Consider the following 288358-nt stretch of genomic DNA (forward strand, 5'->3'; position numbering starts at 1 on the left):
TTCATGTGATTACTGGTTGTTTTCTGGAGAAATATCTGAAGTTCTTTCCCTATGTTTCAATCAGCTTGTTTGTTTTATTGCTATTGATCATTTCTGTATCTTAGCAAATAAATACTTGGAATGAACACACTTTTACAAATATATTAGGATGACATCTCAAAACCCATTTTATTTCAATTTTCAGAAAATTTCTCTAATATAATCCTAAAGTACATTTTTATGTGAACTTAAAGAAGAACACTGTTTCCTATATGCAGCATGATGTTCTATTTTTCAATGACCAACTGAATATATAAATTATCTGACTGTTTTGAAGCAAAAATAAAAAAATCAGTGGAGATAAATTCTAGTCCAAGCTCTGCCCTGGCCTGCTTTCTCATTCTTAGAGAATTTACAGAACCTATTTCATCTTTAGTAATTAATACACTTAATTTTTTATTTTGTAAAACTTGCAACTGCCCACATTGCATCTGATTCACCCGCCTTTGTCTCATTACTTTACACCTTTTATGACGATCTTTCAGAAGTACTGCACGAAGTCTTCATTTATTCAAATATGGAGTCAATACCAATATCACATATTTTAACATTTGGTACTTAGAGCTCCTTTCACTGTCATGAAATGCTTTTTCAATTTAAGCAAACTGAAATTTTTAATGTTGAATCACTTTATTTCAAGTGCCAATACAACTGCATTGCATACCTTGTTTCAGATTGTTTGCAAGTCTAGAGAAAGTCAACTGGTTTATGCCGGAGTCTTTGTGATTCTCATGCTATAGGGAATAAGATTGCCTAGTTGCCACAATCCATTTGTAAATTAGTACTTCCCTGGTGGCCCAGCTGGTAAAGAATCCACCTGCAATTCGGGAGACCTGGGTTCCATCCCTAGATAGGGAAGAACCCTGGAAAAGAGAATGGCTACCCACTCCAGTATTCTTGACTGGAGAATTCTATGGACAGAGGATACTGGCAGGCTACAGTCCATGGGGTCTCAAATAGTTGGACACAACTGAGCGACTTTTCACTTTTGTATATTAAATTATTTCTGTCTGAACTGTAGCTATATGTGTTATTAAGGCAATGAGTGGTCAATATCCTAAAGCTTATCCAATGTTGGACCTGAGAATGAAACATCTGGGAAATGCAAATTAGACTCTTGTGGTTATTTACATAGCAAGCTCATTATTATCATTATCATCATTATTATTATTCATCATTTGAAAAATTAACTTTCACATTATATAGATCAGTTTTAGAATCAATCCCATGCTTTAGTATTTTTCTCATCCTATCTTTGGAAAGCTATTTAATTGATGTCAATTTAATTGACAAGTCAACTGGCAGTTGACTTGTTCATCTGAAAATTTTCGTGGATATTGTATAAAATATTTAGATACAAGCAAAATCTGAACATACATTTTGAGATGACTTTATTTTAGCTGAAGTTAGTATATCATTAAGTAGCATGTCATTTACAACCCTTTTTACTGTTTCGTGGCACCCTTCCATGATTTCCAAACTTTATACAATGACCATATTTAATTTAGTGATTAGAAAAAAGAAAGCAAAAAGAATAATCTCATTTATCTCTTTTTATTAAAATTGTATTTCAAGGACAGAACTGATGTGTGAACATAAGAATGGATATTTTTTTTCCCTAAACATGGCTACCTGAAAATAGGTATTGTAAGGGCTATAAGAGCAGCATTATTTTTATTTCAGATAACTGGCCAGTGTAGCTACTGAATTTTCTTTTGCTTTCACTCGTTTGATGGGGCTTTGATTAAGATAGAATTTGCTTTTCAGCTCAGTGCTGCAGCTCAAAAATTCCTCTGTAATTGCTACCTTAACACTCTGCTGGGAATCTTCATTAACTGTTAACTCAGAGGAGGAAAAAAAATAACTGACAGTTTTAGAAGTGAAACTATGAATATCACAGAGTTCAAAATAATCTCTGAGTATAATGCCAGTTTGAGAATGTTGGGAAAGAAGTATAGGCAGGATGGTGGAAAAAAAATGAAGGCAAAATTGGCTTTGTTATAGTCAGGCCTCAGTACATTTTAAATTACAAGTAACTAGAGTTATTTTAATAATGGTTAATTGTACTGAATGGTCTTTATGGGTCAGTCATTGCTCTAAGACATTTGCATATGTAGGTTTATTTAATACCCACTGGAAGCTTGTAAAGGAGCAAGACAATTTCAACAGTTTAAGTAGTTTCCTGAAACTGTAAATGATAACCACATAAGTGACAAGAGTATGATGCTTATTCTAGTAAAAACTATTTTAATATCTTATGTAAGACTTTCTGAAACAATTATTCCAGAAAAATTGTCATGTCATGCTCTCAGTCCAGTCCAAGTTTTGTAGTTCCATGGACTTTAGCCTGCCAAGCTCCTCTACCCATGGGATTTTCCAGGCAAAAATACTGGAGTGGGGTGCCATATCCTACTCCAGGGAATCTTCCCCACCCAGTAATTGAACCATCATCTCTTGCATCTCCTGCATTGCCAGGCTGATTCTTTACCACGAGTGCCACCTGGGAAGTCCCAACATTTATTAAATTTACAGGAAATTCTGATTTTTTAATTTGCAATTTAGATTTGTACAAGTGTGTTTTCAAATACTGTTGTATTACTATTTAAAAAGCATAAAACGTTATCACCATCTTGAAAACATATTAATTATTCATGTAGAAAATTTTAGGTGACTGATATATCAAAGGATGACTCCCATAATACTAGCTTCATATGAAAATATATATATCACATTCCTGCTTAAATATTCTTGTATATGTTTTAGTTCTTATCTCAAGAAAAAAGGTTAATAGGAATGATTTTTAAAAACAGTACGTAGATTATAGAGAACACTTAGCTGAATTAAGTTAATGGCATCCTGCTGCTGCTGCTGCTAAGTCACTTCAGTCGTGTCTGACTCTGTGTGACTTCATAGATGGCAGCCCACCAGGCTCCCCTGTCCCTGGGATTCTCCAGGCAAGAACACTGGAGTGGGTTGCCATTTCCTTCTCCAATGCATGAAAGTGAAAAGTGAAAGGGAAGTTGTTCAGTCGTGTCCGAATCTTAGCGACCCCATGGACTGCAGCCTACCAGGCTCCTCTGTCCATGGGATTTTCCAGGCAAGAGTACTGGTGTGGGGTGTCGTTACCTTCTCCGAATGAATACTGCTAGTTTAAAATAAAATTAAAATTTTTCTTTCAATACTGCTATTATAGGAAATATTTTTGTGCAAATATTAGCTCTCTTATTCCAACAAAAGGTTGTAGTTTTGTTTTTTGTACGCTGTAATGATTTAGTATAAGCTTGCAGAATCACTGGCTGTTGCTAATCCCAGGTATAAGATTTATTTTAAGAATGTGATATATTGACATTTGCTAAAATCTAATATTAATAAATAACTTAAGAAACAATTTTTAATTTGTCATCATTTATGATTTTAAGCAACAGCAATTTATTTATGTACAGCCTTTGTTAGACCATGCTATCAGACTCATTAGAGTTATTATGAGATTTAAAAATTAGAACATTAACAAAATTAAGATTTTTTCAAGAATAATTTAAAAAGTACACTACTGAAATCAATATTTAGCACAAATCTATAGAATTTCAGCAATATTTCTATAATAATATTATACCTAAATATTAGACTAAATTTAATATTTAAATATTCACAGCACCAAAAAGTAAATGTTCTTTTATGATTTAGCTTCTTAAAATAGTTCAATAGTCACATTTTTTTTTTTTTTATAGGGCAAATATTTATTTATTTATTTTTTAATTTAATTTTATTTTTAAACTTTACATAATTGTATTAGTTTTGCCAAATATCAAAATGATGTAGAAAATATTATTTTTTAAAGTGAGGATTGAGCTTTTGTTAGAATTTTAAAGGTCTGTGTTTTATTATGAGAATTTTTTCTGATATAATAAAAATTATACTCATAAACAACAATTACACATTTCTTACTTGTACTTGGGAAATTATACTCCGCAAGCCCTCAAAAGATAAATGTGAAAGATATAACTTGCAATTATGTCAAAAATCTCTCTCAGGGTGGCTCACCAAAAGGAAACTTAAAAATACTTCACAAATAGCATGGCTGATTATTGACACAAATGTTAACATTTACTGATGAACTTAGCTTTTTGATAATAAAGAGGAGACTGCTGTTTAAAATAGGAGGGCCTATTTAGAAAATGTCAGAGCTATATTATTAAGGAAAGAATTGTTTAGTCAGTAAGTTGTGTCTGACTCTTCATGACCCTATGGACTGTAGCCCACCAGTCAGAGGATTTCCCTAGGCAAGAATACTGGAGAGGGCTGCCATTTCCTTCTCCAAGGGACCTTCCCCATGCAGCCATGGAACCCACATCTCCTGCATTGGCAGTCAGGTTCTTTACCAGAGTCACCAGGGAAGCCCCGAGGAAAGAATTAGAGGAATTGAAATGATAGGGAAAGTTAATTTTTATTTAAGCAGTATAAATATAAAAATGAATTTATTAGATGGGTTGAATGAGATATATATGATATGAAAACTTATTTTATTAGTATTTGAATTAATACCCACCACTGGACAGAACTTTATTTACTGTGTTTTATTTAAGTAAGTTCTAAACAGTAAAATGAGTATAAGATTCCCATGCTTGGCACAGAAAGTTGCAGTTACAAATACTTTTAAAAATTATTAGACAGAAAGACTTTGCCACACCATCCACCATTCAAACTGAGTGTGCCATTTTCCAAAATTTATAATATGATATTCTCCTGTGTTTATATAAGAGTAAAATGAACAAACAACTGATAAAACTATTACAATTTGTGTATGTGTGTGCACACACATGCAGGAGATCTAAGAGACACAGATTTGATCCCTGGATGAGGAAGATCCCATGGAGGAGAGCATGGAAACCCAATCCAGTATTCTTGCCTAGAGAATCCCATGAACAGGGGAGCCTGGTGAGCTACAATCCATAGAATCACAAAGGGTCTGAAACAACTGAAGCAACTTAGCACGCACACATACACGGAATAGTAGTACTACTGGAAAGATACGATTACTTTCCTGCTTCATTCCATAATAATGTATATTTTTTTTCTTTCTTTTTTTAAAAAATAATTTATTTTAATTGGAGGCTAATTCAATTCAGTTCAGTCCTGTCCAACTCTTTGTGACCCCATGAACTGCAACACGCCAAGACTCCCTGTCTATCACCAAATACTGGAGTTTACCCATTATACCTATTGAGTCGGTGATGCTGTCTAACCATCTTATCCTTTGTCGTCCCCTTCTCCTCCTGCCCTCAATCTTTCCCAGCATCAGGGTCTTTTCAAATGAGTCAGCTCTTCATATCAGGCGGCCAAAGTACTGGAGTTTCAGCTTCAACTTCAGTCCTTCCAATGAACACCCAGGACTGGTCTCCTTTAGGATGGACTGGTTGGAACTCCTTGCAGTCCAAAGGACTCACAACAGTCTTTTCCAACACCACAGTTCAAAAGCATCAATTCTTCAGCACTCAGCTTTCTTCACAGTCCAACTCTCACATCCATACATGACCACAGGAAAAACCACAGTCTTGACTAGATGGACATTTGTTGGCAAAGTAACGTCTCTGCTTTTTAATATGCTGTCTAAGTTGGTCATAACTTTCCTTCCAAGGAGTAAGCATGTTTTAATTTCATGGCTGCAACCACCATCTGCAGTGATTTTGGAGCCCCCCAAAATAAAGTCTGCCACTGTTTGCACTGTTTCGCAATCTATTTGCCATGAAGTGGTGAGACCGGATGCCATGATCTTTGTTTTCTGAATGTTGAGCTTTAAGCCAACTTTTTCACTCTCCTCTTTCACTTTCATCAAGAGGCTCTTTAGTTCTTCTTTGCTTTCTGCAATAAGGGTGGTGTCATCTGCATGTCTGAGGTTATTGATATTTCTCCTGACAATCTTGATTCTAGCTTGTGCTTCTTTCAGCCCAGTGTTTCTCATGATGTACTCTGCATGTAAGTTAAATAAGCAGCGTGACAATATACAGCTTGATGTACTCCTTTTCTTATTTGGAACCAGTCTGTTGTTCCATGCCCAGTTCTAACTGTTGCTTCCTGACCTGCATACAGGTTTCTCAAAAAGCAGGTCAGGTGGTCTGGTATTCCCATCTCTTTAACAATTTTCCAGTTTATTGTGATCCACATAGTCAAAGGTTTTGGCTTGGTCAATAAAGCAGAAATAGATGTTTTTCTGAAAATCTCTTGCTTTTTTCATGATCTAGCAGATGTTGGCAATTTGATCTCTGGTTCCTCTGCCTTTTCTAAAACCAGCTTGAACATCTGGAAGTTCACAGTTCACGTATTGATGAAGCCTGGCTTGGAGAATTTTGAGCATTACTTTACTAGTATGTAAGCTGAGGCTAATACTTTACAATATTTTAGTGGTTTTTGCCATACATTGACATGAATCAGCCATGGGTGTATCCCCCATCCTGAACCCTGTGCCCACCTCCCTCCCTATCCTATTCCTCAGGTTATTGCAATGTGTAATAAACAATATTTTTCATTGTCACAAGAAATCTGTTGTCTTATTTCATAACTAAAAGGCTAAGCAGACATATTTTGTTTTTTTATTCAGAATGCTTTTTGTATACCTCATCCATGTCAAATTTCCAATAACCTATAAACTGTGACTAATAAGTTGTATTTAAACCACAGAAAAGTATACCTAGTCTCTTGAAAATGTGGTTGTAATAAATATTTCTAGTTAAACTATCAAAGACAACTGTGTTTTCCCTAACTGAATATAAAAATTATATTCCTGTGTTTCAGTTTTTGATATTTCCATTTTACAATTAGGTCGAAATATATATTAACATGATATTAAACTTAGCATTGTTTTCCATTTCAGAGCAAGATAATTCTGCATACAAAGTTCCTGAGTTCTATCTGTGTCTCTCCATCACCTTATTAACTTGAACATTTGTATAATTTTATATTCATTATGTAACATAGATTCTTTATGATATCACAGTCTTCCCCTGTGGCTCAGAGGGTAAAGAATCTGCCTAAAATTAAGGAAACATAGGTTTGAACCCTGGGTCAGGAAAATCCCCTGGAAAAGGGAATGGCAACCCACTTCAGTGTTATTGCCTGGGAAACCCCATACACAGGTGAGCCTGATGGCTATGGTCCATGGAGTAGCAAAGAGTCAAAAACTAGCACAACATATGATATATAACTGGCTTCGCTGGTGACTCATCGATAAAGAATCCTCCTGCCAACACAGGAGGTGTGGGTTCAATTCCTGGAGAAGGAAATGACAACCCACTGTAATATTCTTCCCTGGGAAATCCCATTGGCAGAGGAGCCTGGTGGGCTACAGTCCATGGGGTTGCAAAAGAGTCAGACATGACTTAGAGACTAAGCACAAAACAATCACCTGTAGCTTTATTTATGGACAAACAATGATAGTTGGAAATAATCATTGATTCCAATTGACAGGGCAAGTTATATCACCTCATGTCAGCAGAAATGCTTGGAGTTAGTAATACAAAGCAAGTGCCTATGTGTGTGTGTGTGTGTTGATAGAGTCCCTCTGAATTTTGCTGGTATCAGTCATCAGTGACTTTGGTAATGCACTAAGTGTTCAATGTGCACTTTTCTATCTTTAACATGGTGCAATGTCTTGTATTTCATTTTGTAGCAAAGTAAATAATAATCTTTGCCAACAAAAAGGAAGGAGGGCAACAAAGAAGGAAAAACCTTGATTGGTATCCTTTACATAACATTTACTAATTTGGAAGTCAAATTAATCCATCAAGTTAGGAATATTCCCCCATTTGATAGTTGTCAAGAGACCATGTTTATTTATTTGGCTTAAAAATTATGTTTAAACATCCTTCAAAGTTATGATGAGTTCTGAAAATTTACCAGAATTAGTACTTTTTGCCTTACTTTTAGAAAAGAGAGATTGTGATCAAGAGAAACACTTAATATGACTATGTCTATTATTAACTGTGGAAATAATAACTTGTGTAACATACTTGGGTGTCTTTTAATCTCTTACAAAAGCCTCATTTTCTTAAAAGAAATTGACTCATTTTCTTACAAAGTGTGTTAGAATTAAATTTTAAATTATCTACAGTTTGATCTATAAATTGCAATACTTGGTTCTTTTTATGGGGGTTGTGGTGATAGGGGAACTTATAAAATTGACAGTTTAAAATTTTAAGGTCATGCTTCTCTACAGGTACAAGAGAAAATGTCACAGGGTAAATTCTATATTGTCATTTTAATGGAGCCAAAATTCCCCCAAGGGTTTTATGATGTAGTTCTGGTAATGGATGTCATATCTAGTGATCAGCTAAGACTGAAGATTTGAGATAAACTAAGGATAGTGGCTCAAATGGTAAATAATTCGCCTGTGAGGCAAGGGACCTGGGTTTGATCCCTAGGCTGGGAAGGTATCTTGGAGAAGGGAATGGTTACCCACTCCAGTGTTCTTGCCTGGAGAATTCCATGGGTAAGGAGTCTGGTGGGCTACAGTCCACAGGCTTGCAAAGAGTCAGACAGAACTAGCGACTAACACTTCTGCTTTTTTCAAGGATGGTTTTGGGTATCTTCTGATCCAACAATTATATTAAATGGAAAAGAAAACAGAGCAAAAGGTGGCTATGAGTGGGTAACAACAAGGGGTCTGTAGAAAATGAGAAAAAAAAAAAAAAAAGACTATACACAACCAGGCAAAAGAAAGAATACAAGATTAGACAGAGGTCTTCATCCATCATCTTGGAGGGAAGAATTCCACTAATATCACTGCTTTGTTCCAATGGTCTTGGCTCAGCTGCATAGTTCTGAAATTGGCTATTCTCAGAGTCGGACACGACTGAAGCAACTTAGCAGCAGCAGCAGCAGCAGCAGCAGGGGATCTCCAAGACTCTTCAGTTTGAGCTCCTATCTTAGAGTAGCCTTCCAAATGTGTGGAATTAGGAACTGTATCTTTTTAGTTATGAAATGTGAACCCAAATATTGGCTTCCATTTTTTTTTTCCTTAACAGAACCTAAAATGATTCCTTCAATGATGTTCAAATGTTTTATTTATTCTTCAATAAATAAAATTCCATGGTTGAAGATCACAAAAAAGCTGTTTTGTAAGATGTTGTAGGAAGAACATCTGAATTTCTTGAGGAGATTTGATTACAGTATGTGAATCCCTGGCAATATTTTGCCATACCCGTGTAGTAAGGCAGAGTCTGGTGTCAGAAATAAACCACTAAATGCATATATCTTCCAGTTATCAGTTCAAAAGGGTTAAGTGAGTGTGCTTGAAGGAGCAGACTATATGCATATAATGTCTAGGGGTCTATCTTTAGACAAAGGAGTTCAAAAGTTTTTGAAACCTTGTCAATTTTTATACATAGATATTGGTCCCTTTTGGAGAAGGCAATGGCACCCTACTCCAGTACTCTTGCCTGGAAAATCCCATGGACAGAGGAGCCTGGTGAGCTGTAGTCCATGGGGTCGCTAAGAGTCGGACATGACTGAGCGACTTCACTTTCACTTTTCACTTTCATGCAGAGAAGGAAATGGAAACCCACTCCAGTGTTCTTGCCTGGAGAATCCCAGGGATGGGGGAGCCTGGTGGGCTGCCATCTATGGGGTCGCACAGAGTCGGACACGACTGAAGTGACTTAGCGGCATTGCTCCTTTTTCTGCCTTTCCAGATGATCCTGAGTGGTAACTGCAGCGCAGATTTTGCAGCTTAGTGATGGTATATCCATACGTAGTTCTTTTTAAATGGTTCCCAAAAAGTGTGTGTCTCCCTCACTTAAGATAAAAATTGGTATGCCCTGGGGTTGAATACACAAATCATGCACGTTTTTAAGAACTGTAAAAGATGTAGCTTTATTTTATTATTATTATTATTTTTTTATCATCTTTTTTTTTTCCTTTTTTTATTTTATTTTTTAACTTTACAATAATGTATTGGTTTTTGCCATGTATCAACTGCTACTGCTAAGTCACTTCAGTCGTGTCTGACTCTGCGAGACCCGATAGATGGCAGCCCACCAGGCTCCCCCGTCCCTGGGATTCTCCAGGCAAGAACAATGAAATGAGTTGCCATTTCCTTCTCCAATGCATGCAAGTGAAAAGTGAAAGTGGAGTCGTTCAGTCGTGTCCGACTCTTAGCGACCCCGTGGACTGCAGCCCACCAGGCTCCTCCGTCCATGGGATTTTCCAGGCAAGAGTACTGGAGTGGGGTGCCATTGCTTTCTCTGCCATATATCAACATGTAGCTTTAAAAAATTTTTTTAGCCCACCCTGAAAATAGATGTAACTGATTGAGACATTTTTCTATCCCACAGATGGCAGAAGCTTGATGAATTATATCTGGATATATTCAAATGACCAGTAAAGCTTTGGTTTCTGGCAAAGTGCCACTTTTTTTTTTTTTTTCCCAGAATTATGTGGTTGGCACATCCCCTGTAACTCAAAAGTAACCTCAAGCTTTATTTCAGTGTTTTCTGTGATACATAGTTTTGTGGGGAAATTTAGCTCATATTCATTTGAAATCATCTGATGTGAACAAGTGGAAGTCATGGGAGCATTAAACATGATCTGAGTGAGTGACGTAACCAGATTTTTTCCCCATATGTCCTTTTCAAAATAAGCAGCTAAACATTACTATTTTATAATTTCCTCTTTGAATCCCTGGAGATATTTATCCTTTAAGTACTTAGTTATGACTTTATCTTGATTATGATTATTTGTTTGACATTATAACCTGCTAGAGATTTTTCTTTGTCTTCCATATATTTTTTAAAAAAGTATATTCTTTTCCACTTTGGCCTCAGATTTTAGAATAATGTCTCTCTAGCATGCAATAGTGCATTTGAAAGTTTTTTAATTTGTATAATTCTGATGAAGTTTCCATCAGAAGTGAGAAATTTTCTTTTGCTTTTCAAACCATAACAAGGTCACCTACTACTGAAAAACATGTCTACTATTTACTCAAGGATGTTGTTTAGTTGACAAACCCTAATGTTACCAAATCCAAGTTCACTTTGCTCACTGCCAGAGAGGCCAACGAATCTGAAAGATGAGGCAAGAAATAAAACTTTATTCAGAAAGCTGGCAGACCGAGAAGATGACAGACTAATGTCTCAAAATAACCATCTTACTGGGGTCTGGATGCCAGGTTCTTTTGTGGATTATAGATGGGGGTGAGGTGAGGAAACAAAGTAAAAAGGCCATTAATCTTGCCCAGTATCTCCTAGAATGACAAGTCTCAGGTAGGGAAATGTGTTAATTTCTTCCTTCCTGCCATCTACAGGTGGACAGGGGTCTGAATATAAGAACTTTAGTTTAACAGTCAGGCAGAGTGACAGGATCTTCTGAGTCAGGCCACTATGTATAATTATAATAGCAAAAGACAAACAAAAAGCACAACAAAGAAACAGTTCCAACATGGAATCAGAATTGCCTTCTCCTTGCTAATTCATGCAGTCTTTGTGCCATCTGGACTAATTTTATCTCAGATATAGGACTGTATAAGAAAGAAGGATTTTTGTTAATGATAGCACAAGCTTTTTATTAACCTCTAGTTTTGGTATTGAGGCATGATTCATGAACTAATAATATTAGGTCAGTGTTCTTAGTGGAAATCTTTAGTAAATCTGAGAAAGATAAACTTTCTTAAATGATTATGGCAATAGCAAGTATTCTATTTTTCTGGTAAAGCCCAGAGAACGATGACATTTAGGGTGTTACAATGGGAATAACAATGCTGGAAAGAGATCAATAGATTCAGATAACAGGTTAATCTGTTGGTTTAAACATGTTGTGTTTCTTTACTTACTAGTGTATATACTGACTGTGTGAAAAACCATGAGGTAAAGTGTAGAGCTTAGAACTAGTTCTGTAAAAGCATCAATATTTTTTGTAGCTATTGCCCTAAAATAAAGCAGAGATAGGCCTTTGCAACCTGGTCAAGGATGAAGCTGTAATAAACAGTGCATTTTTATATTTTCCCTGAAATTGAGGTCACTTGTGTATAAAAGCTGTTCCATTAGGGATACCTAGCTGTTGAAGAGTCTTTCAAGTTCTAAATGGACTCATTGTATTTAGGTTCAGTATTTAGTCAAGTAACTAAAGAGGTTTTAGAATCTTAGGGGGAAAAAACTGCAATTAAGTCTGCAATATCCAGTTAAATCTAGTACTATGGACAGAATATTTGTGTCTCCTAAATTCATATTTTATGACCTCACCCCAAGATGATGATATTTGGAGATGGAAACTTTGGAGGTGATTACATCATGAAGCTGAAACTCTTATGAATGGGATAAGTGTCCATACACAAAAGGCATGAGAAAGCTCCTTAGCGTCTTTCCCCAAGTGAGGTTATGGTGACAAGATGGTCATCTATGAACCAGATAACAGGCATTCACCAGACGCAGAAAGTGATATAGAGGGCACTCTGATCTTGCAATTCCAGGCTCCAAGCTGTGAGAAATCAATTGCTCTTGTTTATAAGCCACTCAGTTTATGGCATCTTGTTCAGTGGCCTGAGTGGACTAAGACACCTAGGAATTTTTCTGATTGTCATTTTGTGAGGGGTCTAATATAAATTTGAAGAATTTCTAGTCTATCAGGATAGACAATCTTTTTTCTCTTTAAGTAGAATACACCCTAAATTATCGACATTATGCTGTTGTTATTGCTAAATCCTTTGAATTTGGTTTCATTTTATTTTTCCTAGAGATAGGGATACAGTGTAGTGGAATATGTACTGAGTGAGGTCAATTCCATTCTTGAAAGTAGAGACATGATTAACACCCTGTTTTCACACCAGCTTCTATTGATAGCTTTGAACTCTGAACAGAGCCTCTGTATTTCCATTGCCTCCTCTGCTTCTCTTTAATTGTATTAGGTTGCTACTGTCTTAGTTAACTTTATTCATTTACTTCATCTTCTTTTTATCATCCTGGTACTTGTTTAAATGTCCAATTCATTGGTGATTCTCTTTATCACCTTGTCCAGGAATTAAAGGTACTATTATTTTTAATAGAAGCAATGATAGTTCACTGTACATTCAAACACATAGTCATTCTTATTACCAATGAAATTTATAAATCAGTATCTATTGCATTAACTCATTAGTCAATCATTCACATTTGACTATAACAGAGGAAATGCTTATCTGACACTTTATCTGAGGGCAAGAACAAAATATTTTGGCCCACTCTTTATAAAGGAGTATAGTGGATCATGGAAGGACAATAGAGTTTAATGAATGTGAATAATAAAATTATGTTAAAATTAAGTGCAATGCATATTATATCTCTTTAAGATAGTCATTACAATAAATATACTAGTGTTATCCCATTCTGCACTTATCTACTTTCACTAAAGAATCGGTGATTAAAATCTCTATAACATCAATATTTCATGGAAAATGAGGTCTTAGCCTTTGTCACGTTATTGCAGTCTTTCTAATATAAAAAGGAATGCTGGCAATCATTATGAAATTTCCACATTTATTTTATAATCTATATTAGTTTTTCAATGTAAAATGTCCAAACGTTATAAAGTAAGAAAAAAAGTTAATATAATTGTAGCATTCAAGAAATTCAAGAAATAAATTTGAAGGAGCCATCTACTAGAGAGACTATTCATAAACTTATAAAATATATCTCACACTGACAGGTTTATTGAAATAGCCTTGTTGCTAAACTATGGGTACACAGTTGTTAAGGACAAAAAATTCTTAGAGGTGAGTGATAATAAACAATGATGTGGTCATAAACAGCTTAAGATAAATTATAAAGGTTCTGCAGAGAATTTCAGAATTTTTAAAATTAAGTATTATAATTATTGGATATATTTAAGATGAGGGTTTGCATATGTATAAACATTCTCTAAATAGCAAGTAATGTTCAAATGCTTACATGAAGGTAAACAAAGACAAGTCTACTAAAGAGATTTTGATTTTTAGAAATTAATATCCAACATAGTAATCATTCTTTAATCATTTGTAAAAGGGGAACGATGCTCTTGTCTGTTTAGCGTCCTCTCCCTATTTCATTCTGTGTGTTCTGGTTTTGCTTTACAGGAAATGTTTTCCCCTGAAATTTAACAACATTTGTTCAAAAGAGGGCAGTGTGTCTTCACAAATGTAAAAAAAATGCATATATAAAACAAGATTCCCATATGTTTTTTAATTTCAATCTTTTGAAATTATTGAGTGGAAATGAGTTTGAATATAATGAATAATGCTTAATTTGAGAACCTTTTTGAAATGAACATTATTTTTACTTAAGTTGTTTTAGCATCATGTTAACTTACATAAACATGGAACATGAATGATTTGCTTTAGACAATGGTCAAAGATTAAATCCTTAGGTAATCAACAGTATTCTCAGTGTAAAATATGGTAAAATACAATTAAGGTACTTGTAGATTTTGCTGGGTTTTAGTATGCATTTGTTTAATTTTCAAGTAGAGTGGGAACAATTTACACATTCCTTGGCTTTGTAATTACTATCTTTCTATACTACATATTAGAGTTTAAACCAGAATTGTTGTTTCTGAAAGCATTATTACCATCTTCTGAAAGATGTATCCATAATGCAATGAAGAAATTTGAATTCATAGTGACCTAGAAAACATTCCCTCATTCTAACTTGCAATGTGCTAATCCAAATCTTGCTATCCATCCAGGATAGAATAAAGTATAAGGCAAAGTGTTTAGCTTTATTTAAATATGGGTCATTTTAAAAGGCTTTGTTTTTGAATGATATACTAAAACGAGTGAGAGAAAAATATCTGGAAGAACGGAATCATATGATTTAGGCAGAACGAAGTCCTGAACCTGGCGTTATGTGATCGTAAACTTATGCCTTTTTGTATCTTGGTCCAGTGTAGAATTTCTTTATGGACTATATAGGACTTCCCTGGTAGTTCAGATGGTAAAGAATCCTTCTGCAGTGCAGGAGATGCAGGTTCTATCCCTGGGTCAGGTAAATACCTTGAGGAAGAAAATGGCAATCCACTCTAGTATTCCTGCCTGGGAAATCCCATGGACAGAGGAACCTGGCAGGCTACAGTCCATTGGGTTGCAACACAAATATAGATCTAATTGTTATGCACAGTTTAAACAACAACTGTACAATGAACGCTAGTGTATTCATCATCCAAGTTAAGAAACAGATAGATGCCATGTCTCTGAAACACCCTTTCTTGGTTATTGATTGGATCCTCATCATTCTTTTTCTCCTGGATCCTCACCATTCTTCTTCCCTTTCTCCTAGGACAGTGATCACACTAACTGTGCTAATAACACTATTTTATTTCATTAGTGAAAAGCTGTTGGCATTTGTTAAGAGAAGCATAGGGCTTTTATCCTTTGTGTTTAGCATATTCATTGTTAAATAATTTTGTAATGTTGTATTAATATTTTATTTGTAAAATTCTCAATCTGGCCATAACCTGTTCTCATTTTTAGCCACCTGAGATAGAAATTTTGCATCACTGATCTTAAATGATAATGACCTGTAATTTTATTTACTCACACAGTTCTTAACTGGTTTTAATAACAATGTTAAACAAATTTTACAAAATTACTTGAGGCTGTTTCTTCCTGTTTTATTTATTCCAGATTTCTCCTTCCTTCTGTTAGAAACTCAAATATCTCTATGCCTTGGAGATATTCCAAAGGCATTTGCCTTGAAGCATGTATCATCTCTTTAATCTTTTTTGCCTTCTAACTCACTTCTCTCTGCTACCCCCATGGAAAGTCTTCTGATATTTATTGCATCAATTGGCAAGATATGTAAATGGTGGCAACTCTATATATGCATGGTGAACTGTCACAATAACTTTAACGACTATTAATATAGAACAAAATGTACAAGAGAGGTGAAGAGTGTTTGCAAGCATTCTATGCTGTTTCCCTGGCAAATCCAATTAATTACTTATAGAGAGTTTTCCGAAATATCCTTCTGGGTATACTTGGTCAACAGATTCCTTTTAAAAACGGTAACAGATTCTTTTTAAAAATATATCTAAACTGTTAAATAAAGTATAATGGGATATAGAAACACACAACATTATATTTATACCCATTTTAATTATTTATGAAATAATAAATATTTGTGTCCTCCCCAAATGCATATGCTGAAACCCCAGTGTAATGGTATTTGGGGCTGGGGGCTTAGGAAGTCAATAGGTCATAAAGGTGGAGCCCTCATGAATGGCGTAAGAATACCAGGTGGCTCTCTTGGTAAAGAACCTTCCTGCCAATTCATGAGATGTTAGAGACATGGATTTGATCCCTGGGTTGGGAAGACACCTTGGAGAAGGGAATGGCTGCTGTCTTGCTGTATTTCACTGTGTGCACATTTTGCTGAACCCAGGGTAGGTAAGGTGTGAGCCAAGAGGCTGAAAGAAGACTTGAGGAGCTGTAGAAACTGCAGACACATTTATTCTCTCCTGGTTGATGCAGCAGCCATAACAGTAGACACATTATATTCTGTCCTCTAATGGCTGACCCAACGGACACAGCCATGACACAGCAGTAATGCTGCTGCTTTTTAGGTGGAGCTTATATAACAAAAATAGCCCATGTCCAGCCAAGTACATCATGATGTGCATGCAAAGTGCTATGAGTCATCTCAGCTGTTACATAGTCATCATTTACAAAATAATGGGGTGAGAAGACCTGACCATGCCATCTTGGCTAATTTGCTCTTTCCCTGCAGCTACCAATTCCAGTATTGTTCCCTGGAAAATCCCATGGACAGAGAAACCTGGTGGGCTACAGTCCATAGGGTCAGAAAGAGTCGGACATGACTGAAGTAACTTAGCACACACACACACCTCATAAAGGAGACCTTGGAGGAAACAGTGACAAACTGTATTTCCTTGGGCTCCAAAATCACTGCAGATGGTGACTGAAGCCATGAAATTAAAAGATGCTTACTCCTTGGAAGGAAAGATATAATAAATCTAGACAGTGTATTAAAAAGCAGGGACATCATTTTACTGACAGGTCCATGTAGTGAAAGCTATGGTTTTTCCCACAGTCAGGTATGGATGTGAGAGTTTGACCATAAAGAAAGCTGAGCTCTGAAGAACTGATGCTTTTGAACTGTGATGTTAAAAAATACTCTTGAGAATCCCTTGGACTGCAAGGCGATCAAACCAGTCAATCCTAAAGGAAATCAGTCCTGAATATTCATTGGAAGGACTGATGCTGAAGCTGAAACTTCCAATACTTTGGCCACCTGATGCAAAGAACTGACTCATTGGGAAAGAACCTGATGCTGGGAGGAATTGGGGGCAGGAGAAGAAGGGGACGACAGAGGATGAGATGGTTGGATGGCATCACTGACTCGATGGACATGAGTTTGAGCAAGCTCCAGGAGTTGGCGATGGCATGCTACAGTCCATGAGGTTGCAAAGAGTTGGACACGACTGAGAGACTGAACTGAACTGAGAGAACTCCCTTACCTCTTCTTCCATGTGACAACACACTGAAAAAAATATACATCTGTGAACCAGAAAGTGGGCCAGTACTGGGTCTGCTTGTACCTTCATCTTGGAACTCACAGCTTCTAGAACTGTAACAAATGCATTTCTGCTCTTTAAAAGACAGAGACCACGGTATTTTTATAGCAGCCCAAATGTATTAAGATATCAATTCCAGGACTTCCATGAAACCACTGTGTTTCTAAAAGCGATTTTTGCATTTCACACTGTAGTAGGAAAGAGAATCAGTTGCTGATTAAAAATATCCATTTTCTCTTATTTTGTAAATTATAAGAATGGACAGTTCTATTTCCAGTTTTTTAAGGACTCTCCACACTGTTCTCCATAGTGGCTGTACTAGTTTGCATTCCCACCAACAGTGTAAGAGGGTTCCCTTTTCTCCACACCCTCTCCAGCATTTATTGCTTGTAGACTTTTGGATCGCAGCCATTCTGCCTGGCTTGAAGTGGTACCTCATAGTGGTTTTGATTTGCATTTCTCTGATAACGAGTGATGTTGAGCATCTTTTCATGTGTTTGTTGGCCATCTGTATGTCTTCTTTGGAGAAATGTCTATTTAGTTCTTTGGCCCATTTTTTGATTGGGTCACTTATTTTTCTGGAGTAGAACTGCCTTTTGATCCAGCAATCCCACTGCTGGGCATACACACTGAGGAAACCAGAAGGGAAAGAGACACGTGTACCCCAATGTTCATTGCAGCACTGTTTATAATAGCCAGGACATGGAAGCAACCTAGATGCCCATCAGCAGATGAATGGATAAGAAAGCTGTGGTACATATACACAATGGAGTATTACTCAGCCATTAAAAAGAATACATTTGAATCAGTTCTAATGAGATGGATAAAACTGGAGCCTATTATACAGAGTGAAGTAAGCCAGAAAGAAAAACACCAATACAGCATACTAACGCATATATATGGAATTTAGGAAGATGGTAACAATAACCCTGTGTATGAGACTGCAAAAGAGACACCGATGTATAGATCAGTCTTATGGACTCTGTGGGAGAGGGAGAGGGTGGGGAGATTTGGGAGAATAGCATTGAAACATGTATAATATCATGTATGAAATGAGTCGCCAGTCCAGGTTCGATGCACGATACTGGATGCTTGGGGCTGGTGCACTGGGACGACCCAGAGAGAGGGTAGGGGAGGGAGGAGGGAGGAGGGTTCAGGATGGGGAACGCGGGTATACCTGTGGCGGATTCATTTCAATATTTGGCAAAACTAATACAATATTGTAAAGTTTAAAAATAAAATAAAATTAAAAAAAAAAAAAAGAATGGATATTGCCATATTCCTATGCAGCATCACTATTTGTTTAAATCAGAGAAAACTGACTTCTCAAAGGAAAATTTGCTCCATGAACAATGTTTTTGTAGTCCTTGACCACTTGTTTTATAAAGATAAAAAAAAAGCAAAACATGCAATATCAGAGAATCAACATTAGAAATAATTTGTCTGTTTTCAAAATAAGGTGAGAAGATAAATGATTTTCATCAGCAAAGGTTATATTTGATATTATTGTTTTAGTCCAGGAAATATACTATACAGCTATGAACATCAATAGTTAATTTATCTTGCACGCTTTTCTCTAGTGAGTATGTTTCATAATGCGAGGTCTGCTATAATGGAAAAGAAGAAAGAGAAATTAGTAGTTTAAATATTAAAAAATTAATATTTTAAATGATAAAATACTAATATCTAAACGTTATATCTTTATAGTCAATTGCAAATGCAGTTAGATAAAAGCAATTAATTGTCCCCAGTAATAAACTAGTAAGACAGAATATATTAATAGTATGTAATAAAAATCAGACTAGTTGTTATTATGCACCCATATTATACCATATAAAACTTTGCAACAGTAAATACTAATTTGATCTATATGAGTTACTAAATTATATCTTAAAATATGATATAAATCTCAAGTGTTTATATTTTTCTAGTACAATACATTTTTGTAGTAGCTTTAACACAGTACTAAATTTGAAGTGGTTAAATAAAATATAAGATATTACACAATTATAGTATTGCAAGAATAGTGGAGTGGGTAGCCATTCCCTTCTCCTGGGGATCTTCCCAGCCCAGGGATCAAAGGCAGGTCTTGCACATTGCAAGCAGATTCTTTACAGTCTAAGCCACCAGGGAAGCCCAATACATGCAGAGTTACCACACTGTCACTTACAGTTTTAGCAATCTCTCCAGCCACTGAAAATATACAAGAACTAGATGGAATACTGATTTCTCTAAACTGTTTTCCTGAGGCACTAATCATCAGAAACAACAGACAAGCCACCAAGGACCATAATGCAAAAATAGAATCAATGTTGATTGCTTTTATTGTGGTTTGCACATGCTTATTTCATTATTTCTTCATTTCCTTTGATTTGCTGCCAATTTTCTATCGTATTTTACAAAAACACTAATAAAATTATTAATGAAACATATTTGTTTTGAGTTAACTGGAAAATCTAGTGGAAAAAAGCAGAGTAAGAGGAAATTGATCACATTTTATACTCAATATAGTGACTTTCTTATCTACTTAGGAAGGGAAGGGACACACTTCCATTGGTATTTTGAAGAGCACATGGAATACAATGCAATTGGCAAAAGAAAAGAAAGTCAGTTGATATCTACACAATTACTGGAAAGGGTTAGGCTGATTATTTATTTCAAAATAATGAAAAGGACTTCAGTGGTATATAGTTTGGTTTTCCAATTATATATTCATATTTCTAGAGTAGTAAAGACATATGAAAATCAAAGTTTCCTCAAAAAATTAAATTTTTTTAAAAGTTGAGATTGTTACTGTATGCTAATTAATGTTTAACTTAAAGGTTGAGCTGAGTTCAGTTCAGTAGCTCAGTTGTGTCAGACTCTTTGGGATCCCATGGACTGCAGCACGCTAGGCCTCCCTGTCCATCACCAACACCCAGAGTTTACGCAAACTCATGTCTGTTTAGTCAATAATCCCATCCAACCATCTCATCCTCTGTCATCCCCTTCTCCTCCTGCCTTAAATCCTTCCCACATTTAGGTTCTTTTCCAGGGAGTAAGTTCTTTGCATCAGGTGGCCAAAGTATTGGAGTTTCAACTTCAGCATCAGTCCTTCCAATGAATATTCAGGACTGATTTCTTTTAGGATGGACTGGTTGGATCTCCTTGCAGTCCAATGGACTCTCAAGAGTCTTCTCCAACACCACAGTTCAAAAGCATCAATTCTTTAGCGCTCACTTTTCTTTATAGTCCAACTCTCACATCCATACATGGCTACTGGAAAAACCATACCCTTGACTAGATGGACTTTGTTGTCAAAGTAATGTCTCTGCTTTTTAACATGCTGTCTAAGTTAGTCATAACTTTCCTTCCACGTAGTAGCATCTTTTAATTTCATGGCTGCAATCACCACCTGCAGTGATTCTGGAGGCCCCCAAAATAAAGTCTGTCACTGTTTCCCCATCTATCTGCCACGAACTGGACACGGAACAACAGACTGGTTCCAAATAGGAAAAGGAGTACGTCAAGGCTGTATATTGTCACCCTGCTTATTTAACTTGTATGCAGAGTACATCATGAGAAACGCTGGACTGGAAGAAACACAAGCTGGAATCAAGATTGCCGGGAGAAATATCAATAACCTCAGATATGCAGATGACACCACCCTTATGGCAGAAAGTGAAGAGGAACTCAAAAGCCTCTTGATAAAAGTGAAAGAGGAGAGTGAAAAAGTTGGCTTAAAGCTCAACATTCAGAAAACGAAGATCATGGCATCCAGTCCCATCACTTCATGGGAAGTAGATGGGGAAACAGTGGAAACAATGTCAGACTTTATTTTTTGGGGCTCCAAATCACTGCAGATGGTGACTGCAGCCATGAAATTAAAAGACGCTTACTCCTTGGAAGGAAAGTTATGACCAAACTAGATAGCACATTTAAGAGCAGAGACTTTACCTTGCCAACAAAGGTCCGTTGGCTATGGTTTTTCCAGTGGTCATGTATGGATGTGAGAATTGGACTGTGAAGAAAGATGAGCACTTAAGAATTAATGCTTTGAGCTGTGGTGTTGGAGAAGACTCTTGAGAGTGCCTTGGACTGCAAGGAGATCCAACCAGTCCATTCTGAAGGAGATCAGTCCTGGGATTTCTTTGGAAGGAATGACGCTAAAGCTGAAACTCCAATACTTTGGCCACCTCATGCAAAGAGTTGACTCATTGGAAAAGACTCTGATGCTGGGAGGGATTGGGGGCAGGAGGAGAAGGGGACGACAGAGGATGAGATGGCTGGATGGCATCACTGACTCGATGGACATGAGTCTGAGTAAAGTCCGGGAGTTGGTGATAGACAGGGAGGCCTGGCGTGCTGCAATTAATGGGGTCGCAAAGAGTCGGACACGACTGAGCAACTGAACTGAACTGAACTGAACTGATGGGACCAGATACCATGATCTTAGTTTTCTGAATATTGAGCTTTAAGCCAACTTTTTTACTCTTCTCTTTCACTTTCACCAAGAGGCTCTTTAGTTCTTCTTCACTTTCTGCCATAAGGGTGGTATCATCTGCGTATCTGAGGTTATTGATATTTCTCCTGGCAATCTTGATTCCAGCTTGTGTTTCATCCAGCCCAGCATTTTTCATGATGTACTCTGTATATAAGTTAAATAAGCAGGGTGACAATATATGGCCTTGATGTACTCTTTTTCATATTTGGAACCAGTCTGTTGTTCCATGTCCAGTTCTAACTGTTGCTTCCTGACCTGCATATAGGTTTCTCAAGAGGCAGGTCAGGTGGTCTGGTATTCCCATCTCTTTCAGAATTTTCCACAGTTTATTGTGATCCACACAGTCAAAGGCTTTGGCATAGTCAATAAAGCAGAAATAGATGCTTTTCTGGAACTCTCTTGCTTTTTCCATGATCCAGTGGATGCTGGCAATTTGATCTCTGGTTCATCTGCCCTTTCTAAAACCCACTTGAACATCTGGAAGTTCATGGTTCACATACTGTTGAAGCCCGGTCTGGAGAATTTTGAGCATTACTTTACTAGTGTGTGAGACGAGTAAAACTGTGTGGTAGTTTGAGCATTCTTTGGCATTGCCTTTCTTTGGGATTGGAATGAAAACTGATCTTTTCCTGTCCTGTGGCCACTGCTACGTGTTCCAAGTTTGTTGGCATATTGAGGCAGCACTTTCACAGCATCATCTTTCAGGATTGGAACTAGGTCCACTGGAATTCTATCTCCTCCACTAGCTTTGTTCCTAGTGATGCTTTCTAAGGCCCACTTGACTTCACATTCCAGGATGCCTGGCTCTTGGTGAGTGATCACACCATCATGATTATCTGGGTTGTGAAGATCTTTTTTGTATAGTTCTTCTGTGTATTCTTGCCACCTCTTCTTAATATCTTCTGCTTCTGTTAGGTCCATATCGTTTCTGTCCTTTATTGAGCCCATCTTTGCATGAAATGTTCCCTGGTATCTCTAACTTTCTTGAAGAGATCTCTATTCTTTCCCATTCTATTGTTTTTCTATTTCTTTGCACTGATTACTGAAGAATTCTTTCTTATCTCTCCTTGCTATTTTTTTGGATCTCTGCATTCACATGGGTATATCTTTACTTTTCTCTGTTGCTTTTCACTTCTCTTCTTTCATAACTATTTGTAGGGCCTCCTCAATCAGCCATTTTGCCTTTTTGTGTTTCTTTTTCTTGGGGATGGTCTTATCCCTGGCTCCTGTACAATGTCATGAACCTCCATCCATAGTTCATCAGTTAACTTATAAAGTTATAGTTAACTTATAAACAGCCTCATGCTACTGCTGCTGCTAAGTCACTTCACTTGTGTCCCACTCTGTGCAACCCCATGGATGGCAGCTGACCAAGCTCCCCTACCCTGGGATTCTCCAGGCAAGAACACTGAAGTGGGTTGCCATTTCCTTCTCCAATGCCTGAAACTGAAAAGTGAAAGGACGGTTTCAGTCGTGTCCGTCTCTCCGACCCCATGGACTGCAGCCTACCAGGCTCCTCCCTCCATGGGATTTTCCAGGCAAGAGTACTGGACTGGGTTGCCATTGCCTTCTCTGAAAGAGCCTCATGGAAAACAAAACAAACAAAAAAAATGTCTAGTTCTTTGGCCCATTTTTTGATTGGGTCAGTTATTTTTCTGGAGTTGAGCTGTAGGAGTTGCTTGTATATTTTTGAGATTAGTTGTTTGTCAGTTGCTTCATTTGCTGTTATTTTCTCCCATTCTGAAGGCTGTCTTTTCACCTTGCTAATAGTTTCCTTTGATGTGCAGAAGCTTTTAAGGTTAATTAGGTCCCATTTGTTTATTTTTGCTTTTATTTCCAGTAATCTGGGAGGTGGGTCATAGAGGATCCTGCTGTGATGTATGTCAGAGAGTGTTTTGCCTATGTTCTCCTCTAGGAGTTTTATAGTTTCTGGTCTTACGTTTAGATCTTTACACATGAAAAGATGCTCAACATCACTCATTATCAGAGAAATGCAAATCAAAACTACTATGAGGTACCATTTCACACCAGTCAGAATGGCTGCGATCCAAAACTCTACAAGCAATAAATGCTGGAGAGGGGGTGGAGAAAAGGGAACCCTCTTACACTGTTGGTGGGAATGCAAACTAGTACAGCCACTATGGAGAACAGTGTGGAGATTCCTTAAGAAACTGGAAATAGAACTGCCTTTTGATCCAGCAATCCCACTGCTTGGCATACACACTGAGGAGACCAGAAGGGAAAGAGACACGTGTACCCCAATGTTCATCGCAGCACTGTTTATAATAGCCAGGACATGGAAGCAACCTAGATGTCCATCAGCAGATGAATGGATAAGAAGGCAGTGGTACATATACACAATGGAGTATTACTCAGCCATTAAAAAGAATACATTTGAATCAGTTCTAATGAGGTGGATGAAACTGGAGCCTATTATATAGAGTGAAGTAAGCCAGAAGGAAAAACACCAATACAGTATACTAACGCATATATATGGAATTTATAAAGATGGTAACAATAACCCTGTGTACGAGACAGCGAAAGAGACACTGATGTATAGAACAGTCTTATGGACTCTGTGGAAGAGGGAGAGGGTGGGAAGATTTGGGAGAATGACATTGAAACATGTAAAATATCATGTATGAAACGAGATGCCAGTCCAGGTTCGAAGCACGATACTGGATGCTTGGGGCTAGTGCACTGGGACGACCCAGAGGGATGGTACGGGGAGGGAGGAGGGAGGAGGGTTCAGGATGGGGAACACATGTATACCTGTGGCAGATTCATTTTGATATTTGACAAAACTAATACAATTATGTAAAGTTTAAAAATAAAATAAAATTAAAAAAAAAAGAAAACAAAAAAAAATTAAAAGTTAAAGCCCTGTTTTAAATTTGGGTCACCTATTTTTATTTTTATTTGTTTCTGTTTTGCCACTGCTTTAGCAGTCAACTTCTCAGGCTGTAAATTTCTCTATAAATAGTATGTTGCAGGGCACAGAAAAAGGCACTGAACTTCAATCTTCAAGCTTTTGATTAATATATGGACTGAATTGCTCCTCCTATCCTCTGCTCAATTCACATGCAGAAGCCCTAATCTTCAAAGTGACTGTACTTGGCTATAGGGCCTTTAAGGAAATAATTAAGGTCAAATGAGGTCATAAACGGAGAAGGCAACGGCACCCCACTCCAGTACTCTTGCCTGGAAAATCCCATGGATGGAGGAGCCTGGAAGGCTGCAGTCCATGGGGTCGCTGAGGGTCATACACAACAGAGCAACTTCACTTTCACTTTTCACTTGCATGCACTGGAGAAGGAAATGGCAACCCACTCCAGTGTTCTTGCCTGGAGAATCCCAGGGATGGGGGAGACTGGTGGGCTGCCATTTATGAGGTCACACAGAGTCGGACACAACTGAAATGACTTAGCAGCAGCAGCAGAGTTCATAAAGTGAGGTCCTGATGCGATAGGAATGATAATCTTATAAGAAGGAGAATATCTATCAGTGACCTCTCTCTGTGTACACACAGAGGATAAACAATGTGAGAACAAGAGGAGAAAGTCGTTATTTGAAAGCCAAGAAATACGTCTTATGAAATACTAATCCTGCCTGGCGCCTAGATGTTTGACCTTGAGCCTCTAGAATTATGAGAAAGTAAGTTTCTGTTACTTTAGTAAGTTATTCTATGGCATATGCTTATCTTACATGGCAGCCCAAGCAGACAAATGCACCTCATATAATTTCCAAATTAAGAGAACATTCTTAATCTCTGTCTGTGAAGATTGGGGTTTTTGGCAAAAGTTGAAGCAATGTCCCTGTTTCAGAAACTCTGTCCAGTAGGAAAATCCAGAAACTATTGATTGCCAATGAAGTGAAATAGAATTCCTGGAAGAAATGGTCAAATCTAGGGGTGGGGAAGGCAGAAATACAAGATGGACCAGGAGCATTTGTTGTGATAGAAAGCAAGGAGGTGAACAAAATACCAAAGGATGGGAGCAGGTCCAAGTCACACAGAGGCCAACTTGAAAGATGTCACCTAGTTTGGTTCCAAAAAAACAGAGAAAGATCACACATGGTTATAGCACATCTCCAGATGCACAAAGGCACTCATAATCTCAGATTCAGTCTTGTAGAACACACTTGACTATGGAATTTCATTAGAGATGTATAGAAGATGAGATAGGGAAAGGGGGATGACACTTTGGACTTTGTTTCCTTTTTGGAAGTAGAAGACAGTGGAAAAAATTAAATTATCAAGGGAAGAAATTTAGAAATTCACTAATAGGTTTTTAAGAGCAAGACTTTGGCCACAGCAATCAAAGCAGAAAAAGAAATAAAAGGAATCCAAATTGGAAAAGAAGAAGTAAAACTCTCACTATTTGCAGATGACATGATCCTCTACATAGAAAACCCTAAAGACTCCACCAGAAAATTACTAGAAATAATCAATGACTATAGTAAAGTTGCAGGATATAAAATCAACACACAGAAATCCCTTGCATTCCTATACACCAATAATGAGAAAACAGAAAGAGAAATTAAGGAAACAATTCCATTCACCATTGGAACGGAAAGAATAAAATACTTAGGAATATATCTACCTAAAAAAACTAAAGACCTATATATAGAAAACTATAACACACTGGTGAAAAAAATCAAAGAGGACACTAATAGATGGAGAAATATACCATGTTCATGGATTGGAAGAATCAATATAGTGAAAATGAGTATACTACCCAAAGCAATTTAGAGATTCAATGCAATCCCTATCAAGCTACCAACAGTATTCTTCACAGAGCTAGAACAAATAATTTCACAATTTGTATGGAAATACAAAAAACCTCGAATAGCCAAAGCAATCTTGAGAAAGAAGAATGGAACTGGAGGAATCAACCTACCTGACTTCAGGCTCTACTACAAAGCCACAGTCATCAAGACAGTATGGTACTGGCACAAAGACAGAAATATAGATCAATGAAACAAAATAGAAAGCCCAGAGATAAATCCACGCACATATGGACACCTTATCTTTGACAAAGAAGGCAAGAATATACAATGGATTAAAGACAATCTCTTTAACAAGTGGTGCTGGGAAATCTGGTCAACCACTTGTAAAAGAATGAAACTAGAACACTTTCTAACACCATACACAAAAATAAACTCAAAATGGATTAAAGATCTAAATGTAAGACCAGAAACTATAAAACTCCTAGAGGAGAACATAGGCAAAACACTCTCTGACATACATCACAGCAGGATCCTCTATGACCCACCTCCCAGAATATTGGAAATAAAAGCAAAAAGAAACGAATGGGACCTAATTAAACTTAAAAGCTTCTGCACATCAAAGGAAACTATTAGCAAGGTGAAAAGACAGCCTTCAGAATGGGAGAAAATAATAGCAAATGAAGCAACTGACAAACAACTAATCTCAAAAATATACAAGCAACTCCTACAGCTCAACTCCAGAAAAATAACTGACCCAATCAAAAAATGGGCCAAAGAACTAAATAGACATTTCTCCAAAGAAGACGTGCAGATGGCTAACAAACACATGAAAAGATGCTCAACATCACTCATTATCAGAGAAATGCAAATCAAAACCACTATGAGGTACCATTTCACACCAGTCAGAATGGTTGCAATCCAAAAGTCTACAAATAATAAATGCTGGAGAGGGTGTGGAGAAAAGGGAACCCTCTTACACTGTTGGTGGGAATTCAAACTAGTACAGCCACTATGGAGAACAGTGTGGAGATTCCTTAAGAAACTGGAAATAGAACTGCCTTTTGATCCAGCAATCCCACTGCTGGGCATACACACTGAGGAGACCAGAAGGGAAAGAGACACGTGTACCCCAATGTTCATCGCAGCACTGTTTATAATAGCCAGGACATGGAAGCAACCTAGATGTCCATCAGCAGATGAATGGATAAGAAGGCAGTGGTACATATACACAATGGAGTATTACTCAGCCATTAAAAAGAATACATTTGAATCAGTTCTAATGAGGTGGATGAAACTGGAGCCTATTATATAGAGTGAAGTAAGCCAGAAGGAAAAACACCAATACAGTATACTAACGCATATATATGGAATTTATAAAGATGGTAACAATAACCCTGTGTACGAGACAGCAAAAGAGACACAGATGTATAGAACAGTCTTATGGACTCTGTGGGAGAGGGAGAGGGTGGGAAGATTTGGGAGAATGGCATTGAAACATGTAAAATACCATGTATGAAACGAGTTGCCAGTCCAGGTTCGATGTACGATACTGGATGCTTGGGGCTAGTGTACTGGGATGACCCAGAGGGATGGTGTGGGGAGGGAGGAGGGAGGAGGGTTCAGGATGGGGAACACATGTATACCTGTGGCGGATTCATTTTGATATTTGGCAAAACTAATACAATTATGTAAAGTTCAAAAATAAAATAAAATTTAAATAAAAAAAGGTAAAAAAAAAAAAAAAAGACTTCAGGATATATCTGCAAATTTAAATTAAAAACAAAGGGGATAAGGCCCATTGGATAAGCAGACCAAGTGGGACACTAGGTAGCTGGGGACCTGTGGTTAAATCTGTAAGCCAAGAAGCCAAAGAAAGAAGAAAAAAAGAAAAAGAAAAAACAAAACAAAACAAATTAACTCTTGAAAGATGGTCAATTTGATTAAAACCTAAAATGAGTTTAAAAACTTAAAAACAAAGATAATTTTAAATTAATTTTGTCATATTGTACTAGTTTCTGCTGTACAGCAAAGTGAATCATCTGTGTGTGTGTGTGTGTATACATGTATCCTGAATTTTGGATTTCCTTCCCATTTAGATCACTACTAAGCACTGAGTAGAATTCCCTCTGCTATACAGTAGGTTCTTATTAGTTATCTATTCTATACATATTATCAGCAGTGTATATATGCCAATCCCAATCTCCAATTCATTCCACCACCACCCCCTTCCCCTTTGGAACCCATACATTTGTTCTCTACATCTGTGTCTCAATTTTTGCTTTGCACATAAGAAATACACCTCATGTGAAGAGTTGACTCATTGGAAAAGACTCTGATGCTGGGAGGGATTGGGGGCAGGAGGAGAAGGGGATGACAGAGGATGAGATGGCTGGATGGCATCACTGAATCGATGGATGTGAGTCTGAGTGAACTCCGGGAGTTGGTGATGGACAGGGAAGCCTGGCGTGCTGCAATTCATGGGGTCGCAAAGAGTCGGACATGACTGAGCGACTGACCTGATCTGATCTGATACTATTTTTCTAGATTCTGCATACATGCATTTATATTTACTTATTTTTTCTGACTTACTTCACTCTATATTACAGTCTCTAAATTTATCCATCTCTCTGCAAAGGTATAATTTCATTCCTTTGTATGGCTGAGTAATATTCCATTGACTATATGTACCACATCTTCTTTATCCATCCCTCTGTTGATGTACATTTAAATTGCTTCTATGTGCTGGACATTTTAAATAGTGTTGCAATGAACATTGGTATGCATGTATAAGAAAAATAAATTTTAAAATAATTTTTTGAGAGGTCAACTCCATATTGCTACAATAAGAGGTTGTTGAAGGGACTGGCCAAAATAATCTACTGCATTGGAGCCATGGGATAACCACAATCATTGGTCATAGTGTATTTTCAAGACTATTGCTATGCTTTTCATATCTATTACAAAATATCAGTGGGATACCATAAACTATCATGGGTTACATTGGGCTTCCCTGGTGGCTCAGATAGTAAAGAATCCACCTGCAACGTGGGAGACCTGGGTTCCTATCCCTGGTTTGGGAAGACCCCCTGGAGAAGGAGCTGGCTATCTACTAGAGTATTCTTGCCTGGAGAATTTCATGGACAGAGGAGCCTGGCAGACTACAATCCATGGGGTCCCAAAGAGTTGGACATAACTGAATTATATAGTACTTTATGATCAATTACTCGTCTAAAAAATGACAAGAGATATTTCCATTTGATGATCTTAAGGCATTAGTGTTCTTTAACTATTATTATTAGCTTTCAAAACTATCTGGGATGCTTTCTATTCTCAATAAAAATTTTCCCAAATGCTGAAATTTGAAATTAAATCACGAGAAGGACCAGATTCACTATAAATTACCTTTCATTGAAGTTACTTCTTATTGACAGTTATAGCATGCAAATTTATTTTTTAAGTTCTGGCTATTATTCCTCTTGAAATCATTTACTGGAAGGCAGTGCTCTGTGTTATGAACATCTCTCCTGGTTCTAGCATTCAAGCAATAGGCCTCCTAAAATCTATAAGGAAACAAAGATTTTCCTTTTTACCTTAGAATTCTCAGTTTGACATTGTCAGATTACTACACCGTTTTTACTAAATAGAAAGGACAATAACTTAAACATACACTGTTCTTATTGTAATGCAAAACAATGCCAAATTTGAACTGACATCAAAAGTCAAATACAATACTTGAGTTTTCATGCTAGCCAAGTCCTTAGATTATTATGAAAATTGTTCTTAGAAATTTGCCACTATGACGGTGAATATAATGAACACTGACATATTTTTTTTATTGATCTAGGTGTTTCATAGCAAGTTTTACAGAACCTGGCATTTAAGAACTTGGATTTTAAAGCAGTCAACACTGATATTTGACTCTAAAGTGACGGTATTTGAAATAGAGAGGAAAAAGGGAGACTGGAAAGATGAACAGAAGTGATGCAGTGATAGATCATAAAAAAATACCACTACATTATAGCTGACTCAGATAACAACTGCATCCCACCTTTTAATTACATCCTTACGAGGGAATGGATGACTCAAGATCAAAATTCTCTGCAAGACTGAGGTATAAACAGGCATAGGAGAGTCTCAAAACAATAAAATCAAATAACACTTTGGATGTAGGGATGTGATTAAGGGAACACCTTTGACAAACAAGGCTTTATATTCGTCTGCTAAACATAAATGCTTTGCTGAAAAAATTACTGGTGTTTTTGGTTTTGCTTTTAAATTATTGGAGAAGTGGAATTAGCCATGGACACCAATGTTATAAAGAGCCAGTTACATATATACATGACAAAGGAATCAAGAATACTTAATGGGAAAATCACAGGTTTTTTTCAATAAAGGGTGCTGGGATATTTGAATATTCATATGCAAATGAATGCAACTGGACCAATGTCAAAACATCAGTCAAAAAAAAAAAATAACTTGAAATGGGTAAAGACTTACATATAAGACCTAAAACCATGAAACTCCTAGAAGAAATTGTAGAAACAAAACTCCTTAACATAAGACTTAGTGATACTTTTTTTTTTTAATGACACCTAAGGGCACTTATCAAGTTTACGGCTTGCAAATAAATTAAATTTTTTCATTCTGTAAGTTATCTTCTTATTTTATTGACTGTTTTGTTTTGTTTTGTTTTTGTTTTTTTTTTTTTTTTTGAGATAATTTTTTTTTATTTTATTTTTAAACTTTACATAATTGTATTAGTTTTGCCAAATATCAAAATGAATCCACCACAGTTTTCTGTGTGTGTTTTTCTTTAGTTTGATGTTATCCAACTTTTTCATGTTTGATTTTATTGCCTACGCTTTAGGTGTCATAAAAAATCATTGATATAAAATTGATATTGAATTGATAAGGGTTCAATACCCAAAAATGTGCTTCCCAGGTGGTACTAGTGATAAAGAACTCGCCTGCCAAGGCAGGAGACAAGAGACACGGGTTTGATCCCTCTGTCAGGAAGAGCCCCTGGAGGAGTCAAAAGCAATCCATTCTAGTATCCTTGCCTGGAGAATCCTATGGACAGAAGCTACCGGTGGACTACAGTCCATGGGGATTGCAAAGAGTCAGACATGACTGAAGTGACGTAGCATGCATACACACACACAAAGCATATGAAGAAAGCATACAATTCAAAAGCAGAAAACTAAAACATCCAATTTAAAGCAAGAAATGGACCTGCATGGGCTTCCTCGGTGGCTCAGATGGTCAAGAATCTGCCTGCAAAGTAGAAGACCTGGGTTTGATACCTTGGTTAGGATGATCCCCTCGAGAAGGGAATGGCTACCAATTCCAGTATTCTTGTGGTCTGGAGAATTCCACTGACAAAGGAGCCTGGCAAGCTGAAGTCCATGGGGTCACAAAGAACTGGACATAACTGGGTTACTAACACTTTCACTTCACTTCACAATGGACCTGAATGGACATTTCTCCAAAGAGGATATATGAAAGGCCAAGAGGTACATGAAAAAATGTTAAACATTAGTAGCCATTAGAGAGAAGGCAATGGCACCCCACTCCAGTACTATTGCTGGAAAATCCTATGGATGGAGGAGCCTGGAAGGCTTCAGTCCATGGGGTCGCTAAGAGTCGGACACAACTGAGCGACTTCCCTTTCACTTTTCACTTTCATGTATTGGAGAAGGAAATGGCAACCCACTCCAGTGTTCTTGCCTGGAGAATCCCAGGGATGGGGGAGACTGGTGGGCTGCCGTCTATGGGGTCACACAGAGTCGGACACGACTGAAGCGACTTAGCAGCAGCAGCAGTAGCAGGGAAATGGAAATTAAAAGCACAGAGATATAAACTTATGTCATTATTAAAACTATGAGTTAACAAATGCTGGTATAGATGTGGAGAAATGAAACACTTGTGCATTGTTGTGATTGTAAATTGCTACCGTTACTATTGGGACTTCGCTTGTGGCTCAGAGGTTAAAGCGTCTGCCTCCAATGCGGGAGACCTGGGTTCGATTCCTGGGTTTTGAAGATCCCCTGGAGAAGGAAATGGCAACCCACACCAGTACTCTTGCCTGGGGAATCCCATGGACGGAGGAGCCTGGTAGGCTACGGCCCACAGGGTCGAAAAAAGTTGGACAGGACTGAGCGACTTCACTTTCACTTTCACCATTACTACAGGAAACAGTATGGAATTTCTTTAAAAAATTAGAAATAGCACTAACATACGATCCAGCACAGTGTGTGTGGGTCACAACATACTGTGCAAAATTCTTAAAGAGAGAATACCAGACTACCTCACCTGACTCCTGATAAATTTGTATGCATGTCAAGAAGCAACAGTTAGAACCAGATATGGAACAACAGACTGGTTCCAAATTGGGAAAGGAGTATGTCAAGGCTGTATATTGTCAGCCTGCTTATATAACTTATACAGAGTACAACATGAGAAATTCCAGAAAAAATCTGGAATCAACATTGCTGAGAGAAATATCAATAACCTCAGATATGCAGATGACACCACCTTTATGGCAGAAAGCGAAACAGTGTCAGACTTTATTTTTTGGGATTCCAAAATCACTGCAGATGGTGACTGCAGCCATGAAATTAAAAGACGCTTATTCCTTGGAACAAAAGTTATGACCAACCTAGATAGCATACTGAAAAGCAGAGACATTACTTTGCCAACAAAGGTCCGTCTAGTCAAGGCTATGGTTTTTCCTGTGGTCATGTATGGATGTGAGAGTTGGGCTTCGAAGAAGGCTTAGCACTGAAGAATTGATGCTTTTGAACTGTGGTGTTGGAGAAGACTCTTGCGAGTCCCTTGGACTGCATGGAGATCCAACCAGTCCATTCTGAAGGAGATCAGCCCTGGGATTTCTTTGGAAGAATTGATGCTAAAGCTGAAACTCCAATACTTTGGCCACCTCATGTGAAGAGTTGACTCATTGGAAAAGACTCTGATGCTGGGAAGGATTGGGGGCAGGAGGAAAAGGGGACGACAGAGGATGAGATGGCTGGATGGCATCACTGACTCGATGGATGTGAGTCTGAGTGAACTCCGGGAGATGGTGATGGACAGGGAGGCCTGGAGTGCTGCGATTCATGGGGTCGAAAAGAGTCGGACACGACTAAGCGACTGATCTGATCTGATCTGATGAAAGTGAAAGAGGAGAGTGAAAAAGTTGGCTTAAATCTCAACATTCAGAAAACTAAAATCGTGGCATCCAGTCCCCATCACTTCATGGCAGATAGATGGGGAAACACTATAAATAGTGACAAGCTTTATTTTCACCATCACTGTAGACGGTGACTGCAACCATGAAATTAGAAGATGCTTACTCCTTGGAAGAAAAGCTGTGGCCAACCTAGACAGCATATTAAAAAGCAGAGACATTACTTTTCCAGTAATTGATGCTTTTGAACTGTAGTGTTGGAGAAGACTCTTGAGAGTCGCTTAGACTGCAAGGAGATCTGACCAGTCCATCCTAAAGGAAATCAGTCCTGAATATTCATTGGAAGGACTGATGCTAAAGCTGAAACTCCAATACTTCGCCCATTTGATGCGAAGAACTGACTTATTGAAAAGACCCTGATAAAGACTGAAGGCAGGATAAGGGGATGACAGAAAATGAGATAGCTGGATGGCATCACCGACTCGATGGACGTGAGTCTTAGGAAGCTCTGGAACCTGGTGTTGGACAGGAAAGCCTGGCTTGCTGCAGTCCATGGGGTCACAAAGACTTGGACATGACTGACAGACTGAACTGATGATCCAGCAATTTCACCTGTGGGAATACATTCAAGTGTAACAGAAGTACTAACTTAAAGTTATATCTGCATGCCCACTTTCTTAGAAGTACTATTTGCAATAACCAATATATGGACATAGCCTACATGTTGAATGGACAAGTGGATAAATGAATGTATTAATGGGCAAAGAAACTGTATGATCCATACATACATGTGTTACTATGTGATACACAACTTGAGTGAGTAAATCCTAAGAGCACTCATCACAAAGATAATTTTTTTCCTGTATTCTTTTTTCTTTTCTTATAGCTGTGTGAGAAGATGGGCTTCCCTGGTGCTCAAGATGGGCTTCCCTGATAGCTCAGTTGGTAAAGAATCCACTTGTAATGCAGGAGACACCAGATTGATTACTGGGTAGGGAAGACCCACTGGAGAATGGATAGCCTACCCACTCCAGTATTCTTGGGCTTCCTTTGTGTTTCTGCTGATAAAGAATTCCCCTACAATGAGGGAGACCTGTATTAGATCCCTGGGTTGGGAAGATTCCCTGGAGAAGGGAAAGGCTACCCACTGTAGTATTCTGGCCTGGAGAATTCCATGGAGTGCATAGTCCATGGGGTCACAAAGAGTTGGGCACAACTGAGTGACTTTCACTTTCATGTGAGAAGATAGATACTGGCTGAAACATTGTGGCAACTATTTCATAAAATATTTAAATCAAACCATCAAACTGTATGCCTTAAACTTATATGATAATGTATGTCAATTATTTTTCAATTAAAAACTGGAAAAATATATGAATGTGAAATTTCTATTTCCAAATATTCTCACAAGAAGAAAACAGAAACCCTTACCAAATTATATAAAAATGTAAAGAAGGGAAGTCTTTTAAAAATATCACCAAGGGATAAATATTATTAAGCTTAAATTGTCTCTATAGAATCTCCCTTATTTTTATTTTTCCCCTTGAGTTGCATACCTACACACAGTGAAGGGCAATGAGCCCTGCCTGTGAGTTGAGAGGCAAATCTCAATAACCCTCTCATGGTCCTGAATGTCTTCTGAACAGATTCACTGATATTCTTGAACATTTGTTTGTTACATATGTTTAAGGATGTGCGTATAGGACAGCCATGAAGGATAGAAAGGTTATTTCTCTCCAGGACAAAGAACAGGTGTTTTATTCCTCTCCAGAATAAAAAAGAAAATGTCTTTATCTGGAGAAAAGGTTGGACACATTTCTTAGCAGCCACATGTGAAAGACTGAAATTTCCTCATCAATCATGCACATATGTTGACTGTGCAGAATCTGAGCTGCTCTCCATTGTCTAGTGGGACTTGGTGATGAGAGAAGCTACTGAGAACATAAAACATATGCTCCTTGCTGTGCCATGAATGAGAAAGTCCATTGTCTCTGACCCAGAAAGTCTTGTGTCTTCTGCCACCATGTACGGAACTGTGATAAACTAACTTGTTAGCTTGCAAGTGGGATAAAATCTTTGCCCCTTTTCAGCTCTTAAAACCATGGCTCTATTAGTCCTTACATGATTAAGTTAATGCCAGAATCGAGGCAATCAGTGTCATCTAAGAAGATTGAACTTACTGCCTCAGATCTTCACTCATTTTATATTTTTTAATTGAATCTACTCTCTCAATCAAATTGAAATTCCTTCTACTATTTCAGACAAAAATATATCATAAATGTCAGATAATCTTATATTTGCATTTTAAATAAAAAATACTTCCATAATGAACAGCTCTGTCCATCATGCAAGGCTGATAAATGAGTGTGCACATTTGACTGTGTGATTTGACTTCAACTTTACAAAGGAATACTGCTTTTGAAGTGAGTGGATGTTTTGTTGTTGAGTTTTTAAAAATTGTATTGGAATATAGTTGATTTACAATGATGTCTAGTTTCTGCTGTACAACAAAGTGAGATACATTTACATATATCTACTCTTTTTAGATTCTTTTTCCATGTAGATCATTACAGACTCTTGAGTAAGAGTTTCCTGTGTTATATGGTAGGTCCTTATTAGTTACTTGTTTATATATATATATATGAAATTGAGTGTTTTTTTTTTAATTGAGTGGTTTTAACTGCCATAATGTTGCCTCTGCCTAATACTTCTGAGGAGGTTCAAGACAAACCTCCCCAAATGTGCCACTGCGTGGCATGTGAAGTATTTTGAGCTAAAGACAATCAATGCTCAAAAAATTCATAAGAGCTTTTTATATCTCATTTAACTACCTAATGAAATGTATATCAAAGTGTACTTAGAGAAAGAGCTACTTTTTTGAAAAGTACAAAGGTAACTTTTATCTGACTGACCTACCTGCTAATTACCAAATGTCTGCTTTTCTGATTGTCCTATGAATTAGCTTCCTTCCTTTTGAAAAGCCCCAGGCCACTGGCCCACTCATTAGCTCTGAATGGCATAGAGGCTTCAACCACACAAATGACTTTTGGGGAATCTTTGGGATTCCCAAATGTACATAGTTGAGTTTGTCTTTCTTTTATTCATCTGCCTTATGTCAATTTAATTAGAATAGCCAAAGAGCCTAGGAGGTTAGAGGAAGAAAAAGAAAATTACGCCTGAACACTTCCTTTCAATTTGCCCATTGTGTAAAGGATGCAATCTGAAGGAGACTATAGGTTTAAAAGTTTTTGCCCAGCAGAAGTTGCTTAACAGCTTAACTTTACATAAAGATAGTTAAAGTGTTAGTCACTTAGTTATGTCTGACTCTTTGCAACCCCTGGACTGTAGCCAACCAGGCTTCCCTGTCCATGAGATTTTCCAGGCAAGAATACTGGAGTATGTTGCCATTCTCTTCTCCAGGGAATCCTCCCAACTCAGGGGTAGAACCCAGGTCTCCTGCACTGCAGGTGGATTCTTTACCATGTGAGCCCCCAGGCAATTATCACTGTTTATAATCTGATTCTCAGCTGACTTTGATTGCACAAATAAAACAATTTCAATCTCTTAAGAATTAGTTTACATTAATAAGTCTCATAACTGATATTAAACAGTGTATCAGTTATTGAATTGTAATGAGCAATGCAAAGTCCTTGAGGATAACCAGCATATTTCTTCATTATAGGAAACAAATTTTAAGACACATTTTAATCACAAGTTTGTTTGAAAAGGATGACATATAGTATATAACGACATCTGGTTGTCAGAAGTACTGAAAGCCTCCATCTAAACATGAGAATATATGCCTGCTAAACAGACTTCCCTGGTAAAAAATCTGCCTGCAATAAGGGAGACCTGGGTTCAGTCCCTGGGTCAGGAAATCCTCTGGAAAAAGGAATGGCTACTCACTTCAGTATTCTTGCCTGGAGAATCCCATGGATAGATAAGCCTGGTGTACTACAGTCCATGAGGTGGCCAAGAGTCAAATGCCACTGAGTGACTAACACAAACAGACTTCATAGTAAAATAAAATAGTGAGTCTGTACATCCCCTTGGATTTGCTAACTGGGGAAGGCCAGTTTCCCTTTCAGAGAAGGCAATGGCACCCCACTCCAGTACTCTTGCCTGGAAAATCCCATGGACGGAAGAGCCTGGTAAGCTGCAGTCCATGGGGTCGCTAGAAGTCCGACACGCTGAGTGACTTCACTTTCACTTTTCACTTTCATGCATTGGAGAAGGAAATGGCAACCCACTCCAGTGTTCTTGCCTGGAGAATCCCAGGGACAGGGGAGCCTGGTGGGCTGTCGTCTCTGGGGTCGCACAGAGTCGGACACGACTGAAGCGACTTAGCAGCAGCAGCAGTTTCCCCTTCATATCTCAGTGCTGAATTTTAGTAAGTATTTAGATATTCTATACTAATTATTAATAACTCTCTCTTCTGTCAAATTGTGTTTAAGTACAGGAATATTTCTACCAGAATTTTGCACAGTCCTTAGAATGCAATTCACTAAAACTTCTAGAATAACTTTGGATATCTCTTCATCTCCTGGCTCCCAAAGAATATCCATGGAAGTTATATAAACTGTATAAAGTACTCCTTTTCAAAAGACATTTTAATTTTTGGGGGGTCTCCTTAATTTCCATCATTACAAATAAAAATATACAATAGGCCATTCCTTAGAAGTTTATATCTCAAGCTTTGGCTATCTTGTGATAGATACTTTTAGTTTATTTATACTAACCTAGCACTAGAGTTTTCATTAGGCTGAAATGTGGGCAGAACTTGTTTGCCGCTTCCTAGAAAGATGTGAGGAGGAAGAATCCTATTGATTTTATTTCTAGCTCTTGGCTTCGAGCTAAAAGAGCAAAAAAGGCCTCCCAAGAGCCTTAGCTACTGTGAGGGAGTGGTTTTATAAATAATTGAGTTACCTACCCTGGAAGAAAATTCTTTCTTTCCTTATATTTTGTGATTTTTCACTGAAATTTTCTTTTGACATTCTGTTTATTCTAAATAAGGATTCTGAAAAAGTGAGTTAACTATACCAGTTAATCCACAACAAGCAGAAATATTAATTTATACCTCATGTTATATCGGGACAAATGTCTAATGAATACATTCTCATTTTTTAACCTGGTTATATGATGGAATATTATGCAATTTCTAGTGGAAAATAGAATATGCTATCCCTTTGGCATGGGAACTATTTAAAGGTAAAAGCATTTAAAATGAAGCAAACACAGTAATTTTCCTACATGCTAACACACAAATTGCAAACTTTCAAAGATGGAAACATTATAAACCTATTACAGCACAGTGCTACATAGCCTATTGTGTTAGTTTGGTGCCTAAGCTAATTTTGTTGGACTTATGAACAAATTGGTCTTATGAATGCACTCTTGGAATGGAATTTGTTTATATGTAGGGAGAAGGCAATGGCACCCCACTCCAATACTGTTGCCTGGAAAATCCCATGGATGGAGGAGCCTGGTGGGCTGCAGTCCATGGGGGTCGCTAAGAGTCACACACGACTGAGCGACTTCACTTTCACTTTCCACTTTCATGCACTGGAGAAGGAAATGGCAACCCACTTCAGTGTTCTTGCCTGGAGAATCCCATGGATGGAGAAGCCTGGTGGGCTGTAGTCCATGGGGTCGCACAGAGTCGGACACAACTGAAGCGACTTAGCAGCAGCAGCAGTAGCAGGGGACTTAAAAAAAAAAAGTGAGACTGTTAACCTCTCAGTCATGTCTGACTCTTTGCCACCCCGTGGACTGTAGCCTGCGAGGCGCCTATGTCCATGGGATTCTCCAGGCAAGAATACTGGAGTGAGAAGCTACTCCCTTCTCCAGGGAATCTTCCTGACCCAGGGATCAAACGTGGATCCATGTTGCAATCAGATTTTACCAACTGAACCACTAAATAACAAAAGCTTTCTGTCTTTCCACTATTTGCCTAAAATAAGGACATAAATGTACAAATGTGGCCCTCCTCCTCTCTCTATGTGGAAGACAAAAGATACTCATTGGAAACAACTGTAAACCTTTATTGCTCAGAGACATCATCAGGAGGGTCAACATGGAAAATCTTGCTAAACCACCTTTTATCTGGCATTTGTTTCCCCATATTTTTACTTTCCACAGTATTCCACTCCAAGACTCTCAAGGTCAATTTCCTTTGCCTTGTTAGTTCTCTAAAAATGCATTGTTATTTATTATGGTGCTATATAAGTTCAGATTCACATCATTGTTAGATATATACCTGATGCCCATATTAGAAACTTGTGTTTGTTAATCTTTCTGTCTCTTGTTAGTCTAATATACAGGGCCTGGCCAAAGAGCCAATGAGGGTGGAGGGAAAAGTCATTTTTTTTCTCCCCTATAAAAGCAATTGTGGATTTCTGACACATTGACTCATTTTTACCTTCACCGTCAGAAAAAATAAATATTAGGTGCTCTTAAAATCTTGATTAATATTAAGTATCTTTTATATAAGATTACAATGATATTTTAAAATTCTCATATTGACAAGGAAGGAAATTATTTAAAGAATTTTTGCCAGCTAATGAAGGAAATAATTATAAATCCATTTTCTAAAAGTGTTTTTAAATTAAATAATAAACTATTAATTTTTATTAGTAAGTCATTTTTCCCTCTGAGGAACTTAAACATACTGCCCATACATTTAACATGTATGAATGTCAAAGCTTAATTAGAAATCTCAAAGACAGAAATACCAGCTATTACCTAAGGCTGAAAAGAAAGAATAGCAATATTTAAAGACTGTGAATTAAAAAGTAGATAAAGTCAGGACTAGAAAAAACAAGGGAAAACAATTTTTCATTAATTATAAATTCCACTTTTTTCTGATGAATGAATTCAAGCAACTTCAATAAATTCAGGGTCCTCCTTTCTGTGATGCCTCTAAATTGCCTCCTGCAAGTCAGACTGCATTTGTTAGACATCCCCCTTACTGATGTATACTCCTGAAACACAGGCACAGCCATCCTTTCACTTAACATGAATTCATTTATAAAATTCCTGTTTTTTTTGCCTGGCCTCTCTTGGCGGCATCTTATTTATTTTCAAACACCAGGATCTGGAATAATTGATCTGTGTGTGTGTGTGTGTGTGTGTGTGTGTGTGTGTGGTGTGTGTGTGTGTGTGTGAAGTCACTTCAATCGTGTCAACTCCATGCGACTCTATGGTTCCACCAGGTTCCTTTGTCCATGGGATTTCCCAGGCAAGAATACTGAAGTGGGTTGCCATTTCCTTCTACAGGGGATCTTCCTGATCCAGAGATCAAACCTTCATCTCTTAAGTCTCCTACATTGACAGGCAGGTTCTTTACCACTAGCGCCACCTAGGAAGCAATTAATCTAGTATCTTTTAAATAAATATATGTTTAATGAATGAATGCACTAAAGAGATATTACCAGGGAGAAATTTAGGTAAAAACTGACTTTTGTTTTAGTCGTTCTCAATTCTACTTTTAACAAGCATAAATTATGAGATCTTGAATAAGAATAAACATATCTTTTAGTTTCTTATTTGTAGATTACAATAATTGAACTTGTTATAGCACAAACACACACACACACAAACACATACTATTGAATGCATATCCAAGTTCATCTTTCTTTATGCTTTTTAGTAAAATCCTAGATTTGAATGGGTAGTCACTCCATTCCTGAGCCCAATTATTTAGTAAGTGGAAACTCTCCTTTGACCCTGGAACTTTATTTTTCTTTGGTCTGTTACAAAGTTTCTCAAATTTAGATCTCCAAGAAACAGCTTAGAAATTATGGAAGCTCCATAAAGAGAAGAGAAAGAAAGTGTATTTAAGGAAATGATGAGAGGGCATTCGCTAGATCTGGAAAATAAACATCTAGATGCATGATACCCATAGAATTTCAAGCCGATGGAACATAAGAGGTGATCATCAAGACACATTATAGCAACTTATCAAAAATCAATGACAGAGAGAGAATTTTGAAAACAGAAAGAGAAAAGAAACTCATCATATACAGAGGAACCCCCATCAGATAATCAGTAGATTTCCCATCAGAAACCTTGCAGACTGGGAGACAGTGAGATGATTTATTCAAAGAGCTAAAAGGAGGAAACAAAAAAGAGCCCTGCCAATCAAAACTGGCACAACACAGTGAACCAACTATGCATTAATTTAAAATAATAATTTTTTTAATGGGGGGAAAAAGAACTTGAGAAAATAATAACAAATCCTATTTGTTATTTTCTCATTTTAATAAACCATAACACAGTACTCATATGTTGAAATGCCATGTATATCTACTGCACATTTTCCACTGCTACTGATAATTTTTTATACTAAAATTTATCTGAGGCAAATCTGACTTAGTAATGGTCATCTTAACTCCTGTCTTTTTAATCTCCAGTCAGATTTTTATAATAACAAATTATCACCATCCCTGAAAATTTAAGATTATTCTCTCACTTCCTAACACAATTATAAAATACTCAGTTTCAAAGAAGAAAAAAAAATCTACACTTATCCAAGATTTGGACTCTCTTCATACTTTTTAATTCCCTTAATAATCTCTCATCATTCAATTTACACAGCTCTATTTTTCCCTAATTTTCTAATTTTTACAAACAATGTCTTCTGGAGTATATTTCTTTTAGAGAATATAACATGTTAACCAATATTGTCATGATACTGTCTTATTTTCTGCTTTATGAGATGTCCTATCATATCATCAATTAAACTGGACTCAGTGACAACCTTCATTATGAAGTATTCACATAGGGATCTTTATTCTTGGAATCCTGAATAACATTTTCCTTCAACATCATGCATTTGAGCATATAAACTGTCTTAGATTGTATAGCTAAGTATGTGTATCCAATGCTATTAGGGGTCCAAAGCTCAAAGTCTCGGTAAGAGATAGAACCAGGACACAAATTAACTCCCCAAGATCCACGAGGGCAGGGGCATAATTTACACCTCATAGTTCCTCTCAGAATATCCAGTATTCTGCAGAGCACACATTTTATGCTGTTTTTCTTTCTTTAAAATGGTGGGATGTTTTGGACACATGAAATTTAAAGATTATAGGGAGGATAAAGCCTGTCTACTCTGTCTCATTTAAGCTGTAACCACTCACTGCCTGTCTGTTATATCTGATGGCATGAATCATATCTCCTCCTCAAGGACTACAAGCAGGGAGTGTTTCAGTTTGTAACCTAATACGACTGCACTGAAATGTGGTCTTATTAGAGCTAATGTCAATGGACCTGTCAGATTCAACATGAGTTCCTGTCATTGTCTTCAGAGGAATGAGGTATTACTTTGATTGATCCGCAGAGTTGCCAGTTGCTTGACATCATTCAGCTTTTCTTTGGGCTTTGAATGAATTCATGGCTATCAATCAACATGTATACATATATATGGGAAACTCATCTGGGAATTCTCTTGGCATTAATATGCCAAATCTTTGTGATTTAAGCCAAATGCGTTGGATAAGCGTACATTGTTGGATCCTATAGACAAGGAATATTTGTACTGCAAGTTACATTTCAAAGCCAAAGTAACTAGTTCATGCTTTAGGCAACCAAATATAAAATGGTATTTCTATAACTTAGCTTCCAAAATCGGAGAAGGCAACGGCACCCCACTCCAGTACTCTTGTCTGGCGAATCCCATGGATGAAGGAGCTGCAGTCCATGCAGTCGCTAAGTGTTGGGCACGACTGAGCGATTTCACTTTCACTTTTCACTTTCATGCATTGGAGAAGGAAATGGCAACCCACTCCAGTGTTCTTGCCTGGAGAATCTCAGGGACAGAGGTGCCTAGTGGGCTGTCATCTATGGGGTTGCACAGAGTTGGACACGACTGAAGCGAGTTAGCAGCTTAGCAGCAACTTCCAAAATTGTGATTTTTACTTCCTAAATTAATAAAATATCAAGTATAAAAATGATTGTAAAATTATGAGGTAGTTTACCGAAAACTCAAATTTTAATGTTAGTGATTCTATGGAAAACAATGGCTTAAGGATAGCTTGAAATTTGTCATTCAAATGTATGCATTTTTGTCAATAAATGATGTTTCTAGGAACTTTTTCAAAATATTATTAAGAGATGACACTAAATCCCTGAATGGCTGATGCTATAGTTTGAATATTTTTGGCTCAGATTTACCTCCCCCAATTCATACCTTGAAATCCTAATACCTACAGGGAATATATTAAGAGATGGGCTCTTTTAGAGGATACTAGGTCATGAGGGTTGAGTTCTCTCTCTAATCATGATTAGAATGATTGCTTTTCTTAAAAAACAACAACAACAGTACAGGTATCCTTCACTCCTTCCGCCAAGTGAGGACAGAGTGAGAAACAGCAATATTTAGAAGTGGGTTCCCCCACCCAGATACCCACTCTGCTTGGCACCAGCCTTCATGGTCTATCCAGCCTATGGTATTTCTGTTATGGCAGCCTGTATGGATTAAGACAAATGATTAGGGGTGGTTTGATAATAAGCTTTGAGGATGGAAGTCATGGAAGTTTGAATAATATTCATCCTCACTTATCTTGGGTCTTTTGTGAGTCTACATGTGACTACATGCCTATGTTAAAAAAAAAAAAAAAAAACTACTAGTACCTTTGAGTCTACTCTTTAATCCTACAGTATCTTCATCATTTTCATCATCAAATCCTAACCACGTCCTCATAGAATTTAGCAGCTGACACAACTTTTGTTATAATACAAGTGACATTAACCAGGTCACCCTGCTTGGGATGGGGCAGGTCATTCTGTAGGCCAGATATATTTTATTGCTGGACTGGGAGGTATTCATTCTGTCTCTTGGAAGGCCTGAGAATCTGACTCTAGCTCTTGGATAAGGTAAATGTAAGTGGATTAATTAACACAACTTAATGTTTTCTGATGTACTATTTAAGAGTCAAAACTCCCCTTGTGAAAACCAAATTCAGTTTATTTGTGAGTGGTTTTCACCTGACAGACAAGAGAGCTATACAACTCAGTTGTTAGAAATTTTCATCAGAAGTCTTCTGAAACTAAGGTTCATCACACTCATCTTGGCAGTTTGTGTCAAAGCCAAAGTATGTCCTTGAATGAGAAAGAAGACTCTAGGGTGGTTTGGTCCTAAATATCCCTCAGAATTATGATGCTTACCTACACTCTTTTTCTCTTATTCTATCATATTCTTTTTTCATTTAATTTAATTTAAATTAATTTATTTTTCATTCAAGTATAGTTTATTTACAATGTCGTGTTAGTTTCACGTGTACAGCAAAGTGATTCAGTTATATATACATATATATCTATTTTTCCATACTCTTTTCCCTTATAGTTTATTAAAAATATTAAATATAGTTACCTGTGTTATACAGTAGATCCTTGGTGGTCATCTATTTTATCTGTAACAGTGTGCATATGTAAATCCCAAATTCCTAATTCATCCCTCTTCTCCATTCTTTCTGGGCTTCCCAGGTGGTTCATTGGTAAGGAATCTACCTGCCAATGCAGGATATGAGTTCAATCCCTGGGTTAGGAAGATCTCCTGGAGGAGGAAATAGCAACCTACTCCAGTATTCTTCCTTGGAAAATTCCCATGGATGGAGGAGCTGGCAGGCTATACAGTTCATAGGGTCACAAAGAGTCAGACACAACTGAGTGACTAACACACACATACATACGTTGCCATTGATATCTATATTTTTGTTTAGAGAGTAGATGTAGAATTAATCGTGGAATTTATCAGATATCTAAGACTTTAAGGGAAAGTTTCCTGAGCAATAACTCATTTTAAGAAAAAGAGAAACATGCATATAAACTTTTTCAATAACATTAGTTTGATAATCGAGCTTCCCTGCTGGCTCAGGCAATAAAGAGTCTGCCCGTAATGCTGGGGACCTGGGTTCAATTAGGTCAGGATGATCTCCTAGAGAAGTTAATGGCTACCCACACCAATATTCTTACCTAGAGAATGCCATGGACAGAGGAGCCTGGCAGTTTAGAGTTTGTGGGGTCACAAAGAGTCAAGACACAACTGAGCGACAAACTCTTTCACTTTCTTTTAGCTTGATAACTAGGCTTGGTGGACTTTTATCAGGCATGGTGGGGGAATTATGGTTTAGGAGTTCTATAAAAACAAACAAAAAAATTGAAAAGATTGGTTCAGAAACTTAAGATCAAAATGTAGGATTGCTTTGAGAACAAAATCATAGAAAAACATCTTGGAATGGCCAAAGTGTTCATTTGGGTTTTTCTATAAGATGTTATGTTATTTTTGGCCAATATGGAAACCAATATGTTTTTCTATAAGCTTGTTCTCAAAGTACTCTTCAATTTCAATCTTAATATTTTGAATGATCTCCTTGGCCAATCCAATAGATAAAGGGAAATGGCATTACCTCTTCTTAAGAACAAGAAGCACAAATGGCTTTTGCTCACTGTTGCTCCAAGGAACTGAATCCAGATGGTAAATCTATTCTGGTTTTCATCAGGGCTAGTTTCATACTTTGAGCTAGTGTTTGCAAAGTCTGTGAGAGTGGTCAGCTAGGGCTCCAAGAACAATAGCACTTAGTGCCACAAGTTTCAACATCATGAAGGACAGAAATTTGGGGAGTAAAATTCAGGCAATAGTGTCCATGGCACATAGATCTGGCTTTGAAATGTGTACAACAGAACTTTTAGCAGGGGGTGATCTGCATACAGTAGAAATGAATTTAAAGGTAGATAATAATTCCAAAGAATAAATTAAGCAAGAAAAAGCAAAATGCTTTCTTTACTGTTTAATGTTACATTTTTATAGATCTAGGCTATTGTATTACAGTAATTACACAAATTAATCTGAAAGGGGAGCATTACTACCCCAAACTGTATATTATTCTTCAGTTCCCATTATATTTCATAATATAGCTATTTATGGTATAATTATTAAAACTTTAAACACATTAAATCATTCAAATATACAAACACAAACATTAAATAATTTCTTTATATTTAAAATGTACAACCCTGGAGAAGGAAATGATAACCCACTCCAATGTTCTTACCTGGAAAACTTCCTGGACAGAGGACCCTGGCCGGATACAGTCCATGTAGTTGCAAGAGTCAGACACGACTGAGCATGCTCACAAGAGTCAGACACGACTGAGCATGCTCACACTCAAAATGTCAAAATATGATTTTAAAGTCCTAGAATTTTGAATAACATCAAATTATTCATTTAATAATTCAAAAACTCATTCATTTTTTCAAGCATCTCTTGTAAGGTTATGAGTGTTTTTGACATGTTAATATTCAATATGATACAGGTTATAGTAAAAGACTAGATACGCGAAAGCAAAAGTGAAAGTCACTCAGTTGTTTCCAACTCTTCGCGACCCCATAGACTAAAACAGTCCAAGGAATTCTCCAGGCCAGAATACTGGAGTGGGTAGACTTTCACTTTCTCCAATGTGTGAAATGATGTATAACTGAAATCTGAAGTATTGCTAGTAATCCAGATGAACGTAAATGTTTTGATTAGTGGTATGACTCAGGTACTATTTGTAATATGATTCTCATCAAAGAGATGATTTCTTGGCTAATAATGAGAGTATTCAAATATACTTATTTCCTGACATGGTGACATTCTTGGAATATACCTTTTTTTTTTTTTTTTTTCTATTTGATGTTTTTTGTTTTTCTTTATAAGCTTCAGTTCCTATCTGTGCCCTGTTCACTTTCATGATGCCAAGTGTTTATCCTGCCTGCATACAGAATCAGTGCCATTGAACTGTCAAAGTATTTAAAACCTATGTTTTAAGCAAGAAATTGCTACTCAAAATCTATAATCAGTTCAGTTCAGTTCAGTTCAGTCGCTTAGTCATGTCTGACTCTTTGCAACCCCATGAATCGCAGCATGCCAGGCCTCCCTATCCATCACCAATTCCCGGAGTTCACTGAGACTCACATCCATCGAATCAGTGATGCCATCCAGCCATCTCATCCTCTGTCGTCCCCTTCTCCTCCTGCCCCCAATCCCTCTCAGCATCAGAGTCTTTTCCAATGAGTCAACTCTTCGCATGAGATGGCCAAAAGTTCTGGAGTTTCAGCTTTAGCATCATTCCTTCCGAAGAAATCGCAGGGCTGATCTCCTTCAGAATGGACTGTTTGGATCTCCTTGCAGTCCAAGGGACTCTCAAGAGTCTTCTCCAACATCACAGTTCAAAAGCATCAATTCTTTGGCGCTCAGCCTTCTTCACAGTCCAACTCTCACATCCATACATGACCACAGGAAAAACCATAGCCTTGACTAGATAATGTCTCTGCTTTTGAATATGCTATCTAGGTTGGTCATAACTTTTCTTCCAAGGAGTAAGCGTCTTTTAATTTCATCTGCAGTGACTTTGGAGCCCCCCCCCCAAAAAAAAAGTCTGACACTATTTCCACTGTTTCCCCATCTATTTCCCATGAAGTGATCGGACCAGATGCCATGATCTTCGTTTTCTGAATGTTGAGTTTTAAGCCAACTTTTTCTCTCCCCTCTTTCACCTTCATCAAGAGGCTTTTTAGTTCCTCTTCACTTTCTGCCATAAGGGTAGTGTCATCTGCATATCTGAGGTTATTAATATTTCTCCCGGAAATCTTGATTCCAGCTTGTGTTTCTTCCAGCCCAGCATTTCTCATGATGTACTCTGCATATAAGTTAAATAAGCAGGGTGACAATATACAGCCTTGATGTACTCCTTTTCCTATTTGGAACCGTTCTGTTGTTCATATCATAAAAGTCACTCAGTAACATATATGGTTGAATAGATTATTAAATTTAAGATCAATATATGTAAACTTTTTTTTCAAAATTATTTGTTGGAGCCTTCATCCATTCATATTAACAGAGGGAACATTGTTCTCTTCTCTTCTCTCTCACCTGTCCTCTCTCTTAGGTCCCCACATTTTAACTATTCAGGAAACCAATATATTTGGCTTCCCTGGTGGCTCAGAAGGCAAAGAATCTGCCTGCAATGTGGGAACACCTGGATTTGATCTGGGTCAGGAAGATCCACTGGAGAAGGGAGTGGCAACCCACTCCACATTTTAATTGTTCATGAATCAGATATATTTACTCAATACCAAAAGATCATTGTTATGGTCAAATGTCAGATAAAAGAAAAATTAAGTATGCTATTAATGTACTTGCAAACCACAATACATTCATTGAATGATATAGCTCTCTTGGAAATGAGGACCAAATGTCTTTACTTAATTTATGTGAAATATGTAAAGGTTAATATGTTAAAGTTGAAATCATTCTCTTTGCTGTGTACTAGTATGGATGCTGATTACAAGCAATTGTATTTGCATGCTGAGATGGAAAGGCTACTGAGAGAGAAATATTTAGAGACTATCTGAACTGCAAACAAACTTAGTTTTCCTGTAAAATGTGAAAGTTTTTTCCCAAATTCTTACATAGGTCAATGGCCAGCCTAATTCGTCAGAAATCTTCTGAGAAAAATTTTTGAAGTAATTGTTACTCCCCTATATATTTTTTGTTCTAATGTTTACATGTAGTAAAATACAAATCTAATGCCTGCTTACTCTAATAGACAATATTACGTGTCTATATAATTTATTTAATAATTTGTTTATTGAGTGTTTGATTATGAAAATTTCAAACACACAGCAAAGATAAATGGCAGAAACCAACACAAGATTGTTATAAAATTATCCTCCAATTAAAAAAAAAAAAACTTCACTAAGTTCCCAAACAGATATTGGATTAGAGTCAAAGTGGAAATACTAATTTAAAGAAATGTAATCTAAATATTGGGCTTCCCAGAAAGCACAGTGGTAAAGAACCCACCTGCCAAGCAGATTTGATCCTTGTGTTGGGAAGATCCCATGGAGAAGGAAATGGCATGCCATTCCCATATTCTTGCTTGGAAAATTCATGAACAAAGAAGCCTGGTGTGCTACAGTGCACAGACCCTGATGCTGGGAGTTGCAAAAAGTTGAATATGAATTAGCAATGAAACAACAACAATCTAAGTATGCAAAATAGGATCACTCCAGAGGAAAATTACATGCAAACCACTTAAGGTTTAAGAGATGATGTTTCTGCCATTCTGAAAAATAAGCGTACAAAGTTTTATGAACACATGAAGTTCATCAAAAAATGCATGAACTGTCTTTGGATTCATTTGTTGTTAGTTGAGATCCGGGGAATTGTCAGCTACCTTCCCAGGGCACATGTTACAGAGACAGTCCCTGCACTGGTATAAGCTTGAAATGTGTGAGAGTGGGGTAAGCAGTGTATAGAACTGCCTCACCATCCTGTGAAGGGTTTATTCCAAAAGGTTATCTCTGAAGACATAAGCAGAGATACTTTAAGTAACAATCCATATACTGATATGGGAGACTTTATACTCTTTCACTTCATCTTCAAAGGCAAGATAAAACAAATGTATGAACTAGGGACTACAAATGCAAAGCTGAGGAATCCAAACATTCGGTTGGATAGTGTCTACTAGCTTGGTGAAAAAGAGTAGAATAGGAATAATGGAGAATCTTTGAAATACTAGGCATAAAATGAAGAACTGTTTTCAGTGAGATTCAAAAATATGGGTTTGAACTGACATAGTGGAGCAAGTAGTGTATGTGTTTAGTCGTGTTCAACGCTTTCCAATCTCTTGCACTGAGGTCCACCAGTCTCCTCTGTTCATGGAATTTACCAGGCAAGAACACTGAAGTGGGTTGCCATTTCATCCTCCAAGGGGTCTGCCTGACCCAGGGATTGAACCTGCATCTCTTGCACCTGCTGCATTGGCAGGTGGATTCTTTACTACTGTACCCTCTGGGAAGCCCATTTCTGGAACAAGGAGTGTGCCAAATTCAACATCATTTCTGAGCCTTGCGAAAGAAAAATAAAGCCATTTCCAAGGCTCTTGATGAAACGTGCCTTGAGGGAAGTGGCAAATGTCGATTTCCATTAAAGTAAGGAGTCTGTGCTATGTGCTGGTTAAATAAATAGACATTGGAGTCAGATAGAACTGACTAGAATGTTTGGTCCCAACAATTAATAATTGCCTCAATCTTTCTAAGTCAGTCAAACCAGTTAATTCTAAAGGAAATCAACCCTGAATATTCACTGGAAGGACTGATGCAGAAGCTGAAGCTCCAATACTTTGGCCACCTGCTGTGAAGAGCTGACTCATTGGAAAAGACCCTGACGCTGGGAAATATTGAAGGCAGGAGGATAATGGGATGATAGAGGATGAGATGTTTGGATGGCATCACCGACTTAATGGACATGAGTTTGAGCAAGCTCTGGAAGATGGTGAAGGACAGGGAAGCATGGATGTTGCGGTCATGGGGCCACAAAGAGTTGGACATGACTGAGCAGCTGAACAACAAAAATCTTTCTAGAAAACAGTTTTAAAATCTATGTATTGAGAATAGTAGTAGTTGCTTATGAAGACACGTGTTTGTTAAATATTCAACTTGTAAAACATTAGTACAGGGATTTGCAAAGAACTAGTACACTCTCCAGGCAAGAGTACTGGAGTGGGTTGCCATTGCCTTCCCCTGGAGCAGGCAATGGCAACCCACTCCAGTATTCTTGCCTGGAGAATCCCATGGAGGGAGGAGCCTGGTAGACTACAGTCCATGGGGTCACAAAGAGTTGGACACGACTGAGCGACTTCACTCACTCACTCAGTACACAATTTGAGAAATGAAAATTAAGATTATTAGAAGAGTAAATAGAATATGCCCCAGTGTGGACTCTGTAAAAAGTATGAATTCATGAATGAGGAGTTGAATGTTGGGTTAAGGCAGAGGGAGTTAGAGCATTATGAAGCCAAAAAGTTTAACAGTGAAGAGAAGAGCAGAATCAGGAGGGTTATAGCATCATGGTTGCCAAGATAATGGGACTATGTTCTATTCTGTCTGTTTTTTTGTCATTATTTTTTCCCAAATGAATTCATATCTGAGGTTTTTTGACTTTTGAGTCTGGGAGAATCCTAATCTAGAAGCCAGGCTAGTCACTGAATGTATCATTTTCTAGGACACATAAATACATTGAAATATGCAGATTTTGAAGGATGGTGAAAGTTAGTTGAACTAGAAGTGGTTTGCTTGGTATGAAAAGGTATTCCTTTCCAGAGGAGCAAGGGCAGGCCACAATTTTCTAGCAAGTCAGTGAAAGTATGAGCAGAGATATGTGCATAATGGAAAAAGTCAATGTAAAAATCATCTATTTGCACACTTCCATTTTCTCTATCAATTTGTTTTGCTTCAACTAGCTTGTCCATTGCTTCCACATTCTAGGGGATTTCCTGGTGAGTCAGATGGTAAAGCATTTTCCTCCAATGCAGGAGACCTGGACTGGATCGCTGGGTCAGGAAGATCCCTTGGGGAAGAAAATGGCTATACACTCCAGTATTCTTGCTTGGAAAATTCCAAGGCTAGGGGAGCCTGGTGGGCTATAATTCTTATGATCCCAAAGAGTTGAATAGGACTGAACCACCAAAACTTTCACTTTCCACAATCTAATCCACAAACCAAGCAAGCAAAGTAAATGATTCTCATGGTTTGGATTGTTTAATGCTCTCAGTATAGCTGGAACATCCAAACAGTTGCTTTTTCTTGGCTGGATCATTAAAGGCTCTCTAATCATTACATGTTAAGACAATAAAATCCTTAGAAAGCAGCTTTTTAAAAAAAATTTTAAACCATACTGTGGTTTCTGATTCCTGACTCCTCCCTCATGAATTCATAAATTTTACTTGGTCCACATTGGGGTGTATTCTATTTACTCTTTTGATAATCTTAATTTTTATTTCTCAAATTGTGTACTAGTTCTTTGCAAATCCTTGTACTAATGCTTTACAAGTTGAATATTTAACAAACACATATCTTCTTTCTGATAGACAATTTCATCAACATTCACTTTAATGTTGTTGGCATTACTAGAATCTAGACACCAGTGATGTTCATATACAGGTTATTCTGTATAAAGAATTTCTGTATTATTGCATTTTTATAAAAATTTTGTCAGAATTTAACAGCACTTAATGTGGTGTCCTTATTGGAGAAGGAAATGGCAATCCACTCTAGTGTTCTTGCCTGGAGAATCCCAGGGATGGGGGAGCCTGGTGGGCTGCCGTCTATGGGGTCGAACAGAGTCAGACACAACTGAAGCAACTTAGCAGCAGCAGCAATGTGGTGTCCTTAGGAATGATGTTGATCTGGGAAACAATGGCTGTCTTGGTGACCCTGAATGGATGTGCCATATTATCAGTCACCCAGTACTCCATTGTGGGAGGAAAGTTTAACTTGAGATGGATGTATTATTTTAACTGTAGTTTAGAGAGAGACACTATAGATCACTGGTTATTTCTTTTACATAAAAATCAGCATAAAAACATTCACTGATACATGTGAAGTGTCCCATTTAACTATCACTGTAATAGGAAATCTTACAAAAATACAGGTTGAATGAAGATATACTTAATATTCTATTAGACATATAAGACTAGTGGTACTGGTATCCACACACTTGTATATAATAACCTGTATACTATAGGCTTTAAAATATGTATGACTATATCTATTTCTCTTACTATGTCTATCTACCATTTACCTAATACTCAAATTTGAATCTATGTGCCATGTATTTGGCAGACATTTAATATAAAACCGAACCATGGTGCAGATTTGGCTATGCACATCTATTAATACTTTATTTTCATTTTTCCAACAATTTTGCATAATTTCATCATTGACAAGTCCTTCCCAGCTGGTGCTAGTGCTAAAGAACCCAGTGCAGGAGACAGGCAAGAGAGACATGGTTTCAGTCCCTGGGTTGGGAAGATCCCCTGGAGGAGGGTGTGGCAAGCCACTCCAGCATTCTTGCCTGGACAATCCCAAGGATAGAGGAACCGGGCAGTTTGCAGTCCATGGGCTTGCAAAGAATCGGACATAACTGAAGTGGCTTAGCCTGCACACACTCCCTCATTGACAGCTAAGTTCCAACCAGGTTGGCCTTCTTTCATAGCATCTGAAGCATAGGAGGTCATCAACAACCACTTGATGATTAATGAACATCATTGTGCTACCCCATAACACTGTTATTATTCTTGCATATTTCGAATATTGAAGTGAAGTGAAGTCGCTCAGTCATGTCCGACTCTTTGCGACCCCATCGACTGTAGTACCAGGCTTCTCAGTCTATGGGATTTTCCAGGCAAGAGTACTGGAGTGGGGTGCCATTTCCTTCTCCAGGGGATCTTCCCGACCCAGGGATTGAGCCCCGGTCTCCTGCATTGTAGGCAGACGCTTTACCGTCTGAGCCACCAGGGAAGCCTGGTGTTTTGAATATTAACAGCAATCAAATTTAAATTGCTAAATATTCCCTAGGTAAAATGTTTTAAACTATTTTTAATTAACTTTGAATTCAGAGACTAAATAGCCACAGAAACAAATAGACAAGAGCTAAAGAAGAATGCAATTTGTTCCATCATTAAACAAGAAATATTAAAAGAAAAACTGAGCATGCTGTTATTCTAATTGAATGTCTTTTCTCAGATGGAGGTTGACATGATTTTTTGCTACTCCAGGACAAAAAGATGATAATAAATCTGCATTATGAAAGTTAGCTAATCAAAATCAGAAATTACATTTAGAAGTATGAGGTGATCTAAAGAATATTCATACTTCATTTTGATGTTCCTAGTTTTGCGTTAGTTCAAACAATGACATTTTAGTGTCAATATTTTTATATTAAAGTATGTTATGATATATATCATGCTTTCTTATTCTTTTAAGTTGCATTAAAATCCAGGGTCTAAATCTACATATTATTGAGACATGGGACTTCAGTTCAGTTCAGTTCAGTCGCTCAGTCATGTCTGACTCTTTGCCAACCCTATGAACTGCAGCACAACAGGCCTCACTGTCCTTCACCAACTCCTAAAGTTTACTCAAACTCATGTCTATTGAGTCGGTGATACCATCCAACCATCTCATCCTTTGTCATCCCCTTCTCCTCCTGCCCTCAGTATTTCCCAGCATCAGGGTCTTTTCCAATGAGTCAGCTCTTTGCATCACGTGGCCAAAGTATTGGAGTTTCAGCTTCAACATCAGCCCTTCCAATGAACACCCAAGACTGACCTCCTTTAGGATGGACTGGTTGGATCTCCTTGCAGTCCAAGGGACTCTCAAGAGTCTTCTCCAACACCAAAGTGCAAAAGCATAAGTTCTTCAGTGCTTATCTTTCTTTATAGTCCAACTCTCACATCCATACCTGACTACTGGAAAAACCATAGCCTTGACTAGACGGACCTTTGTTGGCAAAGTAATGTCTCTGCTTTTTAATATGCTGTCTAGATTGGTCATAACTTTCTTTCCAAAGAGTAAGGGTCTTTCAATTTCATGGCTGCAGTGATTTTGGAGACAGGGGTCTTATTGTCCCATTATTTGAATTTGCCTCTTTGCATCAGCACTTTGGAAAAGTTACTTATTGTATTTAACCCTCCCTTTCTTTATTTTTCTTTCTTTAAATATAAAGATACCTGTAGATACCTCATGACTCTTTATGAGTATCAGTGAGATAATCCATGTAAAGTATATAAAAGAGTGCCTGAGGTACAGATATCATTCTAAAAATGTCAGTTGTTGTTACCATTAGTAAGATGCTATTATTAATAACATTAACCTATAGAATTGATACTTTTGAACTGTGGTGTTGGAGAAGACTCTTGAGAGTCCCTTGGACTGCAAGGAGATCCAACCAGTCCATTCTGAAGGAGATCAGCCCTGGGATTTCTTTGGAAGGAATGATGCTGAAGCTGAAACTCCAGTACTTTGGCCACCTCATGCGAGGAGCTGACTCATTGGAAAAGACTCTGCTGCTGGGAGGGATTGGGGGCAGGAGGAGAAGGGGACGACAGAGGATGAGATGGCTGGATGGCATCACTGACTCGATGGATGTGAGTCTGAGTGAACTCCGGGAGTTGGTGATGGACAGGGAGGCCTGGCGTGCTGCGACTCATGGGGTTGCAGAATCGGACACGACTGAGTGACTGATCTGATCTGATCTGATATCAGAGTTTTAATATTTCACTACTAAGTTTTTGTGACAATACTTTTACCTATTTACCTGCTCTCACATTTTCTAAGGTAAAGACTTCTGAACCAATAGTTTAAGAATTAATTAACAGGATAAACTCCAACAACACAAGAGATGACTCTACACATGGACATCACCAGTTGGTCAATACAGAAATCAGATTGATTATCTTCTTTGCAACCAAATGTGAAGAAGTTCTTGTTCAGCAAAAACAAGACCTGGAGCTGACTGTGGCTCAGAACATCAGCTCCTTATTGCAAAATTCTGGCTCAAATTGAAGAAAGTAGGGAAAATCACTAGGTCATTCAGGTATGACCTAAATCAAATTCCTTATGATTACACAGTAGAGATGATGAATAGTTTCAAGGGACTAGATCTGGCAGACAGAGTACCTGAAGAACTGTGGACAGAAGTTTGTAACATTGCGCAGGAGGTGGTGACCAAAACCATCCTCAAGAAAAAGAAATGCAAGAAGGCAAAGTAGTTGTCTGAAGAGGGATTAAAATTACTGAGAAAAGAAGAGAAACTATAGGCAAAGGAGAAAAGGAAAGATCTACCCATGTGAATGCAGAATACCAAAAAATAGCAAGGAGAGATAGGAAAGTTTTCCAAAGTAAGCAATGCAAAGAAATAGAGGAAAACAATAGAACGAGAAAGATAGAGGTCTCTTTGAGAAAATTAGAGATACAAATGGAATATTTCTTGCAAAGATTGGCACAATAAAGGACAGAAACAATATGGGCCTAAAGAAAGCAGAAGATATCAAGAATAGGTGGCAAATATACACGGAAGAACTGTACAAAAAAGATCTTAATTACCCTGATAACCATGATGGTATGATCAGTCATCTAGTCCCAGACATCCTGGAATATGACGTCAAGTGGGCCTTAGGAAACATCCCTATAAACAAAGTTAGTGGAGGTGATAGATTCCAGCAGAGCTATTTCAAGCCCTAAAAGATGATGTTATTAAAGTGCTTCACTCGATATACCAGCAAATTTGGGAAACTCAATAGTGGCCACAGGACTGAAAAAAATCAGTTTCCATTCCTATCCCAAAGAAGGGCATTTCAAAGCATGCTCAAACTATTGCACATTTGCAATCACTTCACATGTTAGCAAGATAATGCTCAAAATCCTTCAAGCTAGGTTTCAACAGTAAGTCAACTAAGAACTTCCTGATGTAAAACTGGAATAGAAAAGGCAGAAACCAAAGATCAAATTGCCAACATCTGTTGTCTCATTGAAAAAGCAAGAGAATTTCAGAAAAGCATCTATTTCTGCTTCATTGACTATACTAACGGCTTTGACTGTGTGGATCACAAAAAGCTTTGGAAAATAAAAGAGATAAGAATACCAGACCACCTTACCTGACACCTGAGAAACTTGTATATAGGTCAAGAAACAATAGTTAGAACCACATGTGGAACAATGGACTGCTTCTGAATTGGGAAAGAAGCACAACAATGCTGTATATTTTCACCCTAGTTAAATAACTTATATGCCTATTTAACTTATATGCAGAGTATATCATGTGAAATGCCTGGCTGGATGAAGCACAAGCTGGAATCAAGATTGCCAGAAATATTGCCAATATTTTTCAAGATTGTTGAGAAAACAACCTCAGATATCCAGATGATGTCACCCTTATGGCAGAAATTGAAGAGGAACTAAAGAGCCTCTTGATCAAGTTGAAAGAGGAGAGTGAAAGTCCTGGCTTAAAACTCAACATTCAGAAAAAATGAAGATCATGGCATCCAGTCCCATCACTTCATGGCAAATAGTTGGGGAAACAATGGAAGTGTTGACAGACTTTATTTTCTTGGGCTTCAGAATCACTGCAGATGGTGACTACAGCCATGAAATTAAAATATTTGCTCCTTGGAAGAAAACCTATGACCAACCTAGGCAGAATATTAAAAAGCAGAGACATTACTTGGACGACAAAGGTCCATTTAGTCAAAGCTATGGTTTTTCCTGTAGTCATGTATGGATGACTCTGTATGAATGAGAGCTGGACTATAAAGAAAGCTGAGCACAGAAAAATTGATCCTTTTGAACTGTAGTGTCAGAGGAGACTCTTGAGAGTCTATTGGACTGCCAGAAAATCAGACTAGTCAATCCTAAATGAAATCAACGTTGAATATTCATTGAAAGGACTGGAGCTTAAACTGAAGCTCCAATACTTTGGCCACCTAATGCTAAGAGCCAACTGATTAGAAAAGCCTCTGATGGTGGAAAAGATTGTAGGCAGGAGGAGAAGGAGACGACTGGATGAAATTTTTGAATGGTATCACCAACTCAATGGGCATGAGTTTGAGCAAAATCTGGGAGATGTTGAAGGACAGGGAAGCCTGGAGTCCATGGTTTCACAAACAGTCGGATATAACTGAGTGACTGTTCAACAACAACAAATTTCCTTAAAGACCCTCTAGGCAAATACAGTCACATTGGAGTTTAGGACTTCTGCATGTCAATTTGGGAGAGGATAATTCCATCCATAACAGTTAAAAACTTAAGAATCGAAGTACAGTACCTTTTTCTGTGCCCTATGACTGAACATCTGAACAACAATAATAACAAACTGGATAAAGTTTAATCATGAATAGTAGTTGAATTTGGAGAGTGGGTGGCATGTTAAAACATTGATTAGAGCCCAATGGGCCTGCAATATAAAGAGTGGTAGAAGAATAGTTCTGCACCTGCTAAAGTCTTTGGGAGCTATGGCAGGAATGTTGCTACTTTCTAATAGCACATGAGGTCTGGGAAGCCAATAAAGCAATTTGAATCTGGAGTGAATCATAATCAGCTCAAAAATTTGTATTTTGTGCAAACGTGATTTGAGTCTTAGATTTTGTATATCACCATATATATACTGCAGCCATGAAATTAAAAGTTGCCTACTCCTTGGAAGAAAAGTTCTGACCAACCCAGATAGCATATTCAAAAGCAGAGACATTACTTTGCCAACAAAGGTCCATCTAGTCAAGGCTATGGGTTTTCCAGTGGTCATGTATGGATGTGAGAGTTGGACTGTGAAGAAGGCTGAGCGCTGAAAAATTGATGCTTTTGAACTGTGGTGTTGGAGAAGACTCTTGAGAGTCCCTTGGACTGCAAGGAGATCCAACCAGTCCATTCTGAAGGAGATCAGCCCTGTGATTTCTTCAGAAGGAATGATGCTAAATTGAAACTCCAGTACTTTGGCCACCTCATTGAAGAGTTGACTCATTGGAAAAGACTCTGATGCTGGGAGGGATTGGGGGCAGGAGGAGAAGGGGATGACAGAGGATGAGATGCCTGGATGGCATCACTGACTCAATGGACGTGAGTCTGAGTGAACTCCGGGAGTTGGTAATGGACAGGGAGGCCTGGCATGCTGCAATTCATGGGGTTGCAAAGAGTCAGACACGACTGAGTGACTAAACTGAACTGAACTGAACTGACTATATACGTATGAACCAATGAATTATTATAAATCATATTCTAAGAAAAAAGAAAAGTAATAAGTGTACCTCATTGAACAAATTAAAAATAAACTAAAAGATGTTAATTCTCATTTTAGAAAAAGACAATAACATTTAAATAAGATGTGGAAATAACATGATGGTGGGAATCGGACAATAAAAATCAAAATAAAAAAGTTATCAAATCCTTATGGATAAAGATTTCTTATAATTAAAATAGTTTTTCATTATTATCACAGCAAGGGCTAATCAAGGAAGAAATTAGAGTTCTCTGGCATGAAATGAGAAATAAGATAGCAAGGACAATAAAACTGCTGAAGTATTAAATGAATATTTTCCAATATATTTATAAAGAACAGAATTAATGGTTCAAGAACTGAAAATTCCTAATTAATATATCTTTTGCTAACTCTCAAAGGGTCAGCATTTTAAATAGACTTTCCAATTTGCCATCAGCAACACTGATGATACTAAAAATTAAAATTCCTATGATTCTTACTGAATCTATTGGGCTTTATATTTTATTTTAAAATTTAAAATATAATGACAGATTAATCAAAAGCTCTTTTAAATCCTAAAGCAAGTAATGTTAACACTAGCAAAGTAATTGAAATAATTACTTTGTGATTTTAATACATAAAGAAGGCTAAAAGCTTTTTGCATTTTTCCAGGTCATTTAATATCTTTTTCAATAGCATGCACTACATCTGTACTGTTATTGTTTGGTTGTTGAGTTGTGTCCAGCTCTTTGCAACCTTGTGGACTGTAGCCCACCAGGCTCCTCCATACATGGTATTTCCCAGACAAGAATACTGGAATAGATTGCCATTTCATTCTTCAGGGGAACCTCCCTACCCAGGGATCAAACCCAAATCTCCTGTGGATTCTTTACCACTGAGCAACCAGGGAAGTCCATCTGCACTGTAGAGAAGTGGTGGTTATGGAAAAATATATAAAGCAATAAGCATAAGTATACTTATTCCTGAGCTCACTGTTTAGAGATATCCATTAATAACATAAAAAGTAGACACACACATGTCATAGTAAAGGAAGGAAGCCTTTGAGGAAAGTGATAACTTTTGCTTGGGGGGACAGCAACAACTACAACCATAACTCAAGGATGTTCAGGGAAGAGTTGAAGTTACAGAGCCACTTTTTTTTTTAATTTGAAAGTTTCTAGAGAGGAATTTGGAAATATTAGACAAAAGCAGCTAGGTGGAAAAGTAGCAGATTGAGATTAAAAGCACAGAAAAGATAGAAGTAATTTCTATAAGTTTCTTCTAGAATTAAGTGAGCAAAGAAATTAAAATTCTTGGTAGGTGTTGATTTCTGAAATTACTGAGATAAATCACTGGCTGAAGTGTGGCTTGTGTAAGAGCATTTAGGGACTGCTTTGGATCAGTAGTTATGGACATTTATGCACCTATGTGGTTTTAGCAATTAAATAAATGATAATAAGAATATATGCAGGATGTTGGAGGTAGAACACTCTGGATTAGTCAACTAAGGTTGTCTGTAATAAGCAACCTCAAAATTTGTTGTTTTTTAGTTGTTGTGTTTGACTCTTTGTGACCATAAGGACAATAGCCAAACAGGCTACTCTGTACTTAGGATTTCCCAGGCAAGAAAACTTGAGTGGCTTTCTATTGCCTTCTCCAGGCAACCTTCCTGATGCAGGGATAGACCTGTGTCTCCTATGTTGCAGGCGAACTCTTTAACACCGAGTCACTGGGGGAGACAAATTCAAAACTTACTGATATTCAAAACTAAGAATTTACTTTTCAAATAGAGAGTCAGTTCAGTACAGTTCAATTACTCAGTCGTGTCTGACATTGTGTCGCTCCATGGACTGCAGCATGCCAGGCTTCCCTGTCAATAACCAACTCCTGGAGCTTACTCAAATTCATGTCCATCCACTCAGTGATGCCATGCAACCATCTCATCTTCTGTTGTACCCTTCTCCTCAACTGGAATTCCATCACCTCCACTAGCTTTGTCTGTAGTGATGCTTCCTAAGGCCCACTTACTTCACATTCCTTGATGTCTGGCTCTGGGTGAGTGATCACACCATCATGATTTTCTGAGTCGTGAAGATCTTTTTTGTAGAGTTCTTCCATGTATTCTTGCCACCTCTTCTTAATACCTTCTGCTTCTGTTAGGTCCACACCATTTCTGTCCTTTATTGTTCCCATCTTTGCATGAAATGTTCCTTGGTATCTCTAAATTTCTTGAAGAGAAATCTAGTCTTTCCCATTCTATTGTGTTCCTCTGTTTCCTTGCATTGATCACTGAGGATGGCTTTCTTATCTCTCCTTGCTATTCTTTGGAACTCTGCATTCAAATGGGTATATCTTTCCTTTTCTCCTTTGCTTTTTGCTTCTCTTCTTTTTCTCAGCTATTTGTAAGGCCTCCTCAGACAAACATCTTGCCTTTTTGCATTTCTTTTTCTTGGAGATGGTCTTGATCACTGCTTTCTATACAATGTCATGAAGCTCTGTCTATAGTTCTTCAGTCATTCTGTCTATCAGATTGAATCCCTTGAATCTATTTGTCACTTCCACTGTACAATCATAAGATATTTCATTTAGGTCATACCTGAATGGTCTAGTGGTTTTCCCTACTTTCTTCAACTTAAGACTGTATTTGGCAATAAGGAATTAATGATCTGAGCCACAGTCAGCTCCCAGTCTTGTTTTTACTGACTGTATAGAGCTTCTCCATCTTGGGCTACACAGAATATAATCAATCTGATTTAAGTAATGACCATCTGGTGATGTCCATGTGTAGTCTTCTCTTGTGTTGTTGTTAGAGGGTGTTTGCTATGAGCAATGCATTCTCTTGGCAAAACTCTATTAGCCTTTCCCCTGCTTCATTCTGTACTCCTAGGCCAAATTTGCCTGTTATTCCAAGTGTTTCTTGACTTCCTACTTTTGCATTCCAGTCCCCTATAATGAAAAGGACATCTTTTTGGGGGTGTTAGTTCTAGAAGGTCTTGTTGGTCTTCATAAAAGTGTTCAACTTCAGCTTCTTCAGTGTTACTGTTCTGGGGATAGACTTGGATTACTGTGAAATTGAATGGTTTGACTTGGAAATGAGCAGAGATCATTTTGTCGTTTTTGAGATTGCATCCAAGTACTGCATTTTGGACTCTTTTTGTTGACTACGATGGCTACTCCATTTCTTCTAAGGGATTCTTGCCCACAGTAGTAGATACAATGTTCAAATGAGTTAAATTCACCCATCCAGGTCCATTTTAGTTCACTGATTCCAAAAATATCAAAGTTCACTCTTGTCATCTTGTTTTACCACTTCTAATTTACTTGGATTCATGGATCTAGCATTCCAGGTTCCTATGCAATACTGTTATTTGCAACATTGGACTTTACTTCCATCATCTGTCACATCCACAACTGGGTGTTGTTTTTTCTTTGGCCCCATCTCTTCATTCTTTCTGGAGCTGTTTCTCCACTCTTCTCCAGGAGCATATTGGGCACCTACCAACCTGGGGAGTTCATCTTTCAGTGTCCTATCTTTTTGCCTTTTCATACTATTCATGGGGTTCTCAAGGCAAGAATACTGAAGTTGTTTGCTGTTCCCTTCTCCAGTGGACCAAGTTTTGTCAGAACTTTCCTCCATGACCTGTCTGTCTTGGGTGGCCCTACATGGCATGGCTCATAGTTTCATTGAGTTAGACAAGGCTATGGCTTATTTATCAGTTTGATTAGTTTTCTGTGACTGTGGTTTTCATTCTGTCTGCCTTCTGATGGATAGGATAAGAGGCTTAGGGAAGCTTCCTGAAGGGAGAGATTGACTGAGGAGGAAACTGGGTCTTGTTCTGATGGGCAGGGCTGTGGTCCCTTCCTGTTTTGACCTAAGGCCAAACTATGGTAGAGGTAATGAAGATAATGGCGACCTTCTTCAAATGGTCCTGTGCACACACTCTCATAGTTAGGGCCCCCAGCTGTGCAGCAGGCCACTGTTGCCCATGCCTCCGCTGGAGATTCATGAGGACACTCATGGGTAAGACTGGATCAGTCTCTTGTGAGGTCACTGCTCTTTCCTCCTGTGTCCTGGTGTGCACAAGATTTTGTTTGTGTCCTCCAAGAATTTGTCCTGGCGGCTCTATTGTGGGGTTAATGGCAATATTCTCCAAGAGGACTTAAGCCATACCTAGGTCTGCTTCACCCAGAGCCAGTACCCATATGGCAGGCCACTGCTAACCCGTACCTCCATAGGAGACACTCAAACATTCAAAGGCATGTCTGGCTCAGTCTCTGTGGGGTCTCCTGGTGCACTCAAGGTTTTGTTTGAGCCCTCTGAGCATCTCTGGTGGGTATGGGGTTTGATTCTAAATGCAGTTTCACCCCTCCAACCATCTTGCTGGGATTTCTCCTTTGCCCTTGGAGGTGGGGTATCTTTTTTTGTGGGATCCAACATTCTGCTGTCGATGATTGCTCAGCAGTGAATGGCAATTTTGGAGTGATAGCAGGATAAGATTAGTGCATGTCCTTCTACTCCGTTGGCCCTGGGATTTCTTTGGAAGGAATGATGCTAAAGCTGAAACTCCAGTACTTTGGCCACCTCATGCGAAGAGTTGACTCATGGGAAAAGACTCTGATGCTGGGAGGGATTGGGGTCAGGAGGAGAAGGGGACGACAGAGGATGAGATGGCTGGATGGCATCACTGACTCGATGGATGTGAGTCTGAGTGAACTCTGGGAGTTGGTGATGGACAGGGAGGCCTGGCGTGCTGTGATTCATGGGGTTGCAAAGAGTTGGACACGACTGAGCGACTGATCTGATCTGATTCTACTCCTCATCTTGGTGCTGCAGAGATCTCCAGTTCAATTGGTTGGGGCTGGACCCATTTTGGTGGATATTCTTGAGCTGAGCTTGGATCAAAACTGAGTACAATTTTTCTACTTTACATTCAATTATTCTGGATCCAGACTCCAAACAGAAGACACCTGAAACCTGGCCTTGGCATATGCTGGTATTCATTAACCAAAGCAAGCTGAAGGTTAAGCCTAACCACCTGATGTGAAGAGTCAGCTCACTGCAAAAGATTTCAATGTTAGGACAAATTGAAGGCAAAAGGAGAAAGAGGTGGCAGAGGATGAGATGGTTAGATAGTATCACTGACTCAGTGGACCTGAATCTGAGCAAACTCAGGGAGATAGTGGAGAACAAAAGAGTGCTGCAGTCCATGAGGTCACAAATAGTCATGACAACTTTGAGACTGAAAAGCAACAAGAACAGCACAATCTGCCCAGAGTGAGAAGAGACATTGAATAATAATTTACTGAACAGTTCCTCAAACTATCACACACTTCCTCAGACTTCCCTCCCACTGCTTTCTATGTAATTTTGATAGCCTTTCATCTTTTAGAGAGGCACTGGTGAGGATGAAAAAGTCCCAACATTAGCACAGAATGTCTATTTGGCCTGGGACATTTCCTTCATATTTCTTTTGCTTGAGACAAAGGTGAATCTATATTTTTAAGCCTTAGACTTAGTCTTTGTTCCATAAAAACATCTATTTCTGCTTTATTGACTATGCCAAAGCCTTTGACTGTGTGGATCAAAACAAACTGTGGAAAATTCTTAAAGAGATGAGAATACCAGACTACCTGACCTGCCTACTCTGAAATCTGTATGCAGGTCAAGAATAACAATTAGAACTGGACATGGGACAACAGACTAGTTCCAAATGAGTAAAGGAGTACATCAAGATTATATACTGTCATCCTGCTTATTTAACTTATATGCAGAGTACATCATGAGAAATACTGGGCTGAATGAAGCACAAACTGGAATTAATATTGCCAGGAGAAATATCAATAACCTCAGATATGCAGATGACACCACCCTTGTGATAGAAAATGAAGAACTAAAGAGCGTCTTGATGAAAGTAAAAGGGGAGAGTTAAAAAGTTGGCTTAAAACTCAACATTCAGCAAACTAAGATCATGGCATCTAGGCCCATCACTTCATGGCAAATAGATGGGGAAACAGTGGAAACAGTGGCTGGCTTTATTTTTCTGGGCTCCCAAATCACTGCAGATGGTGATTGCAGCTATGAAATTAAAAGACCCTTCCTCCTTGGAAGAAAAGTTATTACCAACCTGGGCAGCATATTAAAAAGCAGATACATTACTTTGCCAAAAAAGGTCCGTCTAGTCAAAGCTATGGTTTTTACAGTGGTCATGTACAGATGTGAGAATTGTACTATAAAGAAAGCTGAGTGCAGAAGAATTGATTATTTTGAACTGTAGTGTTGGAGAAGGCTCTGAGAGTCCCTTAGACTGCAAGGAGATCCAACCAGTCCATCCTAAAGGAAATCAGTCCTGAATATTCATTGGAAGAACTGATACTGAAGCTGAAACTCCAATACTTTGGCTACCAGATAAGAAGAACTGACTCATTGGAAAAGAACCTGATGCTGGGAAAGACTGAGGGCAGGAGGAGAAGGGGGTTACAGAGGATGAGATGGGTGGATGGCATCATTGATTAAATGAACATGTTTGTGCAAACTATTGGAGATAGTGAAGGACAGGGAAGCTTGGCATGCTCCAGTCTTGGGGTCCCATAAAGACTGAACTGACTGACTCAACAACAACAACAACAACAACAAAGCATTGATTATGGAATGGGTCTCTATTTCCATCTGTGTATGGAACAATGCAGCAGAATTTATTGGCAACAAAGTTATCAGTAACAAGGCAGTGACAGGACAGAACAGACCCAAGAATCCTGGTGGTTTTAGTCACAAAATCCTGTCAGACTCTTTGCAGCCCCATGGGCTGTAGCCCACCTGACACCTCTGTCCTTGGGATTTTCCAGTCAAGAATACTGGAGTAGATTGCCATTTCCTTTTCCAGGGGAATCTTCCCAACCCATGGATCGATCCCAGGTCTCCTTCATTGCAAGTGGACTCTTAATCAGCTGGGCCACTAACCCATCCTCAAAGACGGCCCTCTCAACCTCAGTTATGATGAAGTGTTAGCATGGCATTCTATACAGGTGTAGGGAAGATAGCAGTTTGAAAAGTTAAAGACTATGAGACCTCCTCTGTGGTCACAGAGCAATCAGAAAACATTGATGTATTGTAGTTTGAAAGGTGAAAATTAATGACTTGTTACTTTCTAGTATCAATGCTATACACAAGAATATTAGTATCCTTATTGGCATCTTGGGGAGTTCTAAAATGTCTTCTCTTGTTATGTAGAAATTTTGGAGATTAGCCACTAGGTTTTAGATGTAGTACCTCTGAAAACAGAGATTAAGAGAGAAAATATACACAGTAAGAAAATTTACTCGTTTGGAAATTAGCAAAGAGGGGAAGGGAAGTGAGGTTTTACAAAAAATCATAAACTCTGTGATTTTTAATTTCCTTAGCCAAATTGTAGGTAGATATTATTTTAAAAGATACACAAAACCTGAAAGATCTATTCTAAAAGAAAAACATTATATGGTAGACATAGACGAACATAAGTTCTGTGTTGCCTGCTGATTTAGGTAGGTTTCAGTTCATTTGACCCTTGCAAGGAGTAAAAGGAGAAGATATTGTCTTCACAGATGTATTAGAGAGTACTGCTAACTATAGCTAAAAGCTTATCTTACTGCAAACATAAAAAAAAAAAGAATTGATGGCATCTAAAGCACATAACTTCAAGCAAAATTCACAAGCTGGAACACATAAAGAACATGATGCTCTGTTTACATACAAAGTCTTTTCCCACCTGGAGAAAAGACATGAAACTAGGAATTAAAAGGTCAGTGCTTAGAAATAGTCTATATAGAATACTTGGATTTATTGCTATCTTCTTGTAGTAACTATGTTTTAATGTGAAAATTTATCACATATGAGAATGGCAGTGTGTGCTTAAAGAAATAAATACGTGAATAGTATATTTAGATACACATAGAAAAGGTGGACAAAATATTTTTTAAAATGACTAACTTGAATACACCATCAACTTGATACAAAGTTTGACTACAAGTCAAGGTTAGATTAGGTTAGAGGTTTTTTTGTTTGTTTGTCTTTCTTTTTGTTTAATATATCTCACAAGCTATAGTAAACCATTTAGTGTCTGGGCTTTCTCAAATGCATTGATGCAGGTGAGAATTGTCTGAAGGACCAGATAAAACTCATGGCATTGACTTTTTTCTTTCCCTTTTTCTGTCATCCCTTCCTCACTCTATTAATAATTCAACTCCAAATCTGCTGGATAATGGAAAACAAGGTAGGGGTAAATGCCAGCTGTATTTTGTGTGAAGGCATCATTTGAATGATTATGAGACTATATATGTTAAATCCAAATTTAAGGACATTCTTCCAAATATCTGTGTAAAATAGATTAAAAACATACAGTGCCTGTGCTGTGTGCTTAGTAGCTCAGTCTTCTCCATCTCTCTGTGACCCCCATAGACGGTATCCCATCAGGCTCCTCTGTCCATGGGGATTCTCCATGCAGGAATACTAGGGTGGGCCACCGTGTCCTCTTTCAGCAGATCTTCCCAACTCGCAAATCAAATCCAGGTCTCCCGCATTGCAGGGGGATTCTTTACCACCTGAGCCACCATGGAAGCCCAAGAATACAGGAGTAGGTAACCTATCCTTCTCCAGGAGAACTTACCAACCCAGCAATTGAACATGGGTCTCTTGCATTGCAGGCAGATTCTTTACCAGCTGAGCTACCAGTGAAGCCCTTTTAGTGCCTCCTTTAGGTAAATGTTGATCAGTTAACAGGTGCATTGATGTGTATAAGCAAAAAGAAAAATACACTCAGTTGAAAATATAATAAAGGGTAATTTGATTTCATAGGGAATTTTAAGAAAAATATAAGTCTATAAATAAATGAAACTAAACAAAACTGGGGAACCCCAGAGCTCAAAAATTTATTTACAGAATTAAACCCCAAATACATGGATTTAAATGCATTGTGGAGAGCAAGTTGGGAAGTTTTATAAGATTTTTTTATATTTTTCAATTTTCATAAAAAAAACAAGTTTAAGTGCTCTTAGAATACAACCCATTCTTAAGCCTGAACTATCATTTCATTGCTTCTGTCTGTTATAAAATAAGCTAAATTTATGTAATTCTAGATTTCACTGTGTAAAGAGAGGATGGAGAAGAATGTTTTTAGGTCCTGAGTATGGATGTACCACGTTAGAGGTTAGTTTGCCGGCTGGAAGTGGGTCTATGGACGTTACCCTTATTTGGTGAAATGTCATGACTAAATAATGCTCTTGGGCTAAAATTACTTCTTTAGGAGTATATGTATGTGTCTTTTTATTAGATCTAGATGTCTCTTAGTTACAGCTATGCTGCCATGCTGAGTAACTAGACTGTCATAGGGACAGTATACAGGCAGTAGCCTTTGAGGTCAAGTGAATCCTTGGAAGAAAAGTGATGACCTACCTAGACAGCATATTAAAAAGTAGAGACATTACTTTGCCAACTAGCCAGATGGACATTACTTGTCCATCTAGCCAAAGCTATGGTTTTTCCAGTAGTCATGTATGGATGTGAGAATTGGACTATAAAAAAAGCTGAGTACTCAAGAATCAATGTTTTTGAACTGTGGTGTTGGAGAAGACTCTTGAGAGTCCCTTGGACTTCAAGGAGATCCAACCAGTCCATTCTAAAAGAAATCAGTCCTGAATATTTATTGGAAGGACTGATGCTGAAGCTTAAACTCAAATACTTTGGCCACCTGATGCAAAGAACTGATTCATTTGAAAAGACCCTGATGCTGGGAAAGATTGAAGGTGGGAGGAGAAGGGGATGACAGAGGATGAGATGGTTGGATGGCGTCACCGACTCAATGGACATGAGTATGAGTAAACTCTGGGAGTTGGTGATGGACAGGTAGGCCTGGCGTGCTGCAGCCCATGGGACTGCAAAGAGTCGGACATGATTAAGCAGTGGAGCTGATTGGATGAATGATTAAGCCAGTGAGATTTTCATGACTCTGGCTGAATGCTTACATCTTTCAAAATATTTTTACTGATAAATTCTGTACATATGCAGGACTTTATTTTCTAACTGATCAAATGTGCCCTAAGGTATTTTAAGTTACTGTGCATGGTGCCTGAACCTGTGAAATTAAAAGACACTTTCTTTTTGGAGGTAAAGCTATGACAAACCTAGACAGCATATTAAAAAGCAGAGACATCACTACTGACAGAGGTCCATCTAATCAAAGGTATGGTTTTTCCAGTAGTCATATACAGATGTGAGAGCTGAACCATAAAGAAGGCTGAGCACTAAAAACTGATGCTTTCAAACTGTGGTTCTGGAGAAGACTCTTGAGAGTCCCTTGGGCAGCAAGGAGATCAAATCAGTCAATCCGGAAGGAAATCAATCCTGAATGTTCATTGAAAAGACTGATGCTGAAACTCCAATATTTTGGCCAGCTGATGCAAAGAGGGTGGCTCACTGGAAAAGATCCTAATGTTTGGAGAGATGGAGGTCAGGAGGAGAAGGAGGCAACAAAGGATGAGATAGATGGAGGGCATCATTGCCTAAATGGACATGAGATAGTGAAGGACAGGGAAGCCTGATGTGCTGCAGCCCATGGGGTCACAAAGAGTTGAACATGACTGACTGAACAGCAACTTTGGTCTCATAGGCAGTAACCAAAGACCACTTCAGTTCAGTTCAGTTCAGTCACTCAGTCGTGTCTGACTCTGTGACCCCATGAATCGCAGCATACCAGGCCTCCCTGTCCATAACCAATTCCTGGAGTTTACTCAAGTTTTCATGTCCATCGAGTTGGTGATGCCATCCAGCCATCTCATCCTCTGTCATCCCCTTCTCCTCCTGCCCCCAATGCCTCCCAGCATCAGGTCTTTTCCAATGAGTCAACTCTTCGCATGAGGTGGCCAAAGTATTGGAGTTTCAGCTTCAACATCAGTCCTTCCAATAAACACCCAGGACTGATCTCCTTTAGGATGGACTGGTTGGATCTCCTTGCAGTCCAGGGGACTCGCAAGAGTCTTCCCCAACACCGCAGTTTAAAAGCATCAATTCATTGGTTCTCAGCTTTCTTCACAGTCCAACTCTCTCATCCATACATGATCACTGTAAAACCCATAGCCTTGACTAGATGGACCTTTATCGGAAAAGTAATGTCTCTGCTTTTTAATATGTTATCTTGGTTAGTCATAACTTTCCTTCCAAGGAGTAAGCATCTTTTAATTTCATGGCTGCAATCACCATCTGCAGTGATTTTAGAGCCCCCAAAAATAAAGTCTGACACTGTTTCCACTGTTTCCCCATCTATTTCCCATGAAGTGATGGGACCGGATGCCATGATCTTCGTTTTCTGAATGTTGAGCTTTAAGCCAACTGTTTCACTCTCCTCTTTCACTTTTATCAAGAGGCTTTTGAGTTCCTCTTCACTTTCTGCCATAAGGTTGATGTCATCTGCATATCTGAGGTTATTGATATTTCTCCTGGCAATCTTGATTCCAGCTTGTGCTTCTTCCAGTGCAGGGTTTCTCATGATGTACTCTGCATATAAGTTAAATAAGCAGGGTGACAGTATACAGCCTTGATGTACTCCTTTTCCTATTTGGAACCAGTCTGTTGTTCCAGGTCCAGTTCTAACTGTTGCTGCAGGTCAGTGGTCTGGTATTCCCATCCCTTTCAGAATTATTCACAGTTTATTGTGATCCACACAGTCAAAGGCTTTGGCATAGACAATGAAAAAGAAATAGATGTTTTTCTGGAACTCTTGCTTTTTCCAAAGACCACTTAGTTTAGATAAATATGAACCTAGACCAATGTGATCAGATTTTGTCAGGCAGTGATCTCACTGTGCTAAGGGTTTAATGCTATGTGGTAGAAATACTATAGGATGATATGCCAATGAGCCATTCTCCCCAACTCCATACCCGAAGATGTCATACTGATAACTTAAAATCAATGCTGATGAAAGTATGTACACCTTAAAAACTGAGTAAAAATCAAAGTTTAATTCATTACTTGGCTGTGTGAATGAAGATAATATTAATAACACAATTAAGTTGAAATGTATAATCATTATATTGTTCATAACACAAAACTGAGGAAGTGCACTTCTAATAGTCAGACTATTATTCATTTCAGTAAAGGAAAATCAGTACTGTCACAAAAGAATGAGGAATGTTCTGACAAATGTTTTTATTCTTTAACTTTTGTCATATTCTTTAACATAAACTCAAAACCCAACAAATGCTAATGTCGAATAACTCAAGATACAAGAGCTGACACACATAAAAAGAAAGTATATGGTGAGATTCAATTAGCTACATGGAATGTATAGTAAAAAAAGTATAATTTATATTTCTGTTATTTATAAATTATATGCTATGCATAATTTATAATGTTAAACTTCATAATAAATTTTGTTCCTACGTATATCCATCCTTTTTTATCGGTAGAGGCAAGTGTTTGACCTTGACCAGTACATCCCTGTCTCTCAATTCTATAAGGAACTTCCTGAGCTGGAGAAAGAGTTCCTGAGTATTAGTAATAATTAGGACCCTACAGTGCAGGGTGAACAATGTAAGAAGAACAGTATCTGCCATTGCTGCCATTTGTTTACCACAGAAAAGACCCTGATTCACTTTCAAGTCTTTGGATTGACAATAATACCTATTGTATATGTTCACTGAAAACTAAAAGTGAAAGTCACCCAGTTGAGTCTAGCTCTTTGTGACCCCATGGACCATATCTTCCCAGGTTCCTCTATCCAAGAAGTTCACTAGACAAGAACACTGGAGTGGGTGGCCATGCCTTTCTCTAGGGGATCTTCCCGACCCAGGGATTGAACCCAGGTCTCCTGCATTGCATGCAGATTCTTTACCATTCAAGCCACCAGGAAAGCCCACATGTACATTGAGATTGGGTGCAAAATACTAGAAGTTTCTAGCACAGGACCATGCTTAGTAATTATTCAACCCTTTTCTACATATCTCACTAAGAGAATAAGGTTAATGATGATAATAGCAATAATAAGACTCGATAGCACTTTTAGAACCCTCTATTACTCTGCCAAATACTTTACATATATAAATGTATTTCGTGCTCAGCACAACTTTATACGTAGGCATTATTCCTGTTCATGTTTTACTGATGATTAATTATTATTTGATATTTAACTATAGAGATGTAATTTCTGATGTAAACTATGTAATACCAAACCAACAAACAGGATATTTCCTCACTTTCACTTAATATTAATGTAAGATGTGGTTTTCAGTCTCAGTGCTGTGATCAGTGAGCTCGTTGCACAGCAAGAGGTTGATAGCGAACAGAAGTTCCAGCACACGAACTAAATTAATAGGTCAGCAAACTGTCTAAAAGTTAAGAACACAGTGGGTATATTTTCATACATGAAAAAAGAAAATCTAATATCAAAACTAATTTTCTATCATGTTCACTAAAGAATAATTTCCAGAAGGTACTATAATTTCATTCATTATATAAACTACCTCAAAAGAACACACTGATGAACCATTTTTAAGAAATTTTATTTTCATCACAGCTTGTTAACCTTATCAAAATTATATCAATATATTTCTAATCAGCCTGCTGTTTAACCTAAAATTGAGTTTTCATCAGGATGCTGACTTTATATTAATGCAAACTTTGTAAAATCAAAATATTGTCTGCAGACTGTTTTTAAGAAAATCAGGAGCATAAAGATTCCCTCAATAATTTGCCCATGCCTAAGTTAATCTCACCAAACTATAATATGCAATGCATTTTTGGCAAGTTACCAATAATCACAATTCTAAGAAAGCCTCAAATTTCAGAAACTGTGCATCAATATTTCAACTATCAGAATATATACTAGCTTTTAAGTAAAATAAAGAAAATTATCAGTGAAAATGAAGAGAAAGTCAAAGTGGTTAAAAATAAAAAGGTCCAGCTCTATATTGTCTGTAAGAAAACCATTTTAAATGTAGCTGTGTATGGACTTCCTTGTGGTCCAGTGGTTAAGACTCCAAGCTTACACTGCAGGGAGGACAGATTGGATTCAATTTCTGGTCAGAGAACTTAGATCCCATATGCTGTGCTGTGTGGCCAGAAAAAGAAAAAAAAATATATATATATATATATATGTATATATATATAAAATATACATAGAACATATATTGGGGTCTGTATATGTTATAGCTAAACAAATGCAAAAATATATTTTATGCCTACATACCAGCAATGAACAGTCAGAAACTGAAAACTTACATTTATAAGAGCATCAGCATTATAATAGACATAATGATAAATTTGATGCAAGTTAGGCACGCTGAAGGGTGTAATCTTAATTTCACCTGCAAAGTCCTTCCACAGCAGTACCGGATTAAACAGTGAAGGAAATCTTTCAGGGATCTCTTTAGAATTCTCCTTACCATATATAGGGTTGTTGGACTTCCTTGGTAGCTCAGTGGTAAAGAACCTGCCTGCCAATGCTGGAGACCCAGCTTTGATCCCTGTGTTGGGAAGTCCCCTGGAGAAGGGACTGACAACCCACTCCTGTATTCTTGCCTGGAGAATCCCATGGACAGAGGAGCCTAGGGGTTTACAGTCCATGGAGTCGCAAAGAGTCAGACACAACTGAGTGAGCACATACACTTGCAAACACACATGCACACTGAGGAGAACGAAACACTGGCACACTAAATGGCACACGGAAAACAGCAGCATATTTCAAAAAGTAATTAAGTACATGATGGAGGAATATTCAGGCATAAGAATGCTCAATATTGTTAAAATGTTTATTCTTACAGTACAATATATATATCTTTAACGCAATATCAATCAGAATCCTAGGAAGCATATTTTGGAAAATTGTAAACTAATTGTAGAATTACATGGATAGGAATGTGTGTGAACAGGATCCTGACAACATCAACTGAAACAGGGAAAAACAAAGTTGAACAGCTTACATTACCTGTGCCTGTGCTAGTTTTTTTTTCCCCCTGAATTATAAAATTAGAAATGAAAAGGGAGAGATCACAACAGACAACACAGAAATACAAAGGTTCGTAAGAGACTACTATCAACAATTATATGCCAATAAAATGGACAACGTGGAAGAAATAGGAAAATCCTTAGAAAAGTACAACTTTCCAAAACTGGACCAGGAAGAAATAGAAAATCTTAATAGACTCATCACAAGCATGGAAATTGAAACTGTAATCAGAAATCTTCCAGCAAACAAAAGCCCAGGTCCAGAAGGCTTCACAGCTGAATTCTACCAAAAATTCAGAGAAGAGCTAACACCTATCCTGCTCAAACTCTTCCAGAAAATTGCAGAGGAAGGTAAAATTCCAAACTCATTCTGAGGCCACCATCACCCTAATACCAAAACCTGACAAAGATGCCACAAAAAAAGAAAACTACAGGCCAATATCACTGATGAACATAGATGCAAAAATCCTTAAAAAAAATTCTAGCAATCAGAATCCAACAACACATTAAAAAGATTATATACCGTGACCAAGTGGGCTTTATCCCAGGGATGCAAGAAGTCTTCAATATCCGCAAATCAATCAATGTAATACACCACATTAACAAATTGAAAAATAAAAACCATATGATTATCTCAATAGATGCAGAGAAAGCCTTTGACAAAATTCAACATCCATTTATCATAAAAACTGTCCAGAAAGCAGGAATAGAAGGAACATACCTCAACATAATAAAAGCTATATATGACAAACCCACAGCAAACGTTATCCTCAATGGTGAAAAATTGAAAGCATTTCCTCTAAAGTCAGGAACAAAACAAGGGTGCCCACTTTCACCATTACTATTCAACAGTTCTGGAAGTTTTGTCAACAGCAATCAGAGCAGAAAAAGAAATAAAAGGAATCCAAACTGGAAAAGAAGAAGTAAAACTCTCACTGCTTGCAGATGACATGGCCCTCTACATAGAAAACCCTAAAGACTCCACCAGAAAATTACTAGAACTAATCAATGAATATAGTGAGGTTGCAGGATATAAAATCAACACACAAATCCCTTGCATTCCTATACACTAATAATGAGAAAATAGAAAGAGAAATTAAGGAAACAACTTCATTCACCATTGCAATGAAAAGAATAAAATACTTAGGAATATATCTACCTAAAGAAACTAAAGACCTATATATAGAAAACTATAACACACTGGTGAAAAAAATCAAAGAGGACACTAATAGATGGAGAAATATACCATGTTCATGGATTGGAAGAATCAATATAGTGAAAATGAGTATACTACCCAAAGCAATTTAGAGATTCAATGCAATCCCTATCAAGCTACCAAAAGTATTCTTCACAGAGCTAGAACAAATAATTTCACAATTTGTATGGAAATACAAAAAACCTTGAATAGCCAAGGCAATCTTGAGAAAGAAGAATGGAACTGGAGGAATCAATCTGCCTGACTTCAGGCTCTACTACAAAGCCACAGTCATCCAGACAGTATGGTACTGGCACAAAGACAGAAATATAGATCAATGGAACAAAATAGAAAGCCCAGAGATAAATCCACGCACATATGGACACTTTATCTTAGACAAAGGAGGCAAGAATTTACAATACATTAAAGACAATCTGTTTAACAAGTGGTGCTGGGAAAAATGGTCAACCACTTGTAAAAGAATGAAACTAGAACACTTTCTAACACCATACACAAAGATAAACTCAAAATGGATTAAAGATCTAAATGTAAGACCAGAAACTATAAAATTCCTAGAGGAGAACATAGGCAAAACACTCTCTGACATACATTACAGCAGGATCCTCTATGACCCACCTCCCAGAATATTGGAAATAAAAGCAAAAATAAACAAATGGGAGCTAATGAAACTTAAAAGCTTCTGCACAACAAAGGAAACTATAAGCAAGGTGAAAAGACAGCCTTCAGAATGGGAGAAAATAATAGCAAGTGAAGCAACTGACAAACAACTAATCTCAAAAATATACAAGCAACTCCTGCAGCTCAATTCCAGAAAAATAAATGACCCAATAAAAAAATGGGCCAAAGAACTAAATAGACATTTCTCCAAAGAAGACAAACAGATGGCTAACAAACACATGAAAAGATGCTCAACATCACTCATTATCAGAGAAATGCAAATCAAAACCACTATGAGGTACCATTTCACGCCAGTCAGAATGGCTACAATCCAAAAGTCTACAAGCAATAAATGCTGGAGAGGATGTGGAGAAAAGGGAACCCTCTTACACTGTTGGTGGGAATGCAAACTAGTCCAGCCACTATGGAGAACAGTGTGGAGATTCCTTAAAAAACTGGAAATAGAACTTACTTATGACCCAGCAAACCCACTGCTGGGCATACACACCAAGGAAACCAGAATTGAAAGAGACACGTGTACCCCAATGTTCATCGCAGCACTGTTTATAATAGCCAGGACATGGAAGCAACCTAGATGTCCATCAGCAGATGAATGGATAAGAAAGCTGTGGTACATTTACACAATGGAGTATTACTCAGCCATTAAAAAGAATACATTTGAATCAGTTCTAGTGAGGTGGATGAAACTGGAGCCTGTTATACAGACTGAAGTAAGCCAGAAAGAAAAACACCAATACAGTATACTAACGCATATATATGGAATTTATAAAGGTGGTAATGATAACCCTGTATGTGAGACAGCAAACGAGACACGTATGTATAGAACAGTCTTTTGGACTCTGTGGGAGAGGGAGAGGGTGGGATGATTTGGGAGAATGGCATTGAAACATGTATAATATCATATATGAAACGAGTCACCAGTCCAGGTTCAATGCACCATACTGGATGCTTGGGGCTGGTGTACTGGGATGACCCAGAGGGATGGTATGGGGAGGGAGGAGGGAGGAGGGTTCAGGATGGTGAACACACGTATACCTGTGGCAGATTCATTTTGATACACAGAAAATCCAATACAATATTGTAAAATTAAAAAATGAAATAAAATAAAATAATTAAAAAAATGAAAAAATAAAACTAAAACTTAAAAAAAAACAACAAATAACATTATTTGTGCTTTTAAAGAGATAAGGTATTAGTTTGGAGGTTGAATCCTTTATGTGTTAAAGAGGTAAACATTAATTTAGCAAGATCTCTCGCACTAATTTGAAAAGAAATCCAGTTCTTTCCTACATTTCTCTAAAACCTTGGAAAGCACGCACATTCTGATTTTTATGCATCCCCCCCTTTCCCTTCACTTCTCATCTGTTAGCAACCCAAGTTGCTTCAGCACCCCATTCTTCAATTCCATTCCTAGCCTAGGAGACTTTTACTATTTCTGTAATCTTCTATGAACCCAAGTTGAATGAACCTTTTAAAATTAAACACTTCCTAATTGTATAAACCTTAATTGAGTCGGACACGACTGAGCAACTAATCTGATCTGATAATTATGTTGAATTGGTTCATAGTGATTTTGAGCTCTAATGTATCCTTCTACTTTTCTGTATATTCATTCTACTTATTTTTGATTGTTTTATATCAATATTTTTTATAACAAAAACGCTAACAAAAAATCTTAATTTACCTAAAAATAATTGAAATATGTACTAGAACTATACGTAACTTTGTCTGCATTTTCCAAGGCTCCTGTATATGTGTTATCATAGTTTCATAATTAAAAAAAAAGATAAAAAAATTAAATACTTTCTCTCTTCTCCATATTTGCAATTATTGTTCTTTCCCAACCAAATTGTGTTTTCTTGTTATAGGAGTAGAAAAGGATGCCTCTCAGAGAGCTGGGTTTGAAGAAGTGCAAGATTCTAATATTTTTTAGAAGGAAAGAGTTAAAAGAAAACTGGGAAAATAAAAATTAAATATCAAAATTGGAAATTCATTATTTTAATAAATTAATAATACAATCACAAAGGTAAATACCCTTAAAAATATTTAATTGAAAATTGAAAGAGAGTTCCAAAGAAATAAAATATTTAATCATAACATTTCAAACAATTTATAAACATATGTCAAATATATTGCATTATAAGTTTCCTTCAAGGTAAGTGTTCTCAAACAGGCCCATACTGCAGTTTAATTTTGGAGGAATCATTTGTGGGAAATGAAATAGTTATTCATTTTTAGACTCTATTAAAAAAAAGAAAACTCTGATTAATAAAGTATTCTTAGATTCTTGATGGACACTAGGGTAGACTGCTGTATTTCTACACACACACAAAAATTTTAATAGTATTAGGGTTTATAAGAAAATTGTCTAAGCATTTTGTCAGAAATGCTAACTTTTTATCAGATGAAAATTATAGATCAGATCGAATAAAGTTTTTTGTTAGATTACTTCAGGGTCATTTTTCATAACATTACTGTATCATATAGAGTACTCAAGGTTAGGGCTTCAAGTGAAATTAAAATACAAAATGAGAATATATAAGGAGGAAAAAGAAATAAAAATATAGAAAGAGAATAATGAAAAGGCCAACCGAAATTTGAACTGCTCTGGGGTACTTGGTAATACTTGAGCTTTTGTGGAAATAGTTTTGACTTTTGATAGCTAGAGATGATTGGCAGTTACATAATTCCATGGTCCCCTGGAGCTATAGAATCCCTGCTACCTTAGAACCCTTGACCCAGGAGTAGAATTTTAAAATTCTTTGAAATTTGTACTCTAACCACTGGTAGCTGTGATAAAGAAGAGTATATATGGTGTGGATGTCTAGATATTAATATTCAGTGTTAAAATTTAAAAAAAAAAAAAACAACATTATTTCTAATTTTTCCCTACATTTTCTGAGACAAAAGGCAAAGAGAATTTCCATCACTCCAGGTTGAAGTAGATAGACAAAATTAAAGATTGAAATTAAAGTAATAGTCTTGAATGTCAATGATGAGTGAAACAACCATCAAGTTTCAAATTCATTACTCCAGATACAATTTCAACAAAAAGTCACTGATATCCTAAAGATAATAATTCATCAAACTTTCAAGCATTCTAAAATCCTCAAGATAGGTTAAATGGAACCTATCTTTAAAACAAGCTGAAAGAAAATAAAAACAACAACAACATGTAATATATACTTTTTCAGCTAACTTCTTCAGGAAGCAAGTGACTGATTTTTCAGAAAAGTTACAAGGTGAGAATATAACAATGTCAAAATGTTCAAACTTATTTTATTTATTTTTTGCTAAATGAGAAGTTAGGACACATAAATGAATTTCCCCATTATGATCATAAACACTTCAACAAATGATTTCTCCTACATTATATGATAACCTTTCCTGGAAAAGTCAGTTCAGTTCAGTTGAGTTGCTCAGTCGTGTCCGACTCTTTGCTACCCCATGGACTACAGCATGCCAGGCCTCCCTGCACATCACCAACTCCTGGAGTTTATTCAAACCCATGTCCATTGAGTCGGTGATGCCATTCAAACATCCCATCCTCTATCATCCCCTTCTCCTCCTGCCCTCAGTGTTTCCCAGCATCAGAGTCTTTTCAAATGAGTCAGGTCTTTGCATCAGGTGGCCAAAGTATTGGAAGTTTCAGCTTCAACATTAGTCCCTCCAATGAACACCCAAGACTGATCTCCTTTAGGATGGACTGGTTGGATCTCCTCGCAGTCCAAGGGACTCTCAAGAGTCTTCTCCAACAGCACAGTTCAAAAGCATCAATTCTTCAGTGCTCAGCTTTCTTTACAGTCTAACTTAGATCATGGCATCCAATCCCATCATGTCATGGCAAATAGATGGGGAAACAGTGGAAACAGTGGCAGACTTTATTTTTTGGAGCTCCAAAATCACTGCAGGTGGTGCATGCAGCCACGAAATTAAAAGACGCTTGCTCCTTGGCTGGAAAGTTATGACCAACCTAGACAGCATATTAAAAAGCAGAGACATTACTTTGCCAACAACAGTCCTTCTAGTCAAGGCTATGGTTTTTCTAGTGGTCATGTACGGATGTGAGAGTTGGAAAAGTCAGGAAGCATTGATACCTTGCCTATCACTATTAATAAGGTGCCTTATTCCTTTATTTTATTTTTTAGTTTTTTAAAAATTATTATTATTTTTTTACTTTACAGTATTGTATTGGTTTTGCCATACATAAACATACATCCACCACGGGTGTACATGTTTTCCCAATCCTAAACCCCCACTCCCACCTCCCTCCCCATACCATCCCTCTGGGTCATCCCAGTGCACCAGCCCGAAGCTTCCTGTATCCTGCATCGAACCTGGACTGGCGATTCATTTCTTCAATGATATTATACATGTTTTAATGCCATTCTCCCAAATCATCCCCCCCTCCCTCTCCCACAGAGTCCAAAAGATTGTTCTATACATCTGTGTCTCTTTTGCTGTCTCACATACAGTGTTGTCGTTACTAATTCTGAAAAAAATTAACCTGTCAGAGGAAAAATTTGCAAAGTTAGAATGTTGAGGGAGATTTTATTCAAGGTTATTGCAAGAAAGCAGTGAGATTACCATTGACTTTGGAAGACAAAGAACACAGTCTAAGCACTCTTATGTACAATATTTAATGATCTGAAATCATGGGGAAAATGCGATTCCCAAATGAAGTCAGAGAAGGACAAATCCTGCATTATTTTGCTTATATGAGATATAAACAAACTCATGATGAATAGTCAAACTCACTTTCAGCAGAAAGTAGAATGGTGGTTGCTAGGGGCTGGGTGGAGATGGAAATCTAAAGTTACTCCTCAACGTATGTGTAGTTTCAGTCACACAGGGTAAAAAAGTTCTAGAGATCTACATACAACACTATGCCTTTTGTTAATAGTACGGTGTGATACACTTAAATATTTGTAAAGACAGTACATATGTGTTATATGTCTTTTTTTAACCACAATAAAAAAGCAATGGTTTCTATACATGAGGAGTTCTGTGAAAAATTAACATAATTTATCTGCTGTAATGTGAACACTCAATCATTCACTCAACAAATACTTATTGGTAATATTTATTTGCCTGGCATTGTGTCAAATCAACAATATTTTCATAAAGGCTGTGGTTTCTTCTGGAGAGAGACAGATAACACTAGTGTGACATTTGGAGATACTTATAGCAGTAAGCTTAGAATAAAAATAAGGAAAATAAAATGAAAAAGAGGAAACTTGCCATGAATTGTAAGTAAAATGCCTTTTATTATTTTAGTAAATTCTAAAAGGCTTCTGAGTAAATAAATGCTTGAGTGCATTCATGAATCATTCCTGAAGATTATAACATTATTTCAGCTTAGTGAATCTCCCCAAGTGCCACTTTAGCCCATTATTCATAAAATAACACAACCTGAATAGCTTCTTTTGAATCTGAATATTTTAAAACTTTCTACTAAATATATAATTGTTATCAAATTCTCTATAGTGGTAAAAGTATCTTGGATGTTATATTAATATAAGATTTTAAAATCTAAACATAAATAGAAACAAAAAGAAATGAAAGTAAATTCTAAATCAAACTGTTTCTAATACCTTGAGATATCACAGATATTTTCTTTCAACATTAAGAAACTTTCATTAACGGGTTTCTTGAAACTCTACGTTGGTTTCTTTGAGATTTTGAACTTACATTCAAATTTTTTAATATTTTATTTTGAAATAATTATAAACTCCCAGGAAATTGCAAATATAGTCAAAGATTTGGGTTTAATTTGGGGGTTTTCCCTCTTCAAACAAGAAATCTCAGTCTATTGAATATCTTTTTTTTTCCTTTTAATGTTAAAGGTAGACTATTTTCTCCATTGTAATGAATTTTTCTGGGGAGGGGGCATTTAAAAAGGGGAGTTGTTGCCATAAATAGAGCATAAATATATAAATGTATCTAGGGCAAATAGTGCATGTCACATGCTCTTTTAGCAACAGTACTTTGTAAGAAATTTCAGAATTTTGGAGATACTGTGATAACAATGATAATGATGAAAATTATAAGAATGTCAGCACTGTGATAATGACATTATACCCTAACAACCATCCTCTGATGTACATATAGCTATGACTATGCAAGATAAGGAGTTTGTTTGACTCTAATTTCAGTTTACAGTTAGAGAAACTATAGAAAAACAAAACCCTGCTGAACTGTACATAGAAATTGTTTTTAATGGGGAGCTAAAACCATGAGCCAGCTTCGGTTTTATTTTTGTCTAAAGATATTAATTAAATGTGTGTGTGCTTCTTAATTTTGGCATTATTACTGCTCTGGTAGCATCGCATGTATTTTTAAAATTTGAGGGTAAGCTGTCATTGGAAAAAGCATAAAAGCTTAAAATAAAATAAGCCTCAAACACATTGACATTTACTCTATGGTAGAGATGTTGTCTTTAGGGCAATGAAAAAATTAATTTCATTTAATAAGTGAAACTGTCTCATTTTATTAAAATTGGAGAAAATATTGTAATTTTCTTCCAGTTTGCTCTCCAGGAAGCTTGCATTTCCCAGATTGGAAAAAAAAAAAAAAATAGAGGCAAAAATAAAGAATATAGAATTGCCTGTATCAATTTAGAAGTCATATAAAAATATAGAAAAATTAATTTTAAAAGATGAGATTTTAAATTTTTTGCCATTTTAAAAATGTCATTTTGTGTGCAATAATTATTATAGTAAAATACGATTAGTATCGCTTAAAGCTGTATGGATAATAAAAAGCAGTGAAAATTTTATGAGCACATTTAAGGTCCAAAGAAGTTATCTATCAAAGTAAGACTCTCTGTTTGAAGAAGTTACTAAATTATAAATAGTTCAAGATAGCAACAAATTTAAAAATTAAGCAAAGAGAATTCTAATTTTCCCTCTAAGTTGCATGTGTCCTTGAACAAGTCTTTTAAACTCCATGTCTCACTATTTGTATGTTAATTGAGACAAAGGAATGGTCTTTTAGTGGGTTTAAGAAGCAGTAAAATTAATTTTAATGAAACTTGGATCTAATAAAATATAAATTTCTATCTTGTGGCAAAAAGAGAATAGATAATCTTACTTAGGAACTATCAGCAGAGTGAGTGGATCACAAAATGGGGCACTTAGCAATCATTTATAAAATTCACATTTAAACCAGACATTATAAGATTTTATAGAAACCAATACTACATAGAAAATGCATGTCTTTCTTAAATTCCAACAATTACATATTCTGTATTAAAACTAATCATGCTTTCTAAAATATACATTTGTCTTAATCCATATTGGTTATATTATTATAAAGTTTAATGTACAGTTATTCATATGATCCTTTCTTCTACCTGAATGTGTCTTTCACCTTAAAAATTCAAATTCTGAAGGAAAATATGTTTAGATGACATTAAACAAAATGTTATGTTTTCTGGGAACATAAAGAAAGATATCAGTTCCTGGAAGGTTTTATACTCACCATTTTGGTAACCGCTTGCTTTTAAGTTTGAAGGTAAAGCAAGAGTAACTTTATTAGGACAAAAACATAAAAGTTAAACTAAAACATTTCTTTAGAGTTTTGCATATTGTTTGCAGTGGTGTTTTATTGACAATAGAGATGATAAATTTTAGTTCCAATTAGATATAACCTTTCTTATTTTAGCCTTATTACATAGCCAAATTATTTTTTAATTAATATATTGACAAGATATTTTAAATTCTTTAAAATTTTATGTAAGAAAAATTATATTTAGCTATTTATTTTATAATTGTTCCTTGGATTGAGATAATTTAAGCAGAATACATGAAAGGCAGTTGTATTTTTGCTATATCCTGTGATCCTGTGACTGCAGCACACCAGGCTTCCTTGTTCTTCACTGTCTCCCAGAGTTTGCTCAAACTCATGTTCACTGAGTTTATGATGTCACTGTTTTTTTGTTTTTCTTTTTTTTTTTTTTTACCATTTTAAACATCTTGAATTTCTGTTATAATCATAAAGTTTATTTTTGTCTATTGCGTTTTTGAGAGATTTTCAATTATTCTATCAGTTCAGTTCAGTTCAGTTCTGTTGCTCGGTCGTGTCCGACTCTTTGCGACCCCATGAATCGCAGCACGCCAGGCCTCCCTGTCCATCACCAACTCCCGGAGTTCACTCAGACTCACGTCCATCGAGTCAGTGATGCCATCCAGCCATCTCATCCTCTGTCATCCCCTTCTCTTGCCCCCAATCCCTCCCAGCATCAGAGTCTTTTCCAATGAGTCAACTTTTCGCATGAGGTGGCCAAAGTACTGGAGTTTAAAGATGCTACTGTTTACCAGTTTTCATATCTTCATGGTCTTTTATTCTTTAAACTTTTTTTGGATGACATATGTCTTTAGTATCAGAAAATATCCATGCTACATTAAACTGCCACCAGTACAGTACATAATTGTTTCATTCAAATAAAAAAAAAGCAGAATAGCTAAAAACTTTAAGGTGTTTTCCCGAAATAATAAAGCAATTCTGTTACTGTCTTCAAAAAAAGTTTTAGTCATACAGTAGTTCATCACTCACTCCTTCATAGTTTACTTAATATCAATTTACCTAATAAACTGATGGGTTTCGAGCAATTCCTTTTGGTCTTCCATAAGTACAAAGCTCACTGAATAGAGGGTTATGAGTCGTTATTATGAATGAAGAATACAGACCGCAAACCCTGTTTCAACTACAGCAGATTTGGCATTTTCCTGTTCAGTTACTGTGTGTGTGTGTTGTAGTTAAGGGTTATATTACTTTATTATGCAACACAGTTTCAGTTCATTTCAGTTGCTCAGTCCTGTCTGACTCTTTGTGACCCCATGAACTGAAGCACACCAGGCTTCCCTGTCCATCACAAGCTCCCAGAGTTTACTCAAACTCATGTCCATTGAGTCCATGATGCCATCCAACAATCTCATACTCTGTCATCCCCTTCTCTTCCTGCCTTCAATCGTTCTCAGCATCAGGGTCTTTTCAAAAGGATCAGTTGTTCACATCAGGTGCCCAAAGTATTGGAATTTCAGCATCAGTCCTTCCAATAAATATTCAGGGTCGATTTCCTTTAGGATTGACTGGTTAGATCTCCTTGAAGTCCAAGGGACTCTCAAGAGTCTTCTCCAACACCACAGTTCAAAAGCGTCCATTCTTCAGTACTCAGCTTTCTTTATAGTACAACTCTCACATCCATATATGACTACTGGAAAAACCATAGCTTTGACTAGATGGACCTTTGTTGTCAAAGTAATGTCTCTGCTTTTTAATATGCTGTCTAGGTTGGGCACAGCATTTCTTCCAAGGAGTAAGCATTTTTTAATTTCATGGCTGTAATCACTGTCTGCAGTGATTTTGAAGCCCCCCAAAATAAAGTCAGCCACTGTTTCCCCATCTACTTACCATGAAGTGATGGGACCAGATATCATGATCTTATTGTTCTGAATGCTGAGTTTTAAGTCAACTTTTTCACTCTCCTCTTTCACTTTCATCAAGAGGCTCTTTAGTTCATCTTCACTTTCTGCCAAAAGGGTGGTGTCATCTGCATATCTGAGGTTATTGATATTTCTCCCAGCAATCTTGATTCCAGCTTGTGCTTCTTCCAGCCCAGCGTTTCTCATGATATACTCTGCATATACATTAAATAAGCAGGGTGACAATATACAGCCTTAACATACTCCTTTGCCTAATTGGAACCAGTCTGTCGTTCCATGTCCAGTTCTAACTGTTGCTTGCTGACCTGCATACAGGTTTCTCAAGAGGCAGGTCAGGTGATCTGGTATTCCTGTCTCTTTCAGAATTGTCCATAGTTTACTGTGATCTACACAGTCAAAGGTTTTGACATAGTCAGTAAAGCAGAAATAGATGTTTTTCTGGAACTCTCTTGCTTTTTTGATGATCCAGCGGATGTTGGCAATTTGATCTCTGGTTCCTCTGCCTTTTCTAAAACCAGCTTGAACATCTGGAAGTTTGCAGTTCACGTATTGTTGAAGCCTGGCTTGGAGAATTTTGAGTATTATTTTACTAGCGTGTGAGATGAGTGCAATTGTGTAGTAGTTTGAACATTCTATGGTATTGCCTTTCTTTGTGATTGGTTAACTACAGTTAACAGTGTGTGTGTGTGTGTGTGTGTATGTGTGTGTGTGTGAAAATCACTCAGTCATGTCGAACTATTTGCTACCTCATGGACTGTAGCTTGCCAGGCTCCTCCGTCCAGGGAATTCTCCAGGCAAGAATACTGGAGTGGTTAGCCATTCCCTTCTGCAGAGGAACCTTCCAAACCCAGAGATCAAACCCAGGTCTCCCATATTGCAGCCAGATTTTTTGCCATCTGAGCCACCAGGGAAGCCCATATTCTATTGAATAATGGAAACCTGCTAAGAAAGTAGATTTCAGGTGCTTTCAGGCACTTTCTCCCCTACCCTTCCCATGAAAGGTTACTGTGAGGAAATGATAAGGCTACTAGCTTGACTATGATAATCACTTGATTATGTATATCAAGTCACATTACACACTTTAAATACATATAATTTGTATTTTAAAATAAAGAAGAATTTTTAAAATACAAGTTTAAATACATTACAAAATAAACTTTAGTGAAATATACATAAAAAATCTATAAAATGTGTTGGAAATATTCTCACCAAATCAGAATTACAAAGGCTTACAGTCGGTTATGGGCTTCCCTCGTGGCTCAGAGGTTAAAGGGTCTGCCTGCAATGCAGGAGACCTGGGTTCAATCCCTAGGTCAGGAAGATCCCCTGGAGAAGGAAATGGCAACCCACTCCAGTTTTCTTGCCTGGAGAATCCCATGGACAGAGGAGCCTGGTGGCTACAGTCCACAGGGTCGCAAAGAGTCAGACAAGACTGAACAACTTCACTTTCACTTTCACAGTCAGTTATAGTCACCGTTGTGATTAACACAATGGTGTTATAGTCACCATAATGTAGGGAAAGAAACTGATTCTACATATAAAGTTATATACATAGAGCTTTTAGAAGTTCAAAGCGATTTCTGAAAACTATTGTACTTCATTAAATAGAATAATGAACAAAAAACTAAAATCAGTTTTATCAGTCAAAAATGTTACTGTCCAAAAATAATAAATATGATTGAGATTACTTATGTAGACACATAAAAGTCTTCACATTATTTCATTAAGTGAGACAAACAGTCCTTGCTAATGTTGCTTTAGTCATTTCCAACTCTTTGCCACCCCATGGACCATAGCCCTCCAGGCTCCTCTGTCCATGTGATTCTTCAGTCAAGAATACTGGAGCGGGTTGCCATTTCCTACTCCAGGGGATATTACGGAGCTAGGGATTGAACCCACATCTCTAGAAAGAAAAACATCATTTTATATACTACAATAAGAACCTTAATAATTTTCTTTGACAAACAGCTAACAATATCCAGCTACTTCTAAAACAGAGATTATAAAATATTTATGAAATAAGCTTATTTTACTGGCTTTAGGGCTCTATTACTTAGCTCCTTTGGAATTTTGAAATGTGAATTTCAAAATTCCATCACTTATATGTCATGCAACATGAGGCTTCTCATATGAGACCATTTTTTAAATCTATTATTTACAGTTATGCTGAGCTTCCCTGGTGGCTCAGTGATTGAATGCTTTATATCTTGTCTTGAGGATCCCGGACAAGCCTCCATGATGAAAGCTTTAGCTTAGCCCCCAAGATGAGAGATGAAAGCTTACAGTGTTCCACCAGATTCATGGTCTCCAAAGAAGAAGGTTTAACTCCAGGACCAAAGACAGTCTCAGTCACTCAGAACTTTGTGTAGTAGAAATTTTATTAAAGCTATAGTGACAGAAAAAGCTTCTTACACAGACATCAGAAGGTGGTAGAATGATTATCTGCATCATTGACTTGAGCAGAGCATTGTATATTTATTTTTCAGTTGGCATGCTGAGAATAGAAAAAAAAATACCTCAAAGCTATGAAAATTTTGCCCAGATTTTTTTCCATAACATGAATCCTGGGATGACATCAGTATGAGATTAGCCAGAAGGAACAAGTTAACCCAGAGCTCAAGGCTGTGGAACTTTTAACCAGACCTCCCATAACATACATTCTGAGCTCAAAAAAGCATATCTTTGAACAAGAGATACTGATGCCTGTGAGGCCTATGTGTCTAAGGCAAAAGAAATGTGAAAAATAAAGAATGCTCACTTTCTCCTTAAACTTAGACTTAAATTTAAGGGGCCTTAGACTTGGACTCCTATCAACCTGCCTAAGCTAACTCTCTCAAAGTATCCACTTGCCCATGCAGGAGATGCAGGTTTTATCCTTGGATCAGAAAGATCCCCTGGAGAAGGAAATGGCAATGCACTCCAGTATTCTTGCCTTGAGAATCCCATGGACAGAGGAACCTGGTGGGATACAGTCCATGTGGTCACAGAAGAATCAGACATGACTGAGTGACTAAAACAACAACAGCAACATGGCTGTGATAGAAAGCATGTTCAAGAAAGGGAAAATTTTTCTGAATAAAAATATTGCTTCTTTGATAAACCTATTTTTTTGACATACTTTTTCTAGTATGTGTACTTATAACTTTATTTCTTAAATAATAAATACCATAACATGTAATAAACTCAGGAGACATGGCACTATTTTTATATATGCAGTCAATAGAATATAAAATTAATTGAAGAATAAGAAGTTGCATAAGTTATGACTTCTTGGGAAGCTTCTAGTTAAGATCTAGATGGCATGTAGTATTATTGCAGAAATGATTCTTTGACTTCATGAAACAGAGGGTTGCCATAGTAACCTTTTTCTATATCATACATAATGCATTTTTTCCTTTTGAATATTAAGCCTAGCAATATAATTTAAATTAATTTTTTGTATTTTATACTTTAAGTTGTCACAGTAAAACATTCTTGAATTTGAGAAGGATATTTGGAATTTTAGAACCACAATACATTTTGTCCATAAAATTAAATAAAATCATGTAAAATTGAGAATTATAACTTTTCTGTGCATTTTCAATGTTAGTGAATGTGTCTCTTGACAAGAATGCCAAAAAAAAAAAAAATGGAAATGTTTAAACTGATTAAAGCTGATTAAAATTCCTACTACCTGACACATCTTATATTTTATTTGCTTTGCTCAGTATAATATACCCTTCATAGACAATTTGTTCATGACAGTGAATATCTAGAGCCTATGACATTACCTAGTACACAGAAGTTGCAAAATAAATGCTGCCAAATAAAATGTATATAATAAATTCATATCATTTTTACAATTAGAAAATTATAAGTATCATTAAAATGTTTGTTGAAGTCAGAAACTGGTATATTAATTTTTTTTACACTGTAAATAAAAAAGCTTGAATTTTGACATTCCCTTCCAGGTGGCACTGAGAGGAAAGAATCTGCCTGGAGTGAGGAAGACCCAGGTTTGATCCCTGGATCAGGAAGATCCCCTGGAGAAGGGAATGGCTGCACACTCCAGCATTCTTGCTTGGAGAATTCCATAGACAGAGGAGCCTGGCAGACTACAGTCCATGAGTTTGCAAAGAGTCAGACACGACTTAGCAACTAACAACTGCTCGAAGTTTTAAGGAATAATTATTTTCCCTTTAGGTTTTACATGGTAACATGTATATTTGTCAGAATGGAGTGAATTCTGTGTGGTATTCTGTGCCAAGGTTCATCTTCCAATAAAAGCTTTCCACTTTATAATCATCTGATTTTAAGTTTACATTTATCTAAAAAAAGAAAAAAGGTTGTTAACATGATTTAGAATAACTTTGCACCTCAAACTACAGAGAAGTTGGAATGCTTTTTTTTATATTTATGAAAGTATTAAAATCAATACCATTTTAATAAATATCTATATTTTTAAGCCATCAAGTTTGTGGTAATTAGCTTCAGCAGCCATAGAAATTTGCTACATTTTCCCTCACCAAATATACAACTATGATGATCAAACTTTATCTACACTTGCCTTTTATTAAAAGTATATCATTTTAAATCATAAACATGAGGTCTTTTATTCTGAAAAATCAAGAAAACAGTCGCACTCTTTTCCTTTTTTTATTATAACAAGAGCTACGAAGATTTTCCGTCAGTATTCTTTCTTGTGAATAATTTCATAACATTGTGACATAATCACCTTCTTTTGTACATTCTCTGTTTTCACTTTGAGCTGATTTTAATTAATAATTTTTCTGGCATATTCCAAGTTTTGCAATAACAAATAACATGGAACTTATGATTTTAACATGGACTATAGCTATGTAATAAGAAACTGTATTGGCACTGTCAGGGTCATTTGGTTAATTTCAAACGCTCAGAACTGAAAGTGAATCAGAGTCACACATAAATTTTAATTCATATGTAATAACAAGAGCATAATATATATAAACATATTTCTATCCACATAAATACATATGTGCAAATGAATGTGTATATATAAGCAAATATATGTGTATATACACATATATACATACTACATATGTATGCTATTTATCTACATGTATCATTTTAAATAGGGTGAATTGTATATCAGAACCTCCATCATGTATTGATGGAGATGGATATTTAAAATATAATACAAGCGGCTTCCCTGGTGGTCCAATGGTTAAGAATTTACCTAAATGTGTAGATTTCAATTCAATTTCCAACACAGGGGGTACAGGTTTGATCCTTGGTTGGGGAACTAAGATATCCCACATGTCTTGCTGTCAAAACACTGAAAACATAAAACAGAAGCAATATTTTAACAAATTTAATACTTTTAAAATAGTCTACCTCAAAAAAGTCATTTAAAAATAACATAATAGTACAAAAGACAAAATATATCTTTTTGTTTATAATAGAATTTTCTCTAAATATCTTGATCAATGTGTAGGTTTTAACTCAATTTCTCTGCATAAATATAGAACTAGTGTAGATATGCTTTTTGCACTATAGATAAAAGAGCATATTTATATAAATATGCTCATTAGAATTTCACTGAAATATTGTGCTGAGAACTCCATAGCAAAACTTTAATCAATCTGTGTACTTTCTTCTTAAGAGTCTAAGTAGGACAAATGCTAGATAACAATTGAAGATTTTCCTTTTTTTGAAGACATTTGTAAAATAGAAACAAAATTAAATGTCAGAATTATTTTCAGTACAGAAAAATAAATCTCTAAAACCAGTTAAACTCCAAATGAAAATCAGAAGAGGTATTTATGTAAGTGCAACCTTAAAGCTTACATCATATATGGGTACCATGTCATTTCCTTTGTATGTTTAAAATAGTTTCAGAGCCTGTTTTATTATCTATTTCTATACTCAAAACATCACTACCATAAAACATCAGATTAAAAAAAAATCTAAAAGGAGATAGAGCAGAGAGGAAAATTAAATTTACTTTAAAAGTATGTTATTCTCCCAATCTAGTAAAAACACAGACATTTATCATTCTAATTTGTAAACATTCAGAAAAGAATGCATAGTCATTTGTCTTCCCTGATACTAAAGTAATATAGAAGTTTTGGTCATAAATGATAATGAAGGAAGAAGTTTCTGTCCCAGCTTCCATATCTGTTTCTGTCTCTCTCTGTGGCTTCCACGATTCGATAACTGAAGTGTGCAGCAGATTGGCTAATTCCTCTGTGTGTGAACTACAGCTCAATGAGAGATAAACGAACTCTCCTCTGGGAACAACTGAGCAGAAGTTTGCCTGATAACCATCTGACTTATGATCACTGCTACATTTTAGCTGTTGAAATGAAGTGCTCCCTAGTCAAGAGACTAGGCTATAAAATAATAGGTGAATAAACTTTAAGGTGCTTAACTTATGGTGTTTAATCATGTATTTGGATTGCACAGTATAAATTATGTTGATAGTGTCATAGGCCATTGTTTCTGAACATATAATTTAACTATCAATACATAAAAGGATATGAACATTTATAGCATTAATCATATAAATTAATCAATCGAGACTTCACACTTGTATTCATCTCCTTTAAACTTAAGAGTAGAATATTTTAACAAATCAAAGATATTATTTTCCTACCTGATAAGCTTAGCTGTCTGTTAAATTGATTGCAAACATGCCCTTTAAAAGTATACCTACAAATTTTGATTTTTTAAATTTAAGTATTCTTTAATATCAGTTTTATTTTCTACTTTTTTGCTCTATCAGATAACATCTTTATATATGTTACTGTTGACTACCACATTGCTCTTAGGCCACAGGTTCATGTTTGCTTCAGTATTAAAAATAGGATGTTTTTTTAAAAATATATGTATTTAACTTTGAAATTAAATTATTTTAATTTAGATATCAAAAATGAAATAATTAATATTCAAGAAAGTGCATGTGTGTTAACTGAGTGAGTTTCTCTTGATTATCAACATCTTTCTTTGCTTGACAAATTAGAAACCAAAAGTTTATGATCACTACCCATTTCTAACATTCCTTCATTTAATAAGTAGTCTTCTGAGGCCTACTACTTACCAAAGACTGAAAGTGAGAGCTACACTACAGAACAAGGAAACATTGCCCTTGTATTTACAGAGTTTATAGACTGGTAGGGATAGGAATTGTAAATAATAATCCCCCAAATCAGGTATTACATGCATATCCTGCATTTTTATGTTATTTAATTACTGAAATCATTTATTTTTCCTTTATATTTTCACAGACAAAGGAATTGTGAAATTGCATCGCTCTAAAAGAATATAAAGTGGAATGTGTATATGCATTACAGAGACCTAACCAAAGGCCTCAGACAAAGCTTTCCTAAAGATATGATATTGAGCTAATTATTTATAACACAACTAGAAGAATGAAGAAGAGTCATTTAAGTGGAAAGCTAGCTGAAAGGATATTTTAGTCTATAATTCTTTAGATTCAGAACAATATTCAGAATCTTGAGGAAGTAACAAATGCACCAAATCCAGAGTACTAAGGAGTATGAAACAGTGGCTTAGCAGACAGAGGGGACAATAGACAAATACAAGATTTGATGTAGTTGGCATTCTCAGAAACTGATATTCAGATAAGCAAATAAAGTATTTCTCTATGTTGTTGTTGTTCAGTTGATAAATCAGGTCTAACTTTTTGTAATCCCATGGACTGCAGCATATCAGGCTCCTCTGTCCTTCACTATCTCCTGGAGTTTGTTTAAATTCATGTTCATTAACATCCATGATATTATCTAAACATCTCATCCTCTGCACGCTCTTCTCCTTTTGTCTCAGTCTTACCCAGTATCAGGGTTTTTTTCCAATGAGTCAGATCTTCACATCTGGTGGACAAAGTATTGGAGCTTCAGCTTCAGCATCAGTTCTTCCAAGGCATATTCAGGGTTGATTTCCTTTAGGATGGACTGGTTGGATCTCCTTGCCTTCCTGGGAACTCTCAACAGTCTTCTGCAACACCACAGTTCGAAAGCATCAGTTCTTTGGTGCTCAGCCTTCTTTATGGTCCATCTCTCACATTTGTACATGACTACTCAAAAAACTGTAGATTTGACTATATGGACTTTTGTCAGTAAAGAGGTGTTTTTACTTTTTAATCGGTTCATTTCAGTCACTTAGTCATATCCGACTCTTAGCAACCCCACAGATTACAGCACGCCAGGCTTCCCGAGCTTGACTCCCAGAGCTTGCTCAAACTCATGTCCATCGAGTCAGTAATCCCATTCAACCATCTCATCTTCAGTAGTCCCCTTTTCCTCCTGCCTTCAATCTTTCCCAGCATCAGGGTCTTTTCCAATGAGTTAGTTTTTCACATGAGATGGCCAAAGGATTGGAACTTCAACTTCAGCAACAGTCCTTCCAATGAATATTCAGGACTGATTTCCTTTAGGATTCACTGGTTGGATCTCCTTGCAGTCCAAGGGACTTTCAAGAATTTTCTCCAAACAACAGTTCAAAAGCACCAATTCTTCAGTGCTCAGCTTTCATTATGGTCCAACTCTTGCATCCATACATGACTACTGGAAAAACCGTAGCTTTGAGTAGATGGACTTTTTTGGCAAAGTAATGTCTCTGCTTTTTAATATGCTGTCTAGGTTGATCATAGGTTTTCTTCCAAGGACTAAGTGTCTTTTAATTTCATGGCTGTAGTCACCATCTGCAGTGAATTTGGAGCCCTAGAAAATAAAGTCTCTCACTGTTTCCATTGATTCCCCATCTATTTGCCATGAAGTGATGGGACCAGATGCCATGGTCTTCGTTTTCTGAATGATGACTTCTTAAGTCAGCTTTTTCATTATGGACAGAAAGCAAAGTAGACCATAAGTGAGAGTTTATTCCTGGGGTCTTAATTCCTTTTATTACATTGATCTACAGTACTATCCATGATACATTACCCGTATTAAAACTCTGGCTGCCTTTTTAAAACTTAATCCTGAATTTAATATGGGAATGCAAAAACTGAAACAATCTTGGAAAAGGAGAAAAAAGTCAGAGAGCCTACACTTAACAATTTTAAAACTTATAACAAAATTACAATAAAGTGTCGTGCTGGCATATGGATACTATTGTATATCAATGTAATAAATGGAATTAAGTCCCTAGGAATAAGCTCTCATTTATGGTTTATTTTGCTTTCTATCCATAATGAAAACAGTACATCTATCTTCTTCAAACTTTCTTGCCACTGTATATTTTAAATGTTGCTGTTCATCAGAGGGGAATATTTTTCCATCTGTAATTATTGAATGGACTCAGGAGACTACTTTCAAGAAGAGGGGACCTTCTCAAACCTCAAAGTGCATTTGAATAATCAGGGTAACTTAGTAAAATGCACATTCCAAATCATTAATTTTGAATTAGGGTCTGAAATCCTGCATATCTGACAAGCTAAGTAAACTGAGTACAGATTTACTCTTAGTAACCAAAATCAACAGTATATTAAACTATATTATTAGTAAAATGGGAAATGTTATGGCAAACAAAATGATTTATGTGTTGCTGCTGCTGCTGAGTCGCTTCAGTCATGTCCGACTCTGTGCGACCCCATAGATGGCAGCCCACCAGGCTCCCCTGTCCCTGGGATTCTCTAGGCAAGAACACTGGAATGGGTTGCCATTTCCTTCTCCAATGCACGAAAGTGAAGTTGCTCAGTCATGTCCGACTTTTCTCGAACCCATCGACTGCAGCCTACCAGGCTCCTCCGTCGATGGGAGTTTCCAGGCAAGAGTACTGGAATGGGTCGCCAGTGCCTTCTCCGATTTATGTGGTAAGTTACCCTAATTATTCAAAATTTGCGTTGCAGTCAGATTCTTTAGTAGGTGAGCCACCAAGGAAGCCCAAGAGTACTAGAGTCGGTAGCCTATACCTTCTCTAGCAGATCTTCCTGACTCAGTAATTGAACCGGGGTCTCCTGAATTGCAGGTGGATTCTTTACCAGTTGAGCTGCCAGGGAATCCCTGTAAAATTGGAAATGTTATGGTAAAAAAAAAAAAAAAAAAAGATCTATGTGGTCAAGAAGCCTGGAAACATTCAAATACACAAAATTTTCAAAAAAAAAAGTCTCCTATTAGTAGAATATTCATATTATCAGGATTAATCCATAATAGATATGGAAGAGGAAATATCCCAAATCAAGAAATATCAATAATATTAATAACCTATAATATGTCCTTAGAGCTTATAGTTAAGAAAATATGTTTAAAAAGAAAAAATATCACACAGAACAAGATGAGTAAACAAAAGTTGATTTTATTCTGATCCTATTGCCAGCAGCTGGGGAGACAGCACAGATCAAGCCTGCATACCCAGCTCCATGGAAAGAAAAGGCAACAAGATTTTAAATACTGGAGTGAGCTAGTGGAAAGTTACTGAGGGCTACTGAGTGGGAGCTTGATACATTGGGTATGTCTACCACATTAAGTGGTTCCCAAGTTTGCAAATGTTTTCCTCTGTAGGCCATTTGTGTTTGATAATGAGCTTTTCCCAAAGAAAAGAAAAAATTTCTCCTGTCTTCATCACTAAAAGTAGTTTTGCAACTTGAAGCAAGGCTCTAGGTTAGACTGAATTTAGTCTCCTACACTCCTGTAGAGATCGACACATAGGGACTGCTTCTTCCTTGATTACTTTAAAAGGGATGGCTCTCAGGTCTTTGAGAAAAAACAGGGGTTGTTGCTATTGTTCAGTTGCTAAGTTGTGCCCAACTCTTTGTGACTCCACGGACTGTGACACCTCAGGCTTTTCTGTCCTCCTCAGGCTTCACTGAAGGCTTAGTGGTAAAGAATCCACCTGCCAATGCACAAGATGGTGGTTCAGTCCCTGGGTTGGGAAGATCCCCTGGAGAAGGAAATGGTAATTCACCCCAGTATTCTTACCTGGAAAATTCCATGGACAGAGGAGGCTGATGGTAGGCGGTCTATGAGGTTGCAAAAAGAGAAAGATAGTCCTGAGTTACAAAATTGGAAAGAGCCTTTTAAAAAGATATTTATCTAAAAGGGACAAAGAAATAAATTAAAATTATACATTTTAATGCTCTAAGAAAAGAAATAGATCAGATGATTCAGGAAAAAGTCATGAAATACCCATCAAGTAAATACCTAAATATATGTTAGAAGTCATTGAAAGTGTCTACTTGAAATAGAAAGTTTTGTTTTGATAAAAGTTGTTTAAAATTTCAGTTTAATCTACAAGAAGCAAACATATCCATCATTCTGGCCTTCTTGAAATTTTGCTAAATGTATGACTGTTCATATTATACAATATTCAGTTCACTTCAGTTGCTCAGTCGTGTCAGACTCTTTGCGACCCCATGAATCACAGCATGCCAGGCCTCCCTGTCCATTACCAACTTCTGGAGTTCACTCAAACTCACGTCCATCGAGTTGGTGATGCCATCCAGGCATCTCATCCTCAGTCGTCCCCTTCTCCTCCTGCCCCCAAATCCCTCCCAGCATCAGAGTCTTTTCCAATGAGTCAACTCTTCACATGAGGTGGCCAAAGTACTGGAGTTTCAGCTTTAGCATCATTCCTTCCAAAGAACACCCAGGACTGATCTCCTATAGCATGGACTGGTTGGATCTCCAGTCCAAAGTTATGTGCTATATTTTGTTATTTTGACAAGGAGATTCTTATACATACAGAAAGCTAGCATCATTGACCCAGTGGTTTATTGATTGTATTGTTTCATATTGTATTGTTCAAGGGAAATTTTGTTTGTAGATCCTAAGAACATTACCCATTCATCTGATTAGTGTCATACAGATTGCAGACCTTATATTTAGCAAGAAGAAAACAGCTTTTATGAAGATTAGCTATCCAGTTTGAAATCTTGGTAAAGTGTGGAGAGGAATCTCACTGAAGTCACTTAAAAAAAAAATCCTATGAGTCTAAACCAAAAGCAGAAGCACCATTCCATACAGAAAGCTGTCTGAGATTGACAGTAGTGAGGTTTCCGAGAAAAAGTAAAGCCTTTGTCTGGCTGCCAGAAACAGGCCTGATTCATGTTCAAGGAAATATTCTTCCTAATCTGAAGAATATTGAGATATATCTGAGAATATTTCAAATTCAGTGGATCAGTGAATTAAAGCTATCTCTGATGTACACCCTCAAATGTACACAGAGAATGCCATTCCCTGTAACAGCAAAGATCCATATATGTGTTAATATCTAGAGTTCAAATATGTAGCAGAATGCGTGTACAAGCCTCTACCTTCTAAAATGTAATTTTTAAATCATCTGATTTTGAAAACAAATAACTAAACATCAGTGTAACCTCTAATTCAATCTATGACATAAAAGTAAGACACATAAAATTTTAACACAGAGATCTCAGAAAATCATCCTCAGATGCCCTAAGAAAATTACAGAATTTTACAGGGAAAAATCATGAGGTCCTAGGATAGACAACCTTCATTTCATGTGTTAAAATCAAGGTCAGGAAAGGATGAACAGTTAGGGAGTGGCTATGAATAAAACTCAAGCATGTGGTAGCTCAGCTGGTAAAGACTCCACCTGCAATGCAGGAGACCCCACATTCAATTCCTGGGTCAGGAAGATCTACTGTAGAAAGGATAAGCTACCCACTCCAGTATTCTTGGGCTTCTCGGGTGGCTCAGCTGGTAAAGAATCCGCCTACAATGAGGGAGACCTGTGTTTGATCCCTGGGTTGGGAAGATCGTCTGGAGAAGGGAAAGACCACCCACTCCAGTATTCTGGCCTGGAGAATTCCATGGACTGTGTAGTCCATGGGATCCCAAAAGAGTGGACAAGACTGAGTGACTTTCACTTTCATGTTTAAAACAACAACAACAACAACAACACTGGCATGCTATTTCTTTCTTTCTTTTTTTTTCAACTGTCATTACATTATTTGTTTCAAAAGGTTTTATTAGCTAGAAATTCACTCATTATTTTCACAACCTCTTGCAGAGGTTAAGAAAAGCAAATTTGAGATCTATTAACTTGGCTAATCCTCTCATTTATATGTACTCTAATACCTTGTTTAACCTTTCTAGCTATGCCACATGATTATTTAACTGGGAAAAATGCTGGCTACCTTATGGTTTCATTGTGGATATTAAATGTAATAGTGTATATGAAACAATTAGCATGCTTCCTGTGCCAAACAAATATTAGCTACTCTGTAATTATCATTATCATAAGATATTCAAACTGATTTAACCAATATTATTATCATACATTATCTGATTCAGCAGCTCATGTACCTGCTCACATACAATTACTTCTGTACATATTCTAAGTGAAGAGTCAGCAAATGCAGTGAAGGGTTGGCAAGTTAATGACATTTCAATGATCCAAAGAACAACAGAAAACAAACAAAACTTTTCAGTTAAGAAAAATGTTTTTCTATTTTCTCTGTTATAAACAGTTCTACACCTAGCTTATGGAATGGCCACACTATTTTCCTTTGCTGATAAATATGACCTTTGTCCCTCTACTGGTGAAGAGCCACAGATTTTCCTTCTCTAATTCTATATTTACTCAACTTTTCTAGAGAGAGTCCATCTACATTTTTTCCTGAACTTCTATAAGTTTTGTCACTAAAAGATTGTTGCGGATACATTTTCTATCACAAAAAGTGCTAGTTTTTCATTTGTAAGCTAAAGAACAGAAAAAAAAAATTGTAGAATATTTTCCCTCCTTGATTATTATTCAGTTTTACTTTTATTTGAACTCAAATAAATTCACAATAATATATTAATGACATATTTTAAATTTATACTGAAAATGGCAGTATTTTGTTGTTTAGTCTCAAAGTCATTTCTGACTCTTTTGTGATGCCATGGACTGTAGAATGTTGAGTTCCTCTGTCCATGGCATTTCCCAGGCAAGAATACTGGAGTGGGTTATCATTTCCTTCTACAGGAATCGTCCTGACCCAGGGATCGAACCCACATCTCCTGCACTGGCAGGCGGATTCTTCATTACCGAGCCACCAGGAAGACACAAATGGCAATATTAATTGGTATCATTCAAAGGTAGCTTATTTAAATTTATAAACGGCTATCAGAAATCAAGTTTTGCTTGTCTTGATTTGAGTTGCAACATTTTACTGACTTGACAAGATAAGTGAACTCTACTTATATAAGAGATTGATGTACATGCTTGTTTGAACTTAACTGAAGATTAATGTTCCAAATCAAGCCTTCCTTCTTCTTTAAAGAAAATGTATTAAAAATTAAATATAATTCACTGAAACTTCCATTCACTTTATATGTTTACTTTTTCTCTGATGTTGAAATGAATTATTTTCATTGTTTGAGGTTCAGAGCATCTTCTATGCCACTGGAATATAATCTACTGACTATAATATAAAGATCTCACTGGGGCAGCAGTCCCAATATGGAAGAGGAATAGGACAGGGAGACCACTTTCTCCCCCCAAAATTCATCAAAAGATCATTTGAATACTGAGCTACTTCCACAAAACCACTTCTGAACGCTGGTGGAGGACACTGGACACCAAGAAAGGCAACCAATTCTCTTCAAAAGGAGGTAGGACAAAATATAAAAGACAAAAAGAAAGACAAAAATTTAGGGATGAAGACCTGTCCTGGGGAGGGAGACATGATGTAGGAGAAGTTTCCAAACAGTAGGAAATGGTCTCACAGACAGGTCTGTGGGGATTTTTGGAATCTCAGAGGGCAACATAGTCAGATTCAGTCACTCAGTCGTGTCCAACTCTTTGTGACCACATGGACTGAAGCAGGCCAGGCCTCCCTGTCCAACACAAAATCTGGGGTTTACGCAAACTCATGTCCATTGAGTCGGTGAAACCTTCTAACCATCTCATCCTCTGTCATCCCCTTCTCTTCCTTCCTTCAATCTTTTCCAACATCCTGGTCTTTTCAAATGAATAATCACTTCACATCAGGTGGCCCAAATACTGGTTTTTGCTTCAACATCAGTCCTTCCTATGAACACCCAAGACTGATTTCCTTTGGGTTGGACTGGTTGGATCTCCTTGCAGTCCAAGGGACTCTCAAGAGTCTTCTCCAACATCACAGTTCAAAAGCATCAAATCTTCTGTGCTCAGCTTTCTTTATAGTCCAACTCTCATATCCATACATGACTAATGGAAAAACCATAGCCTTGACTAGATGGACCTTTGTTGGCAAAGTAATGTCTCTGCTTTATAATATGCTAAGTTGGTCATAACTTTCCTTCCAAGGAGTAAGTGTCTTTTAATTTCATAGCAGCAATCACTATCTGCAGTGATTTTGGAACCCCCCAAAATAAAGTCAGACACTGTTTGCACTGTTTGCCCATCTATTTGCCATGAAGTAATGGAACCATATGCCATGATCTTAGTTTTCCGAATGTTGAGCTTTAAGCCAACTTTTTCACTCTCCACTTTCACTTTCATCAGGAGGCTCTTTAGTTCTTCTTCAGTTTCTGCCATAGGGTGGTGTTATCTGCATATCTGAGGTTATTGATATTTCTCCTGACAATCTTGATTCCAGCTTATGCTTCCTCCAGCCCAGCGTTTCTCATGATGTACTCTGCATATAAGTTAAATAAGCAGGATGAAAATATACAGCCTTGAACTACTCCTTTTCCTATTAGGAACCAGTCTGTTGTTCCATATCCAGTTCTAACTGTTGCTTCCTGACCTGCATATAGGTTTCTCAAGAGGCAGGTCAGGTGGTCGGGTATTCCCATCTCTTTCAGAATTTTCCACAGTTTTTGTTATCCACACAGTCAAGGCTTTGGCATAGTCAATAAAGCAGAAATAGATGTTTTTCTGGAACTCTGTTGATTTTTAAATGTTCCAGTGAATATTGGCAATTTGATCTCTGGTTCCTCTGCCTTTTCTAAAACCAGCTTGAACATCTAGCTGTTCATGGTTCACGTATTGCTGAAGCCTGGATTGCAGAATTTTGAGCATTACTTTATTAGCATGTGACATGAGTGCAATTGTGCAATATTTTGAGCATTCTTTGGCATTGCCTTCCTTAGGGATTGGAATGAAAACTGACCTTTTCCAGTCCTGTGGCCACTGCTGAGTTTTCAAGTTTGCTAGCATATTGAGTGCAGAATTTTCACAGCATAATCTTTTAGGATTTGAAATAGCTCAACTGGAATTCCATCACCTCCACTAGCTTTGTTCATAGTGATACTTGGCTAAGGTCCACTTGACTTCACATTCCAGGATGTCTGGCTCTAGTTGAATGATCACACCATTGTGATTATCTGGGTCATGATGATGTCTTTTGTACAGTTCTTCTGTGTAGCCTTGCCACCTCTTCTTAATATCATCTGCCTCTGTTAGGTCCATACCATTTCTGTCTTTTATTGAGCCCATTTTTGCATGAAATGTTCCCTTGGTATCTCTAACTTTCTTGAAGAGATCTCTAGTCCTTCCCATTCTGTTGTTTTCCTCTATTTCTTTGCATTGATCGCTGAGGAAGTCTTTCTTATCTCTCCTTGCTATGCTTTGGAACTCTGCATTCAGATGCTTATATCTTTCCTTTTCTCCTTTGCTTTTCACTTCCCTTATTTTCACAGCTATTTGTAATGCCTCCTCAGACAGCCATTTTGCTTTTTTGAATTTCTTTTTCTTAGGGACGGTCTTGATCCCTGTCTCCTGTACAATGTCACAAACCTCTGTCCATGGTTCCTCAGGTACTCTCTCAGATCTAGTTCCTTAAATCTATTTCTCACTTCCACTGTATAATCATAAGGGATTTCATAACTGTGAGAAAAAAACAAACAAACAAACAAACCAACCCACAGAATATGCACCTAACATAACTGCCAGCAGAGAAGTATCCCAGAATCTCATGTCCATCACCATCTTGTGGGGTTGGACAGGGAATAATGGGCTGCATAATTGGTGCTAAAGGTAAGGACCATCATATAGTGCCTTGGCCAGGAATTGAATCTGGGTGTCCCGCGTGGGAGATGAGAATTCTATTACTGAACCACCAATGTGGTGACCATGTATATTGTCACCCTGCTTATTTAGCTTATATGCAGAGTACTTCATGAGAAGCACTAGGCTGGATGAAGCGTAAGCTGGAATCAAGATTGCTGGGAAAAATATCAATAACCTCAGATATGCTGATGACACCACCCTTATGGCAGAAAGCGAAGAAGAACTAAAGAGCCTCTTGATGAATGTGAAAGAGGAGAGTGAAAAAGTTTACTTAAAGCTCAACATTCAGAAAACCAAGATCATGACATCCGGTCCCATCACTTTATGGCAAATAGATGGGGAAACAGTGCAAACATTGGCAGATTTTATTTTTTGGAGCTCCAAAATCACTGCAGATGCTGACTGCAGCCATGAAATTAAAAGATGCTTACTCCTTGGAAGGAAAGTTATGACCAACCTAGACAGCATATTATAAAGCAGAGACATTACTTTGCCAACAAAGGTCTGTCTAGTTAAGGCTATGGTTTTTCCAGTAGTCACGTATGGATGTAAGAGTTGGACTTTAAAGAAAGCTGAGCACCAAAGAATTGATGGTTTTGAACTATGATGTTAGAGAAGACTCTTGAGAGTCCCTTGGACTGCAAGGAGATCCAACCAGTTTCTCCCAAAGGAGATCAATCCTGAATGTTCATTTTAAGGACTGATGTTGAAGCTGAAACTCCAGTACTTTGGCTACCTGATGCGAAGAGCTGACTCATTTGAAAATACCCTGATGCTGGGAATGCTTGATGGTGGGAGGAGAAGGCGACGACAGAGGAGATGTTTAGATGGCATCATCAACTCAATGAACATGAGTTTGGATAAACTCCGGGAGTTTTTATCACCAACTCCTGGAGTTTAGGACAGGGATGCATGCCTAGCATGCTTCAGTCCATGGGGTTGCAAAGAGTCAGACAGGACTGAGAGACTGAACTGAACTGAAGGTAAGGACCAGGGGGCCTGAATGTCCTGAGGACCATCTGAGGGAGCTAATGTGAGATAGCAACACAAACTGTGGGATTGCCACAGAGAAAACAAAAGAGAACTTTCTCATGAAAGTCTCTAACACGCAGCCTGGCCTACTCACAGAACAAAGGATTAAATGAATACCAAAGAAGAGCTAGCCGGCTGCATACAGGCCCCTTCTACCCTCCATCAGAGGCAGAGAGGCAGGCCAGTGACATCCAGAGCCAGAAAGCAAGGAGCTCCTGCAATCTTAGCCTTGGAGACCAGTATCCTCCACCAAACTGTGAGCAGGCTCCCAGTTGCCAACCATGTCTTGTTGGGATTTTGGACGGTTGACATCTGCCAGGAGGGTCACAGCTTGAGATCAGCTCCCCAGAGGAGACACTCGGCATACCTGAGATGGTGCTCTCATGGCGCACCCGGGAATCTGAACGGCTGGGCATGGGGAGGTGATTAAGACACACGGTCCACCAGGGACAATATGTTAGCCAAACACCTGCTTGCTTGAGCTGCTCAGACCTGTCAAGTGCACAAAACTCATGCCCAACTCAGTCTAGGCACTTTGGAGTACACAAGAAACTGAGTGGCTTAGACCTTGGAAGTGCACCAAATGCAGGGCCCACTTTGGACAATGTCCCTGCAGAGCACCCTGAAGCCTGAGCAGTGTAGACCCAGGAATCACACGCCACCTTGAGCTGGGGCAAACCCCTCCCTCTCCACAATGCAACTGAACAAGTGAGCCTAAATAAATGACCACCTTCACCCGCTTGCATCAGGGAGGAAATTGGAGACTGAAGAGACTTGCAAAAAGAGGAAGCCAAATAAAAAACAAAGAAGAGAGAACCACTCTGGAAGTGACAGGTGCAACAGATTAAAACCCTGTAGTTAACATTGACTAAGCATTGGAGGGGACCTATAGACCTTGAGAAAAAGTACAAGATGAAACAAAGAAACTATCTAAAACTGAACTGACCCCACACTGTCCACAACAGCTTCAGAGAAATTCCTAGATATATTTTTTATTATTATCATTTTTAAAAGATCTTTGTTAATCCTTTAATTTTCATTTTTATAACATACTATTACCTTGCAAAAAAAAAATCCAAGTTTTAAAGAAAATTTCATATATATATATATGAAATATATATATATATATATATATATATATGAAATATATATATATATATATATATATATATATAAATTTTTGTGACTGATTTTGTTTGGTATTTTTAATTTTTTTTTTTGATAGTCTAACCTCTACTCTAGATTTTTAATCTTTGGTTTTTGGTATTTGTTATCAATTTTGTACCTTTAAGAATCTAATCTTCAGTTTCCATTTTCACTTAAGGATGTGATAACTGGCTTGATTTTTCTTTTCCCTTTTGACTCTCCCTTTTCTCCCCCAGGTCACCTCTATCTCCTCCCTCCCCCTTCTCTTCTCTATGTAACTCTATGAATCTCTTTGGGTGTTCCAGACTGTGGAGAGCACTTAGGGAGTTGATTACTGGATAGAGTGCTCTCTCCATTTTTGACTCCTCTTCTCCTCCTAGTCACCTCTATCTCTTCCCTCTCTCTATCTCTATCTCTCTCCCACCCTCTTTTCTTCTCCATGTAACTCTGTGAACTTCTCTGTGTGTCCCTTGCTATGGAGAATTGTTTCACCATTAATCTAGGTGCTGTATCATCTGTGCTGTCTGGATGGAGAAGTTTAGTGGCTACTGTAAGAATCATATTGAAAGTCAGAGGCAGGAGGCTTAACTTCAAAACTTGAGAACTTCAAAGAACCCCCAATTCCAGGGAACATTAATAGACAAATTTCACCAAAAACCTCCATAACTACACTGAAACCAGGCCCCACCCAAGAGCCAATAATTTCCAGAGCAAGACATGACATGCTAATTCTCCAGCAAATCAGGAACACAGACCTGAGCATTAAAAGATAAGCTACCCAAAGTCATGCCAAACCCAAAGACACCACAAAACTCACTACCGGACACTTCATTGCACTCCTGAGAGAAGGGATCCAGCTCCACCCACCAGAACACAGACACAAATTTGCACAGGAAACGTTGACAAGTCACTGGTCCAACCCCACCCACAATAAAGAGGAATCATGAACTTCCAGTCTACAGAAAGGGAATCCCAAACACAGAAATCCAAACAAAATGAAAAGGCAGAGAAATATACAGCAGGTGAAGGAACATGATAAATGCCCAACAAACCAAACAAAAGAGGAGGTGATAGGGAGTCTACTTGAAAAAGAATTCAGGATAATGATAGTACAGATCATCCAAAATCTTGAAAACAAAATGGAGCTATAGATAAGTAGATTAGAGACAAGAATTGAGAAGATGCAAGAAATGTTTAACAAGGACCTGAAAAAAAATAAAGAAGAGTCAATCAATAATGAATAATGCAGTGACTGAGATAAAAAGGACTCTGGAGGAATCAACAGTAGAATAACTGAGGCAGAAGACAGGATAAGTGAGGAGGAAGATAGAATGGTGGAAATAAATGAAGCAGAGAGGGGGGGGGGAAAGAATTAGAAAAAGTGAGGACAAATTCAGAAACCTCTGGGACAATGTTAAACGCCCCAATATTTGAATCATAGGAGTCCCAGAAGAAGAAGACAAAATGAAAGGGCATGAGAAAATACTTGAGATAATAGTTGAAAACTTCCCTAAAATGGGGAAGGAAATAGCCACCCAAGTCCAAGAAACCCAGAGAGTCCCAAACTGATAAACCCAAGGCCAAACACCCCAATAAACATATTAATCAAACTAATGAAGATCAAACACAAAGAGCAAACATTAAAAGCAGCAAGGCAAAAGCAGCAAATAATACACAAGGGGATTTGCATAAGGATAACAGCTGATCACTTCATAGAAACTCTTCAGGCCAGAAAGGAACAGCAGGTCATACTTAAAATAATGAAAGAGAAAAGCCTACAACCTAGATTACTATATCCAGCAAAGATCTCATTCAAATATGGAGAAATTAAAAGCTTTATAGACAAGCAAAAGCTGAGAGAATTCAGTACCACCAAACCTGCTTTTCAACAAATGCTAAAAGATCTTCTCTAGACAGGAAACACAGAAAAGGTGTATAAACTCGAACCCCAAACAACAAAGTAAATGACACTGAATCATACTTATCAATAATTACCTTAAATGTAAATGGGTTGAATGCCCCAAACAGAAGACAAAGGCTAACTGAATGGATAAAACAAGACCCTTATATATGCCATCTACAAGAGACCCACCTCAAGCCCAGGAACACATACAGACTCAAAGTGTAGTGCTAGAAAAAGATATTTCATGCAAATTGAAATTAAAAAAAAAAAAAAAAGCAGGAGTAGCAATACTCATATCAGATAAAATAGACTTTGAAATACAGACTGTGAAAAGAGACAAGGAGACTACCTAATGATCAAAGGATCAATCCAAGAAGAAGATTAAGCAATTATAAATATATGTACAACCAAGATAGCAGCACCTCAATATGTAAGGCACTTTAATATCTCACTCACACCTATTGATAGATCAACCAAACAGAAAATTACCAAGGAAACAAAAACTTTAAATGATACAATGGGCCATTTAGACCCAATTGATATCTGTAGAGAATTTCACCCCCCAAAATGGATTTCATCACTTTCTCAAGTGCACACAGAATGTTCTCCAGGATAGATCACATCCTGGGCCATAAATCTTGCCTTGGTAAATTCAAAAAATTGGAATCATTTCAAGCATCTTTTCTGATAACAATGCAGTAATATTAGATGTCAATTACAGGGGAAAAATGTTAAAAATACAAACATGTGGATGCTAAATGACACATTTATGAATAACCAACAAGTCATGGAAAAAATAAAAAAGGAAATAAAAGTACACATAGAAACACATGAAAATGAAAATATGAAGACCCAAAACCTATACCAGTGAACCAGTGAATTTTCTCAGTCGTGTCTGATTCTTTGGAATCCCATGGACTGTAGCTTACCAGGCTCCTCCATCCATGAAAATTTCCAGTCAAGAGTACTGGAGTGGGTGGCCATTTTCTTCTCCAAGGGATTCAGTAAAAGTAGTGCTAAGGGGAAGGTTCATAGCAATACAAGCTTACCTCAAGAAACAAGAGAAAAACCAAATAAATAACCTAACATTACACCTAAAGTGAAAAGCAAAGGAGAAAAGGAAATGCATAAGCATCTGAATTCAGAGTTCCAAAGAATAGCAAGGAGAGATAAGAAAGCCTTCCTCAGCAATCAGTGCAAAGAAATAGAGGAAAACAACAGAATGGAAAAGACTAGAGATCTCTTTAAGAAAATTAGAGATACCAAGGGAACTTTTCATGAAAAGATGGGCTGGATAAAGGACAGAAATGGTATGGACCTAACAGAAGCAGTAGATATTAAGAAGAGGTGGAAAGAGTACACAGAAGAACTGTACAAAAAAGATCTTCATGACCAAGGTAATCATGATCGTGTGATCATGATCATTCACCTAGAGCCAGACATCCTGGAATGTGAAGTCAAGTGGGCCCTAGAAAGCATCACTAGGAACAAATCTAGTGGAGGTGATGGCATTCTAGTTGAGCTATTTGAAATCCTGAAAGATGATGCTGTGAAAGTGCTGCACCCAATATGCAAGCAAATTTGGAAAACTCAGCAGTGGCCACAGGACTGGAAAAGTCAGTTTTGATTCCAATCCCAAAAAGGCAATGCCAAAGAGTGCTCAAACTACCACACAATTGCACTCATCTCACACTCTAGTAAAGTAACGCTCAAAATTCTTCAAGCCAGGCTTCAGCAGTGTGTAAACCATGAACTTCCAGATGTTCAAGCTGGTTTTAGGAAAGGCAGAGGAACTAGATATCAAATTGCCAACGTCCACTGGATCATGGAAGAAGCAAGCGAGTTCCAGAAAAACATCTATTTCTGCTTTATTGACTATGCCAACGCCTTTGTGTGGATCACAATAAATTGTGGAAAATTCATAAAGAGATGGGAATACCAGACCACCTGACTTGCCTCTTGAGAAACCTATATGCCGGTCAGGAAGCAACAGTTAGAACTGGACATGGAACAAGAGACTGGTTCCAAATAGGAAAAGGAGTACGTCAAGGCTGTATATTGTCACCCTGCTTATTTTTTTATTTTATTTTATTTTTTTAAATTTTATTTTATTTTTAAACTTTACATAATTGTATTAGTTTTGCCAAATATACCCTGCTTATTTAACTTATATGCAGAGTACATCATGAGAAACGCTGGGCTGGAAGAAGCACAAGCTGGAATCAAGATTGCTGGGAGAAATATCAATAACCTTAGATATGCAGATGACACCACCCTAATGGCAGAAAGTGAAGAGGAACTAAAAAGCCTCTTGATGAAAGTGAAAGAGGAGAGTGAAAATGTTGGCTTAAAGCTCAACATTCAGAAAGCTAAGATCATGGCATCTGGTCCCATCACTTCATGGGAAATAGATGGGGAAACAGTGGAAACAGTGTCAAACTTTATTTATTTATTTTTTTTTAGCTCCAAAATCACTGCAGATGGTGACCGCAGCCATGAAATTAAAAGACGCTTACTCCTTGGAAGGAAAGTTATGACCAACCTACATAGCATATTCAAAAGCAGAGACATTACTTTGCCAACAAAGGTCCGTCTAGTCAAGGTTGTTTTTTCCAATGGTCATGTATGGATGTGAGAGCTGGACTATGAAGAAAGCTGAGCGCTGAAGTATTGATGCTTTTGAACTGTGGTGTTGGAGTAAACTCTTGAGAGTCCCTTGGACTGCAAGGAGATCCAACCAGTTTATTTTAAAGGATATCAGTCCTGGGTGTTCTTTGGAAGGAATGATGCTAAAGCTGAAACTCCAGTTCTTTGGCCACTTCATGCGAAGTGTTGACTCATTGGAAAAGACTCTGATGCTGGGACGGATTAGGGGCAGGAGGAGAAGGGGGCGACAGGGGATGAGATGGCTGGATGGCATCACTGACTCGATGGACGTGAGTCTGAGTGAACTCTGGGAGCTGGTGATGGACAGGGAGGCCTGGCATACTGCAATTCATGGGGTTGCAAAGAGTCGGACATGACTGAGTGACTGAGCTGAACTGAACACCTAAAGCAACTAGAAAAAGAAGAAATGAAGAACCCGTGTTTAGTAGAAGGAAATAAATCATTAAAATTAGGGCAACAATAAATGGAAAAAAAAAAAGGACACTACAGCAAAAGTCAACAAAACCAAAATCTAGTTCTTTGAGAATATAAATAAAATAGACAAACCATTAGCCAGACTCATCAGGAAAAAAAGAGAGAAGAATCAAACAACAGAATTAGTAATGAAAATGGAGAAATCACAGTAGACAACACAGAAATACAAATAATCATAAGAGACTACTGTCAGCAACTACATACCAATAAAATGGACAACTTTGAAGGAATGGACGAATTCTGAGAAAAATATAACTTTCCAAAACTGAATCAGAAAGAAATAGAAAAACTTAAAGGACCCATCACAAGCATGGAAATTGAAATTGTATTTAAAAGTCTTCCAACAAACAAAAGGCCAGGACCAGATGGCTTCACATGTGAATTGCTAACACCTATCCTACTCAAACTGTTCCAGAAAATTGCAGAGGAAGGTAAACTGCCAAATGCATTCTATGAGGCCACCATCACACTAATGCCAAAACCAGACAAAGATGCCATACACAAAGAAAACTACAGGCCAATATCACTGATGAACATAGATGCAAAAATCCTCAACATATTCTAGCAAACAGAATTCAACATTTTAAAAAGATCCTACATCATGACCAAATGGGCTTTATCCCAGGGATGCAAGAATTCTTCAATATTTGCAAATCAATCAATGTGATACATCACATTGACAAGTTAAAAAATAAAAGCCATATGATTATCTCAAAAATGCAGAGAAAGCCTTTGACAAAATTCAACATCCATTTATGATAAAATCTCTCCAGAAAGCCAGTATAGAAGGAACATACCTCAACATAATAAAAGCCATATATGGCAAACCCACAGCAAACATTATTCTCAATGGTGAGAAATTGAAAGCATTTCCCCTAAAGTCAGAAACAAGACAAGTGTGCCTGTTCTCACCACTCTTATTCAGCATAGTTTTGGAAGTTTTAGGCACAGCAATCAGAGAAGACAAAGGAATAAAAGGAATCCAGACTGGAAAAGAATAAGTAAAACTGTCACTGATTGCATATGATATTATCCTTGACATAGAAAACCCTAAAGAGACTACCAGAAATTACTAGAGCTAATCAATGAACACAGTAAAGTTGCAGGATATAGAATTAATACACAGAAAGCCCTTGCATTCCTATACCCAATAATGAGAAAACAGAAAGAGAAATTAAGGAAACACACCCATTCAGCACTGTGACAGAAAGAATAAAATGCCTAGGAATAAATCTACATAAATAAACAAAAGACCTATATATATATATAACTATAAAACACTGATGAAAGAAATCAAAGAGAATGCAAATAGATGGAGAAATATACCATGTTCACGGATTGGAACAATATAGTGAACATGGAACAATGTTGATCAATGATCAACATTGGATCAATATAATGAAAGTAAGTACACTACCCAAAGCAATATACAGATTCAACAAAATCCTTATCAAGCTACCAACAGTATTTTTCACAGAACTAGGACAAATACTGTAACAATTTGTATGAAAATATGAAAAACTTTCAATAGCCAAAGCAATTTGAGAAAGAAGAATGGAACTGGAGGAATCAACCTGCCTGATTTCAGACTATACTACAAAGCTGCAGTCATCAAGACAGTATGGTACTGACACAAAAACAGAAATATCAGTCAATGGAACACAATAGAAAGCCCAAAGATAAATCCAAACACGTATGTACACCTATGTGAACCTTACCTTTGACAAAGGAGGCAAAAATATAAAATAGAGAAAACATAATCTCTTTAACAAGTGGTGCTGGGAAAACTGGTCAACCACCTGTAAAATAATGAAATTAGAACACTTTCTAACACCATACACAAAAATAAACTCAAAATGGATTAAAGATCTAAATTTAAGACCTGAAATCATAAAACTCCTAGAGGAAAACATAGGCAAAACACTGTCTGAAATAAATCACAGCAAGATCCACTATGACCTACCTTCCAGAGGAATGGAAATAAAGCAAAAATAAACAAATAGGACCTAATTAAGCTTAAAAGCTTTTGCACTCTCTGAAATAAATCACAGCAAGATCCACTATGACCTACCTTCCAGAGTAATGGAAATAAAAGCAAAAATAAACAAATGGGACCTAATTAAACTTAAAAGCTTTTGAAGGAAACTATAAGAAAAGTGAAGATACAGCCTTCAAAATGGGTGAAAATAATAGCAAATGAAGCAACTGACAAAGAAATAATCTCAAAAATATAAAGTAGTTCATGCAGCTCAATACCAGAAAGATAAATGACTCAATCAAAAAATGGGCCAAATAACTAAACAGACATTTCTCCAAAGAAGACATACAGATGGCTAACAAACACATGGAAAGCTGCTCAACATCATTCATTATCAGAGAAATGCAAATCAAAACCACAATGAGGTACCATCTCATGCCAGTCAGAATGGCTGCTATCAAAAAGTCTACAAAATTTAAATATTGGAGAGGGTGTGGAGAAAAGGGAACCCTCTTACACTGTTGGTGGGAATGCAAACTAGTACAGCCACTATGGAGAACAGTGTGGAAATTCCTTAAAAACTGGAAATAGAACTGCTATACAATCCAGCAATCCCACTCCTGGGCATACACACCAAGAAAACCAGAATTGAAAGAGACATGTGTACCCCAATGTTCATTACAGCACTGTTTACAATAGCTAGGACATGGAAGCAACCTAGATGTCCATTGGCAGATATATGAATAAGAAAGCTGTGGTACATATACACAATGGAATATTACTCAACTATTAGAAGAATGAATTTGAATCAGTTCTAATGAGGTGGATGAAACTGGTGCCTATGATACAAAGTGAAGTAAGTCAGAAAGAAAAACACCAGTACAGTATATAAATGCATATATATGGAATTTAGAAAGATGGTCACAATGACCCTATATGTGAAACAGCAAAAGAGACATAAAGAACAGACTTTTGGACTCTTGGGAGGAGGCAAGGGTGGGATTATTTGAGAGAATATTATTGAAACCAGTATATTACTTTATGCAAAATCAATGGCCAGTCCAAGTTCGATGCATGAAACAGGGCACTCAAAGCCTGTACACTGGGACAACCTAGAGGGATGGGATGGGGAGGGAGGTAGGAGGGGGGTTCAGGTTGGGGAACACATGTACACCCATGGTGGATTCATATCAATGTATGGCAAAACCAATACAATACTGTAAAGTAATTAGCCTACAAGCAAAATAAATAAATTTATATTAAAAATAAAATTAATTAATTAATTAAAAAATATCTCATTGGTATATCTCTGTAATTATTCAAGAGGTAAGGACATAAGTAATAAGCTTTGATGAATAGGCAGTTGTTTCTTTTAATACTTGCTGAAGAATCCCTGGGCAAAAGCTTACTTGACCTTCTTGAAAGCAGCTTGCTTCCAACACTCATACCTGATGCTCATACACGATCACTTGGCTGCCAATATTCGTAACCATCTGTTATGGTGGCAACATGCCTGCTCACGAAATAATGTGATATTTTAGATAGTAGGTGCCAATTAAGTAGATTGGCAATCCTAAATTCTGAGAGCATTTTTTCCTTACAGAAAGTGATGCTACATTAGCAACCACATGGATTCTTATCATTAAACCATCTGTTTACACTTTTGGGGCCAAACATCTTCATGGAAGGAAAATAGAGAGTACTTGAGAAAAATTGGTGAGAATCTGTTGTGAAATAGATATTGTTATACATGAATCTATTTTAAAATTGACTTTATATATATGAGCGACTTCACTTTCACTTTTCACTTTCATGCATTGGAGAAGGAAATGGCAACCCACTCTAGTGTTCTGGTGGGCTGCTGTCTATGGGGTCGCACAGAGTCAGACACGACTGAAGCGACTTAGCAGCAGCAGCAGCATAGGAGTGTAAAACTACCAAACTTATGAAAAGCCATAAGACCTATAAGTAATTACTTTCATAAATAACTAAAAGAAATATCATTGATATATTGTTTTTTCATCAGTGCGAGTTTTAAGTGTGCATAAAAATCTGTGATACATCCAGGACCTGAACTGGAGGAAGTTCCTCTGTTGAATAAACGTTTGTAGATCTCAGCAATAATGATTGGAATCTGGGTGGTGCAGCCCTATCAACAGGTTGACCCCAGTTGGTCATATCAGAGAACAGGGTATGCTGTGGACATTCGTATGAATAATCCAGGCATTTAATAAACAGCTACAATTTGTTTCAAGTCCACAGGTCCAAAGAACAGTTTCTTTAAATCTGCCAGTCTGTAGCTTTCCAAAAGATGGGATGAGAGTGAAAGTCCCTCAGTCATGTCTGACTCTTTGCAGCCTTGTGGATGGTAGCCTGCTAGGCTCCTCTGCCCATGGAATTCTCAAGGCAAGAATACTGGAGTGGGTAGCCATTCTCTTCTTCTGGAGATCTTCCTGACCCAGGGATAGAACCCGGGTCTCCTGCATCACAGGCAGATTCTTTACTGTCTGAGCCACTAGGGAAGCCTTCAGTTCAGTTCAGTTCAGTCACTCAGTCGTGTCCGACTCTTTGCGACCTCATGAATCGCAGCACACCAGGCCTCCCTGTCCATCACCAACTCCTGGAGTTCACTCAAACTCACGTCCATTGAGTCGGTGATGCCATCTAGCCATCTCATCGTCTGCGTCCCCTTTTCCTCCTGCCCCCAATCCCTCCCAGCATCTGAGTCTTTTCCAGTGAGTCAACTCTTCACATGAGGTGGTCAAAGTGTTGGAGTTTCAGCTTTAGCATCATTCCTTCCAAAGAACACCTAGGGCTGATCTTTAGAATGGATTGGTTGGATCTCCTTGCAGTCCAAGGGACTCTCAAGAGTCTTCTCCAACACCACAGTTCAAAAGCATCAATTCTTCCGCGCTCAGCTTTCTTCACAGTCCAACTCTCACATCCATACATGACCACTGGAAAAACCATAGCCTTGACTAGACAGATCTTTGTTGGCAAAGTAATGTCTCTGCTTTTGAATATGCTATGTAGGTTGGTCATAACTTTCCTTCCAAGGAGTAAGCATCTTTTAATTTCATGGCTGCAATCACCATCTGCAGTGATTTTGCAGCCCCCAAAATTAAAGTCTGACACTGTTTCCACTGTTTCCCCATCTATTTCCCATGAAGTGATGAGACCAGATGCCATGATTTTCGTTTTCTGTACGTTGAGCTTTAAGCCAAACTCTTCACTCTCTTCTTTCACTTTCATCAAGCCTTTAGCCATCAGTAAAAATAGAGCCAAATTCCTGGAGAGAATTTTTGACTAGTGTATAAGAAAGGCTTTGAGCTCCATCAAATGAATATAATAATTCTACATAACTTACTGTATGTGTAGACAATTCAGTAATAATGGTTGGATGTTTCAGTATCTCACATTCAACAATTGATAGGATAACATGTGTCTGATAAGGTATTTGTATTCAGAAATCATAAACAATTGGAAAATGGGCAAAATATCTAAATATGCATTTCTCCAAAGAAAATAAACATGCATGACCAATAAATACACGAAAAATGATAAACATCATTAGACACTAGGAAATGCAATTAAAACCACAATGAGTGCCACATTACATTCTGTAGAATGGCTGTAGTAAAAATAAAATAAAAGCAAAAACAAGTAATGGTAAAACTGTGGAGAAACAGAAACTCTTAGACACTTCTGGTGAGAAAGTTAAATCATTCACTGACTGAAAAACCATTTGTCATTCTTCAAAATATTCAGGATAAAATTATCATGCTGCTATTGCTGCTAACTCGCTTCAGTCGTGTCCAACTCTGTGCGACCCCATAGATGGCAGCCCACCAGGTTCCCCCATCCCTGGGATTCTCCAGGCAAGAACACTGGAGTGGGTTGCCATTTCCTTCTCTAATGCATGAAAGTGGAAAGTGAAAGTGAAGTCGCTCAGTCGTGTCTGATTCTTAGCGACCCTATAGAGGGCAGCCCACCAGGCTCTTCCATCCATGGGATTTTCCAGGCAAGAGTACTGGAGTGGGGTGCCATTGCCTTCTCCAAAAATTATCATATGATTCAGCAAATTCACTACTAGGTATAGTACTGAAGAGAACTGACTGTATACATTCATGCAAAACCTTTCACATGAATGTCACTAAAACATTGTTCATAATATCCAAGTGTTTATCACCTTATGAATGGATAAATAAAATGTGGCATACTCAAATGATAGAATATTATTTTGAAATTAAATAGAGTACCAATATATTCAACAGCTTAGATGAATCTTTAAATCATGTTAAATGAAAGAAACTAGTCATGAAAAAAATACATATTTTATCACTTCATTTATATGAAATGTCTGGAGTGGAAAATCCATTGAGATAAAATGTAGATGAATAGTTGTCTGGGAATTGGATGAAAATGGGCAGTGACTGCTGCTACAGGTTTCTCTGGGGGTGACAAATTTTCTAAAATTGATTGTAGCAATAATTGCACTGCTTTTCAAATATACCATAAACATTCACTTGTGCATCTTCACTGGCAGATTTTATAATATGTGAGTTATATATTAACAGAGCTATTTAAAAACTTCTCCAGATTTTAGATATAAATTCCTCTCCTCCAAGCAGAATATTTCACCCAAAGCTCAAGCTTCAATAAAATACCCAGATCTCTTCTTGGAAGAAAATAAAAGTTGAACTAAGAAGAGGAGTGAGGTTCCAACTTAAAGTTTGAGAGGAATACACACAAATAAAATATGTGAAGGAGCAAAAGCAAGTTTATTTCAGGATACATAATACTAAATTATTTTCATCTGGATGTAATTTCATTCATTTTATTAACAAAATTGAGTTTACTCCTAATTATAAATAGAATATTTTTTAAATGTAAGTATATCTACCAGTGCTCTCTAATACATATAGCAAAAAAAGTGGAGTTATGTCTTGTCTGCTGTACAAATTTAAGTAATTTTCATCATCTACTCTAAGTGTATTTATCAGCTATATTCTTTTTAAATACAAGCTGATGTTTCAAATATTAATCCAAGTAAATTGTTATTCTAAAAACAGGTATTTTAATTGCAAGTAGTCAAGACTACTAAGGAAGTCTGTTCAGTGAAATTGTGGGTATTGCTGGTTATAACTGATGGGGAAAAGACCACCATTACATGGATGTCAGGTTGATGGCTGTAATTCTGAAGAGTAAAGTTGTATTTTTAGTCTACTTCAAACTTCATCTTAAAACCAGAATGTTTTGCCCTGATATTGGCCCCAAAATCAATTATATGAAAAAGAAAAAAATGTTGAGTTTTATACGCATGGTGAATTTTTGAAATGATACACAGGAACAATGATTGTGTCTGTGGAGGAGGATTGGGATGGTTAATGTGAGTTTTAATTGTAAACTTCTTTTTACGTATATGTGTATTTATATATTCAAGTAAAGTGAATTAAACTAAAGTTGAATGTTAATGAACCATGGCATAAAGATCTGTTGAGATAATCATAGCATTATATATATTTAATCTTTGACGTTCATATTTCTCAGGGCATGCTTCCCAAAACAAATTGTGTTCAAAACATCTAGACTGCTTATTAAAACACAAAATCCACGAAAGAACTCCAGACATTGCTGTTTAGACCATCTAAGGACTTGGGACATGAATTTTGAATTTTTATGGTAAGTTCTGTATTCAGTTTTTTTACATGCTGAAACTTAATGGCTACTTCACTGGACTATTTACTTTAAAAACCATTAGTAAGTAAATTAATAAAAAGGCATTTAGTCTTATGATATCATGATATCTCAATGTCTTGTTGAAACCTTTCCCCCTGACTCCAAATTAACATTTGTCATGTGTTCTTTTTCAATTAGTGCAGCATGTATTTTTTAAAAAAATCTTCAAAATAAAGGTGAAAATGCATCTTCTATATAAGTCTGTGATAATTTTACACTTATTCTGAGTCTACCTTGAAAGTTTGTGTTAATTGGGCTGTTCTGTGTGACTTTGATAACAGAAACCAACTCAAATAATTTTAGAATTTTTGACAATGCTAAGGCTTAAATTTCAAGTATATTTTTAAATGCAGCATATTTGCAAAACTCACTTTTACAGATATTATTGTATTTAAATATTTATGTGTTTATTATATAAAATTTATATAGAACACATCTTGTTCTAAGAATGAGGACTGTTGCTCACATATAATATATTGAAAAAACTTTTATTTCTCAAGTAACATTGAAAAAAATTAAACATTAAACAACTAGAGAATCTGTTGGTTCATGTGCTCTTGCCACCAGGCTCCGCTGTCCATGGAATTTTCCAGGGAAGAGTACTGAAATGGGTTGCCATTTCCTACTGTAGGGTATCTTCCCGACACAAGGATCATGTCCTGTTCCTCCTATAAAGTGGATTCTTTACCACTGCAACACCTAGGAAGCTCAAGATTTGTTTAAAGTCTTTAGTCAGTGGTTCAATCATGCCACAGAAAAACTAGTTTCTGACTGCTTCGCTGACAATTGACATTGTCTTCAGACTGACTTCACTTTTTTCACTACCAACAGATCACAGGGTATTGCTTTTATGTTTATACTATACAAGCAAGAAAATGTATCATTTATCACAATACTAACAAAAACTCTGAGAAGCACTCTCATTGGATAAACTACATAATGAGTATACATGTATCCAAAAGGATAGAGTATAGCACCCAGGCTTAGCAAACTACACACTTCAAGCTGGCTTATTTTGCATTCAAACTCACAACCCCTACAAGAAGCTGGGAATCTAGGAGAAGAGAAAAGGATTACACTGTTGAAACTGCAGTCCATAAGATCCAGTGAATCATTTAATTCTGTAATATAATTATTAAATATAATGTTGTTACAAATTTTTGCAATAGTAAATGTCAGCTTTTATTATTAATAACACAACGATTCATGATTTCAAGGAAATTTCTGTAAAGTAAGGAAACAAAGCCATTATGGTGTTTTGTACCTATTATTTCTGTATGCCCAAAGACCTCATATTAAGACTTGGAAAATCTTACATTTTTACCACTAAAGTAAAATGTACCTTCAGCATAACAAGTATAATAATGAAACATATTGGCCTTAAAATATCTATAATTCCAGGTATTTGTTACTGCCAATGAATAAAGTGCTTTTATTTGTGAAGAATGCACTTCACTTCAGCTCAGTCTCTCATTCTTTTTGACTCTTTGTGAGCTTATGGACTGCAGCATGCCAGGCTTCCCTGTCCATCACCAACCCCTGGAACTTGTTCAAATTCATGTTCAATAGGTCGGTGAGGCCATCCATCCATCTCATCCTCTGTTGTCCCCTTCTCCTCTTTCCTTCAACCTTTCCCAGCATCAGAGTCTTTTCCAAAGACTCAGATCTTTGCATCAGGTGGCCAAAGTATTGGAATTTCAGCCTCAGCATCAGTTCTTCCAATGAATATTCAGGACTGATTTCCTTTAGGATTGACTGGTTTGATCTCCTTGAGATCAAAAGATTGAAGTCCAAGATTCTTGAGAGTCTTCTCCAACACCACAGTTCAAAAGCATCAATTCTTCAGTGTTCAGCCTTTTTACATCCATACATGACTCTCACATCCATACTTGACTACTGGAAAAAACTGTAGCTTTGACTAGACAGACATTTGTCTGCAAAGAAATGACACTACATTTTAATATGCTGTCAAAGTTGGTCATTGGTTTTCTTCCAAGGAACAAGCATCTTTTAATTTCATGGCTGCAGTGATCTTGGAGCAGCCCAAATTAAAATCTGTCACTGTTTCCATTGTTTCCCCATTTATTTGACATGAAGTGATGGGATTGGATGCCATGATCTTTGTTTTTTGAATGTTGAGATTTAAGGCAGCTTTTTCACTCTCCTCTTTCACTTTCATCAAAAGGCTCTTGGACGACCCAGAGGGATGGTATGGGGAGGGAGGAGGGAGGAGGGTTCAGAATGGGGAGCACATGTATACCTGTGATGGATTCATTTTGATATTTGGCAAAACTAATACAATTATGTAAAGTTTAAAAATAAAATAAAATTAAAAAAAAAAAGGCTCTTTGCTTCGTCTTTACTTTCTGCCATAAGGGTGGTGTCATCTGCGTATCTGAGGTTATTAATATTTCTCCTGAAAATCTTGATACCAGCTTGTGCTTCCTCCAGCCCAGCATTTCTCATGATGTACTCTGCATGTAAGTTAAATAAGCAGGATAACAATATACAGCCATGATGTACTCCTGTTCCAATTTGGAACCAGTCTGTTGTTCCGTGTTCAGGTGTAACAATTGCTTCTTGACCTTCATATGGATTTCTCAGGAGGCAGGAAAGGTGGTCTGATATTCCCATCTCTTGAAGTGTTTTCTACACTTTGTTGTAACCTATACAGTCAAAGGCTTTGGCTTAATCAATAAAGCAAAAGGGATGTTTTTCTGGTATTCTTTTGCTTTTTAGATAATCCAATGGTTGATCACAGTTTAATATCTGATTCCTCTGCCTTTTCTAAATCCAGCTTGAACATCTTATATTTCACGGATCACATACTGTTGAAGCCTGACTTGGAGAATTTTGAGCATTACTTTACTAGCGTGTGAGATGAGTGCATTTTGCGGTAGTTTGAACATTCTTTGCCATTCTGTCTTTGGGAATGGAATGAAAACTGACCTTTTCCAGTCCTGTGGCCACTGTTGAATTTTCCAAATTTGCTGGCATATTCAGTGTAGCACTTTCACAGCATTATCTTTTAGGATTTGAATTAGCTCAACTGGAATTCCATCACTTCCACTAATTTTGTTCATAGTGATGCTTCCTAAGGCCGACTTGACTTCACATTCCATTACGTATGGCTCTGGGTGAGTGATCACACCATTGTGGTTTTCTGGATCATGAAGACTTTTTTGAATAGTTATTCTGTGTATTCTTGCCACTTCTTCTTAATATCTTCTGCTTCTGTTAGGTCCATACCATTTATATCCTTTATTGTGCCCATCTTTGTATGAAATGTTTCCTTGTTATCTCTAATATCCTTGAAGAGATCTCTAGCTTTTTCCATTCTACTTTTATCCTCTATTTCTTTGCATTGATCACTGAGGAAGGCTTTCTTATCTCTCTTTGCTATTCTTTGGAACTCTGCATTCAAATAGGAATATCTTTCCTTTTCTCTTTTGCCATTAGCTTCTCTTCTTTTCTCAGCTCTTTGTAAGGCCTCCTCAGACAACCATTTTGTCTTTTTGCATTTCTTTTTCTTTGTGATGGTCTTGATCCCTGCCTCCTGTACAATGTCATAAACCTCAGTCCACAGTTATTTCGGTACTCAGTCTATCAAATTTAATCCTTTGAATCTATTTATCACTTCCACTGTGTACCATAAGGGATTTGATTTAGGTCATACCTGAATGGTCTAGTTATTTCCCTATTTTCTTCAATTTAAGTCTGAATTTGGCAAAAAGGAGTTCATGATCTGAGCCACAGTCAGCTCCTGGTCTTGTTTTTGCTGACTGTATAGAGTTTCTCCATCTCTGGCTGCAAAGAATATAAACAATCTGATTTTGGTATTGATCATCTGGTGATGTCCATGTGTAGAGTTTTCTCTTGTGTTGTTGGAAGAGGGTATTTGTTATGACCAGTGTGTTCCCCTGACAAAGCTCTGTTTACCTTTGCCCTGCTTCACTTGTTACTTTAAGGCCACACTTGCTTGTTACTCTGGGTATCTCTTGACTTCCTACTTTTGCATTCCAGTCCCTTATGATTAAAAGGACATCTTTTTTTAAGTGTTAATTCTAAAAGGTCTTGTAGGTCTTCATAGAACCATTCAACTTCTGATTCTTCAGTATTACTGGTTGGAGCATAGGCTTGGATTTGTTTGATATTGAATGGCTTGCCTTGGAAATGAACAGAAATCATTCAGTCATTTTTGAGATTGCATCAAAGTAATGCATTTCAGACTCTTGTTGACTGTGAGTGTTACTCCATTTCTTTGTAGGGATTCTTTCCCACAGTTGTAGATACAATGGTCATCTGAATTAAATTCGCCCATTCCAGTCCATTTTAGCCCACTGATTCCTAAAAATGTCGATGTTCACTCTTGCCATCTCTTGTTTGACCACTTCTAATTTACCCTGATTCATGGCCCTAACATTCCAGGTTTCTACGCAGTATTGTTCTTACAGCATCAGACTTTACTTCCATTACCACTTATATCCTCAACTGGGCGTTGTTTTCTCTTTGGCTCCGTCTCTTCATTCTTTCTGTATTTATTTCTCTACTCTTCTCCAGTGACTTATCAGACACCTATTGACCCGCAGAGCTCATCTTTCAGTGTCCTTTATTTTTGCCTTTTCATACTGTTCATGGGGTTCTCAAGGCAAGAATGCTGACGTGGTTTTGACATTCCCTTCTCTAGTGGACCACGTTTTGTCAGAACTTTCCACCATGACCTGTCCGACTTGGGTGGCCCTACACGACACGGCTCATAATTTCATTGAATTAGACAAGGCTGTGGTCCATGTGATAAGTTTGATTAGTTTTCTGTGATTGTGGTTTTCATTTTGTCTGCCTTCTGATGAATAAGGATAAGAAGCTTTTGGAAGCTTCCTGACAGAGGGGGAAACTGGGTCTTGTTCTGATGGGCCAAGCCATGCTCAGTAAGCCTTTAATCCAATTTTTTTTTTTTTTTGATGGGTGGGGCTGTGTTCCCTCTCTGTTGCTTGATCTGAGACCTAACTGTGGTGGAGGTAATGAATATAATGGAGACCTCCTTCAAAATGTTCCTTGCTTGTACTGCTGCAGTCAGTTTCCTCCACTCTGCAGCAGGACACCTCTAACCCTTGCCTCACCCGGATACTCCTGAACACTCAAAGACAAGTCTGGGTCAGTCTCTTGTGAGATCACTGCTCCCTTCTCCTGAGTCCTGGTGCACACAAGTTTGTGTTTGTGCCCTCCAAGAATCTGTTTCCTCAGTCCTATAAGTTCTGTAATCAACTACTCCCTGGGAGTTCTTGGTCCCTTTTCCAGATCCCCAGGTTGAGAAATCTGTTGTGATTCCTGGCATTTTCTTAACAGTGCCAGAATCTCTTTGGTATAATTGTTCTGCAGTTTGTGGGTCATCTGCTCAGCAGCTCTATGGTGGAGTTAATGACGACCTTCTCCATGAGGGCTTATGCCACATGTGAATATTGAACTACATTCAGACTTACATTTTTTTACTCATAAATACTAAATAATTAAATAGAAATATAATGATGATATTAATGACAGGAATACTTTCATGGGAGAATGGTCATCAATTGTTTCAGAACTTTAAATACAGTGAATGGATTGATAAATTATAAGGTATTGATATATTGATCTCTTTCAACTACTATGACCTTTTCACACAGTGTCGAAGTCATCAAGAATGAGAAATGCTTGTCATATTTAGTATCTATGAAATGTTACATTATATGGAATGTATAAAATTACTTTCTGAAAATGTTCAGAGGTTTAATATGTGTGTGTGTGTGTGTCTGTTGTACACACATGTGGGCTCAGTTATGTCCAATTCTTTGTGGCCTTGTGGATTGTAGCCTGCCAGGCTTCTCTGTCCATGGAATTTTCCAGGCAAGAATGTGTATTTCCATTTCGTACCACAGTGAATCTTCCTGACCCACGTATTGAACCCTCATCTCTCACATTTCCAGCATTGGCAGGTGGACTCTTTACCTGTAGCACCACATGGGAAGGCCAGTTTAATATGTGGATGAGGGTATGTCTAATATAAACCTGGAGAAGAACTAGGTCTGATTAACAGGTTGAAAGAAAAATTAGAAAGTGATCCCGATAGTATAACTTGTAATAGTATGGTGCTTGGACCAGCAGCATGTGAATCAACTTGGGGACTTTTTAGAAACACAAATTCTTAAGCCCAGTTAGGAAAAGGAGGGGCTTCCAAGGTGGCTCAATGGTAAAGAATCTGCCTACTAATGCAGGAGACTAGAGTTTGCTCCCTGGCTTGGGAAGATAAACCTAGAGGAGGAAATGGCAACCCGCTCCAGCACTCTTGCCTAGGAAATTTAATGGATCGACCCTCCCTGGGGTCACAGAGAGTCCTACAGCCACACACAGAACACAGCAGTCACACACTCCAAGAATACTTAAAGCACAGACAGTTCACATAACTGCTTAAGGCCACAAAGCTAGGAAAGCAGACACCCAGGAAGACAGAAAGAGTCTTTTCTTTTAAATACTATTCTGTAACCATTGATGTTTGTCTCTATGAACATGTAAGTTTAGAAGAGGATTAAACCTTAATTTAACACAGTAAGATAAATGAAAATGATCCACATACAGCATAAGATTTAATTGAATAATTTACTTGATAAACATATGCTTCTAAATTGAAAATCAATGGTGTATCACTTGAATATATATTTATTTTATATTTGTATCAGTAACAGGTATATAATCATACTACTACTACTAATAAGGGTAAAAAAATATTAGAAACAAGACGAACAAATACATAGTGGATGGTTACTAAGCATTAAACAGTGTTAAAATGGTTTTGTGTAATCACATTCTTCCTTATTATATTCCTATGAATCAACGACATTAAGACATGCCAAATTTAAGCACCTGTTGACACTAACACAGCTACTTAGTGACAGAGTCAATATTCCAATTCTTCTTTGTCTCCAGAGTTCCATTCTTGTGTTAAGACTGTGCTTAACTGGCTGGTAGAGAGAATAACCTCTACCTCAATTAGTGAATTGGCTAAATCTGTAAATCTATAATTTCAAGTAATTTTGCTGTTGTTGTTAGTCACTAAGTCATGTCTGACTGTTTTGTGACCCCATGAACTGTAGCTCCACCAGACTCCCCTGTCCATGGGACTTCCCAGGCAAGAATACTGGAGTGGGTTTCCATATCCTTCTCCAGTGGATCTTCCTGGGCCAGGGATCAAATCCCCATCTCTTGCATTGCAGGTGGATTCTTTACCACTGAGACATGCAGGAAGACCCATGTGATTCTAGAGTCCTTAAAAATGCAATTCTTATATTTTTAAAAGTGTACTTCAAAGTAGCTGCAGTTTTCTGCACAGAATTAGTATTAAGCCCATCTTCAGAAAATCTCCTAAACAAGTTTTAAGTATAATCTAGACGAGAGCGTGTTACTACAAACTATTGGCAAGCTCATACTGAAATGACCTTCAATATAAAGGAGAGGGTTTTGAAATATGATATCAATTTTATTACAGTTTTTAGCATTTACTCAAAGTGATATACAGAAGAAGGAAGTAAAAAGAAATAAGCCAATACATCACTTCATTACAGAAGGGACCGATGATCTTAATGTCCCTTTATACTGTAATATTATGCCAGAGTTCGGTGAGAGGATGGTTCTGAAAATAAAATTTAAGAAGTATTCAGCCACAAATATGCCAATACTGAAGACAGTTCCTGAATTCTGAAGGAATGAACTGTAATACTATTCTTTCTTTACTAAATAATGTCTATTTAAGGTTTTATGTTTTCTAATATCTGACTATACAATCATTGAACTGTGTTCATGCTGTGAACTGAAAAACATTAATGATGCTATTAAGTAAATTCACTAGCCAAGTGACTTTCTTTACTAATTTTTAAAGGTACTGAAACAATAGTTTTATTTCAGCTTTCTCAACATGTTTTGAGGACAAAAAGGACTACATTTAAAATAACAAGAAGCAAAATTCTCATCATTAGTTCTCTGAGTCTACATAACTGAGCAACTGAACTGACTGACTTCTCTGGAATATGTTTCTATGTCATTTACTAAATGAATTATGCAAAAAAGCAAAATGGATGTCTGGGGAGGCCTTACAAATAGCTGTGAAGAGAAGTGAAAGCAAAGGATAAAAGGAAAGATATAAGCATCTGAATGCAGAGTTCCAAAGAATAGCAAGAAGAGATAAGAAAGCCTTCTTCAGTGATCAATGCAGAGAAATAGAGGAAAACAACAGAATGGGAAAGACTAGAGATCTCTTCAAGAAAATTAGAGATACCAAGGGAACACTTCATGCAAAGATGGGCTCGATAAAGGACAGAAATGGTATGAACCTAACAGAAACAGAAGATATTAAGAAGAGGTGGCAAGAATACACAGAAGAACTGTACAAAAAAGATCTTCATGACCTAAATAATCATGATGGTGTGATCACTTGACCTAGAGTCAGACATCCTAGAATGTGAAGTCAAGTGGGCCTTAGAAAGCATCACTACGAACAAAGCTAGTGGAGGTGATGGAATTCCAGTTGAGCTACTTCAAATCCTAAAAGATTATGCTGTGAAAGTTCTGCACTCAATATGCCAGCAAATTTGGGAAACTCAGCAGTGGCCACAGGACTGGAAAAGGTCAGTTTTCATTCCAATCCCAAAGAAAGACAATGCCAAAGAATGCTAAAACTACTGCACAATTGCATTCATCTCACATGCTAGTAAAGTAGTGCTCAAAATTCTCCAAGCCAGGCTTCAGCAATATGTGAACTGTGAACTTCCTGATGTTCAAGCTGGTTTTAGAAAAGGCAGAGGAACCAGAGATCAAGTTGCCAACACCCACTGGATCATGTAAAAAGCAAGAGAGTTCCAGAAAAAACATCTATTTCTGCTTTATTCACTATGCCAAAGCCTTTGACTGCATGGATCACAATAAACTGTGGAAAATTCTGAAAGAGATGGGAATACCAGACCACCTGATCTGCCTCTTGAGAAATCTGTATGCAGGTCAGGAAGCAACAGTTAGAACTGGACATGGAACAACAGACTGGTTCCAAATAGGAAAAGGAGTTCGTCAAGGCTGTATATTGTCACCTTGCTTATTTAACTTATATGCAGAGTACATCATGAGAAACGCTGGACTGGAAGAAACACAAGCTGGAATCAAGATTGCTGGGAGAAATATCAATAACCTCAGATATACAGATCACACCACCCTTATGGCAGAAAGTGATGAGGAACTCAAAAGCCTCTTCATAAAAGTGAAAGTGGAGAGTGAAAAAGTTGGCTTAAAGCTCAACATTCAGAAAATGAAGATCATGGCATCCGGTCCCATCACTTCATGGCAAATAGATGGGGAAAGAGTGGAGACAGTGTCAGACTTTATTTTTTTGGGCTCCAAAATCACTGGAGATGTTGACTGCAGCCATGAAATTAAAAGACGCTTACTCCTTGGAAGGAAAGTTATGACCAACCTAGATAGCATATTGAAAAGCAGAGACATTACTTTGCCAACAAAGGTCCATCTAGTCAAGACTATGGTTTTTCCTGTGGTCATATATGGATGTGAGAGTTGGACTGTGAAGAAGGCTGAGTGCTGAAGAATTGATACTTTTGAACTGTAGTGTTGGAGAAGACTCTTGAGAGTCCCTTGGACTGCAAGGAGATCCAACCAGTCTATTCTGAAGGAGATCAGCTCTGGGATTTCATTGGAAGGAATGATGCTAAAGCTGAAACTCCAGTACTTTGGCCACGTCATGCGAAGAGCTGACTCATTGGAAAAGATTCTGATGCTGGGAGGTATTGGGGGCAGGAGGAGAAGGGGACGACAGAGGATAAGATGGCTGGATGGCACCACTGACTCAATGGACATGAGTCTGAGTGAACTCTGGGAGTTGGTGATGGACAGGGAGGCCTGGCATGCTGCGATTCATGGTATCTCAAAAATCGGACACGACTGAGTGACTGAACTGAACTGAACTCAACTGTACTGAAAATTTTTACATGAGGAACTTCCATGTCTATCCAGTGGTTAAGATGTTACCTTCCAATGCAGGAGGTGTGGGTTGAATCCTAGGTCAGGGAAGTAAGATCCCAAGTGCCTAGCAGCCAAAAACCAAAACATAAAACAGAATCAATGGTATTACAAATTCAATCAGTTCAGTTAAGTTTAGTTCAATCACTCAGTCATGTCTGACTCTTTGCGACCCCATGGACTGCAGCACGCCAGGCCTCCCTGTCCATCACCAATTCCCAAAGTTTACTCAAACTCATGTCCATTGAGTTGGTGATGCCATCCAACCCTCTTATCCTCTGTCATCCCCTACTCTTCCTGCCTTCAATCTTTCCCAACTCAGGGTCTTTTCAAATAAGTCAGTTCTTCAAATTCCATAAAGACTTTTAAATTGTCTACATTACAAAATCTTTAAGAAAAGGTCTACATTAGTATTTTTTTATCTTTGGACAATTATTCTCTCTTTTTCACCATAGTAAGCTTGATGAAAGTGAAAGAGGAGAGTGAAAAAGTTGGCTTAAAGCTCAACATTCAGAAAACTAAGATCATGGCATCCGGTCCCATCACTTCATGGCAAATAGGTGGGGAAACAGTGGAAACAGTGTCAGACTTTATTTTTGGGGGCTCCAAAATCACTGCAGATGGTGATTGCAGCCATTAAATTAAAAGACATTTACTCCTTGGAAGGAAAGTTATGACCATCCTAGATGGCATATTGAAAAGCAGAGACATTACTTTGCCAACAAAGGTCCATCTTGTCAAGGCTATGGTTTTTCCAGTACTCATGTATGGTTTTGAGAGTTGGACTGTGAAAAAAGCTGAGCGCCGAAGAATTGATGCTTTTGAACTGTGGTGTTGGAGAAGACTCTTGAGAGTCCCTTGGACTGTAAGGAGATCCAACCAGTCCATTCTAAAGGAGATCAGCCCTTGGTGTTCTTTGGAAGGAATGATGCTAAAGCTGAAACTCTAGTACTTTGGCCATCTCATGCAATGAGTTAACTCGTTGGAAAAGACTGTGATGGTGGGAGTGATTGGGGGCAGGAGGAGAAGGGGATGACAGAGGATGAGATGGCTGGATGGCATCACCAACTCGATGGGCATAAGTTTGAGTGAACTCCGAGAGTTGGTGATGGACAGGGAGGCCTGGAGTGCTGCAATTCATGGAGTTGCAAAGAGTTGGACATGCCTGAGCAACTAAACTGAACTGAACTGAAAGCTAAAAGAAGTAACAACCCACACCAGCAACCTGACAGTTTTGTACCATATTTTCTAAGGTCTCAGTTGACCTATACTATTATTTGATGGGTTTTCTTTAGTATAAATCAAATTCTCAGCAGAGGCCTCCCATTCCTAGATCTTATGCTGACTCAGCAATGTCCATGTTCTAGTGTCTACCACAAAGATTAGCTTATGCCACCGACTTCCACATACAGTTTCATTGTTGGGATTGCAAATGGTAAACAATTATGGCGATGTTTATGTACTTTGCAAACCAAACTTAAATTTAATACACATTGTGGCTCATGAGATCAGGCTATTGAAAGTTTCAGACTCTGAAAACAAAAGTAATAATTTTGATAAAAATCTAAGTTAAAAAATTTCAGTGAATTATTTTGAGATATGGTTAGATACTGAACCCTGGAAATACAGTCAGGGTTTTTCTTCACATTTTTTCCACATCTACCTTTCTTCTTTTCTTTGTTGATTTCATATTCATCTGCTGCAAAAAGTTGGGACCATGAGTGGAGTCTAGTATATAGCACCCATATAAGTAGATAATTGATATGAAGATTCTGATTCGTTTAGCTGTATCAAACCAGCTGTATCATACTCAAACATGGGTCATTGAGTCCTGCAGATAAATGATAAACTTCATCCAAAATACATCCAAAAGAGAACTTGAGGCTTGAAGAAAGTTTTGGTCATAAAATATGAATTCAATAAAAACAAGACATTTTTAGTTATAATACTGATTTAACATGTGTTTATTAATGTTAATTATTTGATTAATTCTTAAAGCATGAAGCAAATAACATGATTGTTTTTTTGGGGGGAATGGTGAGATGTGGTCCTTCCAAAGTAACTCTAAAGAAGTCACCACTCAACTGATGGGTTGTCCTAACCCTAGTTAGAGAAAATCAGAATTGAAATCCTAATGTTTCCATTAAGAAAAGTAGCTAGAATTAAATATGAATAAGGATGATTTTTACATTCACACACAAAAAAACGCACTGGTTGTTAAAGCTTGTTTTATTTATTTTTATTTGATTCCCTGATGAAAGAGTAGCTATTTTAGTAATTTATAGTTACTTTATCTTTAGGGAATTTAAAGGGCTATTTTACTAAATTAAAATAATAATAACTAGCAATTATTAGTGTACAAGTTATAATGATAGAAATACTATTTTAATTTACTTTATATTTTCTGAAAGAATAAGTTGAAGGCTAAAGCCAATCTGAAAGCCAATATTAAGTCAATATAATTTATTCACTGTCCTTCTTTTAGAAAAGAGATTTATTTCTCTCTGTGTTAGTGTTTTCTTAAAATGCCTTGGCTTACTTTTCAATTCATTTCAGCATTTCAATTTCCTGTGAGTGCTTTCCATTTCTCACTATGTACTAAGAAAGATAGTAAAAATGGCTTAAACATAATTGTCATTTTCATGACAACACTAGGGTATTTCAAAGAATGAAAGAAAGATAATCTATTTAAATTGCTACTTTCCACCCACATTGGAATTTTTAGATATAAATGAGTTCATATAAATGGAAAACTGTCATAAAGGTAAGGTCATTTAAACAGTCCGCTGCAGTTAAAATAGTTTCATGACAGACCAACATGTCAGGCAGTAAGGCATGGAATTAATACTATGATCAGTAGCTTTTGTCATGATGTTCTTCTTCACTCTGATTCTATTGAAATGTAATAGGGAAATAGCCAATTGTTATACACTGTATAGTGCATAATTTTATATACACTATACAATAGAATATAAAATATTAAATTGTTAAACACTAATGTCCAGAGAGTGAATTGTTAAGGTGTATGTTGTTCAGTCATTAAGTCATGTCTAATTCTTTATAACCCCATGGACTACAGCATGTCAGGCTTCCCTGCCTTTCAGTATCTGTCAGAGTTTGCTCAATCTCATCCCCATTAAGTCAGTGATGCTATCTAAATGTCTCATCCTCTGTCACCCTCTTCTCCTCCTGCCTTAATCTTTCCCAGCATCAAGATCTTTCCCAATGGGTCAGCTCTTCACATCAGGTAGCCGAAATATGGAGCTTCAGCATCAGTCCTTCCAATGATTATTCAGAGTTACTTCCTTTAGAATTGACTGGTTTGATTTCCTTGCAGTCTAAGGGACTCTTAAAAGTCTTCTCCAACACCACAGTTTGAAAGCATCAATTCTTCAGCTCTCAGCCTTCTTTATGGTCCAACTTTGTCATCTGTACATGACTACTGGCAAAAAACATAGCTTTGACTATACAGACCTTTGTCAGGAAGTGATGTTTCTGCTTTTTAATATGCTGCCTAGGTTTGTCATAGCTTTTCTTCCAAGGAGCAAGTGTCTTAATTTTGTGGCTGCAGTTACTTTCTGAGGTGATTTGGAACTCAGCGTTCAAGAAACGAAGATGATACATCCAGTCCCATCACTTCATGGCAAATAGATGGGGGAAAAGTGGAAACAGGAGTTTTAAGCAAACTTTTTCAGTCTCCTCTGTCACACTCAAGAGGCTCTTTTGTTCCTCTTCACTTTCTACCGTTAGAGTGTTTATCATCTGCATATCTGAGGTTGCTGATATTTCTCCCAACAATATTAATTCCAGTTTTTGTTCCATCCAGTACAGAATTTTGCATGATGTATTTAGCTGGGCTTCCTTGGTGGCACAGCAGTAAAGATTTTACCTGCAATGCAGGAGCTACAGGAGACGCGGGTTAGATCCCAGGGTTGGGAAGATCCCTGGAGAAAGGCATGGCAACCAACTCCAGTATTCTTGCTTGGGGAATCCATGGACAGAGGAGCCTGGTGGGCTACAGTTCATAAGGTCACACTGAGCTGGACACAACAGAAGTTATTTAGCACATAAGCATGCACTCTGCATAAAAGTTAAATAAACAGAGCTATAATATACAACCTTGAAATACTCCTTTCCCAGTTTTGAGCCATTCCATGTCTGGTTCAAATTATTGCTTCTTGATTTGCTTACAGGTTTCTCAGAATGCAGTTAAGGTAGTATGGTATTCCCATCTCTTTAAGAATTTTCCAGTTTGTTGTGAGCCACACAGTCAAAGGCTTTAGTGTAGTCAAGGAGGCAGAACTAGATGTTTTTCTGGAATTCCTTTTCTCTGTGATCCCGTGAATTTTGTCAGTTTTATCTCTGGTTCCTCTGCCTTTTCTAAATACAGCTTGTACATCTGGACTTTCTAGGTTCATATACTGCTGAAGTGTAGCTTAAAGGATTTTGAGCATTAACTTGCTAGCATGAGACATGAATGCAATTGTCTGGTAGTTTGAACATTCTTTGGCATTGTCCTTCTTTGGGATTGGAATGAAAATATGCCTTAAAAAAATAAATCCTATATCCAAATGGGGAGATCTTAATGGGTGCTCACAATATATAAATTTTACTCTTTTTTTTTCTATAGAAGATCTTGATTAGTTGGACTAATATGCATGGGAGAATAAAGAAGGCAGGATAGATGACAAAGAACATAGTGTAGAAATGCTGTTTGTGCTATACTACCAGTTGGGTTTAATGGAAAACATTTGGCCAAAGTATGGGTTTGTGGTTTGATGGGTCTCAGTCTTTACAAGGGGTTTAAGAAAGAAAATTGTCCATGCCATTTGGTTCGTGTGTTTATCGAGTAACATGATGCCCAAGTCTCTTAGTAGAGTGTGAGATGGTGAACATGAACAGTTATTCCAAACAGGAATTGCAAATATTTGTACAAAACTAAAGCTACTTACAGACTGAGATGAGTTACATGGAGTGGAGCAAAACTGTTGTAAGTTATGCAGATTTAAGGATCATTATTACATATTTGGAATACAGAACAGACATCTGGCAAACTGACAGAATCATCTTAAAGGAAAAACCAGCAAATAATTATTTTCACTTGAAAAGGCCCAAATATTTGTTCTGCTTAAAAAAAAAAAAAAAAGTTAAAATATTTGTTCTCAAGATGCATAAATTCCTTTGAAAATTTGCTTCCACTAGTAATTGTAACTTTTTCAAATGTGATTTCAAATTGCAATTCTCACAAAAGTGTTTTATTAAATGTGTTGGCAGAGCAGTAATTTTATTTTTAAAGCTAGAAGTGTGAATATACTCAGACCAAGTTATAATTTATATCACTGGGTTTTGTAAGCAAAAATTAAGTATTTAAGTGAAATTTAAGTTATTTGACTACAGTTATAAACAGAATATATAACAAGCTACATTCAAATAGTGTTAATTATCATTTTGAAGTTTACTAGCAAAAGAAAGATGTTTTGTAATCACATTATTTTCTATTTGCTTTTATATTATGAATTTCAGGAGTACAGCATTATAATTCAGCATCTGTATATATATTACAGAGTGATCACCCCCACAAGTCTAGTCGCCATCCATCACTATACTGTTGACCCTGTTCACCCACCCTTCAAATCCCTTCCCCTCTGGTTTATGCTCTTTATGAGTTTTTATTTTAATACCTATTTTGAAATATAATTTTGAAATCATATAAATACTTGCTTTGAGAGGCCATAATGTTGAACAGATGTAGCTTAAGGTATAGTTTAACAATAATCTTATTTTGTTTACTCTGCTTAGGGATGTAACTGATGTTTTTATGAAATTTTTCCACATAATAGTTAAGACAAAAATCAATTTAGGACACAAAAGCAGTCACAAATATTTTTTATAATTGAATACATTACTTGAGCTTCCCTGAGCAATTTTACATACATCTTCGATGTATCAAATGCAATGCTGGAAATCTCTGTATACTTAATGACTGCTTATCTATTTATCTACATATTTCCTTGGTAATGAAGTGATATTTATTCACCAAAATATTAAAAACTTAGGCATAAATATTTCCTAAATGACTGTTTATCCAAGGACATTTTAGCATTTTAAACTTCTACTTCCATAATCACTCAGTTCTAATCTCAGCGACTGTTACTTTACTCCCCTCAATATATCTCCATATTTCTTCTGTGCTGTGTTGTTGTTACTTTTGAGCATGTTCTCAGATTTATCTCACAGATTCACTTAGAATATTTGAATATGGAAGGGATCTGTGAGCTTAAAATTTTGATAAAATAATGGTAAAATAAATAGATCATTATTTTATATTTTTTTCAACAGTGATGGGTAGGGGATTAAGAGATCTAAGATATTATGTAGAAAATAAACTGAAAGGATGTATTGTACAAGGCAGGGAATATAGCACATACTTTATAATCACTATGAATTAACTATAAAATTGTGAATCACTATGACATACACTTGTAACACAAAATACAGTATATCAACTGTACCTCAATAAAAAGATTTTGGGTTTAGTATTATAAATGCTATCTAGCAGTGTTTAATTAAAATAAAGAACTGAAGGAAAATTATATTATTGAGTTTTGAAGAACTCAACGTTTTCAAAAAGAATTAAGACAGAAAAAGGAAAAGTTACCCATAACACTTTTTTGCAAAACCATATCTTCTTATTAAAAAAGAAAATGTTAAAATTGCAAAATGTTAAGAGCAGAATTGCTTAGAAGACCATATATTGTGATGGAAGAGGAGAAAATATTAAGGTTGACTAATAGTCATAGAACATATAAAGCCAGAAAATTTGGAGGAAATGTGTAGAAGTCCTTAAGATCCAGTGAATAAATAAACAGAATGTGAAGAAGGAGAGAAATGCAATGTTTGTATGTATGCATATGTTTCAATATGTATATGAAAAAATATAAAGGACATTATATATGTATATATATAATACATATACTTCAAATATTTAGATTATACGTATTACTTGTAAATATTGAGCACGTGTGTGTGTGTGCCCAGTCATGTCCAACTCTTTGTGACACCAGGGACTGTAGCCTGCCAGGATCCTTTGTCCATGAAATTTTCCAGGCAAGAATACTGGAGTAGGTTGCCATTTCCTACTCCAGGGGATTTTGCCAACCCATGGATTGAACTTGCATCTCTTCTTGATTCTCCTGAATTGGCAGGTGGGTTCTTTACTGCTACCCGACCTGGGAAGCCCATCTGAGTGTATGCGTGCAGGCTGTCACTTCAGTTGGTCCAACTGTTTGCGAGCCTATGGACCGTAGCCTGCCAGGCTCCTCTGTCCATGGGATTCTCCAGGTGAGAATACTGGAGTGGGTTGCCATTTTCTTCTCCAGGGGATCCTCCCAACCCAGGGATCAAACCAGTGTCTCTGGCAACTCCTGCACTGGCAGGCAGGTTCTTTACAACTAGTGCCTCCTGGGAAGCCCATTTGTATGTATATTTCACTATAAATTGAAATGTATTTGTCTATGCGTGAGTGTATGGATATTTACATACTATACATCTGTTTCATTAGTAAAATAATTTGACTCATGTAGAGCTGGATTTAAGTCACCTCATATTCCTGATAGTTTCTGGATATGATATAACCTGTTATTTGCCCCGTCTGACTTTTCCTGGGATCCATGTAGATAGATAGTACTGTTGTGGTGGCTTAGTTGCTAAGTCATGTCTCTCTCTTTAGACCTGTGGCGGGGTAGCTTGCTAGGCTCCTCTGTCCATGGGATTTCACATGCAAGAATACTGGAGTGGGTTGCCATTTTTTCTCCAGGGAATTCTCCCAACTCAGGGATTGAACCCGCATCTCCTGTATTGCAGACAGTCTCCTGCATTGCAGGCAGATTCTCTACTGACTGAGCCACCAGGGAAGCCCAGACTATACAGTGCTACACTAATTTGTTAAGGGTGTCTTAACAAAGTTCCTTTATTAACAAAATACAGATTGGGTGCCTTCAATGACAGACTTTTGTTTACTTTAAGTTATGGGAAATAGGAAGACAAGATGAATATATCCACAAGGTTAGTTTCCTCTGAAATCTCACTCTTTGGCTTACGGATAATCATTTCCTCCCCATGTCTTCATAAGTTCTTTCTTCAATAGATGTTGCTGTCTTGATCTTCTCCTCTTGTAAGGATGTAACTCATATCAGATTAGTGCCCACCCTCATGATATCATTTTATATTAATTATTCCTTTAAAGATCCTTTCTCCAAACATAGTCACACTTGGAGTTGCTGGGGGTTAGGACTTCAACATGAGAATATGAGAGATGGGCAGAACAGTTAAGAAGAGATGGCAAGAATACACAGAAGAACTGTACAAAAAAGATTTTCACGACCCAGATAATCACGATGGTGTGATCACTGACCTAGAGCCAGACATCCTGGAATGTGAAGTCAAGTGGGCCTGAGGAAGCATCACTACGAACAAAGCTAGTGGAGGTGATGGAATTCCAGTGGAGCTATTCCAAATCCTGAAAGATGATGCTGTGAAAGAGCTGCACTCAATATGCCAGCAAATTTGGGAAACTCAGCAGTGGCCACAGGACTGGAAAAGGTCAGTTGTCATTCCAATCCCAAAGAAAGGCAATGCCAAAGAATGCTCAAATTACCACACAATGCACTCATCTCACACACTAGTAAAGTAATGCTCAAAATTCTCGAAGCCAGGCTTCAGCAATATGTGAACCGTGAACTTCCTGATGTTCAAGCTGGTTTTAGGAAAGGCAGAGGAACCAGAGATCAAATTGCCAACATCTGCTGGATCATAGAAAAAGCAAGAGAGTTCCAGAAAAACATCTATTTCTGCTTTAATGACTATGCCAAAGCCTTTGACTGTGTGGATCACAATAAACTGTGGAAAATTCTGAAAGAGATGGGAATACCAGACCACCTGATCTGCCTCTTGAGAAATGTGTATGCAGGTCAGGAAGCAACAGTTAGAACTGGACATGGAACAACAGACTGGTTCCAAATAGGAAAAGGAGTTCGTCAAGGCTGTATATTGTCACCCTGCTTATTTAATGTATATGCAGAGTACAGAAGCATTTTCAGAAACGCTGGACTGGAAGAAACACAAACTGGAATCAAGATGGCCAGAAGAAATATCAGTAACCTCAAATATGCAGATGACACCACCCTTATGGCAGAAAGTGAAGAGGAACTCAAAAGCCTCTTGATGAAAGTGAAAGTGGAGAGTGAAAAAGTTGGCTTAAAGCTCAACATTCAGAAAACGAAGATCATGGCATCTGGTCCCACCACTTCATGGGAAATAGATGGGGAAACAGTGGAGACAGTGTCAGACTTTATTTTTCTGGGCTCCAAAATCACTGCAGATGGTGACTGCTGCCATGAAATTAAAAGACACTTACTCCTTGGAAGGAAAGTTATGACCAACCTAGATAGCATGTTCAAAAGCAGAGACATTACTTTACCAACAAAGGTTCATCTAGTCAAGGCTATGGTTTTTCCTGTGGTCATGTATGGATGTGAGATTTGGACTGTGAAGAAGGCTGAGCACCGAAGAATTGATGCTTCTGAACTGTGGTGTTGGAGAAGACTCTTGAGAGTCCCTTGGACTGCAAGGAGATCCAACCAGTCCATTCTGAAGGAGATAAGCCCTGGGATTTCTTTGGAAGGAATGATGCTGAAGCTGAAACTCCAATACTTTGGCCACCTCATGAGAAGAGTTGACTCATTGGAAAAGACTCTGATGCTGGGAGGGATTGGGGGCAGGAGGAGAAGGAGATGACAGAGGATGAGATGGCTGGATGGCATCACTGACTCGATGGACGTGAATTTGAGTGAACTCCGGGAGTTGGTGATGGACAGGGAGGCCTGGTGTGCTGCGATTCATGGGGTCACAAAGAGTCGGACACGACTGAGCAACTGATCTGATCTGATCTGATGAGTAGAATAATTCTGTGCATTGAATGTTATTTTCATCTAATTAAGTTTAAATTACTTATAAATCATATCTTAATATTTACCATTAATGTTTATTAATTTGAATCAATGTGCTACAATAAATAGGAAAGCAAATCATAATTTCTCCCCTGATGATGTACTCAAGATCATAATTTGGCATCTGTTCTATATCCAAGATGTTTGGGGTCATTGAACTTTGTTGTAATTGTAAATATTTTCTTTAAATGAGTTTCTGTTTTTACTCAGTGCTTACACTTTAAAATGCTCTGCTAAGGCAAATACAAAACCCTTAGTTTGTGTGTATGTGTGTGTGTGTGTGTGTGTGTTGCTTGCAAGGAAAATACATTCTAATAAAAATATTATTGTATAGATCAGTCTTATGGACTCTGTGGGAGAGGGAGAGGGTGGGGAGATTTGGGAGAATGGCATTGAAACATGTATAATATCATGTATGAAATGAGTTGCCAGTCCAGGTTCGATGCACGATACTGGATGCTTGGGGCTAGAGCACTGGGACGATCCAGAGGGATGTATGGGGAGGGAGGAGGGAGGAGGGTTCAGGATGGGGAACACAGGTATACCTGTGGTGGATTCATTTCGATATTTGGCAAAACTAATACAATATTGTAAAGTTTAAAAATAAAATAAAATTAAAAAAAAATAAACTGAATTAGTTCTCTTTGAAAATTGAAGGGGAAAGCATTTCTACTTACTAGTAAGAAATTGTATAAAAGTGACTATTTACAAACCTTGGTTTAGAAATCATCCCTAACTTATAATAAGATTTGAATCCAACTTTTCAGTCTGAGGGGCAATTAATTCCCAAGAAATATGGGAATTACTTCCAGGAGTAATTACTGAATATTAAAAATAAATTTAATTTATTAGTAAAAATATTTTTGAATAATCAGTGTTATAATTCTCTGTTGGGTTTTTGCATAGCTATATTGCCCCTAAATTAAAATATTTTAATGTGTCTAACTTATGAAAAAACAGCAAATTTGATTACTTCAAGTTCTTTAAAATTGTAAACTAATGTTTAACACTTATTTTAAAACTTAAGTGACTTATGAATATTACCATAGTGTGAATATCAAAGTTATGTGAAATTTTATTGATAGCATTTATTCTGGCTACATCTCAGCCATTTATTTCTTTATTCATTCATGAGCTAGCCTTCTTTCTTAATGCATATGTGTGCACCGAGAGGTTAGATCAAGGGTTAGATAAAATCATATTAGAATTATATCTCTTTTAGAGACCTAGTCTTTATACTTAAATTAACAAATAAAGGTAACAAAAAAACATGGGAAACATCATGTTTGCTAAAATTAAATATTTCAACTTATTAATACTGAAGAGTATCACATTGTTGTTCAGTAGCTAAGTTGTGTCCAACTCTTTGCGTCTCCATGGACTGCAGCCTGGCAGACTTCCCTGTTCTTGATTATCTCCCAGAGTTTATTCAATCTCATGTCCATTGAATCAGTGATGCTATTCAACCCATCTCATCCTATATCACTCTCTTCTTCTCCTGCTCTCAATCTTTCCCAGCATCAGAGTCTTTTCCAATGAGTCAGTTCTTCACATCAGGTGGCCGAAGTATTAGAGCTCCAGCTTCAGCATCAGAACTTCCAATGAATATTTGGAGGTACTTTCCTTTAAGATTGACTGGATTGATTTCCTTGTAGTCCAAAAGACCCTCAAGAGTCTTCTCTAGCACCACAGTTTGAAAGAATCAATTTCTCAGTGCTCAACCTTCTTTACCATTAAACTCTTACATCTGTACATGACTACTGGAAAACCATAGCTTTAAAAAGTATCTAGTAGTTGTATTTTGAATTAAGTTCAAAGAAAATATATAATCACATGGTTTAGTGGTTTGAAAAGAAAGAAAAAAAATCATAAGAGATTTTATAATTGGTCCAAAAAGTAATACATGGGAAATGGTAGGGTAAGCAGAGAACCAAGTACTTGAAGCCATTTCTGCTCCAGCAAGTCTGCAGCAGCCATAAGGCTTCAATCAAGATCTTACTGGAAGGAACTGGGAGATTGCTATTGATATATATATATATATACACACACACACATAGTATCAATATATGTATATATTGTATATATATGTATATGTATACATATATCAATATATGTATGTACATATATTGATACTATGTATAAAATAGATAACTAATGAGAACATATTGTATAACACAGGTAAATCTACTGAATGCACTGTGGTGACCTCAATGGGATGGACATCCAAAAGAGAGGGAAAATATGTATTTTATATGACTGATTCATTTTGCTGTACAGTAGAAGCTAACATAGCATTGTAAAGCAACTATATGCCAAAATAAATAAATTAATTAATTAAAAACCTGTATGGGAAAAGAATCTTAAAAACTATTGGTATATGATTATGTATACCTGAATCATTTTGCTGTGCACCTGAAACTAACCACATATAATTCAACTATATTCTAATAAAAACTAAAAAAACGTAAATAAGTAAAACTCACTGCTGAGTGTTGGCCTGTGTGCTCCTTATCAGCATATTCTCTTCCCCCTTCCTCCTTCACTTTCTCTTCTTCTTCCTATCCATTACAAAAAAAAAAATCTTGTCTTGATGAATAAGTCACATGAGGGCATATGTAGAAGAAAAATAATATTCCTAGCTACCAATCAAAAACCTAGGCAGCACATTAAAAAGCAGAGACATTACTTTGTTGACCAAGGTCCATCTAGTCAAAGCTATTGTTTATCCAGGAGCATGTATCAATGTGAGAATTGGACCATAAAGAAACCTGAGCACTGAAGAATGAATGCTTTTGAACTGTGGTGCTGGAGAAGACTCTTGGACTGCAAGGATATCCAACCAATCCATCCTAAAGGAAATCAGTCTTGAATATTCATTGAAAGGACTGATGCTGAAGCTGAAGCTCCAATACACTGACCACCTGATATGAAGAACTAACTCAATGGAAAGGACCCTGACGCTAGGAAATATCGAAAGCAAGAGGAGAAAGGGACAAAAAGAGGATAAGATGGTTGGATGACATCATCGACTTGATGGACATGAGTTTGAGCAAGCTCTGGGAGCTAGTGATGGATAAGGAAGCCTGGTGTGCAGCAGTCCATGGGATCGCAAAGCGTTGGATATGACTGACCAACTGAACTGAACAAAACTGAAGGGAAACAAGGTTCACATCAATGCCCTTAACCTCTTCTTGATCACACAGTATTTGTATGATGGATTCATGAACAGAGTTTCCACGTCAAGGGTGAACATGATGTACAAGCACAGATGCATGGCTTCCTTCTCATTGTGGCCACTGCCTCTTCTGAATAACTGATCTATTAACTGTAGAAACTTATGATGCACTCTAAAGAGAAAAATCTCTTGATAAGCCCATCTAGCTACTTGGTGCCAAGTCAACAGTAAAACTGCAGGCAAAAGAAAAAGTTAATATGAATAGTTAGACTTCATGATATGAATTGGAGCATGTCTAGAAAACAGAAATTTCAGTGTTACTTCCCCATAACAATGAATTGGGAATCACATTAACTGCAACCTTAACCAAGCAAGGAAATCAATGATTCATGCCCCTCAGGGATTAAACTCTTAGCTACTTAATCATACAAGTAGCCTAGAATAGAAGAAGCATTGGAATGGGTGGTAGAGGAAGAAAACAACCAACTATGGCTTCCAGTGGAAATATATTTCAATAATTCTTCAAAATGCATTTCAATAATTTAAATAATCCTTCAATAATCTGTACTCAATGTTCTATTTTTTTAATAAATTACATTAAACCACAACCTTGAAAAGGACTTGAAAGGACTTTAAAAATCACATAAAACTTTTGAGGGTAATGCTGCATTTATTACTTTCAATGTGATAATAATTTTACAGACATAAGCATATGTCAAAATCATTCATTTTATTGTACATTCATAATACTTTAATGTGCTGTGCTGTGCTCAGTTGCTTCAGTCAGCTAAATTTTTATCATATTTAATATGTGTGCATGGTATGTTGCTTCAATCATGTCCAACTCTTTGCGATCTATGGACTGTATCCCGTCAGGCTCCTCTGTCCATGGGATTCTTCAGGCAAGAATACTGGAGTGGGTTGCCATGCCCTCTTCCACGGGATCTTCCTGACACAGAAATCAAACCCGTATCTCCAGAATCTCCTGCTTTGCAAGTATGTTCTCTACCCACTGAGACACCTGGGAAGTCCTAATACTTTAAAAATCTATTAAAAATCAAAATGAATATACATAAAATAAATGTATAAAATGTGCACATTATATTAAACATTCATATGTACATGTATGTGTCTTTGTGATTCTATTCAATTTTCCTCATCATTGTAAGTAGTAAGTAAAATGTTCATAGTGAAAAATTCCTTGCCATTATTTTGTCTTGACAGATTGACTATCTACAAGCCGGACAATGCGGAGTAAGATCCAACACTCTCTAACATTATTGACGTTCAGGGCAATGTGACAATGTGTGCAAAACAAGTGACAATGCCACTGGGAGAACTGGTTAATAATGCTTTGCTTTGACTTTATGGTATTAATACAAATAAATATATTCTGCTTCTAGTTTGTTTGTACCTGTAAAGTTGTATTTGAAAAGAAGATAAATAAAACAAATAAATTTAGAAAACAATCAAATTCTAAAAGTCATCAAATCACACTCTCATCATTTGTACAGAAAGCTATGCCATAGAAACATTAAATATTTTGCTGTTATTACACAGTTATGGCATAAATAATTAAAATATGGGGTTTAAGATGTTCTATGAAGTGATGTATATTAAGTGATGTATATCAACTGATGTTCTCTATGTCATACATAAAATATTATTTATAGAGTTTACAGTATTGGAGCTATACAAAACAAAACAGTTGATTATTTCACTGAATGGAGGGTAATAAGAGATCAATGATTGTGTTGAAGACAACAGAGAAACTGATAGAAACAGAACAGCTTTGTTGTGGTCAAGAGATCTAAATTCCTCTTGTTTTCTTCTTTATGCGGCACTCTTTAATAAAACTTAACATGCATGTATATTAAATATGGGGCTTCCCAGGTTACACTAGTGGTAAAGGACCCACATGCCAAAGCAAGAGAAATAAGAGACATGGTCTATAGCCTTGAGTTAAGAAGATCCCCTAGAGGAGGGCATGTTAACCCACTTCAGTATTTTTTCCTGGAGGATCCCATGGACAGAGGAGCCTGGTGGGCTACAGTCCATAAAGTAACAAAGAGTTGGACATGACTGAAGCCACATGGCATGCACACATATTAAATACGATATGGATTTAGCTGAGGTTTTATTGAAATAAATTAAATCCATATGTATCACTTAGAAGAAATTAAGAAATATGTTTTCAGAGGTGCTTCCAGAGGTGATATATTTCTGATTACTTTCAGTAGAAGTTCTGTTATAGAGTAGACTTTAATTAGAGTGCTACTGAGAAAAAGATAATTGCACTTAAAGCATCCTGAGACGACAGTCAAGATGCAGCAGGTGGACAGGAAATACTGCAGTATGCCAGCAAGAAACAACATTCCACTGAATGCAGCAGCATAGATCAATCATGCGAGGAAAAGAAGATAAGTGAAATGAGAGCAGCACTTTCAGTTTTGTTAATTAGGCTGCATTCATGCTTCAGTGATGCTACAATTTACCACTCTATCCTCCTGGAATGATCCTGTTATACAAACATGCTCATGCTTAATATAACTAGAAATGCTGTCTCACATGTGGTCCTAGGAGGTGTGATTACAACGGTGTTAATTTAACAGATCATTTTCTTAAAATTTGTAATATTTTTTTCACAACAAAATATTAGTAAATGCATTAGTACTTTTTTAAAGATTAAAAATACTTTTTAATATAATTTCTAATACCTGGCACTAAGATTCAGATTAATGAACTCATTACATTATTTAGCAATAGTGCTTAATTCTTTAAAAAATATACACACTTTGGACAAAAATAACTTTTTGCAACTAAAATTTCATAAGCTGTATCTATAGATAGGTATAGACACATAGACATCTGCTTAAATGAATCATGATATTTTAATAATTTAGAAATTATTTAAGAGTAAAATATTTGACTAAATGTTAATTATTGTGCCCTTTATATATGCATATAAACAAATATATATATATATATGTTCTGTTTGTATTTTCCTTCCTTCAACATTTTGGTGATGGACATTTTGTATACATTGATATAGGCCAATACAATGACATTAGACAAATATGACATGCAGGTTGAAATGCCAGGCAAAAGGCTTGGAAACATATGTTCACAGCAAGTTGTCATAATAGCATCATGGTCAGCTGTTTAAAACCAGTGCACCTGTGACACTTCCCATCGAGGTAATAAATGAGAAATTACATATTCAAACTATTAGTATAGGGCCTCACTCATAGGAAATGCTCAGTAAAAATAGAACCTGCTAACCTTACTAGTACCCTGGGTAATCTTGTGCTTACTCTAATGAGTTTCTAAGAAATGTACATTTATCAAATATTGTTAGTTATTAAACTTTAAACTGAAAAATGGGTAGAGGAACTAAATAAACATTTTTTTTTTCTTCCCAAAGAAAGACATACATATGGCCAACAGGTACCTGAAGATGTGCTCAGCATCACTAATCATCAGAGAAGTGTAATCCAAAACCGCCATGAGCTATCACCTCACATCAAAGGGTTATCACCAAAAAAACAAGAAATGACAAGTGTGGACAAGGATGAGGAGAAAAGGAAACTTTGTGCACTGTTGGTGGGAATGTAAAATGGAGGAGCCGTTATGGAAAACCGTATCGAGGTTCACTAGAAACGATCTGTGTCAGCCGCTCAGTTTTTGTGACCCCATGAACTGTAGCCTGCCAGGCATCTCTGTCCATGGAATTTTACAGGCAAGAATACTGGAGTGGGTTGCCATTTCCTCCTCCAAGGGATCTTACTCACCCAGGGATCGAACCCAGATCTCCTGCATTGCAGGCAGAGTTTTTACCATCTGATTGACCAGAGAAGCAGAATCATGTTTCCTAGAGTTTTTTAAGTGAACAATCATATTTCATATTTGGTGTTTCTTCTCTTTTTCATTAATAGCTACAATGAAACAAATCAAAATAAATCAATGGTAAATTGCATGTCCTTAGATGCCTCTGAAAACTGACCACTTTCTCATTCTTAGAACATTTTCCAGAATTGCCAGACCTATTTCTTTTCTCCCAACCCTCTATAACACTAACGGCTTTCTGAAATGTATATGCCTATCATTTAGCCAAAGTAGCACTGGCAAACAGCAAAGCATTAATTTGTTTTGCTGTCACTTGGAATTATACATGATTTAAAATTAAGCATTTTAAGCACCTCGTTGTGCTTCCTTTTCTTGTCTACTGCTTTGAAGAAACATACTGGGCTTCAATTTTTTCTTAAGACTCAAGAATAAACAATTCTTTAAGAAAATAAAATAGGTTCTTTTTTTTTTTTTTGCCTTTCTACGAGCTCATAAAACCTATCCTAGTCTGAAAGAGCAGTACAAGGTATCACTTGCCCATTTAAGTTAGTGAGTGCATTGATTTAACACAGTAGACAAATCTTTAAAACATCATTTTTTTCCCTTTTTTCCTATGATAAAGACAAACTCAGAATATTATTGGATTATTAAAGACTCTTACTTGTGAAGAATATTTATATATTATGCTATGATCAGTGATGTCTCAAGGGACCTGATTATTCTAAGTAAAAATAATTTAATTGCTGAATTTGAAATATGTGTTTGGAAAATGAAAAGGTAAAGCCGCTGAGTAGCCAAAAAGAGATGGGCAGAGGATAGCCAAGAGCTTTTCTGCCCTGATCTTAGACTTTAAAATTTGTCTTAAAAGAGCGGCTATCAAACAGAAGATATTTGCTGAATGAATGATATTTCATGTGTAAAATTAAAATTAAATTTATAGAAAGGTTATCTCTGCATTTTCCATGTGCTACCATGCCTTCTAGTTGAAAAGGTCACCTCAATGAGACAATTTATATCAATAGGATGAAAATAGGTTTCTTGTGCACTTGTATTGCCATTAAGGAATACTGCTTTCCCATTAGGACATGAAGGGTAATGCAGTAATGAATTCCCGAAGTACAAATGAATTGGATATAATGCAAGAAGAATCACTACATTTATTATAAGCCATAGTGAAGTAAGAACTATTGTTCCTTCTTCCCTTGCCCCAGCTCTGTCCTAGACTTCACTTTTCTTTCTGGTTGTGATTGTGACTTTTGCAAACAACTCATGCTTGAAACTTTTCCCTGTGGACCAAAGGAGTGACTATAAAGGATAACTAAGCAGAGTGGTTCAAAGGCCCAGCAGGTGCTGTGTGGTCCAAGGACATCACAGGTGTTTGTAAAAGGAAGAAAGAAAGAAAATGAAGTCGCTCAGTCATGTCTGACTCTTTGCAACCCAGTGAATTGTAGCCTACTAGGCTCTTCTGTCCATCTTTCTCCAGGGGATCCTCCCTACCCGGGCACCAGTCGAATCCGGGTCTGCTGAATTGTAGGCAGACGCCTCACTGTCTGAGCCACCAGGGAAGTCCAAGTAAACAAGTCTGAATGCCATGCCTCATGAAGGGCTATTAAAAAGTATATATCTTTTTCATAAAATGAAAACAGTAAAATCAGGTATAAGTAGAGTGTATTCATGTTCTTACTTGATGATTGGTGTCAAGCCAATGGGGGCAGAGTATTAAACACAAAATAAAAATAATATCCTTATTTAGTAGTGTTCCCTTGTACTCCTTCAGTTCAGTCACTCAGTCCTGTCCAACTCTTTTTGACCCCATGGACTGCAGCACGCCAGGTTCCTTGTCCATCACCAACTCCCAGAGCTTGCTCAATCTCATGTCGATTGAGTTGGTGTTGTCATCCAATCATCTCATCCTCTGCCATCCCCTTCTCTGGCCTTCAATCTTTCTCAGCGTCAGGGTCTTTTCCAATTAGTCAGTTCTTCCCATGAGGTGGCCAAAGCATTGGAACTTCAGCATCAGTCCTTCCAATGAACACCCAGGACTGATCTCCTTTAGGATGGACTGGTTGGATCTTCTTGCAGTCCAAGGGACTCTCAAGAGTCTTCTCCAACACCACAGTTCAAAAGCATCAATTCTTTGGCATTCAACTTTCTTTATAGTCCAACTCTCACATCCATACATGGCTACTGGAAAAGCCATAGATTTGACTAGATGGACGTTTGTCAACAAAGTAATGTCTCTGCTTTTTAATATGCCATCTAGGTTGATCATAGCTAGGTTGTGCTCCTTAGGGCTATACAAGTTGTAAGATTAGTGGAAGGAAATAAAAAATGATGTGCTATTAGTTATAGTCCTTTATTTTAATGTAACAGCTTAAAACGTGGTTTCAAAGGTGTGTTCTAGCTAGCTACATTGAGATGCATAAAGTTTTCTTTGGGCCTCTAGCAAAAGATTCAGCTAATTTAAGGGAATAGTGGGTCAAATATGGATCTCAGGAGGTGGAAGAATTTCCTCTGGGATTTAACAGCTGTTTGTTGCTGTGGTAAGGTCTTAGTAAGAGGGTTGAAGAGGAACTGTTTAGTGGTTTAGGCCATGCAAATATCAGAGGTCAGCAAGAAAAATTTTAAGGGAAAAATCATGATGAGATTAAATGGATATTTTTCAGTTCTCAGGGTCTCTTACAGTTTCTTCTTCAAAGTTAAAGGAGAGGCTGACTCTCATAACTTGACATTTTTTAATTCCTTAAAACCCATACCACTTGTAGCAACAAAACTCCCTGACCCTTTGATGATGGCTGACTTCGGGCCTTCTCATGACTATTACTCCTTGGAGTTGAACTTCAATTATTTATTAAATGAGTTGCCATTTAGTATAATTCAAGATTCTGGAGAAAGAAAGTACAGGAAAAAAACAACAACAACAACAACAAACCTTGGAATACATCAAGGATAGATGCAAATTAGAATTATTAGAAAGACTTAAGCAATAATTGTAAGCTAAGATTCTCCCAACCTGAAATCATTGAGGGGAACATAGGCCATCTCACGCCCATGTCTGTAAGGAAGTGAGGTTTGATTACCATTAGGCTTGAGTATAATATAATGCAGGTACACAAAGAAACAAGGTTAAGAAGAAAGCCTTTTAAAATAAATCCAACAGAGAAAGACAAATATTATATGATATCACTTAACACTTAGATCTAAAAAGTAGTACAAATGAATGCATTTACAAAACTGAAACCGACTCACAAGCATAGATAACAAAATTATGGTTACCGAAGGAGAAGTAGGTGGAGAGATAAATTGGGATTATGGGAATAACAGATACATACTACCATATATAAATTAGACCAACAATAAGGATTTACTGTGTAGTGCAGGGAATTATAGTTCAGTTCAGTTCAGTTCAGTTGCTCAGTTATGTCCGACTCTTTGCGACCCCATGAATTGTATCACACCAGGCCTCCCTGTCCATCACCAACTCCTGGAGTTCACTCAGACTCACGTCCATCGAGTCAGTGATGCCATCCAGCCATCTCATCCTCTGTCGTCCCCTTCTCCTCCTGCACCCAATCCCTCCCACCATCAGAGTCTTTTCCAATGAGTCAACTCTTCGCAAAAGGTGTCCAAAGTACTGGACTTTCAGCTTTAGCATCATTCCTTCCAAAGAAATCCCAGGGCTGATCTCCTTCAGAATGCACTGGTTGGATCTCCTTGCAGTCCAAGGGACTCTCAAGAGGCTTCTCCAACACCACAGTTCAAAAGCATCAATTCTTTGGCGCTCAGCTTTCTTCACAGTCCAACTCTCACATCCATACATGACCACTGGAAAAACCATAGCCTTGACTAGACGAACCTTTGTTGGCAAAGTAATGTCTCTGTTTTGCAATATGCTATCTAGGTTGGTCATAACTTTTCTTCCAAGGAGTAAGCTTCTTTTAATTTCATGGCTGCAGTCACCATCTGCAATGATTTTGGAGCCCCACAAAATAAAGTCTGACATTGTTTCCATTGTTTCCCCATCTATTTCCCAGGTAATAAACTATAATGGAAAAAATCAAAATAAAAAATATAGATACATCTTTTCATGTGTTTGTTAGCCATCTGTATGTCTTCTTTGGAGAAATGTCTATTTAGTTCTTTGGCCCATTTTTTGATTGGGTCATTTATTTTTCTGGAGTTGAGCTGTAGGAGTTGCTTGTATATTTTTGAGATTAGTTGTTTGTCCGTTGCTTCATTTGCTATTATTTTCTCCCATTCTGAAGGCTGCCTTTTCACCTTGCTAATAGTTTCTAATGAGATGGATAAAACTGGAACCTATTATACAGAGTGAAGTAAGCCAGAAAGAAAAACACCAATATAGTATACTAACGCATATATATGTAATTTAGAAAGATGGTAACAATAACCCTGTGTACGAGACAGCAAAAGAGACACCGATGTAGAGATTAGTCTTATGGACTCTGTGGGAGAGGGAGAGGGTGGGGAGATTTGGGAGAATAGCATTGAAACATGTATAATATCATGTATGAAACGAGTCACCAGTCCAGGTTCGATGCACGGTACTGGATGCTTGGGGCTGGTGCACTGGGATGACCCAGAGGGAGGGTAGGGGAGGGAGGAGGGAGGAGGGTTCAGGATGGGGAACGCGGGTATACCTGTGGCAGATTCATTTCGATATTTGGCAAAACTAATACAATATTGTAAAGTTTAAAAATAAAATAAAAGTTAAAAAAAAAAGAAAGTGGAAAAAAAAAACAAAGTACTAAAAAAAAAATATATAGATACATATATACATGTAACAATGGAATCATTTTGCTGTACACACCTTAAACTAACAATATTTATTTAAATTTTATTTTTAAACTTTACATAATTGTATTAGTTTTGCCAAATATCCAAATGAATCCGCCACAGGTATACATGTGTTCCCCATCCTGAACCCTCCTCCCTCCTCCCTCCCCATACCATCCCTCTGGGTCGTCCCAGTGCACTAGCCCCAAGCATCCAGTATCGTGTATCGAACCTGGACTGGCAACTCGTTTCTTACACGATATTTTACATGTTTCAATGTCATTCTCCCAAATCTTCCCACCCTCTCCCTCTCCCACAGAGTCCATAAGACTGTTCTATACATCAGTGTCTCTTTTGCTGTCTCGTACACAGGGTTATTGTTTCCATCTTTCTAAATTCCATATATTTTAACTCAACTACACTTCAGTAAAAAAAGAAAAAAAATTCTAAGAATATTGATTAATCAAACTCTTGAAACCAACAGAAAGTTGAAAAAAATAAGCATGAAAAGAAACCTAACAAGAGATTAAAGTGTGGCAGTCAGGGAAATTTTGGGTAGAAGATGTCCATATATAATAAATTTCTAATATCTTAGTTCTTGATAGAGTTGTTTCCTGTATGGTGAATTCTACTGCTGGAACTCCTGAAGAAATTTGTTTTAGATCTATCATCAGAATAGAAATATGGGAGATGATGTATGTCTTTTTAACCTAGATGCAAAAATTCACTGGACTCTTGCTGACATGTTTGTGGTTAACTGTAATGGCTCTTTAGTGGGGCTCAAAGGCACTCTTACATTGCTCTTGTTTCCAGTAAACTGGATATCTAGGCTGAAGGTTATGAAATTATTCTTAAATTTTATCCTGGGGAAGGTCATTAAACCTGTTGATGATAAACTTGGACATGAAGTATTAGACCTCTACATTGTTTTGCCATATCAGCCTATAAAATAGCAGGTTCAAGGTTAGGGGTGAGGTTTTCAGAGGCCCCATGTATCCAGTAATGAGCTCCTATGGGGATGGGCTAGTTACTGTGGAGTGGACAAATAGAGTTGGAGATACTAGCAGTGTTCTTCTAGGAATGCAAGCTCAAAAATGAACAGTGCATTTGAAAAGTACTTTAAAACTAATTAATGGCTTAATCATGCTAACCTTCCTGTAAAATTCTCATTAATACTTGAAGTTCAAATCATAGTATTGAACTTTGCTTTTGTTTTTGTATTTTTGTTAACAGATTTATATAATAGTGTCAGGCGAGTGTATGTTTCTTGGTTCTTGTCTTATCACAACAACGGTTTGGAGTGATGGACATTAAAGCCCGCAGCACGTCACAGCTCTCAGGTCTTGAACAAACCATTTCATAGCTCTTAGACAAATCAGTGTTACAGCTCTATTTTATTAAAAATATAGCAGGAGAATCCATCCTCGAAGAAGAGAAGAGAGTGGAGGAGCATGCCAACATGCGTGGGGCGGCGGGGGCGGGGGTGTGGAGTCGGGGGGGTGGAGGGGAGAGAGAGAGAAAGAGCGTATGCATGAGAGAGAGAGAGAGCGAGAGAGCACTTTGCTCCTCCTTTTATGTTTTCTTCCCCCTGGGCCTGCCCTATGCAAATTGGGCTCATCCAGGAGTGCTGTTCTACCTGAAGTCCTCACTCAGGTCCTCACTCTGGTCCTTGGACCTTTATTTGACCTTTCTTTGTTCTATTTTTGTGGGCTTTTCCCTTCCTTGTCTTTTAGCCACCACCATTTTGGACAGCTTTTCCCTATTCTACCTACCTAACAATAGGATTATATGTGCTGGTTAAAGACCTCCTGTAAACACATGTTTATGGAACTGAATCATATCTGTTTTCAAAGATTTCAAATATAGAAACTAAAACTACACATATTGCACATAATGAATGGCAAATTAATTATTATAGTATGGATTATAAACTGAAATTCTTCTAGTAGATGAAATCCTGAGCTATGAAAAAAAAAAAAAAGAAGTGAAAGTGTTACTCACTCAGTCATGTCCAACTCTTTGAGACTCCATGGAATTCTCCAGGAAAGAACAAGGGTAGCTATTCCCTTCTTCAGGGCATCTTCTTGACCCAGGGATCAAACTCGTGTCTCCTGCATTGCAGGCAAATTCTTGACTATCTGCCCCATCAGGGAAGCCCAGTCCTAAGCTCTGGCCAGAACTAAAGCCTGACATCAAGAAGCTAAGCCTTCTCAAAATACTCATCTTCTCCAGGGTAGTCACACCCCCAGAGAGAAAAAGCAGAAGATGGTGTAATTAACAGTCTTTTATTACCAAGCCAAGAGACCAAAACAACAACAACAACAGCAACATATGACTAACTACCATTATATTGAGGACTCCTTTCCAAAATCTAAATCTTGATAAGAAAAACGTAAGTCACTGTAACTGTGACATTGTTGATATCACGGTAAATGGGGGAGATGTTTTATATCACTGAACTCTAACAATAGTTGACCATATTCATTTGGGAAGAGGAAAGTCTCTAATGGTTTGCATATTCATTATTTTTTCCTAATACACTCAACACTGAAGGACTGGATGTTGATCTTTAAAAGATACTGTTGATGCCAGATTATTTTATATAATTTGAGAGCACAGGCATTGCAATCTGCCCTTCATGATCCCATTAACTGTACAGTATATGATTTGGTTCTTTAATTTGATTCTGAAACACTTTCACATGCTTGTGAAATTCCGGAATTCTCCAGTTCTCTCATGAATTGGGTTTGCGTTTGACAAGGGTTGTAATGTTTTGGACTTCCCAGTTGGCTAAGTGGTAAAAATCTGCCTGGCAATATAGCAGAAACAGGAGACCTTGGTTCGATCCATGGGTAGGGAAGATCCCCTGGAGGAGGAAATGGCAACCTGCTCCAGTGGTCTTACTTATAAAATACCATGGACAGAGAAGCTTGGTGAACTATAGTCCATAATGTTGCAAAAAGTCTGACACAGTGGACAGACTGAGCATATGCACTGTAATGTTAGAACAGTTAAACTGTCTTCCATGTAAGCCATTTGTCATTTTTTGGAAATCTTAGATAATGGTTTTTTTTTTTTTTTTTGGATAAAACTTCTAATCCTCTTTCCATGGTTAATATAATTTAAAAAGAAAATCATATTTAAATACCACATTTCTAAATTGCATATGCTTAATTTAGTTGCTTTTAGTTTCAGTATTTATTATTTTCAAATAACTTCTTACATTTTTTCTAACTCCTTTATTTTTTAATAAATAAAGTTATATTAATTTCAAATAAACTTTTACTTTCTGCTGTATGAAAATATTATAAAAATAAGCTAATAGGAAAAATAATTAGATTAGATTACCAATTGTCAATTTTTGCAGCGTTTTTATTTTTGCATCTGTCTTTGTGTGTGTGTGTGTATGTGTGTTTGGTGTATAATTCTGTAGCATACAATAAAAATGACTTTATTATACAAAACCTAAAGCAACTATTTGTTGGCATCCATGCCTTGAGAAATGTGGGAAAGGTGTCTACCCATCATATAAAAGCTGTTTAGATTTTAAGCAAAATTAAATTTTACCTTTGACGATTTTTTAACATGGAGATATAAAAAATGTCCTCTAAGTGTTCACTTATATGTGCTAAATTTTAATCTTTATATCCCTGATGAACCATGCATGTCATACTTTTAGCTTTCAAAATTGAATTAAACCCCATATCATAAGAAAATTTCAATGACATATTGTTCACAGCTTTCTTTCTCTTTATCTTTAGCTCCTAAAACACAAGGGTTTTAATGTTTACTTTTTTCACTAACAATTAATCTTGATGGAATTCATTATTTGTTTTTTGTTTCTTGATAAATCAACAGTGGATGAGTGATGAAATCTCAGTAAATATTTATTCAATAAGTGGAAGAATAAATGAATGAAAAAAAAAACTGAAACCTTTGCACGAACTATGGTCATCATCTTTCTTTGTTTACAGGTTAACCTGTAGGCTACTAAAAACAGCCAGTGTTTTTATATCAGAGTAGACTCCAAATTATTTTCCGTTGAACAGTTTTGACTAATGGTTACATATTTTGTGTATCACTTGGGTAATCCACATGCTATATATGTCACTCCTTTGAAAATTTAGGCATGTCTTTATAACTAGACAATGCCATTAATTTCTGTTTACTTCTGAAAAATATTTTGTTTTGTCTTTTAACCACACTGCTAATTAATTTTGAATTTGCACATGTGTTTTTAGATCTGCCTTTGTTTCACTGGTCAGATTTTTATCTTTATGGCAATCACATTTTTGATAAGTTCATAAATCTGAACCTTTTTAAATGTGGAAGAGTGCATATCAAGGAGAAAAGATTTTATACAATACACATGATCAATATAAAAATTCTCCATTTATCTTTGATATTTCTTATTTCATTTCATATTTTATAAAGTATCAAAGATGAAAATGAAATTGTCTTCTTTGTTAAAGTGTAGTACATAATATTGCAAAATATGTTGCACACAAACACACCTTTATTCTGTAATTTGGGGACTTTTTACAATTATTCTGTGATTCAATAAATAAAAATAAACCCATGCCATATATATATATATATATATATATATATATTTTTTTTTTTTTTTTTTTTATTTCATCAGGACAGCTTTTGAGACTTAGGAAACTAATACTGTTTATGTATTTAGATTTTTCTTTCATACAATGTTGTGTTATTCACTCAGCTGTGTCTAACTCTTTGCAACCTCGTGGACCATAGTTTGCCAGTCTCCCCTTTCCATGGAATTCTCCAAGCAAGAATACTGGAGTGGGTTGCCAATCCGTTCTCCATGGATCTTTCTAACCCAGGGATAGAATTCTTAAATATATAAGCTTTCATCAAAAGGATATGTCAACATGCTTTTGAGAAATGTTTTACTATCAAATATTTGAAATATTAATTTACAAAATTTAACTGAATCAACAATTCTGCTTTTTTTCACTAATTATATGAGCAGGGAAAAGCTAATAGAGTTTTTGCCAAGAGAAGACACATTATAGCAAACAGCCTCTAACAACAGCACAAGAGAAGACTCTACACATGGACATTACCAGATGGTCAACACCGAAATTAGATTGATTATATTCTTTGCAGCCAAAGATGGAGAAGCTCTATACAGTCAACAAAACAAGACTGGGAGCTGACTGTGGCTCAGACCATGAACTCCTTATTGCCAAATTCAGACTTAAATTGAAGAAATTAGGGAAAACAACTAGACCATCCAGGGATGACATAAATCAAATTCTTTACAATTATACAGTGGAAGTGACAAATAGATCTGATAGACACAGTGCCTGAAGAATTATGGGTGGAGGTTCATGACATTGGACAGAAGGCAGGCATTAAGACCACCCCCAAGGATAGAAATGCAAAAAAACAAAATGGTTGTCTGAGGAGGGCTTACAAATATCTGTGAAAAGAACAGAAGCTAAAGGCAGAGGAGGAAAGGAGAGATATACCCATGTGAATGCAGAGTTTCAAAGAATAGCAAGGGGAGATAAGAAAGCCTTCCTCAGTGATCAGTGCAAAGAGATAGAGGAAAATAATAGAATGGGAAAGACTAGAGATCTCTTCAAGAAAATTAGAGATACCAAGGGAATATTTTACACAAAGATGGGCACAATAAAGGACAGAAATGGTATGGACCTAACAGAAGCAAAAGATACTGAGAAGATGTGGCAAGAATAAACAGAAGAACTATACAAAAAACATCTTCACAACCCAGATAATCACGATGGTGTGATCATTCACCAAGAGCCAGACATCCTGGAATATGAAGTCAACTGGGCCTTAGGAAACATCTTTATGAACAAAGCTAGTGGAGGTGATGGAATTCCAGTTGAGCTATTTCAAATCCTAAAAGATGATGTTGTGAAAGTGCTGCATTCCACATGCCAACAAATTTGGAAAACTCAGCACTGGCCACAGGACTGCAAAAAGCCAGTTTTCATTCCAATCCCAAAGAAAGACAATGCCAAAGAATGTTCAAACTACTGCACAATTGCACTCATCTCACATGCTAGTAAAGCAATGCTCAAAACTCTCCAAAGCAGGCTTCAGCAATACGTGAACTGTGAACTTCCAGATGTTCAAGCTGGGTTTATAAAAAGCAGAGGAACCAGATATCAAATTGCCAACATCTGTCGGATCATTGAAAAAGCAAGAGAGTTCCAGAAAAACATCTACTTCTGCTTTACTGACTATGCCAAAACCTTTGAATATGTGGACCCCAAGAAACTCTGGAAAAGTCTTAAAGAGATGGGAATATCAGGCCACCTGACCTGCTTCTTGAGATATCTGTATGCAGGTCAAGAAGCAACAGTTAGAACTAGACATGGAACAACAGACTGGTTCCAAATAGGAAAAGTGGTACGTCAAGGCTGTATATTGTCACCGTGATTATTTACCTAATAGGCAGAGTACATTATGAGAAACACTGAGCTGGATGGAGCACAAGATGGAGTCAAGATTGCTGGGAGAAATATTAACTTAGATATGCAGATAACACGACCCTTATAGCAGATAGCAAAGAAGAACTAAAGAGCCTCTTGATGAAAGTGAAAGAGGAGAGTTAAAATATTGGCTTAAAACTCAAAATTCAGAAACCTAAGATCATGGCATCTGATCTCATTACTTCATGGTCAGTAGATGGGGAAACAGTGGAAACAGTGACAGACTTTATTTTTTGTGGGGGCTCCAAAACCACTGGAGAAGGCAATGGCAACCCACTCCAGTACTCTTGCCTGGAAAATCCCATGGACCGAGGAGCCTGGTAGGCTGCAGTCCATGGGGTCGCTAGGAGTCGGACACGACTGAGCGACTTCACTTTCACTTTCATGCATTGGAGAAGGAAATGGCAACCCACTCCAGTGTTCTTGCCTGGAGAATCCCAGGGATGGAGGAGCCTGGTGGGCTGCTATCTATGGGGTCCCACAGAGTCGGACACGACTGAAGTGACTTAGCAGCAGCAGCAGCAAAACCACTTTAGACGGTGACTGCAGCCATGAAATTAAAAGACACTTGCTCATTGGAAGAAAAGTTATGACCAACCTCAATAGCACATTAAAAAGCAGAGACATTACTTTGTCAGCAAAGGTCCATCTAGCCAAAGCTATGGTTTTCCAGTAGTCATGCATGGATGAAAGAAATGGACTATAAAGAAAGCTGAGCACTGAAGAATTGATCCTTTTGAACTGTGGTGTTGGAGAAAACTCTTGAGACTCCCTTGGACTGCAAGGAAATCAAACCAGTCAATCTTAAGGAGATCAGTCCTGAATATTCTTTGGAAACACTGATGCTGAAGCTGAAACTCCAATACTTTGGCCACCTGATGGGAAGAACCAACTCACAGGAAAAGACCCTGATGCTGAGAAAGACTGAAGGTGGGAGGAGAAGGGACGACAGAGGATGAGATGGTTGGATGGCATCACTGACTAGATGGACGTGAGTTTGAGTAAACTCGTGGAATTGGTAATGGACAGGGAGGCCTAGCGTGCTGCAGTCCGTAGGGTCGCAAAGAGTCGGACACAACTGAGCAACTGAACTGAACTGATGAGCAATGTTTTTTTCATGTTTTGATAGATAGTTAGATAACATTACAGATGGATACATAGTTAGCTTTGACACGTTGGGGCTTCCCTGATAGCTCAATTGGTAAAAATTTGCCCTCAATGCAGGAGACCCCGATTTGATTCCTGGGTGGAAAAGATCCACTGGAGCAAGGATAGGCTACCCACTCCAGTGTTCTTGAGTTTCCCTTGTGGCTCAGCTGGTAAAGAATGCATCTGCATGCAAGAGACCTGGGTTCGATCCCCAGGTAGAGAAGATCCTTTGGAAAGGGGAAAGGCTATGCACTCTAGTATTCTGGCCTGGAGAATTCCATAGTGCATGGTGTTGCAAAGAATCAGACGTGACTGAGTGACCTTTACCTGATACTTTTACATGCAGAGAAGTAGTGAATTCCCAATCAATAATATTGTCATTACATACATACTCTAGAATTGCATCCTTTAAGTTCTAAAACCATTTCTAAAACTATTTTATTTTACTACCCCTCTATTTGTCAGGTTTTAGTGAAGTTTAATTTTTTGATAATGCACTAAATCTATTTTTCAGCAGAAAACAACATACCTGATTGGAAAGAATAGAAAGTCACTCAGAAATTAGCGAAGCTCATTTAAACAGAACTCTTCTGAAAACTACTATTCAGGGACTGAATGGTCTGAGACACAATACAGATTTAGAATAATCCAAAGATCATTTTTTAAAGGAATACAAATAGAAATTTCTGCTTAGCTTGAGAATATACCCAGGTGTTCCAAAGTGTAACATTAACATGAATTCAAATTTCCTAAGTTATGGGAAACTTTGTATGTTCTTTTCATCTTTAACTAAAAGCAAATAAGACCTGCATGTTTCATGTTTCAGATCTTGGCTTGTGGTGAATTTCTGCATTATTTCAGGTTGGAATTCTACTATTTAGGTAGATAGAACTTCTCCCCATGGGAATTAAACACATATCTTAAAAACTTCAGTATGAAGCACTTGTTTTGTCAAGAAGGTGAATCTGAGGTTGTATACTATACTTTGCTCTGAAGAGTCAAGCATCTCAGCAGTCATACTTGGGTTTCCTGCTGACATTATGAATGTGTACGAAGCCAATTTCCATGCAGAAAAATAGCTCCAGGACTGACATGGTACCCATAATATAAGAACCTAGTGTTTAGTGAACTGCTCAAAAAACAAAAACAAAAACAAAAACAAACAAACAAAAAAACCACTTCTCCTTCTGTCACTGCTTCTCTAAGAATGAAAGAGAATGGAAATTGAATGCAACTTAGTTAATATGGATCAATTCAATTCCAAAATATACAATTTTGTACATACTTCACTTGAATGCATCTGCATACCTTCTAGAAAATTTAAGGAGTATTTTAATGGTGAGATAGCAGTATTCTTTATGAAAACGTATAAGTATAATCATTTGCTCCAGAACTGAGCTCAGAATAAAGGACGGCATAAATAATACAGGAGTTTCTGGGAGCACTGAAACACAGATTTTCTAAGTATGTCTATGTTTGTGTTGGCACCTGTTTACCAAGTCATGGGTTTTGTTACAGTTGCTTTATTGACATCTTCCTAGAATAAGAGAATAGATATTTTTTCAAAAGGAAATTAAAAACCATGGAATATGCATTTGAAGATGGCTCACTGAATGAGTTTTACATCTTCACAAATAATATCATCTTAAAATGAAGGATGACCCATTTTCTAACTTTTCAGAGGGTATTTAGGGGGAATAATTGAACTGCATGACGAAGCAACTCATTTCCTTGCATAAAATATCCTTGAATATCCTTGAATAAAAAAAATGCCAAGAGATAGTAAAAGTCTTTTGACAGAAATATATATATATATATATATATATATATATATATACATTGTTATAATTATTGATTAAAATACAGTATTTATAAATTTCGGGCTAATTTATAAATATACATCCTTATTACCTGTGGAGCTTCCCAGGTGGTTCTAGTGGTAAAGAACCTGCCTGCCAATGCAGGAGACATAAGAGACACATGTTGATACCTGTGTCAGGAAGATCCCCTGCACGAGGGCACGATAACACACTTCAGTATTCTTGCCTGAAGAAGCCCATGGACAAAGGGGCCTGGCAGTTTGAAGTCCATAGGATCACACAGGGTGGGACACGACTAAAGCACACAGCACAGAGCACATATTACCCTGTGACCCTAATTTGAGTTAAAATCTTACTCTGATTCCAACAGTAGATGGTGGCGGGTATACACCAGATCAATCTGAGAAAGCATTAGAAGAGGCCACTCAGATAATCAATTAGGAAAAAAAATACATATTAGACTTCAAGTCCTTTTTTAAAAAGATACAGATAGAATACAAAATTTAATCCATATATTTCTTTTGATATTGGTTGATAATGGGTGTTCTGTCACAGCAAATATTGATCACTAGAACTATATCTATATCTATATATCTATATCTATCTATCTATCTACCTATCTATATATATATATATCTCAAAACTCAAAAGATCTCTGGACTATTGTGTTTGAGAATACTTTTCAGGCTTATGTTTTCCTTCAAAGATTCTAGTTTCTGAATTCTCACAGACATTAAATATGGTGTATCTTATGAAAAACTGAGAAATTTGAAATCGTATAAATTTATATGCAGCAAGAACAGATACAAAAGAGACATGGATGAAGGATGAACCTTGAGACACTGAATTTTAGTATCCAGAATGTAAAGTGAATCAACCAATAAAGTAACTTGATGTGACCAGATATGCAAGTGGAAAATAAAGTGAATTTTGTATTTGAAGATCAAATGATTAAATTGACTCAAGGGGAAAAAAAGAAGAGAAACCAGAGGTGTCAAATTCTGCCCATGGGCAAACATTAACCACAGGATTTAGCAACAAAAAGATCATCAGTAACACCATCATTACTTTCCTGGATTATTACAATAACATCTGTTGTAGACAGAGCTACCTTAAAAATAGACTCTGCAATGAAGATTTAAACAGGCAATTATTAAGGATTACTCTCTAGAACAACACTCATGAAAAATAATTAGAAATGTGATCAGGTAGAGGGAGAAAACATGAACTGTGTGGTTCAGTGGCAAGAGGTCTCTAACAATCCTTCAGGAAGTCCTGAATTGGGATACCCCATCAGAGAAGTACTGAGTTGAATTTCAGGTGCCAGATATAGCATCGGGTGATGAATCTTCCTTTAGCCAAGGGAGATTTCTGGCACTGACCCATTTGGAAGTGGTCATCAGCCAACATGCTCAGGAACTGGGAAAATGAGCTTCACTGCTGATGGAGAAACTGCCTGATGTTTACAGTATCCAAGAGAACATAATAACTGGCCACTTTGTTCTCTTATAGTCTATTCTCAACAAAGTCTGTTAAAAGAGAAGTCACATCATGTTTTTAAAGTATTGTTTAAATCATTGGAAGGACTAATGCTGAAGCTTAAATATTTTTCCCTGATACTGGGAAAGATGGTGGGCAGGAGGAGAAGGGGATGACAGAGGATGAAATGGATGGCATCACTGACTCAATGGACATAAGCCTGAGCAAATTCTGGGAGATGGTGAAGGACAGGGAAGCCGGGCATGCTGCAGTCCATAGGATCACAAAGAGTTGGACATGATTGAGCAACTGAAACACAACAAAAGTCATTCTGTCAAAAAAGAAGTCATATTGTGTTTAAAACCTTCCAATAGTTTCCCTTCTTACTGAAAATAAACACCAAAATCTGTATGATGGCCTGCAATGCCTAGGTTCCTGCATTATTTCTTTTTATTTTATATACTACTCCCTTTCTCTCACCTACTCCTTTGAGGCCTTTGTTAATAGAGAGGTTGCCCCCGCCTCACAGACTTTTTTTTTTTTTTTCACATGCTTTGAATGCTCTACCTCTAGAAAATACTATCATTTCCCCCCATACTTTGATAAAATATTTTCTTACAAGGTGTTCTTTTATTACTCTGTATAATATCACAATAAACTGTCTGACTTATGGAAAAACTATTCCCCATCCATCCCTTAGATCTATAGTGTTTGTAAAGTTTTGTGTGGTTAAAATATTTATTTTATTTAATATCTGCCTATTCCTATTAACATAAGTGGCATAGGGCAACTGTGTGTTTGTCTTTCCACCAGAAACTGGATGCAAAATAATGCTTACGTATAGAGAACATCCAGTGAATATTTCTGGACAAATGAATGATGAGTGAATGAAAGAATGAGGAAAATTGGCTTCTCAAATATGAATTTTAATAGCAGGTCAGGAAGCAACAGAACTGGACATGGAACAACAGACTGGCTCCAAATAGGAGTGTGTCAAGGCTGTATATTGTCACCCTGCTTATTTAACTTATATGCAGAGTACATCATGAGAAATGCTGGGCTGGAAGAAGCACAAGCTGGAATCAAGATTGTGGGAGAAATATCAATAACCTCAGATATGCAGACGACACCACCCTTATGGCAGAAAGTGAAGAGGAACTAAAAAGCCTCTTGATGAAAGTGAAAGAGGACAGTGAAAAACTTGGCCTAAAGCTCAACATTCAGAAAACGAAGATCATGGCATCTGCTCCCATCACTTCATGTGAAATAGATGGGGAAACAGTGGAAACAGTGTCGGACTTTATTTTTTGGGGCTCCAAAATCACTGCAGATGGTGACTGCAGCCATGAAATTGAAAGACGCTTACTCCTTGGAAGGAAAGTTATGACCAACCTAGATAGCATATTCAAAAGGAGAGACATTACTTTGCCAGCAAAGGTCTGTCTAGTCAAGGCTATGGTTTTTCCTGTGGTCATGTATGGATGTGAGAGTTGGACTGTGAAGAAAGCTGAGCACCGAAGAATTGATGCTTTTGAACTGTGGTGTTGGAGAAGACTCTTGAGAGTCCCTTGGACTGCAAGGAGATCCAACCAGTCCATTCTAAAGGAGACCAGTCCTGGGTGTTCACTGGAAGGACTGATGTTGAAGCTGAAATTCCAATACTTTGGCCCCCTGATGCAAAGAGCTGACTCATTGGAAAAGACTCTGGTGCTGCAAGGGATTGGGGGCAGGAGGAGAAGGGGACGACAGAGGATGAGATGGCTGGATGGCATCACTGACTCGATGGATGTGAATCTGAGTGAACTCCTGGAGTTGGTGATGGACAGGGAGGCCTGGTGTGCTGCAATTCATGGGGTCACAAAGAGTTGGACATGACTAAGGGACTGAACTGACCTGAATCATAGAGAAAGTATAATCACAGCAATTAATTTGATAATCAGATAAAGTTTAGTGTTTCCCAGTAGGAGCTAGTATCAACATTCATTATAAGGTTTCAAAAAAAATATTGCAGCAAAATTTTAAGATACCTGGACATTTATCAGTGAATTCAGTATATAAAGACATTTCATATTAAGTGATGTCATAATATCAATAAAAAGTATATTATACATTAGTGCAGTTCAATCACTCAGTTGTGTCCAACTGAATATTTAATGCAGTATTGTACATTAAAAATCAATAAAATTTGAGCTATTAACATTTGGATTTTATCTTTGTGTTTTAAATATGTTTTATCTTCATTTATCAGGTTATTCACTTTGAGTTTTTCCTACTGTGTGATCACAACTTAAAAAACTGGTCATTCTGAGAAGAAGTTGATTTATTACTACTAGTAATATAAGATTCTTTGAAAACTATTTAAATTAATTGGCCTGTGTGTTAAAACTTAACAGTTTAGGTGAAATGTGTGTGCAAAGTATATTCATGTATAGTTTAAATATGTTTGTTGTTCTGATAAATTACCAAAGCACAAAAATCTCACACTTCTCTTTTATTTGAATAATTTTCTAAGGTGGCATGTTTTTTGATGCTTGATATTGAACTATTTTTGTTCAAGCTAACAAGAATTCTATATGATATGATTAAATGTTATATTTGCATAAAATTGTATGTATTACAAATCAAAGTCATCTTTCAAATTTATTCCTTTCAAAAGAGAAATAAATCAGTAGAAATATGCCATTTGGCTTCATCATTCAAACATAATGTGAGCACTGGAATGTATTAAATACATAGAGTTGAAGTGTGGTTTACAGATTTGTTTGAAAAGCTACTGATAATGCCATCTCATTATTAATGCTCCCTCATCATTTCCTTGTCTTAAAACGCAGTCCATATTTTAAAGGAAAGTAGTGTATTCTAACTCAAGTTCTGAAATAACAATATTACATTTATATGTGAAATATGTTTTCAGCTAAGATTATCTACAAAGAGTTTATTTATTAATTGACTTTCTCTTCAGGAGTAATTTTCCCATATAATGTAATACACAAGCTTTTGATTCATATAAGGGAAAAAGAAGAAATGCTGTGAAATAATCTAAAGTCAAAATATTCCTTTTTATACATAATGAAAAGAAACAAATTCAGAGTTATTTGGAGGGATTAATAAAATGTAACCTAGTGGCTCAGATGTTCAGGAATCTGCCTGCAATGCAGAAGACCTGGGTTCAATCTCTGGTTTGGGAATATCCCCTGGAGAAGGAATGACTATACACTCCAGTATTCTTTTTTTTTTTTTTAATTTTATTTTATTTTTAAACTTTACAAATTGTATTAGTTTTGCCAAATATCAAAATGAATCCTCCACAGGTATAACTCCAGTATTCTTGCCTGGAGAATTCCATAGACAGAGGAAACTGGCAGGCTAGAGTTCATGAGGTCACAGAGAGTAGGATATACTGATAAGCTAACGATTTCTCATACTTTCACTCTTAGGATGGATCTTGAGATATTTGTCTACTTTAAAGTTCTCTGCATATGTATTCTGCCTTTTTTCTGGTATAATGAGATCCAGAGGACTTCTTTACCATCCCACTACTATTCATACTATTTTTCCCAAGAGAGTCAACCAGAATGACAGAAACATTTAGCTAAGTGTAAAATAACTTGGCTCAGAATAATAGTTTTCAAATAATCTAATTATAAAGAAAGTACAATTAAAATAAATGCCAAATTTACTTCAGAATTTCTAATAGGATTTACTTCATATGTAAGGGCTTCCTTGGTGGATCAAATGGTAAAGAAACTGCCTGCAATGCAGGAGACCTGGGTTTGATCTCTGGTTGAGAAAGATCCTCTGAAGAAAGACATGGCAACCCATTCCAGTATTCTTGCCTAGGAAATATCATGGTCAGAGGACCCTGACAGACTACAGTTCACTGGGTTGCAAAGAGCTGGACACGACTGAGCGACTAACACCTTCACTTAACATAGGGAAGAATAGACAGTCTTGAGACAATTTACCAGGTTCCTCTGGGACTTAGAGCTAAGTAACCAAAGACTAAGAGAGTACTTACATCACAATTTTTAAGATAAACAATACTAAATAAATTAATAATATTCAATGTAGTTGAAACAGTGAAAAACTAATCAGTTCAGTTCAGTTCAGTCTCTCACTCATGTCCAGTTCTTTGTGATCCCATGGATTGCAACACGCCACGCCTCCCTGTCCATCACCAGCTCCAAGAGTTTACCCAAACTCACATCCATTGAGTCACTGATGCCATCCAACCATCTCATCCTCTGTTGTCCCCTTCTCCTCCTGCCTTCAATCTTTCCCAGCATCAGGGTCTTGTCAAATGAGTCAGCTCTTCACATCAGATAGCCAAAGAATTGGAGTTTCAGCTTCAACATCAGTCCATCCAATGAATATTCAGGACTGGATCTGTTTTAGGATTGACTGGTTGGATGTCCTTGCACTTCAAGGGACTCTCAAGAGTCTTCTCCAAAACAACAGTTCAAAAGCATCACTTCTTTGGCACTCAGCTTTTTTTACAGTCTAGCTCTCACAGACAGACCTTTGTTGGCAAAGTAATGTCTCTTCTTTTGAATATGCTGTCTAGGTATAGTCATAGCTTTTCTTCCAAGGAGAAAGCGTCTTTTAATTTCATGGCTACAGTCACCATATACAATGATTTTGGACCCCCCAAAAAATAAAGTCTGACACTGTTTCCACTGTTTCCCCATCTATTTGCCATGAAGAGATGGGACCAGATGCCATGATCTTAGTTTTCTGAATGTAGAATTTTGATGCAACTTTTTCACTCTCCTCTTTAATTTTTGTCAAGAGGTTCTTTAGTTATTCTTTGCTTTCGACCATAAGGGTTGTGCCATCTGCATATCTGAGGTTATTGATATTTCTCCCAGCAATCTTGATAGGAGCTTATGCTCCATCCAGCCCAGCGTTTCTCATCATTTACTCTGCATGCAAGTTAAATAAGCAGGGTGACAACATACATCATTGATGAACTCCTTTCCCTATTTGGAACCAGTCTGCTCTTCCATGTCCCATTCTAACTGTTGTTTCCTGACATGCATACAGATTTCTCAAGAGGCAAGTCAGGTGGTCTGGTATTCCCATCTCTTTCAGGATTTTGCACAGTTTACTGTGATCTACACAGTCAAAGGCTTTGACATAGTCAGTAAAGCAGAAATAGTTGTTTTTCTGGAATTCTCTTGCTTTTTGAGGATCCAGCAGATGTCAGCAATTTGATCTCTGGTTCTTCTGCCTTTTCTAAATCCAGCTTGAACATCTGGAATTTCATGGTTCATGTATTGCTGAAGCCTGGATTGAAGAATTTTGAGCATTACTTTACTAGTGCGTGAGATGAGTGCAATTGTGCAGTAGTTTGAGCATTTTTGGCATTGCCTTTCTTTTGGATTGGAATGAAAACTGACCTTTTCCAGTCCTGTGGCCACTGCTGAGTTTTCCAAATTTGCTGGCATATGGAATGCAACACTTTTACAACACAGTCTTTTAAGATAGAAATAGCTCAACTGGAATTCCATCACTACCACTTCCTTTGTTCATAGTGATGCTTCCTATGCTAAGTCACTTCAGTCGTGTCTGACTCTGTGCAACCCCATAGATGGCAGCCCACCAGGCTCCCCCATCCCTGGGATTCTCCAGGCAAGAACACTGGAGTGGGTTGCCATTTCCTTCTCCAATGCATGAAAGTGAAAAGTGAAAGTGAAGTTGCTGAGTCATGTCCGACTCTTAGCGACCCCATGGATTGCAGCCTAACAGGCTCCTCTGTCCATGGGATTTTCCAAGCAAGAGTACTGGAGTGGGGTGCCATTGTCTAAGGCCCACTTAATTTCGTATTCCAGGATGTTTGGCTCTAGGTGAGTGATCACATCATTGTGATTATCTGGTCATGAAGATCCCTTTTGTATAGATCTTCTGTGTATTCTTCCCACCTCTTCTTAATATCTTCTGCTTTTGTTGTGTCCATACCATTTCTGTCCTTTATTAAATGTTTGCATGAAATGTTCCCATGGTCTCTCTAATTTTCTTAAAGATATCTCTAGTCTTTCCCATTCTATTATTTTCCTCTATTTCTTTGCATTGATTGCTGAGGAAGGCTTTTTTATCTCCCCTTGCTATTCCCTGGAACTCTGCATTCAAATGGGTATATCTTTCCTTAACTCCTTTGCTTTTCAATTCACTCTTTTCACAGCTATTTGCAAGGCCTTCTCAGACAGCCATTTTGTTTTTGCTGTTTTTCCCCATGGGGATTGTCTTGACGCCTGTCTCCTGTACAGTGTCACAAACCTCCCTGCATAGTTCATAAGGCACTCTGTCTATCAGATCTAGTGCCTTAAATCTATTTGTCACTTTCACTGTATAATCATAAGGGAATTGATTTAGGTCATACCTGAATGGTCTAGTGGTTTTCCCTACTTTCTTCAATTTATATCTGAATTTGGCAATAAGGAGTTCATGGTCAAGGCTTTATATTGTCACCCTGCTTATTTACCTTATATGCAGAGTACATCACGAGTAGTGCTGGGCTGGATGAAGCACAAGTTGGAATCAAGATTGCCTGGAGAAATATCAATAACCTCAAATATGCAGATGACACCAACCTTATGGCAGAAAGTGAAGAGGAACTAAAAAGCCTCTTGATGAAAGTGAAAGAGGAGAATGAAAAAGTTGGCTTAAAGCTCAACATTCAGAAAACAAAGATCATGGCATCCGGCCCCATCACTTCATGGGAAATAGATGGGGAAACAGTGGAAACAGTGTCAGACTTTATTTTTTTGAGCTCCAAAATCACTGCAGATGGTGATTGCAGCCATGAAATTAAAAGACGCTTACTCCTTGGAAGGAAGATTATGACCAACTTAGATAGCACATTCAAAAGCAGAGACATTACTTTGCCAACAAAAGTCTGTCAAGTCAAGACTATGTTTTTTCCAGTAGTCATGTATGGATGTGAGAGTTGGACTGTGAAGAAAGCTGAGCTCCAAAGAATTGATGCTTTTAAACTGTGGTGTTGGAGAAGACTCTTGAGAGTCCCTTGGACTGCAAGGAGATCCAGCCAGTCCATTTTGAAGGAGATCAGCCCTGGAATTTCTTTGGACGGAATGATGCTAAAGCTGAAACTCCAGTACTTTGGACACCTTTTGCGAAGAGTTGACTCATTGGAAAAGACTCTGATGCTGGGAGGGATTGGGGGGACAACAGAGGATGATATGGCTGGATGGCATCACTGACTCGATGGACATGAGTCTGAGTGAACTCCGGGAGTTGGTGATGGACAGGGAGGCCTGGCGTGTGTGATTCATGGTTTGCAGTCTGCCACGACTGAGCGACTGAACTGAACTGAATGATTAATGAGGCTTAGAATTTTTTTATGTGTTTATTGTTCATTTGTATATATCTTTTAGTGAAATTACTATACAGGTCCTTTGTGCAATTTTAATTGGTTTGCTTATTTTTATTGTTTAGTATAAGGATTCTTTATATGTTACATATTAAACCTTCACTAAAACTTAATAGGCAGATATTTTCTATCACTCAGTAGGTTCTTTTTAGTTTCTTAATAGCGTCATTTGATGCACAAAGTCTGCTTTTCAGATGTTCAACGTGTATGGGAATATGTGCAACATTCTCTGTGACAGATAAGTACATCTTCTTTAGAAGATCATTAAGTTTTTCTCCATGTTCATATTACCAGATATTATCAAGATATGAAGTAGAAATACAATCCACAAAATAAATCATATGCAGATTATCACAAAGCTATCATTTTGCTATAATAATTTTTTAATTGATAAAGAATCTGAATTATATATGTTTTGAATATATTACTTAAAATTTACCCATCCTCCAAGGAAAAAAATGAATAAAAATAAACATCCTTATTCATATAATGATTGATAATTTTAAGATAATTTAGTTTATAAATAGAGTCTGATTAATGTTTCTGGTTGAAAACTTGTGTTTTAAATCAAGAAGAAGACCTAATTTTCTTTTTGAGCAGAATGTTCTCCAAGTTTATGTAGTCTTGGAAACTCTAATGTCTTTAGTCAAAATGTTAGTTGCTCAGTCATGCTCGACTTTTGTGACACCATGGTCTGTCATTGGAAAATAATACTGGAGTGGGTAGCCATTCCCTTCTCCAGGGATATCTTCTTGACCCAGGGATCAAACCAGGGTCTCCAGCATTGCAGGTATTTTTTTTTTTAATCATCTGAGTTACCAGGGAAGTCCTAATGTCTTAGTCTACACAAAATAGTATTCATTGAAAACTAATCATCTTTTAGATCTTTGAAACTCTACCAAATTTCATTTTAAATGAAAAGCAATTCGTTGTACTATTTTATATATCTTATATGAATGTTTCTGACTACTTTTAATTTTAGAGAAGATATTAAGCTAAAAAGGGAATTGAATGATAGTACTCATTGTTAAATGTAAAGTCCTTATTTCTTTACATCTGTTTCTAATTAATCACCAGAAATTCACAAAATTATTATAGATTCTTGGCTAGAAAAATTATATTTATACTTCCCCTGATTATGTAAATAGATAACAAGGGAAATGAGGAGAATCTTTAAATAAAACTTCTATAAATTGATTGCATTTTGAGGTTTATGTGTTTAGCATAATTTAAATATTTAAACAAATACTCTAATGAGCCAAGTTTTTTAACCACTTAAGGTAGCCCTAGGGAGCTATTAAAGCATTTTTGAAAACTAACTTGCAATTTTCAATTAAAGTTAGACTATTGAGTTCTGTGAAAGCTGGATTAGTTAAAAGATGTCCTATGGACTTGAAATATTTGAAAAACACCTTATAGCTTACTATGGTATTAAACATGTACTTATTGAGGAATTTAATCACAGAGATAATCTAGTATAGGATAAATTTGTATAATTCAGTTTTGTTATGTTATATGCTCTTCAAAGTCACATTTTCTTTTTCAGTGACCTGAAAATGAGTACATCAAAGTTATATATTGCCATCCTGCTTATTTAACTTCTATGCAGAGTACATCATGAGAAATGCTGCACTGGATGAAGCACAAGCTAGAATCAAGATTGCTGGGAGAAATATCAATAACCTCAGATATGCAGATGACACCACCCTCATGGCAGAAAGTGAAGAGGAACTAAAGAGCCTCTTGATGAAAATGAAAGAGGAGAGTAAAAAAGTTGGCTTAAAGCTTAACATTCAGAAAACTAAGATCATGGCATCTGGTCCAATCACTTTATGGCAAATAAATGGGGAAACAGTGTCAGACTTTATTTTTTTGAGCTCCAAAATCCCTGCAGATGGTGATTGCAGCTATCAAGTTAAAAGACGCTTGCTCCTTGGAAGGAAAGTTATGATCAACCTAGACGGCATGTTGAGAAGCAGAGACATTATTTGCGAACAAAGGTCCATCTAGTCAAGGCTATGGTTTTTCCAGTAGTCATGTATGGATGTGAGAGTTGAACTATAAAAAAAGCTGAGTGCCAAAGAATTGATGCTTTTGAACTTTGGTGTTGGAGAACACTCCTAAGAGTCCCTTGGAAACAAGGAGATCCAACCAGTCCATCCTAAAGGAAATCAGTCCTGAATATTGATTGGAAGGACTGATGCTGAAGCTGAAATTCCAATAATTTGGCCACCTGATGCGAAGAACTGGCTCACTGGAAAAGGCCCTGTTGCTGGGAAAGATTAAAGGCAGGAGAAGGGGACTACAGAGGATGAGATGGCTGGATAGGGGATGACAGAGGATGAGATGGCTGGATGGCATTACTAACACGAAGGACATGAGTTTGAGTAAACTCTGGGAGCTGGTGATGGACAGGGAGGCCTGGCGTGTTGCAGTCTGTGGGGTCGCAAATAGTCGGACACGACTGAGAGACTGAACTGAACTGAACTGAACTGTAGATGAACCAGTAACTATTTTTCTCATAATGGCGTTTTTAAAATTTAAATCTAACTTCAGAATTTGCTTCTTATCAAGTGCATAATTAGATTGTCTTAGAATTCATTCTCAGATTATTTTCTTTGCACTTTAATAATCCTGAGGATTTCCTTGAAACATTAACATAACTTTCCAGTTTTAATTTTCTTCTGGAGATTAAAAAGTTCCCACTTGACTCGTCAAGGTTAGTTCTATGGTATTTATTAAATGACACATAAAAATTGATAAATGCTTATTTACTAGATGACTCACTTAAGAGAGGAGTATAGAGTAGTAGTTAGTGAAAAGTCAGAGAGTGAAGATTTAAATTACAGATCTGCTAGTCAAAATCCCTGTGGTTTGTTATTTAGGCAATTGCCTTCTCAGTTTCTTTATTTATAAATATGCCCTATAGTGCTTATTATAAAAAATTGATGAATAAATATATGTACAACAATTAGAGGAAAACTTAGTCCATGAGAATCGCTATAAAATAATTAATTTTGTAAATAATATAATTCAATAAATAAAGTTACAAAACCAGGCATATGACTGAACAAAATGTCCATTTTAACAAGTCATAATAACCAGTTCAAAGAAGCTTCAGCATTTGAATTTCTAGCCCCATAATTCAACAATGAAATTATTTTATTGTTTATGTATATGATTTTAAAAGGTTATACAATCTTATGAAATATATGGTTATATATACATATATATAGTATATCTGCATATATATGTATATATATAGTATATCTGCATATATATATATATATGTATGTATATATTAAGAAGAGGTGGCAAGAATGCACAGAAGAACTATAGCAAAAAAAATCTTCATTACCCAGATAACCATGAGGGACTGATTCCTCACCCAGAGCCAGACATCCTGGAATGCAAATTCAAGAGGGCCTTAGGCAGCATCATCATGAACAAAGCTAGTGGAGGTGACAGAATTCCAGTTTAGCTATTTAAAATCCTAAAAGATGTTCCTGTTAAAGTGCTGCACTCAATATGCCAGCAAATATGGAAAACTCAGCAGTGGCCACAGGACTGGAAAAAGTTGGTTTTCTTACAGATCCCAAAGAAGGACAAGGTCAAAGAAATTCAAACTACTGCCCGATTGCACTCATCTGACAGGTTAGCAAAGTAATGTTCGAAATTCTCCAAGCCAGGCTTCAACAGTATGTGATCCATGAACTTCCAGATGTTCAAGCTGGATTTAGACAAGGTACAGGAACCAGAGATCAAATTGTCAGATTCTGTTGCATCATATAAAAAGCAAGAGGATTCCCTAAAAACATCTACTCTGCTTTATTGATTACACCAAAGAATATCTGCTGGAGAAGGCATAGGGTACCCACTCCAGTATTCTTGGCCTTCTCTTCTGGCTCAGCTGGTTAGGAATCCATCTGCAATATGGGTTGCAGACATGGGTTTGATCCCTGGGTTGGGAAGATCCTTTGGAGAAAGGAAAGGCTACCCACTCCAGTATTCTGGTCTAGAGAATTCCGTGGACTATACCAATGGGGTCTCAAAGAGTCAGTCAGAATTGAGCAACTTTCACTTCACTTTCGAAACATTTTATTGTGTAAATCACAACAAACTGTGGAAAATTCTTCAAGAGATGGGGATACCAGACAACCTCAGATATGCAGATGATACCACACTTATGGCAGAAAGTGAAGAAGAACTAGAAAGCCTCTTGAAAGTGAAAGAGGAGAGTGAAAAAATTGGCTTAAAACTCAACATTCAGAAAACTAAGATCATGGCATCTTGTCCCATAACTTCATGGGAAATAGATGGGGAAACAGTGGAAACTGTGACAGACTATTTTTTTTTGAGCTTCAAAATCACTGCAGATGGTGATTGCAGCCATGAAATTAAAAGACGCTTGCTCTTTGGAAGAAAAGCTATGACAAAACTAGACAGCATATTAAAAAGCGGAGACATTACTTTGCCAACAAAGATCCATCTAGTCAAAGCTATGTTTTTTCCAGTAGTCATGTATGGATGTGAGAGTTGGACTATAAAGAAAGCAGAGTGCTGAAGAATTGATGTTTTTGAACTGTGGTCTTGGAGAAGACTCTTGAGAGTCCCTTGGACAGCAAGGAGATCAAATCAGTCAATCCTAAAGGAAATCATTCTTGAATATTCATTGGAAGGATTGATGCTGAAGCTGAAACCCCAATTCCTTGGCCACCTTATGGAAAGAACTGACTCATTGGAAAAGACCCTGATGCTGGGAGGCAGGAGGAGAAAAGGATGACAGAGGATGAAATGGTTGGATGATATCATGGACATGATGCATGTAAGTTTGAGCAAGCCCTGGGTGCTGGTGATGGACAGGGAAACCTGACATGCTACAGTTCATAGGGTTGCAAAGAGTTGGACATGACTAAGTGACTGAACTGAACTGATATTATATATAATTAAGTATACATGTACACATATTATGCGTGCATGTTTTCCTTTTGCCATCATATGAACTCACTTTAACATTTTTTTTAACATTTTAAGATGAAAATGATATGGCTCCCTATATGACTGGTTGTTTTATAATAATATGCATCATTGTTTTTGCTGCAGATGGCAGCAAAACCAGTTGGTGTATGCTAAGTTGCTTCAGTTTTGTCCAACTCTTTGAGACCCTATGAACTGAAGACTGCCTGGCCCCTTTGTCCATGGTATTCTCCATGCAAGAATACTGGAGTGGGTTGCCGTGCCCTTCTCTAGGGGATCTTTCTGACCAGATAATGGAACCTGGTCTCTTTCGTCTCCTGCATTGGCAGGTTTCTTTTGTTTGTTTTTCTGTCTTTTTCCCCCAGCACTAGCACCACCTAGGAAATCCAAAGGAATGGGACTTGAAGGTAAAACCTCAAGGCAAGAATTCTACAGAAGGAAAAAGGCTTGATTTGTAAATAGTGTTTCTGAGGACATTTTCCTTGAGGTTCAGAGACAGAATTAGCTGTTGAGTTGCTAAGTCATGTTTGACTTTTTTTGCAACCCCATGGACTGTATCCCAGCAAGATCCTCTGTTATGGGATTTCTTAGTCAAGAATACTGGAGTGCATTCCCATCTCCTTCTCCAGGGGACCTCTTCAACCCTGGGATCAAGCGTTTAGAGTAATTACGTATGGTAGAAAGATAGCCTCTACTTGAGAAATTTTCACTTAGAGCAAAATATTCAGGTGACATATTAACTTTAGCAAGGAGAAAAACGTGATTAGAACATCCATTCATATCCTTTTTTATCAGAAGTTTTCAATTATTGCTTTATTTAATTCACTTTACAGCCCCATCATAATTATTCTTTTTTTCTTTTTATTTATTTTTTTATTTTAATGTAAATTTATTTATTTTAATTGGAAGCTAATTACTTTATAATATTGTATTGGTTTTGCCATACATCAACATGAATCTGTCATGGGTGTACACGTGTTTCCCATTCTGAACCCCTTCTTATTTATATCACTCTCTACTCTTTATTTTATTTTATTTGTTTTGCTGGCATTTTTTAAAATTTTATTTTATTTTTAAACTTTACAATATTGTACTAGTTTTGCCAAATATTGAAATGAATCCACCACAGGTATACATGTGTTCCCCATCCTGAACCCTCCTCCCTCCTCCCTCCCCGTACCATCCCTCTGGGTCATCCCAGTGCACCAGCCCCAAGCATCCAGTATTGTGCATCGAATCTGGACTGGAGACTTGTTTCATACATGATATTATACATGTTTCAATGCCATTATCCCAAATCTTCCCACCCTCTCCCTCTCCCACAGAGTCCGTAAGACTGTTCTATACATCAGTGTCTCTTTTGCTGTCTCGTATACAGGGTTATTGTTACCATCTTTCTAAATTCCATATATATGCATTAATATACTGTATTGGTGTTTTTCTTTCTGGCTTACTTCACTCTGTATAATAGGCTCCAGTTTCATCCACCTCATTATCACTCTCTACTCTTTAATTCATTTTTCTTTCCACAGTTCATGATGTATTTATTTACTTGCTTGTTGTTTTATTTCTACTTCAGAATATAATGAATTCAGAAGGTCAAAGGCCATAAAAGATTTGTTTAATATAAAAACATATAATGACCAGAACATAGATCAGCCTTATTTGTGTATTTATTTATTTCTAAATGAATGAATATATTAAAGTCATAGGTCTGTCTCTGAAGGCTAGCTCAGTGATAAAAGATGTATTGATTGTCAGCCTTTGTAAGATGCTTTTCATTTTTTTTAATCTCCATGAGCATTAACTTCCTATTCTTAAATGCTTAAATATTTATTTATATTGATAATTCCACTGTCAAGTCCCATTAGTAAAATGTCTTTAGTCGTTAATTGCTTTCTTTTGTCACAGAGATTCTACTGTTCTAGCTTAGAAGATATTTCCAGTAATGGGTATATGTGTTTGTTTAGTCGCTCAGTTTTGTCCACCTCTTTGTGACTCTATGGACTGTAGCCCGCCAGGCTTCTCCATCCATGGGATTTTCCAGGCAAGAATACTGGAGTGGGTTGCCATTTCCTCCTCCAGGGGATCTTCCCAACCCACGGATTGAACCCAAGTCTCCATATCTCCTGTATTGCAGGCAGATTCTTTACTCACTGAGCCATAGTCACATCTAAGTTCTAGGCTCTAAGTCTCAGGTCAAGGATCAAGCTGATATATACTGTTACCAATCTGTACTTTTGCTTTTTTCCATGGTGTAAATATTATAACCATGCTGGTGATGGACAGGGAAGCTTGGCTTGCTGCTGTCCATGGGGTTACAAAGAGTCAGACATGACTGATCGATTGAAATGAACTGAACTAATGGATAATAATTTTAAACTATAAAATTAAACTTACTGAATGTTGAGACAAAAAGCTCACATGCTTAGTACTTTTGATTTAAATATATTTATTTTATTCTAATTTGCTAAAATTCACTTTTTAAGGATGGATATATTCAACAACTGACTTGTGAAATTCCCTAAAATTTGCTTTCATGAGCCAGTAAGGACCAGTTCCAGCATACACGTGGACCCAGTCAGTTAGCCTCCTGTTCTGATCCTGACACCAATCCAATTTTTATGGAGTACACTTGAATCCATGCTTTGTAGAAAAAGCCAACTTGATCTTTTCAACTTACTGCCATTTGCCTTCCCCTTTTTCCAAATGAATGTGTCCACAACCATGACATATGTTTATATAGAATTAATAGTGAATTTTGAGAGAATTACCTTGGTCAATGTTTTACATTGTGAAAACTGACTTTTAAAAATAGTTCTGTTAATCTAGCAGCTGTTCATCTAGGAGAGAATGAATATTGTCTGGGGATTAGAGCTGTTTTGATATTGATATGCCTATTTTGATGTCTTTTTTTCAAGATTTTTATGCCATTATCCTATTTACCAAAGAGCAAATGACCACTTTCTGGTATTGGTGTCAAATATTAAAAGGACAGCCAGAAAATGGATGAGTGTAGCAGTTGAAGGCCAGAGAGAAACAAACGAAATGGGCATGCCAATTACTTTCTGTGCATCCGGACAGGCACAGACCTTACTGATCTACCATAGGCTGCCAGGCAACATAAAGGAAAATAAAGGCTTTCAAATGTAGAAATGGCATCTTTCCAGTTCTCTTCAACTGTGAGAGAAATAAAATTGCTAAAATTGCAAGCTGCATCACTAATACATAAGATAATTGTCCTATTTTTGCATGAATTACTCAGATCCATTCCTCTCTCGTTTTCAAACATTGGTTCTTTAATGTCAGATATTCATGTGAGAAATGTATTTCCTGTATCTACTGATTCACTTGCTACCAGAGATTACATTGGACAATACAACCCCATTGATTTTCTCTATATTAGTTAGAATATTTTATAAAACTTTGTGGTTTCTTAATTGAATGCAATATTATACTATATTCGTATGTAGACACTCAAATATAGAAATAGAAAATTTTATTTTCAATAATTTATTGTATTAAGGAATTTTATAAATGAAAAACAAATGCCAATGTGGGGATATCCTGCCAACAATTAAAAGTTAATTTATCTTCTCATTCAATTGCTTCAACTTGAGACAAAAAAAAACAAGGAATTGACTTAAAAATCTATTCATTACTTTCCAGTCTTAAGTATTGAATATTTTATTATACACTTACACACAAAAGTATACACACAAATATGTGTGTATATCAGTTCAGTTCAGTTGCTCAGTTGTGTCCAACTCTTTGCGACCCCATGAATCGCAGCACGCCAGGCCTCCCTGTCCATCACCAGCTCCCAGAGTTCACTCAGACTCACGTCCATCGAGTCAGTGATGCCATCTAAGCATCTCGTCCTCTGTTGTGCCCTTCTCCTCCTGCCCCCAATCCCTCCCAGCATCAGAGTCTTTTCCAATGAGTCAACTCTTCTCATGAGGTGGCCAAAGTATTGGAGTTTCAGCTTTAGCATCATTCCTTCCAAAGAAATCCCAGGGCTGATCTCCTTCAGAATGGACTGGTTGGATCTCCTTGCAGTCCAAGGGACTCTCAACATCACAGTTCAAAAGCATCAATTCTTTGGCGCTCAGCTTTCTTCACAGTCCAACTCTCACATCCATACATGACCACTGGAAAAACCATAGCCTTGACTAGACGGACCTTTGTTGGCAAAGTAATGTCTCTGCTTGTCTTTTTTATTATTATTATTATTATTTTTTACTTTACAATATTGTATTGGTTTTGGCATACATCAACATGCATCATCCATGGGTATACACACGTTCCCCATCCTGAACTCCCCTCCCACCTCCCTCCCTATGCCATCCATCTGGATCATCCCAGTGCACCAGCCCCAAGCTTCCTGTATCCTGCATCAAACCTGGACTGGCGATTCATTTCTTATATGATATTATACATGTTTTAATGCCATTCTCCCAAATCATCCCCTGCCCCTCTCTCACAGAGTCCAAAAGACTGTTCTATACATCTGTGTCTCTTTTGCTGTCTTGCATACAATGTTGTCATTACCATCTTTCTAAATTCCATATATATGCATTAGGATACTACATTGGTGTTTTTCTTTCTGGTTTACTTCACTCTGTATAATAGGCTCCAGTTTCATCCACCTCATTAGAACTGACTCAAACGTATTCTTTTTAATGGCTGAGTAATACTCCATTGTGCATACGTACCACAGTTTTCTTATCCATTCATCTGCTGATGGACATCTAGGTTGCTTCCATGTCCTGGCTATTATAAACAGTGCTGCGATGAACATTGGGGGTACACGTGTCTCTTTCCCTTCTGGTTTCCTCAGTGTGTATGCCCAGAAGTGGGATTGCTGGGTCGTATAGCAGTTCTATTTCCAGTTTTTTAAGGAATCTCCACACTGTTCTCCATAGTGGCTGTACTAGTTTGCATTCCCACCAACAGTGTAAGAGGGTTCCCTTTTCTCTACATCCTCTCCAGCATTTATTGCCTGTAGACTTTTGGATCGCAGCCATTCTGACTGGCGTGAATCAGTACCTCATTGTGGTTTTGATTTGCATTTCTTTGATAATGAGTGATGTTGAGCATCTTTTCATGTGTTTGTTAGCCATCTGTATGTCTTCTTTGGAGAAATGTCTATTTAGTTCTTTGGCCCATTTTTTGATTGGGTCATTTATTTTTCTGGAATTGAGTTGTAGGAGGTGCTTGTATATTTTTGAGATTGGTTGTTTGTCAGTTGCTTCATTTGCTATTATTTTCTCCCATTCTGAAGGCTGTCTTTTCACCTTGCTTATACATCACAGCAGGATCCTCTATGACCTACCTCTCAGAATACTGGAAATAAAAGCAAAAATAAACAAACGGGATCTAATTAAAATTAAAAGCTTCTGCTTTTTAATATGCCATCTAGGTTTGTCATAACTTTTATTCCAAGGAGCAGGTTTCCTTTAATTTCATGGCTGCAGTCACCATCTGCAGTGATTTTGGAGCCCCCAAAAATAAAGTCTGACAATGTTTCCACTTTTTCCCCATCTATTTCCCATGAAGTGATGGGAACAGATGCCATGATCTTAGTTTTCTGAATGTTGAGTTTTAAGCCAACTTTTTCACTCTCGACTTTCACTTTCATCAAGAGGCTTCTTTGTTCCTCTTCACTTTCTGCCATAAGGGTGTTGTCATCTGCATATCTGAGATTACTGATATTTCTCCCAGGAATCTTGATTCCCGCTTGTGCTTTTTCCAGTCCAGCGTTTCTCATGATGTATTGTGCATATAAGTTAAATAAGCAGGGTGACAATATAGAGCCTTTTTTTTTATTTTATTTTATTTTTAAACTTTACAATATTGTATTAGTTTTGCCAAATATCAAAATGAATCCACCACAGGTATACCCGCGTTCCCCATCCTGAACCCTCCTCCCTCTTCCCTCCCCTACCCTACCTCTGGGTCGTCCCAATGCATCAGCCCCAAGCATCCAGTACCGTGCATCGAACCTGGACTGGCGACTCATTTCATACATGATATTATACATGTTTCAATGCTATTCTCCCAAATCTCCCCACCCCTTCCCTCTCCCACAGAGTCCATAAGACTGATCTATACATCGGTGTCTCTTTTGCTGTCTCGTACACCGGGTTATTGTTACTTGGTAACAATATGTTACATAGTAACATATGTTACTATGGTAATCTTTCTAAATTCCATATATATGCGTTAGTATACTGTATTGGTGTTTTTCTTTCTGGCTTACTTCACTCTGTATAATAGGTTCCAGTTTCATCCATCTCATTAGAACTGACTCAAATGTATTCTTTTTAATGGCTGAGTAATACTCCATTGTGTATATGTACCACTGCCTTCTTATCCATTCATCTGCTGATGGACATCTAGGTTGCTTCCATGTCCTGGCTATTATAAACAGTGCTGCGATGAACATTGGGGTACACGTGTCTCTTTCCCTTCTGGTTTCCTCAGTGTGTATGCCCAGCAGTGGGATTGCTGGATCATAAGGCAGTTCTATTTCCAGTTTTTTAAGGAATCTCCACACTGTTCTCCATAGTGGCTGTACTAGTTTGCATTCCCACCAACAGTGTAAGAGAGTTCCCTTTTCTCCACACCCTCTCCAGCATTTATTGCTTGTAGACTTTTGGATCGCAGCCATTCTGACTGGCGTGAAATGGTACCTCATAGTGATTTTGATTTGCATTTCTCTGATAATGAGTGATGTTGAGCATCTTTTCATGTGTTTGTTAGCCATCTGTATGTCTTCTTTGGAGAAATGTCTATTTAGTTCTTTGGCCCATTTTTTGATTGGGTCATTTATTTTTCTGGAGTTGAGCTGTAGGAGTTGCTTGTATATTTTTGAGATTGGTTGTTTGTCTGTTGCTTCATTTGCTATTATTTTCTCCCATTCTGAAGGCTGCCTTTTCACCTTGCTAATAGTTTCCTTTGTCAAGTGGTGCTGGGAAAACTGGTCAACCACTTGTAAAAGAATGAAACTAGAACACTTTCTAACACCATACACAAAAATAAACTCAAAATGGATTAAAGATCTAAACGTAAGACCAGAAACTAAAACTCCTTCAGGAGAACATAGGCAAAACACTGTCCGACATACATCACAGCAGGATCCTCTGTGACCCACCTCCCAGAATATTGGAAATAAAAACAAAAATATACAAATGGGACCTAATTAAACTTAAAAGCTTCTGCACAATATACAGCCTTGACATACTCCTTTTCCTATTTGGAACCAGTCTGTTGTTTCATGTCCAGTTCTAACTGTTGCTTCCTGACCTGCATATAGGTTTCTCAAGAGGCAGGTCAGGTGGTCTGGTATTTCCATTTCTTTCAGTATTTTCCACAGTTAGTCAATAAAGCAGAAATAGATGTTTTTCTGGAATTCTATTGCTTTTTCCATGATCCAGGAGATATTGGCAATTTGATCTTTGGTTCCCCTGCCTTTTTAAAAACCAGCTTGAATATCTGGAAGTTCATGGTTCACATATTGCTGAAGCCTGGCTTGGAGAATTTTGAGCATTACTTTACTAGTTTGTGAGATGAGAGCAATTCTGTGTTAGTTTGAGTATTCTTTGACATTGCCTTTCTTTGGGATTGGAATGAAAACTGACCTTTTCCAGTCCTGTGGCCAAAGCTGAGTTTTCCACATATATACACTGTGTGTGTATATTTACTCACAAAACCATACTGGTCAAATGTCATAAACTAAGTCATCTAATTAATTTCATAGGGACAAAGGAAATCAAGGTGAACGGCAGTGGAAGGAGGGAAAAATAGGTGAGACTTAACGGTTCTAGAGGTCATCGCTAGTGGCTCAGTGGTAATAAACCTGCCTGTCAATGCAGGAGATGTGGGTTCCATTCCTGGATCAGGACGATTTCCTGGAGAAGGAAATGGCAACCCATTCCAGTTTTATTGTCTGGAAATCCCATGGACAGAGGGGCCTGGCGTGTTACAGTCCATGGGGTCACAAACAGTGTTGAACACGACTTAATGACTAAACAACAAAGATGAGACTTAAAAATAAAATGATCTTACTAGCATACATATACGTAATTTTTGTACATGATATGTTTTTTATGCTCATTGGTATGTTCTTTAATATAGTGATACAGTACATATAGATGAACAATTTGTGTCTTTACATATTACCATTTAAATTTATTAAAATGCAATATTATTTTTAGTTTATTAAAAGACTGAATTCAATGATTCCTTTGAAATAGCAACAAATTGATTAATTTCACTTTAAATTCCTGTCATGATATAAATTATGCTAGGAAAATGGCCCACCAGATCTGAATTAATTAAGTGACAACATTATAACATCCAAGTTAATAATCTGAGGAGGAAAAGTCTGGGAAGTTATAGGAACTGTTGATTGATTGCAATTGATCTGTAATTATCTGTTCATTACCATACTGAATCCTTGACAGCTTAACAAGTCAATCTTCATAATGATAATGAAACAGATAGCACCACAGTATACATAAAGATGGGGTTTTACAAAATTCAAGTTATTTACTCATAATATACTAAAGCTTGATTATACTCCTGACTATAGTTGGAAAAATTATATTCAACTCTAAGTTTTATCAGTTATTGAAGCTGTTATTTTTCTAAGCCATAATATGATGTTTCTCTAAGATTATGTATAATTTTCCAATATTTTGCATATGCATACCTTTGAATATGTAAACAACCATTTCAATGCTACTTAATAATGTTGCACAGTGGCTAGGAATAAGTTACTAAAGCATTCTTGCAGATTTATATAAAAATATTCTAAAGTGTAACATTTGAGTAATGACTAAATACTAAAACAGAAACTTTTAAAATAATTTCATAGAAAAATATTGCAAATATAGTCACAATTTGAGAAATATTTGCTATTAAAAATAACTTTTGGGGGGATAAAAAATAACTCCTTGGGGGTAGTAGGAACTTTTATAACTATTTGTGAGACAAGATATTTTATTCCTGCAGTAAAAACCAGTTTGATTAAAATTTCAAGGACATAGTTTGCCTTTAGAATTCTAGTACATTATTTCCTTGTTTTCTTGAAGTATAGTTGACTTACAATATCATATTCACTTTACATGTACAGCATAGTCCATTTTTTTTTTTATTTTACAAACATCAAGATTACTGAGAAAGCCATGTGAATACTATTTTAAGCAACATGCATTGAACTTAAAGAGGATTTCAACAGATTTTACTGGAAGTGATACATTTCAGAGAAATACCATGAACCACTTATATCAATTCACTGCTGCACACTGCTGTTAATTTTCAAATGTACTGGTGGATGGTCAGTGAGTACTAGAATGTAAACCAACATGAATGAGTATCTTAAACATTTATCACTATTCTTTAGGGAAGATAGTACATCTTTTAGCAAATTAAACTTAGAAGTCATTTTGTTTCTGTGCTGCTACTACAGAAATAGTCATTAATTTAAAATTTGAATGTGAAGAAAAGATTAAAGACAATTTAAAAACATACAGAAACTATAGGACATTTATTTATAAAAGTATGCAGGTTCAAAGAACTGGTGATGTCTATAATCAGATGATTGTAAGGAAATATGAAGTAAGGGATCATTTTAAATTTACAAAATTGAGTTCTGATCATATACTTTCTACAACTTCTTTCAAGGGGCACAAAAGTTTTTAAATATTGGGAGGGAAAAATATTGCAAAATATTAAAATATTGTAATGAATTAAATAGAAGGTAGAGGGGTGTTGTTTGTATTTTAGAAATTTTACTATTATTTAAAAATTGTTCAAACTTAAAATTTGAAAAAAAAAATGTGAAAGTACTTCTATTGGAATAACAGGGAACATTTTCCCAACTGGAACAGCTGAAAGACTAATCTAAATATATAAAACAACACTTCAGAAAACAATGCTTAACAGGCAAGGGAAGCTGATGATCTTTAAGAGTTGGGAGAAAAAATTGAGCCCTAACATTTTCCCAGTTTACTAACCACAAAGTTTATAGGTTATAATACAAGGAGGAGAACCCATAAAGTATCCACAGTCACCCTGAGTTGAGGAAGTTGAGATAGCAATCCAGGTAAACCAAGATGGGTAAAGTTTGTAGGGCAGAGTATGAGAAAGCCAGGGAAGAATGAGCTGCCTAGAAAGGAACTTGGGAGATCTGCAAATTCTTCATCACACTGTATAGACGTGAGTACAGATTAGGGCACACAACGAGGAATCCACCTGAGACCAGAGAAAGACCTAGTTAACATGTAAATAATAGAAGGAACTGTGCAAAACACATGTGGGGAAAGCAGAAAACCTTATGGTTCAATAAGGTTTAATAGGGAAGTTTAATAGAATAGAAAATTTAGAATTTACCTTGGTAGTCATGAAAAATTAGCCAGAGATTAAACATCATACTAAGAAATATTAAAATCTAGACCTTAGAGGATCAATTGATTTCAAGTAACTTAATTGCATCTAAAAAAATAACAAAACAACCCTCAAGAATATTTTTAAAGAATGCAATTAATCAGCACATAACAAGGTATTTACCTTATTTGTCATGAAATCAAAATTAATAAGCATTCAAAGATGCAGAGAAAACATTCCATAGTTAAGAAAAATGCACACTAAATTGATGAAGAAATGATTGATGCAAACTAAAAGTCTTAAAATACATTCAAAATCAAAATGGACCAAACAAAACAAAGCAGTCTTTCATCTTATTAGATCAACATAATTGAAAAACCAAAACAAAACAAAACAACAGAACCTTTGAACATACATTTACATTCCAAGTGACATATATTTAAAAAGGAAAATGAAATAAAGACAGCTTATAAAATCTTAAAAAATTGACTATCAACATACATGAACTACAAAAATTTCAAAGGAGTTCTTCAAACAGAAGAAAATAGGATATCTCCAGATAGAAACCCAGATCTATGACAGAGGATAAATAATACTATAAATGATAACTGCATGGATTAAAATCTTTAATTTCTTATGCTCAATTGAAAATTTAGAGTAAAATTGATATTTTTGAAGCTTATAGCATATATGGCAAGAATATAACCAAATATTTGTAGGAAGAAATGGAAGTACACTGCTGTTTAAAAAAAAAAAAAGCAAAAAAAACACTTGTTTTGTGACAACCTAGAGATGTATGCTGCTGTTTAGTGGCTAAAGGCTAAGTCATATCCAACTTTTTTGCAACCCCATGGACTGTAATCATAGAAGTAATAACAACTTTATTCCTAGTGTATAGGAAAGGAGGTGAAATGAACTCAGAAATAATGTTCAAACTAAAGGCTGAAAAAAATTAAAAACAAAAGATGTGATAAGTAGGAAAAACATAACAGATTCAAAGTCAAGAGAATTATAGCAGATTGCTCCTTAAAAGAATACTAACACATATATATGGAATTTAGAAAGATGGTAACAATAACCCTGTGTACGAGACAGCAAAAGAGACACTGATGCATAGATCAGTCTTATGGACTCTGTGGGAGAGGGAGAGAGAGAGGGTGGGGAGATTTGGGAGAATGGCATTGAAACATGTATAATATCACGTATGAAACGAGTCACCAGTCCAGGTTCGATGCACGATACTGGGTGTTTGGGGCTGGTACACTGGGACGACCCAGAGGGAGGGTATGGGGAGGGAGAAGGGAGGAAGGTTCAGGGTGGGGAGCACGGGTATACCGGTGGTGGATTCATTTTGATGTTTGGCAAAACTAATACAATATTGTAAAGTTTAAAAATAAAATAAAATTTAAAAAAAAAGAATGCTGTCTTAATTTTCACAGCTAGTGAATATGTTGCATCATATGTCAAAATGAAATGGAGAGATTCTCTTGCATTATCCAGGTTTGCCCAATGAAATCTCAAGAATCCTTAGAAAGACAGGAGCACCAGGGTCAGAGAGGAGATATAATAACAGATTCAGAGGTAAGAGTCAGGAGAAACTAACCTATTTCCCCCCAGGAGAGCCTCGTCTACAACAGTCTACAACAATCTCTATCTCTTTCTTTTCAAGCACTGTGAAAGTACTTGAAATGCTAAAATAAATAAAGTGTGCTGCAGTAAATAAATTAACATATGTATAATTTTGTTAATGACCACACATCTCATTTAACCATAATGCAATGAGATCGGTAGTTACTTGTAAGAAATATTGAAAATATTTCCCCTAGATAAACACTTTTTACCGCCTGGTGGTAGTATGTCCTTTAATCTTCTTGCAAATAGCCCTCAGCAGTTCAGGCTATAATTTCAATTTATTCATTTAAATTGTGGTGACTCAAATAAATCACATTGTTTGTAGTTGCAGTTTAAAAAAAATTTATATTAACAATATTTTATAAGACAATTTTGTAAATATTTACTTGAAACTATAAAAGATAGCTAGATACATTTATAATGTTTATTACTGTTCAGATTTGTTATTATTTAGGTAATGAAGATGTCACTCAATGATTTTTTTAACTGCTTGAAAGATGTTTAGACATTTTTACTGCTACAGATTGAAAAACATCCACATTGTAACATAAGATTATCTTTATACTTGTTATAACTCACTGACATCTTACCTCACCTCTACTCCAAAAATAATTACTCTTCTTTAGATGTTCTCCGTGATGAATAGCTATCAATATTTCAGTAGAAGGAAATACAGTGTAATAGAATCTATGTTTCACTTAAAAATAACAAGGAATTTTGCAAGAATATTTGTATCAGTCCTTTTCCATACAATAGTGTTTACATTGGTTGTAGGGTCCAGAAAATACCAATACCATGGTGTTATTTTCAATACTTATCAACATAAATTTTATGCAATATCTTTGAGAATATTATTTTACATATTTATTTATTACATTAAATAAAACACTCTTAATAAGAAATATTGGTAAATTATTAGATTACTAAATTTGTGTACATAAGAATAAATTATCTGGAGTGATTTAAGCAATATGTTTGCATTTTGATAAGATAAATGAGCACTGCAAATATATTTCTAAGAAAATAATGCGAAACTGTGACCATATTAGCTATAAAGATGTCCAGTATTATTTAAATGAAATATTTGATATAAATATTTGATATAATCTAAACATCCAATATCATGAACTTATAAAATTTTTATGATAAGTCATATACTGGGAAATTAAATAATTATTGAAACCAAATAAAAATACTTGCCAACAGGAAAAATTAATATGTTCAATAATCAAAGTACAGCTCTCGATATATTAAAAATATTATTTTTGTAAAAACGTATTTTGTAATTAAACCTATGCATATATCCATACCGGTGGATATAACACTACACCTTTACACTTCTCTGTGTACCTTATAAATATAAAAGATTGAGACCTAAGCTCAGTGGTGAATGTTTCTGGATAATGAGGATACTACAGAAAATTTATATGTTATTGATCTGAATTTAAAAATCCAACTTAAAAACACAGTACACAATTAGGAAAAAGGATAAATAATGTTTTAAAAGTAATGTTTATTTATACATATGCTTATGTTATTTATTATGCAAAAATATACCTAAACTTAAGAAAGATGTAGATTAAATTAAATTAGAAAGTTATTTTAATACAATAAAAATTATTTTGATATGATAATTCTTATAGAACCTGGTGTATAATACAAATGAGATATCTGACTTGACATTTTTGGAAAAAAATTGGCCTTCAGATTGTTTTATATGATAAGATACCTAACTAAACCCAGTCATTCAGACAGTTTATTTTTAAGAAATAATTAGATATCCAAAACACTTTAATCACAGGATACAGTCTGATCATAGAATAAGGGAGCATATACTGTATCATATTACCCTTAGAATAAATTATCAACATCTTAAACCATGGGTAGTTAATATAGCAAAATACAAAATAGAAATAGGACATTTATATAATCATTTTGAATAACGTCTCTAATAAACTGCTACTGCTTCTGCTTAGTTGCTTCAGTCATGTCCAACTCTGTGCGACCCCATGGACTGTAGCCTGCCAGGCGCCTCTGTCCATGCATTTCTCCAGGTAAGAATACAAGAGTGGGTTGCCATGCCCTCTTCCAGGGGATCTTGTCAATCCATAGATCTAGGTCGGGTCTCCTGCACTGCAGGCAGATTCTTTACCGCTGAGCCACCAGAGAAGTCCCTCTAATAAACTGCTGCTGCTGCTGCTGCTGCTGCTAAGGCGCTTCATTCGTGTCCGACTCTGTGCGACCCCATAGACGGCAGCCCACTAGGCTTCCCGTCCCTGGGATTCTCCAGGCAAGAACACTGGAGTGGGTTGCCATTTCTTTCTCCCGTGCAGGAAAGTGAAAGTGAAGTCGCTCAGTCGTGTCCGACTCTAGCGACCCCATGGACTGCAGCCTACCAGGCTCCTCCGTCCATGGGATTTTCTAGGCAAAAGTACTGGAGTGGGGTGTCATTGCCTTCTCCGTCTAATAAACTAGGCAATATCAATTTAAAAGTTGATTTTTATAAACTATTAGCTCATTTCCTTTTGATAATACCACAAGCAAACACGTACTAAAGTCTTCTTCTGAAGAGAACAGCGAACATGCTAACAATCTACTGTGTCTTAAAATACAAGTATCTCAAATTGTACATGAATTTCATCATCTCCAGAAGATACGGGAAAAGTTTCAAGGCAAGGCAAAACTTTATTTGATCATCTTCAGAGACAGAGGGGAATGAAAGGAGAAACTAACAAGAAAATACTGATTTTTACCAGTACTTCTAGAAGAATATTTTTCACTTCTTTTCAATTCTAATTTCTAACTACATAATTCTCTAAACAGGAAATCCTATATAAGGAGCCTAAACTTTTTTGTATATTTTTACATTAATTTCCTTAATTCACTTCATATGAGTACCAGTGTGACAAGTATAATATGTCCTTTTTTACATGTATTGTCAATTCATAAAATGATGATTGATTTCTATTTGCTCCAACAATCATACATCTTAATTTCAGTTCTCTAAATGTTTTATTACTTCATGACATTAATCTTCATGGTTATATAACACTCCACTTTTAACAAAAGAAGAATTTGACCATTTAGAAGTCAGTCATTATATTAAGTCTTCATGTTGCCTTTTACTTAGGCTTCATATTAATTCACAAGTATAATATATTGGAAAAAACCTGCCAACTAAGCATACTATATTTGGCAAAATTATTTTTCAAAAATGAAGGAAATATAAGGACTTTTCTTGATAAGCAGAAGTTGAGTGAGTTTATCACCATGATGTGTTTATAAGAAATGTTAAAGGGAATTTTCAAATTGAACCAAAAGTTTCGAAACAGCAATGCTAAAGCTTATGAAAATATGAAGTTTACTGGTAAAGATAACTATATAAACAAATACAGAAAACTAACACTGTAATGGTTGTATGTAAATCACTTATAGTTGTTTTAAATATAAATGTATTAAATTTCAAAATCAAAAGATATAGGGTAAATGGATTAAAAAAAAAGATCCAACTAGATTTTGTTTATATGACTCATTAGATTTAACAATACACATATGGTGAATATGAAACAATGAAAAAGAGAAAAGATATTTCATACAAATGGTGACTAAAAGAGAACAGAAATGATCATACTTATAGTAGATGAAATACACTTGGAGTCAAAAATAATCAAGAGACAAAGAACATTATAATGATGAAAGTGTAAATACATCAGGAAGGTATAGCAATTATAAATATATGTGCTAATAATAGAACACTGAAATATATGAAGGAAACATTGACAGAACTGAATGGAAAATAAGTAGCAATACACTCTTAGTAGGGACCTTCATATCCCACCTTCAATAATAGACAGAAAGAAAGTCAATAAGGAAAGAAAGAATTTGAATAAACTATAGGCCAAATGAACCTAATAGTCATGTATAGAACATTCCACTCAATAGCATAAGAACACAGGCATAAAGCATGTTATTGTGTTTTGCTTTACTGTGGTTCACATATATTGCAATTTTTACAAACTGAAGGTTTGTACATTGAACAATTCTATGAGCACCATTTTTCCAAAAGCTTGGGCTCACCTTGTGCTTCTGTGTGACATTTTGGTTTTCTCACAGTATTTCAAACTGTCTCCTTACAACTATTTTTGTTATGGTGATCTGTGAGTAGGGATCTTGGTTGTTGCTAGTGTAATTGTTTTGGAGTATCACCAACAGCATCTGTATAAGATAGGTGAGCTTAATTGTTGTGGGTGTTTTGACCGTTCCACTGACTGACTCCCCATCTCGTCCTCCTCTGGCCTTTCATTTCATGAGACACAAGAATATTGAAACTAGGCAAATTAATAAATGCACAAGTGTTCAAGTGAAAGAAAAAAATCACGTCTCCTTCTTTTAATCAAATGCTAGAAGTGAGTAAGTTTGGTGAGGAAGGAAGGAAGGAAGAAAGCAGGGTAAGCCCTCTCTTATGCCAAATAGTTACCCAAGTCATGAACATAAAGGAAAAGCCCTTGAAGAGAATTAAAAGCAGTGCTACAGTGGACTCAGAAACGATAAGAAAGCAAAACAGCCTTATTGATGAAATGGAGAAAGGTTTAGTGGTCTAAAACCAGCCACAATATTTCTTTTTTTTTTTTTTTTTTCCGTTTCATACATGATATACATGTTTCAATGTCATTCTCCCAAATCTTTCCACCCTCTCCCTCTCCCACAGAGTCCATAAGACTGTTAACACCTAATCCAGAGCAAGGCCATAACGTTCTTCAATTCTGTAAAGGCTGAGAGAGGTAAGGCAGTTGCTGAAGAAAATTTTGGAGTAGGCAGAGGTTTGTTCATGAAGTTTAAGGAAAGAAACCATCTTTGTTACATAAAACTGCCAGGTAAAGCAGCAAGTGTGGATGCAGAGGCTGCAGCAAGTTGTCCAAAACATTTAAGTGAGATAATTAATGAAGATGTTTACATGAAATAACAGATTTTCAATGTAGATAAAAGTCATATTAGAAGAAGCTGCCATCTAGGACTTCTATATCTAGAAATGGAATTTCTAGATAATTCAATGCTTGGCTTCAAGCTACAATAGGACAGGCTAACTCTTTTGTTAAGAGCTGATGAATCTGGTAACTTTAAGTTGAAGCCAATGTTCATCTATGATTTCAGGAATCCTATGGTGGCTTCCCTTGTAGCTGAGTCAGTAAAGAATCTGCCTGCCTTGCAGGAGACCCAGGTTTGATTCTTGGGTCCGGAAAATACCCCTGGAGAAGGGAATGGCAACCCATCTCATATCCTTGCCTGGAGAATCCCATGGACAGAGGAACCGGGAGGGCTACAGTCCATGCAGTCACAAGAGTTGGACACAACTTAGTGACTAAACCACCACCACCACCATGCTAAATCTACTGAGTGTCTGCTTCTAATGGGAAAAACAAAGCCTATATGACAGCACATCTGTTTAAAACATGGTTTACCACACATTTTAAGCCTATTGGTAATAGCTCCTGCTCAGAAAAAAGAAAAAAAAAAAAAAGAAAATCTTTCAAAAAAATTACTGCTTGATTGACAATGTGCCTGGAACCCTGAGAGTTCTGATGGAAATGTGCAATGAAATTAATGTTGTTCTCATAATTGATAACAGTGGGCTTCCCCTATAGCTCAGTTGATAAAGAATCTGTCTGCAATGCAGAAGACCCAGGTTTGATTCCTAGGATGTGAAGATCCTCTGGAGAAGGAACTGGCAACCCACTCCTGTATTCTTGCCTAGAGAATCCCCATTGACAGAGGAGGCTGGCAGGCTACAGTCCATGGGGTCGCAAGAATCAGACACAACTGAGTGACTAAAGCTCTACCATAGTTGATAACACAACATCCATTCCGCAGTCCATGGATCAAGAAGTAATTTTGACTTTCAAGTCTTAAGAATTAATACATACATTTCATAAGGTTGTAAGCTACTCTAGATTATACTTTTTTAAGTATAATTTTATGTATTTATTTAGCTTTTTTTGGCTGCACATGGTCTTTGTTGCTGGGTGCAAGCTTTCTCTAATTATGGCAATCGGGGGCTACTCTTGTGGAATACAAGGTTCTCATTGCAGTGGCTTTTCTGGTTGCAGACCTCAAGCTCTAAACACAGCCTCCATACTTGTGCTTTATGGTCTCTAGAGTGTGGGCTTAGTAGTTGTGACACAAGGGCTTAGTTATTCTGTAGCACGTGGGATCTTCCTAGACCAAGGATCAAGCTGGTGTCCCTGCATTGCAAGGAAGAATCTTAACCGTTGGACCACCAGGGAAGCCCTAGATTATGGTTCTACTTACTGATGGATCTGGTAAAGTAAATTGAAAGCCTCTAGAAAGGGTTCACCATTCTAGATGTCATCAAGAGCATTCATAATTCATAGGAAGAAGTTAAAATCTCACCATTAGCAGAAGTGTGAAAGAAGTTAATTCCAGGCCACATCAATGACTTTGAAGGGTTCAAGACTGGTAGAGGAAGTAACTGCAGATGTGGTAAAAAGAGTAAGAAAACTAGATTTAGAAGGGGAATCTGAAGATGTGACTGAATTGATGCAATCTCATAATAAAATTTTGATGATGAAGAGTTGCTTCTTATGAATGAGCAAAGAAAATGGCTTCTTGAGATGAAATATATCACTGGTGAAGATGCTGTGAAAATTGTTGAAGTGGCAACAAAGGATTCAAAATATTACATAAACTTAATTGATAAAGCAGGAGCACAGTCTGAGAAGACTGATTCCAATTTTGAAAGAAGTTCTGCTGTGGATAAAATGTTATCTACCAGCACTCCATGCTACAGAGAAATTGTTTGTGAAAGAGTCAGTTGATGTGGCAAACTTTATTTTTGTCTTATTTCATGAACTTGTCACAGCCAGCTTGGCCTTCAGCAACCACCATCCTGACCAGTCAGCAGCCATCAACATTGAGATATGACCCTCCACCAGCCAAAGGACTATGACTCACTGAATGCTCAGATGATTGTTAGAATTGTTTAGCAATGAAGTGTTTTTAAAATTACATATGTACATCTTTTAGATATAATGCTATTTCATACTAAATATGTGTGTGTGTGTGTGTATGTGTGTGCATGCTCAGTTATGTCCAACTCCTTTCAGCCCTATGGACTGTAGCCTACCAGGCTCCTCTGTCCATGAGATTTCCAAGGCAAGAATATTGGAGTGGGTTGTCATTTCTTTCTCCAGCAGATCTTCCCAATCTTAGTATTGAACACTTGTCTCTTGTGTCTCCTGCATTTGCAGGCGGATTCCTTACCACTACACAGCTTGAGAATCTACTCATATCTATTGTACCACCAGGGAAGTCCTCTTGCCTAATGTATCTTTACATCCATTTCGTCTGGCCACCTCTTATTACTAAAGTCAAACCTGTGTTGTGTCTGCCATCCCACTACCAGCTCAGTCACACAGCATACAGTTCCTTGGTCAGGTCAGATTCTCATCTGTGGACTTCTGCAATACAGAATGCTTCCATCCCTTAGATTGGTTACTTTACTCTAACTTCAGGTCTCATCTCAGAGAAGGCAATGGCACCCCACTCTAGTACTCTTGCCTGGAAAATTCCGTGGATGGAGGAGCTTGGTAGGCTGCAGTCCATGGGGTCACTAAGAGTCAGACACGACTGAGCGAATTCACTTTCACTTTCCACTTTCATGCATTGGAGAAGGAAATGGCAACCCACTCCAGTGTTCTTGCCTGGAGGATCCCAGGAACAGGGGAACCTGATGGACTGCCGTCTATGGGGTCACACAGAGTCAGACATGACTGACGTGACTTAGCAGCAGCAGCAGCAGGTTTCATCTCCTCTAGGAAGCCTTTTTGGCTGTACACTCTTGTCCTTTAAGTGTAGGTTAAGTGATCGCCTTATTTGCCCTCATGGAATTCTGGTTTTGTAATTTTGTTAAAACTACAGTATAGTATAAATGAAACCCTTATATGCACTGGGGAACAGTAGCAAAATATTGTGTGACTTGCTTTATTGTGATTTTCATGTTACTGCAGTGATTTGGAACCAAACCTACAAAATCTTTGAGGTATGCCTGTATACATTCTTTTTAAGCATATTTGGGACATTTATTCAGAATAAATCAAATGTTACCTCACAACTTATATTTACAAATTTAGGATGATTGAAATCATGCTAAATAAATGTTTCTGAAAAAATCACAAATATATAGAAATTTAACATACTGTCTTTAAAAACCAGTAAGCCAAAGGAGAAATCCAAAGGAAATTAGGAAATATCTTGAGACAATGAAATTGCAACTTACCAAAACGTGTGAGATGCAGCAAAGTTTATAGTAATAAATGCCATCATTAAAAAGCAAAAAAAAAAAAAAAAACCTCAAATGAATAACTATAACCTAACAGAAGTAGGAAAAGAAGAGCAAAATAAGCCCAAACTTAGGAAAAGGAAGGAAAAAAATAGTATAGCAGAAATAAATGAATGGAAAATCAATTTAAAAAAGGAATGAAAATTTTTTATAAAAGATTTAAAAAATTGGCATACATTTAGAAAAGTTAACAAAGAAAAAAGACATGACTCAAACAATATTAGAAATAAAAGAGGATGTATACAAATTGCAAATAAATTAAAATTAAAAAATTAACAAGAGACTACTGTGAATAAATATATGACAACTAGTCTAGAAGAAATTAATAAATTATCAAAAACATACACTCTACCAAGGCTGAATATAAAGAAATAGAAAGACTTTATACAGATTTTATACAGATTTTTACAGACCTACAGCTAGTAAAGATTTGAAATCAGTCTTCCACCCTCCCTTCCTCCACCCCAACCCCAGTAAATCCCAGGATCAGGTGGTTTACTGGTGAATTCTACCTAGAATTGAAAGAAAAACCCTTCCAAAAAGTTAAGGAGAATGAGACACTTCCAAATGTATTGTAGGAGACCAGCTGATACAAAGACCAACTGATATCAGATACAACTGATATTCATCCTGATAGCAAAGCCAGATAAAACTATTCAAAAAACTTCAGACCAATGTCCCTGATAGATATTGAATTCAAGTTACAGTAGTCAGATTTCATGCATTTATCTTAACATCAAATATCTTAGCTAGTAACTGGATTCATCTGCATATTTTTGCAGAATCTTAGCTCACTGACAATGACCTGGACATCTAGCCAGACAAATGGCAGCAACAGAATTTCCATATGTAAGTTTTCCCCATTGAGGGAAATAAATCTGGGATTTTTATGCATCACAAATGTCTGTAATATAAATCAAATTCTCACATGTCTTTTCAAATAATGAAGCCACACTAAGAGTTCTTACTGTTGTTCAGTGGTTAAGTCATGCATTCCCTACCTTCTTTAGAGTTCTAGACATCATTGATAGTGATCAAGATTCTCATTTCACTTCACAAAATACACAATGCTAGACACATGTATTTGTCAGGGTTATCCAGAGAAACAGAAAAAAATATAATAATAATGTGTGTGTGTGTGTGTGTGTGTGTGTGTGTATGACATTATAAGTGGTGATTATGGAGTTTGGCAAATCTACAGATCTGCAGAGTGAGTCAGCAACATAAAGATCCCGCAGAGTCAAAGATATAGTTCTAGTCTGAGTTCAAAAGTTCAAGTATCAGAAGAGCTGATGGTATAATTTCAATCTGTGGTCAGCAGGTTCAAGACCCAGGAAAAACTATTTCAGGTTGAGTGAGAAAGGCAGGGGGACTGTGAATAAAGCTGAGCACCAAAGAATTGATGCTTTTGAACTGTGGTGCTGGAGAAGACTCTTGCGAGACCCTTGGACTACAACGAGATCCAACCAGTCCATCCTAAAGGAGACCAGTCTTGGGTGTTCATTGGAAGGATTGATGTTGAGGCTGAAACTCCAATACTTTGGCCACCTCATGTGAAGAGTTGACTCATTGGAAAAGACCCTGATGCTGGGAGGGATTGGGAGCAAGAGGAGAAGGGGACGACAGAGGATGAGATGGCTGGATGGTATCACCGACTTGATGCACGTGAGTTTGGGTGAACTCTGGGAGTTGGTGATGGACAGGGAGGCCTGCTGCTGCTGCTGCTAAGTTACTTCAGTCGTGTCCGACTCTTAGCGACCCTATGGACTGTAGCCCACCAGGCTCCTCCATCCATGGGATTTTCCAGGCAAGAGTACTGGAGTGGGGTGCCATTGCCTTCTCTGCAGGGAGGCCTGGTGTGCTGCAATTCATGGGGTCGCAAAGAGTTGGACACGACTGAGCGATTGAACTGATCTGAGAAAGGCAGGCAAAAAGTCAATCTCCAAGTCTGAAGGCCTTCAAACAGGAGATTTTCCCCTTGTATTTGGAAGAGTTTGTTTTGTTCTATTCATACCTGTGACTAATTGGATGAGGCCCACCCACAACATGCAGGACAATCAGTTTTACTCAGTCTACTAATTTAAATGTTAATCTGATCCACAAGCACCCCCTTAGAGATACTCAGAATAATGTTTAAGCAAATATGTAAGCACTTCATGACCCACTCAAGTTGGCACTTACAATTCACCGTCACAGCCAACAACCAAAGGATTAAGTCAAAATTCTTCCTTACTGGTCTCGTTCAGTTTAGTCACTCAGTCATGTCCAACTCTTTGTGACCCCATGGACTGCAGCACACAAGGTTGTTCTCGTCTCATTAGAATGTCATAATGGCTTACTTTAGCAAGTAAAATACAATAAAATAAATCACGGGATGTTTTAATTTAGTCAAACATTGGGATAAGTTGTAATTGAGTCTGAATTCATTTTTGCTTAATTGTTAACAATTTTCATGTCCCAAACTCCCTCTTTCTCTTCCATCCTACACCTTGTAAAGCCAATAATACAACCTGGCTCCATACACTGGTGCCAGTAGGAAGCTCAAATCATGTGAACCATGTACTAACTACACAGGAGCCATCAACCTCTCCCCAAAAGTAATTACAATAAAAGGTAAGGTAATAATCTCTCCATGTTTTCACAAGAGATTTTCAGACCTGCTGGAAACCTGTGATACTCTTTCCAGAAAACCTTATCAGATGAGAAATATGACTTGATATTTCTTTAATGCATGTGTGAAATCTTCAGTTTAGATCAGTTCAGTTCAATCACTCATTTGTGTCAGAAATTTGCGAGCCATGGACTGCAGCATGCCAGGCTTCCCTTTCCATCATAAATTCACTGATCTTGCTCAAACTCATGTCCATTGAGTTGGCGATGCCATCCAAACAACTCATCCTCTTTTGTCCTCTTCTCCTCCTGCCTTCAATCTTTCCAAGCATCAGGGTCTTTCAAATGAGTCCGTTGTTCACATATGGTGGCCAACGTATTGGCATTTCAGCTTCAGCATCAGTCCTTCCAATGAATATTCAGGACTGATTTCCTTTAGGATCGACTGGATTTATTTCTTTGCAGTCCAAGGGACTCTCCAAAGTCTTCTCCAACACCACAGTTTAAAAGCATCAACTCTTCAGCGCTAGGGTTTCTTTATAGTCCAACTCTCACATCTATACATGAGTACTGGAAAAGCCAGAGCTTTGACTAGATGGATTTTTGTTGGCAAAATAATTTCTCTGGTTTTTAATATGCTGTCTAGGCGGGTCATAACTTTTCTCCCTAGGAGCAAGCACCTTTTAATTTCATGACAGCACCCACCATCTGCAGTGATTTTGGAACCCCCCAAAATAAAGTCTGTCACTGTTTCCATTTTTCCTGTGTCTATTTGCCATGGAGCGATGGGGCTGGATTCCATGACCTTAGTTTTTTGAATGTGGAATTTTCAGCCAGCTTTTTCACTCTCCTCTTTTACTTTCATCATAAGGCTCTTTGGTTCTTCTTCACTTTCTGCAACAAGGGTAGTGTCACCTGCGTATATGAGGTTATTGATTTTTTTCCCCAGCAATCTTGATTCCAGCTTGGGCTTAATCCACCCTGGCATTTCCCATGATGTACTCTGCATATGAGTTAAATAAGCAGGGTGACAATATACAGCCTTGACCTACTTCTTCCCCAATTTAGAACCAGTCTTTTGTTCAATGCCCAGTTCTAACTGTTGCTTCTTAACCTGGATACATATTTCTCAGGAGGCAGGTAAGGTGGTCACGTATTTCCATCTCTTGAAGAATTTTCCACAGTTTGAGGCAATCTATACAATCAAAGGCTTTGGTGTAATTGATAAAAAAGAAGTAGATTTTTTTTTTTTCTGGAATTCTCTTGCTTTTTCTATGATCCAAAGGATGTTGGCAATTTGATTTCTGGTTCCTCTGCCTTTTCTAAATCTAGCTGGAACATCTGGAAGTTCTTGGTTCACATAGTGCTAAAGCCTGGCTTGGAGAATTTTGAGCATTATTTTGCCAGCATGTGAGATGAGTGCAATTGTGCAGGAGTTTGAATATTCTTTGGCATTGCCTTTCTTGGGGAATGGAATAAAAACTGACCTTTTCCAGTCCTGAGGCCACTGCTGAGTTTTCCAAATTTCCTGGCATATTGAGTGCAGCACTTTCACAGGATCATCTTTTAGGATTTGGTATAGCTCAACTGGAATTCCATCACCTCCACTAGCTTTGTTCATAGTAATGCTTCCTAAGGCCCACTTGACTTTTCATTACAGGATGTCTGGCTCTAGGTGAGTAACCACATCATCATGATTATCTGGGTTATGAAGATCTTTTTGAACAGTTCTTCTGTGTATTCTTGCTACCTCTTCTTAATTTCTTATGCTTCTGTTAGGTCCATACTATTTATGTCCTTTATTGAGCCCATCTTTGCATGAAATGTTCCCTTGGTATCTCTAATTTTCTTGAAGAGATCTCTAGTCTTTCCCATTCTATTATTTTCCTTTTTTTCTCTGCACTGATCACTGAGGAAGGCTTTCTTACCTCTCCTTGCTATTCTTTAGAACGCTGCATTCAAATGGGTGTATCTTTCCTTTTCTCCTTTGCTTTCCACTTCTCTTCTTTTCACAGCTCTTTGTAAAGCCTCCTTAGACAACCATTTTGCCTTTTTACACTTCTGTTTCTTGGGGATGGTCTTGATCACTGCCTCTGGTACAATGTCACGAATCTCTGTCCATAGTTCTTCAGGCAATCTGTCTATCAAATCTAATTATTTGAATCTATTTGTCAATTCCACTGTATAATCTAAGGGATTTGATTTAGGTCATACCTGAATAGTCTAGTGGTTTTCCCTACTTTCTTCAATTTAAATCTGATTTTGGCAATAAGGAGTTCATGATCTGAGACACAGTCAGTTCCCAGTCTTGATTTTGCTGACTGTATAGAACTTCTCCATCTTTGGCTGCAAAGAAGATAATAAATCTGATTTTGGTATTGAGAATATGGTGATGTCCATGTGTAGAGTCTTCTCTTGTGTTGTTGGAGGAGGGTGCTTGCTATGACCAGTGCATTCACTTGGCAAAACTCTGTTAGCCTTTTTGCTGCTTCATTCTGTACTCCAAGGTCAAATTTGCCTGTCACTCCAGGTATCTCTTGACTTCCTTCTTTTGTATTCCAGTCCCCTATGATTAAAGGGACATCTTTTTTAATGTTAGTTCTAGAAGGTCTTGTAGGTCTTCATAGAACTGTCCAGTTTCAGCTTCTTCAGTATTACTGCTTGCGCATAGACTTGGATTACTGTGGTATTGAATGGCATGCCTTAATGAAGAACAGAGACCATTCTGTCATTTTTGCGATTATACTCAAGTACTGCATTTTGGACACTTTTGTTGACTACGATGGCTACTCCTTTCTCCTTTAAGGGATTCTTGCCCACAGTATTAGGTATAATGGTTACCTGAATTAAATTTGCCCATTCCAGTCCATTTTAGTTCACTGATTCCTAAAATATTAGTTCAGATATTTAGATATCTGAACTAAGTTTTAGGTCACAAGTTATTCTTCCCTGACAGGTTGATCACAAAATCTCTCTCACTTCTGTCTTTCTATAATATCACATAATACCTCTTTTTAACCCAGAAATCTTGCCCTTGTATGCACAAAAGTTTACCATGCAACCAAGGACAAAGAAGAAGCTGCAAGGAGATGGTAGGAGGGGCCCAATCATAATAAAATTGAATCCCATACCCACCAGGTGGGTGATTCACGAACTAGAGAACAATAATATCAAAGAAATTCTCACACTGTTTTGAAGGTTCTAGGCCCCCATCCAGGCCATGTATATAAGGCTTAAAGTAGGACCTTATAAAATTAACATGACGTGACTGTACCATACACCTGGAAGCCATGATACTCAGAGACAAAAGATTATCCAGAATGTAAAATAAATATGAAGCACATATGACTAAATATATATTGCCTTTCTTCAAGTGAAATGGTAAAATAAATTATGTATGTTTGTTAGATATGCAGCTTCCTTGTATAACCTATAAATTAAACTCCCCCAAATATCTTGCTTGGAAATGCATGCCATTGTATCATAATATAACAGCAATTAGTATTTGCTTTAATCCTATCTTTGTGCCATATTATTAAATTGTATCCAGAAAAAATAAAACACATAATGGATTTTATTAAAGAGTATATATAATAGTTACAGTAAAAGATTAAACAGTAAAGGGGGTTCAGATTAAACACTTAAAATAAGGTAAAATTATAGAGCAGTCTTGTTGCACCCATTATCAAGTTAAAAATGCATTACAAATTAGACCTCTTATTTTTCCCCCCCTTTGAGAAGTGCAGACTATATAGGTCAGGTAGTCAAGCAAAATCTCCCCAGCAGAATATACAAATTTGAAACCTTTCAAAAGGCAATGTTTTTATTCCCCTTAATTAAGCAATTAATTGTACTGGCATTTATAGGCTGTATGTGGTGAAAGAAAAAGATAAAGAAAAGCAGTAAAATCAAGTATTTCAATTTTGCTTTAAAGGTCACTGAATTATATGACCTAACTTACAAGTATTTAACTTGAAATAAAAGTCAGGAAACAAATGAGCTGAGTAAGTCAAGTGGTGAAGTTTGCTACTTTAACTAGAATACAAAAGATTTTCTTTTTAAGAACTCACTAGTATGTCTAAATAAATGATCTCTTTGTAATAAAGCTTTTTTACTGTTTCTCTATATATGTATTATATTTAATATTTAGCTTCTCTTTTATTATGCAAAATATAAAGTTAAAATAATAGTTTCTTCCTCTTATATAACAAGAAAATATGTTTCAAAAAATATGATATGCATATGCAAGCTTAAGTGTTATGTTCTTGAAGCAGAATTAATTTATCTGCTAAAACATCAATATTTACTAAAACTTATCTATCAATTTTATGTACATATTCCAGATATTATTAGTCTCTTGGTTAAGGATTACTGCTTTTAAAAAATTATTTATTTATTTATTTTTGGCTATACTGGGTCTTCACTGCTATGCCTGGGCCTTCTCTAGTTGCAGAGAGCTGGAATTACTCTCTAGTTGAGGTACACAGGCTTCTCATCCAGAAGCTTCTCTTGTGGAGTATGAACTTAGGTGCACAGACTTCAGTAGTTGCAACATGTGGGCTCAGTAGTTGTGATGTGCAGACACTAGGGCACACAGGCTTTAATAGTTGTGGCACATAGTTTTAGTTGCTGCACAGCATATGGGATTTTCCTGTACCAGGGACTGAAACCATAATACCCTACACTGGGGCTTCCCTAGTAGCTCAGACAGTAAAGCATCTACCTGCAATGCAGGAGACCTGGGTTCTATCCCTGGGTTGGGAAGAGCCCTCGGAGAAGGAAATGGCAACCCACTCCAGTATTCTTGCCTGGAGAATTCCATGGACAGAGGAGCCTGGTAGGCTACAGTCCATGGATCACAAAGAGTCGGACACAACTGAGTGACTTCACTTCACTTCACATTGGTAGGTAGATTCTTATTTACTGTATCACCAAGGGAGTCCAAGGATTACTATCATAGTGAAAGAAATAACGAAAACAAATTTTTTAAATTTATATCGATAATTCAAAAGAAAACATTACAGAATTTTGAGTATCATATAAAATAGCTAAAGTTTCTTATAGAAAAGGTAATACATACATTTTCTATGAAAGCCCCAATAGGATACAAAGGACGCATACAAATATATTTATTACATATTAAGTCATATGGAAATTCTGAATAAATTCTCAAAAAGGAAAATAATATACTGACAACATATAATAAAACTAGGAAATAAAAAAGAAAAAGTGATAGGACCTACTTCTTTAAGTATTAATAAAACCTAATTTAAGTAGTAATTACAAAATAATATATTTTTAAAATTTAGGATACAATAATGATTACCATGGCAGAAATCACCATTTATCTCCCAATCTGGATTCTAAACACATCTATAAACGGAAGTTTTAACAGACCCCTGCTCAGTAACTGAAGACTATATCTGTAGTCTCTCTTCCAGCTATATATGGACTTAGGTCTAGATTCAGACCCTCATAAGTGGACAGAATATTCAAGCCATCATCTTTTGGAATGAATCAAGTGTGCAAAGTATTTAACAAGCCAGTTTTTCATAAAACTAAATATAATATATATATATATATATATATATATATATATATATATATATATTTTTTTTATTAGCAGACCCTAATATATCTCTATTATAATGAACAAGTGAATTAGTTTTTGGAAGTGTAAGATAGTTAAACCTCTCTCCACCTTCTATTCAGAGAAGGCAATGGCACCCCTCTCCAGTGTTCTTGCCTGGAGAATCCCAGGGACTGGGGAGCCTGGAGGGCTGCCGTCTATGGGGTCGCACAGAGTCGGACACGACTGAGGCAACTTAGCAGCAGCAGCAGCAGCCACTTTCTATTACTCTATCTCATTTCGTGAAAATGAATGTTGTTTAACTATTGGAAAATTCTGATTAAAATGAATCACCCTCTTTAATACTCTCTAATGAGGTGCTAGGAAACTTGTAGCTTGGGTGAGTCTTCATCTAGTGTTTAAGTTTATACTGTTTTGATAAGTAATATGACTGAACATTTGACTTTCATTTTCGTGAATCTGTATTAGCTGAGAGATGCACATGCCATCAGAAAGAACCCCAAGTCAGACCAAATATAGGCCAAGATAACTGGCCAGAGAATGCTGGGAAACGAATCCCATTACCCTAAAACCTGAGACTGTAGCCACATCACAGAACAGTTCCTCAGAGTTCCCTTACCCTGCTGCTCTCCACCTTTGTGCCCCTTTCTGACAAAGTCCTTTGCTTTGTCAGTACATATGTCTCCTTGTACAATGGATTTCCAAGTATTAGACAGGAGTCCAGGGTTGGACCCTGAACACAATCAGTTCATTTTCTAAAGTCAAAATTATTTCTTTATATTTCATTTGTGAAGTAGGAAGTAAAGATATTCACTGAATTAGAAGTTGAGAAGAGTAAAGACTAGAAAAGGAAAAACAAAACATCTATTTGGATCAGATTAAAAAACAAGATATTATAAGCAGTATCATTTAATAAATGTTCTTATTTTCTTGATAGTGCTGAACTTTTTCATTTGTACATGCAATGTGTGTATGGAAAAATTTGCCAACGAGTGAATTTCCAAGAAAATATTTGAAATTAAGAATGGGAAACTTGAGCTAAATAAATGAAAGTAAGGAAGGACACTCAGCTTAAATAAAAGGATTCATGGACTAGGTAGGTATCTTTACATAAATTGCAGGTATAGTGAGAAAATAATAATGAAATAAATAAAAATATAGATTATAATCGATTAATAAGGTATCTCAATATAATATTTTGAAAAGCTGAAGCTACACATTGCTGAACCTGTTAATTGCCCAGACTTCAAAGTTTGATATATGGTTGAAATTAAAGTCTCTGAAACTGATGAGGTAAAGAATTAATCTAGAACAGTGGTTTTCAAAGGCCATGAAAGAAGAGGAACTTTTTTCTTTTTAATTTAAAATTTGTGGCAGAGAAGTGGCTTCACAAAAATTCCACAGCAAGTGAAATTATAAAAATAATTATATGCATGGATGCTGTGAATTCTAGCATCTTAACTTTTAATTTCAGTGCTTATCTCATTGTGGACCCATTACAAGGTTTTGACTGGAAATCATAAAATTTCAATAACATTAATCTAAACACAAACCTGGATTATCAACATGGTAAATTGTTAAATTATGATAATCAAGATGGTTGAAATAACTTGAAGTAGAAACTAACAGCAACTACCCAGTTAACTCCTAACAGAGGCACTAAAAAGTCAGTAGAAAACTTAGACGATAAGGGATTAGAAGTCATAAAGCCACAATTCTCGAAAGAGTAAGTATTTTTGCAAGAGCTAAGTGAAGGAGTTTATAATAAACTGCCCCCCAGTGATATATTTTGAAATGTGAATTATTTTGATCTGAGACCCAGGAAGAAATTTTTATTTTATTCTTAACTATTTACAAGAATTTATGTAGGACAGAGCTCTTGGCGACAAAGGTCAGAGTTTTGCCGACAAAGGTCTGTCTTGTCAAAGCTATAGTTTTTCCAGTAGTCATGTATGGATTTGATAGTTGGACCATAAAGAAATATGAGTGTTCTAGAATTGATGTTTTTGAACTGTGGTGTTGGAGAAGACTCTTGAGATTCCTTGGACTGCAAGGAGATCAAACCAGTCCATCCTAAAGATCAGTCCTGGGTGTTCATTGGAAGGACTAATGTAGAAGCTGAAACTCCAGTACTTTGGCCACCTGATGAGAAGAGCTGACTCTTTTTAAAAGACCCTGATGCTTAGAAAGATTGAAGGAAGGAGAAGGGGATGACAGAGTATGAGATGGTTGGATGGCATCACCAACTCTATGGACATGAGTTTGAGCAAGCTCTGAGAGTTGGTGATGGACAGGAAAGACTGGCGAGTAGCAGTCCATGAGGCTGCAAATAGTTGAACACAACTGAATGACTGAACTGAGCAGGGAGCTTAGAAAGAGTGCAGTTACCTGAGACAACTTTTATCTGTAAGACATATATATATATGGAAAGACAAACATAATTATCAAATATTTGCTCTTCCTGTTGTTCTATGAATTACTCTCTTGCCTTTTAAAAACCTGGGTCCTTAAGCCATTCCTTAACTAAAGACTGTGTAGAAACACAATCCTCCACACAACTCCCTCACTTTCCCTTGGGCTCCACGTCTTTGAGGCTTCTGTTCACAAGTAGCTATATTCGTTTTTTTCTTTTGTTAAACTTTTACTTTGTGCATGCTCAGTCATTCAGTCATGGCCACTCACTTTGTGGCCCCATGGACTGAAGTCTGTCAGACTCTTCTGCCTATGCAGTTTTCCAGGCAAAAATACTGGAGTGGGTTGCCATTTCCTCCTCTAGGGGAACTTTCTGACCCAAGGACTGAACCCACACCTCCTGCATTGGCAGGTGGATACTTTATCACTGAGCCATCTGGGAAACTCCCTAATTTGTTTTGTGTAAATTTAATTATTAACTAGCTAAAGAACTCAGAAAGGTAGAGGAAAATTTTTCCTCCCCTACATAAGCAATGTAGCATATGGGGTAATGGGCATATTCGAAAATCAGGAAGATGTTATAATGAAAAGACAATCTACTTTCAGTTAAAGGTGAAAGCCTTCAAAAATAGTCTAGATTATAGACTGTTGGTGCTTTTGAATTGTGGTGCTGGAGAAGAATCTTGAGAGTCCCTTGGACAGCAAGGAGATCCAACCAGTCAATCCTAAAGGAAATCAACCCTGAATATTCATTGGAAGGACTGATGCTGAAGCTGAAGCTCCAATACTTGATCCACTTGATGCGAAGAGCTGACTCACTGGAAAATACCCCGATTCTGGAAAAGACTGAGGGCAGGAGGAGAAGGAGATGACAAAAGATAAGATGTTTGGATGGCATCATTGACTCAATGGATCAATGGACATGAGTTTGAACAAATTCTGGGATATAGTGAAGTACAGGAAAGCCTGGCATGCTGCAGTCCATGGGGTTGCAAAGAGTCTGTCACGACTTAGCAACTCAACAACAATAAGAAAAAACAAACACAGAAAATCAAGTGTTCCAAAAAGAAGCATAGAGAGGTTCAATCTGGGTCAGGGAAAAGTATTCAGAACAGCACAGTGTAAAGTATAGGAGATGGATAGCCAGAGAGGAAACAGATTGGGTGATGAGCAATGATATGATCTTATTAGTAGCAATGATGAGATTTATTAAAGCTACCATATTTTGCAACCAACTGAAGAAAATGCAAGTGAAAGTCGTTGTTTGGTACCAGTGAAATGATGCTGGAGATTTCACATGGCAAAAACATTCCATGTTTTTAATGTTATTTATTTCTTAACTTGCGTGCATACATGCTAAGTCATTTCAGTCGTGTCTGATTCTAGACAACCCTTTGGACTGTAGCCCACCAGGTTCCTCTGTCCATGATGGAATTTTGTTGGCTGCTAAACTGTCACAAGAATTCAGATTGAGCCAACTGTTGATTTATGCCTGAGGCAGGAGGAAGGTGAGGTCCTTGGGAGTTGCAGAAATGGACTGACAAGGCTGAGGTTAGTATAACTTCAGCAGGCTTGTCTCTTGGAATGTTAGGGAAATTTTTCTTTCTTATCAAGACAATATTGCTTGACTTTTTTTGCTTTTATTTTTATTTTATTTTTCTTCTCTGCTTTTTTCATGAAGACTTACACTGATTGATTTTAAATGTGATCAAATCAATGTACCCATTTTTTTTAAACGTTACATTTTGAGTTAAAACACACTTCTTTTAAAGATAAACAATGATGTATTGAATGAATCATACCCAAAATTCATAATAGTTGAAAAGTTCTTTTGATATCTTAATACTTAGTTTTGATTCCTGTTTTACAAACTTGTATTTTCTGAGAGAAAGACAAGAGTCTTGATTGAAACATTTGCTTATTAAAGTGTCCTGGTTTAGCTCAAGTTGGAAATGTATAAGTGCTTGTGAATTATTGTTTGATTAATCTCTTTGTTTTAAAGGTGATACCATTTCCTCATGAATTCTTCATCTCTTACTTTTGATTTTATATTTCTTTCAAGGGAAGATTATGTAAATTTTTTGATTTGTGTAGAGAGGTTTGGAAGATTGGCAAGAAAACTGCATATAATAATGTTTATAAATATTCAACATGCATAAATCTGTTTTCTAGTATGCATGCTTGGCATGTTAGTATTTCCATGTGGATATTACTTCTGCTTAGTGAGAAAATAATCTTGCTTTTACACATTTCAGGAAATATACAACTATGTTTACTATTCTAGAAAGTGCAATTTACAATGTAATTGGTGAAGGAAAACATGTCCACCAAAACTCAAATCTCAGGAAGCCAGTCTAGTGATCAAGCATATTTAATCTCTTTTTAAAAAGTTGTCAAATCTGGTGGCCTAGAATATGTTATTTAATGTTAATTGAGCATTAGAAAATTGAAAATGTAGGAATGATGAGATTCATTAAAGCTACCATATTTTGCAACCAACTGAAGGAAATGCAAATGAAAGTCATTGTTTGCTACCAGTGAAATGATGCTGGAGATTTCACATGGCAAAAACACTGCATGTTTTTAATGTTACTTATTTCTTAACTTGCATGCATGCATGCTAAGTCACTTCAGTTGTGTCTGATTCTTGGCAACCCTTTGGACTATAGACCACCAAGTTCCACTGTCCATTGGGTTCTCCAGGCAGGAATACTGGAATGTGTTTCTGTGACCTCCTTATTTCTCAACTTATATTTATGTAATAGAAAAAAAAAAAAAACAGAACAAAAGTATGATTAACAATTTCCCCATAGCTCATTGACAGAGTATATGCCAAATATATATATATATATATATATATATATATATATATATATATAGTTTTTTTAATATAAATTTATTTATTTTAATTGGAGGCTAATTACTTTACAATATTGTATTGGTTTTGCCATACATCAACATGAATCCCCCACAGGTGTGCATTTGTTCCTCATCCTGAAACGCCCGCCCACCCCTCTCCCCGTACCATCCCTCTGGGTCATCCCAGTGCACCAGCCCTGAGCACCCTGTACCATGCATCAAACCTGGACTGGCGATTCATTTCATATGTGATATTATACATATTTCAATGCCATTCTCCCAAATCATCCCACCCTCGCCCTCTCCCACAGAGTACAAAAGACTGTTCTATACATCTATGCCTCTTTTCCTGTCTCACATACAGGGTTATAGTTAACATCTTTCTAAATTCCATATATATGCATTAGTATACTGTATTGGTGTTTTTCTTTCTGGCTTACTTCACTCTGTATAATAGGCTCCAGCTTCATCCACCCCACTAGAACTGATTCAAATGTATTCTTTTTAATGGCTGAGTAATAGTCCATTGTGTATATGTACCACAGCTTTCTTATCCATTCATCTGCTGACGGACATCTAGGTTGCTTCCATGTCCTGGCTATTATAAACAGTGCTGTGATGAACATTGGGGTACACGTGTCTCTTTCAATTCTGATTTCCTTGGTGTGTATGTCCAGCAGTGGGATTGCTAGGTCATATGGCAGTTCTATTTCCAGGTTTTAAGGAATCTCCACACTGTTCTCCATAGTGGCTGTACTAGTGTGCATTCCCACCAACAGTGTAAGAGGGTTCCCTTTTCTCCACACCCTCTCCAGAATTTATTGCTTGTAGACTTTTGGATAGCAGCCATTCTGACTGGCATGAAATGGTACCTCATAGTGGTTTTGATTTGCATTTCTCTGATAATGAGTGATGTTGAGCATCTTTTTGTGTTTGTTAGCCATCTGTATGTCTTCTTTGGAAAAATGTCTGTTTCTTTGGCCCATTGGTTAGTTCTTTGGCCCACTTTTGGATTGGGTAATTTATTTTTCTGTAATTGTGCTACAGGAGTTGCTTGTATATTTTTGAGATTAATTCTTTGTCAGCTGCTTCATTTGCTATTATTTTCTCCCATTCTGAAGGCTGTCTTTTCACCTTGCTTATGGTTTCCTTTGTTTTGAAGATGCTTTTAATTTTAATTAGGTCCATTTTGTTTATTTTTGCTTTTATTTCCAATATTCTGGGAGATGGGTCATAGAGGATCCAGCTGTGATTTATGTCAGAGAGTTTTGCCTATGTTCTCTTCTAGGAGTTTTATAGTTTCTGGTCTTACATTTAGATCTTTAATCCATTTTGAGTTTATTTTGGTGTATGGTGTTAGAAAGTGTTCTAGTTTCATTCTTTTACAAGTGGTTGACCAGTTTTCCCAGCACCACTTGTTAAAGAGATTGTCTTTTCTCCATTGTATGTTTTTGCCTCCTTTGTCAAAGATAAAGTGTCCATAGGTATGTGGATTTATCTCTGGGCTTTCTATTTTGTTCCATTGATCTATATTTCTGTCTTTGTGTCGTTACCATACTTTCATGATGGCTGTGGCTTTGTAGTGGAGCCTGAAGTCAGGCAGGTTGATTCCTCCAGTTCCATTCTTCTTTCTCAAGATTGCTTTGGCTATTCGAGGTTTTTTGTATTTCCATACAAATTTTGAAATTATTTGTTCTAGCTCTCTGAAAAATACCATTGGCAGTTTGATAGGCATTGCATTGAATCTATAGATTGCTTTGGGTAGTATACTCATTTTCACTATATTGATTCTTCTGATCCATGAACACGGTATATTTCTCCATCTATTAGTGTCCTCTTTGATTTATTTCACCAGTGTTTTATAGTTTTCTATTTATAGGTCTTTAGTTTCTTTAGGTAGATATATTCCTAAGTATTTAATTCTTTTTGTTGCAATGGTGAATGGAATTGTTTCCTTAATTTGTTAGTAGTTGGTTGCTGGATTGGCTATTTTCCATTGTTTCTCATTCTCATATCAACTCTTCTCTGATGTATAAGGAAATCTACAAATCATACTTTTTAGAGTCCCCTTCCAGAGAATTCTGTTCAATTATGTCAGTAGGACGTAAGGACATGGACAGAAACAGTGTGTTTCTAATACTGGCCTGAACATCAAGCAGTTGATAGAAGATGCTTTAAGTTGCTGAAGGAGCAATAGCAGTTGGGTAATTCTGGAATCTAGCCACCCAGCAAGCACATTTTGGCAATTCTAGCTTCAACTGACATTGAAACTCTTCTGCATCTCTATACAAAATGCAGCAGCTGGTGTAGGTTTGAAACTTCCACCCTGGGGGTATTGGCTGCTTCTAATCACAGAGATTAACACGATATTCCTTTGGTTCCTCCATTTCTTCTCAAAAAAAAAAAAAAAAAAGGCTCATCTCTTTTCCTTTTTAACAAAACTATTGTAACAACTTTGCATTTCTGTGTATTAAATAATCTTTATTAAGCTTCTTCTAAGGGAGAAGGAAATGGCAACCCACTCCAGTATTCTTGCCTGGAGAAATCCATGGACAGAGGAGCCTGGCTGGCTGTAGTCGATGGGGTTACAAGGACTGAGCGACCAATACCATTAAACTGCTACTATATCAAATTACCACCATATTAAAGATTTGTATTTGTTTATAGTATTAGTTGGCTTTCCAGGTGGCTCGGCAGTAAAGAATCCACCTACCAAAGCAGGAGATGCAGGAGACATGGGTTTGATTCCTCGGTGGGGAACTCCCCCTGGGGTAGGAAATGGTAACTGACTGTAGTATTCTTGCCTGAAAAATCTCATGGACAGAGAAATCTGGTGGGCTGCAGTCCATGGCATTGCAGAGTTGGACATGACTGAATGACTGAGCATATATAGACAGTACTAGTTAAATTACTCTAAAAGTAAAAATGCAATTCCTCAAAACATATTTTAAAAGTAGGAGGGTTCAGGATGGGGAACACATGTATACCTGTGGTGGATTCATTTTGATATTTGGCAAAACTAATACAATTATGTAAAGTTTAAAAATAAAATTTAAAAAAAATAAAGGGCAAGTAATGAAAAAAATATTTTATATAATATTATTTTAACATACAATAATTTTGAGGTATACACATATTTGTATATGCCAGAAACTCTTTGAGACACTTAGGACCCATCAATGATTCTGGCTGGATGAACACAAAATAAACATTAAATATAAGAATAAGTTATTTAGAATACCAAGCATTATTGTTACTCAGGTAAATAAAACAGAGTTGGGAAAGAATAATGGGGAGGCCAGCTAGAAATAGGAACTTATAGATTATAGTGGAGTTCAATGTAAAAGACTTTATTGTGAAGGCAATGGTTTGAGTAGATTTCAAGGAGATGTGGATTAACCCTGGTAAGAGCCAGTGTAAAGGCTATAAGATGGGGGCATTGTTTGGTTCATTAGGACCCAGAGAGGATCAGTGTGGCTATAGAGGAAATCACAAAATGAAACTCTAAAAAGAAATAAGCTCATTGGGGGAGTGAGTAGTGGCTGAATCACAGAAGGTGGGATTGCTTAAGGACTGTCTTTTCTTTGAATAAATGAAGAACTATTTACAATTTTGAGCCCAGCATAATTAGACCTTCATTTAAAAAGACTCTGTCTTATTATTGTGGTAAGAATTACTTACAGGGGAGCAATTGAAAAGGCAGGAAAATCTGAGAGCCTTTTGCAATAATACCAGCAACAATGGATGTGGCTCAGATTCAAATGATAGTAATGCATGTGGCCGGAAGCATTTGGAAGCTGAATACATTTGGAAAGAAACACAAACAGAATATTCTGCTTCTCAATCATGTAATAAAGACCTGCAATTTCTCCTAATTTTAAAGATATATACATTATTTTTCCCCAAAATATTTGTTTTTATTTCAAAAATAAAGGGAAGGATGATTAAAAAGATGAATTCATATTTGAATAGAGTTCAAATAAATGTATGTGGATTCAAATATTTCCATTAGACAAGTAATGATGTTAGAGTTATGTGATATATTAGGGATTAAAATTAAAAGACAAACAGCGTATTAAATATCAAAGATATCACTTTGCCAACAAAGGTCCTTATAGTCAAAGCTATGGTTTTCCAAGTAGTCATGCATGGATGTGAGAGTTGGACCATAAAAAAAGCTGAGTGCCAAAGAATTGATGATTTTGAATTGTGGTGCTGCAGAAGACTCTTGAGAGTCCCTTGGACTGCAAGGAGATCAAACCAGTCAGTCCTAAAGGAAATCAACCTTGAATATTCATTGGAAGGACTAATGCTGAAGCTGAAGCTCCAATACTTTGGCCACTTGATGTGAAGAGCCAGCAAGTTGGAAAAGACCCTGATGTTGGGAAAGATAGATGGCAGGTGGAGAAGGGGGTGACAGAGAATGAGATGATTAGATAGCATCACTGACTCGATGGATATGAATTTGAGCAAACTCCAGGACGTAGTGGAGGACAAAGGAGGCTGGCATGCTGCAGCCTATGGGTTTGCAAAGGTTGGACATGACTTAGTGACTGAACAACAACAACAACAAAAATGAAATAGAAAATGACAACTGGATCCCGGGGAGGAGAAGCATCTCTCATTCGGCATACTTCTTACAGTTCAGTGCCCTGTTCACATTCTCCTTTGGGAAAACTTTAAGTAACTTAGTTTATCCAATATTGCAATAAATTGCCATTTTGATTACTTTTGACAGCAGTTTTGCTTGGCATTTATCTTTTTCAACAATATCCAAAGTAAATGATGACTGTACATAAAAATAATATAAGTTAGAGCTTTGGGGAAGTGAATGTATACCCAAAAGAATATGTTTTATGGAATATTTAGATTGCCATTTTACTATTTGTATTAATGAATTAATACAGGCAATCTTTTATTATGACTCACTATGATTACATTATAATTAATTATGATTCATTGGAAGAATCTGTTTTCTTATTTATCTCAGTGGATAAAGAACTTGAGTTTTGCATATAAAATTTAATAGATAATGTATCAGAATAACAAACTTTCGCAATTATAAAATATGTTTTATATTTCAAACACAAAATTTATAATTGCAAAGAGAGGACTTAAAGAAGTAAATTATGAGAATTATATCAATAATTTAGCAGATTTTACCTTAAGTAGGAAGATTGATATAAAAAGTAAACCATTCTATATACCCAACTTAAAGTAACAGAAATAAACTGCCATTTGTCCCATTTAAGATTATCATAAAAATAAGGCTTATAGTGAATCTTATTTTGTGATGTTATATATAATGTGGATGTGAAATTTTCCCTGTGAGTTTATAAATTGACCTGTTTGCTGAAACAGCAGCCTTCTTCACTTATTCTTCAAAATAAATGGAGTCATTGAAAGAAAAAAGGAAAGATTATGTATCAGATCAACAAGTTTTGTTTAATAATGTATGGCAGCACCCAAACATAATATCTCTTAGAATCTTTCAAAGTTAAAAAATGGAACATATTTATATCATTTTTCTTCCACAAATTTTAAAGCACTGGCTCATTATCTGTTACATATGAGAATGAAAAAATCAACAATAAATTTCACTTGTGACAACTCATATAAGAAATATACACACAAACAAAGGTATAAAATGTATATAAAATATTCATATTTTAAATACAAAATTTAGGCACATACATATTCAGTGATACATATATAGTTATACATACAAAGACATAGCTTTCCAGGTGGCACTAATGGTAAAGAATCTGCCTGCCAATACAGGAGTCTCAAGAGACCTGGGTTCAGTCCCTGAGTCAGGAAGATCCTCTGAAGGAGAGCATGGCAACCCACTCCAGTATTCTTCTCTGGAGAATCCTATGGAGAGAGGAGTCTGGCGGGGTACAGCCCATAAGGTCATAAAGAGTCAGACATGACTGAAGCGACTTAGCATGCACACACATCAGTGGTTAAGGCTCCTGTCATGGGCCAGGGTTCAGTCCCTGGCTGCGGAACTAAGATCCTGCAAGCCAAGCAGCAAGGCTAAAACTAAATAAATAAATAAATAGAACATAACAAAGAAAATAAATTTAAATAAGCCGAATAAATACAAAGCGTGTTAAAAAGTTAGCACGTCTTTAAGCTCCAAGGTGCTAGTTAGGCTGTAATGTGGTAAAGCAAATAAAATCAAATACAGTACATTATAAGTGGAAATGTGAGCTGTATCACATGTTTATTCCATGCGTGATGAACAAATGTTTCCATTTCCCTGTATCCTCAAGACCTGATGAAACAGAGCAGGACTCTATGATCCCTGCCCGCCCACCCCGCTCCATGTCTTCTGCTTGCCTTTTGCATGTGGAAAACTTTAGTCAAAGAAAAAGTTTTATCAGAGAAGAAATGCTGAAACAAAGGAAAACAGTCTAAGGAGACTAAGTAATAATAATGTAGTCATTAAGCATAGTCAAGGACATTTAGTTCTTTTTCACGGGCTATAGATAATATTCTGAGCCATATCCTGTGAGCTGTCTTAAAGATACCAAAACACCAGGTGGAGAAGTTAACTACATGATGGCCAGATTGCCACAATTGAGCTGTCACAATTCCCAGAATTGACTACAAAGAAGGAACTGAAGATCAACTGTACCTAAAGCAACCAAGATGATGCTAGTCAGACCACTGATGACCAATTTGAAGATGACTGTACTGTTTCTGCATGTAACCGCGCCCCCCCGCACTTTGTCTATAAAAACTCTCACCCCCTGCTTGCCTGGGGTGGGGGATAGGCCTTTAGACAGATGTCCACCATCCTCCCCCACAGTTGCTGGAGTCAGGAACAAAGCAAACTTTCCTTTCCATCAACCCAGCCTGTTTACTGGCTTTTGAGTGGCAAGCAGCCAGACCCTACATACGTATCTTTTGGTAACACTGACACTTAAAAGGGATAATTCAGATCTTTATTCCATAATGCCAGATTATATTAGGCAGAGATACAGGGCTGCTGTAGCACTTAAAAAGGAAAAAGTCAACTTCTGGGTGTTGGGAAAGAGAACGCTTAGCGCAATAGACAATAAAGTAGGCTGTGGAATGAATATAAAATTTATTTTTCCTACATTCTCTGAAATTTATCAGTGAGGTGTGTTTTTTGTTTGTTTGTTTTGTATTTTTTCAAATTGTGCCCTGAGATTCTATGCAAATCTATAAGAACCTCTGCATGAAAGCAAAATGGTCCCATTGTTTTCTAGTTTTACATGCTTTTTAGATCTGATTACCTCTGTACCTGAAAGACTTCTGTACTGTTAGTCTGATATCAGTTTTGTGGCCATGCACCTTGATTCTTTTGATTGTGTTTGTGATTGCTTTTTTCAAAGTAGAAGAAAGTTATTTCAAATGTGACTTAATTTGTACTTTATATGTATATGCTGCTTTTTTTATTAATGCTCTACTCCTAATATATGCTTGATGATAATATTTATTAATGCATCAGGGTATTTTGTCTTAAAATTCTGATTATATGTCAGGTATGCTGATGATAAAAAAACATGAGTAAGACAACCAGTATTTTCTTACTTATCTGGGTATAATAGGGAGAAAATGGGTAGGAAGTGAATATATCAAGATTACTCCAAAAATGAGATAAGATTTAAAAAATATATATATATGGAATTATTTATTGATGTTTTAAGCCTTATTCTTGGACTTGGATGGGATGAGGAGTTTGGAAGCAAGTTGGAAGAAATAGAAAATAAAGCCCAGGTCCCCCAAGGGCTGGACACTGGACTGCTAATTTTTTTTTTTCCATTTGCAAGTTCATCTCACCATTCCTGACCCAGCAGGAATATTGGTTTTCCTGCTGATCCTCTCCATTCATACATCCCATCTGCCTGCTATCCACCAGTGTTCAGTTTCTCCTCTAGTTGCTCCCACCACCCCTCATCCCCTCCCTCTTCACACTGACTGTACCCAAGAGGCTCTTTGCTGAGTAACCATTGTTAACCCATTGCTCAGATAGTAACTTCAGGTCATGGAGAACCAGGTCTCCCAACAGCCCAAGGCCAAAGACCCTAAGGTTCTATTTCCCCTAGGGAGAGGTGGACAGGGGGAAGGGTAGAGGATAGAGATGCTGTATCTGGTGCAGAGGTCCAAGCTCCTCAGAAAACAACAACAAAAACAATCTACAAACAGGTCCAAAACAACCAGCAATCAAGGGACCGGACAGTCTCCAGCCCCGCTATTTTTTTTCCTGCTCTGGACAGCAGTCTAGCCATCCCCTACTCTATTCTTTCCTTAAGAGTCTAGGAGTCTGAACTAGTGAGCTGAGGCTGGCAGCAGACTTCATCTGTACTTGCTGCATCATGTTTAGCTGTGATCGTCTATGATAAGGTTTAAAAAAGATGTACATAGAAAGAGCATGTTAGGGACATGAGCTGACCTATCTCACCTCTAGGATATTATATACAGTTTCCAAGTACCTTACAGTTGCTCTCTTACTTTACTTATGGTTTGGGTGGCTCAGACAGTAGAGAATCCACCTGCAACGCAGGAGATCTGCATTCAGTCCCTGGATTGGGAAGATCCCCTGGAGAGTGGAATGGCTATCCACTCCAGTATTCCAGTATTCTTGCCTGGAAAATGCCATGGACAGAGGAGCCTGGCAGGCCACAGTCCATAGGGTTGCAAACAGTCAGACATGACTGAGTGACTAACACTTTCACTTTTTTTTTTTTTTTTTTTGATTAACGATTAAATACACTCACACCCAGAGCAGCAAAATTTGCAGAAGTGCCTCCGTGTATGTATGTGTGTTTGCATGAGAAATGAATGGATGTCACAAGCAAATAGGTCTGTTAGTCATCTAAGAGATAGTTGAGTGTCCTCTGTAACTCCAGGGTGCTCTTGACAATGTCATTAAAGTGAAGGTTAAAACAAAGAAAGGACGGCAAATTACTCTTCTTGAGTTAGAGAATAAGAATAGTAGATCAGAATAAAAATAAACTTCACATTTTAGCTTTCACTTGATATTTTTGACTATTTTTAGCAATTCTGCTAAGTATGTACTGGTATCTCTTTTTGGTTTTCATTTTCTTTCTGACATTCAGGACCCTCTTACGCTCTTTTTGGTCATTTGACTAATAATTTAATGACATATCTATAAAAAAAACTTTGGGCAATTTTTGAAATAGTATGAAAGGAAGAATTTAAACCATATCTTTTCACTTTATTGATTGTAGTCAAATTATTTATGTTTATTTTCAACATAAATATAGGTAAAGAGTAAAACATATGTCAATATGTGCACCACTGGTTTTCTGAAAGTGATACCTATAAGAGTAAGAGGGCAGTGGTTATAAAACATAACATTACTTCTGAAGTAGAGGGAATATATCTTATTTGAAGAGACTCTCACTTTTTTAAGCAGGTAGTCATGGAAACAAAAAAGGATGATATTATGCTCCTAAATGAATGGTGTACTTCTACAGTGTTATATTTGTCTTGGCACTTTATAACACAACAAAAGCCACAATATTTTTCACTGAAATTATAGTTTTGAAAATATTTCATTCCGTTATTTCTTTTATATTTCCCTCAGAACCATTTCCAAAAACATTTCACTTTCCTTCAAAATTATTTATTGTCCCAATTGGCCAAATTACTTAGTTCTCAACAGATGCATGATATCACAATCCATTACTCTATATCAGTCCTGGCAAGAAACAGATGGCGTGAATCAATTGGGTTATTTGAGGACAGTTCAATATATCAAAGTGAAGGATTTATTCAACCAAAAGGATTACTGCAGTTCTCTATGGCTAATAACAACTAAATTTGATAACTTCTATGAAGTTAAGAGGAAAAAAAAAAAAAAAACACCAAGAAGCTATTTTTGAACTTAGAAGTGAGAGTGGAGTGGTGAGAGAGCTTGGTTGACAAGCACTGTAGCATAGAGAACCAATAGGATGAGGTAACAGAAGAAAGAATGGAGCCAAAACAAGTAATTGGACAACTTGACATTTTAACATATTAATTACATTTCAGTTTTACCTGAACCCTAAATCATCTAATCCTATCATAAGAATCTTCATTTTTCAATCAAAATTATCAACCAGAATCAGCATTGATAAAATTATTAAAGAATACATTATTTCTTCTCCCTCTCACTTGGTCTTCATAGTTCTAGGATTGTGCCAAATTTACATCAATACTCTGCTTCCAGAATAATGTGCGTTTACTGATGCATATACACATAAACACACACACACACATAGAGGTTTGATTGCTTAATTTTAAATTTGATTAATTAATCACAGCTACCATCTATTTGTTTCTTTATAGAATTAAAAAGTGGCTATTTGTGTCTTTATACAATTAGGCACTGAACAGTCATTGGAAGGACTGATACTGGAACTTAAGCTCCAATACTTTGACCATCTGATGTGAAGAGCCAATTCACTGGAAAAGACTCCAGTGCTTGGAAAGATTAAAGGCAAGAAGAGAAGAGGGTTACAGAGGATGAGATGGTTAGATAGAATCACCGACTCTATGGACATGAATTTGAGCAAACTCGGTGATAGTGAAGCCTCCTGTGCTGCGATTCATGGGGTCACAAAGAGTCAGACATGACTTAACTGCTGAACAACAACAGAATTAGGAAATGTGTAATAAGTTACAACTTTGGAATTTTGAATAAGCAGTATTTGTTTCAGTATGCTTCATTGCATTTTCCTAGATATATATTTATCTTTTTACACAATCTAAAATTATCCTGCTCTCCCAAATTCATACAACTTTATGTTCGTTAGGCTTTTCCATTGCCAGAAATTAAAAAAAAAAATTATCAGTTTTACTAAATCATCTAAATAACACATAGAGAGCAGTTAAAAAAAAAAGTGTTTGCAAAACACTGCATTCTTATACATTCTTATATTGCACAGAGTGTCATCATACAGAAACTGGAATAACCTTCAGGATATAACACAAACTTTTCATCTTACTACTCTCTTCATAAAGAAACACCAATTTGATTTTCTGTTTTAGTGGTTCTCCTTTGTCGCTTTTAATTCTTGAACTTCAACAGACTAAATTTTTTCTCCTTTTATCTAGAGTATAGTTCATGCATTTTCCTTTTCTCTATGTTTCTATGGAATTTTATTTCATTTAAGATTTTTTCTAGTTAATGACTCCAAAAAGGAGCCAGTTTCAGAGAGTTCTGGGATCAGACTGTCTCTTAGAGGCTTACTACCTAGCCAAGATGAGGTAGAATCAGGCATCTAGCTCCATTAGTTATTGAGAGTGACATGCCTTTACAACCACAAAAACCCAGAGTACTTCCCACAGAGTAGAGATAGATATTGAAATTTAATAAAATCATGAAAATACCCCCCAAAATACAAAGGATGTTCAACCATTGCTAGATGTATGGAGAGTAGAGATGAAAATATACCAAGAGCTAAAGCATGTCAGCTCTACAGATCAGAGAATCTTGGCAAGAGTTTTCCTATTTCCAAATGAGCTTTTGTTCATTTCCTTTTCCATCAGATTGCCCTAAATACCCTGCTTCCTCACCAGTATGGGGTAGAAAACAATGTATTAAGGCTGGCCTTCTTCCCAGCCAAATCAGTTAGGTAGCATCATAAGCACTTCAGCTCTGCTTGTTTGCATTAATAAAATACCAATTCACCATTTTTTCCCTTAATGTTATCAAAGAACTTAAATGTGTGTGTATGTGTGAGTTGGAGGAAACAGGTTTATGTGTTTTACCAAAGTATTAAAACTTGCGCATTCTGTAGCATCTATAAAAGGACATCCTGAAAGAGCCAAACAAATTTAAATAGATTTTTGTAACAATGAAGATCGCCTAGGATTGACTATGTAAATGATCCACAGTGAATGAGATTTCTTATTCCTCATCTATGTTCACTTCAGCCAAAAGTATATATTTTAGGGTAATAGATTTAGTGCAAATCATAAAGCATTTCCTCTTACATAAAAGTTGCTTATTTCTGAAAATTCTCATTATGTTCTTATCATCTCATATTTTACTTGAAAAATGGTCTTCAATTTTAAGAACCTAAGCAAGAATAATTTTAAATATCTAAAAGCTTTGCAGTGGAAAATAAATAAGTCAACAGAGTTGAAAGTTTTTAAAAAAAAGAATGTAAAATTAATGAATAAATGTATTGTGAATATGAAAAGATGAGAAAGAATCTTAACCTAAGACTATAAAATATCTGGTACATCTACTTCTTTAAAACAATGCAGAAAAAGTTGCAACAAATAGCATATGTGATACAAAATATCATTAACCCTATGAAAACCAATTTGCTAAACAAAGGAAAAATGTCTGGTAATACCTTATGTACATTGGAATGCTGGCAATGTATTGAAATTTACACCTGTAATCCAATTTCTGTTGTGGCCCTAGAATCACAGGTTTTGTACATCTGTTCACTCGTTTTCCCCAACAAAACACAGAAACAATATTTTCACTGTGGTTTATTTCAAAATGTACAATGTTACTTTTTAAGAATAAGTAGAAGGATAGTATATCTTGTATACATGTAGCCACTTTATCTACTCAAAGTAAAACTACACATTTTAATTGGCATTCTCTTGAAGACATAAATTTATAAACTAAATGTAAATAAAAATATAGGGATATACATTAGGATATGAAAAAGCCTAAGAAAATTATTTTATTGTTAACAATAGCAAAGTCAATTTCAAGATTTACTTGCTTAGATTTCTCCCCATCTAGAATGCATATATCTTAGCTGTACCTCAATTAAACCCTTTTAGATTTTTTTTCTTTGTTTGTTTGTTTATTTATTTTTTTGGCTCATTTTTTTTCCCACTAAGTCTAATTTCATTTTTTTTTTCAATAAAGGTAATACATGCATGGCAAATAGATGGGAAAATAGTGGAAACAGTGGATGACTTTATTTTTCTGGGCTCCAAAATCACTGCAGATGGTGATTGCAGCCATGAAATTAAAAGACGCTTACTCCTTGGAAAGAAAGTTATGACCAACCTAGACAGAATATTAAAAAGCAGAGACATTATTTTGCCAACAAAGGCCCATCTAGTCAAGGCTATGGTTTTTCCAGTTGTCATGTATGTATGTGAGAGTTGGAATATAAAGAAAGCTGAGCGCCAAAGAATTGATGCTTTTGAACTGTGGTATTGGAGAAGACTCTTGAGAGTTCCTTGGACTGCAAGGAGATCCAACCAGTCCATCCTAAAAGAGGTCAGTCTTGGGTGTTCATTGGAAGACTGATGTTGAAGCTGAAACCTCAATACTTTGGCCACCTGATGCGAAGAGCTGACTCATTGGAAAAGACCCTGATGCTGGGAAAGATTGAGGGCAGGGGGAGAAGGGGATGACAAAGGATGAGATGGTTGGATGGCATCACCGACTCGATGGGCATGGGTTTGGGTAAACTCCGGGAGCTGGTGATGGACACGGAGGCCTGGCATGCTGCGGTTCAAGGGGTTGCAAAGAGTCAGACATGACTGAGCGATTGAACAGTACTGAATACATGGATCTCGTTAAACAAATTGAAGCTGTACAAAAATATTTCCTACTAAAGCAATTTGGGTATTTACATAAAGAAGTAGCCATCTGTTTGGAATATTTGCATATCTCGGTCTCCTAATTCCTTTAAGTATCTGCTCAATGTTGGATCACCTCATATAAAACAGCATCCACTGCCACCATTCTATCTCGTTTATACTCATTATTTTTCATCATGCTCCATGATCTGCAGTACTAACACCCAATTCCTTACTGTATTAATGTCTGTCTCCTCATACTGGAAGGTAAGCTCTGTGAGATCAAGATGTCAAGAACTGGGAAGAGTTTGAGAATTTTCTTTACTTGTAGGCTGGTAAATTAAAGTGCTACAGATCTATAGATGGTTGCATAAGACATAGACTCCTAGGTCAGAGACAAAGACATTTTTACTCACAGCAGAGTAAGCAGCCCAGCCTGCATGTTTGCATCTATTCTTCTTGTGTCCAAGTCGTGGGGGTGACGTAAAGTGGTGTAGATTGATGCTTAACACACAGTGGGTTTTATGTCACAGCTGAGGAACCCTGAGTTGCTTAATATCTAATCTTGCAATGTTCTACTAGAAAACTTGCTCAAAATTTGCCTTGGACAGAGACATTATTTTTACTATTCTGGTCAGAAAACAAATCTGCCTCTGTTTTTGAGCGATCCTTTATCTCTATCTTCCAGGGTTTGTGATAAAAAATGTTCTTAGAAAATATAGTCTGGAATAAAACTATCAATGTCCCTTGACCAGAAGACATTCAGTGATGTGAAAGACTGATAGGAAAAAAATAACTGACTCTTTGGAACAGACCCTGATGCTTGGAAAGATTGAAGGAAAGAGGAGAAGGGGGTGACAAAGGATGAGTTGGTTGGATGGCATCAACGACTCGATGGACATGAGTCTGAGAAAGCTCAGGGAGCTGGTGATGGACAGGGAATCCTGTAGTAATGCAGTCCATGGGGTTGCAAAGCATCAGACACAGCTGAGCGACTGAATGGAACTGAAAGTATGTTCAGCCCACCAGGCTCCTCGGTCCATAGGATTCTCCAGGCAAGAATACTGTGGTGGGTTGTCATTTCATTCTTCAGGGCATCTTCCCCACCCAGCAATCAAACCTAGGTCTCCTGCATTTCAGGCAGATTTTTTTTTTTTTTTTTTTTACTAACTGAGTCACTAGGGAACTCAGGAAATTATATGAGGCATAATATTCACTGCCAGGCACCAAGGATCTGAAGATGAATTTACTCCAGAAGAGTGTGAAGGAGCGTCTAGGGTGTGTGGCAGTGTTCTAAAACTAGATAGTGGTGCTGGTTACACTTATTTAACACCTATCAAACTTTATCAGATGGAATGCTTTACATGAATGAATTTTATTTTATGTAAATTTGCTATAGCAAAACTGAAAGAAATGAAAGTTCATTTCTTGATATTAAGTGCAATATCACACATTGAATTATCTTGAAACATACTTACGAAACTGATACTACTGTTTGTTGTGTTTAAACAAAAAAATAGTAGAATAAATCAGGGATGAGCAAAAGCATTCTTTATTTTGTACACAAATAACAGGACAAAGGAGGTTGTGGTGGTAGTGCTCAAATACCACTAGTTATACTCTCATCTCCACAAATTTCATACAATATGTAGACCTGTGTATACAATCCAAGGAAGAAAAGTGTACTTACTAAGTAAATACCACCTCAACAAAATCCCTTAGACCATGATTCATCATTCACCATGCATCAGTTCAGTTTAGTTGCTCAGTTGTGTCCCACTCTTTGTGACCCCATGGAATGCAGCATGTCAGGCTTCCCCATCCATCAACAGCTCCCAGAGTTTACTCAAAATCATGTCCATTGAGTCAGTGATGTCATCCTACCATCTCATCCTCCGTTGTCCCCTTCTCCTCCTGCCTTCAATCTTTGCAAGCATCAGGGTCTTTTCAAATGAATCAGTTCTTTGCATCAGGTGGCCAAAGTATTGGAGCTTCCGCTTCAACATCAGTCCTTCCAATGAATATTCAGGACTGATCTCCTTTAGGATGGACTGGTTGGATCACCTTGCAGTCCAACAGACTCTCAAGCGTCTTCTCCAACACCACAGCTCAAAACCATCAATTCTTCAGTGCTCAGCTTTCTTTATGGTCCAACTCTCACATCCATACATGACCGCTGAAAAAACCATAGCTTTGCCTAAATGGGCCTTTGTCACCAAAGTAATGTCTTTGCTTTTCAATATGTTGTCTAGGTGGGTCATAACTTTTATTCCAAGGAGCAAGCATCTTTTAATTTCATAGCTGCAATCACAATCTGCAGTGATTCTAGAGCCCAAGAAAATAAAGGCTGTCACTATTTCCACTGTTTCCCCACCTATCTGTGATGAAGTGCTTAGATCAGATGTCATTATCTTACTTTTTTGAATGTTGAGTTTTAAGCCCGCATTTTCACTCTTCTCTTTTACTTTCATCAAGAGGCTGTTTAGTTCCTCTTCACTTTCTGCCATAAGGGTGGTGTCATCTGCATATCTGATGTTATTGACATTTCTCCAAGCAATTTCTGATTCCATGCCTCATCCAGTCTGGTATTTTCCATGATGTACTCTGCATATAAGTTAAATAAGCAGGGTGACAATATCCAGCATTGACCTACTTATTTCCCAATTTTTAACCAGTCCCTTGTTCCATGTCCAGTTCTAGCTCTTGCTTCTTGACCTTCATACAGACTTTTCAGGAGGCAGGTAAGGTGGTCTGGTATTTCTATCTCTTGAAGAATTTTCCACAATTTGTTGTGATCCACATGATAAAAGGCTTTGGCATGATCACACAGTAAAAATCTTTGGCATAGTCAATAAAACAGAAGTAGATGTTTTCCTGGAATTCTCTTGCTTTTTTGATGATCCAACAGATGTTGGCAATTTGATCTCTGGTTCCTCTGCCTTTTTCTAAATCCAGCTTGAACATCTGGAAGTTCTAAGTTCACATACTGTTGAAGCCTGGTTTGGAGAATTTTGAGCATTACTTTGCTAGCATGTGAGATGAGTATAATTGTGCAGTAGAATGTGCAAAGAATGTTCAAAGTATTCCTTGGCTTTCTTTGGGATTGGCATGAAAACTGGCCTTTCCTAGTCCTGTGGCCACTGTTTTACTTTCCAAATTCAGTGGCATATTGACTTCAGAGGCTAGTGGGATTTGATTACAGAACTTCCACATGACTGGGGAAACAAACTCTTGGAGGGCACAAACAAACCTTGTGCACACTAAGAGGCAGGAGAAAGGAGCAGTGTCTCCACAGGAGATTGAACCAGACTTGCCTGTGAGAGTCCAGAAGTCTCCAGCAGAGATGTGGGTTGACAGCAGCCTGCTGAGGGGTCAGGAGCACTGAATACAACAGTGTAGAAGAGAGTCATTTTGAAGGAGTTTTCCATTGACATCATTACCCCTACCATAATTTGCCCTCAGGCTAAACCACAAGGTTTAACCCTTATTGACCACCTGTCAACAGAAAATTGGATTAAAGATTTATTGGGCATGGCTCCTTTGCATACTGTTTCATACCCCATGAACAGTATGAAAGGTTCTCAAAGCAGGAATAATGAAGTGGCTTGCCATTCCCTTATCCAGGGGACCACATTTTGTCAGAACTCTCCTCCATGACCCATTAGTTTTGAGTGGCCCTACAACACATGGTTCATAGTTTCATAGTGTTAGACAAGGCTGTGGTCCATGTGATTATTTTGGTTAGTTTTCTGTGATTGTGGTTTTCATTCTATCTGCCCTCTGATGGAGAAGGATAAGAGGCTTATGAAAGCTTTCTGATGGGAGAGACTGACTAAGGGGGATATTGGGTCTTGTTCTGATGGGTGGGGCTATGTTCAGTAAAACTTTAATCCAATTTTCTCTTGATGGGTGGAGCTGTGTTCCCTCCCTGCTATATACCTGGGGCCTAACTATGGACTTCCCTGGTGGCTCAGCCAGTAAAGCATCTGTCTAGTTCAATCCCTGGGTTGGGAAGATCCCCTGCAGAAGGAAATGGTAATCCACTCCAGTACTATTGCCTGGAAAATCCCAAGGACAGAGGAGCCTGGTAGGCTACAGGCCATGAGGTCGCTAAGAGTAGGACACGACTGAATGACTTAACTTTCACTTTCAAACTATGGTGGGGCTTCCCTAGTAGCTCAGATGGTAAAGAATCAGCCTGCAATGCAGGAGATCCAGGTTTGATCCCTGGTCAGGAAGATCCCCTGGAGAAGGAAATGATAACCCACTCCAATACTCTTGCCTGGAGAATTTTATGGACAGAGAAGTCTGGTGGGCTACAGTCCATGGGATCGCAAAGAGTCAGACACGACTGTGTGACTAACTTTCAGTTTTTTTACTTTTCAAACTATGGTGGAGGTAATGAAGATAATGGTGACCTCCCTCAAAAGTTCCCATGCATGTACTGCTACAGTACATGCCTCCAACACTGCAGCAGGCCACCACCAACCTAGGCCTTCTCCTGAGACTTCTGGACACCTATAGGCAAGTCTCCAGTGCAGTCACTGTTCCTTTCTCCTGGGTCCTCGTGCACAAGGTTCTGTTGTGCCCTCAAAGAGTCTATTTCCCAGTCCTATGTAAATTCTGGAAGCTCTATGGTGCCAGCAAAGTAATGCTCAAAATTCTCCAAGCCAGGCTTCAGCAATACATGAACCCTGAACTTCTAGATGTTCAAGCTGGTTTTATAAAAGGCAGAGGAACCAGAGATCAAATTGCTAACGTTCATTGGACCATCCAAAAAGCAAGAGAGTTCCAGAAAAAAAACATCTACTTCTGCTTTATTGACTATGCCAAAGCCTTTGACTGTGTGGATCACAATAAACTGTGGAAAATTCTGAAAGAGATGGGAATACCAGACCACCTGACCTGCCTCTTGAGAAACCTATATGCAGGTCAGGAAGCAACAGTTAGAACTGGACATGGAACAACAGACTGGTTCCAAATAGGAAAAAGGAGTACGTCAAGGCTGTATATTGTCACCCTGCTTATTTAACTTCTATGCAGAGTACATCATGAGAAACACCTGGTTCTATGAAGCACAAGCTAGAATCAAGATTGTTGGGAAAAATATCAATAACCTCAGATATACAGATCACACCACCCTTATTGCAGAAAGTGAAGAGGAACTAAAAAACCTCTTGATGAAAGTGAAAGAGGAGAGTGAAAAAAGTTGGCTTAAATCTCAACATTCAGAAAACAAAGATCATGGCATCCGGTCCCATCACTTCATGGGAAATAGATGGGGAAACAGTGGAAATAGTGTCAGACTCTTTTTGGGGGGCTCCAAAATCATTGCAGATGGTGACTGCACCCATGAGATTAAAAGACACTTACTCCTTGGAAGAAAAGTTATGACCAACCTAGATAGCATATTGAAAAGCAGAGACATTACTTTGCCAACAAAGGTCCATCTTGTCAAGGCTATGGTTTTTCCAGTACTCATGTATGGATGTGAGAGTTGGACTATAAAAAAATCTGAGCACTGAAGAATTGATGCTTTTGAACTGTGGTGTTAGAGAAGACTCTTGAGAGTCCCTTGGACTGCAAGGAGATCCAACCAGTCCATCCTAAAGGAAATCAGTCCTGAATATTCATCGGAAGGACTGATGTTGAAGCTGAAACTCCAATACTTTGGCCACCTGATATGAAGAGCTGACTTATTTGAAAAGACCCTGATGCTGGGAAAGATTGAGGGTGGGAGGAGAAGGGGATGACAGAGGATGAGATGGTTGGATAGCATCACCAACTCAGTGGACATGAGGTGAGTTAACTCCAGGAGTTTGTGATGGACAGGGAGGCCTGGTGCATTGTGGTCCACCGGGTCACAAAGAGTCGGGCACAGTTGAACGACTGAACCAAACTGAACTGAACTGAGCATGCCCTCGCCCATCAGAATAAGACCCATATTCACCCACAGTCAATCCCACCCATCAGGAAGTTTCCACAGACCTCTTATCCTTATTCATCAGAGGGAAGACAGAATGAAAATGGGAAACACAGAAAACTAACAAAACTGATCACATGGATTACAGCCTTGTCTAACCCACCATGAATAGTAAGGTCTTAATAAATACAGTTTTTAAGACCTTACTATGTAACAGAAGGGAGAAGGAAATGGCCACCCACTCCAGTGTTATTGCCTGCAGAATCCCAGGGACGGTGGAGCCTGGTGGGCTGCCATCTATGGGGTCTCACAGAGTCGGACACGACTGAAGCGACTTAGCAGCAGCAGCAGCAGCATGTAACAGAGGAATTTATATTCCTGGGAAGAATGTCTTTTTCATTGTGCCATTGTACATCTTTATTAGATCCAATTAATGAATACATCAATATTGTATTTTTCATTCAATTCAGTGTATTATATTTTTCATCTTAAAATTTTCAATAATTCCCTATTTTAAAAATTGATATTTCCCACTTTTGCATTGATTTTTAGGATTTGTTATTTTAATTGTTTTAGCATAATAACAGAAACACTGAAGTGTTTGCTAAATTAAGCATTTGGGTCTAACTTGAGCTAGTTTTTGGAGAAGGCAATGGTAACCCACTCCAGTTCTCTTCCCTGGAAAATCCCATGGATGGAGGAGCCTGATAGCCTGCAGTCCATGGGGTCGTGAAGAGACTGAGCGACTTCACTTTCACTTTTCACTTTAATGCATTGGAGAAGGAAATGGCAACCCACTCCAGTGTTCTTGCCTGGAGAATCCCAGGGATGGGGGAGCCTGGGGGGCTGCTGTCTATGCGGTCGCACAGAGTCAGACACAACTGAAGCGACTTAGCAGCAGCAGCAGCAGCAGCAGAGCTAGTTTGGGGGCTTCACAGCTGGTGCTAATAAAGAACCCAGATGGAGACAGGAAACAAAAGAGACACAGGTTTAATCAATGGGTCAGGAAGATCCCCTTGAGGAGGGCATGGCAACCCACTCCACTATTCTTGCTTGGAGAATCCCATAGACAGAGGAGCCTAGAGAGCTACATTACATAAGGTCACAAAAAGTCAAACAGGACTAAAGCAACTTAGTAGTCAAGCATGATAAGTTAATTTATGTTATTTATTTTCAGAATAATAGTTACTCTTATCAATTTATATATCTGGCAATGTTTTGCTGAAGATTGGATACCTTTTTAAAAAGATTGTAGTGACTTTATTTTTTTTTAAATTAATTTGTTTTAATTGGAGGCTAATTATTTTACAATAATTAGTGGTTTTTATCATAGATTGACATGAATCAGCCATGGGTGTACATGTGTCACCACATGAACCCTCTTCCCACCTCCCTCCCCATCCCATCCCTCTGGGTAGTCCCAGTGCACTGGCTTTGAGGGCTCTGTTTCACACATCAAACTTGGACTGGTGATCTATTTCACATATGGTAATATACATGTTTCAATGCTATGTTCTAAAATCATCTCACCCTCATCTCCTCCCACAGAGTCCAAAAGTCTGTTCTTTTTTTTTTTTCTTTTATAGAAAACTATAAAACACTGGTGAAAGAAATCAAAGAGGACACTAATAGATGGAGAAATATACCATGTTCATGGATTGGAAGAATCAATATAGTGAAAATGAGTATACTACCCAAAGCAATTTATAGATTCAATGCAATCCCTATCAAGCTACCGACGGTATTCTTCACAGAGCTAGAACAAATAATTTCACAATTTGTATGGAAATACAAAAAACTTCGAATAGTCAAAGCTATCTTGAGAAAGAAGAATGTAACTGGAGGAATCAACCTGCCTGACTTCAGGCTCTACTACAAAGCCACAGTCATCAAGACAGTATGGTACTGGCACAAAGACAGAAGTATAGATTAATGGAACAAAATAGAAAGCCCAGAGATAAATCCACGTACATATGGACACCTTATCTTTGACAAAAGAGACAAGAATATACAATGGATTAAAGACAATCTCTTTAACAAGTGGTGCTGGGAAAACTGGTCAACCACATGTAAAAGAATGAAACTAGAGCACTTTCTAACACCATACGCAAAAATAAACTCAAAATGGATTAAAGACCTAAACGTAAGACCGGAAACTATAAAATTCCTAGAGGAGAACATAGCAAAAACACTCTCCTACATACATCACAGCAGGATCCTCTATGACCCTCCTCCCAGAATATTGGAAATAAAAGCAAAAATAAACAAATGGGACTTAATTAAACTTAAAATCTTCTGCACAACAAAGGAAACAAAAGTCTGTTCTTTATATCTGTGTCTCTTTTGCTGTCTCACATACAGGGTCACTGTTACCATCTTTCTAAATTCCATATATATGTGTTAATATACTGTACTGGTGTTTTTCTTCCTGACTTACTTCACTCTGTATAATCGGCTCCAGTGATTCAAACTCATTTTTTTTTAATAGCTGAGTAATATTCCATTGTGTATATGTACTACAGCTTTCTTATCCATTCCTCTGCCAATGGACATCAAGGTTGCTTCCATGTCCTAGCTATTGTAAACAGTGCTGCAATGAACATTGGGGTACACGTGTCTCTTTCAATTCTGGTATCCTCAGTGTGTATGTCCAGCAGTGGTTTGCTGGGTTGTATGGCTGTTCTATTTCTCATTTCTTAAGGAATCTCCACACTGTTCTCCATAGTGGCTGTAATAGTTTGCATTCCCACCAGCAGTGTAGGAGGGTTCCCTTTACTCCACACCCTCTCCAGCATTTATTGTTTGTAGGCTTTTTCATAGCAACCATTCCGACTGGTATGAGATGGTACCTCATTGTGGTTTTGATTTTCATTTCCCTAATAATGAGTAATAGTGAGCATCTTTTTATGTGTTTGTTAGTCATCTGTATGTCTTCTTTGGAGAAATGTCTGTTTAGTTCTTTGGCCCATTTTTGGATTGGGTAGTTTATTTTTCTGGTATTGAGCTACATGAACTGCTTGTATACTTTTGAGTTTAATTCTTTGTCAGTTACTTTGTTTGCTACTATTTTTTCCCATTCTGAAGGTTGTCTTTTCACTTTGCTTATAGTTTCCTTTGTTGTGCAAAAGCTTTTAAGTTTAATTAGGTCCTATTTGTTTATTTTTGCTTTTATTTCCATTACTCTGGAAGGTGGGTCATAGAGGATCATGCTGTAATTTATGTCAGAGAGTTTTGCTCTAAGAGCTTTATAGTTTCTGGTATTACATTTAGATCTTTAATCCATTTTTAGTTTATTTTTGTGTATAGTGTTAGAAAGTGTTCTAGTTTCATTCAACTGGTGGTTGACCAGTTTTCCCCGCACCACTTATTAAGCAGGTTGTCTTTTCTCCATTGTATGTTCCTGTCTTCTTTGTCAAAGATAAGGTGTCCATAGGTGTATTGGTTTATCTGTGGGCTTTCTATTTTGTTGCATTGATTTATATTTCTGTCTTTGTACCAGTATCATACTGTCTTGATGACTGTAGCTTTGTACTATAGTCTGAAATCTGACAGGTTGACTCCTCCAGTTCCATTCTCCTATCTCAAGATTGCTTTGACTATTTGAGGGTTTTTTTTTTTTTTTTTTCCATACAAATTGTGAAATTATTTATTTTAGTTCTGTGAAAAATACCATTGGTAGCTTAATAGGGATTGCATTGATTCTATAGATTGCTTTGGGTAGTATACTCATTTTCACTATATTGATTCTTCTGATCCATGAGCATGGAATATTTCTCCATCTATTTGTGTCATCTTTTATTTCTTTCATCCGTGTTTTATAGCTTTCTATATATAGTTCTTTAGTTTCTTTAGGTAGACTTATTCCTAAGTATTTTATTCTTTTCATCACAGTGGTCAATGGAATTGTTTCCTTAATTTCACTTTCTGTTTTCTCATTTTTAGTGTATAAGAATGCAAGGGATTTCTCTGTGTTAACTTTATATCCTGCAACTTTACTATATTCATTGAGTAGCTCTAGTAATTTTCTAGTTGTGTCTTTAGGGTTTTCTATGTCAAGGATCATATTATCTGCAGTGAGCATTTTACTTCTTCTTTTCCAATCTGGATTCCTTTTATTTCTTTTTCTGCTCTGATTGCTGTGCCTAAAACTTCAAAAACTATGCTGAATAGTAGTGGTGAGAGCAGGCACACTTGTCTTGTTCCTGACTTTAGGGGAAATGCTTTCAGTTTTTCACCATTGAGGCCAATGTTTACTCTGGGTTTACCATATATGGTTCTTATTATGTTGAGATATGTTCCTTCTATGCCTGCTTTCTGGAGGTTTTTTTTTTTTTTTTTTATCATAAATGGGTATTGAATTTTGTCAAAGGCTTTCTCCTGATATATTGAGATAATCATATGGCTTTTATTTTTCAATTTGTCAATGTGATGTATCATGTTGATTAATTTGTGAATATTGAAGAATCTTTTCATCCCTGGGATAAAGCCCACTTGGTCATGATGTATGATCTTTTAAATACATTGTTGGATTCTGTTTGCTAGAATTTTGTTGAGGATTTTGCATCTATGGTCATCAGTGATATTGGTCTGTAGTTTTCTTTTTTTGTGGCATTTTTGTCAGGCTTTGGTATTAGGGTGATGGTGGCCTCATGGAATGAGTTTGACAGTCTATCTTCCTCTGCAACTTTCTGGAAAAGTTTGAGTAGGATAGGTATTAGCTCTTCTCTAAATTTTTGGTAGAATTCATCTGCGAAGTCATCTGGTCTTGGGCTTTTGTTTTCTGGATGATTTTTTATTACAGTTTTGATTTCTGTGCTTGTGATGGGTCTGTTAAGATTTTCTATTTCTTCCTTGTTTAGTTTTGGCAGGTTGTATTTTTCTAAGAATTCATCGATTTCTTCCAAGTTGTCCATTTTATTGTCATATAGCTGGTGATAGTAGTCTCTTATGATCCTTTGTATTTCTGTGTTGTCTGTCATGATTTCTCCATTTTCATTTCTAATTTTGTTGATTTGATTCTTCTCCCTGTTTTTCCTGATGAGCCTGGCTAATGGTTTGTCTATTTTGTTTGTCTTCTCAAATACCCAGCTTTTAGTTTTGTTGATTTTTGCTATAGGCTCCTTTGTTTCTTTTTCAGTTATCTATGCCCTAATTTTTATGATTTCTTTCCTTATACTAACCCTGGGGTTCTTAATTTCTTCTTTTTCTAGTTGCTTTATGTGTACAGTTAGGTTATTTATTTGATTTTTCTCTTGTATCTTGAGGTAAGCTTGTATTGCTATGAACCTTCCCCTTAATACTGCTTTTACTGAATCCTTTAGGTTTTGGGTTGTTGTGTTTTCATTTTCATTTGTTTCTATGCATATTTTGATTTCTTTTTTGATTTTTTTCTGTAATTTGTTGGTTACTCCAAAACGTGTTTTTTAGCCTCCATTTGTTTGCATTTTAATAGTTTTTTCTTTTCCTGTAGTTGACATCTAATCTTACCATATTGTGATCAGAAGAGATGCTTGAAATAATTTCAATTTTATTGAATTTACCAAGGCTAAATTTATGGCCCAGAATGTGATCTATCCTAGAGAATGTTTCATGTGCACTTGAGAAAAAGGTGAAATTAATTGTTTTAGGGTGAAATGTCCTATAGATATCAATTAGGTTTAACTGGTCCATTGTATCATTTAAAGTTCAAGCTTCCTTGCTAATATTTTGTTTGGTTGATCTATCCATAGGTGTGTGGGGTATTAAAGTCTCCCACTATTATTGTGTTACTGTTAATTTCCCCTTTCATACTTGTTAGTATTTGCCTTACATATTGGGTACATATATATGTATGATTGTTATATCTTCTTCTTGGATTGATGCTTTGATCATTATGCTGTGTCTTTCTTTGTCTCTTTTTACTATCTTTATTTCAAAGTCTATTTTATGTGATGTGAGTATTGCTACTCTTGCTTTCCTTTGGTTTCCATTTGCATGAAACATTTTTTTCCAGCCTTTCCCTTTCAGTCTTTATGTGTCCCTTGTTTTGAGGTAGGTCTCTTGTAGACAACATATATAGGGGTCTTTAGAGTCTGCTTTGCTCTTTTAAACAAATACAATTCTAATTTGCTTATGCAGTTAATGTGTCTGGACTCAGATTTGTAAGTTTGTATCACTTGACTTCTCTCTAGATTGTCTGCATAATGATGTCTACTGCACAGGTATGGTTCAGGGGTCAAGCAAGGATTTTCAGAGACTGTTTAGACTCTTCAAGACAATTAGTTTTTCAGCAATTGAGATGCATGTGATTTAAAGAATACATTCACATCCATAGCAAGTTGTCAGGTCTCTCAGGCTTTCAATTTTCACTGAATTCCTGAATTCCATTTCAGAATGTGTGCATAATTTGTTATCTTAGCCCTTCTAAATGTCTCTGGCTTTAAAGGTATCCCTTTTCCCATCCCTTGGCAACAAACTTGCCAAGTTTACCTCATAAAAGTAGCAATTTTTCATATATGACATTAATGTCATACATGATTTCCCTTGAGAGTTTTCAAATTTGTTGGGATTGCTATTTTTAAGGTGATTTTTTTTTTAAGTAATTGCTTTTAATTTACAAATTAAGTCTCCGAAGTGAAAATGATTAACATTCTCCAAGTTGCCATTACAGAAAGTAGAGATTTACATTTGTTTACGTAAGCTATAATTGTTAGAATAATTCTATGCCCATATTTAAGTTTCTCTTTACTTTTCATTTCCTGAAACTGTTTTAGAGCTTGTTAATAACTGTATTTCACCAGATTAATTTGAAAATATATTTAAATATTTAGCAGGAAATTCTCTGTAAGGGTTTTATGTTAGTATCAGCAATTAATATGACAGAGTCATATTGAGCAATATTAAAAACAGTAGTCTTAGCACCAATTTACTTGGTGTATATATTGACTCTGGTTGGATTTTCATATTTGATACTTGACAGAAAACATTTGAAAATAGTATATCAATATGGATCTCCTGATAAACTGATAAAGTGATCCACTTAACTGTAGATGTATCATAAAACTGAATTAAGATTAAACATCATTTGCTTTAAATGTACACACAAAAAGCTAGATAGTTTGAAATTATAACAGGTGATTGAAACACTTTCTTGCTAAACTGACAGTTCATAGGAAACTCAAGAGAGAGTTCACATGATTGAATGCATATGTGTGTAAGAGATCACTGGTGGACCAATGGTTAAGATATTGTGGGAAGACAGGAAAGGGGAATAACATAGAATTTTTTGTACATTTCACTCTACCCCTTTTTTTTTTCCTGCCTCAAGTTGTAGTGCTAGATGTGTTGACTTCATGAATTTTCTGAAGGAAAATGTGATTGCTAAACATGTCATCAGGACTCTTTGTTTAAATACTTAGGGGAATGATTATTCTTCTGAGGAATAACTGTTCTTGTGTCTAATCTACCTCTTTCCATCAGTGGGTGAAATGGCCCCTTATTCATGTAATTATCCAGTGTTTCTATGTAAAACTGAAACCATTGATCAGATTCATGTTACTGCTGTCTATACAGGTCTGTCCTTTGGTTTCCTTGAATGTTACACCCCAGAAGTGAGGGTGTGGGTGAAGATTAATGACAAATGATAAGAAAGAATATTGAATGTTGATTGACAGGGAGCCAATAAATAGTTAACACAAAGCAAAAAATATTACTTTGTCTTGGTGCTTCCTGAGAGGTGGAGGACAAGAAAAGATATTGTTTTTTAAGTGTACTGCAGATGACCATAGGGTGAAATTTTCTATTACGAAAATGAAGATCTTAGCTGTGTTCTGGTGGATATTAGGAGCAGTTAATCTGTATTCACCTAAATGATGTATTATAATGACTCATAGAATCTTGTGGGTGAGCACTTGAATAATTGTGATAGTTTCTTTGTCTTTTGGTTCGTGTTTTACAGGTTATGGCTTTCATGGAAGATGCACGTTTGGTCTCTGGGTCAAGAAGATCCCCTGGTGAAGGAAATGGCAACTCACTCCAGTATTATTGCTGGGAAAATCAATGGACATATGAGCCTGGCTGACTACAGTCTATGGGTTACAGAGTCAGGCACAACTGAGCAACTGACTATGCACACACACTATAGGTGAAAGTTGGCCTAGGTCAAGGACTATGGTTTGGGATCTTGGCAGTAAAAAGCAAAATAAATAACTGGATATGATAATTGTGGTCTCACCTCAGTGGAAATTAAAACTGGAGAGTATAATTTTCATGTGAGTTCTTTAACTTCCCATGCTCAATGAACCAAGTAAAAACCACTATGGAAGCTTCGCAAAGATGTTCACCCATTAATATCTAGAACCTGTGAATATATTATCTTACATTGTATATGAAATTTTGCAAATGTTATTAAATTAAGGATGCTTTGATGGTGAGATTATCTGGACATGCATGCATACTAAGTCACTTCAATCATGTCCAACTCTTCGCAACCCTATGGATTATAGCCGACCAGACTCCTCTGTCCATGGGATTCTCCAGGCAAGAACACTGGAGTGGTGTGCTATGCTTTCTGCCAGGGGAGCTTCCTGTCTCAGGGATGGAATCGCATCTCTTATGTCTTATGTCTGTATTGGCAGGCAGAATCTTTACCACTAGTACTGCTTGGATGGACCCAATGTAATTATGAAGGCTTGTATAAAACTGAAGTCAGAGGGTCAGAGTCAGAGAAAAAGATATGAAGATGTAGGAGGTTAGAGGATTGTGAGAACAGAAGTCAAGGAATGAAGGCAGTCTCTAGAAGCTTGAAAATCAAGGAAATAGTTATCTTCTGCATCTTTCACAAAGAATGTATTCCTGTCAGTCAAGTTTGTATAGAAAATATCCAGAATAGTAGTTTGTACCTGATTTCTGTTTTGGCCTCTGGATTCCTGCATTAAAGTTTGGTCACACAGCCAGAAGGTTATATAAAAACAAAAAGCCTCCTTGAGTGAGACTGGGTCTTTCCTGAAATCAATATATTGAACCTGAATATTGGTGGTTTATAATCTAGAGATACACCATACCTGAGGTGATTGAAAACAAACCCTGGAAACTGCTTAAATATCTCATGCATCTTTGAAGTTTGTCAGTGTTCTTTTTCCTGCTGTATTTTATGTTTTTTTTACTATCATGAAGCCTCACATAAATATACCTTGCTAACATATTGAATGATTACTCTAACTTGAGAACTTGTAGTTTCATGAAATGCAAATTTTCCTGGTTGGTCCTGAATTTTGAGAGGCTTTGTTTACTGATTTATCTCAGGTTTAATTTTCACACTGACCCAAGTACATTTTAGTTGTCAGCTAGTTGCTATTGTTTTGACAAGCAATTGAGTCTCATAGATCCTTAAGTGACACAGCACTGCTAAAATCTGTATTTTATACTTATTTGAATGAATTTATTAAAGTTTTTCTCATTTTCATAAGATTAATGTATTAGAAATTATAGTACCTACATGAAACATGAAAATGGTAGGTACAGTTAAAATATGATTTTTAAATATTTTTGCAATGTCAGTAAATGTTGATTTTTAATACCTGAGCAACTATAAGCATAAACACATTTTAATGTTTTATTGGGTAAATAGAACTAAGTTGAAGTACTTTAGAAACCACATAACAGAAATTCTACTTGTAAGACACTTTGCTATATATGAAAACCTAAAAAGTGAACATTTTCAAAGGAAAGATGAGAGGAATATTATAAATAAACAATTCATGCTAATATTTATTGAGAACTTATGCCATGGACATATGTTAGACACTAGATTCCTTATTCCCTGTGCTGTTGTGTTTAGTTATTAAGTCATGTTCAACCCTTTTGGGATACCATGAACTAAAGACTGCCAGGCTCCTCTGTCCATGGGATTTTCCAAGCATGAATACTGGAGTGGGTTGCAATTTCCTTCTCCAGAAGATCTTCTAAATCCTACCAAACTTAAAATTTTGAGGGTTAAAGAAACAAACAAAAACTAGTTCAATAAAATTTGAAGAATTCTATAATTATGACAACTAATAATTACCATGAACGTGTGCCTTAGTGACATTTAACCCATTTGATCAAAGTGGATGTGACTGGGTAGTGGTCAATAAATGTATTCTGGGAGAAAAAAAAAATGAGTGTGATTGAGATGTAAGTCTTGCATCTCTTACATTAAGAGATAAGCCTTAATAAGAATGATCTTTTACTGGGGACACTGCACAGAGTAATTGAGGTTGAGTGAATACCACAGAGGAAAGAGGATAAAAAGTGGATATGTCAGTATTGAAGGAAGGAAATATTTTCTGTTCCCAAGGGTGCTGTTTGCACCAGTGAGGGATTGCAGAAATTACACCAGATCAGTCCTCAGAGGTGAGCAGAAGCATAAGCTTACAACTGCAATAGTGGGAGGAAGCCCATAGGTAAAAGTGCAATGGCCTCTCCTTCCATGAAACACCTGAATGAAGAAGGTCTTCAATGTAATTACTTTCTTGCGTCCTGTTAATATGCTCCTCATATTGATCAATAGTATCTTCACAATTTTATTTAGGGCCCATACTTTCCTTTTCCAGTGTATATTTCTCATAAGTGTAATCTCCAGAAGAGTCTCATTTCAAAATGAGACTATACCTAGAAACTAAATAAGTAAGCCTCTTCTTCTTACATTATTGATGGAGAATTTTTTCAAATGGGCAAGATTCAAAATGTACTATTTATTTGGCCTGATTCTTCCCCTTTCAATATGTGACAACAAGTTAGTGTGACTAACTATGAGCATGGGTTGTCAAAAAATTGGAACCAATGCTAAAATATTTGTATGATGTTTTATAGATGGGACCATATATACCTACTTATTTAACTGATATGCAGAGTACATCATCCAAAATGCCAGGCTGGATGAAGCTCAAGCTGGAATCAAGATTCTTGGGAGAAAGAGATATGCTGACGACACCACCCTTATGGCAGAAAACAAAGAACTAAAGAGCTTCTTGATGAAAGTGAAGGAGAAGAGTGAAAATGTTAGCCCAAAATTCAACATTCAGAAAACTAAGATCATGGCATCCAGTCCCATCACTTCATGGCAAATAGATGAGGAAACAGTAGAAACAGAGTGAGACTTTATTTTTCTGGGCTCCAAAATCACTGCAGATGGTGACTGCAGCCATGAAATTAAAAGTAGCTTACTCCTTGAAAGTAAAGCTATGACCAACCTAGACAGCATATAAAAAGCAGAGACATTATTTTGCCAACAAAGATCTGTCTAGTCAAAGCTATGGTTTGTCCAGTAATCATATATGGATGTGAGAGATGGACCATAAAGAAAGCTGAGCACCAAAGAATTGATGCTTTTGAACTGTGGTATTGGAGAAGATTCTTGAGAGCCCCTTGGCCTGCAAGGAGATCCAACCAGTCAATCCTAATGGAAATCAGTCCTGAATATTCATTGGAAGGACTGATGCTGACGCTGAAACTCCAATACTTTGGCCACCTGATGCAAAGAAGTGACTCATTGGAAAAGGACCTTGATGCTGGGAAAGATTGAAGGCGGGAGGAGAAGGGGATGACAGAGGATGAGATGGTTGGATGGCATCACTGACTCGATGGACATGAGTTTGAGTAAGCTCCAGGAGTTGGTGATGGACAGGGAGGCCTGGTGTGCTGCAGTCCATGGGATCACAAAGACTAGAACATGATTGAGTGACTGAAATGAACTGATACATACTATATTGGAGAAAATGAAAAATATATATTCTGCTACTTTATCATTCCTGGCAATTCCTACAGAATTTCAGACTATGGCAAAACTATTAGTGGTATTTCAAAAATAAAATACATGCTTCCTGTGCGGAACTGAATAAAAAGATTATTGAACATGAAACATGTGCATTGTTTTCTATATTTATAAAACTCCATTAGTTTACTGGATTCTGGGAATCAAGCCAGAAGCACGTTTCAGATAATGTTGTTTCCTTATTGTGATATTTATTATCCAATTAAATTTTTGATGCTTCCATCTCCCAGTTTCAAGAGTAACAAGAATTACATTAATTAATTGCTTTGCACACAGAAATATTTTGAATGCTTCTAGAAAGAAAGTTCTAATTAAGAACTATTTAAAAAATCTGGAAATTAATTTTATCTTACAATTTTTGAGTCTGTGCTGAAATTAATGTTCAACTCAGTAATGGTCAAGATTAAAATATAAAACTTAAGTCTTTGTATCATTTCATTCTTTTTATAGTTTGCAAGTTTTTTATATTCATTTTGCATCTATTATCTGGACTAAATCTGTGATAACATAAATATATTAAATTTAGAATTTCTTACAATGAATATGAATTTAATGAATATTTTATATGCAACCTGATGAACAACTAGGGCCACTGTGTATAGCTTAAAACTAGTTGGAACATTTTCCCTCTGTGAATTTTTTTGACAATTGTGTTGAATGTGTGCATATTGGTCAGTATATTTCTAGTCAGAACACTGCATGCTTGTTCTAATTTAGTTATACATATGAAAAAATAATAAGATTACAGATATTATACATTATTCCAAACTTAATACTAGTTAATTTATATAGGCTAGTTTGGAGAAGGCTGCATGGTGAATTAAGGACACAATCAAGAATATAATCAACTTATATGTAAATAAAATATTTGGTCAATTAAAATGTCTATGTGGCAGAGGGAAAAGACAACTGGGAATCAGGAGATCTAGATTAATACATGATAATATGCTAGGTGAGCACATTGGCTTCAGAGTCAGACTGCCAGGTTCTAATCTTAACTCTGCAATTTACTGGGCCTAAGAATTTGTGCATCTCTGTCCCTGTTTTTCTTCATTTATTAAATGTCAACAAAATAACATTTAACTCTATATAATATAATTTTCTCTATGTTGGCACTAGTCATAAAGAACTTGCCTGCCAATGCAAGAGATGTAAGAGATGGAATTTCAATCTCCGGGTCTGGAAGATCCCCTGGAGAAGGGCATGGCAATCTACTCCAGCATTCTTGCCTGGAAAATTCCATGGCAGAGAAGCCTAGTGGACTATAGTCAATGGGGTCACACTGAGTTGGACACGACTGAAGTAACTTAGCACACAAGCAATGTAATTTTCATTATATCATATTAATAATATTCCTACACATAGAGTTGTTTTAGATATTAAATAAATAAGTAAAATCAGTTAGAATAGGCATAACACATAACAATAATTCTTGCTATTGTTATTACTGACTATAAAAACAGGAGCATAACACTAATTTTCTAACCACAAAATTTTAATCTAAAAATAATCAGATTAAATCAGTTAATAGGAATAGAAACACTGATACTATGATTTATAAAAATAAATATGTATTTGGTCTTTGTCTTCATTACTGGCATAGAGCTCCTAAAACCTCTGTAATTTCCTAAGGGATGAGAGCCACAAAGAGGTTTTTGATGTTAATGAGGTGACCTGTGGAATTCGTTTAATGTTGGATCTGGTGGCCAATAGAGCTAATCATGTGATTCTGGAATTTTCAATCCCACCCTCTCACCCCCTGAACATCTGCCCCTCAAACATGCTAGAAAGGGAGAGGGACTGGAGATTGAGTTCAGTTGCCAAAGTCTGATAATTTAATCAATCTTGCCTAAGTAATAACACCTCCACAAAAGGCCAAAAATGATGGGGCTCAAGGAGCTTATAGGATGGTGAATACATGGAGATTTAGGGAAAGTGGTGCATCTGGACAGAGCATGAAAGGTCTTCTTCCTTTCCCCACATCCCACTCTATGCATTTCTTCCAACTAGTTCTTTCTGAGTTACATCCTTTTATGATAGACTGGTAATTTAGGTGAGTAAAGTGGTTTCTTGAATTCTGTGAGCTTCTCTATTTGAATCTGAGGAGAAGATTCTGAAAACCTCTGGTTTATAACCTATGTATCAGAAATGCAGTTGCCAATCTGGACTTGTAGTTGACATCTGAAGTGGGAGGGGATAGTCCTGGAGGGCTGAACCATTAGCCTATGGAATCTGATGCTATATCTGGGTAGATAGTGTCAGAACTGAATTGAATTAACCACCTGGTTCCAGAGAATTACTCAAAGTTGTGCTGGAAGCTCCCATACCCCAACACACACACACACACACACACACACACACACACACACACACACACACGCACTTTGGAAATTGGGTCCAGGAATGCAAAAGAACAACTAAATTGCATTTCCAAACTATATTATTAGAATTTTTACAGTGTTAGTCTCCTATTTTACGATCTTTCATTACACTGGCCTTTCTTAACAATATCCTACATAATGGCCTTGATCAATGCATAGTTCCTACTACTTTTTTTACTCTCTGTCACCACCAAACACCCTTAACTTTATATCTTACCCAGCTTAGTGAACATTCTCATTTTATCAAAGCAGGAAAATGCAGGTTAAAATTAATTCTTTGCTTGTTTGTATCTTCTCATTTTGCAGGCATGAGGCACTGAGGAATGGTGAAAAATTATCATCATGTATAGTCTAATTTTAATTTCATGACCACTAACCTCTGCATTCTAACCTCTAACATTCAGAAAACTAAGATCATGGCATTTGGTCCATCACTTCATGGCAAATAGATGGGGAATCAATGGAAACAGTGAGAGACTTTATTTTTCTGGTCTCCAAAATCACCGCAGATTGTGATTGCAGCCATGAAATTAAAAGACGCTTACTCCTTGGAAGGAAAGCTATGACCAACCTAGACAGCATATTAAAAAGCAGAGACACTACTTTGTCAACAAAGGTCCATCTAGTCAAGGCTATGGTTTTCCAGTGGTCATGTATGGATGTGAATATTGGAGTATAGATAAAACTGAGGGCAGAAGAATTTATACTTTTGAATGGTGGTATTGGAGAAGACTCTTTATTGAGAGTCCGTTGGACTGCAAGGAGATCTAATCAGTCCATCCTAAAGGAGATCAGTCCTGGTTGTTCATTGGAAGGATTGATGTTGAAGCTGAAACTCCAATACTTTGGCCACCTAATGCGAAGAGCTGACTCATTTGAAATGACCCTGATGCTGGGAAAGATTGAGGGCAGGAGGAGAAGGGGACAACAGAGGATGAGATGGTTGGATGGCATCACCGACTCAATGGACATGGGTTTGGGTAAACTCCGGGAGTTGGTGATGGACAGGGAGGCCTGATGTGCTGCGATTCATGGGGTCGCAAAGAATTGGACACGACTGAGTGACTGAACTGAACTGAACTGAACCTGTGTTTAAGGTCTTAATGCTATAGAAATTTCTATGATATTTCCGTACACTGGTCAATCTCCCATTATCTCAAAAATAAGTATTTAACGTCTTCTCAGCTTTCTGCAAACTTCCATGTTGCACTGTCAAAGAATATATTAAGAAGTATGGGACTGAGTGGTTTCAAAATCACTGAGATGGATAAAGGGGCATATTCTAGGATGAATTACCATACATACTTTTCAAAACAATGCAAGATAGATACATTAGTAGAAACACAAAGTTCAGTCCCACACCAGAAACTATGCTGGAATCAAGATGTCTCTGGCATCTCTGCCTGGACCTACAGGATCACTGTTTTCTGAGACCAAGAATTTGATGAGTGTTTTTGTAAATCATAGAAAATCTGAAGTTGCTGTGGTTTTCCATGCTAGCAGGCATCATATGAATTTCTCTTGACTTCACTTATTTCTAATTTATTTCAATTTTACCCAGTTATTGGATTTTGGCAGGTTGGTAATGATAGATATTCACAACTATAACATTTTACATAATAGATTCACTGTTCTAAAGATCTCCTATGTTCCACCTATTTGTTCTTCTTCCCCACCCCATTCTCCTCCCTTAACAACTACTCTTTGCTTTTTCTATATTTTTTTCTTTCCTGGAATGTCATATAGTTGGAATCATGTAGCATGCTGCCTTTTAAAATTGTCCTTTTTCAGTTAACCAAATAGAACCCACCTGACAATACAAGAGACATTAAGAGACACAGTTTTGATCCCTAGGTTAGGAAGATCCCCCTGGAGGAGGGCATGGAAATCTACTCTAGTATTCTTTCCTGGAGAATCCCATGGACAGAGGAACCTTGTGGGCTACAGTTGATAGGGAGCAGAGTCAGACACAACTAAAGCAACTTAGCACACAACACACACATGTATTTAAGTTTCCTTCATGTTTTTCTGTAGCTTAATAGCACCACTATTTCTTTTCAGTTCAGTTCAGATGCTCAGCCATGTCCGACTCTTTGTGACCCCATGGACTGTAGCACCCCAAGGCCTCCCTGTCCATCACCAACACCCAGAGCTTACTCAAACTCATGTCCATCGAGACAGTGGTGCCATCCAACCATCTCAACCTCTGTCATCCCCTTCTCCTCCCACCTTCAATCTTTCCCAGCATGAGGGTCTTTTCAAATGAGTCAGTTCTTCACATCAGGTGGACAAAGTATTGGAGTTTCAGCTTCCAATTCAGTCCTTACAATGAGTATTCAGGACTGATTTCCTTTAAGATAGACTGGTTGGAACTCTTTGCAGTCCAAGGGACTCTCAAGAGTCTTCTCCAACACCACATTTCAAAAGTATCAATTCTTCAGCACTCTACTTTCTTTATAGTCCAACTCTCACATCCATACATATCTACTGGAAAAGCCATAGCTTTGACTAGACAGACCTTTGTTGACAAAGTAATGTCTCTGCTTTTTAATATGCTGTCTAGGTTGATCATAACTTTCCTTCCAAGGAACAAGCATCTTTTAATTTCATGGCTACTGTCACCATCTGCAGTGATTTTGGAGCCCCCCAAAATAAAGTCTCTAACTATTTCTTTTAAATTATGAATAGTAATCCATAGTATGGGTATACCAAGGTTTGTTAATCAATTGACCTATGATAGGACATCTTGGTGACTTTGGAAATTACAAATTAAGATACTATAAATATTTATGTACATGAAAAGTTTTGTGTAATGTGAATCTTTGGCTCACATTGGTAAATACCAAGAAGTAAAACTGCAAAATCATATGATGAAGAATATGCTTAGTTTTATAAGAATTTACCAAATTATCTTCATAGGAGATGTGCCATTTTGTGTTCCTATCAGCAATGAATGAAATTCCTTTTGCTCCACATGCTCACCAATATTTATTGTTTCACTTTTGATTTTTATTTACAGACATTATATGTTATAAGTAGCACTATTGAAGTCTTAGAGTTCTTACTTTTGATACTTATTTTTAGAGGAATAAAATATGTTCGCATGACAAAAATCAAGATTTTTGAGTATCTACTGCTCCTGGTTTGGTCTTTTAGGCCAAAACTGATTTTGTAAAACATTCCACAATTCTCATTTTTATCTTTCATATTTCCTTAGTCCAAATCTAGAAATTTTAACTGCCATTTCAAATAAAAGTTGAGTAGAGAACTATGAGAATTTTTGAATCATTAATTGATTGCTTTGGTCTCCTCTGTGACAAGGTGCCCCTATTTTGACTGTGCTGAGCCTCCAGCAATTCATCAATTCCACTTCCATCCCACACCACAGTCATTCCTGACCCAACTGCTCTGCCTCCCCCATGATTTCATCTCAGGTAAGCCTAGACTTCCTGTATTTCCACCTGTCTCCTCACCCTTGGGACACTGGTTTGCCCTCTGTCCTCCCCTCTCTTACACATCCAAGAAGAGATGTTGATGTTTTAGGCATTTTAGTTTTTTACTTCTTCATAGGAAGCAATGACTTCTTATGTGCAGAACAGGAAACTAGAAGTCACACACATATTCTTCCAGGGACATTTCTTCTTAGGTTTAAATTGCATCTGATGCATCAGAGAAAATACAGTACTTGAAAATAATCCTGACCTTGGTGAACACTTTACAATCATTACCTGTTTAAATATAAGAAATAACCACAGTTATGCTCTAGAGAATTAAAATGCAAATTTAAGCTGCAAATATTTTTATCTTGCATTTTCAAATAGAAGACTCCAATTTAAGCTAAATAGTTAAAAAGAAAGAAAGAAAGAAAGAAAGAAATGGCCTAAACTGGGCTCGCTGCTTTGCTTTCAGATATGGCTTTTGAAATATATGCCTTAGAAACTTCTTTATTTGTTTAATGATTGAGTATATTCTGCAATGAAATTATCTACAGATTTTAGCATGTGTATTTTTGAGTGACTGATTTAGCTTTTGTAACTGCTTAAAATACTTTTCATTGTTCCTTCATTTTAGATTGCATGTGCTTGTACCCATAGAAATATTTCAGATTTTCAAAATAAAACCTTTTGTTGTTGTTTAGTCACTAAGTCATGTCTGACTCATTGTGACTCCATGGACTGTAGCCTGCCAGGCTCTTCTGTCCATGGGATTTTCCAGGCAAAAATAGTGGAGTCCCTTGCCATTCCCTCCTCCAGGCGATCTTCCCAACCCAGAAATTGAACCCAAGGCTCCTGCCACATCTCCTGCATTGCCTAGATAAACTTCAAAATAAAATGAAGACTAGTGAGAAATATGCTTGTTAGGCTAAGAAACTTACTTAGAAAATTTCTTGTTCAGTTTTCTTTTACTATTTTAAACTACACTAGAGATAGAGGTGAGCAATTATTTCTTCCTAAGTAAGCACAGATATTATGGTAAAAAATGATCTCACTAATCACCAGCCCATTACTAGTTCTGCCATAATTCCCAGGTGTCACTAGGTAAACTATATAACAAAATCTCATTCTTCTTTTGTACAATCAAGGAAGTTTGATGGTTCCATAGCACCCAAAATGTTCTTCATATACATAGGAAAATAAATCTGTACTGAATAATATCCTTTTCCATTTCATATTTTAAAATATCCTATGATGAAACACCACATAGCTAGGATGAAAGACTTCGTTTTTATACCTGGTAACAAAAATTAAAATGGTTGTTTGCCTAAAATAAATCTTAAAATACATCAGATTAACATAAGTAATTGTAATATAATTAAACATTAAATTTCATTTCAAATGGATAAAAGACCTCTTGTACCCCTAAATAGATATGAAAGTGAAAGTTACTCCATTGTGTCTGACTCTTTGCGACCCCATGGACTATACAGTCCATGGAATTCTCCAGGCCAGAACCCTGGAATGGGTAGCCTTTCCCTTCTCCAGGGGATCTTCCCAACCCAGGGATTGAACCCAGGTCTTTCTCATTGTAGGCAGATTCTTTACCAGAAAATAGATATGCAAAGTCTAATTGCTTTAGTTTTTAGCATGACATTAAATAAAAGAACTCCTGCTATCAAAAAGAAGTTGAGTTGAAATAGATTCACAAAATATGTCTACAAAGGCTTCCTTTTCTCTTCCATTAATCTAGTTCAGTTTTATTGGAAAAAGTTCTGTTATAAATTCATCTCTGAACTGCAGAAATGTCAATGAATGTGATAAAGTAACTTCTTTGAGAATTTATCATAGGATATAATATCTGAATTTTACATTTTATTGCACTGTACAGTGTCATGGATAAAAATGTTTCTGAAATTGCTGTTTCATAGATTAGCTTGAGAAAATTGAAAAGTCATGAGTCTCCCCTCTGTGATTGTTAGATTAAAAAACACGATGATGTCTTACAAAGAATAATTGAACTAGGACATAAGATCATCTCTAATGTTAATGAACATTTTATTTTATTTTTACCCCATGATGTTTAGAAATTTGTAGCTCATTTGATATAAATGTTTATTTAAAATCATGTAATGTAAACAGAAAGCAGTGGGTCAAAAATATGTTTTTTGAGTAGATATTTTATATCAATAAAAGAGAAGCCAATTCTGCTGCTCCCAAATAACTTGCTATTTAATTGAAGACAGTGAATAAATGTATACAAATATTTAGTGTGGGAACATGGCAAAAAATCTTTTACTTGTGTCTATTAATATTATATATAATTGATTGTATAATCATGGAAAAACCTGTCTAAAAACAGAAAAAACCTAGTATACTTTCTTTTTCCTTTGACCTGATTAAATTAAGAACAATGACAATATTTAACTTCAAGTTCAAATAGATTTTGATTCTGGATATATAAAATGAACAATCAAGTAGGATTTTAAGGTATAAACTTTCACCTCCATAAGCTGAATAAATGAAATTAGCTTAGACTGTTGCCATAAGGATTATCAAACAAAAAGGAAAAAGGACTTCCAAACAGTGCTCCCAGAAAAACCATTTTTTGCAAAAAGCTAATATAGGAGCTGAGAATCAAGTGTTATAAGAGCTTGGTGAAATTAAAAAAAAAAAAATTTATGAGGCAAATTCAATTTTTTCCTTAATTCTTATATATTTTATTATATTTATAAAGAATTAACTTAGTTTTAAATCACATGCTGTGTGTGCTTAGTCGCTCAGTCATGTCTGACTCTTTGCAACCCCATTGACTGTAGCCCATTAGGCTCCTCTGTCCATGGGGATTCTCCAGGGAAGAATACTTAAGTGGGTTGCCATCCCCTCCTCCAGGGGAACCTTCCCAACGCAGGGATTGAAGCGAGGTCTCTGCATTGAGGCACATTATTTACCCACTGAGCCACCAGGGAAGCCCTTTTAAATCAAATTTACTTGTAATCCTCATTCAGTTCAGTTCAGTCGCCCAGTCATGTCTGACTCTTTGTGACTCCATGAACTGCAGCAGGCCAGGACTCCCTGTCCACCACCAACTCCTGGAGTTCACTCAAACTCATGTCCATCAAGTCGGTGATGCCATCCAGCCATCTCATCCTCTGTCATCCCCTTCTCCTGACCGCAATCCCTCCCAGCATCAGGGTCTTTTCAAATGAGTCAGCTCTTCACATGAGGTGCCCAAAGTATTGGAGTTTCAGCTTCAACATCAGTCCTTCCAATGAACACCCAGGACTGATTTCCTTTAGGATGCACTGGTTGGATCTCTTTGCAGCTCAAGGGACTCTCAAGAGTCTTCTCCAACACCATAGTTCAAAAGCATCAATTCTTCCTTATTAAGACACTTTTTAAATTGTAAAGATATTTCCAGTTTCACACAGTAAGAAAAAGGAGTCCATGAGAAAGACATAGGTAAAAGAGACAAAACACAGATCAGACAGGGGAACATAAAATTGGGTGTGATGGGCTTCCTGGTGGCTCATTGATAAGGAATCCACCTGCAACGTAGGAGAAGTGGGGTCAATTGCTGGGTAGGGAAGATGCCCTGATGAAGGAAACCGCAACCCACTCCAGTATTCTTGCCTGGGAAATTCTATGGACAGAGGAACCTGGAGGGCTACAGTCCATGGGGTTGCAAAAGAGTCAAAAAGTGACTTAGTGACTAAAGAACAACAATAATCCCTTGGGAAACTCCACATAACCTGGGGTAGCCTGATTGGGAAAAAACTCTCTCATTCCTCTGAGGGTTAGTTCTTCCTTAAGCACATTTAGATTTCTTAAGACTGTCCCTAAGGAGCACATTAGTGTTTTTGGAAGGAGATCAGCTACTGCCTGACTTCTACCAAGAACAGTGCCCCTGAGTAAATAAAACATTTAGAATTGTGTGGACTCCTCAAGTGGAATCTACATCAGTTTGAGGGGGGGTGGCAAAAGTCCATACTAAATCCAAAATGGCAACTTGGTTGGTAGACCCTAGGGTCCCTAGTTGATTTCAAATTGAGTCAAGTCTTCTTGGTCTCGGGGGTACTGGTTAAGGAAACTTACTCCAATGAATCCTATGTACAGTGGCACCAACTGAGTGGAATCCTACTGCAAGGAATGATGAATGGCAGTTTTGAGGGTGGGCATGTGGCAGAAAACTGAAAATACTGGTGATTTCCAGGGGAAGTGAAATATCTTTGACCATCTAAAGCCAATAGACTGTTTCTGGTATCACAGAAAGTTTGAGCAGAATGGTGATCAAACTATGGAGAGCTTTTTGTTGGGAGATAGAAAATCCAGTTGTCAGTTAAAATTACTATACTATACTTTCAAACATTTTTAAGGGGCATAATAAATATTTCCTTTGAACAGAAAGATTAGTAATGTCTTCCCTTCACCCTTTTCTTACTTCTTAGAATCTAAAATGTTTTCTTTCAAGGTGTATGGCTGGCTACTCTCCAGAAATGTTTTGTTTTATGTAGAAACACAACAAATATGATTATTCTCTCCCCTTTCAGTTCCAAGAACTTACAGTTTGTGCTTTGATCTTGGAAATTCCCATGTAACACCCCTTGGTTTATTGCATGTTTCATTTTTATGACACTTTTTGAAATTTACTACTTCTCCATGTCCCTTGTCTGCTTATGACTTAACTGATATACCACTAAGACCCAAAGTTACCAAAAACTTGGAGAGAATTCAGCTACTAGCTTTAGTTTCAAGATCATTCCTGACAGTATTATGAGCAGCAAGCTCATCTCAGTAATGGCTGCTGAAGGCAAAACACAGCAAATAGAAAAAAGTGCTTCAGTGGTGTATACATGTTCTGTGTGGCTAGAAATTAAGCACATTGTAATGAAACATTGGATTGAGGCAGTATTCATGGGTAGGCACATTTCTTCTATGGTGTGCATAACTATAAGATTCTGCCTTTTGTTTTAAAGATTTCTAGAAAAATATAGTTTCAAGGTTTTAGAATATGGACTCTTAAAACTTCAGAATATCATCCAAAGCCATGTATTATACATGAATAAAATGAAGTAAATTAAGATTTTTCTGAGAAAATGCAATTAGTGGTGGGGCTGGTACTGTACACAGGTCAAGAAGTGGGATACTGGTTGGTGGCTTACAACATTTAGATTTGATAAGACAAGAAGAGGAAGAGTTGGCTATCAAACCCTGGAAAAAGAGGGTCTGATGAAGGGGTTGACCTTTCAGTAACCAGTGCCTTAGTTGATTCAGGCTGCTATCAGAAAGATACAATAGACTGAATAGCTTACACACCAACCTCTGTTTTCTGGAGGGGTCAGGTGCTAACAGGTTCAGGCTCTTGGTGAGGATTTTATTCCTGGTGAGGTCTTCAAATGAGCATTCCTTAGTACATTCACCTAGAGAGAGAGGGAGGCATCCTATCTCTTCCTCTTTTCAAAGTAACACCAACAGTGTCCTGAGAGCTCTGCTCTAAAGACCCAATTACTTCTCAAAGGCCACACTTTAAAACACCATTACTTGAGGATTATGGTTTCTGCATATGAGTTTGAGGGGGTGGAGGGGGGACACAAATATTCAGCCCAGTGCAACCAGCAGTATCAGCTCCACACAGAGGAGTATCCTCACTCTCCTCTCCCATTTTGATCTCTTACTCTTAGCTGAAATTGATCAGAAGCCAGAGAACAAGGGATCCATTCATGCAGCCAGCTGCACAGAGTAGGATGGCAAAGAGTAGAGTAGATCTGATGGAAGACATGAGACTGCTCTAGCACAACCTCAGAGACAAGCCATTACCCAAGGAAAATGAGTTTTGTAGTTCTGTATTCACTGGTGCAATACTCAGTTATGAGGAATCAAATGGAAGGCATGGTTTATGCAGCAGAAGAGGTGATTTTCTGTGTCACATTAACTTAAAAAGTAACTAGCAAACTTTCACACTTGAATGTCAATAGAATCTCCAAAACTTTATACATAAAACTAAGTTTATCTTATGCTCCAAAATGCTAGTTTATCATCTGTATTGTATTTCTCATTGAATGAAATTTCTGACTGCAAAATGGCCCAGGCCAAAGATTTAAGATTATCTTTGACTCTTTTATTCATTTTTCCTCATCCAATTAATTAATGAATATAAGTAGTTCTACAACCTGGATATTCAGTACACTCTATTTCTCTTAGGGATGTTAATTTCATCTTCTGTATGACCCCAGGACATTATCATCTCTCAGTTTGAAGAGTCTAACTTGTCTCAGAGACTTCTGTCTTCATTTCATTGTGCTATCTCCTTAAAACCAGATAGTATATTGAAAAGCAGAGACATTACTTTTCCAACAAAGGTCCATTTAGTCAAGGCTATGGTTTTTCCAGTGGTCATGTATGGATGCAAGAGTTGGACTGTGAAGAAAGCTGAGTGCCGAAGAATTGATGCTTTTGAACTGTGGTGTTGGAGAAGACTCTTGAGAGTCCCTTGGACTGCAAGGAGATCCAACCAGTCCATTCTAAAGGAGATCAGTCCTGGGTGTTCTTTGGAAGAAATGATGCTAAAACTGAAACTCCAGTACTTTGGCCACCTCATGTGAACAGTTGACTCATTGGAAAAGATTCTGATGCTGGGAGGCATTGGGGGCAGGAGGAAAAGGGAACGACAGAGGATGAGATGGCTGGATGGCATCACCGACTCGATAAACATGAGTTTGAGTGAACTCTGGGAGTTGGTGATGGACAGGGAGGCCCGGCATGCTGTGATTCATGGGGTCGCAAAGAGTCAGACACAACTGAGCAACTGAACTGAATGAATCATTTGCCTACTTAATACCCTTAAATATTTTTTTTTCTTTTACTAAGAAAAAAATTAAAAGTTATTAAATTGTATCTCTGCTCTCTTTTTGCTTCCATCTCTTGGCCTCATTTCTACATTCTATTTCCTGTCTTCTGACATTCAGTTGTTTGAATCCTGACTTCTGCATACTTACCCAGAAATCTTCTGGAATGTAAAGCTTAGCTCCTAGTAGAAAGGCTGTTGGTTATTTCTTTATCTTCTGTGAAACATCCCTTCTCTTGATTGCTGCCTCAGCACTTTCCTTCAGTTATAATTGAAATGTATTATCAAGATCATGCAGGATGAGCTGTCAAGAGCATTGAGTTAGAAAAATGACAGATATTCTGAGAAGCTTCACAGATTCAGAAGCTCTAAGCAGAACGTATCAATATTTTCCAAAATGGAAATCAGAGGTAGCAAAGAAGACAAATTTTAGGATATTTAACTTGGGCTATGGAATTTAGGGTTTAATTTGAGAAAATTTCAGGAGATTGTGGAGGACAGAAGAGCCTGGTGTACTACAATCCATGAGGTCACAGAGTCAGACATGCTTATTGACTGAGCAACAACAAATGGCATTTAGATCTTCAAATGGAGAAATATGGAGGAATCAGATAACATAAAATATGTTTCTGATTTTTAAAATATGATTATTTCTATATATTATATGCCTTTTCCTAAAAATATCTGTAAATCCAACTAAATATTTTGATGGATGGAATGAAACAATTGTTTCTAATGATGTATTTCATTTAGTAATTGCATGCTTAGTTATTTTTGTCCTGTTACATAAGAAGTCTACATTATTCAAAAATTCTGTTTCATATTGAAACAACTTATGTATTTAATTTTGATTAAAGGGATAAATGCTATATGCTACATAGTATATTTATGCACTTAATGTCTCTTGAGACAAGTCACCACTTGTCATCATTTTGGTGGCTGCTTATAATTACCCTAAAGTCCCATTTCTTGCTGTAAGAATAAATTCAAGGGATTTTATTTGTTGAGTACTTAAATATGTTTATCAAGATAAGCACCAATAAAAATGAAGACATTTTTATAAAAACATGCTTGATTACAAGATAAAAGCAAAATTCACTAATGAACCTGTTGACACAAAGATGTTCTTACTTGTTCAGATAATGAATTTAGAATAGTATGTTAATGAAATTAATGAATGTAAATTATAGCTATACTATGAATAAAATAAATACCTACCTCTATTGCAACTGAATGCAAGGAACTCAGGAGTATTAATAGCTCAAATAGAACGGTGGACAATTTGCCACTATGGACCCCCAAGGCTATAAATCTGGAATGGAAATCAACTGAAACAATACATGAAACGAGATGCCAGTCCAGGTTCAATGCACGATGCTGGATGCTTGGGGCTGGTGCACTGGGACGACCCAGAGGGATGGTATGGGGAGGGAGGAGGGAGGAGGGTTCAGGATGGGGAACACATGTATAATTTTTTTAAAATTGAAAGAAATTAAAAGATAAAAAAAAAAAAAAGAAATCAACTACTCACTACCCACATTGTGTTTTACAATTCCAGCCTAACACTGCATTTAAAATAGGCAATCTAAACTTGTTCCCAGTGGATAAGAATAAGTCTGGAAGAAGTATTTTTTTTTAACCATTGTATTTCTCCTCAGGAACTGGACTTCAAAGATCCTCTGAAAACACCATAAAGTTTCAAACTTCAGTGCCCCCAGAAGCCTTGCACGGCTCCCATTGACATCAATCAGAATTTTATGTGCATGGGTTCAGGGCAAAGGATAACCGTTTATTTGATCGACAATATGCTTGATGACAAAAAAATTGAAATTCACTGTACTGACTTTATAATCTGCAAGGACACTTAGTGTCAAAAGCTCACCAGCTCTTTACATATGGGGACAATACTAGTTTAATTTCAAAATTTAAAAATTTAAAAGGAAGTTTTATTTGTAATTTGTAGGTCATAGCAAAATTAACTGAAACATAAAAATTGATGAGACTTAATATAGTGTGAAATTTTTAACTGAGATATTTCTATATAAAGCACTATATTGTTAATATCATAATTCATATGCATACAAACATATATTGCATTATTTTCTCAGTAAAGTAAGTATCAACAAGAAAGAAATGTTCACCTAGTAAAACAGGAAAAAAAATCTGTCACTGTAATTACAACATTAAACAAATAAAGTATCACATGTATTTAAGCTAGTAATCAAGTCCTGTTAGCTGATTATACCCAGGATTAAACTTCATGTAGGTTTAATATCTTTAGCTCTCTGTGTTATAAGTTTATGTTTATTCATTAGCAACTGTGAACCTCATAGGCCAAGTTCTGCCTTTGGTAAGAAATATTTTACTGCTCTTCTGTTCCCTGAAATAATATGGAATTCAATATTTTCAGATGGAATGATTATAGATAACTTTAGTACAGGTATCTTCTCAAGTTGGCGCTATTGACATTTTGAGCTAATAACTCGTTGTGAGGGCCTGTCTAGTACATTACAGGATATCTAACAGAATCCCTGGCCTCTACCCACTAGCTACAAGTAGTATTCCCACCCCAATTCTGACAACTAGAAATTTCTCTGCTGCTGCTGCTGATACTGCTGCTAAGTCGCTTCAGTCGTGTCTGACTCTGTGCGACCTCATAGACGGCAGTCCACCAGGCTCCTCCATCCCTGGGATTCTCCAGGCAAGAACACTGGAGTGGGTTGCCATTTCCTTCTCCAATGCATGAAGGTGAAAAGTGAAACTGAAGTCCCTCAGTCATGTCCAACTCTTAGCTACCCCAGGGACCGCAGTCTACCAGGCTCCTCCATCCATGGGATTTTCTAGGCAAGAGTACTGGAGTGGGGTGCCATTGCCTTCTCAGAGAAATTTTTCCAGATATTGCTAAATGCTCTATTGCTATCAAGGAATTAATATCTAACATTGTCCTCATTGCCCATCTTGGATGGAATTACATTTTCAGTAATTATCCAAAGGATTTTTCAACCTTAAAGCATTAGAAATATATATGTTACATGGGTAAAATAGGTAGCTAGTGGGAAGTTGCTGTATAACACAGGGAGTTAAGCCTGATGCTCTGTCACCTAAAGGGGTGAGATGAGGGGAGAGATGAGAGGATGACCAAGATGAAGAGGAGATATATATATACACATATATATATATATACACATATACATATATATATATATATACATATATATATGTATATATATACATAGTTATGGCTGATTCATGTTCTACAGCAGAAACCAACACAATATTGAAAAAAATTATCTTTCAATTAATTTTTTTTAATCTGAGAAAAAGGTCTTAAAATGCAAGCATGATTGGAAAAGGCAAAACTAGGGTGCTAATTCCTTGTGTGCATGTGTGCCAAGTAGCCTCAGTCACGTTCGACTCTTTGCAACCCTATGGACTGTAGCCCACCAGGCTCCTCTGCCCATGGGATTCTCCAGGCAAGAATACTGGAGTGGGCTGCTGTGACTCCTCTAGGGGATCTTCCTGACCCAGGGATCAAACGTGAATCGCTTATGCCTCTTGCATAGGCAGGCTGGTTCTTTACCACTAGGACCACCTGGGAAGCCCTGATAATTCCTTAGTGAAGATTAATAGATCACAAGGCTTTTTAACAAGATAGTATGGAATAAATAAACAATAGAACATGATATTATACCAGAGAAATCATAAAACAAATTGTAATACAATTATGTAAAGTTTAAAAATAAAATAAAATTAATTTAGAAAACAAATTGTGGGGGAAAGTTGGGAAAAGTGAAATAAGAAGTCCTCAGATTAAAATTTAAACTAACCTCACTATTTTAATCTATTTTATCAAAGTTATAATCACTGTTGTAATCAGTGTTACAGTTCGCTGTAGCAAAATGATACAGATCAAAATTCAGGAGAAAAGAGAAGCAAGTTTCAATCATCCAGTCCCAGTGGAATCTTAAGGAAAGCACTGTCTGCCAGCATTGATTGTGTCACAATCAGAGAAATTCAACAGGGTCTTGATGTCCAGAGTTTTTCTCAGGGGTTGCTGTGTATGAAATGAATGTTTACATAACTGACCTTAGTTGCTCAGTTTCCAATCCCGCTGTAGGTCAACTAATACCACATAATGGCCCAAGATCCCCATCATAAATTGCATGATATCATAGTTTGGCATGGCCCAAGGTCCCAGGTAAATGAAGTCAGGCAAGGTATTCCAAGGACTTAGAGGTTATCTCCTAAAAGCTGGTAAACAGTCAAACTGTTCTTTGGAATGTGCAGGCACTGGACAACCCAGATCTGCTGAATAATCCTTTACTGTACATATTCCTTACACCCTTGACCAGGTCAGTGCTGTACAAGCATAGGAATGCTAAGGAGTTGTCTAGCCCAAGATTAGCTTTCTTTTTTAATGTGTTTTTGTGTGTACATATTTTGCTATTATTAAAATGTATTATTCTATATGTTCACCCAGATATTTAAACAAATAAGAAAATCATCATATATTTCACCAAAAAAGAAACTCAGTGAGAGCTAACACAAATTGTTTCCTGTGCAGTAAAAACTTTGTTTTACATAGTTGAATAATTTAATTCTCACAACAACTCTATGCAATGATATGTTGAGGGCTGGCAGCTTTGCCACCTGTCTGCAAAGGCCAATTTTTCAAGTTTCAGAAATTTTGTGAACCTATTGACATTACACTGATAGCTTGATATTGGTCATGGTGGTAATATTTACATCTTAGAAATTGGAAAATAGTACACGCCAGCATTCTCCACATCCCTAAAAATCTAAGAGTTAAATATTTAAACAAGCATGCTACTATCTAAATAATTATATTTATAAGTTAAGTTTATTTTTAATATAGAAAAAAAAAAACTTTAGCAATACCAATTTTTAAAGAATACACTTTTATCAGCTGATACAAAAACTTTTGTCCAATTGCAAATTCTCATAGGATTTGGTCCATTTCTCTTACTCCATTACAATTGCTAGTTTGCAATACATTGTTCATTTTATTTTTTTAAAAGAATTACCATAAATATTACTTGAGCTTTAATCATTCAAAAATATTTAATCTTTCAAATATACTTAATTCAGTTAGACAGATATCATTATTGGTATGATAGGATTTGCATATTTAGTCCTAGACAATTACTACTTTGCTATTAAGAGTTCTTTCATAAACAGTGTGTTCTTTGACTTAACTGGATAGATTTTGATGTACAACTCTAAAATATTCAGGTATTTTTAATAAGTAAATTGCCTGAGTTTCTGATCCCAAATTGTGTTTGTCTAAGTCACATGCATTTTGTCACTGCAATGCTAACAGCTTAGGTTGAGAGACCTGACTCCTAGGACAATTGGGAATGAAGTATGCTCAGTAGCACTCTGAGTAGGACACTTCACTTTAATTGGTCTTAATAGTAACCTGTCCCTGCCTATCTTTTCTTGCAGAAGAATAAAAGCCACTCCACAGGACTAATTTCGTTTGTTTTTATTTTTGCTTTCTTTTTTAAAAATTTTATCTTATTTTTTAACTTTACAATATTGTATTGGTTTTGCCATATATCAACATGAATCCGCCACAGGTATACACATGTTCCACATCCTGAACCCTCCTCCCTCCTCCCTCCCTGTACCATCCCTCTGGGTTGTCCCAGTGCACCAGCCCCAAGCATCCAGTATCGTGCATCGAACCTGGACTGGTGACTCGTTTCATATATGATATTATACATGTTTCGATGCCATTCTCCCAAAGCATCCCACCCTCTCCCTCTCCCATAGAGTCCAAAAGACTGTAATATACATCAGTGTCTCTTTTGCTGTCTCGTATACAGGGTTATTGTTACCATCTTTCTAAATTCCATATATATGCATTAGCAATGGCACCCCACTCCAGTACTCTTGCTTGGAAAATCCCGTGGATGGAGGAGCCTTTTAGGCTCCAATCCATGGGGTCACTAAGAGTCAGACACGACTGAGCGACTTCACTTTCACTTTTCACTTTTATGCATTGGAGAAGGAAATGGCAACCCACTCCAGTGTTCTTGCCTGGAGAATCCCAGGGATGGGGGATCCTGGTGGGCTGCCGTCTATGAGATCGCACAGAGTCAGACAGGACCAAAGTGACTTAGCATAGCATACTGTATTGGTGTTTTTCTTTCTGGCCTTACTTCACTATGTATAACAGGCTCCAGTTTCATCCACCTCATTAGAACTGATTCAAATGTATTCTTTTTAATGGCTGAGTCATACTCCATTGTGTATATGTACCACAGCTTTCTTATCCATTCATCTGCTCATGGGCATCTAGGTTGCTTCCATGACCTGGCTATTATAAACAGTGCTGCGATGAACATTGGGGTACACGTGTCTCTTTCAATTCTGGTTTCCTCAGTGTGTATGCCCAGCAGTGGGATTGCTGGGTCATAAGGCAGTTCTATTTTCAGTTTTTTAAGGAATCTCCACACTGTTCTCCATAGTGGCTGTACTAGTTTGCATTCCCACCAACAGTGTAAGAGGGTTCCCTTTTCTCCACACCCTCTCCAATATTTAATTTTTGTAGACTTTTTGATAGCAGCCATTCTGACTGGCATGAGATGGTACCTCATTGTGGTTTTGATTTGCATTTCTCTGATAATGAGTGATGTTGAGCATCTTTTCATGTGTTTGTTAGCCATCTGTATGTCTTCTTTGGAGAAATGTCTATTGAGTTCTTTGGCCCATTTTTTGATTGGGTCATTTATTTTTCTAGAATTGAGCTGTAGGAGTTGCTTGTATATTTTTGAGATTAGTTGTTTGTCAGTTACTTCATTTGCTATTATTTTCTCCCATTCTTAAGCCTGTCTTTTCACCTTGCTTATAGTTTCCTTTGTTGTGCAGAAGCTTTTAAGTTTAATTAGGTCCCATTTGTTTATTTTTGCTTTTATTTCCAATATTCTGGGAGGTGTCATAGAGGATCCTGCTGTGGTGTATGTCAGAGAGTGTTTTCCCTATGTTCTCCTCTAGGAGGTTTATAGTTTCTGGTCTTACATTGAGATCTTTAATCCATTTTGAGTTTATTTTTGTATATGGTGTTAGAAAGTGTTCTAGTTTCATTCTTGTACAAGTGGTTGACCAGTTTTCCCAGTACCACTTGTCAAGGTCATGTTTAACTGAACTATGTCCTTCTTTAATTTACTAATTGAACTCTTCATTTAATTCAATACCTTTCTTCCCTCATGATAGATTTTTTGATAGATTCCTCTCCATAATCAATATATCAATAATAACATATCCTTAATAATCTGGTAGCATTCTCTTAACCTTCTTTTTTTGAGTCTATTTTAGAAAATAATTTGAACTCGTAGTTCAGACCAGAGTATGGCATAAAAGTACAAGTGTTTTTCAGAAGTTGAGATGGATTGGATCCATATCATGAGTCATGCCACATGCATGCCAGTTGTGTCTGACTCTTTGCAACTCCATGGACTGTAGCCCACCAGGGTCCTCTGTCCATGGAATTCTCCAGGCAAGAATACTGGAGTGGGTTGCCATTGTCTCCTCCAGGGGATCTTCCCAACCCAGGGATCCAACACTCATATCCTGTGTGTTCTCCCATCTGGAAGATCCTTGCAAAATACCAAAATTTATGGATGCTAAAATTATTTTTTAAATGCCATAGTATTGAATTTTGGGGCTTCTCTGATAGCTCAGTTGGTAAAGAATCTGTCTGCAACATAGGAGGACCCGGTTCAATTACTGGGTTAGGAAGATCCGTTGGAGAAGGGGAAAAGCTACTCACTCCAGTATTCTGTCCTGGAGAACTCCATGGACTGTCCATGGAGTTGCAAAGAGTGGGACAGGGCTAAGCGACTTTTCTGGAAATTTTTAAAAATTAGTTTGTTAGTTTTTTTTTGTTTTTTTTTTTAGCTGAAGTTGGTTCAATTCACAGATGCAGAATTTTCATGGAGCGTTGACTTCATTATTAGAGACATAGCGTAGCACATGGGAGAGTTGCAGAGGGTCCTAGGACCTGTCAGGAGAGAAGAAAGAAATACAATAATTGGCCAAAGGCAAACAAAGACACAGAAGGACTGATCTGTGTAAGTGATTAGAATCACCTCTTTACTGTGGTCCTCACTCAGGATGCTTGCAGTCCTCTTCCTTAGGAAGGAAGCCCATACCCTTTATCTCCTGGTGTGTATTTCTGCCTTGCCCCAGTTTTAAATAAACTCTATTTCTGTGTGCTCTCCCACATTCTATGCTGCATCTCTAATAATAAACTTTGCATTACTCCAGTGCTCTTTCCTGGAAAATCCCATGGACAGAGGATCCTGGCAGGTTACAGTCTGTGGGGTAACAAAGAGTTGGACATGACTGGGAAACCAAACATTCACACAGCTATTTTACAAATTTTGTCTCCTTAAAGCATTCTTGCTTTCAAATGAAGGAAAGAGCCAGGGCCACTGGTCTAGATCCCTGGTGGTCTAGTGGCCAAGATGCCTGGTTTTCATTCAGACTGTGTGTTTGTTTGTGCTCAGTCGTGTCTGACTCTTTGTGATCCCATTGACTGTAGTCCACCAGGCACCTCTGTCCATGGAATTTTCCAGGCAAGAATACTAGAGTGGGTTGCCATTTCCTCCTCCAGGTTATCCAGGTTAAATTCCAGTTCAGGAAGCTAAGATCTCTCTTTAGGACTTCTCACTATTTTCTCTCCAAATCAAAACTAGCCAGATAAATACAGTAGAAGCACAGTTTCTCAAAGAGAGAAGCTTCTTTATATTATTTCTTCCCTATATCTGTAGAGTTTTGAAATTCTGCCTCAATTTCAGAGTTTAGCCTTCCACTGTGAATTGTTCTGATAAGATTCAGTGCCTTCAAAGTCCAAAATTCTTCTCAAGAGTAAAACATGTCAAAATTCATTTTGTTTTCTAGTGTGCTGCTTTCATTTTCAATTGGAAGTCAAAGCAGTGTATCTCCTCCAGGGAAAAGGAATGACACTATGTGATAACATATTCTGTGAAAAATATTAAAAGAGAAAGAAGTGATATCTTTTCTGTGACCACTCAAACTTTTCTTAGAAGTTTGAGTCAATAAACTATAGCGAATGTGTTGAATAAATCTATTAACCCTTTGAATTAATTTGCAGGGCACGACTATACTTATATCATTTTTATAAAATATCTACCTAACAAAAACAAACAAAACATGTTTCTATTTTCTTCTACATATTAGTAGACAATTAAGTAAAAGCAGTCAATTATTTCAAAGGATATTAAGTTCTACTCAGTAATGTAGAAAAATGCTATACACTTGCAAAGTATTGCTCAGTTTCTTGTGTAGCATATATTTTCACTTAGTAAGCATTCTGAGAAAGTGAAAAGAGAAAAATACAGATAATTTTGAAATGACTTCATATGTGGTCAGACCTTACAAGCTTATCCTTAAAAAAAAAAAAAAAAAAATTCCTCTAAGATCTAAATCCTTTGTATTAGGAATAGGGTCAATCAAAATTTAGTGAGAGATTTGCTGGAAGGAACTGACCTAAGGAAACTGGTTCCTATGGGAACAAGTTAGGCAGTCTTTCTAAGGAGGTAGTCTTCCTTTCTAACTGATACTAAAGCCTGAATAGCACAGTGTAAGTAGTTGGGATAGGCAAATAGACACAATGCTGGCAAGATCAAGAGTAAGCTAGCACCTTCAAGAATAAGTTGCAGCCCATAAAGATAGACTAAAACTCCTGTCAATTTTCATTACCTCTGACCTTAGTAGAGTAATGGTCCCAAAGAAATCAAGGCCTCTCATCATGGATCCAACACACACACAGAGGTACACATGTGAGACTCAAGATTTGAAGAAGCTGAAGAAGGATCTAAAGACTTAGAAATTTTAATGATAAAATTTGAACAGCATCATAATATATTTTAGCATATTGTTCACAACTATATTGAATAACTGTGAAATAAATATCACATTTGCCATTAGAAAAAGAGCTACTTAATGACAGATTTGATACAATTGTTTATCTTACTATCCTCCCACTTCAATTTGGATGGCATCTCATATATTTTATTTATTTTATTTTTCAGTAACTTTCATTGGTATGCAGAACTGGTTGAAATATTAGTGTGGCAATTCCTCTGGCATTTTTATTTGGAATCCAGTTTTTTATCATGTATCAAAAGCAAAAGGAGGCATAAAAGCAGAGATTAGAAAACAATTTTTCCCTTAGGTATTGGATTTCATATTCACTGTTAGTCTTTCAGTTCAATGGAGTGTTTTACGTTTTAATGGTTCAATTTATTGTTGCTTCAAAGGACACAATCTATAAAAGAAGTGAGACTGTTTTGTTATTTTTTCATCAACAGTTGATGTAAAGGGCTAGGTGCAGTCTCTATAATGTTTACTATGATTTGTCTTGTTTACTCTTTTGTTTTATAAACAGTAGGCATTAAGATCATTTTTTTTAAGATCATTTTTTTAAGGTTATTGTAAAGTACTTGTTTAGAATGTGCATAGTATAAAGAGTTTAAGCTGGGAAAATGGTTTACATGTGAGTAAAATACAGTGTTTATAATTATTTGGATAGCTATCTGATTTTTTCCAACAGTGGTAAGAGAATTTGTACAGGATATGGAGAGGAGAGTGTTATGTTGGCAGACATGGGAATTGTTTCATGAAATAGAAAAAGACAGTGCATTTTTATTTTCTTTGGATGTGATACAGGAAAATTTTTGTTTTTCCCTCTCCACTCCATTTGCAATAAAGGATTTAAATATAGTGACATTCTCTATATGCCATGAAATCTCTTATATTTTCAAAATTAAGTAAATAGGTATCATCATTATAATCATTTATAATCATCTATAAATTATCATCTATAATCATTTTAGAGCTGAATAAAATATACACCTAATAACTGTCAGAATTAAATTTAAATATGTCAGACTACAAAGCCTATATTCTTTTCTACCTAACACAGACTCTAAATGCCAGTGAGTTATATAAATGGAAGCACATAGCATTCTATGATATGTCATAGGATTTTTTAAATTCTATTTATAAAAGCACAGACATATAATACTTAGAAACTCATTTAACAGATGACATGAAAGATTTTTAAACTGAAAACAACAAAACATTACTGACATGAATTTTAAAGACCTAAATAAATAGTGGGATAAACCATATCAGTAGTTTGGAAGATTGAATATGCCAAAAAAATAAGCAATGCTTTTCTAGCTTTATTGAGGTGTGATAGACTTAATATAATAATTTACTGGATATAGGTACAAATTATATATATATATATTATATATATATATATGACTATAGGCTTCCCAGGTGTTGCTAGTGGTAAAGAACTTGTCTGCCAATACAGGAAACATGAAATGTGGGTTCGATCCCTATGTCAGGAAGATCCCCCGGAGGAGGGCATGGAAAAGCACTCTAGTATTCTTACCTGGATAATTCTCATGGACAGAGGAACCTGGCTGGCTACAGTCCATAGAGTCAAAAGAGTTGGGCATGACTAAAGTGACTTAGCATGCACACAGACACACAAATACACACACACACACACACACACACACACACACACACACACACACATATATAGGGTGTACAACCTGATGTTTTGATATATGTGTACATTGGGATGTATAAAACATATACACAATCAAGCTAATTAGCATATCCTTCATTTTATACAGTTATCATTCTTTGAACAACTTCTAAAATGAAGAAAAACATTGGAAGGTTTAAACTACTTATAGTTTTTCCATGAGCTTTATATAAGTATATAGAATGTAGTGGAGAATTATAGGAATAGATCAATAAATGGGCAATTTATTTTCAACAAAGATGCTGAGTCAGTTAAGGGGAAAAAATATTTTGGCTAACAGTGCTGGAGCAAGTCAGTATGTTATGAAATATTATCTATGTGAGATATTAAGAACATTGACTTTCTTTCATACTACAACAAAATTGACATAAAATATAACATAAGTAAGTGGAGAAGGCAATGGCACCCCACTCCAGCACTCTTGCCTGGAAAATCCCATGGATGGAGGAGCCTGGTAGGCTGCAGTCCATGGGGTCCTTAAGAGTCGGACACGACTGAGCGACTTCACTTTCACTTTTCACTTTTATGCATTGGAGAAGGAAATGGCAACCCACTCCAGTGTTCTTCCCTGGAGAATCCCAGGGACAGGGGAGCCTGGTGGGCTGCAGTCTATGAGGTCGCACAGAGTCGGACATGACTGAAGTGACTTAGCAGCAGCAGCAGCAGCATAACATAAGTAAGTAAGTGAAAGTTGCTCAGTTGCTCAGTTTGCGACCCCAAGGACTACACAGTCCGTGGAATTCTCTAGGCCAGAATACTGGAGTTGGTAGCCTATCCCTTCTCCAGGGGATCTTCCCGACCAAGGAACCCAACTGGGGTCTCCTACATTGCAGGTGGACTCTTTACCAACTGAGGTATGAAGGAAGCCCTTAATATAAAAGCTATACTAATATCTTCTAGACAAAAATAGAGAAAAAAAATTGTGCTATTAGAATAAGAAAATATGTTTTCAGACAAAATAATCTGGCATACTAAATAAAGTAAAAATGATAAATTGGACTTGATCAGAACAAAAAACCTAAAAAAATAAAAATGCAAATTATAGAATGAGAGAAATTTTTTACTGTTCATATCTGAGAAAGGATTTACAGGCAGAATACATGAAAGACTTTTACAACTCAATCATGATATAGGGAAAAACTCACTAAAAAAAGATCAAAATATTTGAACAAGTAGTAGAAAAAATAAACCTAAAAACCATTAAGCAATAAAACTATCCTCAATAGAAGCAGAAATAAAGTAAATGCAAATTAAAACAAAAAAATGAGAGCCACTAAATAGATATTTTCTAGAATGACTAATGCTAAAATGACCAAAAGTTTGGTGAGGCTTTGAAGCAACTTAAACTCTTATAGATGACTAGAAGTATAAAAATGAACATCTACTTTGGAAAACATTTGTCTGTTTCTTAAATAATTTAAATATAATCCTCCTATATGATCCAGCCTTCCACTCCTATATATTTATACAAAAGAAATGAAAATATATATCCACAAAAAAACCAGGTACCTGAATATTATAGCAGCAAAATTCACAATAGGCAAAAGTGAAACAATCTGATTTTCCATCAATATATAAGTGGATGAATAAAATGTGTTGTGTATTTCAATGGGATACTTCTTAGTCACAAGCAGAAACCAAAAATTACTGATGAGCACAACCTCATCTCAAAATCATGCTCAATGAAGGATACCAGGTACAAAATTGTGTAGATAAATGCAAATTAGTCTATAGAGATAAGAAGCATGCCATTGCTGACTCCAGGGGTGGAGGAAGGAGTATATTACCAAAACACCTGGGAAATTGTGTGTTCCAAAGGCTGGGGGTAGAATATACTAGATTTTGATCATTATGGTAATTGCAGAGATTTATAACATTGTCACAAATCACTGAACTATACAGTTGAAGTGGATCAAGTTTATGGTACATAAAACATGTCTCAATACAATCAGTGAGAAATCGGTAAAAATTATGACTAAAAATCTTACCCCATGGACTATATAGTCCATGGAATTCTCCAGGCCAGAATACTGGAGTAGGTAGCCTTTCCCTTTTTCCAGGGGATTGTCCTAACCCAGGGATCAAACCCAGGTCTCCTGCAATGCAGGTGGATTCTTTACCAACTGAGCTGTCAGGGAAACCCATCCTAAATATGATAAATAAGCTAAATTGAACTAGTAATGGGACTACTTGTAAATGTCCAGTCCTAGTATTATTTTATCATGATTAATATATGTGTTTAATTGGTCTTCCAGGAGATGCAGTAGCACTTAGCAAGAATCAATAGAACTGCAAGCTTTATTTAGATCCCAAAGACTGCTTAAACACTAAAATGACTTAGGAAATACAAAAATACTGCTTTTGAACTGTGGTGTTGGAGAAGACTCTTGAGAGTGCCTCGAGCTGCAAGGAGATCAAACCAATCAATCATGAAGGAAATAAGTCCTGAATATTCATTGGAGGGACTGATGCTGAAGCTGAAGCTCCAACAGTTTGGCCACCTGATGCAAAGAACTGACTCGTTGGAAAAGATCCTGATGCTGGGAAAGATTGAAGGTGTGAGGAGAAGGGGATGACAGAAGATGAGATGGTTGGATGGCATCACTGACTGGATGGACATGAGTTTGAGCATTCTCTGGGAGTTGGTGATGGACAGGGAGGCCTGGCGTGCTGCAGTCCATAGGGTTACAAAGAGTCAGACACAACTGAATGAACTGAACTGAACTGAAAATTCTGTATTGCTTTTTAAATATCATTAGGGAATAAAAGATGAATATAAATTTTAAAAGTTCTTGGAAAAGTTCCTTATAAAAGCAATGTTGCACACTTAAGTAGGAAAGAAATTAATTTAAATTGTCTATTCCTCATTGTTCCAAAGGTCTTAGAAGCTTTATCAAGAAAATAAGAATATTTGCTAACCTCTTACATGTAGACATTGGTATCATTTATTATGTTTTTAAAATAAAGTGACTGTAGTGTTGTCTATTATTTGTAATTTTATTTGATAAAATATTACACAACAACTGTTTTCCTGTTCTTATACTTTGACTATTCCCAAAGTATCTATTGGATACTTACTACATGGTCAAAAATAAATTATTTGCCACAGTGGCCAAAACAAAAAAGGAAAGAGAAATGTTTCCTATGCTTAGAAATATTATTGGGGTTGGTCAAAAACTTCATTCAAATTTTTCTTTAAGATGTTATGGCAAAATCTGAACAAACTTTTTAGCCAACTAAAATATTTATGAAACTGAAATTAAATTGAGCATACTCTGAATTTAAAATGGTATTAAAATTTTTTAAAGTATTGAGAAAGTATGTTCATGCAATAAAACTGATGACAATAAAATAAATAAATAAACCTGCTGGATTCCAAAGGATGGTAGAAACTTTGAACTTTAAAACCCTGTGTTTGTCATAATGTTTTAACAAGAAAAGAGAATTCAGAATGTCTGCCCATTCTGAAGTAGCCATGAGCCATAAACTTTTCAATAAAAAATAAATGGGTGGAAGAAAATAGAAAGCATAGAGCTTAACACAATATCATTATACAATGAATATGATCAACTACATTAAATCTATATGCTCTAAAGAGAAACACATTTGGAATATTAAAAGGATGATTTAATAGTGTTCTCAGGTTGGCATCAGTTCAGTTCAGTCATTCAGTGGTGTCCAACTTTTTTGCAACCCCATGAACTGTAGCATGCCAGGCTTCCCTGTCCATCATCAACTTGCAGAGCTTGCTCAAACTATGTTCACTGAGTTGGTGATGCACAGCAGGACCCAAGAGAAAGGAGCAGTGACCTCACAAGAGACTGACCCAGACTTGCCCATGAGTGTCCAGGAGAATCCAGCGGAGGTGTGGGTCAGTGGTGGCCTGCTTCAGGGTCAGGGGCCCTGAGTGTGGCACTGGACCTTTTGAAGGGGGTTGCAATTTTCCAGGGCTTCCCTGATAGCTCAGTTGGTAAAGAATCTGCCTGCAATGCAGGAGAAACCAGTTCGATTCCTGGGTTGGGAAGATCCCTTCAAGAAGGGATAGGCTACCCTCTCTAATATTCTTGAGCTTCCCTGGTGGGTCAGCTGGTAAATAATCTGTCTGCAATGTGGGAGACCTGGGTTCACTCCCTTGGTTGGGAAGATCACCTGGAGAAGGGAAAGGCTACCCACTCCTGTGTTCTGACCTGGGGAATTTCGTGGACTGTATAGTCCTTGGGTTGCAAAGAGCTGGACACCACTGAGTTACTTTCACTTTTCAGCCAAGGTCGGGGGATAACAGAGGAGGAGATGGTTGGATGGCATCACTCACTCAATGGACATGAGCTAGAGCAAGCTCTGGGAATTGGTGATGGACAAGGAAGTCTGGCATGTTGCAGTCCATGGGGTCACAAAGAGTTAGACAGGACTGAGCCACTGAACTGACTGAACTGAATGCCATTATCTTCATTACTTCCACCATAGTTTGTCCTCAGATAAAACAACATGGAGGGAACACAGCCCAGCCCAGCAATAGAAAATTGGATAAAAGATTTACTGAGCATGACTCCGCCCATCAAAACAAGACCCAGTGTTCCCCCTCAGTCAGTCTCTCCCATCAGGAAGCTTCTGTAAGACTCTTATCCTTAGCAATCAGAGGGCAGACTGAATGAAAACCACAATCACAGAAAACTAACCAATTAATCACATGGACCACAGTTCAGTTCAATTGCTCAGTCGTGTCCAACTCTTTGTGAACCCATGAACTGTAGCACGCCAGGCCTCTCTGTCCATCACCAACTCCTGGAGTTCACTCAAATTCACGTCTATCGAGTCAGAGATGCCATCCAGCTATCTGTCGTCCCCTTTTTCTCATGCCCACAAACGTCCCAGCATCAGAGTCTTTTCCAATGAGTCAACTCTTCACATGAGGTGGCCAAAGAATTGGAGTTTCAGCTTTAGCATAAGTCCTTCCAAAGAACACCCAGGGCTGATCTCCTTCAGAATGGACTGGTTGGATCTCCTTGCAGTCCAAGGGACTCTCAACAGTCTTCTCCAACACCACAGTTCAAAAGCATCAGTTCTTCAATGCTCAGTTTTCTCCACAGTCCAATTCTCACATCCATTCATGACCACTGGAAAAACCATAGCCTTGACTAGACGGACCTTTTTTGGCAAAGTAATGTCTCTGCTTTTGAATATGCTATCTAGGTTGGTCATAACTTCCTTCCAAGCAGTAAGTGTCTTTTAATTTCATGGCGGTAATCACCATGCAGTGATTTTGGAGACCAAGAAAATAAAGTCTGACACTGTTTCCACTGTTTCCCCATCTATTTCCCATGAAGTGATGGGACCAGATGCCATGATCTTCGTTTTCTGAATGTTGAGCTTTAGCCTACTTATTCACTCTCCTCTTTCACCTTCATCACGAGGCTTTTGAGTTCCTCTTCACTTTCTGACATAAGGGTGGTGTCATCTGCATATCTGAGGTTATTGATATTTCTCCTGGCAAACATGTTTCCAACTTGTGCTTCTTCCAGTCCAGCGTTTCTCATGATATACTCGGCATACAAGTTAAATAAGCAGGGTGACAATATACAGCCTTGACATACTCCTTTTCCTATTTGGAACCAGTCTGCTGTTCCATGTCCAGTTCTAACTGTTCCTTCCTGACCTTCATACAGGTTTCTCAAGAGGCAGGTCAGGTGGCCTGGTATTCCCATCTCTTTCAGAATTTTCCACAGTTTATTGTAATCCACACAGTCAAAGGCTTTGACAGTCAATAAAGCAGAAATAAATGTTTTTCTGGAACTCTCTTCCTTTTTCCATGATCCAGCAGATGTTAGCCATTTGATCTCTGGTTCCTCTGCCTTTTCTAAAACCAGCTTGAACATCAGGCAGTTCAAGGTTCACATATTGCTGAAGCCTGGTTTGGACAATTTTGAGCATTACTTCACTAGCGTGTGAGATGAGTGCAATTGTGTGATAGTTTGAGCATTCTTTGGCATACCCTTTCTTTGGGATTGGAATGAAAAACTGACCTTTTCCAGTCCTGTGGCCACTGCTGAGTTTTCCAAATTTGCTGGTATATTGAGTGCAGCACTTTCACAGCATCATCTTTCAGGATTTGGAATAGCTCAACTGGAATTCCATCACCTCCACTAGCTTTGTTCATAGTGATGCTTTCTAAGGCCCGCTTGACTTCACATTCCAGGATATCTGGCTCTAGGTGAGTTATCACACCATCGTGATTATCTTGGTCGTTAAGATCTTTTTTGTACAGTTTTTCTGTGTATTCTTGCCACCTCTTCTTAATATTTTCTGCTTCTGTTAGGTCCATACCATTTCTGTCCTTTATCGAGTCCATTTTGCATGAAAAGTTTCCTTGGTATCTCTAATTTTCTTGAAGAGATCTCTAGTCTTTCCCATTCTCTTCTTTTCCTCTATTTCTTTGCATTCAACGTTGAGGAAGGTGTTCTTATCTCTTCTTGCTATTCTTTGGAATTCTGCATTCAGATGCTTATATCTTTCCTTTTCTAATTTGCTTCTCACTTGTCTTCTTTTCACAGCTTTTTATAAGGCCTCTCCAGGCAGCCATTTTGCTTTTTTGCATTTCTTTTCTATGGGGATGGTCTTGATCCCTGTCTCCTGTACAATGTCTCGAACCTCCATCCATAGTTAATCAAGCACTCTATCAGATTTAGTCCCTTAAATCTATTTCTTACTTCCACTGTATAATCATAAGGGATTTGATTTAGGTCATACCTGAATAGTCTAGTGGTTTTCCCTACTTTCTTCAATTTAAGCCTGAATTTGGCAACAAAGAGTTCATGGTCTGAGCCACAGTCAGCTCCCAGTCTTGTTTTTGCTGAGCATATAGAGCTTCTCCGTCTTTGGCTGCAAAGAATATTATAAGTCTGATTTCGGTGTTGATCATCTGGTGATGTCCATGTGTAGAGTCTTCTCTTGTGTTGTTGGAAGAGGGTGTTTGCTACTACCAGTGCATTCTCTTGGCAAAACTCTATTAGCCATTGCCCTGTTTCATTCCGTATTTCAAGGCTAAATTTGCCTGTTACCCCAGGTGTTTCTTTACTTCCTACTTTTGCATTCCAGTTCCTGATAATGAAAAGGACATCTTTTTTGGATGTTAGTTCTAAAAGTTTTTGAAAGTCTTCATAGAACCATTCAACTTCAGCTTCTTCATCATTACTGGTTGGGGCATAGACTTAGATTACTGAGATATTGAATGGTTTGCCTTGGAAACGAACAGAGATCATTCTGTCGTTTTTGAGATTGCACCCAAGTACTGCATTTCAGAATATTTTGTTGACCATGATGGCTATTCCATTTCTTCTAAGGGATTCCTGCCCACAGTAGTAGATATAATGGTCATCTGAGTTAATTTCACCCATTCCAGTCCATTTTAGTTCACTGATTCCTAGAATGTCAACATTCACTCTTGCCATCTCCTGTTTGACCACTTCCAATTTGCCTTGATTCATGCACTTAACATTCCGGGTTCCTATGCAATATTGCTCTTCACAGCATCAGACCTTGCTTCTATCACCAGTCACATCCACAACTGGGTATTGTTTTTACTTTAGCTCCATCCTTTCATTCTTTCTGGAGTTATTTCTCCACTGATCGACAATAGCAATTTGGACAACTACCGACCTGGGGAGTTCATCTCTCAGTTGCCTATCATTTTGCCTTTTCATATTGTTCATGGGGTTCTCAAGGCAAGAATACTGAAGTGGTTTGCCATTCCCTTCTCCAGTGGGCCACATTCTGTCAGACCTCTCCACCATGACCCGCCTGTCTTGGGTGGCTCCACACGCAATGTCTTAGTTTCAATGAGTTAGACAAGGCTGTGGTCATTGTGATTAGATTGACTAGTTTTCTGTGATTATGGTTTCAGCCTTGTCGAACTCAATGAAACTATGAGCCATACAGTGTAGGGCCACCCAAGACCGATGGGTCATGGTGAAGAGTTCTGACAAAACGTGGTCCACTGGAGAAGGGAATGACAAACCACTTCAGTATTCTTGCCTTGAGAACCCCATGAACTCTATGGAAACAGGCTGGCATAACAGTAGTATAAACTGGGTGATCTTTACAACAGAAATATATGGTTTAACAGTTCTTAAGGCTAGACTTAGAAGTCTTGAATAATTCTGCATCATGCCTTTTCCAACTTCTGATAGTTGCAAGGGCCTTTCCTGATAGCTCAGTTCATAAAAAATCTGTTTGCAATGCAGGAGACCCTGGTTTGCTTCATGGGTCTGGAAGATCCACTGGAGAAGGGAAAGGCTACCCACTCCAGTACTTGGGCTTCCCTTGCGGCTAAGCTGGTAAAAGATTCCACTTGCAATGCACAGCTATAAGAGTTCCTGGACTTGTAGAGGATGTTCTCTCAATATCCTCACATTGTCTTCCACTTGTGTCTGTGTTCATAATGTTCCATTTTTATAAAGGATACCAGTCATATTGGATTGGGGCTGACTCTAATTGATCAGCTACAAAAATCTTGTTCAAAAATAAGATCACATTCACAGGTACTGTGGATGAGGACTTCAAGAACTTCTGGGAGAACACAATTCAACCTGTAACAAGTACTTAAAACATCAAAAATAATTGCTGCTGCTAAGTCACTTCAGTCGTGTCCAACTCTGTGTGACCCCATAGATGACAGCCCACCAGGCTCTGCCATCCCTGGGATTCTCCAGGCAAAAACACTGGAGTGGCTTGCCATTTCCTTCTCCAATGCATGAAAGTGAAAAGTGAAAGGCTAAAAAACTGCAAAATTTCAGAGTATAAATGTCATTTTGATTACACCTGGCTAGTAAATGGTTAATCAATAAACTATACAACTCTAATTATTTTAAATATCTAGCATATTGCCCACTGTTATTGTGTTAAAATAGGTAAAAGTGAGTTGAGAGATGGGAGCTTTTGGTGTATTTTTCTGGTATTAAATATCTACATAATATTAAGAAAAGAATATAAACTAAAACAATTGATTTAAATCATATCTGATATATGAATTCACAATTGTCTTAGTTTTAAAACTTATAAAAAATGAATAAAACTTACAAATGAGATGAAATAGAAATACCCTAAAAGTAAAATCAAATTTTCAAAAATACCTCCTTTGATTTAAGTAGTAAATCCAATCAGGATGTATTAATATGATACAGAAAAAAGGCAGAAATCTTTGATGTCAAAATGTGTTAATTTAGTAAAATATAGAAAACATTTTGTATCTTCACTAAAGATAAATAAAATAGCAGAGGAAATAATAGAATGACAATGACATCTAAGACACATTTCATTATTCCATTTTAGACTGATCTTTCTACAGTTTATGTTGTTCATTTCTTCACAATATGTTATGAACCTGTCATTAACATACTGCAAATAAAAATGGTACATAAATATTCATTTGAAATAGCTTGATGATGTGCAATTGGACTGACTCAAATGTTTGAACAAATAATATTTGTAATATTATTTGGAATATAATGGGACCTTTACTGACATAACGAAAGTAGGTAGAATCAGATTCAAATAGATTTTAAAGTAAAAAATGCCTGTCCAATGTAAGAAATACTTATCTGGTCCTGATAAAGTTTTAAAAGTTCAGAAATGAAATGGACATTTATACTGTTCTATGCTAAAGACTGGAGAAGGCAACGGTACCCCACTCCAGTACTCTTGCCTGGAAAATCCTGTGGACGGAGGAGCCTGGTAGGCTGCAGTCCATGGGGTCACTAAGAGTCGGATAGACTGAGCAACTTCACTTTCACTTTTCACTTTCATGCATTGGAGAAGGAAATGGCAACCCACTCCAGTGTTCTTGCCTGGAGAATCCCAGGGACGGGGGAGCCTGGTGGGCTGCCGTCTGTGGGGTCGCACAGAGTTGGACACGACTGAAGTGACTTAGCAGTAGCATGCTAAAGACCTTTGTTTACACTGAAGCTCACTTTATCCTATTCTAAACTAGCCACTTGACTAGTAGCAGCCAAGGTTTACAGACTCTTTTAGGGCACACCAGATTAGTTTTTCCTGGTGATGTTTTAGAAGATAGTTCTCCACTTCTCAGCTATGTTATGAAAGAGACTTGGTGAACTATAAAATTCAATGAATCTATGCTTCTAATGATATTTACAATAATCTCTGAGATTTACAAAATGCAGTCTTTCCGTTTCTTTTCTTTTTTGTCTTATTTAAAAGACTTTTTTTTTTTTTTTTTTTTACTTTAACTTATGTTTACGTCTGTGAGTGATGTAAGAATGTGGAATAGTTTACTCCTTGTATTGGTTAGGATGATGGCTTGTATTCATAAGAAGTGATGTTCTGATAGTCTGCATGGCCTTATATTAGTAATAATAAAAAGAGAACTAGAAGATGTAATATTTAGAAATAATCACAAGGCAAGTCTTGGACATTTCAATTAGAGGCACCAAAGTAGGCTGCCATTAACCATCAGACCGGGGAATTGGGCAAATCAATACAATTCATACCCTATTTCCTAGCCACATGATTTAGCAGCTCATAGAAGGTGAAAAGAACACTAGATGATGACTGTCTGGCAACCAGGAACAGTGGAGATTAATATAAAAATAAAATGTACTTTATTCATTTAAAACGAACTTTATAACTGTTAATATCTGTTTACTCTGGTGCCTTTTGGCCGATGAATTCTATCTGGGGTTAGGATATAGGAGGATACAAATTGAAGTTGATAAATACAAATATAGCTCAGGTGTAGGGAGTGATTTGTATAATTTAGTTCTCTGATGGCAGTATGCAAACAGAATTATGTTGCTCAGCCTCACAATAAACTGAAACTGCCAACAATAGAGAAAATCCCTTTTCATTTTTAAGAGTTTTTAGCTTTAAACAAACAAACAAAATTATTGTCCCCTACGGCTAGGTGACTTGGCCACCATTACACAGGTAGTTAATTGAGTTAATATGGAAAAAAGAAGTTTCAGACACTAGTTAATTAAGTTAATAGTGTCAGTAAGTTCAGAGATCTTTCTTGCAAACGAGTCTTCAGTAAGGTTGGAGGAGTCTTGCAATTTATGCTTGAAGGAGTCTTGAGTCTCAAAGCATTTTATCACTTTATAATAAAACTTTAAGTCATGTGCATTTCATTCATCATTAAGTTCAGCAAGTAGCTCTGGAAATAAAAACATTCTCTTTAGTTTCCACTTAGCTGCAATCCTTAGTGCATTTTTTATGTGCTAAGTTGTTTCAGTCATGTCCTACTCTTTGGGACCCTATGGACCATAGCCTGCCGGGCTCCTCTGTCCATGGGATTCCCCAGGCAAGAATACTGGAGTAGGTTGTCATGCTCTCCTCCAGGGGATCTTCTTGACCCAGTGATTGCACCCACATGTCTTATGTCTCCTCTTCCTTATCTAAAGAACCACCTAGGAAGCTTGCATTTTTGTATAATCTTTAACAAATCTAACAAATACTTGATATAACTTTGATTTTTTCTGAGAATTATTATTTCCTTCACAATATTCATAAAATGCACAAAGTACTACTATAAAAAATAGAAGTTCTTCTATTGATTTCCAGCATTAATTATCAATGGGAAACATATTTTCTTCAGGTGGGTAAAGAATGGTTCTTGGTGGTGCTAAAAAAAAAACAAAAAAAAACTATTTTTATACAGCAAAGATAACCAGTACACAAACAGATGGCGAGCATGTTTGTGTTACTAAAGATTCAAGGGGAGTTATTAAAAAAAATAAAAGATAGAGGAAGAAGACAATGGGAAAAAAAGGTGAAGAAGCACTTATTTATATTAATAGAAATAATTTATGAAACAATATTTACTTATCTAAATAAAAGGCCAATGACTTTTTGAAAGTCAGCTGAAAAGAGTTATAGATACTCTTACCAGAAGAAGATCCCCCCTTTAAGACCCTTGCATCCCAATGCAGAACTCTTGGTTCTTTTTTCTTGGTCACATTTTTTGTCCTTCATTTTATCTGATATTCTTTCTTTACTCAAATCTTCACTTGAAATCTTCATTTGGTTGGTAATGAATGACCATGACATGGTCAGCAATTCTTTCTTTCAAAACATATTCTTCACAGGATTCACCTGCTGTACTTTCCCTTGGTAGGAATCCTGTGTTTTGGCATGGTCAACTCTGGTTCTGAAATTCAAATTATATTCATCATCAATTGAGGAGATTTGTTTTGAATTTTTATCTTATTTTATTTTCAAGAATTAGATATTTTACCTGGATGCAAAAATGAAAATATCACCTTTGCATTATAACATTAAGTACATGAAATTCTTAAAAAGTATAACCTATAAAATTCTTATTTATGTCAGGAAAATGAGAAAAAAGTGATATGTCTAAAATTCTGGACCAGGAAGGCTGCACATCCTCTGCTTAAACAAATATCTACTTGATAGTGTGATACTAGATCATTTCTACTTTCACCATCATCACTGATCCAAACTGAATCTATAGTATAATTCAATTGATGAAAATCCATTTATAAAGGATATATTCATTTATATCTCTGCTAAAATATCTATCCAACAAAGAAATGCTCACTAACTATAAGAACAGTAACCCTCAATTTTCTGTCATTATGCTTTTTGTTTTTCAAGGCTTACCACTAATAGATATATTGCAGCTTTCTGTGTTCATTTATTTACGATTTGTTTTCATGCTTTAGGTGTTATGCTTACATGGAGAACATATTTTCAGATGTGGAATGAAACCAGTGTTAAGTGAAAACCATGTGATTACTTCTAAAAAAATCTCAGTAAAACTAAGGTGATATAACAATTACAAATACATGCTTCCAAATAAGTGTATTGATTTTATCAAAACTGTTTTATTATCATCATAAAACAATCAGTTTTAACAAATGGCACCTTAGATATTATATTCTGATTCCTACTACAAATTACAGGACTTCCCTCATTGCTCAGTGGGTAAAGAATCTGCCTGCGATGCAGGAGACCTGGGTTCAGTCCCTGGGGCAGGAAGATCCCCTGGAGAAGGAAATGGCAACCCACTCCAGTTTTCTTACCTGGAGCATTCCAGAGACAGAGGATCCTGACAGACTATAGTCCATGGGATTGCAAGATTTGGACATGACCTAGCAACTAAACAACTACAAATTCCCATTTAGTGCTTTAAAGTTTTATTTTCTAAAAGAGGATTATTATATTTTCATCTGGGAAAATAAAAATATCTGTAATTGAATACGAATTACTGAACTTACTATTTCCTAATATTTTCAAAAAGCATTAAATTTTATGATATCCACCATTATCAATAACCTGAAATTTTATAAAACTGAAATATTTATCCTTAAGCATGAAATAATGTAACACATTAGGATGTAGAAAAATTTTAATTTGAACACTTAGATTATGACACAGTTGTTAAAACTAAGACACAGAAAACTTTTCTTCTTAGCAAATTCTTTGGTGATGATGCAAATACCTCGGGCCACTTCAATATTTTCCATCTCAGTAAGAAGTGGATTGAAATAATAAAGTTCAGAATAGTGGCCTTCTACATCCTGGGTCTGGTTTTCATTCTGCATTGGGTTTTATTTATTTATTGGTATCACTTGCATGTGGTCAAGTAGTGTACATGGAGGTATGTTTTTTGTTTGCACCTGGATTCATTCAGAAGTTCTCTGAAATCTGCAATTGTTCACATGGGTGTTAGGATGAGACTGCAGTGAGGACCTATTATGTCTGCAGCCAAACAGCTGAATGAAATCAACATGCTAGTTAATTCTGCCTCTCAGACAGTTCCTAAAATGTATCCTGAGATTCCTGAGGGGCCCTGAACGGTGCTTTGGGAAATTCATATCGCCATGCTCTACTCAGGACATAATAGGAGCCTGACAGGCTGTAGATGACATGAACATTTATAAATGAAAAAATACAACCAGGAAAGAGCATACTAAAAAAAAAAAAAATTACAAAAGCACAATTCTAGTCAACTGAACAACTTAAACACTCACCACCTACTTTTGCTATCTGCGGTAGGCTGCATTACTATTCAGCAGGTGTCTGCTGCTCCCTCTGAGAGAACATTTTACCCCCCTGCCCAATAAAATTACACTCAACTACAAAGCTTCCTTGGTGGCTCAGATGGTTAAGAATCCGCCTGAAATGTGGGAGACCTGGGTTTGAGCCCTGGGTTGGGAAGATCCCCTGGCGGAAGGCATGGCAACCCACTTCAGTGCTGGAGTGGGGGACCAATACTGAAGTGGTCTTGCCCGAAGAATCCCCATGGACAGAGGAGTCTGATGTACTACACTCCATGGCATCGCAAAAAGTTCAACATGACGGAGTGATTAAGCACACAGTGCATCTCTGCAGGACTTGTTTGGTCTGATGTCCTGAGAGAGGAAGTAAAACGTGTCACTTCCAGTAAAAGAACCATCATGCTTTCTCTTTTCCTTTCCTATGAAGACTAACAAGGGTCCTCTTATTGGCTGCTCCTTTAACTTGAATTCTGGAAGGAAGATACAGCATAAAACAAAACAAAAAACACAGTTGATCTGTGGAGTATACACAGCAGGAGCAAAAACAAACAGCTCTGGATTAGCCATAGAAGAAGTGAATATTCAGCCACAAACTGAGATAACTGGTTTCATAAACTAGTCTGTGTAACAGCAAGAGGCCTCTCCTGCACAAAATGCAAGTAATTGATGTTTCTGGATTTACTTGAGAGAATTCAACAGATGTGAAATTGGAGAACTTCAAAAACATATATTAAAAATCAGATTTAAAATTTTCACCCCAGATTAAAAGATACAAAGCTTTTCAAAAAGACACAAATATTTATTTTGCCAGTTATGTCAAAAATAATACTTGTCTCTTTACCCAGTGTCCTCAAAGTAAGGGTTCAAGGGAATATTGTAAAAATAATATGATCCTGTTCAGTTCAGTTCAGTCACTCAGTCATGTCCGACTCTTTGTGACCCCATGAATCGCAGCATGCCAGGCCTAACATTCATTAATATTAATTAATAAATAACAATAAAATATTAATTGCTATTAATAGAAACAGTATTTAAAGATTACCATTTAAACACTTAACATGGTCCATTACTGGTACTTACAAAATTTGTGTCAGTAACATATTTATTTCTAGATTAAGGAATAGGTTTGTAACCATCAACCATCCTAAGCATGACCCATGAATCTGTGACATATACAGACACTTAAACCTCAAAATAAAATTAACACTCTATATTATATGAAATTAAGTATTTCTGAGCAGTTTGGGAATAAATGCATATTTGTTTTTTTTAGGAAAACATTTTCTATCCCTAAGAGTTAACATCAACACTTTAGGAAACAGTGAACTAAAATGGACTGGAATGAGTGAATTGAACTCAGATGGCCATTATATCTACCACGGTGGGCAAGAATCCCTTAGAAGAAATTGAATGGCCATCATAGTAAATAAGAATCTGAAATAGAGTACTTGGGTGCAATCTCAAAAATGAAAGAATGATCTCTGTTCGTTTCCAAGGCAAACCTTCAATAACACAGTAATCCAAGTCTATGCCCTGACCAGCAATGTAAAGAAGCTGAAGGTGAACGGTTCTATGAAGACCTACAAGACCTTCTAGAACAAACACCCTGAAAGATGTCCTTTTCATTATAGGGTGCTGCTGCTGCTGCTAAGTCGCTTAGGCCGTGTCTGACTCTGTGCGACCCCAAAGACGGCAGCCCATCAGGCTCCCCTATCCCTGGGATTCTCCAGGCAAGAACACTGGAATGGGTTGCCATTTCCTTCTCCAATGCATGAAAGTGAAAAGTGAAAGTGAAGTCACTCAGTCGTGTCCTACTCTTTGCAACCCCATGGACTGCAGCCTACCAGACTCCTCCATCCATGGGATTTTCCAGGCAAGAGTACTGAAGTGGGGTGCCTTGCCTTCTCTATCATTATAGGGTACTGGAATGCAAAAGTAGGAAATCAAGAGATACCTGGGGTAACAGGTAAATTTGACCTTGGAGTACAGAATGAAGCAGGGCAAAGGCTAATAGAGTTTTGCCAAGAGAACACACTTGTCATACCAAACACCCTTTTCCAACAATGCAAGAGAAGACTCTACACATGGACATCACCAGATGGTCAACACCAAAATCAGATTGATTATATTCTTTACACCCAAAGATGGAGAAGCTATATAAAGTCAGGAACAACAAGACTAGGAGTTTCTGTAGCTCAGATCATGAACTCCTTATTGCCAAATTCAGACTTTAATTGAAGAAAGTAGAGAAAACCACTTGTCCATTAAGGTATGACCTAAATCAAATCCCTTACAATTATACAGTGGAAGTGACAAATAGATTCAAGGGATTAGGTCTGATAAACAGAGTGCCTGAAGAACTATGGACAGATGTTCATAATATTGTACAGAAGGCAGTGATAAAGACCATCACAAAGAAAAAGAAATGGAAAAAGGCAAAATGGTTGTCTGAGGAGACCTTACAAATACCTGAAAAAAAGAAGAACAAAAGATAAAGGAAAAAGGAAAGATATACCCATTTGAATGCAGAGTTCCAAAGAATAGCAAGAAGATATAACAAAGCCTTCTCAGTGATCAATGTAAAGAAATAGAGGAAAACAATAGAATGGGAAAGACTAGAGATTTCTTCAAGAAAATTAGATACCAAGGGAATATTTCATGCAAAGATGGGCATGATATAGAACAGAAATGGTATGGACCTAACAGAAGCAGAAGATATTAAGAAGAGGTGGCAAGAATGCACAAAAGAACTATGCAAAAAAGATTTTCATGACCCAGACAACCACAATGGTGTGATCACTCATATAGAGGCAGCCATCTGAAAGGCAAAGTCAAGGGGGCCTTAGGAAGCATCACTATGAGCTAGTGGAGGTGAGGAATTCCAGTTGAGCTATTTCAAATCCTGAAAGATGATACTATGAAAGTGCTGCACTCAATATGTCAGCAAATTTGGAAAACTCAGCAGTGGCCACAGGACTGGAAAGGCGGAGTTTTCATTCCAACCCCAAAGAAAGGCCATGCCAAAGAATGCTCAAACTACCGCACAATGCACATATTTCACATGCTAGCAAGGCAATGCCCCAAATTCTCCAAACCAGGCTTCAACACTACGTGAATCATGGACGTCCAGATGTTCAAGCTGGATTCTGAAAAGGTAGAGGAACCAGAGGTCAAATTGCCAACACCTGTTGGAGAATCGAAAAAGCAAGAGAGTTCCAGAAAAGCATGTGCTTCTGCTTTATTGACTATGCCAAAGCCTTTGACTGTGTATATCACAATAAGCTGTGGAAAGTTCTTAAAGAGATGGGAATACCAGACACCTTATCTGCCTCCTGAGAAATCTGTATGGTCAAAAGCAACAGTTAGAACTACACATGGAAAAACAGACTGGTTCCGAATTTAGAAAGGAGTATGTCAAGGCTGTTTAGTGTCACCCTGTTTATTTAACTTATATGGAGAGTACCTCATGTGAAATGCTTGGCTGGATGAAGCACAAGCTGGAATCAAGAATCCCAGGAGAAAAATCAATAACCTCAGATATGCAGATGACACCACACTTATGCCATAAGCGAAAGTGACGACAATCTAAAGAGAGTGAAAAAGCTAGCTTAAATCTCAACATAGACAACTAAGATCATGGCTTCTGGTCCCATCTCTCAATGGCAAATAAATGGGGAAACAATGGAAACAGTGAGAGACTTTATTCTTTTGGGCTTCAGAATCATTGCAGATGGCCCTTGCAGCCATGAAATTAAAAGACGCTTGCTTCTTGGAAGAAAAGCTATAACCAAACTTCAGTTCAGTTCAGTCCCTCAGTCGTGTATGACTTGTTGAGACCCCATGGGCTGCAGCACACCAGGCCTCCCTGTCCATCACAAACTCCCAAAGCTTACTCAAACTCATACCCATTGAGTTGGTGTCCGTGATGTCATCCAACCATCTCATCCTCTGTCATTCCCTTCTCCTCCCACCTTCTATCTTTTCCAGCATCAGGGTCTTATCAGATGAGTCAGTTCTTTGCATCAGGTGGCCAAAGTTTTGGAGTTTCAGCTTCAGCATCAGTCCTTCCAATGAATAGTCAGGACTGATTTCCTTTAAGATTTAGTGATTGAATCTCCTTGTTGCCCAAGGGACTCTCAAGAGTCTTCTCCAATACCACAGTTCAAAAGCAGCAATTCTTTGGCACTTAGCTTTCTTTATAGTCCAAATCTCACATCCATACATGACTACTGGAAAAACCATAGCTTTGACTAGATAGACCTTTGTTGGCAAAGTAATGTCTCTGCTTTTTAATGTGTTCTCTAGGTTGGTCATAACTTTTCTTCCAAGGAGCAAGCATCTTTTAATTTCATGGCTGCATTCACCATCTGGAGTGATTTTGGAGCCAAGAAAATAAAGTCTGTCATAGTTTTCATTGTTTCCCTATCTATTTGCCATGAATTGATGGGACCAGATGCCATGATCTTAGTTTTCCGAATGTTGAGTTTTAAGCCAACTATTTTCACATTTCTCTTTCAGTTTCATCAAGAGGCTCTTTAGTTCTTCTTCACTTTCTGCCATAAGTGTGGTGTCATCTGCATATCTGATGCTATTATATTTCTGCCAGCAATCTTGATTCCAGCTTGTGCTTCATCAAGCCCAGCATTTCTCATGATGTACTCTGCATATAAGTTAATTAAGCAGGGTGACAATATGTATCCTTGACCTACTCCATTTCTGATTTGGAACCAGACTATTGTTCCTTGTCCAGTTCTAACTCTTGCTTCTTGACCTGCATATAGATTTCTCAAGAGGCAGTTCAGGTAGTCTGGTATTCCCATTTCTTTAAGAATTTTACACAGTTTGTTGTGATCCACACAGTCAAAAGCTTTGGCATGGTTAAAAAGCAGAAACAGATGCTTTTCTGGAACTCTCTTGCTTATTTGATGATCCAGCGGATGTTGGCAATTTGATATTTGGTTCCTCTGCCTTTTCTAAATTCAGCTTGAACATATGGAAGTTCATGGTTCAGGTATTGTTGAACTCTGGCTTGGACAATTTTGAGCATTACTTTGCTAGTGTGTGAGATGAGTGCAATTGTGCAGCAGTTCCAGCATTCTTTGCATGGACTTTCTTTGAGATTGGAATGAAAACTGACTTTTCCAGTCCTGTAGCCACTACTGCGTTTTCCAAATTTGCTGACATATTGACTGCAGCACTTTTACAGCATCGTCTTTTAGGATTTGAAATAGCTCTACTCGAATTCCATCACCTGCACTAGCTTTATTCATATTGATGCTTCCTAAGGCCCACATCATTTCACATTCCGGATGTCTGGCTCTATGTGAGTGATCACACACCATTGTGATTATCTGGGTCTTGAAGATCTTTTTTTGTATAGTTCTTCCATATCCAACCTAGACAGCATATTAAAAGTCAGAGACATTACTTTTCCGAAAAGTTTCACTTAGACAAAGCTATAGTTTTTCCAGTAGTCATGTACGGATGTGAGAGAGTCAATTCCTAGGCAGGTTGATAAGAAGTCTAGGGTCCCCGAGGAAGAGAAAGTGATGTCTGGGGTTCTGGAAGAGGAGATAAGGGTCTGGAATTTTCAAGAAGGGAAGAATAAACTTTTTTTTTTTTTCTACATTGTTTAGTCTTAGTAAGGATTATACAACAACTGTGTATCCTGCTTGAGGACAGTTTCTCCTTCTTGAAAACCTTCTGACTAATCCTGCTATTTTAAAATATATATTATAGGAGTGGGTCTGGTAAGATCTTTCTATTGCTAGTTGTAATCCTCTCATCATAAAAAGTAAATTGTGGGATTGGGTCTAGTAAGATCTTTACAACCTTGAGAAATTCTTTTGATTTATTGCAATAATCAATTAAAAAAGTATATAACTCTCTTGCTTAAACTACTGAGGTGGGCACTCTCTGTCCCCCTTCTGATGTATATGTCAGAAGCTTTCTATGTCCCTTTTAATACTTTAGTAAAACTCTGTTACACAAAAGCTCTTGAGGAATCAAGCCTGGTCCCTGGTCTCAAAGCTTAGTCTTCTACTTTGGAGATCACGCATCTGACATTGTTCACTGTAAGCTATCATTTGGGCTATAAAGAAAACTGAGAGCTGAAGAATTGATGCTTTTGAACTGTGGTGTTGGAGAAGGCTTTTGAGAGTCCCTTGGACTGCAAGGAGATCCAACTTGTCCATCCTAAAGGAAATCAGTCCTGAATATTCATTGGAAGGACTGATGCTAAAGCTGAAACTCCAATCCTTTGGCCACCTGTTGCAAAGAACTGACTCATTGCAAAAGACCCTGATGCTGGAAAAGATTGAAGGCAGGAGGAGAAGGGGATGACAGAGGATGAGGTGGTTGGATGTCGTCACTGACTCGAGCTTTGAGAGTTGGTAATGGACAGAGATGCCTGGCGTGCTTCAATGCATGGGGTCGCAAAATTTGGACACGACTGAGTGACTGAAATGAACTGACATACAGTACTCAATTAAAACACAAACAAAATCTTATAAAGAAACATTTCAATAGAACAATTGATGATGAAATATAATTAAAATTTTCATCAAATACTAGTAAGAGTGCTTCGTTCTTCTTTTTAAAATAGCAACATCTAATCAGTGGCCATGTTCAGTGGACTCTAGTAAAAACTAACTTTGCTTTATATCAGGCACTGTGCAAGAATTTTGCATATAGTATTACAATGAATTTTGCAAGAATTTGAGAAATAAGTATTGCTATTATCTTCAATTTACCAATGCAAATTGACAGCTACAGAGATGAAACATTTTGGCCAAACTACATAAACCATTAAATGATAAAGATGGTGTTTGAAACCCGCTCTTTCTGAATTTAGTCTCTGTTGTTCTCCAGTATAAAATGCTGTCTTTAGAAGCTCTTAAATCTTGGAATCTTCAGTTTCCATTCCTTCTTCCAGTTTTCTAGCTCAGACAACCATTATTTTTTTTTTTTTTCGATTACTACAAGCACCTTTTTATTGATTTGCTGCCTCCACAACATAAATCTAATCAAGTTATTCACTATTCTACTGTTTAAAACTTGTCCAAACAAGGCAATTTATTACATGACTTCTGCTTCCTTTTGTAGCCTTAGACTTCAAAACTCCCTAGTTTATGGGATGTGCTCTAATTTTACTTTTTTTCCTTTAGCTCACTGATAATGCCAGGCTATCTCTTGGCTTGACACTAATGCCTGCATCTTCTCTGACTTCTTTTCCCATAAAATGCTGTCTTCATCTACTAACTCAGTATCACATCTTACTCAATAATTGGTCTTACCTGAAAAAGCCTGCTTATGTGCCTGCACCCCAATTGTATTCAACTAGTCTACAAGCCTCCTTGATCTGAAAAGCAGCATATCAGGGAAGATGGAAAATTTGCACATTACTGAGGAGTAACTGTCAATGATAACCTAAAGGATTTCTCCATTGGTCCACTTGCATGCTCTATTTTCTAAGATCAGGAACTAACACTATCACTAAGATTTCTCTGGAGTCATTAAGCCTGTCTTGTAGCAATGTCTTTCAGTGGAACTCAAATTCACAGATCCTTGGCTTCCATTGGATGATAAATCAAAGATTAAACCTAAATACTGATTTTAAAAGAAAAGCAATGCCCAAACTTTTCCATCATATAGTTCACAACTATAAAATCTCATAAATGGCTTTCACATTAACGTTTAAATTTACTCCTTAAATAGATGTGTTTATGCTTATAATTTAAGCTTCTGTTTACCTTAATTTATTTTTTTTCCAACTACAATTTTATTTTTAAACTTTACAAAATTGTATTAGTTTTGCCAAATATCAAAATGAATCCACCACAGGTATACATGTGTTCCCCATCCTGAACCCTCCTCCCTCCTCCTTCCCCATACCATCCCTCTGGGTCGTCACAGTGCACTAGGCCCAAGCATCCAGTATCGTGCCTCGAACCTGGACTGGCAACTCGTTTCATACATGATATTTTACATGTTTCAATGCCATTCTCACAAATCTTCCCACCCTCTCCCTCTCCCACAGAGTCCATAAGACTATTCTATACATCAGTGTCTCTTTTGCTGTCTCATACACAGGGTTATTGTTATCATCTTTCTAAATTCCATATATATACGTTAGTATACTGTATTGGTGTTTTTCTTTCTGGCTTACTTCACTCTGTATAATAGGCTCCAGTTTCATCCACCTCATTAGAACTGATTCAAATGTATTTTTTTTAATGGCTGAGTAATACTCCATTGTGTATATGTACCACTGCTTTCTTATCCATTCATCTGCTGATGGACATCTAGGTTGCTTCCATGTCCTGACTATTATAAACAGTGCTGCGATGAACATTGGGGTACACATGTCTCTTTCAATTCTGGTTTCCTCAGTGTGTATGCCCAGCAGTGGGATTGCTGGATCATAAGGCAGTTCTATTTCCAGTTTTTAAAGGAATCTCCACACTGTTCTCCATAATGGCTATACTAGTTTGTATTCCCACTGACAGTGTAAGAGGGTTCCCTTTTCTCCACACCCTCTCCAGCATTTATTACTTGTAGACTTTTGGATGGCAGCCATTCTGACTGGTGTGAAATGGTACCTCATAGTGGTTTTGATTTGCATTTCCCTGGTAATGAGTGATGTTGAGCATCTTTTCATGTGTTTGTTAGCCCTCTGTATGTCTTCTTTGGAGAAATGTCTATTGAGTTCTTTGGCCCATTTTTTGATTGGGTCATTTATTTTTCTGGAGTTGAGCTGTAGGAGTTGCTTGTGTATTTTTGAGATTAGTTGTTTGTCGGTTGCTTCATTTGCTATTATTTTCTCCCATTCTGAAGGCTGTCTTTTCACCTTGCTAATAGTTTCCTTTGATGTGCAGAAGCTTTTAAGTTTAATTAGGTCCCATTTGTTTATTTTTGTTTTTATTTCCAATATTCTGGGAGGTGGGTCATAGAGGATCCTGCTTTGATGTATGTCAGAGAGTGTTTTGCCTATGTTCTCCTCTAGGATTTTTATAGTTTCTGGTCTTACGTTTAGATCTTTAATCAATTTTGAGTTTATTTTTGTGTATGGTGTTAGAAAAGTGTTCTAGTTTCATTCTTTTACAAGTGGTTGACCAGTTTTACCAGCACCACTTGTTAAAGAGATTGTCTTTAATCCATTGTATATTTTTGCCTCCTTTGTCAAAGATAAGGTGTCCATATGTGTGTGGATTTATCTCTGGGCTTTCTATTTTGTTCCGTTGATCTATATTTGTGTCTTTGTGCCAGTACCATACTGTCTTGGTAACTGTGGCTTTGTAGTAGAGCCTGAAGTCAGGTAGGTTGATTCCTCCAGTTCCATTCTTCTTTCTCAAGAATGCTTTGGCTATTCAAAGTTTTTTGTATTTCCATACAAATTGTGAAATTATTTGTTCTAGCTCTGTGAAGAATACTGTTGGTAGCTTGATAGGGATTGCATTGAATCTATAAATGGCTTTGGGTAGTATACTCATTTTCACTATATTGATTCTTCCAATCCATGAACATAGTATAATTCTCCATCTATTAGTGTCCTCTTTGATTTGTTTCGCCAGTGTTTTATAGTTTTCTATATATAGGTCTTTAGTTTCTTTAGGTAGATATATTCCTAAGTATTATATTCTTTCCGTTGCAATGGTGAATGGAATTGTTTCCTTAATTTATCTTTCTGTTTTCTCATTATTAATGCATAGGAATGCAAGGGATTTCTGTGTGTTGATTTTATATCCTGCAACTTTACTATAGTCATTGATTATTTCTAGTAATTTTCTGGTGGAGTCTTTAGGGTTTTCTATGTAGAGGATCATGTTATCTGCAAATAGTGAGAGTTTTACTTCTTCTTTTCCAATTTGGATTCCTTTTATTTCTTTTTCTGCTCTGATTGCTGTGGCCAAAACTTCCAAAACTATGTTGAATAGTAATGGTGAAAGTGGGCACCCTTGTCTTGTTCCTGACTTTAGAGGAAATGCTTTCAATTTTTCACCATTGAGGATAATGTTTGCTGTGGGTTTGTCATATATAGCTTTTATTATGTTGAGGTATGTTCCTTCTATTCCTCCTTTCTGGAGAGTTTTTTATCATAAATGGATGTTGAATTTTGTCAAAGGCTTTCTCTGCATCTATTGAGATAATCATATGGTTTTTATTTTTCAATTTGTTAATGTGGTGTATTACATTGATTGATTTGTGGATTTTGAAGAATCCTTGCATCCCTGGGATAAAGCCCACTTGGTCATGGTATATGATCTTTTTAATGTGTTGTTGGATTCTGATTGCTAGAATTTTGTTAAGGAGTTTTGCATCTATGTTCATCAGTGATATTGGCCTGTAGTTTTCTTTTTTTGTGGGATCTTTGTCAGGTTTTGGCATTAGGGTGATGGTGGCCTCATAGAATGAGTTTGGAAGTTTACCTTCCTCTGCAATTTTCTGGAAGAGTTTGAGCAGGATAGGTGTTAGCTCTTCTCTAAATTTTTGGTAGAATTCAGCTTGAAGCCATCTGGACCTGGGCTTTTGTTTGCTAGAAGATTTTTGATTACAGTTTCAATTCCCGTGCTTGTGATGGGTCTGTTAAGATTTTGTATTTCTTTCTGGTCCAGGTTTGGAAAGTTGTACTTTTCTAAGAATTTTTCCATTTCTTCCACATTGTCCATTTTATTGGCATGTAGTTGTTGATAGTAGTCTCTTACGATCCTTTGTATTTCTGTGTTGTCTGTTGTGATTTCTCCATTTTCATTTCTAATTTTATTGATTTGATTTTTCTCCCTTTGTTTCCTGATGAATCTGGCTAATGGTTTCTCAATTTTATTTATCCTTTCAAAGAACCAGCTTTTTTGCTTTGTTGATTTTTGCTATGGTCTCTTTTGTTTCTTTTGCATTTATTTCTGCTCTAATTTTTAAGATTTCTTTCCTTCTACTAACCCTGGGGTTCTTCATTTCTTCCTTTTCTAGTTGCTTTAGGTGTAGAGTTAGCTTATTTATTTGACTTTTTTCTTGTTTCTTGAGGTGTGCTTGTATTGCTATGAACTTTCCCCTTAGGACTGCTTTTACCATGTCCCACAAGTTTTGGGTTGTTGTGTTTTCATTTTTATTCGTTTCTATGCAAATTTTGATTTCTTTTTTGATTTCTTCTGTGATTTGTTGGTTATTCAGCAGCGTGTTGTTCAGCCTCCATATGTTGGAATTGTTAATAGTTTTTCTCCTGTAATTGAGATCTAATCTTACTGTATTGTGGTCAGAAAAGATGCTTGGAATGATTTCTACTTTTTTGAATTTACCAAGGCTAGCTTTATGGCCCAGGATGTGATCTATCCTGGAGAAGGTTCCATGTGCACTTGAAAAAAGGTGAAATTCATTGTTTTGGGATGAAATGTCCTATAGATATCAATTAGGTCTAACTGGTCTATTGTATCATTTAAAGTTTGTGTTTCCTTGTTAATTTTCTGTTTAGTTGATCTATCCATAGGTGTGAGTGGGGTATTAAAGTCTCCCACTATTATTGTGTTATTGTTAATTTCTCCTTTCATACTTGTTAGCATTTGTCTTACATACTGCGGTGCTCCCATGTTGGGTGCATATATAATTGTTTTATCTTCTTCTTGGATTGATCCTTTGATCATTATGTAGTGACCTTCTTTGTCTCTTTTCACAGCCTTTGTTTTAAAGTCTATTTTATCTGATAAGAGTACTGCTACTCCTGCTTTCTTTTGGTCCCTATTTGCATGGAAAATCTTTTTCCAGCCCTTCACTTTCAGTCTGTATGTGTCCCCTTTTTTGAGGTGGGTCTCTTGTAGACAATGTATATAGGGGTCTTATTTTTGTATCCATTCAGCCAGTCTTTGTCTTTTGGTTGGGGCATTCAACCCATTTACATTTAAGGTAACCCGTTGCCATTTACTTTATTGTTTTGGGTTCTAATTTATACACCGTTTTTGGGTTTCCTGTCTAGAGAATATCCTTTAGTATTTGTTGGAGAGCTGGTTTGGTGGTGCAGAATTCTCTCAGCTTTTGCTTGTCTGAAAAGCTTTTGATTTCTCCTTCATACTTGAATG

The sequence above is a fragment of the Bos taurus genome, chromosome 1 (genome assembly GCF_002263795.3).
Source record: "Bos taurus isolate L1 Dominette 01449 registration number 42190680 breed Hereford chromosome 1, ARS-UCD2.0, whole genome shotgun sequence".
In the NCBI taxonomy this organism is placed as follows: domain Eukaryota; kingdom Metazoa; phylum Chordata; class Mammalia; order Artiodactyla; family Bovidae; genus Bos; species Bos taurus.